Source organism: Moschus berezovskii, chromosome 27 (genome assembly GCF_049115385.1).
Source record: "Moschus berezovskii isolate FMDL1 chromosome 27, NW_MosBer_1.0, whole genome shotgun sequence".
Classification (NCBI taxonomy): domain Eukaryota; kingdom Metazoa; phylum Chordata; class Mammalia; order Artiodactyla; family Moschidae; genus Moschus; species Moschus berezovskii.
Genome location: NC_142486.1, coordinates 6,880,630 through 7,167,335, shown reverse-complemented (window position 1 = coordinate 7,167,335; position 286,706 = coordinate 6,880,630). Strand labels below are relative to the sequence as shown.

The window sequence follows — 286,706 nt, the reverse complement described above, 5'->3', positions numbered from 1 at the left end:
TGGGTAACCCTGACTTCCCACCTGGTGGCTGGGGCCTGGCAGAGCGGATCCAGAGGGTTTAGCATAGTCAGGGCTGGACCCACAGCAAGGCCAGAGACCAGCTGCTGCTGGCTCTGAGCAGGTGACGGGAAGCTGCGGGGAGAAGAGGGAGGCCCCCGCCCAGCTACCCGGTGCCCAGCGGGGACACAGCCCTTCTCTTCCAGCCGCCTCCCCCCACTACCTTTATATGAGGCCTCAGTGTCCTCATCTGAAAAATGGGACAGTAACCCTGGCCTGGGCTTCCTGCCTCACAGGCTTGTGTGTTGAGTAGACAGCAGACACAAGGATCCTCTGGGAGCCCTGGGGCCGACTCTGACACTTGGTGAGGTCGCATTGCTGGATGACAACTGTCTTGTGCTCAGTGGTATCCGACTCTTTGCTGCCCCATGGACTATATAGCCCACCAGGCTTCTCTGTTGTGGAATTTTCCAGGCAACAATACTGGAGCGGGTGGCCATTTCCTAGTCCAGGGGATCTTCCCAACCCGGGGAGGAAACCGCGTCTCTGGGGTCTCCTGCGTCGGCAGGTGAGCTCTTTACCACTAGTGCCTCCTGGGAAGAACCGACAACTGCCTTAAGAATCCCCGGGAGAACAGCTCGATGAAGAGGCCAGAGTTACAGAAGGGCTGAGCCCATCTGACCTCCAGTCAGAGCTGTAAGATGGGCTGAGTGGGCTTGGGAGGGGTGAGCTCCTCGTCACAGGCAGGGTGAAAACGGAGGCCAGAGGTGTCCCTGACCTGGAAGCTTCGCATCTATGCTGATCTGTCCTCTCCAGCCCTCGAAGACTCTGGTGTTTGGGTTTAAGACTTGTTTCCTTTACCCTGCCTTTCAGCACACCCTACCTCCAGACCTGTCTCACACCGGGATGGTGGGGGGCGGACAGAGATGGGGACCGGGAGCCCTATACTCACCCAAGGCCACCGTAATAAGCTTTGTGACCTCAGGTGAGTCACTCAGTCTCTCTGAGTCCCAGCCCGTGTGCCCACCTTCCTCACCAGCTTGCTGGCAGCTGAGACGAGTTAGTGAAAGGAAAGTCCTTGGCTCTGCTCAGCCGCACAGTACCTGCTCAGTAAACAGAGCTGAAACCCCAGCCTCTGGCCCCCCACTCCCCACTGCACCCCTCTACATTCAGAGTCCTTCCGGCTCCAGGACACAGACGTCCCCTACTCTCCCTGCCCCCACCCCCACCCCATCAGAGCCAGATCATAAAATCTCCAGGGGAGGGAGGCTGGTGACATCTTTAGTGGCGACATTTGGGTGAAAAATTCATGACCATCAGTTACTCAAGGAAGAGGGGGCGCCGAAATGAGCCATTTCCGCGGCTCAGCAACGCGGCTTCCCCCGGCTGCGAGTCCACAAATCTATTTTATGGGACGAGATCTATAGTCTAATAGAAGGAGCTTATCACAGACTTAAGAAAAAGTGCACAATAATGCGAGGCTCTTTTTCTACCTCTCGGCCCCACGAGGAGCCCTTCTGGAAAATGAGGGCAACGGCGCCTCTGGGAGCCATGGACGTTTCCCAGACCAGCAAAGTCCTGACGGGTCCTTGACACCGAGATTGAGTCCAGCTCTTCCCCATGCTCCCCCAAAGGCTCCCCTCCCACCCTCATGAATGCCCATAGGACTCCAGGCCGGAGTTGCCTCCATCCTTCCCATCACCCGCTCACTCTCCATGGAAGAAGCAGCTTTGTCTCACCTGGGCCCCATCTGGTCTCTGGTACCCAGTGCAGGGCCTGGCGTGTAGGTGATGTTGATGAATGAATGAACCGCTGAGGGATGGGCTGTCATTAGGGCTGTCACGGAGGCAGCTCCTGGTCTAGTCTGCTCCAGGTGCGGGCAGGGGACAGTGCTCAATATCCACTGATTCGGCAGAGGCTGTACCAGAAACAGGCTTCCCAGGTGGCACTCGTGGTAAAGAACCCACCTGCCCATGCCGGAGACATAAGGGTCGCAGTTTCGATCCCTGGAAGGAGGGCATGGCAACCACTCTAGTATTCTTGCCTGGAGAATCCCATGGACAGGGAAGCCTGGAGGGCCCCAGTCCATAGCATCACAAAGAGTCGGACATGACAGAAGGGACTTAGCATGCATGCACACGTGCACCAGAGACGTCTTTGCTACAGTGACCTGGAGCAGCAGAGGCGGGAGAGCTGCCAGCAACCGGGAAACAAGAAAATTCTCCTGTCTGGAGGTTTCTGAGAGTATCCACAGAGTAAATAGGGGGAAAGTAGATGAAGGTGAGGGCTTCCCTGGTGGCTCAACAGTAAAGAATCTGCCTGCCACTGCAGGAGACATGGGTTCGATCCCTGGTTTGGGGAGATCCCCTGGAGGAGGAAATGGCAACCCCCTCCAGCATTCTTGCCTGGGAAATTTCATGGACAGAGGAGCCTGGCGAGCTACAGTCCTTGGGGTCGCAAAAGAGTCAGACATGACTTAGTGACTCAGCAAACAAAAAAAACGAGATAATGGTGGAGCCCAGGAAGATGGCTTCCCTTGGGGCTCAGCTGGTAAAGAATCCACCTGGAATGAGGGAGACCTGGGTTTGATCCCTGGGTTGGGAAGATCCCCTGGAGAAGGGAAAGGCTACCCACTCCAGTATTCTGGTCTGGAGAATTCCATGGACTTTATAGTCCATGGGATCTCAAAGAACTGGACACAACTGAGCGACTTTCACTTTCAGGAAGATGAGGAAGCCCTATTTGGGGGGTTGATGTTGTCACCTCTAGCGTCCTGCATTTTTTTTTTTTACTTCCCTGTGTTGGAGTGACCTGCAAACTTGGGTTCCCAGATGAAGGGGAAGATCAGGTCTCAGTGGAAATCAAAGTCATTAAAGCTGAAAGATTCAGAGGAAGCCCAGGAAGAGAGGGAGCTGGCGGCTCACACTTCAGCTGGACTGTTGTGCTCTCAGAGCTTCCCTGGTGGCTCAGATGTTTTACGTCCCGGGGTCCTGCCTGTGATTTCACGCGTAAGGCAAGTCCAGTGGTTGAAACAGAATGAAAAGCCAGCAAGCTTATCCAGAGCAGGCATTTACTGGCTTTCTACCCCCGGGTCCCCCCTGCCAGCCACTTGCTGGAGGCGTGAGCAGGAGCAGTCAACACCCATCAAGCCGACATCCATCCAGGGCGGGAAGCCAGCTACAGCGTCTGCGTACCTGGGGGTGCCTGTGGTCCGATGCAGTCAGATCCCCTAACTGACCCAGAAAGTGTCTGAGTGTATGGACTCTTCCGGACTGGGTCCCAGCTGTCATTCAAGAAATGCTGCTAAATGCAAAAGAGCAAAGCTGGCTGGCCGAATAGACGGCTGCATATTCTCAAAAGGGAGTTTTATTAACACTCAGCAGGAACAGCAATTCTGCCTTCTGGGTAAAGCTAAGGAGGCTGTCAATCTCTAGGAACAAAGGGCGGTCATAATCAGGCTATCAGTCTGGGGTGTGCTTAAACCCCTGCCTTTAAAGTGTTTGAAAGTGATCATTTTCCTTGAGCAGGTTAAGCATCTCCATGGCAATCCTTATAGCTTAGTAAAGCCTTTCTTTCTTTTTTTTCCTTAGAGTGTTCGAAGGCCAGGTTTAGCTGAGCCTGTGTCCAAATTAGGCCAACTGCACTCTGGGGCTGCCTGAATTTGCGAGAGTACAGCCTTCCAAGCTCTCTGACTGATCTCTCTGCCGGCCCTCGGGGTGGAGTGAGCGGATACTCGGTGACTTGGGCGCCCTGGGCGACCCACCCTCTCCACTGCATCGTCCCTCAGAAACTGTTTTTCTGAGGTTTTTGATGGTCTCCGTGAGGACTAGAGGTGGCTCTGTTAAAAGTATTGCCTCCTCCAGGGACAAGTGGGACCAGACAAACTCGAGGCATGTGGCAAGTTAAAGTGGAGGGGTCAGCTTGGTTTCCCGTGCTCCCGAGAAGGAAGAAATCAAACAAGTGACACAACAGAAGCTGTGTCCCTGTTCTGTGTGGCTGGCAGGCCCAGAGGCACCAGAGGACCCAGGTCTGCTGCTGGGAGGTGTTGGCTGCCTTCCTGGGTTGCCCAGTCCTATTGGTAGAGGAGGAATTATGTCCCTGCTTCCCAGGTGCTAGTGGTAAGGAACCTGCCTGCCAATGCAGGAGACATAGGAGACACAGGTTCCATCCCAGGGTTGGGAAGACCCCCTGGAGGAGGGCATGGCAACCCACTCCATTATTCTTGCCTGGAGAATCCCATGGACAGAGGAGCCTGGCGGGCTACAGTCCATGGGGTTGCAAAGAGTTGGACACGACTGAAGTGACTTAGCACACACACACATACCCTAGCCTTGAAGATGAATGATTAACAACTGGCTCTAAAATGAGATGGAGAGAAAGAAGGAAAGAAAGAGCGGAAGAAGCATAGTGCTTGCTGCTTTCCATGGTGGGATTCTCCTGCCGTGGCCAAGGGTACAGCCTCTCTTTAGAGTGGGTGGGGGTGAGCTGCCTCCAGCACAGCGCTGCTTAGAGTCCATCCACCCCACCCTGTTGTGCTGATGAAACTCAAAGAAGGGCCCAGGATTACCCAGGGTCGGGGGCAGAGCAGGGCCAGAAACTACTTCAACCCCCAGTCCAGGGCTGGCTCCATGAAACCATTGATTTATTTATTTTTTGCTGCACCTCAAAGCATGTGGGATTTTAGTTCTCAACCAGGGATCGAACTCATACCCCCTACAGTGGACGCTTAGAGTCTTAACCACTGGACTGACAGGGAAATTCCATATGATGCCATCTTGGGGCGGGCAATTTCCAGAACACTTGAAGAATCTCAGCCTGAGATGTGAAGAGGATGGTGTTAGTGGGATTCTGGCCTCCTGGGGACGGAGGGGCTGGCCTGGCCTGAACCAGCCCAGCATATCTGTAGGCAGTCAGAGCCACTAGTCCTGGCGGGTGGATGGCAGAGCTTTCTTGGTTACACAAACTGGATGATGCAGTGTAGGTGGTTGGGGGTGGGGGGACAGAGGCTTAGGGCCCAGCACAGGGCACCCCCTCTAGCTATATTCTAGAATTTCACTTTTCCCAGCCTCTTGTGTGAATATGTGTGTTTTAAATTCATCCTTTTGGTCTTTTTTTTTTTTCCCCTTTTTATAAAACCTTGGTTTATGTCTAGTCTCTGCTCTGTTTCCCGTGTGAAGGAAAAGACAGGTCAGGTATGATCACTGGGAGATGTAAGGGGAACCTGAGCCACTGCTGCTAACTGAGCACCAAGTTTGTGCCATGCCTCATGCCAGGACTCACCTGTGCCAACCTCATTTACTCTACTGGCCGGGATCAATCCCACTTTATGGTTAGATAAACTCAGAGGGAGGAAAAGGACCTGCCTGAGGGGCTGACCCCAACCCAGACGCTCAGCGTCTTCCTCCTCACCAAGTTTCCTATTTATCCACTCTGCACTGAGCGCCCAGGAGCAAAGTCACCTCCTCCAGAGAAGATACGGCCTTGGGGAAGCTGGTGGGACCAGAGGAGCTGCCCAGGGACCAAGAGCAAAGGTGGTGGACAGGACCCTAGGGGGCGTGCCCTGAGTCCCAGGGCGAGCCTGGAGCCTTGAGGAGAGCTTGGGCCGGGATCGGGCGCATGGGGACCTGAGGTTTGAGCACCCGGATGGCTGCGGCCCGCGTAGGAGGGGTTGACGACGACGCACCGGCCCGTCGCTGCGCAAACCTGCCGGTCCATCCCCATCCACGTTAGCGCGGCGCCACCTAGCGGCGCCGGCGGGAAGCGCCGTCCCCGGCGCTCTGTCTGGGTCCTGGGTTCGATGGAGGCGAGACCAGGAGGAAGAGGCCGTCCCTGGACCTCGCCCAGAGGAGCAGAAGGTGCCCCTAAGGGTCTGTATGGGCAGAGGCAAGGGCTGGAGGGAGGCAGGGATGCACAGTAAGCTTTGGCCGACCCTCTGCAGTTACTGAGCCTCTTTGGTGGCCGTGCCCCGAGTCTCTGTATTCTGGAGCAGAAGGGACATGTCAGCACATGTTTTATTTCTTGAAATGACAATGGTTGTGGAAATTGGAGGATGCCGACCACAGATCTGACCAGGCTTGTTTGTCCTTTTGTAATGCCCTTCCCAGGAGCAAACTGGCCACAGATGTCCATGGTAGAGGGGGAGGGAGGGGGGTTTGCCTTGGCTGAGGGCCTCAGACTCATTTAGCCCCCAGGGTAAGTACCTCCTTACAGAGGCAGGGGCTGAAGCTTTGGGAGGTTTTAAAACCTCCTCCACCAGGGAACCTCCTTAAGTGACAAAGGGAGCAGCATTCCACCAGGGCTCAACCAACTTCAGGGCTGTCCAGATGCCTAAAGGCAGGGGTCCTGGCCAGTATCAAGGTCATGGTTGGGCCAGGGTGAGCCTCAGAGTGGGAACAGCTGGTGCCAGCTGCCCAGAAACCTGGCCATTGCTAGCCTGGCCTTTGATGTCATGGGTGAATGTGGTTATTCTTTTTTTCTTAATGTGTGTGAGAATCTAGCTCCAAATCTTTTTTTTTTTTTTAACTTTTTTATTTATACTGGAGTATGGGCTTCCCTGGTGGCTCAGATGGTAAAGAATCTGCCTGCAATGCCAGAGAACCATGTTTATTCCCTGTGTTGGGAAGATCCCCCGAAGAAGGGAATGGCAACCCACTCCAGTTTTTTTTTTTTTTAATATTTATTTATTTGGCTGTGGAAGGCAATGGCAAGCCACTCCAGTACTCTTGCCTAGAAAATCCCATGGATGAAGGAGCCTGGTAGGCTGCAGTCCGTGGGGTCGCTAGGGGTCGGACATGACTGAGCGACTTCACTTTCACTTTTCACTTTCACACATTGGAGAAGGAAATGGCAACCCACTCCAGTGTTCTTGCCTGGAGAATCCCAGGGACGGGGGAGCCTGGTGGGCTTCCGTCTATGGGGTCACACAGAGTCGGACATGACAGAAGTGACTTAACAGCAACAGTAATAGCAGTCTTAGTTACAGCATGTGGGATCTAGTTCCCTGACCAGGGCTCGAACCTGGGCCCCTTGGATTGCGAGTGCAGAGTCTTAGCCACTGGACCACCAGGAAAGTCCCTCACTCCAGTATTCTTGCCTAGAGAATTCCATAGACAGAGGAAGGCTACAATCTATGGGGTCCCAAAGCGTCGGACACGACTGAACGACTAACATTTTTCATAGCAATTAACAACATTGTGATAGTGTCAGGTGAACAGCAAAGGAACTCAACCATACATACGCATGTCTCCACTCTCCCCAGAGTCCCCTAAGGGTGGATGGTTATTCTGTGCTTGGGCCTTGGGCCCTGAATTTAGGCAAGAATCTGGGGTGGAGTTTTGGGTCCCTTAACAATGCCCACAAGGAACTTCCTCCAGCAGTCCAGTGGTAAAGACTCTGTGTTTCCAATGCATGGGGCACAGGTTTGATCTCTAGTGGGAGGACTGAGATCTTCCATGTTCTGGCCAGAACAACCAACCAACAAAGAAATTAACAAAGAGAACACTGCCTCTGAGTCTTAACTTATAGGGAGAGATTTCTCAGATTTTATCCTGGGTCAGGCATTGGTGTCCTTCATTTTGATAACCACTCCTGGGATTCCCAAGGAGGCAAGAGGCCCTTCTGGGAGACCAGCAAACCTTTTTCCACCTCTCCCCACTTCCCGGCAATTCCCTATCCCTGGACTTCCTTTCCCTCCCCGACCCCAAGTGCCAAGACTGGCCTTGAGGCTCTTTGCTGTCTTCATTTAAAAGATTGGCCGCCCTCCTGACCCACAGTGCCCCAGGAAGACCCACAGACTAAGGGGGCACAGCAGGGGCTGGGAGACCACACAGAGCCCTGAACTCGGGGGGCCTCTGCCCCTGTTTTCTCATCTGGGAGCAAAGGCACCAGCTCCAGAAAGCCGTGAGCACCTGCACCTGCCTGGTGAGGCCCCTGCTTCTTTCCTCAGCCACTCGCTTTCCTGGCTCTCCCTGGGCTCTGCAGCCTCTTGGGCCTCGTTGCTCTTCCGCAGCTTCCTCTCCTGTAAGATAGGTTCAATGAGAGGCCCGTGGATGGGCTGCTGCAAGCTCCCTCTCCCCTTCTGCTCTGGCCCTCCATCAGATCCACCTGGACCCTGTTCTTACCCCTCCCCGCTCCTCCAAGCTCCTGCTGCTTGAGCCGCTCATCAACCAGATTTGAAAAATTGAGGCTGACAGTGTTAGTGTCAGAAGACAGATAGGGAAACTGGGACTTTGGGGAAAAAAATAACTTACCTGAGGTTACACGGAAGTTGTATTCTGGCTTGGAGAGAGGAGCCTGGCAGGCTACAGTCCATGGGGTTGCAAAGAGTCGGACAGGACTGAGTGCCTTTCACTTTCACTTCACACAGAAGTTGGTGGATGAGTTGGGCCAGAACCCAGAACCCTGGGTCATGTGCCCTCACTAGGGATGACTGGGTGAGGGGTCCTAGGGAGCATCTCTTACTCTTGTCCCAATGGATGAACCCTTTTGAATGGTTTTAGTTTACTCCATTCAGTTCAGTTCAGTTCAGTCACTCAGTAGTGTCCAACTCTTTGCAACCCCATGAATCACAGCACGCCAGGCCTCCCTGTCCATCACCAACTCCCGGAGTTCACTCAAACTCATATCCATCGAGTCGGTGATGCCATCCAGCCATCTCATTCTCTGTCGTCCCCGTCTCCTCCCACCCCCAATCCTTCCCAGCATCAGAGTCTTTTCCAGTGAGTCAACTCTTCGCATGAGGTGGCCAAAGTATTGGAGTTTCAGCTTTAGCATCAGTCCTTCCAATGAACACCCAGGATCCAAGAAGCATAGAAATTCACCTCTCTCATGGATAACAGTCCAAGCACAAGCAATCCAGGGCTTATATGTCAGCTCTACAATGTCACCAGAACCATTATCCTTTTATCTTGCTTTTCTTCCACGCTTAACAGGTGACTTCCATATTTGAGTCCAAAAAGGCAGCTCCAGCTCCTGCCATCATTTCTACATCCCAACTAGTGGCAAGCAGGGAAGAGGAGTGGAAACCTTATGACCTTTCCCCCCAATTTTTTAGAATAGTGGTAAAATAAATAGCATGAAATTATTTTAAGCGTACCATTCTGTGGTATTAAGCACATTCATATTATTGTATAACAGGTTGTGGAAGATCTAGAGAAAAATTGAGACTCAGAGAGGGTACATACCTTGCTCAAAGTCACACAGCATGTGAATAACAAGATTGGGCCTTGAGGGTTTCTGCCTGAGCTGGGAGCTGCTTTCATTAGAAATGTGGCCAAGTGAGGCATACTGGTGGATGGAGTGGGGTCTTGATATTCCCTTCACCCCAAACAGTCAGGAAAGCCCATCTACCCATGGGATGCTGCCAAGAAATTTCCACCCAAAGCTCAGCAGATTTCATATTCATAGCCTGGCTAGCCTCTTCTACCCCCAGGATCTCTAAGATGCTGGGAAAATAGAAGTGACTTAAAAATGGGTTACTTTGATTGGAATGCAGAGGTTATCGCTGGGTGACTTACCGAGTGGCCCATCTCAGAGTTTACTGTGGCATCCCAAGTGTGCGTGTGTGTGTGCGCACGCACGTGTGTGGATGTGTGTGTGTGCGCACTTGTGTGCTGTCTGCCTGGTGTGATGTCGATGCACACGCTCCTGTGTTGACACGCGTGTGTGTGCCCCGCGCTTTCGGAAGTGCCACAGTGTGCTCTCTGTCCGGTGGGCGCTCTGCTCCCCCAGCCCCCACCTCTCACAGGGGGCAGTGGGGCCCGCAACAGGGAGTGGGGAGGGCGGCTGCCAGCTGGGCCCAGCGAGGAGTCGTGTCTGGGATGGTGTGTTGTAACTGGCAGCCTGGCATATGAGTCACCAGCCAAATTAACTCAAGTTTCCTTTGGGGAAAAATGTAATCAGTTATTGCACTCTGTTCCATTTTAGCAAATTAACTCGTCCAGTTTTTTTTTTTAACGTCTATTTCTTTAATTTGGGGGGTGGGTGGTTCCAGATGGGGAGGAGGTTGGTGGGGGCCGGAGGCAGAGCTGAGGCCGCTGCTCTGAGAGTGCCTGAGGGCTGCTGAGGATAGACTTCGAGGGAAGGTGGATCTAGGCTTAAGCTGGGGACAGGGGTCCCCCTGCGGGGGCCTGGGGGTGAAAACACACATTTGAGGAAACGTGTGCCCAGCATGGATGATTTTCCATGCCTATCAGCTAGAAGAACAGAGCAGCCCTTCTGTGAGCAAGTTGGGGAGGTTCCTGGGGCCGGAGCAGGCCTCCTGGGACGTGCCGTCCCGTTGACAGATGCTCTCGGTCTGGAAGATTCCATCAGGCCTGCCCGTGAGCGCATGAAGGCCCCGGAGTCACGCACACCAGCCCAGCCTGAGGTCTAGGGCTTGTCCTTCCACTTCTGCCCTTTCTTCTTACCTCTACCCCGTAAGGCAGGTATAGCAAACACAGGGGAGGAGACTTTTCTCTCTGAGAAGTGACGCGGTGATACCAGACATTGTTCCCTGCCATCTCAGTGGGGCAGCGTGCTCTTTTTCCCCTCAAATGCTGGGGGAGAGAAAAAGGTATTTGATCTTAAAAAGCCTGAGAGTGCCCAAGGCTTCAGCGCCTGGGGGAGAGTCTCCTTGGGGGATGCTGTGGCCTTGCGTGCTCCCCGCTGGCCGGATGACATCTGTGTCTGGTTGGGGCCTGGGTGCCGGCCCTTTTTCTCCTGGGTGGCCCTCCCCTCTGTTGGCATCGGCCCTTACCAGCTCACCTGCTTTTTCTGAGACATCTTCTAGACTATTCACAGCCCATGTACCCCACCCCTTGCCCTGCACAATACCTCACTGCTCTGCACCCTGATAGGCTGATTCGGGGTGGCAGGTGTGTGTTCACTGTGGGCACAGAAAGATGTCCCAGCGTGTGCGGGCTGAGTGTAGGGGGGGTGGGCTCCCCCACACAGAGCCATCAGCCTGAACAGGGGGTGAAGGTGGAGCGGGACCCAGCTTGGTCCCTGGCCTGGGACCTGGTCCACGTGGAGGCAGCTGCCGGCCGGAGCTGGGGCAGTAGGGCTGGGGAACTGTGGCATCTTGAGGTACCAAACTCTCCGCCCAGAGCCTGGGTGACAGAGGGGCACAGTGCAGGATGGGAACTGCAGATGGGGGTGCCCTGGCAGGCAGAGAGGAAGGGGCTCCTGTGCAGGCAAGTGGATTAGCCAGGAGGGAGAAAACACCACTTTCAGCTGCTGGGTGAGGTTTTGGGCTGAGCGCCTACATTAGAAGGGGGATGAGAGTCAGAGAAATAGGACTTATTATAAGAAAGTGGCTGGAGAGGTCTGGGGAAATTCTCAATAGCATAATTCTAAGGTGACCGTTTAAGGAGCAGTTTGTGTGCATTGTCTCAATGGGTCCCCCTAATACACACTGATAATGTGGGTACAGTCTTTAAACCCAGTTTTCTGCTGAAAAACTGAGGCTTAGAGGGCAACTGGTGAATGACAGAGCAGTATGACAGCAAGGCCACCCTTAGGCGCTGTATAGGCTGCCCCGTGGTGGCACATAGTTGTGCGATGTCACTCGATGGCTTCCAGGCTCTGTCTGCGCCCCCTACAGCAGCTGTGAGCCCAGGGCTGGGCATCACCCTCAGAGCTTTGGGACCCTCTTGGTTCCTGGCACAGACCAGGCAGCTGTGAAGTGGCTCCCAGAAACCCAGATCCTCTCTGATGGGGACACCCATGTCCCCAAATGTTTGCCGACTGCCAGCAGAGGGCAGGAAGTTAAGGCAACCTCTGGTTAGGGAGGTGAGTGACAAGTGGAAGTTGCTCAGTTGTGTCTGACTCTTTGCAACCCCATGGACTATACAGTCTCTGGAATTCTCCAGGTCAGAATCCTGGAGTGGGTAGCCTTTCCCTTCTCCAGGGGATCTTCCCAACCCAGGGATCAAACCCAGGTTTCCCAAATTGCCCAAGGATTCTTTACGAGCTGAGCCACAAGGTGGATGGCATCACTGACTAGATGGATATGAGTTTGAGTAAGCTCTGGGCATTGGTGATGGACAGGGAAGCCTGGCATGCTGCAGTCCATGGGGTCGCAAAGAGTTGGATACAACTGAGCGACTGAACTGAACTGAGCCACAAGGGAAACCCAACAATACTGGAGTGGGTAGCCTATCCCTTTGCCACCGAATCTTCATGACCCAGGAATCGAACCAGGGTCTCCTGCACTGCAGGCAGGTTCTTTACCAACTGAGCTCTCGGGGAAGCCCTGGGAAGATGAGAGTGTGCTGTATTCATGTCAAATAAGGTGGCCCCAGGAAGAGGCCCCACTGGATTCCGATCCTTCCTCATCAGCCCCCAAGTGTTGTGCATCCCAGGTTCAGAGGACTTGGCCTTGACGCCAGAGGGGTCTCCTGGGTCTCCTGAGCCGTCTTCCTTCCACCAGGACGGTCATTTTTCTGTTGTGACTCACCTGTCTCATTGTCTCCAAGGAGACGGCCCTGGGTGACCGTCACTCTCCTACAGGAAGCTGGGAATCCCACAACTTAGATGGGAGCAAAGATAGGAAAGTTTAAATTAATTAAAGTTCATTCTTTCCATTCTATAGCATATCTATGTATATATATATATGTGGGCTTGGCAACCCACTGCCATACTCTCGCGTGGAGAATCCCATGGACAGAGGAGCCTGGTGGGCTATAGCCCATGGGGTCACAAAGAGTCAGACATGACTGAATTGACTTAGCACACATGCACACGTGTGTGTATGTATATATTTATATGTATAGACGCGTACACACATGAACACACAACCCTCAAATGCTAGCTGGAACTGCGTCTGGGTCATGGAGTTACTGTTGATTTTTGTTTCTATCTTCATGCTTTTTGTGTGTGTTTTCTCAATTTCCTACAGTGATCACATAATAGAAAAATTAAAACCAAACCCAGCTCACCAGCCCTCCGAGGCAGTTGCAGTGGGAACCTTTCTTGGGCCTGAATGACAGCCCCCTAGGGCTCTGCGTGTCTGGTCCTGTCTGGAGGAGGGTGGGTGGCCCAGGGCTGTGGATGGGATGTGGCAGTTGCAGGGTTGTGGGGGAGATGTCTGTTCACAGGGAGGACCCAGGAGCTTCCTAGACCTTCCGGAGCACAGCTTTTGTCTTCAAGACGTCTTGACTCTTACAGTTAATTACAGCTCATTTCTGACCCTCCCGCTGCTCCCCAGCTGGGACACAAGGAAGAGTTAAGACTCATCTATATACATTCAACCTAGCAACAAGCCCTCACCATTGCCAGTGCTCAGAGGCAAAATCCATGCTCTTTGTCACCTGTCTGCGACAGCTGTCCCCTTTCTGCTCCTTTCCCACAGGCTGGATGCTGCCATTCGGAACACGGGTGTTCACAGCCCCGGGAGCCTGGCTCAGCCTCCTTCACCTCCTCTAGAGCACTCACGGCGCTGCTCTTTGAATGGCTTGGAGTCCCTGCTTCCCGGGTGCCCATCAGACCCCCCAACTTACCCAGTGGGCTGAGTGGGGGAGGGGAAGGATCAGGCATCTCTTCCACACACCCTGGTTCCAGCCTCCATTCAAGCAGTGGTGGGTGTGTCTGGACAGTCTAGTGACTGCTGCTGCCAGAATGTGACAGCAAGGCAGGAACTGAAGCGGTCACCTTGTGGCCAGCTTGGCCTTAAGGTTCGTGTTTCTCATTGAGCCATTTGTGGGAGGCATCAGTTGCTCAGAGAAACGCAGAAGGGCCTTGGGAAGAGCTTATCTGGTGGCTCTCTGTGGGCTTACTGCATCCTGGGGGTGTTTTGGACAATGAATGGGAGTGTTTTTTAAAAATATGTATTTATCTGGCTGCATCAGGGCTTGGTTGCAGCACGTAGGATCGCTCACTGCGGTGCATGGACTCTCTGGTTGTGGTGAGGGGGCTCCAGAGCGCACTGGCTCAGTCATTGCTGTGTACGGGTTTAGTTGCTCCGTAGCATCTGGGATCTTAGTTCCCTGACTAGGAATCGACACGTGGGATCTCAGTTCCCCGACTAGGAATCGAAGGCACTACCCCTGCATTTCAAGGCGGATTCTTAACCACTAGACTACAGGGGAAGTCCCAAGTGGGAGTGTTTAATTGGTCATCACAGTGCTGAGAGGGGTCTTCCTGGGACTCTGCAGTATGCCCAACGGTCCCGCTCCATGAAGAAAGTTTGTTGCATCCCACCCAAATTGTAAATATCTGGCCAGATATTCCTCTGGGTGAGAAACCTGTTTAGAATGATCTGAGCTGAGAACTGAAGTGTATTTTACATCCTAATACACAATAATTTCTCCCCCCTGCATGGTTTTAACCTACATGGACTCTCCCAAGCAGCTTCTACAGTGAAAATTGAGAAAGATAGTCCTTTGTTCTGTTGCAGGATTTTACCAAGACTGTTCAGTTAGACGATCAAATTCCCCAATGCAAGGCCTCTCATGGTATTTGAGTGGCCGATACAAGAGCACAGTGACTGTCAGTCTGCATTTGGAAATGACATATTCATGATGAATGTATGAACAGGTATACATCGCTGGCTTAAAACTTTACTACGCTGATTTTTAAAATGATGTACCACCACCCTTATGGCAGAAAGCAAAGAAGAACTAAAGAGCCTCTTGATGAAAGTGAAAGAGGAGATGAAAAAGTTGGCTTAAAACTCAACATTCAGAAAACTAAGATCATGGCATCTGGTCCCATCACTTAATGGCAAATAGATGGGAAAACAATGGAAATAGTGAGAGACTTTGTTTTTTTGGGCTCCAAAATCACTGCAGATGGTGACTGCAGCCATGAAATTAAAAGACGCTTGCTCCTTGGAAGAAAAGTTATGACCAATCTAGACAGCATATTAAAAAGCAGAGACATTACTTTGCCAACAAAAGTCCGTCTAGTCAAAGCTATGGTTTTTCCAGTAGCCATGTATGGATGTGAGAGTTGGACTACAAAGACAGTTGAGCGCTTTTGAACTGTGTTGTTGGAGAAGACTCTCGAGAGTCCCTTGGACTGCAAGAAGATCCAACCAGTCCATCCTAAAGGAAATCAATCCTGAATATTCATTGGAAGGACTGAAGCTGAAGCTGAAATTCCAATACTTTGGCCACCTGATGTGAAGAACTGACTCATTGGAAAAGACCCTGATGCTGGGAAAGGTTGAAGGTGGGAGGAGAAGGGGATGACAGAGGATGAGATGGTTGGATGGCATCACTGGCTCGATGAACATGAGTTTGAGTAAGCTCCGGGAGTTGGTGATGGACAGGGAGGACTGGCGTGGTGCATTCCATGGGGTTGCAGAGTTGGACACAACTGAGCTACCTAACTGGACTGAACTGATGTGGGTAGATTGAAGAACCAAAGAACTTTATTTCTAGAGAGAAAAGATGTTACCAAGCATCTGCTGTAGGACAGGGATGCTGGGTCTGACGGACCACTTAGCTTCCCAATTCATAGATGGGAAAATCGAGCCCAGGAGGCACAGTGGCTGCCGGATGTCACACCATGAAAAAGCAAAACTGGAATTAGGATCCAGGTCTCCCAATTCCTGGTTGAGCGCTCTTTCTGCTCATCCAATAGCTTTTAACAGCCCTTCTGAGCCTCTTCTCTTGTGATGAGCTCCATTCCCTACTAAAAAGGTGGATGAAGATTTTTCTTTTTGGAATATAATTGTTTTTTGGGCTTCCCCAGTAGCTAAGCTGGTAAAGAATCTGCCTGCAATGCAGGAGACCTGGGCTCAATTTCTGGGTTTAGAAGATCCCCTGGAGGAGGGCATGGCAACCCGCTCCAGTATTCTTGCCTAGAGAATCCCCATGGACAGAGGAGCCTGGCGGGCTGCAGTCCAGGGGTTGCAAAGAGTCGGACACAGCTGGGAGACTAAGCACGTAATTGCTTTACAATGTTGTATTAGTTTCTGCTGTGAAAAGTGAAAGTGAAAGTCGCTCAGTCGTGTCCGTCTCTTTGCGGCCCCACGGACTATACAGTCCATGGAATTCTCCAGGCCAGAATACTGGAGTGGGCAGCTGTTCCCTTCTCCAGGGGATCTCTCCAAACCAGGGATCGAACCCAAGTCTCCCGCATTGCAGGCGGATTCTTTACCAGCTGAGCCACCAGGGAAGCCCAGTTTCTGCTGTGCAGTGAAGAAAATCAGTTATGTGTATACATAGGTCCCTCCCTCTTGGACCTTCCTCCCATCCCACCTCCATCCCGCCCATCTAGGCCATCACACAGCGTCGAGCTGATCTTCCTGTGCTATATAACAGCGTAACCAGCTCTCTTGTTTTACACGTGGCAGTGTATATACGTCAATGTTACTCTCTTAATTTGTCCCACCCACTCTTTCCCAACCTGTGTACGTTCTCTTCATCTGCATCTCTATTCCTTCCCTGCAAATGGGTTCATCTGTACCACTTTTCTAGTAGGTTTTTTTAACTTGCAGACTTTTGTTTGTAATTTATTAGAGACTTCCTGTAAACCCAGGGAGGCCCTGGGCTGTGGAAACCCAGCAGTTTGCTGGTGTCCGGTGCTTCTCCCTGCAGTCCAGCCCTGTCCCTCTGGGCCAGGCTGGAGCCAGGGGAGTGGGGCCACAAATCCTCCTGTGACACCAGCTAGCCCAGACACCAGTTCCTCTCCTTCTCGGTTTGCTTTCCAATCACCAAGTAGATCTGAGTGAGACTGTCTATTCTTTAGACGACTACCTTTCAACTCAAGTTATGGTTTTATAAATAATATATACAGTGAGTCGGTGCTGGGCGAAGGACGTTCATTCCGCTCTGAAATATTTATGGCCTGGAGTGTCTGCTTACTTTTCTTTGGAGTCATTTTTTAGCACGGCGTGCGGGAGAGTGAGACAGCCCAGAGCATCTTTGGAGGCGGCGGCATGGATGGCCCTGCCAGCTTGACTAGGGACCTATCCATCCCGTGGCTGACGGGAGATGGCAGCTCTGCCCGCAGAGCCTTCCCAAGAGCAGATCTCCTAAATTATCTCAGGGAAGGCTCTGCACCAGTGATAAGAATCAGCGCCACTGCCTTCCAGACAGATGTTGCTTTCCAGTGTGCAGCTGGAAGAATATCAGACACTACATCAAGATTCCTCAGATAGGATCTCAAATCCTTGGGCTTCTCCTGGGAGGTGTGCTTTGGGACCTTCATTTTACAGATGGGGAACCCAAGACTCAGAAGGGTTAAGGAATTTCTCAAGGTCGTGCATTCCCAAGTAGGAGCTGTATTTTTACCCAGCCTGGTTGACCCCTCATCTCAATCTTTTCTGCTATACTAGACTGCCACCTAGCCTGGCCCATCACTCAGTTGTAGCTGGGTGTGTAGCTGGGTGTGATCCGGTGGATTCCGGATCAGTTTCTGTGGCAGGATCTGTCTGTCCACAACGGTTTGAACTGCTGGGGAGGCTTGGATCTGGGAATAACAATCTGCATTGAACAGCTGGGCTTAAAGCCCAGTTCTAAGGTGATGGATGCATTTTTGCAAATGCCTCATTGGGTCCAGGTGGGAGTCTGAATTAAAGAATGATAGTCCTCGAAGAACCCTAGAGTCATCCTGTCTGACTTACCTATGTTACAGGTGGGAGGTTAAGAGCCTGACTGGGGTAGGGACTTGCCCAAGGCCATAGAAATATTTTGGCTTCCCTGGCAGCTAAGATGGTAAAGAATCTGCCTGCAGTGCAGGAGACACAAGTTTGATCCCTGGGTCGGGAAGATCCCCTGGAGGAGGAAATGGCAATCCACTCCAGTATTCTTGCCTGGACAATCCCATGGACAGAGGAGCCTGGAGGACTACAGTCCATGGGGTTGTAAGAGTCAGATATGACTTAGCGACTAAACTAACTATTTGGAACCCGTTGGACCTGATGGTGTCTCTTGGAGTCCAGTCATCTGGTCAACCTCACCTCCCTCCTGTAATCCTTTCTCTAACAGGAGAAAACCAAGACTTGAGAAGGCAAAAGCTTGGTCAGAATCCCACAGTGGAAAGATATAGACTACGTACTTCCTCGGTCTGGCTATAAATCAGCTAGCGAATTATGTAATTTTGGGATTGTGCTTAAGGACAAAATTCCTGAGCACTTCTGAATTAGCTGGACCATGGAGTGAAGTGTAGTTAATTAAAAATGTAGATCTTTAATCAATGATTTGGCTTGAATAGTGAGGATGGAAATATTCCACATTGTTTTCCCACCTTGAAGGACAATTTCCTATAGGAAATAGACACGTGTATTCCTGACAATAGGTGACTCTGGGCACCCTGAGGGCAGGGCTGTTGCTGAGTTATCACTGTGGCAGGCACCAGAGAACAATTGTGAAATCAGTGAATGACAATCTTTTTGAAAAAGTCCAGCTCAATTCTGAGTCAGAGGGAACAGTCAGATTGTCCTTCCCTGGCTGCCTTTGGCCTTCTTCCCCCATCCATCCCCCCCGCCCCTGCTGTAAGGAAGATGCCCTTGTGGTAGATAGTCTCCAAAGATGGTGCCCACAATGAACCATGCCTCCTGCTATTCATAGCCCCTCCCCGTGAATATGGGCTGATCCTGTGGGCACCAATAGAATGCAGTGAACTTGACCATGTATCTTCTAAGCTCACATCAAGAGAAAACTCTGCAGCTCCTTCTTGGATCTCTGGTAAGGCTTGCCCTGGGGGAAGCCAGTTGCCATGTTAGAAGTCTGACTACTCTGATACCGCCACGTTGTAAGGAAACCCAAGCTAACCATGCAGAGAATTCTGGTGCAGGAGGCAGGGGCTGAGGGGGAGGGAAGGGGAAGAGGGCCCAGGCCCCCACTGAGGTGCAAGGTGTGTGAATAAAGAAACCATCCTGGATTTCTGGCCTAGTCAAGTCTTCAGGGGACTCTCACTCCCGCTGCCACCTAACTGCAACTACATGAGCAACCCTAGGCCAGAACTACTCACCCAGCTGAACTTGGTTGGCTCTATAAAACTATGAGGAAGATAATAACATTTTTAAAGTCACTATGTTTTGGGGTGGCTAGTAACGCAGCAATATACCACCAGAACACCTCGTGTTGCTCATGGCATCTGGGCTCTGTGGTGACACGGAGGTTTCAAATATCAGCCTTCTCACAAATGAGACACAAGCCAGGCAGCCTTTTGGAGCCCAGAGTCATGTTACACCAGAGATGGCCTGTCCACACCAGTTGAGAAACTCTTGAGCTTGTGTAATGGAAAGAGGGCCTCAGTGCCCTCCCCCTCTGGACAGTCCTCCAGTCCCTCAGGTCATTCTTAGCACCTTATATCTGCCCTTGCTTTCTGACTGTCTCCCAAAAAGTGAGGTCAGAAGGTCCCAGAGTGTCCCTAGGGGGTGTCTCGAAGGGTGTGGGCAGGGCTACCCCCCAAGCCCCATGCCTGGAGGGTCCAAATAAGATGAGCACAGAAATTGAACATAAGGGTCTAGACAATTGAGTGGAAAATCTGACATTGCAATGATAGCTGAGCTTTGACCCATAGCCTTGTCTCCTTGAACAGAAAATAGGTATCATATAACACAACTGGTCATTGTCAACTTGTGACAGTACAATTATGAGATGTGTCACATTTGGCTTAAGCAGTGTCCTGATGGTGTGCGGTAGGATCATGCACTGTCCCTGATGGATATCTAGTTGGAGAAGCTGAGTTCGAGCCTGTACTGGGCCTTGGTGCCTCCCCCTGTGGGAGGAGCCAACTGAGGTCACACATGCCACTGGAGAGTGCAGCGGGCTGGATCTCAGCCCTCCACCACCCCTTGCCACACCCCGACCGGGAACATCCGTGCAGGGCACAGACTGCACAATTGTCCACGGTAGCCAGGAGTGGAGGCTTGCCACTGCAGCGAGGACTTGAGCAGCCTAAACTTGTTCTTCCTCCCTAGACCCCTGAAGATGCAGGGCACACCTCAGAAGAGAAATCTGACTTCCAGTCTCTCGAGGAAAAGGACTGATGGATCCTAAGACTTTGCATGTCGTTTTTGTAAAACAAGCCTGTAACATCAGACCCTGGGATCAATGGCTTGAATTTCACTTTAAGTGCACTAGACCTCAAGTAGCAAATTCACTTAGGCCAGGGTTCTTTGAAACACCTGAGGAAGAGCCAGAAAGCTCAGTGGGCCACAAGAACCAGCACTTCTGGAGGCCAGGAGCCAGCTGGTTTGGGCTGACTGGGAGGTGGCCCCCCCAGCCTGATGCACCTGGGGTTGTTTAGGGGAATGCCAGGTCTGGATCACCCCCAGCAATTCCAGAGTTTGTAGTTCTGGTTGTGCCAGGGCTAATTAAATCCTGGCACATGACTCAGGCCAGCTCACCTCCCAGAAGGGTATCCTAGCAGGGGGTTGAGGGTTTCCAGCAAGGGGGAGAACTTGCCCCAGGGACCCCCTCACAGACAGGCCTGTAGCTGACCAGGGATGGGCTTGGGGGTGCAGGGGTGATTTGCCCGTAGATCCATTTTGGGTTTTTTAAATATTTATTTTTATTTATTTATTTGGCTGCACAGGGTCTTACTTGCAGCACACAGGATCCTCCATCTTCGTCGTGGCAGGCAGGAATCTGTAGTTGCGGCATCTTTTTCAGTTGTGGCGCTCAAGATCTAGTTCCCTGACCAGGGATCGAACCCAGGTCCCCTATATAGGGAGCATGGATTCTTAGCCACTGGACCACAAGGGAAGACCCCCCATGGATCCTATAAGTGATCCCTTTAGTGAGGAGACCATATTCTATCTTTATATTTTAAACTTCAGCTTTATTGAGGTATTATTGACAAACAAAATTATTAGATGCATCTTGGTGATTGGAACACACTAACAGTGTGAAAGGAGTCTCCCCATCTAGTCAATTAACACACCCACCACCTCGCACATTTATCCTGTGTGTGTGTGTGTGTGTGTGAACTGAAGTCCGACTCTCAGCAAATTTCAATTATATAACATAGGCTTATCAACTCCAGTTGCTGTGTCACACATTAGTTCCTCAGACTTTATTCATCTTAAAGCTTAAATTTGTGCCTTTTTATTAATCTGTCCTTATTTTCCCCAGCAACTACTTTTCTACTCTGTGTCTGACTCTTTTTTTTACGATTCCATGTATGAGTGATACCTTGTCTTTCAGGCTTATCTCACTTAGCACAATGCTCTCGAGCTTCATCCATGCTGTCACAATTGGCAAGACTTCCTCCTTTCTCACAGCTGAATAATATTTCATAATTGGTGTATATCACATCTTCTTTAACGTTCACCCATTGGTGGGCTTCCCTCCCTCATAGCTCAGTTGGTAAAGAATCCGCCTGCAATGCAGGAGACCCCAGTTCAATTCCCGGGTCAGGAAGATCCCCTGGAGAAGGGATAGGCTACCCACTCCAGTATTCTGGCCTGGAGAATTCCATAGACTGTATAGTCCATGGGGTCACAAAGAGTTGGACATGACTGAGCGACTTTCACACATTGGTGGACACTTAGATTTTCCCAAGTCTTGGCTATTGTGAGCATCACCGCAGTGAACACAGGTGCAGACATCTTTTTATCCTGCTTTCATCATCTTTGAATAAATACCCCAAAGGAGGATTACGAGATCATCTGGTGGTTCTATTTGTAATTTTTTGAGAACCTCCATAGTTTCCCATAGTGGCCGCACTAATTTACATTCCTACCAACAGTTCGCAAAGGCTCCTTTTTCCCTACATCCCACCATTGCTTGTTCCCTCTTGTCTTCTTGGAGACTGGCATCTAACAGGTGTGATATGAGGTGGTATCTCCTTGTGGTTTTGACTTGCATTTCCCTGTTGCATTTGCACTTCCTGCTAGATGGCCTTTTATTAAATAATTTAATATAGAAAACAAATACCCAGAGGGGCCACTTATTAAATATCTACTTACAAAATATTTATCTATTTATTTAGCTGCATTGAGGCTTAGTTGTGGCATGTGGGATCTTTAGCTGTGGGGTGAGGGACAGAGTTCCCCAACCAGGGCTCGAACCCAGATTCCCTACATTGGGAGTGCAGAGTCTTAGCCACTAGACCACCAGGGAAGTCCCAGACATCAGTTTTTGATGGTCACTGTGCTTGAGGCTCTCATCACACAAACTCATTTTTTCGGCCACACCACAGGGCTTGTGGGATCTTAGTTCCCCAACCGGGACTGAACCCGGGCCTCAGCAGTGAAAACACCACGTCCTAACCACCAAACAACCAGGGAATTCCCCAAACTCATCTCAATTTAATAACCACCCAGTAAAGAAAGTGGGTGTGGTGGGTAGAATAATACTGTTTCCCCGATCTCTCCCGTAAAGATGCCAGTGTACTATTCCCAGGAACCTGTGAAGAGGTCACCTTCGGTGGCAAGGGAGAAAAAAGCTTGCAGATGAATTAACGTCACTAATCAGCTGATGCAGGGGCGCCCATGTTTGATCCCTGGTCAGGAAACTAAAATCCTGCATGTTGCACTGCTAAGTCACTTCAGTCGTGTCCGACTCTGTGCAACCTCATAGACACCAGCCCACCAGGTTCCCCCACCTCTGGGATTCTCCAGGCAAGAACACTAGAGTGGGTTGCCATTTCCTTCTCCAATGCATGAAAGTGAAAAGTGAAAGTGAAGTCTCTCAGTCGTGTCCAACTCTTAGCGACCCCAGCGACTGCAGCCTACCAGCCTCCTCCATCCATGGGATTTTCCAGGCAAGAGTACTGGAGTGGGGTTGCACAGTACGGTCAAAAATCCAAGAAAATATTTTTGGGAGTTCAGTGTTTAAGACTTGGAGCTACCACTGCAGGGGTCAAGAGTTTGATCCCTGGTCGGGGAACTAGGATCTTTCATGCTACATGGCATTGCCAAAAAGTAAAAATAGTAATAATAATCACTTCCCTATAGTCCACTAGGGGCTTGCCTCATGGCTCAGACGGTAAAGAATATGCCTGCAATGCCGGAGACCTAGGTTCAATCCCTGGGTCAGGAAGATCCCCTGGAGAAGGAAATAACAACCCACTTTAATATTCTTGCCTGGAGAATTCCACGGACAGAGGAGCCTGGCGGGCTACAGTCCATGGGGTCGCAGAGAGTTGGACATGACTGGGCGACTAACACTTTTGATAGTCCTAAGCAGAGCATCACTTTTTACCTCCCATGAATGTTGTGAGTTCAGACACCTCCCAGGGTCAGCTCAGTTCCAAAGGACCCTGTGCAGTTTGTTTTGTATTTGTCATGTTTTCAGTCTTCCGTTTGGCTCTTCCTCAGGCTTTCCTCCACATACAAAGAGCCAAAGAGAGGGGTTTTGGTCACATGAGAACACAGCGTTTATCTCCCATTCTTCAGAATGAGGCCTTTGGCCATCAGAGAGGGCGGCCAGCACAGATTCACCAAAGGTCTCTAGTGCAGGCCTCAGGGATCTAGCTTGGGAGTGGGCCTTGTCCCTGGCTGGGTGCCTGATAGAGAGGAAGACACGGAGGCCGGCTAATCGCATCTATGGGATGTGCTGACGGTTGGGTGTTCCCAGGAACTCTGCCCAGGACAACCTTGACCAGCTACATCTTCCACAGTCCCTAGGGGCCCTGGGTGAAGCCAGTAGTTGGGGCCCACTCGACTCTGCTCTGGGGAACATAAGGCACTTCTGGGCAAGTGGTTCCCCTCGTGTGGGGTCTCTGGGTTCTGCCAACACCCAGTCATCTCTTCAAGGAGCATGCAGGTATTTTTGCAGTAGGATGCACCCGAGGTCCTGGTGCTAGGAAGGGCCACCAGGGTGGGGAGTTGGGCTTGGACAGGGCTCAGTGTTAGGGAGTCCTGGCTGTCCCCCCAGGAACAAGGGGGCTTTCTGCCTTCTCACAGGTTTGCCTCCCCGGGGTGTGTGGCCCTGAGCCCTGTTGGCCACGCAATCAGGACCACTGGATAGACAAGTAGGGGCGTGGTGGGGTGGGCCATCCACTCTGCTCACACCCTGCGTGGAGGAGCGTCTCCATTTCCACCAAGAGCCCAGGAAAAGGGCTCCACATGCCCCGTCATTTACCAGTGGGCCTTGCACCCCTTAGCTGAATGTCCCCTTCCCTGTGGGGCCTCCCTTGGTCACGCTGTCTTGTCATCCTCTTGGCCACACCCCAAGCCCTTCAGGCCCCCCTTCTCGCCTTGGCACTCACCACTAGCGGACCTCGTGTGTGTATGTATGTATTTAAAATATTTGCTTACTTATTTGTTTGGCTGCATTGGTTCTTAGTTGCAGCACAGAGGGTCTTCATTGCATCATGCGGGATCTTTCATTGCAGCTCACGGACTCCCTAGCTGTGGCGTGTGGGCTCAGCAGTTTTGTACACAGACTTAGTTGCTCCACGGCACGTGGGCTCTTAGTTCCCCGTCCAGGGACTGAACCCACATCCTCTGCACTGCAAGGCGGATTCTCAACCACTGGGCCACCAGGGAAGTGCCTGACCCAGCGGATATGTATTTTACCTATTTATCGTGTTTACTGTGTGTCTCCCTCCATAGAATATAAGCTCCGAGAGGATAAGGATTTTGTCCATCTTCTTCACCAAGGTGGCCCCAGCACCAAGCACAGTGTCAGGTAAAAGGTAGATGCTCAAAATGTATTTGTTGAATGAATGAATAGGGGGAGTGAATGAATGAATTAAAGGAGTCCTTGGGAAATGTGAGTCTCCCTCCAAGGCACTAGCGAGGGCAGGGGGTGAAGAGGCTGATTTTTTCACAAAGCCAGCAGCGAGGGAGGCTGTTTGAGGAGGTCGGCCGAGGCAGCTGTGAGCTGGGTGCCGGATGACAGTCAGCTGCGGCCTGAGTGCTGACATGTTCCAGCTGTGCAGATGATGTTCCTTCATCCACAAGATGAGAGTGGCACAGCAGACCTCGGAGCTATGAAGGGCACCGAGGGGTCCTTGATCTCCGGAGACTCTCGACAGGGGTGCCTGGCGGTGTTTCTAGCTTGATGGCAGTGTCGTCCCTTCTGAGGGGACAGAGGAGCCAGGAGCATGAGCTGGACTGGGGTAATGGACAGCAGGGTGGCGGGTCTGGGGTTCTGGGGAAAGGAGGGAGTAGGGATGGGCAGAGGGAAGAGACCAAAACCCGGAATTCCACATGGAAGGATGGTTCTAGAAGGTCAGGGTCCCTGAAAGTGGATTCTGGATGGTGTGTGTGTGTGTGTGTGTGTGTGTGTGTGTGTGTGTGTGTGTTGAGGCGGGGAGTTTACTGGGGATGCTTCAGGGATCAGCACCCAGGTAGGGGGATAGAAGCGGGGGGCACAGAGGGAGAACTGGGAGTTGCAGACGGACATCAGCCATCCTACAGGACCTCCTCACTGGGGCTGGGCCTTCGCCACCCTGCACCCATCACTCATGGGCACGGGCTGCTCCGGGCAAGGGCCTGGCCTCGGGTGGGGTGGCACTTCTCAGCAAAGGACAATGGATCACTTTCCCAACCAGTGGGGATGGTCCTTGGGACCTTAAGGAGACTTGGGGTGGGCAGTAGAGAACCCACTCGGTGGGTCATGAGGGTGGCTGTCCTGGCTCCACCGTGGCCACAAGGTCACCCCCCTGCCTTGGAATTTTGTGACCCCGACCCCTTCCCATTCCCCCATCCCGGCCCCCAGGTCTTCTCCCAGCATGATCGACTAAGGGGAGGAGGGCTGCAGGAGTGGGAGGGAGTGGGAGGGAGGGAAAGGATGTGGAGGCTGTGAGCAAGAAAGTGGAAAAGCTCGCGGCAGTCAGGAGAGTAACGGGGGAGGAACGGCAGGTCCGGCAGGTCCGGACTCCAGCCCCTAACTCTGCTGCCTGCCTGCTGTGTGGCCTCAGGAAAGCCTCCTCCCTCTCTGATCTTCAGCTTCCTCATCACTTGCACAATGGGGACTCGGAACAGTGGGAGCCTCAGAGGAGGTGGGGATTCGAGTGAGCTTGGCCACGTTGAAGAAGCTCAGCGGGAGGCCTGCATGGGCCCGCTGGGTGCACAGGATCCAGTCTGCGCCCAGGCTGTGTTGCTGGGCTGACACCTTGGAGCCCTGCCTCCTGCCTTAACCTGTCTCCCTAGGACACATCAAGGGGTTTCTGGGGTGGCCCACAGGGTGGGGGACACTGGTGCCCCTCGTCCCACCGTTGAAGCCAGGGGGACACTTGGCTGCGTCTGAGCGGGTAAATATACAACTGGAGCAGCTCCGCCAAAGTCAGGCTCAGGAAACAAAAGCCCAGGTCCCCCCAAGGCCTGCATAGCCAATCCGGGGCTGGTGAAAACAGCAATTATGAGCTGTGTTATTAAAGGCTGCAGGATTTTAATTAACAATGGAATTACCTGGTGGTGGGACCAGGCAAGGGAGGGGATAATGACAGATTGCGGGAAGACGGTCAGGCCGTGGCTTCGACTTCTCTCCGCTCTTGTGAGGCCTGGGGTGGTGGCAGGGCCAGCTTTCCTGTCACTAATAAGGTCCCTCTGCAGAGTCCTCAGGGGTGGGCTGGCCAGAGGGGAGGGACTGCATGTGCTCCAAGCCTCCCCGGCCCCTACTTCTCACTTTCTCCCCACACCCCAGCTCTGCCCCCGAATTCCAGGAAGGAGGAATAAATGATGCTTATCAACAGAGTTTTTATAGGGGGCCCTCCTCCCCAGGGCTGACAAGGCATGAGTGCGGCCCAGATGATGGGCCCAGATGCCTGCACTTGGGGCCAGGAAGGGGAGCCCAGCAGAACCCAGGGATCTCCAGCTACAAGGTCCACGGAGGAGGAGGATGTGTTCCCCACTTGGGAACTCCCACCAGCACCCCAGAATCTCCTGGGGCCTCTTTACCCAACAGCAACAATGGAAGTGAGAGGGCAGTGGAAAATAGTATTTTCAATGTGCTGAAATAAAATTACTTTTATCTATCAGCACAGCAGGCAGAAGGATCATTACAAAAACTCAGATAAATGTCATTTTGCTTGAAATGTTACAGTACTGCTCACTTGGCTCAAAGCCTTTGCAAAAGCTGCAAGACCCTCTGTTAGCTCTGACTGCCTCTCATGCCTTTCCCCTCACACACTGTGTTCTGTCCATTCTGGCTTCTTTGCTGTTCCTTGAGGCTTTTTGTGTGTTTTTTTTGGCCACACCTTGAGGCATGTGGATTCCTGTGTTGGGAAGATCCCCTGGAGAAGGGAAAGGCTACCCACTCATATTCTGGCCTGGAGAATTCCATGGTCTCTATAGTCCAGGGGGTTGCAAAGAGTCAGACACGACTGAGCGACTTTCACTTTCACTGAGGCATGTGGAATCTTAGTTCCCCAACAAGGGATTGAACTTGTGCCCCCTACATTGAGAGTCTTAACCGCTGGAGCACCAGGGAAGTCTGCGTTGCTGTTCCTTGAATGTGCCAACCACACTCTCGTCTTGGGACTTTTGCACTAGTCCTTTCCACCAACCGGAATACTCTTCCTTCAGATATTCATTCACAAGTCACTTTCACAGAGGTCTGCTCTGAGCACCGTCTCTTCTGCAGGCGTATCTGACTTTCCTCATCTTGCTCTACTTTTCTTTCTGATGTGGGTTTCCACTTTGTAATATACAAGATGCTCGGTTTGTCCTCTTTGTTTCTTATCCCTACCTTGTCTTCTAGAATGTAAGATCTTCAAAGGCAGGAAGTTTTGGAGTTTTCTTCACTGAGGCATCCCAAATCCCTAGAATATGTCCTGGCACGCAGTAGGTGCCTAAATAAGTATATGCTGAATGAATGAATCAATTCTATATTCAGCCTGAATAGGAGATAAATGACAGGGAAGCCTGGCGCGCCATGCTGCAGTTCATGGGATACAGAGTCAGATAGGACGTAGTGACTGAACATCAGCAAGGAGATAAAGACATTTTCAGATACATGAAAACCTATTGCTCAGACAAATGAGGGCAAAGTGGAAAAATAAAGAGAAGAAATCCCCCTGAAAACTTCATTCACTCGTGGTGGGAGGTATTGTCCGTTAGCAAGTCTATGCCTAATTCCATGGGAAGAACAGGTACCCCAGTCCACTGAGCTTGACCTTGACCACGTGACTAGATTTAGCCAATGGAATGTGAGTGGATGTAGCCCCAACAGAGGCTTAGGTGTCCTTGCACAACTTGGCTTTGTCTCTGGCGTTCCTGCCACTGCCACCTGCCCGAGAGAGCCTGGAATCCCTAAGCCCGGTCCCAGCGAGCCTATGCTTGGAGTCGACCCACAATACAGAATAAAAGGAAGAGCAGGAAGAGCTGGAGCCAACCTCACACTGAGAGTGAGAAACACCTTTGCGTAGTTATGAGCCACCGAGAGTTTGGGGTTATCTGTTGCAATACTACGGCAGCCATATCGAACTAATACACAGATCAAAACAAGACTGGAGAAAAGAGGGAGGAAAGAAGCAGAAAATGCAGGTCAAGTTAGAAAATATAATAAGATGGTGGAAATAAACCCGAATTGATCACCAATCACTAAAATATACGTCGAAAGACTCTAGTTAAAACACAAAGACTGTCAAGCAACATTAAAGTAAAACCGAACCGTATGCTGTTTACAAGGTAAGCACGTGAAACGTAAGGGCACAGAGAGATTGAAAAGTAAAAGATGGGAAAATGTGTTACAGCAAATGAGAAAAGAAAAATGGGAAGGCTGTATTAATGTCAGGAAAAATTGCCTTTAAGACAAAAAGTTTTACCAAAGATGAAGATCAATGAGGAATTAAGAAGAGTTAGTTCACCAGGAAGGTAGGAAAAAAAATTTTTTTTTAAAGATATTTTTGATGTGGATCATTTTTAAAGTCTTTATTGAATTTGTTACAATATTGATTCTGTTTTGTATATATATATATATATATATATACAGAAAGTGAAGTGAAATTCGCTAGTCATGTCCTACTCTTTGCAACCCCATACAGTCCATGGCATTCTCCAGGCCAGAATACTGGAATGGGTAGCCTTTCCCTTCTCCTGGGGATCTTTCCAACCCAGGGATTGAGCCCAGGTCTCCCACATTTCAGGCAGATTCTTTATCAGCTGAGCCACAAGAGAAACCCATATGTGTGTGTGTGTGTATGTGTGCGTTTTCTTGGCCACGAGGCATGTGGGATTTTAGCTCCCCAACCAGGGATCAAACCTGCATCCCCTGCAGGTTGGAAAGTGAAGTGCTAACCACTGGACCGGCAGGCAAGTCCCAAATTCTTATTTTTTTAATGCATTAATAACATAGCCTAAAATATTTAAGGCCAGAATGGAGAGATATAACAGGGAATATGAAAGTCCAACATGATATGGGACAGTTAAAATTATTGCCTACAATAATCAATAAATCAAGTAGATAAAAATCAGAAAGTATTTAAAAGGATGGCATCACCGACTCTATGGACATGAGTTTGAGTGAACTCCGGGAGTTGGTGATGGACAGGGAGGCCTGGCATGCTGTGATTCATGGGGTCGCGGAGAGTCGGACACAACTGAGCGACTGTACTGAACTGAACTGAACTAAATGGTATATATCACAAACTTGGTCAAGCAGATACACAGAGAACATTGTATTAAATACCCAACCAGAGGAGAATATTTATATTTTTCAAGGCACATGAATATTTATGAAAAATGATCACACGTTAGTTCATAAAGCCAGCTTCAACACATTTCAAAGAATGTGTATTATAAGACTATTCTAGAACCACAGTAAAATTAACTTACCAATAAATAATAAGTAGATAATGAGAAAACCAGTATACTTTAAAAACTTTAAAAAAAAATCTTCAATTCACATCAGTCAAAAATATCCATATTCATGGAGTAAGATACTATGGAGAATAAAAACAAAGTAAATATAATTACAGAGGGGCTTCCCCAATAGATCAGCGGTAGAGAAACCACCTACCAATGCAGGAGACGCAGGAGACATGCATTCTATCCCTGGGTCGGGAAGATCCCCTGGAGGAGGAAGCAGCAATCCAGTCGAGTAGTCTTTGCCTGGAAAAATCCCATGGACAGAGGAGCCTGGCGGGCTACAGTCCATGGGGTCACAAAGAGTTGGACATAACATCACACACGCAAATATAGTTACACACATCAGTGTAAATAAAACTCTAAGCAATATCTGGCAAAAGAAGAAAGGCATGGAAATATGTATGCAGTATGAGTTCATTTAAGGTCATGGGCAAGCAAAATAAAAAACTTACTATTTAGGGATACAGGTAGGTGGTTTTGGCCTACATGTATCGCTTTGGCCACCTGATGCAAAGAACTGACTCATTGGAAAAGACCTGATGCTGGGAAAGATTGGAGGCAGGAGAAGAAGGGGACGACAAAGGATGAGATGCTTGGATGGCATCACCGACTCAATGGACATGAGTTTGAGCAAGCTCTGGGAGTTGGGAATGGACAGGGAAGCCTGGCATGCTGAAGTCCATGGTGTCACAAAAAGTCAGACATGACTGAGCAACTGAACTGAAATGTAGGTGATTTTAAAGGAAAGCAAGGGAGTAATTAAACTGAAATTTAGAACAGTGGTTGCCCCCAAAGTCACACAGGGGGCTTCTAAGTTTCTTGTATAATATTCGAGCTCTTAATCCAGGGAATAGGTACTTGGGTGTCAAGATCATATTTATCATATAAACCTTACCTATACATTTAATGTACTCTACGTGAGCTGATACATTTCACAAGAAATGTCATTTGACCAAAAAGCCTCAGACGTGGAACTTCTCTGTGGTCATGATCCCTCGTCTGGCCAAAGGACGATCCAGCTCCTGGAAAGAAAGAGCTTCTTTCTAAACAGATACATCGGAATGGGCACAAAACTTGACTTAATTCATTAGTGGGGGGAAGAAATGAGTCCTGTTGAGTTTGGTATTTTTTTCCCAGATGGAATTCATTTCAGAAGACAGCCTGGCCACCATCGCTGTCTCTCATTTGCTGAAACAAACTCCCCACAAATAAGGGCATGTTTCCATCATAAGCTGCTGTTGCAGCAGCTGCTGTTGCGGCATCTTTCTTGCCTTGGGCCCTGTTTTGCTCTACCTTCCTTCACGTTGCTCCTCTTCTTCATCTCCTTTTCTTAGAATTTCAGGGCTGGAGGATTCTCATCCCATGCAGGAATCCTGCCGACACCATCCCAACTAGGTGAGGCGCAGTCTCTACTTACACACCTCCCCTGTGGGGAACTCACTCCATCAAGTGGACTTCCTTATTGGAATCCAGCTCTGTCTGTAGCATCGACCCATTGCTGATGGCTCAGCCATCTGAGGTCCCAGACCAGTCAGTCTACTTCTCTTTCTTGGACATTCTGCAGATGTGTGCCGACAGTAGCCTGGTCTTCCCTGCCCTCCACCCCCATCTTCTCCTTCCAGGAAAACTTCTTGAGTTTCTCAGTTCGTTCCCAACATCATTGCTGATCTGTCTGAAAATCAGATCCACTCCCTCCTGTGCACATACCAGTGTGGAAAGCGAAAGTGTTAATCACTCAGTCCTGTCCAATTCTTTGTGGCCCCTTGCTCTGCAGCCCACCAGCTTCCTCTGTCCGTGGAATTTTCCAAGCAAGAATACTGGAATGGGGAGCCTTTCCCTTCTCCAGGAGGCCTTCCATACCTGGGGATCGAACCCAGGTCTCCTGCATTGCAGGCAGATTCTTGACTGTCTGAGTCACCAGGGATGTGGGGCTGCAGATAAATGGGGTCGTGCAGTATCATAGTATGCCTGGCTCCTTTGGACAGGCATGACTGCGAGAGTCATCTGTGTGGTGGGGGAATTGCTGGGTCATCCTTCCTGGTCTAGACGGGGGTTCTCAGCCAGCGTGAACAGCCAAGACGCCAGCACCCAGACAGAGGACGCATCCCTAGTGCCTCCAGGGATCATTGATCATGGACTCTTTCCTGGTTTGTGATCTGTGTTATGCACCTGCTGTATGCCCTGCTCACGCTGGCCCCTGCAGGATATAAAGAATGGGTGGGTTGGGATAGGGTGGGGACACAGAGAAAAGGCTAGTGGTCAGCTGGTGGTGGGGTGATGCATGACAAAGAAGAGGTAAACCTTAGGCCACATCCTAAGACGTGGCACACATGCCCCGGGGGAGGGAGCCCTGAGGGCAAGGATGGGGCTTGGGAGCTGTGATTTGGGGCTGGGAGTGGACAGGGGAACCGACGCATCCTGGTTTGTTCCCTTGCTCCCCCTATGCTGTTCATACCTAGGCGTGACGCCTTAGCCCGTAGCATCCATAGCAGGGGGTCTCACACCGGAAAGAGCTGTCAGTCTGGGCCCCGTCCCCATGTCTCTGATTCAGCAGAGTGGGGTGGAGCCCGAGAATCTGCTTTTCTAACAAGTTCCCAGGTGCTGCTGATGCTGCTGGCCTAGGGAGGGCCCCACCCCTCCCACAGTTCTGGGTCCAAGGCTTTGTCGAAAGACATCGGGGTCCTAGGACAGGGCCCTCATCGCCTCCTCTCCGTGTCTTTGCTCAGGCTGTTTCTGCCACAAGGGATGCCTTTCCCAGCTTCTTCCTCTAATTCACGTTCTCTAATTCAAATCTCTCCTCTAAGCCCCAGTGTAGTGCTTCCTCCTCCAGGAAGCCTGCCAAGGCTTTGTGATTTTTCCTGCTTGAACTTTAAAAACAATTTTTTTTTTGATGTGGACCATTTTTAAAGTCTTTATTGAATTTTTCCTGTTTTGTGTTGTGGTTTTCGGGCCATGAGGCATGTGGGGTTTTACCTCCCTGACCAGGGGTCGAGCATGTACCCGCCTGCATTAGAAGGCAAAATCTTAAACACTGGACCACCAAGGAAGTCCTCCTGACTGCCCTTCCTATTGCTCATCCTCAGATTCATTTAAAACACTCTGGTCTGCTCCTTTCTCTTCTTTTAAGAATCGAATCACCCAAGAGAAGTGGAAACAGGCATCCATACAAAAGCTTGTACCCGTATATTCACAGCAGCATGATTCATAACAGCCCCAAAGCAGAAACAACTCAAACGTCCATCAGTGGGTGAATGGATAAGCTAAACATGGTGTATCCATGCAATGGGGTTTTATACAGCCCTAAAAAGTAATGAAGTACTGTTCAATATTACAACATGGATGAACCTCAAAAACATTATGCTAAGTGAATGAAGGCAGTCAAAGGCCACGTACTATAAGATTCCATTTATATGAAAGTTCCAGAGTTGGCAAATCCATAGAGACAGAAAATAGATTAGCAATTGACAAGGGCTGGGGAAGGTTCAGGCAACCACGGGGAGGGCTTGGAGGGTAACTGCTAAAAAGAACAGTTTCTTTTGGGGGTGATAGAAATGATCTAAATTCAATTGTAGCAATGGTTGCCCACCAGTGTGAATATTCTAAAAGCCCTTGAATTTTACACTTTTTTAATGGGTGAATTGTATGGTATGTGAATTATATCTCAATAAAGCTGTTACTTGGCCACCTGATGCGAAGAACCAACTCATTGGAAAAGAGCCTGATGCTGGGGAAGATTGAAGGCAACAGGAGAAGTGGGTAGCAGAGGATGGGATGGTTAGATAGCATCACTGACTCAGTAGACATGAATCTGAGCAAACTCCGGGAGATAGTGAAGGACAGAGGAGCTGGTATGCTGCAGTCTATGGTAACTGAACAACAACAACCAAAGCTGTTTTAAAAAAGGGATAGGATGTTGGATGGCATGAGCTGTGTCCCCCAGGCCCGCCCCCCCCCCACTCCCCTCAGAAAGTCCTGCTGTGGTCCAGCATCTCCCCCCACCTTGATGTTAAAGAGCAAGTGGAAGCTCAGAGAAGGAGCCCTGGACCAGGAGTCAGGAACTTGCTGTGCGTGCTGGGGTGAGCCTGTGCCATCTCTGAGCCTCACTCGCTCCCCTGGTTCCTTGAGGAGCACTGAGAAGTGATGCAGGAGGCAGCAGGTGTCAGAGGAGCCAGTGGTCCAGAATTCTGTCTGAGGTCTGTAGCCCAGACCCTGGCAGGAACAGGGCTGGTGGTTGGATGCCCCACTCTCCCTGCCCTGAAGGATGGAGGCCACCCCACCACACTCTGTCTTTTAACATCCTAGAGCCCAAGGGTTTAGGTTCTGAGACTGCAGAACACGAGAGCAAATTACCGACAACGAAAAGCCCCGGGTGGTTGGTGGTAAGCAGGGCATTCAACTATAACTTGTATCCAGAGTGATTTTACCAGTCTTTTTTAAGACGGTGTTTTCCTAACAACCTACAGAACTTCAGTCTCCTCCCCTTCTAATCCCCTGCTTTGTACAAACATAAAATTAATCTTCTGAATACCCAAAGCAGTTCCAAAAAGAAGTTAGCAGAAAGTGTGGGGATGGGCTGGGGGGCAGTGAGCCCCACCCTCCCATCCTCAGAGATCCCTCTCCTGTTTGATTCACAGCCCAGCAGGGGCAGATAGCTAAAAGGCCACCTGACGCTTCATAACATCCCCTGTACTAGACTCTCTAAGCAGCCTTTTGGCCCTGCTTTCATATCTCCACTGACAGGGGCCTCATCACCTGTAAAAGCAGCTAGTTATATCTGAAATAGTTTTACCTAGCACAGAATTCTCTCTTAGAGTAAGCTCCCCTCGGCCCATGTTTGTGCCTCTTCCTCTGGAGTAGCTCAGTCCCCTGGGGATTTAGGATGATTGCCTTATGCCCCATACCTATTATTGATTAGTCCAATCATTAACAGGAAACCTGCGTGCCCGGCCCTGAAAGGAAAATGGTCTTTTCCTCAGCATTGGCTACAGATGGGGAAGGCCATCCCTATAGGTATGTAGATACTCCCCATCCCACCTGGAATATAATTTCTTTCCCTGCACCCTGCCCAGCCTCAAAGAGCATCTTACATAAATTGGAAAAAGACACCTCTGAATGCAGGTAAGTGCAGCTTCATGCTGGGGTCAGGGGCTCAGCCCCCATTGATGTCCCAGCCAAGTGCTCTTGAGCAGTGAGCAACAAGCTCAACCATGCCAGGTGGCGCTCCTGGGTGCCAGGTCTCAGCCAGTGGTTCTGTCATTCCCTCGAGGTGGTTCGTGCCGGGCCAGGTGGGCTGGAACCTTGTTTCCTAGAGTCCTCTCCTCTCTAGTCAGCCTGAAGAGACGTGTGTGCTCTGAGACCATCAAGGCTGGGGTTGGGAAAGACAGATGCAGAGATGCCAGCAGGTTCCAGTTCAGCCCTGTCCTTTCCTCTGTCCTCCTCTTGTGGACTGCTGGCCCTCCTGGCTCACAACGACCTTGACCTTCCACCAGATGCTTGTCTATGACCTCACAGAGTGGAGGCTGTGAAGACACTTCCATCAGTGTCTACCCTGGCTCTGGCCTCCTACTCCAGCAGCCAGACCCACTTCGCTTCCAGATTTTTCTACAAGCTCCACCTGCACCCCTGCTTAAGGAGGGCTGGTTGGTGACAGTCCCTGGTCCCCATATAGCTCCCTACTTTGGACTTTCCTTCCAAGACCCTCCCCAGGGAAATGGAGGCTAGTTCCTACACTACAATACTCACCAGTGTTCTGCTTCCCTGACTGAGCCCAAATGACACCCACCCCCTTACCCACATCAGAGAAAGTGGTGGGGCATCCAGGAGGCCCCCTTCCTCTTACATCGGGACCTCTGTGAAGTGTTCTCTGGGCCCCAAGATGCCCAGAGCACCTGGTTAGGCCAAGAAGATGCTAAGTGACAGTGGTGACCAGGCTGTGCTGGAATCAGAAGCTGACAGCTCAGCCTTTTCTCTAAACTTAGTTCTCCTGCCGTCTCTCTATGGGAGCCAGGCAAGTCCCTTTTTTCCCCAGTCTCCCCATCCACAAAATGGGAATAACAAAGCACAGCTCTGAGGTTTGCCAAGTGACTCACATAGGCAGTGACTGTGGAGTCACTTTGGATCTGTGCATCCACGTACTCGGGAAAGGATGGTGTTCCAGGCTGATGGATGGATGCAAGGCTCTCTGTGGCTTAGTTTGACTGAAATGCCGTCGCCTTCTCCCTCCCAGGAGCTACAAGAGGCCCCTGTATGGGTAAAAAGGATTCTCACAGATGACCTGTCATGCTCATGTAGGGAGCACTTTGCCCTGAGAAGGAAAGGAGTGAGGTGGACATTAGCTGTGGGGTGGATGGTGGTGGTAGGTCTCCTGGATTGCAGGGAGCGTAGCCTGGCCTGTGGTGCCAGGGATGGGTGGCCAGAGCTGGAGGAGGATCCCGTGCACACAGGGTAAGAGGCACAGACTCTCTAGCTGGACTGTTCTGCCTCATCCAGGCTCCTCCATATCCTGGGCTATATGCCTCTACTTACCCCTCTGTGCAATGGGGTAATAGCAGCACCTCCTTCCAAGAGCTGCATGAGGATTGCTTGAGTTTATATGCTACAACCTCAGATCCACATTAGATATTATTCCTACAAGCTGCTGACCCTGGGACAGCAGAAATCCCCCAGGAGGTTCTGGGGAGGGACTCTGCATTCTGCAGTCCTGGCTTCCATGCAGCATCTTCTCTGGTCATGCAGGATGGGTCCCTGCTCTCTGAGTCTCAAGTTCCCATTTCAGGTAGCCACGTGGGCTCACTGGGACCCCAGTCACCAAGGTGCTTGGAGGCCAGAAGCCCCGTTCTGTTAAAGCCCATGGCAGAAGCAGATTCCGGACCGTCTGATGCTTGATTTGGGGCTGTCACACGGGCTTTTATCAGAATAAACAGGTTTTGTTGTGCATTTCACAATCTTAGCATCTTTAATTTATTGTACAACAAATTGGAGAAGATTTAGCATGTATTTAATTAATTTGAGGAAAATAGTTCAACAACTGTAAACAAGGCTGCACGCTTGCCGGTAAGCGATGCCCCGGCTCCTCTGATGCTTAGGGAGTGCGGTGGCTCGAGGCCGCGCTGATGCTGCAGGACAGGAGAGGCGATACAGCCTCGGCACCAGGGTGAGGGCTGGCACCGGGTGGAAGCAAGAGGCCCGAGGACAGCGTGGCCACAGATCCACTGGGAGCCTTGGTTTCTCGTGCTCATGAGGGGACAGTAACCCTGGCCCTGCTTCCCACTTAGGGGATCTGGTGAGGATTTCCTGAAATGGGAATCCAAGAAAGTGAGAGCTTGTTATGGAGTCTTTGATGTGAAACTCCCAGTAGGAGGATGCCTGGGGTGTGTGCGGGTGTGAGTACATATACATGTGTGTGTGTGTGCGCATGAGCACAACCTTCTGGATGCCTGACCGGTGACAACCCCACTGGGCTGGGGAGTGTCCCTCATCCTTCCTGGGCCACATTGGGCAAAGACTCTCCTCTGACTCCCAAAGATTTCCTCCTGCTGTTCACCCTTTTGTGTAATCCCTTCCCCTTGTGCGTGGGTGAACCTGTAACTTCTTTTTTAAAAAAAAATATTTTGTTTTATTTATTATTCATTTTGACTGTGTTGGGTCTTAGCTGCAGAGAGCTTTGGCTCTCTGTTTGTGTGTATGTATTCCAGACCATGCAGGCTCAGTAGCACAGGCTTAGTTGCTCTGTGACATGTGGGATCTTAGTTCTGAGGTATCAAACCCACGTATCCTGGATTGCAAGGTGGATTCTTAACTACTGGACTACCAGGGTGGTCCCTGTACTTAACTTTCCACAAGAACAGCAAAAAAAAAAAATGGCAAAGGTGTTGAGATGTCACTCCCATGATTATGTTACACTATGTAGGACTCCCTCTGAGCAGACTAGAGAGAGGATCCCGTTACCGGGCTCCTGAAGTAGTTATGTTGGAGAAGCCCTGGTCGCAGGGAACGGCATGGAGCCACCTGAAGACAGCCTCAGTCAAAGACTCAGACAAAGTCCTCAGTCATACAGATCCCAAGAAATGGAACGAATTTTGCAACAACCAGAATAAGCGTGGGAGCAGATTCTTCCCCAGTCGAACCTCCAGATGAGAACATGGCCAGGCTGACGGCTTGACTGTAAGATGCTGAGCAGGTGACTCAGCCAGCTGTGCCCAGACTCCTGTCCCAGGGAAACTGTCAGATAACAAATACTTGTGCTGTCTTAGGTCACTAACTCTCCAGTTACGTGTTTATGTAGCAACAGGAAACTAATCCAGGAGGCATCGAGGAAAGAGCTGCTCTTCAATGTAGCAGTCCCTCCCCTCTGGCAGAACTTATACTCCTTGAGGGTCAAGGCCCTCATCTGTGGGGACGGGTTATCGGAGATACCTTGGGGCAGCTAAGATCTGAGATCCACTCAGCACAGAGTAGGTGTCAGGTCACTTTGTGAAATGCTGAATACCATCATCTCCAAGCAGCATGTGATTCTGGGAAATAGTTGTACATGTACATTTGACCTAAGTGTTGTAAGACTTGCTTCCATTATTAGGGGCCTTATAATTTACAAAGAACTTTCTCCATGGGCAGGGGAGCAGGAATTAGCCATCAGGCAATGAGAACCAGGGAACCAGGGTGTGTGGGAAGAGGAGCTGAGTCTCTTTGTGGATCTGCTCTGGGCTGCTGGGTCCTGGCCCCCTGGTTCCACTTGGCCCATCAGAGACGTGAAGCGTCTGCTCTCTGTGTGCTGATGGAATGTGGAGAGTGCGGGGAGAGGGAGTCAGAACTGGTCCCAGCTCGCTGGCTTGGAAGTATGAATGGATGGGTGTCAGTGATGGGAAAGCAGTCAGCGTGGGTGTGTGGTGGGGGTGCCAGACTCCCAGATCCAGCTTTGAGGGGCTTCCAGGAAAGAGGGTGGGCTGGGGGTCTGCAGGGCTAGGCTGCCCATCAGGAGATGGCTGCCAGCCTGTTTACCGACCTCCCACCTGCCAGCAGGGCAGATGCCCAGGAGACAGGGGACGGGTGGTGCAGTGGTTAAGACTCTGCACATCCACTGTAGTGGGGTGTGGGTTCGATCTCTGGTCGGGAAACTAAGATCACATACCATGTGGCCTGGCCTAAAAATAAAAGAAGGAAAGAAAGGCAGCTCCAGGGTCGTCTTCCTGTGCTGGTGCCTTCATCGAGGTTACATCCCGCAGAGGAGGTCAGGATGCCCTGCGTTTGGTGGAGGCGCCCCACCATCTGGGCAGGGCTAGGAATTCCTCCATTCCTGCCAGGCAGGGTGGAGAGCCCTGGGGCGGGGCCCCTCCTGCCGCCCCAGAGTCCGGGTGGGGGTCCTGCCACTGTATCTCTGCTGATTTCTCACCCTGGGGTTCGGGGGAGGGAACTCTGGCCTCCGTTGACCCGGCGCTCTGACTCACACTGGCTTCAGAGCCCACCCAGAATGACTTTCCCAGGCTGGGCCCGCCCCCACTGTTTACTCTTGGCAAATGGGACCTTCCTGTTTCTAAGAAAATGGTTTTAATTGGTAATTATCTCATGTCTTCAGATAGCATCTTTCATCCAGGTGCCTGCAGCACCCAGCTCGTTAAACTGAATCCTTAGAAGGTACCGGGACTTCAAACAGTGCCCCTGGGTCACTCGGGCGCCTCACAGGCTCCCCAGAGCGTGAGCACCCCAGGGTTAGCGCCAGGCGTCTGCTGCCCTGCTGCGCCCCAGGGTCAGGTGACAGCCAGAGGGTGACCCCGGGTGGCTTCCCCGAGGACCTCGTTGTGCCCAGCCCCGCATGGGCTGCAGCAGGCCCAAGGCAACCCTGCTCCCCACCCCATTCCCCTGAGGGTCCCCTGGGCCCCCGAGACTGGGGAGACCGAGGCCAACTCAACAGTACATATTTCTTCCTTTCAATTTTAATTTGTCAAATGGAGGTAGGCCCCTGAGTTAGAGGCTGTGCTGAGAGCCGTGTAGTTACTCATTACACAGACCTACCCCTCATCCTGCCCCTTTGCTCCCCTGCCTCAGAGGCCACAGCTCTCAATTCCAGATGATTCTTTCGGAGTTCCCTCCATGGCATTGAAGAACAAGCTTGTGTCGCTACCAGTTGGCCTTTCAGGGTCAAGGTTATCTAAGGACTTCCTACTAAAGGAGGTGAGCTTTCATCTCTACACACACACCCCACACACACACCATTTCCCACCCACCATCCTCCCAGTATCTCTGCGCTCCATTTCATCTAAGACGCTGGCGCTTCCTTGATCTTTCCAGACCGTCTCTAAGAACAGTTACCATGCAACTGGGGTGAGTTCAAAGCTACTCTGAGCCTAGAAGAGTGGAGGCTGCAAACCTGGCCGATGGTCAAGCCAGCATTCGTGGAATGAATCAATGTAAAGCCCAGTCCACAGCTGTTGAGAATAAAATGCCCAGTGAGTTCTGGGTCCCCTGCTTTGGGCTGGGGTACAAGCTAGTGTTGGGGTGACACAGACACAGCCAACGTTCCCCTGCAAGTCACCACCTGCAGGTACAGTGACAAAACAGCTGGCATATATGCTGAGCCGGAGGACTATTAGACCACACAGCCTTGAAATTGGGGGATCTTGTCACTAAGAGCCATGTCTTCTGCCGTTGACCAGAAAGCCCCCATTGATAAGCGCTGATAATGTTCCAGCTGCAATGCTTTAATCCTCATAACAAGCTTTCCAGTTGGCGCTAGTGGTAAAGAATCCACCTGCCAAGGGAAGAGACAAAAGAGATGCAAGTTCGATTCCTGGGTCAGGAAGATCCCCTCTGGAGGAGGGCACAGCAACCCACTCCAGTATTCTTGCCTGGAGAATCCCATGGACAGAGGAGCCTGGCAGGCTATGGTCCATAGGACTGCAAAGAGTTGGACATGACTGAAGTGACTGAGCACAAACATAACTAATTTCATTAGCAGATGCAAATTCTCAAGTATAGGATGGATAAACAGCAAGGCCCTACTGTATAGCACCGGGAACTCTAGTCAATATCCTGTGATAAACCATGACGGAAAAGAATATGATAAAGAATATGTGTAGGTATAACTGAGTCACTTTGTCATACAGCAAAAATTAACACAACATTGTAAATCAACTATACTTCAGTAAACTTTAAAAAGTACAATTTCAGGTTACAGGCAAAGAAACATAGAAGTCAGTGTGAGTCGCTGAGTCCTGTCCGACTCTTTGTGACCCCAAGGATTGTAGCCCACCAGGCTCCTCTGTCCATGGGATTTTTCAGGCAAGAATACTGGAGTGGGTAGCTAATTTCCTTCCCCAGGGGATCTTCCCAACCCAGGGGTCAAACTGAATCGCAGGCAGGTTCTTTACCGTCTGAGCCACCAGGGAAGACCTGCTGGTAATTAAGTGATGTGCCAGAGTTTACAGAGACGTCAGGTCTAGCAGGACCCGAACCCAAATTCCAGCTCGAGTCTGTCCACAGCCCCCAGACCCTGAGGAGATTGTGGCTGTACTGCCGGTCCCCCTGCAGGTCAACCACAAGCCGGGGCGCCGGGGAGGGGAGGGGACACCTTCCAAGGAGGGTTCTGCTCTTCACTGTCTCCTCCACTGGGGGCCCTCCAACCAGTGGGGTTGGGAGGTGCCCTGTCTGAGATCTCTTTCATGGGAGAAGGAAACCCCATTTTCAGGCTCTTTTCCTGGGGCAGGGTGGGGGCAGGAGGGAGCATGTAAAAGTGGCCCACCCCACCCTCCCTGTCCCAGCTTCTGATTCACCCGATCCAGAGCCAGGCGGGGGTGGAAGCCGTTGGGTGCTCCACTGGGTGCCGGGCCACTTGGCTAATTGCTGAGCCAGGGCAGCAGGGCGCGGCCTGACATAATTATAGTTTATTCTGTTGCCTCTGGCCCGGCTCACAGGAGAGGGTGTGAGGAGGCCCCCAAGCAGCAGAAAGCACACATTAGTACAGCAAATTGGCCTGTTTGGCAGCCTCCAGGCCCCTGGGAGGGCCCCAAGTCCAAGCATCCCCTATGCCACCAGCTGCTGCCACGATGCCCTGCATCTTGAAGAGTGTTAAAGTGTGGTAGGCACTCGGTCGTGTCTGACTCTTTGCGACCCCATGGACTGTAGTCCGCCAGGCTTCTCTGTCCCTGGGATCCTCCAGGCAAGAATACTGGAGTGGGTTGCCGTTCCTTTCTCCAGGGTATCTTCCCCACCCAGGGATCAAATACGGGTCTCCTGCACGGCAGGCAGATTCTGTAGCGTCTGAGCCACCACAGAAGCTCTACATCCTGAAGAGGGGAACGCCCATCTGGACCTCCCCAGCTCAGCTCCCAGGTATCCCTTCTGGGGTGGGGAAAACGTCATCCAGTGGCACTTGAGTCAGCCCTTCTCTGCCCCAGGCCTCAGTTTTCTCAGCTGTCCCATGGGATGAGGTCTGTGCTTTGTGAACCGGGGGGCTCCACCATTCACCACTCGTCCCCCTCACCCTTCCCCGGCCCAGACACCAAACCCATGCGTGGCTAAACCTTCAGATGTTTCCAGTGCTAGCCATCCAGCCACCCCAAAACGTATTCCTAGACATTATAGAGACAAGCCTTCCTTGTTACTATGCCTTTTCTGAATTTCTGACCCATAGAATCTGTGAACAAACCACTGTGATCGGAGTGATTCTTTACATAGCACTAGCTAATAATTCAAATGGTGGAATTAAAATGGGATAATGGAACGTTCTTTCCAAGGCACTGAACTGGAGAAGGCCTATGAGACTGACTGCAAATACCAGGAGGAAGGAAGATAGAGGCCGGAGAACTGAGGCATGATCCCCGTTGAGAGGGTACAGGCCAGGTATGGCCAAGCTGATAAATTGCCACAGTCATGCAACCCACCAGCTAACGCTGTTCCTCTCCAGCTAAGCGTTTCCAGCCCCTCAGCTACAATTCAGGTGGCTCTTCTCCAAAAATCCCTCCCCCAAAAGTGCAGTGCTAGGACCAAACCTAAGTCATCTGTGGCTTGTGTAGATCAGCAGAAGGCAGCACTGTCAACTCCCTGGCTTGAGACCGAGCCCTCTGTTAATGCTCAGGAGGACGAAGGTCTGTTTAGTCAGAGCTGCGGCTTTTCCAGTAGTCGTGTACAGATGTGAGAGTTGGACCATAAAGAAGGCTGAGCACAGAAGAATGGATGCTTTTGAGCTGTGGAGAAAACTCTTGAGAGTCCCTTGGACTGCAAGGAGATCCAGCCAGTCAATCTAAAGGAAGTCTATTCTGAATATTCATTGGAAGGACTGATGCTGAAGCTGAAGCTCCAGTTACTTTGGCCACCTGATGTGAAGAGCTGACTCACTGGGGAAAAAACAAACAAACAACCTGATGCTGGAAAAGACTGAGGGCAAGAGGAAAAGGGGACGACAGAGGACGAGGTGGTCGGATGGCATCGTTGACTCAATGGACATGAGTTTGAGCAAACTCCAGGCGATGGTGGAGGACAAGGAAGCCTGGCGTGCTGTAGCTCATGGGGTTGCAGAGTCAGACACAACTTAGCAACTGAATAACACTAACAAAGAATAGTTGCACTTTTATACCCACGTGTCTGAACTGAACTGACTGTGAGCTACAATCCCTGGGTTGCTCCCGTGCGTCCCTGCAACTCCGCAGCACAACTCAGAGCTAGGTCTGGCCTGCCTTGTTGCGGCTGCAGTGGGAACGTCAGTCACCCTCACTCTCAGCGGCGATGCTGCGCTGAGAGGCCCTCCCTTCCACCCCCGGATGCCTGGATCCTCCTGGCTGTGACCTGGTCACTAAACCACCATGTCCACCTCTGCTGCCACTTAGCGATGTGAGCATGTGAGAAGGATCTTCCCTGGGGGCCCCAGAGGTGGGGTTATCAAGCCGAGAGTCAGGACGTCTGGGTTCCCATACCTGCTTTTCACAATGCTCCACCTCTCCATCCCATTCCCAGTCGTGAGATCAGAAACTGGGCAAAGGGGGCGGTCCTCTACTTCCAGGAGGCTCCCTTAAATATCTCTGGGAGGCGGGGTCCTAACACCAGGGAGGCGCGTGCTTCCTGAGGACTAGTTCCCTGCTTAGGATCCAGACCAGCAAATCCAGCCTTGGCCAAGGGACAGCCAACCCGTGCTGCGGGCACAGTAGTTTCCATGCAAACGCTTGAGGTATCCCAACACCCCCACCAAGTGACCAGGGGCCAGGCTCAGGTCACCACCCTGCAGTTCATGTTTCAAGCTAATTTACCCTTTGCCCCTTGTTATTTAGTCGCTAAGTTGTGTCCAATTCTTTGCAACCCCATAGACCATAGTCTAGGAGAAGGCAATGGCACCCCACTTCAATACTCTTGCCTGGAAAATCCCATGGACGGAGGAGCCTGGTAGGCTGCAGTCTATGAAGTCGCTAAGAGTCGGACACGACTGAGCGACTTCACTTTCACTGTTTGCTTTCATGCATTGGAGAAGGAAATGGCAACACACTCCAGTGTTCTTGCCTGGAGAATCCCAGGGACGGGGGAGCCTGGTAGGAAGCCGTCTATGGGGTCACACAGTGTCGGACACGACTGAAGTGACTTAACAGCAGCAGCAGCAGCAGCAGACCATAGCCTGCCAGGCTTCTCTGTCCGTGGGAGTTCCCAGGTAAGAATACTGGAGTGGGTTGCCATTTCTTTCTCCAGAGGATCTTCCCCACCGATGAGTCAAACCCCTGTCTCCTGCATTGGCAGGTGGATTCTTGATCACTGAGCCACCATGGAAGCCCCCTTGCCCCTTCTTGCCCCAAAGGAAATTGCCTTGCGCCTCCATCAGCTCTCTAATTACCAGACTGGAGACTAAGATCTTGAGGACAATTAGGGGAGGCCTGTCTTTTCCCAAACTCCCTGCTGTCCCCTCCTTCTCAGACCCGCCCCTGTCTGGAGCCTTCCTCTCATTTGGAGCCACTTAGAAAAGACTAGGAAACCTTCAAAGCAAAGAAGAATGTCTCCCAGGATGCCTCCTGCCTGTTTTATAGCTGCGGCCGAGAAGGCAGGAGAGCATGCTTGGTCTGCAGAAGCACGGGAGAGGCACCCCATTCAAGGGGCCTGTGGCCACAGCATCCTGCTATAAAAATACCGAGGGTCTGAAGGCTGCTGGAGGAGAAGGGGCAGGACTCCTCTGTTCAGTCAGCCAAGAGTCTCCCTAAACCAAGAGAAGAGGGAGCCCCAGGCCAGGTCTGGGGACTCTTTGCTGAGTCCTGCTTGGGCCCTCGAGGTCACCTCTTAATGGCTGGGATGTCACCACTGAGCAGCCCTGCCCCTACTCCTCCCCTCTCCCATCGGACTCTGGCCCCTCCCACTCAGCACCTTCATATCTGAGCTGCTCTGTGGGTGCCCTGAGACATCCACACCTTTATCTGCCCTCCTCCCAGAGCAATGCCCTTTCCCACTGTGCCCTCCTCATCCTTCATGACCCAAATCATTGGGTTCCAGCCCAAAATGTCCCCTCTGAATGCATGGGTGGTACCACTTTTTTTTTTGGCCTCGCCTCCAACCTCCACTCTGCAGAGCAAGAACCACCTGCCTCTCCTTCACCATGACTGCCCCACCGAGAGGTTTCTACCCACCTGGCCTATCATAGCACAAGGGGGATCCATCAGCCCTCTGAGTCCAGCCCTGCTAGATGCTGAGCATCTTTTGTAACTTCCCCATCAAGTGGCTGTTACTTGCATACCACCTGTGATAGGGAACTCATCCCCCCACCAAGCAAAGGCAACTCAAATTGACAAACTCAAACTGACAACTAAAATTCTGTATGTGGGATCTTAGAGCTTCCCTGGTGGCTCAGATGGTAAAGAATCTGCCTGCAGTGCAGGAGACCTGGATTCGATCCCTGGGTAGGGAAGATCCCCTGGAGAAGGACTCTAGTATTCTTGCCTGGAGAATTCTGTGGACAGAGGAGCCTGATGGGCTATAGACCAGGGATCAAACCGGTGCCCCCTGAAGTGGAAGCGCAGAATCCCAACATACTGGCTCCCTCAGGGAAGTCCCGGTGATGGCACTTTTTGTCTGTGCCCCCTCACTCTGGGAGCCACACCTGTTTTGTTCAGCACTGTGCCCAGCACCCACTAAATAACTGATGAGTGAATGGATAAACTCAAGCGTACACTGTCTGATTGGGTCACTACAAGTGCAGGGATCGTCAAGGACAAGTTCTTACTCCCCCAGAACATGCAGTGGAGGGCTACAGTAGACAGTCAATGAGTGTTTGTCAATTTGAGTTGCCTTTGCTTGGGGGCAGGAGATGCGTTCCCCATCACAGGTGGTATGCAAGTAACAGCCACTTGATGGGAAAGTTATCAAAGATGTTCAGCATCTACCAGGGCTGGACTAGAGGGCTGGTGGATCCCCCTCAGGCTCCGACAGGCCGGGTGGGCAGTCGTGGTGAGGGAGAGGTGGGTAGTCCTTGCTGTGTGATGGGAGACGGTGATTCCAGTGGGGCAGGGGAGGTGGGACTTGGGCAAAGGCTTAGAGGAAGGAGAATGAAGGAAGCATTTGGAAAACATCGGAAGTCAAGGTGGTGACCGGGAGCAGTGGGGGGTGGTGTCCCAGGGCTGTGGGCCTGGGCGGGCAGGGGACAGCCTGTTGATCGTGGGAGTTAGTGGCGAGAAGTTAGGGGTGAGGGGTGGCTGGTAAAGTTACCTGCCCCAGCTTGCTCTCGCGTGGTCTTGGTGACAGCTGTCACCCTGCAGGGGGTGGCCGTGTTTTAAGGCAATTGGTCTCTTTCAGTTTCCCATCCTGGCTTGGTCACCCTGGAGACCTCAGGTTGATCTCTGGAAAGTGGGCTGCTCTTCACAAGCAGCTAAGTCCTGGCTCCCCAGGGCCAAGCTGGAATTCCAGTTCCAAGGTTCATTGCCCCCAGAGGCGCCAGGCTAGGAGCACAAGTCCCTCAGGGGTCTCTCTGACCCCAGCAACTGGCCATCTCCTCGTGGTGAACTGAATTGAACAACGTGACCCGGCAGTGGCCACAGACTGGCCATGGCCCCATCAGGTTGAAGGGGGACGGAGATGGTGAGTTTCATCAACAGTTTCATCCATGGCGGGTGGGGGGGGCAGGCACTCTGCCAGTGACTCCAGAGCCCACCTCCTTCCCATGGCACTGGACTGCCTGATGGCTGCTTCCAGGTGGCCAGGTTGCTGGCACCATTTCTCAGATGGGAAAAACCGAGGGTCTGTGTGTTGCTGAGTGAGGGTCCACAGCTCGGGCAGAACTCAGAGCTCCTCTTACTTAGGACTGCTGCATGCTCCCTACTTCTCCCGCTACTCCCCTACCCCAGGGACAAGTGTTTCCTGACCATCTGTCCCAAGGGTTTCCATGGTCTCCACCAGACTTCAGATCAGCTCTTCCTGCTTTCTTAATACGAAGGAGAAGGAGGCCAGCGGGGGGAACTGTGGGGACTCATCTGCTAAGCACTTTAAGTTCTGCCGTCACTCACTCCGCATTTCATCATGGTCCCCTCTTGCATGTCCCCGCTGCTGGCAGGCCGGGCGGCTCTCCATGTGCTCAGGAGCCCCTGCGTGGTCCTGGGCAGTGACCCCCGGAGGCAGGAGCCCAGGGGCATCCATAAAGCCACCTCCGGCCGGCAGGAAGCAGGGGTGGTAGTCCCGATGGCATCATCTCTCCCCGCTCAGCAAGTCCCAAGCCAGGAGGTTCTAGGGCAAGGCTCAGGGACGGGTCAGCAAGGGCTGCCCCCCCAGGACTGGCACAGACAGTGGTCACCTGCCCGTCTGCTCAGGCCCAGAGAGGGACGGGCACCTGCCATGCTCACACTGCTCATCTCTCACAGTGGGTCGAGGTGGGTGGTGACTGGAATCCCACCTTCCGTGTCCAGAGCTGGTTTCCCTTCACCCTGACCTGCTGAACACCTGTGGCCCGTCTGGTTGGTACCTGTCCAACCAGGTGACCAGTATGGCAGTATGGCAGGGTCTGGCCTCAGCTCAGAGCAGAAAATTCCATCAGAGGTGATGGAGAGGTCAGAGTCAGCCAGTCCGGATAGCTCAGGGAGGGGAGCACTCAGATCAGCCTGGGATGAGTGATTTAACCCCTGTGCACCCCAGTTTCCTCACCTGGAAAGTGGGGTAAAAGAAGCAGGGTGAAGATACAGGCTTTTGAACACAGCTTGATTGTCAGTGTTTTACAAGTGTTAGCTACTTGTTGTTTTCACTGTCATCACAGTCCCTCCCCCGGGATGGGGGATCAGCTGTACCGGGGCCTGGCAGCCTATGGCCAGCTCCGGGGACAGTTAAGCTGTCCTGTGCCTGAGGGTGGGTGGGCTCATGGCCTGAGCCCAGCACTGCCGGCCCTGGCAGCCCATCAGACGTGGCAGTCCTGGGTAGGGGCCGACTTGGTAGGACAGACCGGGCAGCCGGGTGGCACTGGACACATGGGAGGCCTGCCAGGGGCAGGTGCAGGCTTGGCTTGGCACATGAACCAGAGAATTCTTGGGCTGGACCAGGCCTGGGGACGGGCTCCGTCCCAATGTGTGCGTGTGGCCGGATGGATGGGGACGTGATTTCTCTGTCGTCCCTCTCCAGAGTCACCTCCATTCTTCTTGCTTGTCTCTTTCCTTTCTCAACTCCCTGGTAATGGTGGCGGTGGTCCTATCAGTTGAGAAGCCCCTGAGGGCCACACTGATGCAGAAACCCCTCCGTGGGCTGACCGGGGGGCGTCACGTTCTCCGCACTTCTCATATGAGAGGACCGAGCCTTCTTGGGGGTGGTGTCCCACCTAGGCTCACATGGCTCTAGGGGTCGGGCCGTGGCCTGGCCTGGGGTTTCCCCAGTTGGCGTGGGTTGCCCTGCCTTGGGAGCTCTCCCGAACCTGCCTGGTCCAAGGCCAAGTCTTCCCAGCTGATTCCAGGCCTCAACTTACTGTGTGTCCTTGGCCGGGAGCCCCTTCCTGGGCCTTGGGCCCTTGGCTGCAGAGATCCGGTTGGCACACCACTGGTAGAGATCCCTGTGGCTTGGATGGTCTCCGGAACCCACAATCCCACCCACTCTGAGAGGCCCTAGACAGGTGTCTGGCAGGGCTGCCCCCACCGTGTCCTTTGTCACCTTCCAAACTGTTGTCCGGCCCCGGAGCACTATTTAAAGAGCTGTCTCCGAGCTCTCCCAGCCCTGCCGGAGCTTGAGGGAGCCCTCCAGACCATGGTAGGCTGGCGCTGCCCTGCCTGCTGACCCTGACCTCATCCTGAGACCTTGACTTCATTTGTGATTCTGACCTTCACCTCACTGCCTGAACTCACCCTGACCTTGACCTTGTCCCTCTCACTGACATCCTTGACCTTGATGTTGTGTCCGGTCCTGACCTTCTCTTCTCCCTTGATGTGATCCTTGCTTCCAGCCAGTCCATCCATGGGGGTCCTGACTTGGGTCTCTGCTTTCCTGGACTCGGTGGGGCCTGCTGCCGAGGTGAAAGGCGGGGAAGCGAGGAAGAGGAGGGTGGAGGGGGCCAGGGGGGGCCAGGTTCAGAGGTTTCAGGACAGAAGAGGGGCTCTGATCCCACCGAGAGAACATGCTTCTTGGTGGGTGTAGGGGTCGCTATTCTAGGACAGCCGGGGTCCTATGGAGCCTGGCGTGGGGGCTGCTGGCCTTGCTGCGGGGTCCTTCAGGCCATGTGGGGCCTGCCCTGCCGCCCTCCCCTTGTCCCTGGGCTCCAGTCCCTTGGGGCTCCCTGTGGGCCTTCAGTGGGGCTGTCCTTTCACGCCTCCGTTTCACATGCTCTCACCAGTCCTCCTTGACCTGAAAACGCTAACTCAGCCAAGCCTCCGTCTGAAAGTCACCCCCTCCGGGAGGTCTGCCCTGAGTACCCAGCGGTACAGCGGCTTCTCTGACATCTCAGCATCTTCCCTCCCTCCATCACCCTCTACCAATTGTCTGTCTCCTAGCTGGACTGTGAGTTCCTTGGGCACAAGAACCTGGTCTGATTCAGCTCCGGGTCCTGGGATAGGGTCTGTGGGTACCTGATAAATGTCCAGATGCTCTGAAAGTCTCTCAGTCATGTCTGACTCTGTGACCCCATGGACTGTAGCCTGCCAGACTCCTCTGTCCATGGAATTCTCCAGGCCATAATAATGGAGTGGGTAGCTGTTCCCTTCTCCAGGGGATCTTCTCAACCCAGGGATCGAACCCAGGTCTCCTCCATTGCCAGTGGATTCTTCACCATCTGAGCCACCAGGAAAGCCCAAGAATACTGGTGTGGGTAGCCAATCCCTTCTCCAGGGAACTTCCCGGCTCAGGAATCGAACGAGGGTCTCCTACAAGACAGGCTGATTCTTTACTAGCTGAGCTACCAGGGAAACTGCCCAGATGCTCTGAGGGAGGCATGATATCCATTTTATAAAGGAGACTCGGGGCAGAAAATTGATTTTCTTAACATCACAGAGGCTGTGAACAGCAAAGCAGGTATTAGAACTCAGGTCTGGGTGACCCACCTTCTGCTCTGAGATATTCCTTTCAGAAGTATATTATAAAAGGGAATTTCTAAGACAGCTGGGCTGGAAGGGGGTCCCAGTTAGGAGATCAGAAGGCCGGTCAGGGCCCTGGGTCTCAGTTTTGCCTGTGCAGTAGCAGAAAAACAACCCCTTCCTTCCTTCCAGGGTTCTAGATCAGGGTCTGGCACACAGTAGGGTGACGTATCCCTAGATGACACGAAAGGCTGGGGAGAGATGGGGCGGGGCATGCCCTGGCCGAGGGGGGAGGTCTGTGGAGAGCAAGGGCAGAATATGCCCCCAGACGGAAGTGATCGCTTTTATTAATCAGAAGGAAATGTATCTGTAATTATGTGAGATGAATTCTGCGGGGAGGTTCTTTTCTTTATGATGTCTGAAGGGATTTATAAATATTACAGGGGTTTTATGGCATCAGAACGTCCTGGCTGCCCCTGCCAGCCCCTTTTCAAAGGATAAGTGGAGACAAAGGACCCAGTAAAAGCTAATTATAAGTCAGCCGAGCACTGCGGCTCCTCAAGTGAGCCCAGGACCCAGGGAGATGGGGGTGAGGGTGGGGGTGGGGACGTAGGGTGGGGGGACAGGAAAGAGCTAGGGGAGGAAGCGGGGACCACACAGGCACTGAGGCGGGTACCAGTGAAGCCCGTGCTCTGGGGTGGGGTAGCAGGGGCTGGACACAGAGGGTGGTACAGGCCGGGATGGAGTGGGTGTGGCAGTTCTGTGAGGGCCCTTCCACCTCCCCCTTTTTTGTGAAGTCCCGGCTGTCCTTTCCCCCATTATGAGCCAAGTCTGGGGCTCCTTGCACACAGGGCCCTAGTGATGGCTGCTGAGGGAAAGGTCCCACGGAGGGCTTCGGGGACAGAGAGCAAAGGCCCAAGAGTGGACTCTCTGGCACCATGACATCAGAAAGAAACACGTGGAGACGGGAAGTCTGGCCAGAGACCCTCCACGAGGATGGTCACCTGCTCTACCCGCTGCCCTAAGATAGGCCCTGAGCTCTGGGGCCGTAGTTTACAAACTGGTCCCCACCTGGAGCCAGACCCTGGGTGGGGGAAGGCAGCCCACCACTCCCTTCGATGGGACAGACCCAGGGAGGTGTGTGGCAGGACGGTGTGCTCTGGGCTATGGGGTGTGGAAGCCCAAGACTGGTGGGGAGGGGAGGTAGGGGTGGCAGGAGCTCTTAGTTGGCCTTGGGTTGAGGTTGATCAGGGAAGGCTTCTCAGAGGCGGTGGTGGAGGAGTTGGGCCTGAAGGCTGAAGCGTCATGCTGATGGAAGGCAGGGAAGGAGCCCCAGGTAGTGGGAAGGGCAGGAGCAAATGACGGGAGAGCGGGGCACGCAGAGCAGGTGTGGGGGACCTGCTCTGGGAGGGGTGGAGGGATACTGTGGGAGGTGGGGCAAGGGACAGACCTCGCGGGACCGAGGGACCTGGGTGTTACCCTGAACACTGGGGAGGGTGGCAGGAAAGGAGGGGCCACCCACGTGGGGGCTGGTGCTAGAAAAGACACCCCTCTCTGCTCCACATGCTGGGCGCTGACCACTTGCCTGCTGGAGTCAGGGGCAGGGGGCGGGGTGGGAAGCGGCAGGGTGCAGGGTGGGCGCTCTGCAGGCTTCTTGCCGGGGGGCTGGGAAACGCCCTGCTTCCCTGCAAGGCTTCAGGAGCCTGGTGTCTCTGCTGGGGTCCTGGTAGGGTTGAGGGGCAGTGTCGTTCAGGAGATGAGCCCTGAGGGTTGGGCGCCACAAACGGGATACCTCCCAACAAAAGGGCTTCTGCAAAGCCTCACCTGGAACCTCACAGGCACCCAGAAGAGCCCGGAAAAAAGCAGAAGGAGGAGCTAGCTCCAACGTCTTCTCCATGTTCGATCAGTCCCAGATCCAGGAGTTTAAAGAGGTCGGTCAGCTGCCCCTGGGGCTTTGGGAGGTTACTCGGATGCACGGAAAGCCTTTAGGTGTGGGGTCAGCCCTCAGTCCCTGGGGGGTGGTGATGTCACTCTTACAGGCTGCAGCTTAGCCCCCCAGAAGTGATGAGCTGCCCTTGGCAGCCCCGCCCCCTCTCTCCCTGAGTCTTTGCTGTATGACCTCCAGCAAACCTTTCCTCTCTCTGCGCCTCAGTTTCACTCTGTAAAATGGGGTTGCGGGGAGCAGAAATGAGGGATGGGCACGAAGCCCCAGGGGGTGCTGGTGCACAGTAGGAGCCCAGTTCCATTAGCCATCACTCTCATGACCGAATGGCCAGGGCCTGCACTGAGGTTGCTGAGATAACAACAGGTGGGAGGACAGCCCCTCGCAGGGAGCAGGGACCTCTGGGGAGGGGTTGGGGCAGCTGCTCAGTGCCCGTGTCTCCTCCAGGCCTTCACCATCATGGACCAGAACCGGGACGGCTTCATCGACAAGGAGGACCTGAGGGACACCTTTGCTGCCCTGGGTGGGTGACCAGCAGCGGGAGGCTTCGGGCTTGGGGCGGAGCCGAGTCCAGGCCTTTCAGAAAGAATGGGCGGCTGCGGGCAGGTCAGGGTGGTTGGCGCAGGGGGTGCGAGGGGCTGGTGTGCTCTGGGGGCTCCCAGGAGGGGCAGGCTCTGTCTGGAAGGTCAAGGGAGGACCCCCCACTGTTAGAGGAGGACTGGCCAGGGGAGGGAGGTGGGTATTTCAGGGACAGGAGTGGCCCCTGCAGAGGCCTGGAGTGGGAGGATGGGGGAGGAGTCAGCAGGGCAGTGGGGTTGGGGGGAATGCTGAGGGTGAGGAAGAGGCTGGAGACATTCAGAGATGGGACTCAGGGAATCCCAGAGTCCTCACCTCTAGGCAGCCAGTGGACCCCTCCTGCAGCACACGAGCCCCTGGACCCAGGTCTTCCACTCCAATGTGCCGCAGCTTCTTTGGGCCTCAGTTGCTTCATCTGTAAAATGGGGATAACCACCAACTTGCTCTCATTTCCAGGGAGGCTGAGGTGGTGGCAGGGGGATGGTGAGGCTGGAGGCAGCCCATGGCTAAATGTGCCCCCATCCTGAGACACCCCCAACAAAAGTGGGCAGGGTCTTAGGGCTGAGTGGAGGGGTGGGAGAGACAGTAGGGCTGGGAGATTCTGCAAGACACTGGGGGCCTGAGCTCTGGGCTCCTGGGCTGCCTGCAGGCAGGATCCCCTCTGACCCTCACTGTATGTATGGGCATCTCCACCCCTCCCCTCCCCCAGGCCGCATCAATGTAAAGAATGAGGAGCTGGAGGCCATGGTGAAGGAGGCCCCTGGGCCCATCAACTTCACCGTCTTCCTGACCATGTTTGGGGAGAAGCTGAAGGGTGAGTGAGGCCCCAGGGGGCCTGAGGAGGGGATGGGCAAGTGGGCATGGGTAGGTGGGGTCCTGTGTGCCCACGTGCCCTGCACCGATGCACACCCCAGCTGGGGGCATGGTGTAGCCCCGGACACCAACCCCCGGGCGTACATACCAGATCCCGCCTCAGTTTCCACCTCTACAGCCTAGAGCGGGGTAATTGTCATGACTCCTGATTTTTGGGGTCTGCGAGGGGCCCAGGGGGACAGTTTGCAAGAAAGCCCTTTGCCCAGCCTCAGGACAGTGCCCCCTCCCTTGTGTCACCTTCCTGGCCCTGGGTTCATCTTGCGTCTTCTGTCTTACCACCTGCAGCCAACAGGAGGTGGTGGTACTGAGGACAGGGGGGTTGGGGGTCCCGGAAACTGCGGTGGCCCACCCCAGAGCAGGCTGTGCTTCTCCTCTGGGGAAGGATTCATAGGTAAGGCGGCCGAGGCTCAGATGGGTCACACACCTGCCCAGGTGTCCCAGCATCGAAGTGGCAGGAATGGAATCCTGATGTGTCTCCAGTTCTAACCACTGCGCTCCCCTGAGATGTGGCATCAGGCCTGGGCTGTGATTCTGTGGTCAGAGGAAGGGCCAGCCGGGGCTGCGTCTGCCCTGAGGGGTGGGTCTTATCATCATCCCACGCTCAGGCTGTCCGTGCCTGATACCCTCCCTGGGCCTCAGCTCCATCTGGGTTTAAGCCCTGGCCTCCTCGGACTTCCCTGGTGGTCCAGTGGTTAGGACTCTGCCCTTCCAAGGGGCGCAGGTTTGATCCTTGGTTGGGGCTCTAGGATCCCACACACTCCATGGCATGGCCAAAAAATTGTAAAAATGTTTTTTAATTATAGAAAAAAAGACCTGGCCCCCCGCTGACCCTGAGGGTGACAGTAGGCAAGGTTTATCGGCTCTTTGCACTGTGGTTTCCTGTCTGTAAGATGGGGTTTGTGTTAGTTTCCTGAGGCTGCTGAAACAAATGACCATGAACTTGACGGCTCAAAAAACCAGCCATGTGTTCCCTCAGTTCTGGAATCTGGAAGTCTGAAATCTGACAGGTCGGGCTCCCTTGAGCAGCTCCAGGAGAGAACGCCTTCCTGTTCTTTTCTGGCTTCCGGTGGCCGCTCTGCTCTCATCTCTGCCTCAGGGGGTCACACCGCCCCCTCCACTTCTGTCTGTTTCCCTCTGTCTCACTCTCGTAAGACACTTGTCACTGGTTTTACAGCCCATCTAAGTGAACCAGGATGGTCGCTCCATCTCCAGACCCTTTCTTTACATCTGCAAAGGCCCTTTTTCCAAGTGACATTTCCAGGTTCTTGGCCTGAGGACCTGGGGGCCACTGCTGAACCCACGGCCACCTGGTGCTGTCCAGTCGGCAGAGAAGTGCCACTGGGCCCCTCTCTGTCCAGCTGTGAGGGTTTATTCCTGGGACCACAGCCACCTCCTCGAGGGGCGCAGAAGTCCAAGGGGGCAGGTCTGGGGGCCCAGTCCCAGGGAAAGACGTGCGTGACTCCAGCCAGTGACTTCAAAGTGAGTCCCGGAACGCGTGTCGGTCTGTGACTGAGCTAAGAGCTCTGACCCCAGACTGCACCTTTTTCTCATTTTCACAGGGGCGCCGCGGCTGGGGCTCCAGCTGAGCCTGTCATGCAAGCTTGGCCGAGCCTGCGGTAGGGACAGGGGCTGGGGGGCTGGGCAGGCACTGCCTCGTCCCTCTAATTGGGATGAGGACACTTTGTCATGAAGTGACCAGGGGAGGCGGACTCTCTGCCACCCACCAGATGAGGTTTGCAGTCGGCAGAGTGGAGGCCCTCTCTGAGAGGAGGGAGGGGAGGACTGGAAAGTCATAAATGTCCAGCCACGGGGCCTGAGCCCAGGGCAGTGAGTTCACATATAGCTGGTCCTCAGGAAGGTGGGCTAGAGCCAGCCTGCCCCAGCAGAAAGGCCCCTCCAGAGACCCAGGGAGACCGAGACCACACAGCAGGCCCCTCATCACAATCCCTTGGCCAGCCCCTCCTCCTGCAAGGCCAGGCTCTGACGGACCCTAGGCTCACCCTCTGGCCTGGGCACACTGGCTTTCTGTCACCCTGCCTAGGGGAGGCCCACACCTCTGCTTTCAGTAGCTCCCAGGCCACCAGGACAGCACTAAGCCCAGCCCAGTCACTCAGGGCCAGTCTCAGAAATGTTGAGAGACTCAGACATTGTCCTGTCCTGGATGATCCTAAAGAGGAGGCACAGACAGCCCTGACCCAGTCTGATGGGGGAGACATGGATGACCTGATCCAGTCTGATGGGGGAGATACGGATGGCCCTGATCCAAGCTGATGGGGGAGTCATGGGTGACCTGACCCTGTCTGATGGGGAGACACGGATGACCTGATCCTGTCTGATGGGGGAGTCATGGATGACCTGACCTGGCCTGATGGGGGAGACATGGATGACCTGACCTGGTCTGATGGGGGAGACATGGATGATCTGACCCGGTCTGATGGGGAAGATACGGGTGGCCCTGATCCAATCTGATGGGGGAGTCATGGATGACCTGACCCTGTCTGATGGGGAGACCTGGATGACCTGACCCTGTCTGATGGGGGAGACACAGATGACCTGATCCTGTCTGACGGGGGAGACACGGATGACCTGACCCAATCTGAGAATCAGGAACACAAAGGGGCAGAACAAACAGGGGGACTCTGGAGGTTCAAACAGTTGTCTTCAAACCTTCCTCTCCTTACAGCTGGAGACCTCAGGCCAGCAACAGAACCTCTCTGAGCCTCAGTGTCCTCTTTGACAAACTGGAGACCTCAACAGCTACCACATGTGGTGTGTTGGGGTTCCATAGGGTTACATGGTGAAGCTGGAGGATGGACTTGGCACAGAGTACTCAGATATGTTTGTGGCCACAAGAGAGTAATGACTGGCAAGCCCTTTACCATTAATGACACGTTATCTTAACCAGTCCTGGGAGACGGGCAGCAAACCCCACCTTGGTCTCCATTTCAGCGATGACACAGCTGAGCCTTAAGAAGGAAGGGGACAGCCCTTGGCCCACAGTGAGCAGGGAGGGCAGTGTGACAGAGGGGAAGGAGCGCCAGGAAAGGGCTACCAGATCACTCGCTGCCATTCACACAGTCCCTGAGACCTTGGGTGACACGCTTCCTCCCTCTGGGCCTCAGTTTTCCCATCTGTACCACCAGGGGGGCTGGATATTCAATCCCATTGTGTTAGCAGAACCAGGTCTTCTAATGACAGCTTTCCCCAAAGCCCACACCATAAACGTGAGAAAACCAGAACTGCTCTGCTTGCACTCTGCCTCTCCCGGCCCCCCACCTCCACCCCACCCACACTGTTGGCCCACCTGCCCCTCCTCTGGCCTAACAACCTCTCAGACTCCTCCAATGTTGCTGCCGGAGCCTACAGCCTCCAAGTAAGAGCTCTTTCTCCTTTACCCACAGCCTAATCACAGAGCATCAGTTATGAGAACTTGGACAAGTCACTTAACCTCCCTGAGCCTTCATCTATAAAATGGGGACAGTGGTCAGGAGGGTTAAGCAGGTAGTAAATGCCTAGTAAATGAACTGGGGCAAACTCGGGGAGATAGTGAAGGACAGGGAGGCGTGCTGCAGTCCATGGGGTTGTAAAGAGTCAGACATGACTGAGAGACTGAACAAGAACAACAAATGCCTGGCTGGGGGCTCCAGGCACAGCTGCGCAGGCTGACTGGTTCTCAGTGCAGAGTCCTTGGCTGCTGTTACTATTCCTCGGTTCTCAGAAAACTCCCTTCCCTCTGGCCTCGCTGTGGACCAGAAACTGGGGAAGAAGTTCCCTGCACCCTTGGCCTCTGCAGGGGCCGGGACGCAGTGCCAGCCTCTGCCTATCCGCTTTATCCTGGGGTGCTGCTTCTAGGTACGGACCCCGAGGAGACCATTCTCCATGCCTTCAAGGTGTTCGACTCTGAAGGGAAAGGTTTCGTCAAGGCTGATTTGTAAGTCCCTCCACCTTCTGCTTTGGTTGTTCTCTTCCCCGAGGCTCAGGGGACAGATGGACTGGGGGAGGGACATGGGGGTGGTGGCTCAGTCTCCTCTCCTGCCCAGAACTCAGGTAGGTTCCGGCCAGGAGCCAGGAGGCCGCTGCCCTGCCCAGTTCAGCCATCCCTCGATCTCCCTTCCACGTCCTGGGCCTCGGGGTCTCCGTTTGTGGGGAAGTGTGCTGGGAATGTGGGGTCCCCAGGGGAGGGCTTCCCAGTAGGGAGGGAGGAAGGGGTGGGGACAGAGGTGGGTGGTCCCTGAAGGATGACTGAGGATCGCCATGGCTGGGGCAGAGAACATTCTAGATGCAGGAATACAGCGAGAGAAGAGCCAGGACTCAGCCTGTTTAGGAGGAGGGGGCTGTGTGTGTGTGGGGGCTGGGTGGGTGGTCAGGGAGACTGAGCACAGAGAGGTAGGCAGGGCCCGTGTCGGGTAGCCCTGGACCCTGGGTGGCAGGGGGCGGGGGGGGGCATGGGAGAGTCTAAGAAGGAGTTAGGCAGGAGCAACACGGAGGCCAGCCTGGAGGAGGAGAAAAGAGGGTTGCAGCTGCCGTAAGGGTCTTGATTGACAGGGATGGAGGGAGGAGAGCAGCCGGGTGAATGAAATACAAGGGGCCAGCACCGATGGGATCCAGGGTGTTGGGAGAGGGATGGGTCAGATGTTGGCTCGAGTGGAGGCGGGGATGGAGGTGGAACCACAGGAAGGACCCAGCTCCGCTGGGCTGCAGAGAGTGAGGAGGCCATGGTGGGCAGCTGTCCGGCCGTCTCTGGGCTGGCATCCTTGAACGTAGGAGCACTGAAGCTTGCTATGCCCGGGAGCCTCAGCCCGGCGGGAGCACGGGGCAGAGAGCCAATACTTGGGGGCAAGGCGGGCCGGGCAGAGGCAACCTGCCCAGGGGCTGACACACTGAGCCGACTTCTGAGCTGGCCTCTGGGCTGTCCCTTCCGGCCTCCACGGCCTCCGTGGGCCTGTGGGTGGCCCTGGGCAGGCAAGATTTCTTCCTCATCACAGGCTTCCTGACCAGTTACCAGGTTGCTTCAGGCAGTGGCTGGAGGCTAATTTTGCTTTCTATTAGCATCAGCACATGATGGAGGTGGGGCGGGAGAGGGCAGGGGGGCAGGGAGGAAGTGGGGGACGATGTCTTGTCCCCCAGACACACTTACAGTCCCCCCGCCCCCCTCAGTTTTGAGTCACACTCTCCTCAGGGGTGGGGGAGGTATTCCCGAGGGCTTCTCCAGGCTGCAGCCCTCCCGCTCACCCAGCCCTCAGAGTCCAGGTTCCCACCTCCATCTTGGAGACCTTGGGAGGCACTGGGGGTACCCCCTGGAGTGGCCTCCACCCACCCCTCTCCCAGCACCCACCTTCACTCCCACCAGAGCAAAGTCAGGGCTGGGAGGAACCCTTGGGAGACCCTATTTTGGGACCCGAAGCCGCCATCCCCAGGCTATGGGACCTGAAAGACATGGCTGTCCGCCAGGGAGGCAGCAGAGAAGGCTCTGGCTGAGACAGAGTCTGTGAAAAGCCCCAGCGTGCAGAGCTGGAAACTGTGACTGGCCTGTGGTAACATAAACAATGGAGAATGTGCGTCGGTCCTCAGGGGGCCGAGGCGGTGGCATCGCGGGCCACGGGGATCCTCACGGTGCAGGTCAGCCCTCTGGCCCCGCCCCTGTACACCGCGGCCACGCCCCCCACGCCGAGCTCCTCGGGGCACCAGGCCCTCCCCCACAGGTTCAAACATCCCACCTCGGGCTACTTCTCCAGTCCCCCGGGGCAGGCCTGACCCACCGTGGGCAGCTGCTCTCCCTGACCACTCAGGGGGACAGGCCCCCCCACCACTACAAATCAGTACCCCTCCTGAACCTCAGTTGACCTCTTTGCAAAAGGGGCATAAAAGTGCTCACTTCCCAGGACTGGGAGGAGCAAAGGAGGCCTGGGCAGGCCCAGGAAGACACGGATCTGGTTAACCTTCCCGCCCCTTGGCTGAGTGCAAGCAACGTCACACTCCAAAGCACCTTACAGATGTCAGCAAAAATCAGAAGCTGAAGAAGCAGCGTGTCTAGATCCAGGGCAAAGAGGCTCTCCTCTGTAACCTGGGAAGATCCCCTGGAGGAGGAAACCAACCCGCTCCAGTATTCTTGCCTGGAGAATCCCACGGACAGAGGAGACTGGTGGGCTGTACGGTCCATAGGGCTGCAAAGAGTCAGACACGATGCAGCAACCGCACACACAAGCTGTACCTGGAGAGTGCACCACAGTCATGCTGGGGCCCCCAGGTTATTTCACTGGGCCCTCCCCTGATGCAAAGAGGAGAGTCCAGGTTACAGAGGAAGCTGCGAGCTGAAGTGGTCGCCTGAGGCCACACGGCCAGCTGGGGGCTGCAGGGCTGGCCCCGGCTGGTGTCCTCCTGGGCCATGCCCCTCAGGGTCTGTGTGTCCACACAGAGAGTGGCCCTTTCCCTCCTTCCCCTGAAGGTGACCCTTTCTCTCCCTTGGGCAGCATCAAAGAGAAGCTCATGACGCAGGCAGACCGGTTCAGTGAGGAGGAGGTAAGCGCAAGCTTTTCAGGGCACCACCCGCCCCTGCCGACAGAGCAGTCCTGGGAAGTGCTCTGTCTTCAGGGGTCTGCTGACAGGGTTTCCCCCTGACTCCTTGGAAGGGAATGAGGATGGGTGGGTGGGGGGGCTGCCGGCCTGGCCTTAGTGCCCCCCGACACATCTGCTAAAAGGGGAGCGGCATTCTGCCTGATGCCCTTGGGTGACCTCTGTCCCCCACCCGGCCTTGGTCCAGGCTGACTCCCGGCCCCTTCCCCAGGTCAAGCAGATGTTTGCCGCTTTCCCGCCAGATGTATGTGGCAATCTGGACTACAGGAATCTGTGTTATGTCATCACACATGGCGAAGAGAAGGACTAGGTGGGGACCATGGACCCTCCCCCCTCCAAACCCCCCTCACATTCAGAGGCAGCAAATACTGGGAGATGGGAGGGGTGGCTTTTGAGGAGCCCCTGCGGCCACCGTGTGCGAAGAGAAGACTCCCTGACTTGTGGGTCAGGGGCAAAAGCAAGAATAAATAATGCTAACAAGGTCTGAGTTCTCGTGATTAATGCTCCGGTTGGGGAGAAAGCGAAACATTCCTATGCTGTTGGTTTTTCCAAAACTCTTCACTTCCTGGCTTTGCTCAAATGTTCCTGATGAGCTGATGTTTAGAACTAATTGACAGTTTTAATAATCCCCAGCTGGGGCACGGGACACTGCTTCCTTTATGAAACTTTTATTGAGCACCTAGTGCGTGCCAGCCCTGGTACCAGTCCTGGGGACACGGAGAGCAGCCAGCCCTGTCCCGGGGCGGGAAGATCGTGCGGTGAGGAGGACAAGAATTGGGGGGTGGGGACACGGTGGGGAGGAGGTGGGCCTGGGCCAGCAGAGACCGGCCACTAGAGGCCAGACAGAGGCAGAGGAGGCGGAGAGGAGGGGGTGGACTCCAGGGATGTTTAAGCGGGGAGCAAAGATTTCCTAAACACGGCACACATAGCACCTACCATATAATAAAAGGGCAGAAATTGGACCTCCAACTGAAAACTTCCACTCAGCAAAGGACACCGTGAGGAGCCTGTGAAGGCAAGGCCCAGGCTAGAGAAGATTCTGGCAACAAGAGACATCAACAAGGACTTCCCTGGCGGTCCACTGGCTAAGACTCCCGGCTCCCAATGCAGGGGGCCCAGGTTCCACCCCAGTCAGAGAACTGGAGCCCACCTGCCTCAACTAAGAGTTCACATGCTCTAACTAAAATATCCCGAGTGTGGCAGCTAAGACCCAGTTCAACCAAATAAGTAAATAGAGAGATAAATAAATGTCCCCAAAAATAGATATTGACAAAGATCTTAAATCCCGAATATACTTGAAAAAAATATCCTACACATCAATAAGGGAAAGATAAGAACGAAAACTGAGCTTCTCGGGTGGTTCAGTGGTAAAGAATCCACCTGCCAATTCAGGAGACCAGGGTTCCATCCCTGGGTCAGGAAGATCCCCTGGAGGAAGAAATGGCAACCTACTCCAGTGTTCTTGCTGGGAAATCCCATGGACAGGGGAGCCTGATGGGCTACAGTCCGTCGGGTCACAAAAAAGTCAGACACGACTTAGCGACTAAACAACCACCACCAAAATAGGAAACAAAAAGGAGGTAGGTGACAAGATCAACGGCAGAGCTGGAACTGGACAGCATGGCTCTGAGCCTGCGTCCGCAAGCTCTACCCCAACCTGCTGCCCCATGAAGCGGACAATTCGGGTTCTCAACAAGGGGGGCCTTTTCCTAGACCCTCCCCCTCCTTCCCCCCGGGGCAAGTGGGGAGAGAGATGACCCCCCATGAGCCTGGGACTTCCAGGTGCCGGACCCAAGGGGCAAGGTCAGGGAGCATGGGTGGGGATGGCCCAGTTGGAGGGGGAGGAACATTCCAGAAAGCGCCCTCCCTCCACCAGGCCTTGCTCCCTCTGCTCTCGAAGAGTCTGACTTTCCTGGAAACCGAGGACTCAGCTTCTGCCACTGCCTGCTGAGGAACTCGTCAGACCTGTTTGTGTCCCCAGGAAGCAGGTCAGAGCCAAGCTTTGGGAGGGAGTGGGAGCCCTGGGCACCTGCTCGCCTGCCTGGCAGGCGCGGGCAGCCCTGCTCCGTCACAGCAGGCCTGCGGGGCACTGTACCGCCGGGCTCCACGAGGACACGGGGCGGCCACTGGGGAGACCAGAGGGGCTCCGCGCAGTTCAGGGCGGAGACTGGGAGCCACTGCTTTGCTGATCCATTCCTCCACCTTCAGATATCTGTCCACTCACACCCGCCCTGTTCCAGGGCCCAGAGACGACTAGTAGCACCTGTAACACCCACCGGGGTTCAAGTGGAGGACCCACAGACATGGGGGGCTCCAGTGGCTTAGGGCAAAGAAGGTGGGAGGGACCAGTTGTGAGGCTGCTGGTGGCCCCAAAGCCCTGGTCTCTGCTTCCTTGGGCGTTTTCACATGTTGCTTCCCCAGGGCCCCTGTCCCTCCAGCTGTGGGTCATTGGTGATCCCATCCGCCCCTGACCTGGGCCCAGCACCAGCTGCCTTCAGTCCCCACGACTGTCTGTCTAGCTCCCGGGGGACACCTGGCTTGGCTCTCCATGACCACTTGATGGTTCCTCCAGGTCCTCCCATGGTCCAGGCCGTTGGGCTGGTCTACAGAGCTGCCCCTTGCAGAGGTGGGGCCTGAGGCTCCCGAAAGCCAGAGACAAATGGACTCATCCCTCCCCAGCCATATCTGGAAACACCTTTTTAAAGACATGAGAGGGGACTTTCCTAGTGGTCCAGTGGTTGAGAGTCCGCCATTCAATGTGGGGGACGTGGGTTCAATCCCTGGTTGGGTAACTAAGAGCCCATGAGCCGTGGGGGCAACTAAGCCCACTGGCTGCCAACTGTTGAGCCTGCGCACTCTGGAGCCTGTGCTCCACAACTGGAGAAAGGCCTCACGCCACCACAAAGGTGCTGCATGCCACAGCGGGGATCGGACACAGCCAAGCAAATAAGTCGTTTGTAAAAAATGTTAAAAAAATAATAATTAAGGCATAAGAACTAGTTGTGGGGCTTCCCTGGTGGCTCAGGGGTAAAGAATCTGCCTGCCAGTGCAGGGGACATGGGTTCCATGCCAGGTCCGGGAAGATCCCACGTGCTGTGGAGCAGCTAAGCCCATGCACCGCGGCTGATGCTCCAGAGCCCGGGAACTGCAACTACTGAGCCCACGCGCCGCCACTACTGAAGCCCTCGTGCCCAAAGTCCGCACGCTGCAACAAGAGAAGCCAGCTCAGTGAGAAGCTTGTGTACCCCAAACAGAGATGAGCCCTGTTCTCCTCCACTAGAGAAAAGCCTGTGCAGCAACAAAGACCCAGCAGAGCCAAAAATAAATAACTTAAAAAAAAATCAGATCTACCTGTGGCCTCCCCCACCGTCCCCTTCGCTGCGGTCTTCTTGACCCCGTGCTTCCCCGGCACAGCTTCATTCAGCTTCATTCCTTGAGTGCCTGCCCTTCCCTGCCACCACAGTGTCTTTGCATATGCGGCTTCTGCTGCCTGGGACACATCCTCACTCATTCTCCCACTAGTGAAGTGCCCAGTAGGCCAAACTCAGCCTTCGGCTCTCAGCTCATGCCACATCCCCAGCCCCTGATCCCCTTCTGTGTACTTTCATGGCCCCAAGCACTTCTGCTGGGGAGATGGACGCATGTTTGTCTTCCCCCTCAGAGGGCTAGAAGCCTGGGGGTGGGGTCGGATTTTGCCCATCGCTGTACCCCCAGCAACCTGCACTGGGCTGGCACAAAGCAGACTCTTGGGAGACATTTAACCAACTCCAGGAGGCCAGAGAGCCAATCTCAAGCTGCATGAAGCCTCTGGAGGCAGCTTCCAGGGCCAGTAGTGAGGTCTGGGCCTCCAGGAAGGCACCACAGGCCAGAGGCTGTGGCCGGGGCCTGCAGCCAGGCCAGAGTCATGCCCAAGGCTCCACAGGACCTGCTCTAAGCTGTCTGGGCCTTAGTCTCCGCCCAGGCAGAATGGGACCCTGCAGCTCTCTGAGTCTCAGGGATCACCACCTCCTGGACAGTAGCAAACCCTGAAGCTGTGGCCATCCCCAAAGGGGACCTGTCTCATCAGCTGGCCAGACTGGCTCTCCTGGAACTCTTGGTGGCCTGGACGATGATGGGCAGCAAGCCCAGGCCAGGCCATGCCAGGCCTCCATGTCCCCCAGGAGCTGGGTGCAGGGATCCCGCCCTGCCCTCGACCTGCCGGCTCCCCGAGCCAGCTGGGTCTCATTGAGGGTAATTAGCCCAGCGAGACGCCTGGGTCTTGGCGTTTCATTTTCCACTGTGATCCGTTAACCAGGGCACTCGGACAGTGGCCCCCGTATAAATCACAAGGGGGTCGCTGTTAAGAGAAACGGCAAATTCCTTCCACCCGTGTGGCTGGCTAAATTGACTCCGAGAGCAGATTCTTCCTGGCGTTCACTCAAGAATGGCCTTTGAAGGTCTTTCCAGGGTGGACCTGAGGCTCGGAGCTGGCGGGTGGGTAATCTCCCGGGAGCCTCTGCTGACCGCAGGAGCGGGGGGGCCCTCCAGGGCCTGGTGGCTGCTGGAGAGACCTCGCCTGATGCTTCTCCGTCACCACTCAATGTCTCCGTGGCAACTCTGGGGGTGACTCTGCACCTTTCCACAGCCAGGAAGTGGCTGGGGCGGGGACTGGGGGGAGCCGAGGTTGTCCTCAGCCAGGGATGCTTGACCCCAGAGCAATAATGAAACATCCCGATGGCATTTTAGGCCTGGGGGTGGGAAGGCATGCAGTGAGGTTCTGAGGGGGCACCCCAGTAGCCACAGAGTCTGTTTGGTGGGAAAATGACTCCATTCCCGCTGTGAGCTGAGCCCTGGGTTGGGCCAAGATTTCAGTCTGGCTGAGGGTTCGTTGGGGCTTCCAGGGCCTCCAGGGCCTCCTGTCTGTCTCACACATTCAGCTCTCAAGTCTCCCTTGACAAAGGCAAAGGGAAGCTGGAGGCGGGGAGGCCAGGATAGGAAGGTGAGGGAGTGGAGGAGTGTCCTTTGAGCCTGTGCTGGCAGGTGAGGAACCTTATCTTCAAGGCCCTGTGCAGGGGCAGAGGGTGAAACTGACTCTGGTGTCCTGCAAGGCAAAACCGGGTAGGTGTCTTGGAGCAACTGGGACCCAGCCCCCTGGACAGCTCTGGCTTTCTGAACCATCCCAGGAATGGGTGTGTTGGCAGGGAGTGAGCTACCCGTGGCTGGAGGTATGCAAGCCGGAGACGGTTACACTGCAGGGTTGGGGCTGGCTAGCTCTTAGAACCTGAGTCACTCCTCAGGGCAGAAAGATAGGGGTGCATAAATCAGCTACCTCACTGCCTGGTGCACAGCGGGGTAACCCTTCCCTTCACACCCACCTGGCTTCAGTGTGGCCCCACCCAAACCACAGACCCCAGGGCAGACTGAGCCAGAAGGTGGGACCCTCAGTGAAGAGATGAGGGCACGGAGGCCCAGACGGCGCTCCCCCTTCCCAGCTCCAGGCTTCCAGGTTCGCTCCCCCCTTTCACAAGCCTGAGCATGGTCAGCGTCAAACTGCTGTCCAGTACCTGCTATTGGGGTGACAGGCGCTGACACGTGGGTGTCAGCGGGGCAGAGTTGGGGGGGCCTGTTAACATGCAGTCTCTTGGGTGGTGATGGGGAGGCCAGAGACGTGGGACCCGCGATGGGGCCGGGAGGGACAGGCCAGCCTGGAGCCGCCGTAATCTGGGGCTTAGTTCTGACTTCAAAGCGGGAGGCTTTAGCTTCATTGGAATGTCCAGCCACGGTGGGGGTGGAGAGGGGACGCCTGGTTCCCATCAAGCTCCAGAGGCCCCCTGAAAGGGTGGGGTGCCTGGAGTGAGGACAGGGCTGAAGATCCCAACTGGGGCCTGTGGGGTGGGAGGGCCCCAGTTCCTTATGGCTGTGTGACCTCGGGCCAAGGGCTTAACCACTCTGGGCCCTGTATTTCCCATTACAGAAACAAGGCGAGTGGTACCTCCCTCTGAGGGCAGCACCTGGTGCAGGGTCTGGCCACCGGTGGGGACGGCAGTCTGCAAGACTTGGTTTTGTGCGAGCGCGTGCTCCGGCTACAAGGGCCGTCCTTATGGCTCCACAGCGCCATCTACCGACGGCTGAGCAGCCTCGCCCCGTTCCGTCTTCCCCAAGACTTTTGGGGCTGGCATGTTTTGGGCAGTCGTGGATGCAAGGTTAAAATCACGATTTGGATCACACAGGTCTTCATGTGAGTCCTGGCTGCCTCATCTTAGTTTCTGGCTGAAGCTCAACAACCGAGGGAAGTGGAGCCTACTTCTATCCCCTTTTACAGATGGGGAAGCTGAGACCAGAGAGGGTAAGACGCTGGCCCTAGGCTGCACAGTAAGGAGCAAAGCTAGGATTTGAACCCAGGCAGTCCGGGTCTTCATCTCCTCCTTGTAACCACAGGCTAAGACATGCAGTATAGCTGCCTTGTGAGACTGCGAATAAGAATTACTGCTGGGAACTACCGGACTAAAACTCCTGAGCTCAGGTGGCTTGTCAAGGTGCCTCCAGCGCAGGAGTTGAGGTCACTCTGGGTTCTCTGGCCTGTTGCTGTTGTTCAGTCACTAAGTCATGTCAGACTCTTTGCAACCCCGTGGACTGCCACATGCCAGGCTTCCCTGTGGTGATGGTTTAGTCGCTAAGTCGTGTCTAACTCTTGCGACCCCATGGACTATAGCCCTCCAGGCTCCTCTGTCCATAGGATTCTCCAGGCAAGAATACTGGAGTGGGTTGCCATTTCCTTCTCCAGGGGATCTTCCCGATCCAGGGATAGAACCCGGGTCTCCTGCAATGCAGGCAAGTTCTTTACCAACTGAGATACGAGGGAAGCCCAGGCTTCCCTATCCTTCACTATCTCCTGGAGTTGGCTCAAGTTCATGTCCAATGAATCAGTGATGCTATCTAACCATCTCAGCCTCTGCTACCCTCTTCTCCTTTTGCCTTCAGTCTTTCCTAGCATCGGGGTCTACGGCCATACCACCCTGAGTGCGCTCAGTCTCGTCTGATCTTGGGAGGAGCCTGTCTCTGCACAAACCTGAGGGGGTGAGCTCCCTGTCCCTGGGTGCTGAGGGAGTGCTGAGTCTCCAAAACACTTGGATCTCTACTCTGAGGTTTAGGCCTGCCACCACCCAGGAGATGGGCCAGGCAGGCAGGAGAGCCCATTTTACAGATGAGAAAGCTGAGGCCCAGAGAGGAAATGCAAACTTCCTTTGGATATACAGGCAGGAAGTGGCAGAATAAACCCTAGAAGCCAGGTCTCAGGGCTCTGGGCCCAGTGCTCTCCCCCATTTCCTGCCCAGGGGTCTAGCTCCTCCTCTGGGCTGCTTCCTGGGGGTCCCCAAAGAGTGCTCAGTGTTGGGACTGTCAAAGCATGGGAATGGGGCAGGTCCTGAGGCAGACAACAGGGAAAAGGTGAAGGTCAGAGAGGAAGGATTGCTTTAATTGTATTTGTTTATTTTGGCCTCACTGCTGCATGTGTTATCTTAGCTCCCCAACCAGGGACCAAATCTGCCCTCCTGCAGTGGAAGCGCGGACTCTTAACCACTGGACCTCCAGGGAAGTCCCAGTAGGGGTGTTTTTGATGGCCTAGGGATGAAGCAAAGAGATGGGCTCTGAGAGGCAGGTGCCTGAGAAGGGAGAGGAACTGACACTTTTTGAACAGCTGGGTGCCAGGCCCTGCGCCTTGGGTTCCACGTGGTTAATGTCTCTGAACCTTTCATTAGCCCTGTGATAACGGACAATAGATCCTGATAAAGACATTACCTCCCAAACGCAGTTTAAAAAAATACTACACATTAATAATGGAAAGATAACCCCAAATTTACCAAAAATCCAGGTAGGTGACCAAAAAAAAAAAAAAAATAGCCAAATGGTGAATAAAGATAAGATACTCAACATCATTCCTCATTAGGAAAATGCACGTGAAAGTATCAATAAGGTACACGCCTACCAGAAGGGCTGAAACGAAAAATGTGGGTGCTAGTATCCCTATCCTGCCGATGACGAAACAGACTCAGAGATGAAGACCGCCAGCGACGCTCAGGGCCGCCTGCCCTCCAAGCCCATCTTCCTACGCTTGTGGGTGTCGTCAGACTGCCTTCTGCTGACCAGAGATTTCCTGAAGGCATCAGGCACTTTGCAAACCACCAGCGGGCACCTCCTCTGGCCAGGTCTGTGCTTGGGGACTGGGAGGCAGGGCTGGCTCACCCTGGTCTTTGTTCTGGAGAAGCGGTGTCCAGGGAGCAGTGGGTGCAGCCAGAAACTGCCCACGCACACGCTGCACAGAGTCCTGGGGGGTCCCAGAGGAGGGAGCAGCCAGGGCCAGGGGCAGAAGCCTGGGCAGCACTGGGCCTGGCCTGCCAGAACAGGAGGAGCTTCCAGGGAGGGGCGGCCGGGGCAGCAGATGGCCAAGTTCCCGGGTGGTTGGGAGGCAGGCCCTGACGCCCTTGGGGTCAGACGGCAGGGCCTTGGGCCTCCAGCCAGAGCTGGACACTTAGCCTGAGGGTGCAGGCACCACCCTCCAGGGCTTGGGGACCCGCATGGGCACTGTGGCCTGGCCTTCCTTCTAAGGAATGGATGTCAGGCTGTGCTGCCGTCCACAGAGGTGGTGACAGAAGCTGCTGCTGCTCACGAGGCTGGGTTCAGGGACTGGTGTGCCTGCCCCGTTCTGGCCTCCTGCCCTGTGGGCACTGGGAGAAGCCGGAGGCAAGTAGGAGCCAAGTAGGCATGCCAGGAGTGCCGAGGGCTGTGGTTTCTTAGGCCCTCTGAGTTCCATTTCTTCTGGGAGTGCTTTGGCTCCCGGGTCAGGCCCTGTGAGCTCACAGAAATGTAGGGCCTCCCGTAAGCTGCTGGCCCGGAAATTCCGGCAGATTCCCTCCAAGATGGAGACGGCTGCTCTCCTTGTCTGGTCCCTCCCCTGCAGAGAGCTGGTGGCCATCAGGGGAAAAAACCCTAGACCCAAAGACCCTTTAGCTCCAGCCCTGAGCTGCGCTCAGTGTTTTGGGGCCAATGGTCCAGGGTGGTGTGTGTCTGCCTGGTGTTACCGGTCAGCTTTGTCGAAGTCAGCCAAACAGCAGATGGGCTGCCGTGTCCTGGGGGGCAGTGCCCAGGGGCCTGGGCTGCCCTGCCAGGTGCTCTGGGTGCTCAGCGGGGCTGGGCCCCGGTGAGGCCTGGGCTTAGTGTCCAGAGTGGACGCCCTGCCGCCTGCTACATGGCCTGTGGCCCCACCCGTCTGTGCCCCTTTCTGGACTGGAATGTGAGTCCATGGAGCGAGGTGTTGGCCAGGCCTGGAGGCCTGGGGGCCTGTGATTTGTGTCCTGCACATGGGTCATCAAAGGCTTTACGAGGCCTGCTGGCAGGCCTGCTGGGTTTCCGAGAGCTGAGATCATGCACCTGAAAGCAGGCCCGCCCGGCCCTGCGCCCTGAATGGGCTTCTTGTTCTCCGGAACCCGGTTGTCAGTCCTGGCTTGTGAACAGGAGGTGGTTCTGACTGCTGCTCCTGCCCGGCCTGAGGCCCTGCCAGAGGCCAGGCGAGGGTGGGTCAGGGCAGGTGTGACCCTGAATGTGCCCGCCGTTTGAAGGGCCCTTTTCTCTCTGTATCCTGGTCCCCGCAGGCTGGGGTGGGGAGGCGGTACCTACCCTGGCTGGCCCTTTTAGCATCCTCGGGGCTTCTGATCCTCAGTGCTCAGTGAGGATCCTTGGTTCATCAGCTGGGTTCCTTGGTTCATCAGCTGGGCCCTGATGCCTCCCCTGGGATCCAGCCATTTGCCCTTGAGAGCCTCCAGCCCAAGAATCAGAAGGACAAGTAAGTGGGTCTCAACAGTATGACCCGGCAAGTGGGATTTTCGAGGGATAAGCTCAGAGAAGGGGGTGAATGCTGGCCTGTGGGTGGCGGAAGTCTTCATGGCGGAAGAGTTACTGTGGGGGCAGGTTTGCTGGCTGACTCAAAGGCCCGCAGGGGCACCAGTGAAGGGCATGGAGGCAAGCTGGAGACAAGGAGGGGGATACAGCCTGTTGTGACCCTCCCAGAGAGAGGTGTGAGTCCCGGAACACTGGCCAGGGTAGGATGCTGGGGGCAGGTGGGGGGAGGGGATGGAGGAGACAGGCTGCCGGCATGTTTCAGAGGCCTTAAGGGGTGACCCTGTCCAGCTGGGCCCCCTTTTCAATTTTAATCTCTTTCTATAAAATCCCCTGTCCCTCCCCATCATCAGAAAGTTTCATTTTGATCCTTCATCGAATGCTTTCTCAGCATTCCACCCATAATTTGTTAAATTTTTGCACACTTTTCCACCATTTTTAGGCTTCTTCAAGCTTTAAAATAAATAAATAAGCCCAAAAGTCCACAAATTTTTTTTACTAAGCAGACTAAGGAAATAAATGCTTAGAAACACATAGAAATCTTTTGATGCTGTGTTTTAAGTTCAAAATGGTGATGCATATTTAATGTTCTACAGCAGGGGTTGGTAAACTTCCTGTAAAGGGCCAGACAGTAAATCTTTTAGGCTCTGTCGCCATATGGTCTCTGCCACACCACACAAGTTGGCCCTTGTCGTGCAAAAACAGCCATGGATGATATGCAGACAAATGAGCTATGCCTGTGTTCCAGTCACACTTTATTTATGGGCTGAAATTTGAATTTCATATGATTTTCATGTACTGGTCATCGAATAATATTCTTCTTTTCATTTTCCAGCCATTTAAAAATGTAAAAAAAAAACCCATTCTTTCCTTGCAGGCTGAACAAAAACAGGCAGCTGGCTGTTTTCTGTAGTTTTCCAACTCCTGTTCAAGAGTGTAGAATGGTTAATCTTCTGAAAAATAGAAGCTAAATGCTTAGACATGCATACCCATCTGGTCTACTATATGTTTTTGTTACCTATTGCTGCAACAGAGTGCCCCCCAAACTCAGTCGCTTAAAACAGGAACGATCTTGGTAAAGCTTGCGATCCTGTGAGTTGACTGTTCAGCTCAGAGGTTCTTCTGCAAGCGAGGTTCATTTGGGCTGCCGTCACCCAGGGGCTCTTGACTGAGCTGGAACACCCCTCTGGCTCATTCAGTAACAGGCAGCTGATGTTGGATGTTGGCTGGTACTTTGGCTGGGGCTGTCTACCAGAGTACCTGAGGGTGGCTCCTCACCTGCTCAGCAAATGACGGCTAGATCCCAAGAGTGGGTGTTCTACGAGGGAGGAAGCAGAATCACCTAGTGTCTGTAAAGGCCGCGACTGGAACCAGCTCAGTGTCTCTTCCAGGCCATCCTATGGGTTAAGCATAACCCATCCATTCAAGCAGAAGCTGGCTGCAGTCCATTTAGGGACTAAAGGCTGAAGCAAACCTGCTCCCTGGATTCGAGAAGCTCCTAGGGCAGCCAGCCCTTGAACAGTTTGACGGGATCAGGACAGAGGCCTGGGTGGAGGGAGGAGGCCCCAGGTATCCTGGGAGGTGGACCCTGGGTCAGGATTTCAGGGGCGGTGAGACAGGACTGAACCTCAAAGAAGGTGTTGGGGCTGGCCAGACAGAGAAAGAAAAGGCGGTTGATTCCAGGCCCAGGCTGTTGAAGGGGACCCCAGGCCACAGCAGGCCTCCTGGGCAGCTGCAGAGGGAGATGGGTGGTGGAGGGGTGGGGCAAGACTAGGGGAGCTGGCAGGCCTGACTTCATGGGGTTTTGAACTCGGGCTGCAGAGTTGGGACCTTCTCCGAGGGACTGGGGAGATGCTGAAGGATGCGGATGTGAGCGGGTGTTGGCCTTCACCCAGATGGCCTCTAGGCCCCTCCCCACCCTGGGTTCACCCTCAGCACCATTCCACTCCTGGACACCATGACTTTGGCCAGGCCTGGGCCCCAGAACCACCTGCCTCGGGCAGCAGAAAAGCCAGCCAGCCAGGGGCCCACCCACGACTGCCCACCTGGGAGTGTGGCCTGGGCCGCCCAGAGGCCGCCAGCCACACTGGGAGACCCCAGGGCTGGGTCTCGGAAGCTCAGCCCCTCCGAAGCCACCTCCAAGGGCGAGACTGCGACGCCAGGTGGGCCCCGGCGCTCATTAGGCCCCGGTGCGCAGCCCAGGCTCTCAGCTTCTTTCTGAGAATCCCCGAAGAAGAAAGAAATCAAAGGCTGGGGATTGAAAAACAAGGATGAGAAGATATAAAACAAGATTTCTATCGAAATAATTTCCTCTAATTGCTGGTAAGAGACATTCATTTTCCTTTTGAAGCTCCCCGCGGCCCCAGGCGCCCCAGGACGTGCCAAGGTGGCAGCTCGTCTAGCCGGATTATCTCAGCGCCCGCCCGCAGAACTGGCACGGCGCCCACCGCGGGGGCAGGCTGGGTGCTGCTCAGCTCGGGGAGTGGTAGAGGGCAGGGTGGGGAGGGGAGGCAGGCAGGAAGGAAGGAAGCCCTTGACCTGGGGACTGAAGAACAAGGGGCGGGGGTTTCTGTATCTGGAGCAGGCTCCCTGGCCTGACTCCAGCCTGGATGGACGCAGAGATGTTCGGACCCCGCGAGGCCCGGGAACCTCTTCTTTGCTGTGGAACCACTGGTCTTTGGACACAGGGCATCGACAGGGTGGAGGCCTGAGAAACTACTTCCTCACTTCTTGTGCCCCTGACTGTGGCCCCAACAGAGGACAGGCGAGACCACCAAGGGTATGGCCAGGGTGACAGAGGCCCTAGTGAGTGCCTGCCTGTCCACAGCTCTGCACAGCTCCCTGGGGGCAGGTGGGCCTCATGATTGTACCCATTTGACAGAGGAGAACACTGAGGTTCTAGGTCTGGGACAGGTCCCACTGGAAGAGGGAGGCTGAACGGAGCTTCTGTCCCCCACAAGCTCCAGTGTTCTTCCCATCACAGCTGGGTCCTCAGAAAGCTGTGGGGGAAAGTGCAGGGGACAATCCAGACTCTTTAGCAGTGTATTCAAGGCAGTCCTTATCTGTCCGCCCCCACCCCACCCCCATCTGTTCTCTCAGCGTCCCTTCTCCTATTCCCCCGTCAGCTGGGCTGGAGGCCTCCTCTGGGTCCCGCCTCCCCCCAGTGCCAGGTTTCGGCTCCCATCACTGGTCACACACAACCGCTAGCTGGCTGGTGCTCCCTCCCACCTGGAGCACCTCGGCCGGTGTCTGGGCTGCGCCCGCGCTCCCTCCGCACCCACGCTGTGGGGTGCACAGGGTTGCAGGGGGACGCAGGGTGGAAGGCAGGCCCCGGGCTGCACGGCAGTGGCATGGAGGGTTTCAGCGGGTGGTGGATCTCATGTCGTCTTTTACCCTGAGAGATTTTTCCTTCCCTTTTGATCCCTCGCAATTTATGAAAAATAGAACGCATGTGTTCCTGATTAATTTCTACAAAATCACGGAAATGTTGACTTTTTAAGAGAGTCATTTTATGTGGAGGCTCCTTTTAGATTCTTTCAAGACTGGTCTCTGCCAGGGAAGTCGAGCTTGGGGAGAAGGGTCACCCTGCCACCCCTACACCCCCCAAACTTCCACCAACACAAGAAGTGACTGTCACAAAGGCTGGCCCCGGCGGCCGGGCGTCCCGGAGTGTCCCCACCCCACTTACATTCCTTCTCGACTCCTCGTGGTCCTCAAGATAAAGTCCAGGCTCCTTAGCCTGGCATTCAAGGCCTGTACAACGCAGCCCTCCCTGCCTCTCTTCCCTTGGGCACCCTAATATCTAGCCTCGCTGAACTTCCACTCCCTTGCAGAACATTCCATTCTATTCCTCTCTCTCTCCTTTCCCACATACTGTTCCCTCTGCTGGGAATGCTCTCCCTCATCTTTCTTCCCCTGATAAACTTCTACTCATCCTTCAAAACCCGGGCTCTGGGTCTCCTAATCTGTTTGGCATTGGCTGCCTCACCCAGGCAGCCCCCGTGCTTACCCCAGCATTCTAAGAATTGAGTCCTCATTCGACCAAAGAGGCCCAGACACACCCCCCTTGGCCTGTCTCTCAGGGTCGCCAACCTGGGCACACAGAGATGAAAGGCTGGTGTGTCGTGGTACGAAGTAATAAAAGGGGACAGGCAAACCCTCCCCAAATGAAAGCCAGGCACAGTGTTTATTTTTGGTATTTTACGGCCTGCTTTTGGGAATGGGAGATGGAAAAAGAGGATTCCACTGGGAATAAGCAACAGATTTCACCCTTGGGCCGGGTGGAGGGAAAGAGGAGAAACAGCCCCTCTGGTCCAGTGTTCACCATTGGGCTCCTCCTGGGTTTCAGAAGAGCAGATTCCAGCCCAGAGCTGGTCACAGGCAGGATTTTAGATCCCAACAGAGGGTCCCCTGGCTCCAACACTCTCCGTCCCAAGCCCACCCTCACCCTGAACCACCATTCGCAAGTGCTTTGTAGTTGATTTTGTAAAGTGGGTAGAATGAATACAGATCCCCGTTTTATAGATGAGCAAGCTGAGGCCCAGGAATGAAACTGTCAGCATGGGCTGCATGTTTAATTAGTAGCCAGGCAAGGATTAGAACACAGAGCATACACCCCTACAGTTTAGCCTGATTCTTTCTAGCCCATCTGTCTCCAGTCTCAGGAGAGGCAGCCTTGGGGGGTCTCCAACCTCCTATCCTGATAGCGAAGGTCACCAAATCAGTCTATTTCCCGCAGCCACACCAGGCCCTGCCCTCCTGGATTTCTTCCTTTCAAGTCTTACAATGACCTGCTGCTTCTATGCTTGAAGAAGGGGGACAGAAGGCTGAGGAGTTCCAGCTGTGAAACCACATGGCCCAGCTGTGGGAGGCTGTTCAGTGGGCAGGCAGGCTCTGAGACAAGGGAGACCCTCATATGTCTGATTGCCTCCTTCCTAGCCAGGCAAACTCCAGAGGACCGCCCAGCCTCTCTCCAAACACAAGAGCCTGGGAAATCACAGAGGGCTTCCTGCAGGCGGGGCCCAGCTATGGGTGGGAGCCATCCTCTCATCTTCTTGAGTAATGGGAGCCTGAAGCCACAGAGTAGGCTGGGAGGAGCCAGGGGTTAGGAGAGAATAGGAGTTGTTAAGTGCTGCTAGGAGGAGTGGGTGGTGGGAATGTGAGGGGAGAGAGCATGCAATATATCCCAGAAAACCATGTGACCTGGGGGAGCCCCACTTCCTGAGTACCTACAAGAAACCTGGCTCTGGGCCCTTCACAACCAAGCCCCAAGGAAGGCATGATGGCAAAGGTGGTCCCATGAGCAGGGACCACCATATGCCATTTTGCAAGAGGGCTGGGTGTAAATCCTGCATCAGCCAATACTGATCTAGGGTCATCTCTAATATCTTTTTTTTTTTTTAATATTTCTTTATTCGGCTGTGCTGGCGGGTCTTAGTTGTGGCAATGGGAATCCTCCATCATTGTTTTAGCATTCAGGATCTAGTTCCCCAAACAGGGATCCAACCCTGAGTCCCCTGTGTTGGGAGCATCTTAACCACTGGCCCACCAGGGAAGTCCCCGTGTCTGACATTCTGAGGTTCTGCTAGAATGCTTCCTTGCTCTCTCTAGTGAACTGCATTGAATTAAATATTCACAGGCACTCTGGAAAGGAAGTAGACGCCCACCAATCAGCCATGTGCTTCTCCATTTCCCAGCATCCTCTGTGATTAGCCTGGGGCCATGTGACTGGTCCCAGCCAATAGGATGTGAGCGGAGGTGACCCACGTCACTTCTGGGGCTTAGGCTATTATAAGCCAATGAACTGTCTCCATTTCTCTCTTCTCCATCTCTTGGAGGGCCTCACGTTCCAGGTAATAAGGCTATGAGATGGACGAAGGCCTCCACGGTGGACTCTGCACGGGCAAAAGTTAAACTTTTGTGTTGGGTTCAGCAAAAACCAAGGTTTGAGGCTTTCTCAAACGTTGGTTACCTGCATATTATTATCCTGAATAACACAGTCCTGGTAAATAAGGATTACTGTCCCCATCCTGCAGATGAGCACTGAGGCCCAGACAAGGGACTTGGCTGAAATCTTTTGTCACTAGAACCACTGTCAGCCCACTGAGTCCAACTCCAGACCCTGTGAGGTTTTCCCTGCCCCCTGCATTGTCCCCTTGTTGACCATAACCTGCAGAGAAGCTCAAGCCCAGGAGAGGCGGAGAACAGCTACAGCCTGCTTTTAAAAAATTGCATGTTGTTAAAACTCCATCAGGCTTGTGTAAACCACAACGTGCGGGGTGGCTGCTGTTCAGAAAAGCATAAAGGAGGCCTAAGATGCCCGGGACCCTCAGGAGAGCGGCAGGATGCATTCGAGGCATGAGGGCAGCATGTGGGGCCAGCTGCCAGACGCTCCACCTGCAGTGTGACGCATGGCAGGTAGGGGCCTCCAGGGTGACAGAGACGGAGGCAGAGATAGGGCCTGATTTATGGGCACCAGGGAAGAAAATGCAGCCAAGATTTATGGGGGCTCAAGTGACTCGTTGGAGCCGAGTTTATTATCCATCACGTGCATCTGAATGTGTATTTATGGCTTTCCAAATGATCCTGTCTGGCGGAAAATTATGTGCAAAGAACATCAACAGCAGTTCATCCGCACTGAGAAGGGCTGATCCAGAGTGGAGTTCAAGGCCTCTCCTAGTGGGCCAGGGAGGCTAGGGGCTGGTCTCCTTTGTGTCTGCACAGGTTCCAGAAGCAATGGATGCTCTGAACCTGGCCTTGCGCTGGCTCATCTCACAGGGCACTGCCTGCCCCGCACTTTGCCAGCCACTGGGCCAGTGCTGGAGCTCACGGTTACACTAAGGAGGCAGAGGGAGGGAGAGAACACTAACTCTGTCACTTCAGTGCTGGGCGACCCTGGGCGCACTACTTAACCTTTCCCAGCCTCAGTTTCCTCACCAAGAAAATGGAATGAACAGGGCTGCCCCCAGGCAATAACTTAGGAGGCAAACAAGATATTGCCAGTGAAGTGCCCAGGTTTTCTGATCAGAGAGAAATTTTTTTCTCTCAGAGATTTAAGGTGCATCTAGGTTTGCTGGCAGCCCAGGAATGCAGATTCAAAACTGGGGCTTGTTTCAGGGTACAGACAGTTGAAAGGAAAAAAAATTGAGGGGCTTCCTTGATGGCTCAGCGGTAAAGAATCTGCTTGCCAATGCAGGAGAGATGAATTGGACCCCTGATCTGGAAGATCCCCCAAGCCAAGGAGCAACTAAACCCACATGTATTAATAACTGAGACCGGGGAGGGGCGCAGCTATGGAGCCCACGCGCCCTAGAGCCTGTGCTCTGCAACAAGAGAAGCCACCTCAACGAGAAGCCTATGCACGCTATAGAGAGTAACCCCCACTCGCCACTAGAGAAAAACTCACACAGTAGCGAAGACCCAGTGCAGCCAAAATCCATAAATAAAATTATTAAAAAATAATAATGGTGAGACTGTTTATTAAAAAAAAAATACAGATCCCCACTCCCAGCCCCCACCACTCCCCAGTCTCTCAGTCTTGCAAGATGCCCTGTTCCTAGTTCTCCTGCCAGAAGAAGAGGTTTTTCTTAGAACTTACTCTGTTTTCATTGACTTTACTGTTCTAGGGCTTGGGTTGTGCTGAAGTTTAAGCCAGGAGAGGTGGAGAAGTACAAACAAACCAGACAACTCACAGCCATTTCGGTCATTCTTTGCGTTTGGATTTCCCTCTCCAGTCCACTTCCTATGATTTACTTTCCAGAGTCCGCAGACAGCTGCTTTATGTATTCTTTCCAAGCTTTTTTAACTCTGATCAGTGGGAGAGGTGAGGTGGAGTGTGCCTACACTCTCTCAGCTGGATCCAGAAGTCCTAAAATTGGGTTTTGTTTAATACATTTGATGACCTCATTAAACTCACTTGTTGATGCTAACAGATTGTTCACAGATTTTAAAAAGCAATTTTTCAATTGGTACCTTCTACTTTATTTATTTTTAAAATGTATTTATTTGGCTGCATCGCGACTGCGTTGCAGCATACAGGATCTTCCGTTGTGGAATGCAGGCTTCTGTAGTTGTCCCTCAGCATGTGAGATCTTAGTTCCCTGACCAGGGATCGAATCCACTTCCCCTGCATTGGAAAGCGGATTCTTAACCACTGGACCACCAGGGAGATTCCCAAAATGGGACTTTGGGGACTAGACCCGTTACTAGATCAAGAGACCGCTGGGGCAAAGGGGATGCTGTTTCAAGGCTCCTTAGCACGTCCTCTGCAGGGGGAAGAACCCCTTTGGCGCAGCAGCACCAAGTGCAAAATGATTTTTAATCAAAAAAGCAGCAGTTTGCTTCCTCCAATCTTTATATCGTTTTCTTGCCTTACCATAGGGGTTGGCAAACTTTTTCTGTAAGGGCCAGATAGTACGTATTTTAGGCTTTGCTGGCCATATGATTTCTGTTGCAACTGCTCAGCTCTTCCATTGCAGTGTGAAAGCAGCTATAGATAATATAAATGAATGGGCACGGCTGTGTTCCAATACAATTTTCTGTACACAAACAGGTAGAAAGGAAGCACTTCCAGGACAACAGAGTAAGGACTTCCAAAAATATGCTTCTTCATAAAAGCAATGACAATGCTGGTAAAAATGGTCAAAATCAACTATAGAAGCCTGCATTCCACAACGGAAGATCCTGTATGCTGCAACTCAGTCGCGATGCAGCCAAATAAATACATTTTAAAAATAAATAAAGTAGAAGGTACCAATTGAAAAATTGCTTTTTAAAATCTGTGAACAATCTGTTAGCATTAACTGGAAATTAATCAAAGCTTTTAAAAACTTGAGGAGTGTTTGTGTGTGTGTGTGTTTTTACTATATGGCCAAGGGACTTCCCTGGTGGTCCATTGGTTAAGAGTCCGCCTTCCAACAGAGGCAATGTGGGTTCGATCCTTTCTAAGGGAACTGTAAGATCCCACGTGCCTCAGGGCAACTAAACCTGAACACTGCAACTAGAGAAAGCCACACTCCCCAACAAAGACCCAGGGCAGCCAAAAAGAAAATAAAGAATATATGGCTGAATTACAATCATAATAGCAGCTTTGAGAAGTTTTAACTTGCCTTATTCCCATTTCCCTTTTCACAGTTCCACTGTAGGTTTGAAAAGCAATAGCCTCACAACTATGGTGGTTGTGAAAACCAGTAGCCCCGCAGCTACTAGAAGGGAAAGAACAGGTTTGGAGCTTCCCCAAAAGCCCCATCCCCAGAGAACTGTCACTCGTTGACCGGTCTGGCAGTTCCCACCAAAAGCTACATTCTCTGGGATTCTTATCATTTGAACTCAGTCTTCGCTCTTAGTCTCAGCTCCGGGGCATTTGTCAAAAACAGTCAACGGCAATTGTTTAATTTTGTAGCTGCCTGAAGTGGCACTACCAGCTGGGGCTAAAGAAAGGCTAAACAAAAAGCTGTTATTGTTGTTGTTTCAACTGTACCACTCGGCATGTGGGATCTTAGTTCCCCCAACAGGAATCAAATTCACATTCCCTGCATTGGAAGCACAGAGTCTTAACCACCAGGGAACTCCCTAAACAAAAATCTTAAAAGGAAAAATGAGAATGAGATGTCCTTAGGGGGCTTTGAAAAGCTCCAACATTTTCTTGTGATCCTAGAAGTGTGTATGCATAGCTTTGCACATGCCCAGGAAAGTCTCATAATGGATCTATTTTTCTCACCTCTGGCTGACCTTTAGGCATTTCACAAGCAGAAAGTAAAAGTTAAGGCTATCAAATTGAAGGTTTGCCCCATCACGTATACAGAGCCCCTTAACAAATCTGGGAGACTTAGTGGTTTAAACGATTTAAGGAAATCGCTATGCAGTCATTCAGTTCAGTTCAGTTCATTTCAGTCGCTCAGTCGTGTCCAACTCTTTGCGACCCCACGAATCACAGCACGCCAGGCCTCCCTGTCCATCACCAACTCCCGGAGTTCACTCAAACTCATGTCCATCGAGTCGGTGATGCCATCCAGCCATCTCATTCTCTGTCGTCCCTTCTCCTCCCACCCCCAATTTTTCCTAGCATCAGACTTTTTTCCAGTGAGTCAACTTGACGCATGAGGTGGCCAAAGTATTGGAGTTTAAGCTTCAGCATCAGTGCTTTCAATGAACACCCAGGATTGATCTCCTTTAGAATGGACTGGTTGGATCTCCTTGCAGTCCAAGGGACTCTCAAGAATCTTCTCCAGCACCACAGTTCAAAAGCATCAATTCTTCGGCGCTCAGCTTTCTTCACAGTCCAACTCTCACATCCATACATGACCACGGGAAAAACCATAGCCTTGACTAGACGGACCTTTGTTGGCAAAGTAATGTCTCTGCTTTTTAATATGCTATCTAGGTTGGTCATAACTTTCCTTCCAAGGAGTAAGTGTCTTTTAATTTCATGGCTGTAAACAGCATCTGCAGTGATTTTGGAGCCCCCAAAAATAAAGTCTGACACTGTTTCCACTGTTTCCCCATCTATTTCCCATGAAGTGATGGGACCAGATGCCATGATCTTTGTTTTCTGAATGTTGAGCTTCAAGCCAATCTTTTCACTCTCCTCTTTCACTTTCATCAAGAGGCTTCTTAGTTCCTCTTCACTTTCTGCCATAAGGGTGGTGTCATCTGCATATCTGAGGTTATTGATATTTCTCCTGGCAATCTTGACTCCAGCTTGTGCTTCTTCCAGCCCAGCGTTCCTCATTATGTATTCTGCATATAAGTTAATAAGCAGGGTGACAATATACAACCTTGACGTACTCCTTTTCCTATTTGGAACCAGTCTGTTGTTCCATGTCCAGTTCTAACTGTTGCTTCCTGACCTGCATACAGGTTTCTCAAGAGGCAGGTCAGGTGGTCTGGGATTCCCATCTCTTTCAGAATGTTCCACAGTTTATTGTGATTGACACAGTCAAAGGCTTTGGAATAGTCAATGAAGCAGAAATAGATGTTTTTCTGGAACTCTTGCTTTCTCCATGATCCAGCGGATGTTGGCAATTTGATCTCTGGTGCTTCTGCCTTTTCTAAAACCTGCTTGAACATCTGGAAGTTCACAATTCACATACTGCTGAAGCCTGGCTTGGAGAATTTTGAGCACGACTTTACTAGCGTGTGAGATGAGTGCAATTGTGCGGTAGTTTGAGCATTCTTTGGCATTGCCTTTCTTTGGGATTGGAATGAAGACTGACCTTTTCCAGTCCTGTGGCCACTGCTGAGTTTTCCAAATTTGCTGGCATATTGAGTGTAGCACTTTCACAGCATCATTTCTCAGAATTTGAAATAGCTCAATTGGAATTCCATCACCTCCACTAGCTTTGTTCGTAGTGATGCTCTCTAAGGCCCACTTGACTTCACATTCCAAGATGTCTGGCTACAGGTGAATGATCACGCCATCGTGATTATCTTGGTTGTGAAGATCTTTTTTGTACAGTTCTTCTGTGTATTCTTGCCACCTCTTCTTAATATCTTCTGCTTCTGTTAGGTCCAGACCATTTCTGTCCTTTATCGAGACCATCTTTGCATGAAATGTTCCCTTGATAAGCTGACCACTAAGCTAACTGAGCAGAAGCTTCAGTGGCCAAAAACAACAAAGAACATAGATTTTGCAGAATTAGTCTAGGAAAATCACTAAAGAAATAAACAGTAGCAGCAGCAATAACAACAAATAGCAGTAACAGCAAACCCTTGGGGAATGGTGGTGCATGGGAGAGGAGATCTGATTTCCGGATCTGCCTCATTATATTATTTTAAATGTTCAGTTTTCAACAAAAATTTGTGAGATATGCAAAGACAGAAGAAAGTATGGCTCATTCACAGGAAACTGTCCCTGAGGAAGCCTACACACTGGACTTACTAGACAGAGACTTTAACTACACTATCATAAATGTGTGCAAAGAACTAAAGGAAGCCAGGTCTAAAGAATTAAAGGAGCAACACTAGAAACCCACTGAACCTAAACAGACAACTACAGAGCACTCCAAGCAACCTCAGAATAAGTAATCTTCTCAAATGCACATAGAACTTTCTGCAGTATAAATCATATGTTATGCCATAAAATAAGGCTCGATAAATTTAAAAGGATTGAAATCATACAGCATGTGTTCTCTTGTCTCAACAGAATGAAATTAGAAATCAATAGCAGAAGAATATTTGCCAATAGATGGGAATTAAATAACATACTCCTAAATAACGAACAGGCCAAAGAAGAAATCACAAGGAAATTAGAAAGTATTTTGAGATGAACAAAAATAAAAACACAATATGCCCAAACTTGTAAGCTGCAGCTAAAACAGTGCTGATAGCTCTAATTGCCTATATTAAAAAAAAATAAAGATTTCAAACTAACAACCTAAATTTCTACCTTATAACAACACAATAGGGATAAAACAAAACACAAAATTTGATTCTGTGAAAAGATCAGAAAATTTGACAAGCGTTTAGGTAGACTGATCAAGAAAAGAAAGAGAGAAGACTCAAATTACTAAAATTAGAAGGTGGGAATATTATTCCTGACTTTATAGAAATAAAAGGGATTATAAGAATACCAGGAAAAACTGCATGCCAAAAATTATCTAACCTAGATGAAATGGACAAATTCCTAACAATCACCAATCTAGGTGACTGTATTTCTTTTTCTTGCCTAGTTACTCTGGGTATAATCTCCAGTAAAACATTTAATATAAGTGGTCATAGAGAGGAAAATATCATTGGTATTTTACTGGGCATTTCTTTGATTACCAGTGAAGCTGAATATTTTAAAATATGTTTATTATCTATTTTAATTCCTTTTTTGTGCATTTCTTTTTGGAAATTTCTATTGGAATGTTCATTTTTATTGATTGGTAATTACTTTTTATATATTAGAGGTGTTGATTCTTTGTCATTTTTGTTGCAACTATTTGAACCTTATTTGAAGTTACCCAATAAATTTAATTAAACGATTGTTTAAAACACCAAGAGATTGATATTTTATGTATTAAATTCTACCTATCTTTTTCTTTGTTACTTTTTTCCCACTACTTTTATGTTTAAGAGTCTTTAGCCACCCTAAGATCAAATATTTGTCTATAGTTTCTTCTAAGATTAAAAAATAATAATAATTTCCCTTTTTACATCTAATTCTTTAAATCCTCTGGAATATTTATTGAAGTATGGTGTGAAGGAAAGAGCTAATTTTCTTTCCAAATAGTTAAGCAAATATCCCAGCATCATTTATTGAATATCTGTTCTTTCCCCACAGACCTGCAATGCCACCTCAGTAAGCTGAGATGCGGTGATCACCATGGCAACAGGGCTGCATTAAAAACATTTGTTCTCACCAAGTGGAGGACTTGTGCCCAGCAGGGCTCAGTCTGGCCTCACTGCACATCTTCCCTAACTGCAATGCACCTTTCAGTTTTGTCTTTTTTTTTTAAGTTCTTTTATAGTCGTGATGCTGAAGGAAAATTAAGGCCAAGTCCTTTCAAACCCAATCTGTTATGAGCTGGGCCTGCCAGGGTGGTTGGAGCATGGGGGGCAGTGGGGTGAGAAAGTGGACGCGATGTGTTCCTGATGCATCCTGAGGACCTGGATGGATGCAATCAAGGTCCTTGAACAGCTGGAGAGCAGGGCTGGAGGGGTCATGTTTGAGAATACAGCTCTGATGAAAATCAGAGGCTGTTGTTGGCCCACAGGAGCCCAGCTTAGGGCCCTAAGCATTCCTTCTTCTCTGGGATGGCAGCTTCTGCCACCAACAGGCAGCAAAGCCCACACTGCAGGTTCTCCGGGGCTTCTGGCCTTAGGTTCCCAGAGTCCTCCTTCCTTGCCAGCTACCTGTGTCCAGCCTGGAAGGCACAAGACCTGGGCCTGAGTTCATCTTCCAAGAGCAGGAGGAGTCCTCCTGTAGGGAGGTGCCAGGGAGCCTGCGAACTATCAGGGAGACAGTGAAAATGTTTGACAACCACCTTGAATGTTGGGTGACCGAGTGAGCAAGGGGTCAAGGCAAGCCATGGTGGGAAGGGGCAGGAGCATGGTGGGAAGGGGCAGGGGCCACCAGCAGGCTGAAGCCATGAGGCCAGAGACAGAACAATGGATTTCGGTGAGAGGAGAGATAAACACACAACAGAGCCGTGGGAATCTGCAACCTCCTCCCGCCGCAGAGGTCCCCGGGGGCTGACTCAGATCCGGTGCTATTCCCTTGGGGTCTGCCCTCTCCCACCCCTATCCTTGGGGTCCACTGGGTTTCCTGGAGACTTGCTATTAGCCCCATGACTCTTGGAGGCACTCGGCATGGGTTCATCTTGCTTACGACCAAAGCAGCCTCCAGAGTGGTGCCCTTGAGCTTCCACTTGGCACGGCTGAGGCAGTGCTGGTGGCCCTGGGTCTCCAGCCTTAACCACCCACCCCCTCCCTCTTCTCCCTGAGGGCCCGGGTACCAAGGCCCATAGAGGCCTGGTCCAGCCATCTCTCCTCTCATGCCCTTCCTCCCCCGCCTCAAACACTGACAGAGGACAGTCTGAAGACCTGGCTCGTGAAGAGCCAGCACCTCCCCCTGCCTCCTACCCAGCAGGAGCGTTCCTTGGGTGCAAGCCCTGACACCTGAGATCAGAGCTTCCCAGGCCTGGACTGCAGGTGGGCTCTAGGTAGGCTCGGGTGGCGGCCCTTGGAGGCTCCCAGGCAGGGGCTAGGGCAGCCAGACACCCCAAGCCGGGCACATTGCGCAGGGAAGCTCTGGCTGTTTACCCTGAGTGCCGTGCCATTGTATCCCGTGTTCTGTGAGCCGTGTCGTGGGAAAGACCAGGAAGCGCTGACGCAGGTGAGAGCAGAGCAGGTGCACTGGGGGAGTGACCGGGCCTAACGGCTGGCGTCCTAGCTCACTCACCGTCCTTGCCGGGGTTCTTGCTGTGCCAGGAATCCAGTCAAGAGAAAGGGCAGTGCAGTGGGCAGAGGGGTGACAGAGTCCCTGCCCCCAGTCCTACAGAATCTTGACAGATCAAACCTCAGTGTTTCACTGAGATTTCTGGATTGTGTCCATCTCACAGAGAGGTTTTCAGAGTGACCAGGGACCTTACAGGTCATTGTAGTGGTTAAGCATACAGGCTCTTATTTGGCCACGAACAAAAATGAAGCCCTGATACACCCACGACAGGGGTGAACCTTGAAATCACCATGATAAATGAAAGAAGTCAGATGCCAAAGTGTCTGATTCCATTTCTATGAGATGTCCAGAGCAGGTAACTTCATAGAGACAGAAAAAGCAGATTAGTGGTTGCCCAGGAATGGGAGAAACGAGAGACTGGGGGGTATTACTAAATGGTAAGGGGTTTCATTCAGAGGGATGAAAATGTTTTAAAATTGATTGTGGCGATGGTTGTACAACTCTGAATACACTAAAACCCCCTGAATTGCACATTTGAAATGGGGGAGTTGAATGGTATGTGAACTATTGCTTAATTTTAAAAAGCTCAGTTACAAAAAATGGGGGCTGTAGGCTGCAGGGTGAGGTGAAAAAAGTGAAAGTGTCAGTCGATCAGTTGTGTCCGACTCTTTTGCAACCCCATGGACTTTTGTAGCCCACCAGGCTCCTCTGTCCATGGAATTCTCCAGGCAAGAATACTGGAGTGGGTAGCCTTTCCCTTCTCCAAGGGATCTTCCTGACTCAGGGATCGAACCCAGATCTCCTGCAATGCAGGCAGATTCTCTGCCATCTGAGCCACAAGGGAAGCCCCACTTTCACTTTCTGGCTGCAGGGTGAGGTGGCCTGGTTCAAATCCTGGCCCCACCACTTGGTACCTGGGATGAGTCGCTATAACCTCCTGGTGCCTGAATCTGCTCACCAGAAAAACGAAGATGCTAAAGCACCTGTTTCCTGAGGTTGGTGTGAGGATTAAAAAGTCAGTGCATGTGATGGGCTCAGAATGGTGCCTGACACAGAGTAGAAGCTGCTCTTACTAGTTCACTGAAGCAGCCCTTTATTGGGAGAGGTGGGAAATGGAAGCCCCAAGAGGTTACGTGACTTGCCCAAGGTCACTTGGGCATATATGTCATAGGCTGAAGAACGCTCCCCCCCCTGCAAAATATATGTCCGAGTCCTAAACCTGGAGCCTCTGAGCATGACATTGTTTGGAAAGAGGGTCTTTGTGAATGGGATTAAGTTGAGGATTTTGAGGTGAAGAGGTCATTCTGGATGGCCCAGAGACAAGTGTCCTTATGAGAGACATACAGAGGACGAGACAGACAAGGAGAGAAGGTCGTGAAGATGGACAGAGGCTGGAGCAATGCAGGCACGAGCCAAAGGGATGCCCGGGGCCTCTAGAGACTGGAAAAGGCAAGGAACGGATTCTCCCCAGATGGAGCCTTCAGAGGGAGCACGACCCTGCCCACACCTCGATTTCAGCCTCCAGAAATGTGGGGGAAAGTTTTTGACCATTTGTTACCCCAGCCCCGGGAAACTGGTACAGTCACTCAGCCTGTGGGAGCGAAGAGCCAGACTGTTTTTTTTTTAGCATGTATTTATTTGGCCATACCAGTCTTAGCTGTGGCACATGGAATATTCAATCTTCTTTGAGGTATATGGGTTCTCTAGCTGCAGCACGCCAACTCTTAGTTGTGACAGGTGGGATCTAGTTCCCTGACCAGGGATCGAACCTGGGGCCCCCTGCATTGGAAGCATGGAGTCTTAGCCACTGGACCACCAGGGAATTCCCAGAGCCGGACTCTTAACTCCAATTATCACTTGAATCCCCTTCAAGTTGCATTTATGTGACTAGAAACCAGCCGCAACCCCAGATACCATGAGTTTTGGAGGCAGCTTCTATGATCACCTTTTACGATGACACTGAAGCCAGGTTTTCACTTGCTATCAGAATGTCACACATCCATCAGTATGGAGGAGGCGGGGACTAGCACACGTGAGCCTGGCTGTCTCCTTCGGGACGTGTTGGCTCATTAGATGTAACAGCCCCCGTCTGAGAAAGTATTTAATTTGCCTTTTACAATTCACCCATTGCATGTTAATTAACTGGCAATTGAAAGTTATAGATGACATTAGAATTTATTAATCACATTGGAAATAAATCTCCCTGGAATTCAAGTAATTGCAAATCTCGTGAAAGTCTCCTTTTTATAATCCATAAACCAGGTCTGGAGGAGAGGATCCAGAAACCTCAGGGTAGTGGGGATTGCGGGTGCAGTTTAGTCAGAGTGGGGAGGGGGCTTTGGGTCTGATCGAGCCCCCCTCCCACAGCCTCGGTCACTGCCTCCAGGATCTAGGAGGGAATCCCTCTCCTTTGTGACTCACTGTGGTGGTCAGAGCTGGGTACTGGGGACACATGTGTGACCCTCCCCATGAGATCACAGCTGAGTGACATGGGGCGGGGCAGGGAGATGGTGAACCTGAGGGTAACTTCTTGATCCAGGCAGGTGAGAGCTTGGGCTGGGGACCCCAGTGGCACCTGGACCACTTCTAGCTGGGGCTGAGCCAGAGGTGGGCAGTTCCTGCCCTGCAGGCAGGAGAATAGTTCTACAGCCCCTCCTGTGTCTTTGGGACACACCAAGTGTGGGATGAGAAGGAAGTGCCCCCAGGCGCCATTCCCACCCAGCCTGGAGAAGGCCAGCCTCGCCCAGTGTATTCTGGGAAAGGAGATGCTCAGAGGTGACCCCTGAACCCCTGTGGGGGGGTGGGTATCAGGCGAATGTTTGATTAATTTCCAACCTCACCCTGATTCCCTCCTGGTCCCAGAAAATAGGTCACCAAGTTCTCTTGAGTTCAAGTCCCAAGGGCGTGCCCCAGAAAACAGGGGTCCTACTGGAATGCCCCAAGAACCCTAGCGTGGGCTCACTGGGGCTTCTGGCCCACTTCAGGCTTCCGACCATGGCCATCCAGGCCCTCCTTCCAGCTGCCTGTCCCCAGGCAGCACACGCATGCGTGCTAAGTCGCTTCAGTTGTGTCTCTTTGTGACCCTATAGACAGTAGCCCCCCAGGCTCCTCTGTCCATAGGATTATCCAGGCAAGAATACTGGAGTGGGGTGCCATGCCCTCCTCCAGGGGATCTTCCCAACCCAGGGATCGAACCTGCATTATCTCTTGGCATCCAAGCTACCAGGGAAGCCCCAAGGTAGCACATCAGCTATGAATTTCTGCCTGAGGCCATCATGCTCCCCTAGACAGAGGCAAAAGTACCCTCTGGCCCCCAGCTCTGCCATCAGCTTCTCATTGCCTGTGTCAGGAGACACACTAAAAATATTTTATGCTAAGTGTAGCAGAGGAGCCCATCCATCACTGTAAGTTCTGTTCTTGGTGCTGGAGCCCGGTCCTAGATTCCAGGGAGGCTAGAGGAGGGGTCGGGATGGTGGGGGCATGTGGGGAGCTGTGGTCAGTCAGCACAGGGGTCTTTGGGTGTTTTAACCACAGGTGCTGCTGACCCAGTGGGAGACAGGAAGGTCAGCGCGGCCCAAGTCCCCTCCGCGCTGTGGCCACCACATCCAGGCACTTGCCAAGAATCACTGTCTGACCTGAAAGTGTGAGTTGCTCAGTCGTGTCTGACTCTGCGACCCCGTGGACTGTAGCTCGCCAGGCTCCTGTCCATGGGATTCTCCAGGCAAGAACACTGGAGTGGGTTGCCATGCCCTCCTCCAGGGGATCTTCCCAACCCAGGGATCGAACCTGGGTGTCAGATTCTTTACCAACTGAGCCACTGTCTGACCTAGGGGATCCTGAATTTCTGCTTTGGCTGGTGGCCGACTAAGGTAGGGCTGGCAGGGGTTCCTGGCTCTGAGTGGAGGAGCTGTGTCCAGGCCTAGACTCCCAGCCTCACATCTGCCCTGCCCAGGAGAACCTGGGGACCCTGACCAGGGAGAGGGGGGCCCAAGTCAGGGCCCTGAGTCTGCGGCCCTTGGTGTCTTGCTCCCCCAGGCTCAGCCAGGTAGCGGGGTGGGGAGAAGAAGGTCCCACGGACTAGGGCTGCTCAGGATCCTGGGGGAGCGGGCCTGGAAAGAAAGGTGTTAGTGAAGAGCTGTCCACCCCTGTTCTGATTTGATCTGGACACCAGGGCACAGGAGGCAGTGCCTGGAGAGGGTGGGTGTGCCCTGAGGGTGGCAGGGGGGTGGCGAGCTGGGCAGGGAGGCTGAGCCAATTCTCCCTCCTTATCCCCCTGGGTGGGCCCTGCAGGCAGGGGGTGGGGGCTCAGGGATGCCTGCCCCCTGCACTGGGCTGACCCTTATGAACCCCCTCCCCTGGGGCTGCAGGGAGATGGGCAGAGGAAGGGGACCTTCCCTGGAAGCCCCATCCCAGACCCTAGGGGCCCTCCAGGTGACGCGCCCCACCATCCGAATCCACCGCAGGACCCTCAGGCTGAGCAGGTCAGGGCCTCCACACATCAGCACAGACACTCATGGTCACGATGGAACCAAGGACCAGAGGGGCCCGAGCCAGCTGTCAGGCCGCGGGCGTCACAGGAAGAGATGTACCTGAGGCTCTCGCCCAAAGCCAAGAGCTGTAATCCCCCTGGGTTGTGAGCCCCAGACACCCCGGCCCCATGTCCTGTTCTCTCGTACGCCCTGCAGGCACCAAGCACCTTGCAGAGCACCCGCACCCACAGGCGTTAAGAGACAAGACCAGGTGGTGCCTCCATGCGGCTAGCAGCCAGGAGGATGGAGGCTTGGATGACAGTGACAAGTCACAGACCAGGAACAAGGGGCCACTGCTGCTTCACGTGCGCTTCAGAAAGGTCCTTCCACCATCCAGGTGGAAGGGAGAGGCTGGACTGACGGTGAGAAGCGGCCACAGCCGCCTATCCCCTCTGGGTCAGCTTTTCCCCCTTCAGTATTTGGGGTCTTCCCAGACCACGGCCCTGGCTCCTGCTTCAGCCCAACACTTCCAGCACTTCCCACACTGTCTTGTTGTGGGATGGGGGCTGCTGTCAGAGCGTGTGCAGTGGCGGTGGGCCCAGGAAGGCTCTGAGTTCCGGTGAGACACAGCCTGCAGGAAGCCCTGGGTGGCATTCAGCCAGTCCCCGACCTCGGCTGAGGACTCAGGGGACGGTCCCAGGGCCCCCACCTGGACTTGGGCCCAGACGAAAAAGTCCAGGACCCCAGGCCCGGGGCAGGAGCGTGGCGGGTATGGGTCCCCCTGCCCAGGGCCCAGCACCCCCCCCACCTCACTCTCTCCCACTAGCAGAGCTGGCCCAGGGCCCAGCCTAGACTGGAGGGTGAGGCGGCCTCTGAAGAGCACCCCTCGCTCTCCTCGCCGCCCTCATGGGGCTCCCAGGGGTCAAAGCCAGGCCACCCTGCCTCGGGGCCTTATGGTCCCTTTGACTCCCGGTGGCTCCCGTCAGATTCCCCCCGGGGCTGGGCCGGCCTGGATGAAGCTGACCCGGCCTCCCCGACAGCCAGCTACCATGTGACGTCAGACCACAGCGGGAGAGCACCTTTATTGTCAGAGGGTTACCACCCCTCCGTGCAGACAGGCTTGCAAGAAGCCACATCCTGGCCCCCCACCCAGCCAGCCCTGCCTCCTGAGGGGCAGTCCAGGCCTTGAGGGCAGGGAGAGGTTACCAGGGCCCAGAGGGACAGGGCACAGCCTCCCAGTAGCACCAAGGGCGGTGGGGACAAGTCACTCCTGCCACAAGGGGAGACCACAGGGGTGGCGCCAGCACCTGGGAGTGTCTGCGTTTGCTGCCGTGGCCGAGATGGCAAGAGAGAAGCACCAGGGCGGGTCCAGGGCACAGAGGACCCAACACCCAAGAGGCCTTGAGGGCCGTGGTCTGAGCTGCTCTGGGGCACTGGGACTCGGGACCGGAGCCAGGCTGGGCCCGCAGGACTGAGCGCAGAGCGTCTCTCCCCAGCAGGGCCTGGGAATCTGGTGGCGACCCCTCCTTCTCCTTGGGACGCAGGACTTGCCTTGTAACTCGAAAGGGCCACCCTAACCCTAACCCTACTGGTTCTCAGCGAGTCTGGGAGAGGCAGGGGCTGAAGGGACGCTCCCAGCGGGTGCACCGTCCCATTCAATCCTCCTCCTTGCTGCTCAGCGGTGGGAGGCCCTGGCAGGGTGGGTGGGGTCAGAGGGATTAGGATGCAGCAGGGGGCGATGTCAATTCAGTCTGAGGATCCTGGCACCCCAACGCTCCTCTCTCATGGTCTCCAAGTCCACTGACTGTCAGGGGTTTATTCAAGGTTTCCCTGGCCTCCAAGAGCAGCTACAGGCCAAGCTGCCCACTTCCCCACCTGTGAAGCAGACCCCAGAGCCCAGGGAGGGGTGTCAAGGAAGGAGGCCGGAGGGCCCCCAGGGTCTCGAGCTGGGCAGGGCCTGCCCTCCTTCCCGGCTGGAGCCTCTGGGGCCGCCCGGCCCAGCGCCTGCCCTGTCTGAGTGTCCCCGTGAACAGGGGGCGCTGGCAGGTAGAGAGAACACAGGTTTGAATCCTGCCCTGGTCCTCCACGGTGCAGGGCCTCGGGCAGGTGATTTATCCTCTCCCAGCCTCTGCCCCCATGTAAAGTGGGGGGAACAAACCTACGTCCTAAGGGTTAAATGAGACAATGTAGGGAAGTTCCTCGGATGGGCCCAGACAACTCAGGGACCCGGTAAATGACGAGTATTACGAGGATTCTTGCGCCCTGCCCAGCCACCAGACCCCGTCTCCAGCAGGGAGTGGGGGTGGGGAGGGCAGGGACCAGGGCAGGGCTCGGCCGGGGGCGCTGGACCCCTCTGGCCCCCGCCTCTGGCGCTGCCATCTGTCCCCAAGGCCCCCGGGAGCCAGTGTCCCTGACGGTCATCCAGGCCTGGAGCCCAGTCCCACTTGGGGTGTCCTCAGTGCCGACGGCAGCACAGGCCTCGGGGCGGGGTCTCTGGTGGAGCCGGGGCTCCTCCGGGAGAGCTGGCCTCTTACTTCCCGCCACTGGCCCGGCCAGCGCTCCTCTGCCCGGGGTCGGGCCCAAGCAGGGCAGCCAGGGAGCCGTCGGGTGGGGGGCCTCCGCGCTTCATCTTGAGGTTGGCTCTCAGGGCGGCGTCCTGGCCAGAGCCCCCCTCAGGGGTGGCCTGGGGATCTGGAAGGAAAGCAGGAGGGTGGGCTCATGCAGGGCCTCTGGAGCCCGCGAAGCCCCTTCATTTCCAGTCCCGCCCGCCAAGGAAGCTCTGCGCCCAGTGAGGGTTGGACAGAGCAGCAGCCAGCATCTAGTCCTCACGCGCTCGTTCCCTCCCTCATTCATCCACTCTTCAAACAATGGTGACCAGGGCCAGGTTCCAGGCACTGCAGAGGTGCCAGGGAAAGATTTAGACACCCCGCCCCACAAGGGAACAGAAGGCTCAGTGGAGCACAGGGAGGAGACAGGAAGAGATCCTGGAGCAGGTCCTGAGGCTGGAGCTGGTGTTCAGGAGGCGGAGGGACCAGTCTGAGCAGAGGTGTGGAGGTGGGAGGGGCCGGGGGCGCCGGGATGACGGCTGAGTCACCGGACACCAGGCTGTGCTAGGGGAGCTATATGTCGGTCACGGGCAGCAGGGAGCCACGGAGGGTTCTTGAGCAGGGGTGGGACAGGGGCAGACTGGCAGCCAAGTGTGGGGCCATCAGGGCAGGGAGAGGGGACCAGATGCAGCACGGTGAGGGCATCGGAGGAGGCGGGGCGGAGGGAGATGCTGGACTCGGCAGCCCGGGTCACTGCTCACCGTGGATCCCAATCATGTGTTCTAGGATGAGCACTCTCTCGGCCAAAATCTTCAGGGCCTCCCGCAGCTGCTGCACCCCCTCGCCCTGGGGTGGAGGAAGCCGTGGCGTCAGGGCCGCCCTGCTCCAGCGGCCTGTCCCAGCCTGCCACTTCCCTCTTGTCACCATCGTCAACACAACGGCCACCACAGATAAGAGACACCCCGGCACCAGGGCTGGGGTTCGAACTCCAGTTCACAGACACGGAACTTGAAGCCCAGACGGGGTGACCAGAGACCTGCGGCCCCACAGCCCGGAAGTGGCCACGCCGGAAATGGCCAAGCCCGGGGCTTCACACAGGCCTGTCTGCCTCCGGCCTGAGCTCGCCTGCTCCTGTGGCTGCCAGCTGCCTCCCTGTGCGCCCTTCTTTCCAGAAAATATCCTGAGGTGGGCAGAGCACCTCATGTGGGCCCATGGGTGGGAGGCGCTTTGCTGGTCTCCTTTCTGGTCCCACCCACCCGAGGGCAGAGCCGAGGCTTCCGAAGGCCCGTGGGAGGGCACAAAGATGGCGCCTCTGCGTTCCTGGGACCCGGCCTACACACGGGCAAAGGACCTCGGGTGTCAGGACACGTGAATAGGCTGATTAATGGAGGAGACAAGATGACAGGGTCACTTTGAAAAAAAAAAAAAGTGATGGTAGAGAGGCAAAGCCCCGCCCCGGCATGAGTAGCAAACAGGAACCTTTTTGGCTGGTGGAACATGACAGCTCTGTCATCACACTCAGATTAATTGAGCTTAAAGCTACAGAAAACCAGAAAGCATGCTACTGAGTTACACAGGAGAGCTCTTCCCATCAAGGACCATGAGAAGCCGAGCTGTGGGTAGTGTCTGGGATGGGGATGTCCCCAGTGAGGAGCAGGGGCTCCAGGCCCCCTCTGTCAGGACCCAGTTAAACCTCAGTCCCTGGGCCACAGGAGGCATGCTGATGAAACTGGGCAGGGGGAAGTCGTTGGTACCCTCCCATTCTTCCATTGCAAATGACCCCAGCATTCACATCTTCCTCCCACTGCCTCTTGTGCCCACCATGGCTGCCATGGTTCCAGCCTCTTCCCCCTTCTCCAATCCCATAAGGACCTCTGGAAGGTCCCCTGATCCCAGCTTTACCCCTTCCAGACCAGTCTGCCTCACACAGCTGCCCACTTCCAATGCCCACCACCCACTTCTCCAGACACCCCCCACCCCCAGCTTAGCATCTCCCCAAGCTCACTCAGGGGGTGCTGTGTGCCCACTCTGCTGGACATCTGACCAAGCCCTGTCATGCCAGGGGACTCATTCTCAGCTTGCCCCACCGCCCTTGCTCCCTTCACTCATCACCCTGGTCCCCAGACTCCCCTCTGCTTCCAAGAGGCATGGTCCCTACAGCCACGCTTGCGCTCCATCCGTGCCCCTGCCCTGCCCCATCTTGCTCTGGCCACTGTGTGCTCCCAACCTTCCTCTTCCATCTGTCCTCTCCCACATGCACCGGCCAGCTCTCCACCTGCCCATACACCCTTCAGTCCACCAGCACTGAGACCTTGGGCACGTCCGTGTGCCTCGCGCTGTCATGGGAGGGTCCTATCCCTGGAGAGAGACCCCACAGCCTGAGGCCTCCTTCAAACAGAGGGTCTCGTCCACTGATCCGTGGCTCCTCCACCCGCTCAGGCTGGGTCGCCCCCGTCCTCAGGCCCCGGGCCAGTCATCCCGTCTGTGCTCCCCCACTGCAGCTGACTTCACACTGGGCGGCAGTCACTAGTCACTCCACTGCCTCCCTTGCTGGGTGGGCCCCCACTCGCCCTACGGCTGATGCCCCGGTCAGGATGAGGTGTCGGTCCAGCTCTACTGGACTATCCTGCAAGGACACAGCCAGGGGGCAGGAGGGAAGCATGGGCCCAGGGGCAGAGTTACCTCAGCGGCGGCTTTCTCCTCCTCTTCCCCCTTCCCGCCAGGCTCCCCCTGGAAAGAAAGTCACGCAGTCAGTGATGGGTGCCTAGCTTCTCCACCTGGGACCCCTGCACAGCCTGGCATGGGCTTGACTTTAGGGGCTTAATTCTGTTTCTAGGGAGGGAGGAGTGAGGTTGGAACTCAGGTTCCGGCCCTTCCAGGGACCAAGTCCCCTGCCCTTCCCCTCTGTTTCCCTGACTCTAAAATGGGGGCCAGGGACTTCCCCGGTTGGTCCAGTGGTTGAGAATCCACCTTCCAGTGCGGGGGACGTGGGTTCAGGTCCTGGTCAAGGAACTAAGATCTCACATGCCGCACTGCAGTTAGAGAACCTGTGCACTGCAACAAAGACCCAGCACAGCCAAAATAAATAAAATGTAAAAAATTAAAATTTAAATAAGTAAATAAAACGGGGCCAGTAATACCAGCCTCACAATAACACTTAGGAGGCCACTTACTCTTATATGACTTTACTTTTCCGTGCCTCAGTTTTTCTGTCTCCAAAATGGGGATAATAACTGCCTGCCTCACAGAGCTATTAGGAGGATTAAATAAATCACTTTCAATAACAAGCTTGGGGAAGGCCTCCCTTTGGAGGCTAACACTCCTGGGTTTAAATCTTGGCTCTACTTTGGTCTAGCTGTGTGACCCTGGGAAAGTTGCTAACCTCTCTGGGCCTCAGCTGACAGTTCTGGCAAAGAGGGAAAATAAAGCATCATCTTGTGGGGGCACTGTGAAGCTTAAACCCACTCTGGACGAAGAGGGCCTCCACATAGAAGACGCTCAGCAAAGAACCCCCTTCTCCCCCAGCCCCGTGCCTCTGACGTAAGACTTGGGCACGTGCCCACTTCCGTGGCCCTGGAGATAGAGGCTGAGTCTTGTGAATTCTTATTTTTAAGATGGGAAGTGAGTGGTCAGCAGTCTATTTCTATTCCTGGGAAGTTCAGAGAAAGCAAGGGACTCTGCAGGTCACACAGCACATTAACCCAGGGGACTGGGCTCCCCAGAAGAACCTCAGGACTCTCATCCTAGCCCTTCAACAGGCGGCTATTTCAGTCCATACTTCATGTGCCTGGGAGGGGGTCCCACTTCCCAAAGTCATCCCTTCCCAACTTGGGCAGCTGCCACTGCACCCAGGTTGCCCGGTTCTCTCCCTCTGCTCCGTCCTGACTGGGATGGATCTGGCGGTGCCCGGGGAGGCTGGGGGCCTGAGCTCAGCCAGGCTGCCTGGGGCAGACACCCACCCAGTTGGTACCCTGCACCTGCACCCGAGCCCAATGCCCTGGGGGTGGCCCCCACACGTGGCCCCACACTTACAGACAGCCCCGTGGCACCCCGCTCTCCAGCCAACCCCTGCAGAAAATCAGACAAAGCAAGTTAGGCTCTGCCCTTCACAGCCCCTTAGTCCTCGGCACGCCCTCTCCCTGCACTGAGCTCTGGAAATCTGAAAAACAGGACAGGAGGAGGGTGGGTAGGAGAGGAAATGGGGGGTGCCACAGCGGGGGCCCGTCTGCTCCTGGAGCCCCCACCACTGGCCAGTGGATGACAGTAGGCTTCCACTGAGTCCTCCATCTTCTCGTCTGTGAAATGGGCCAATGCCAAGTATGGTCATCACTTGGAGAAGGCATGTGTGTGCGTGCGTGCTCAGTCATGTCCAACTCTCTGCAACCTCATGGACTGTAGCCCCCCAGGCTCCCCTGTCTGTGGGAGTCTCGAGATAAGAACACTAGAGGGGGTTGCCATCACCTTCTCCAGGGTTCCAGCTCGAGTCTCCTGTGTCTCCTGCATTGGCAGGCAGATTCTTCACAGCCTGAGCCACTGGGGAAGCCCTTGGAGAAAGGGACCGGATGGCCATGCACACATGCCCCCAGCACTCAGAAAGGGCCCTCCGCGAATGAGTGACAGCAGTGGTGATCTCAGGCTTCCCTGGTGGCTCAGACGGTAAAGAATCCACCTGCCAATGCAGGAGACCTGGGTTCGATCCCTGGGTCGGGAAGATCTCCTGGTAAAGGGAATGGCAACCCACTCCAGAATTTTTGCCTGGGAAATCCCAGGGACAGAGGAGCCTGGAGGAGCTGGGCAGACTACAGTCCATGGGGTCGCAAAGAATCAGACACACTGAGTCACTAACACTACCCCTACTAGTGGTGAAGGCGAGGGTCCCCGCGTGGGCTCCCTGGCAGCACTGAGGCCCGGCCAGAAGGCTCCCTGGAGCCCCAGCCCTGCGCATCGAGCCGGCCTCCAGCACCCAGACCTGGCCGACTGGAGGCACCCCCACTCAGCCTCTCCAAAGTGGAACTCCTGGTCTCCCCCCGGCCCAGCCGTCCGGCCCCCACCCTGAGGTCTTTCTTTTCCGTGAAATGGCTCTGCGGCTCACAGCTGCTCCTGTATGCACCTCGCAGTTAACCTTCCCCTTCCAGTGCTCACCGAATTTATTCCATCAGCCAGACCTGTCAGGTCCACTTTCTAGATACGTCTGTTTCCTCTGCGCTGCCCCAGCCCCGTCCTGGGTCTCCCTGCTCCATTCCCCCGCCCCTGCCTTCCACTCCTCAAGCCACAGCCAGAGGGGCCATGGAAAGACGGAAATGGGGTCCTGGACGCTCCCTCCCTGACACTCGATAAGCCCCCCTTTCACTGTGACCCAGGTCTGTGCGTTGGCTCCGCAGAGACCGCCCTGCCCACTTCCCTCCCACCTCACCTCCCCTGACACGCGCCTTCACTCAGGACCCACCTGGTGTTTCCTGGCCCCAGGACCTTTGCACTTACACTTCCCTTCACCTGAAACACTCTTGGCATCTTTGCATGACTGCTCCTTTCTGGTTCCTTGGGTCTCAGTTGAAGCGTCACCTTCTCCTGTCTGTCACCCTGCTCCAGTCACCCCCTCCTGTCGCTGTAGGTCCCGCCCCTGTTACTCTCCATCACATCTGCCTCCCCCATCAGACTACCTGCTAGCAGAGGGCAGGGACCCCGAGAAAGCCGGAGACGGGGCTGGAGTGACCCCTGGGGCTGGAGGCCCTGCCAAGCCTCCCACTCTGCTCCCCTGCTGGGTGACTGGCAAATGACAGACCATCCCTGAGCCTCCGCATCCCCGTCACGGCTGGGATAACACGACAGGGACCCTGACAGGAGTTGGCACGTGGTAGGTGGGAGGAAGGGTTGGGGACACCATCATCTCTGACCTTGCCTGTCGCTGTGGGCTTGGGTCTCTGGAGGGGGTCCTACTGCCCCCAGCCCTTCTCACGAGAGCCTCTGTCAGCCTCACACCCCCTCCTGCCCTTTCGTCAGGGGTGAGCTGTCCAGCCTTGCAGTGGGAGCCCCGCTTCTCAGTGACCCCCATCCCCCCGCCCACCCAGGCCCGAGTTCCAGGGAACCTGAAGCCCTTGGTCTGGATGAGCTGCAGGAAGCTCTGTGCAGACACCCCCAAACAAAACCCTTCCTGCCTTGGTGTCCAAAGTCCCCCCCAAGTGACATCCCCCCAGACCCCTGGGGCCCTGCAGCACAAGGCACACCCCTGGCACTTTATTTCTCTTTCCCTCCCTGTAACAATCCACCAGGGAGGCCCCTTCTTAGCAGCCAAGGAGCCGGAGCCCAGAGAGGCTGTCTTTCTGCCCAAGGTCACACAGCTGAGAAGGCAAAGCAAGCTGGGGGTTGGGCTGCACCAGCAGGCTTCAGAGTGCCCCGCCACAGGCAATTCCCACTGAAGATTGGCCACGGCTGTGATCCTGGCCTAGCGCCACACACCGCCTGCATGATCTCGGGTTAGCTCATCTATGAAACGGGAACGATGCTAACTTCTCTGGGGCCCAGGTAGGGTGGGCAGCAAAGGGTTGTTGCTAAGAAAACCAGGACCCCATGCCTGCCTTCCCCTGGGGCCCACCTGGACTCAGGTGGGGACCAGCCAGGTGGGCTGGTTCCTTCCTGAGCAATTGTGCTGCTAAGAAGCCCGGCTCCTCCCTTTCTGGGGAGACAGTGCCCTCACCCTCACCAGAGATGGGCAAGACCTTACCTGGGATCCAGGCGCACCTGGGGGTCCAGGGGGGCCGTGTGGTCCAGGGGGCCCTGCCGGCAGAGTCACGGATGGTCACCTGGAGCCAGAGACGCCCCCTGCCCCCTCATCGGCTCTGGAGAGGGGCCCTCCCACCCCTGGGTCTGTGTCCTTGGGCAGTGCACAAAGGGGAGGTGAGTAAATGGTGAGGGAAGGGGCATGGGCTCCCCGGCCCCCTGCCCACCCCCAAAGCGGACAGCCCACTGCAAGCCCCTCTCCCTGCCTGCAGCTCCTACACCACAACCTGCCCCTGTTCCCACAGCCTCATCCATGGGGCCGGGGGGGCGCCCTGCAGCCCCTCCCCAGCTGGTCAGTCCTCGGGCAAATCTCCCTCGAGCTTGCCCCACCTCGGGACTTCAGACCTCACCTCCCTGAGGCCATCCTTCTTGCCTGGGTTACTGCAACTGCTGCCTACCATCCAGAGTGGTGGTCAGCCATCCACGCAGCACTGCCCCCCCTCCCCCCCCAAGTGACTTTTCAGACAGGTCCCTCGCAGCCTAGCCTCCTCCACCTTCATCGATCACACATCCTCCTGGAAAGTCCCTCTGGGTCCATGCCTTTGTGGTGGCTGTTCCTTCCTCCTGGAGTGTCCCCATCCCCTCCACATCCCAGCAAACTCCCACTAGTCTCAGGCTGAGCGTCACCTCCTCCAGGAAGACTTCCAGGCACCTACCCCTGCCTCTTCTTTAGGCACATCCCTGACAATGACCAGCTACTGCCTCTGGCCACTAGTGGTTTGAATGCCAGTCTCCCCCCTGGGCCAGGGAGCCCCCAGAGGATCAGGCCAGGACCGATGGGTGCAGTGCAGGGCGTGGTGTTCATGACTAAATGCCCCGAATATTTGGAAGAGTGAGGTCTCTGAGGCCCCTGGGCTGCTAGCCTGTACCAGAGTGCCCCCTGGCAAGCCTAGGGAGGACCTACAGGAAAGTGCACCCCTGGGTGGGGTGCCGGTCCAGACGTGGTCTAGCTAAAAGACAAACAGCCTCCCAGCGCCCTCCTCAACACTACCTTTTAAATGGGGCCAACCCTGGCCCAGCCGCGAGCCCAGCCTTGCTTTCCGGGACCCTACGGGAGGGAGGGTAACGCCCGCCTTCTCCACGAGAGCATAAGTACCGTAAGTACCGTGAGGACAGAAATCTTTTGTTTATCTAAGGATTCCAGGAACCCAGAACACTGGCCAGCTCGTAGGAGGTGCTCAGCGGCTATTTCCTGACTGCGTGAGACACTGAGCGGCTGGAATGAGCGCCCGGCCTGGAGCCGAAGCAAGAGGCGCCCCCACGCCCGCGGGCGCCCAGGGCCTCTGTGGCTCATTCACTCGGGGGCAGAGCCTGTCAGAGGAGACGGCCGCACACCGGGGCTCCGGCCCCACACACTCCCTCCTCCCCCAGTGAGGGTCCCATCCCCTCTCCCAGGACCCTGCTTTCTGCCTGAAGGCCCAGGGCCTCCGGTCTATCCCAGGCACCTGCCCCACCAGCTCCCTCGGTCTCCCCACCCTCCATCCCCTATGCATCCCCTGGATCTAGGCCTCTGGCACCCAGAGCACCCCTGCTCTGGCCTGGGGCTGCTTCATGTGGGTGTCAGGCCACCCAGAAACACTGTGTCCAGTCCCAGGGGAGCTGCCACCCACGAGCAGCAGGCGCCCCCCTCAAGCCACTGCTGGCTGGGGCAGATCCAGTGCCCTGCCAAGGCCATGAGCCCCCAACAGGCCCCTTCAAGACCCCCGGCCCAGGTGAAGGCCAGGAGTGGGTACCAGTGGAGACCAGCTGCTGCTGCTGCCCTCTGCACTCACCTGGGGGGCCAGGGGGACCCCGGGGCCCTGGGATGCCCGCCAACACTGTGTCCACGGCCGCGGAGGCCAGCTGCACGTCTCCATCTGCGGGAAGGGCAGAGTGGCCTGTGACCCACGGGGCAGGGCCGGCGGGGCTGGGGGGCCACAGCTGAGGTCCCCCAGAGCCAGGAAGAGCGGCCCCGACCCTGCTGGGCCTCACTGCAGCTACCGCTTCCTTGGCTCAGAGGAGATGCCTCGTGTGTAGTCACTCAGTCGTGTCCAACTCTTTGTGACCCCATGGACTGGGGCCCGCCAGGATCCTCTGTCCATGGGATTCTCCAGGCAAGAGTACTGGAGTGGGTTGCCATTTCCTTCTCCGGGTGATCTTCCCGACCCAGAGATTGAACCCGGGTCTCTTGCATTGCAGGCAGATTCTTTACTGTCAAGCCATCAATACGGAGGCCAAATCAGAGGGCAGGGGAAGCCCTGTGGGCTCTGTTTAAAGTACAAACATCTTCCTGAAAATTCCAGGCCCTCAGACTCCCGCTCTGCCTTGCTCACTTCCCCGCTGTCCAGGCCTGACTCTGTTCCAGGTTCCCCTCCACATGCCCATCCCGACACACCTGACTAGCTCACTCTTGTGGGGCCTCCTCCAGCAAGTCCTTCCTGACCACTTGTCTGAGCCACATGGCCCCGGGGCCGGGTGGGATCTGTCTTGTGGCTTGGGTCCCTCCAGGGTGAGCCCCATGTGACCTCAGACCCAGAAGCAGACAGCCAGGCTTGGAAACATCTGGGCTGGGGGTGGCTGCCTCTGCCTTTCCCTGCCTACCCCCATCACAGAAGCCTGGGCAGCCCTTCCATAGGCCTCATGGCTGGTGGGCCTCCTACAGCTGCTCAGTGCTGGCTAACCAGGTGCCTCCACCGGGACCCCCCCCCCCCGCCCCCGCCACACACACACACACACACACACACTCTTCCTAAACGTTCATATCTGCACCCTCCAGGCAGTCTGCCCTCTCTTGGGGACCCCGGGCCTGGGGAAGGAGGGTCCTGTCTGACGGGCGCTCCAAGCACTCGAGGCGGGCAGCGGCAGACGCAGGGCATCACGCCCAGGCGGGGGCCGGCTGAGCTCTCGTGGCCCAGGGATGCCGGGCAGTTGAACCCTTAGACCCCCATTCTCCTCCACCAAGGGGCACCACCGAGCCCACCACGAGAGAGACGGTTGGATCACCAGTGACTTCTTTGCTCTGGCCCCTGCACACGCGGAGGGCAGCCCAGGCACCCCGATCCCCTTGGCAATGAGTCCTTCCCTCGTGGCTGGGGGCTGGGGACCCCCGAGCAGCTCCGTCAGGATGTATTACCACTCTTGCTCTAGGGATGGGGAAACGGAGGCTCGGAGCTGGCCCCTTTGATTCAGGCGCAGGTCTAACGGCGGCGCTGCCCGGGGAGCGGGGCGGACAGGGAGGAGGGGCAAGGGGGGTGCGGAGCGGGAGGGGCTCGGGTTTCTCTGACGGCTGACCAAGAGGTCCCTGTGCCCCAAGGTGCCCAGGATGTCACCCACTCAGAATGCCAAGTCAATCTCATCACCTACTTCTTAAAACCTTTCGCGTTTCCCAGGGCCCTGCACTAAAGCCACGCCCTCCATGGGCCGCAGGCCCCACCCCCTCCCCGTCTCTGGGGCGCCCTCCCTGGACCCGCCCCCCACGCCCCCAAGCTCGGGCGGCGGGTTCTGTGTGTGCTCAGGGGCGCCCCCTTGTGCTAGACTGTGGCCCCTGCAGGCAGACTTGTTTTGCTCACTGCTGTATCCCGGAGGTTAAAACACACAGTCCCACACGTGGGAGGTGCTCCATCCATCAGCGCCTGTCCAGGGGCCTACAGTGAGGGGATATGCGAGGAGCACAGGGGTGACAGATGACCTTGGTGATGGTACTGTCACAGGGGGGGGCCCAAGGCCAGGCCAGAGAGCAGAGGGACATCGGGGGTCAGACCCCAGGGGCAGGAGCTGAGCACAGAGGTAGGGACAGGCCCCTGGGGCCAACAGTGGGGTTGGGGAGACCACTCCCGACCTAGGCTACCCCGTCCCCTCGCCTGGCAAAGCCGAAGCCCCACTCACGAACAGTCTGCTTCACGGGTCCTTCTGGGGAGGCGGACCCTCCAAATTCTGGCTCGCCCTCCCACCCCAGGCCTCAAGTGTGACACTCACTGTCGTCCGTCGGTGGCTGCAGGGAGTAGAGGACGCCTTGGGGGCCGTTTGGAGGGATGCCCGGGCTGCCTGCTGGGCCAGGGGGGCCGGGGGGCCCAGGGCGCCCCATCTCTCCAGGAAGCCCACGGGGCCCTGGCGGCCCCAAGAGGCCTGTGGTGGAAAAGAGGAGTCACAGGAGGGCCGGGCCTCGTGACTGACATTACAGAGATGAGAAATAGACCCGGGAGGGCAAGGTGGTGGCCACTAGTCCCAGAGCCTCCTTGGAGGGCTGTCCTGGGATGTAATGAAACGACTTCCCCTCCCCAGCCAGTGCAGAGGGGACCCGGGGCAGCCAGGCGGGAGGTCAGGGAGGTCAGGTCAGTGAAGTCAGCGGGTGCTGTGGCCAGATTCAGCCCTGGGATAGGGGCAGCGAGGGTGGCTGTCAGCCTGGCCCAGTCCTGTGCCTACCCCGATAGGGTCCAGGAGCAGCTGTGTGACCTCTCGGCATTGTTTACATGGCGGTGCACAACCTCCAGCTCCCAGCAGCCCCACCCCCACAGCTGGAGCCTTCTCTTCCATAGTCCCAGGTGAGACCAGGCCCCAAAGTGCTTGGAAGGAGGCTGCCCTGGGAGGTGGTGGTGGGATGGAGGGAATCTGGAGCCCTGCTAGATGGCAGTCATCAGCCCCACCAAGAAAGAGGCTGTCTGGGATCCCTCACCTGCTCGGACAGGGGAGGTACCCCAACCCCCTTCCCCCACTGGATGAAGTCACGTTGGGGTATGTGTGTGGGTGGGTGTCCTTACCAGGAGGCCCCGCTGGGCCCTTTTCTCCTGCCTGACCCCGGTCACCTTTGGAGCCTGGGGGACCCGCAGGCCCTGGTGGTCCTGTCTGTCCAGGGGGCCCTGGGGATAGAATGAAATGACGCCTGAGAACATTGTGGGCTGAGCTGCCTCCATTGGCTCCATGCTAGATGACCTTGCTGTCTGGTCAGACCTGCCCCCTCACCTGCCATGGGCAAAGGGACCACATCATTCATCACAGTATACAAACCAGTTTTGCTCCTGTTCACTTCTATGATCTCAAGAGCTACTTGTGTTCCCATTTGACAGGTGGGGTAAACTGAGGCTCAGAAAGAAGTGGTCCCTTGCAGCACCAGGCTATAAATGAGTAAGAACCCTCTCTCCATGTCCTGCTGTCTCTTTGCTCAGGCTCGGGGACTGGGATTCAGGCAAAGATTGTCCCAGTAAGACCTCCTTAGAGACCCCAGGAAGCCCTGAAGGCGTCACCTGCCCTCTGGGGATCTCCGGGTCCCAAGGGTGGGCAAGAGTAGATGGAGAGGCAGGAGGCCCACTGTGTGGCCTGCAGACAGCCCCTTCTCCCTAGGGAAGGCCTAGGCCTGGGGAGGATGCTCAAAAAATGCTTCCTGAACAGATGGAGGGTTCTTTGGGGACCCCCCTGGGGCTGCCAGTTTCCAGAGATTCTCTCTTGGTCTCTGGGATTCCAGGATGCACCCAGGTGTAACCATTTGTAGGGTTTGTGCGCTACCTGGTGGCCATATTGGGAATGACATGCCCCCATAAGAAGAAAATTGCCTTGGGAGAACAGAAGCCCCTCCCAGCTTCCTCCCTCCCCTCCAGGGGGCCCTAGGGCCTGGGTCCTTCAGAACAGGAGAACCACCCCCCCTCACTGCCCCCTGACCTCTGCTCCCTCTTCAGTCCCAGAAGAAGGATTTGAAGAAGACAGGCCTTCTGGGAGTGAGACTTTGGGGAAACTGGCTAGAGAGGTGGGCTGGGGACCCGGGGCAAGCCGGAGCTCACCCTCCACACAGTCACCAGGCCCTTCAGAAGCCTGCAGAGTATCTGCTGCTTCCCTGGCCTCGGGACTGGCCACTGGCGGTCAGTTCTCCCATTGCTGGGGGTCTGCAGGCAGGGAGGGGTCAGAGTTGAGTCTGGGCAGGATTGCTAAGAAACTGGGGGCTCAACTGGGGGACAGCAGGAGGAAGGGCATCCCCTGCAAAGGGCTCCGGTGGGGCTGTTAATTATTGAGTCAAAACGGCACTGGATTGCTGGGTGACCCCAGGGGTCACTTCTCTGAGCCTCAGCTCTCTCCTGTAACCTGAGCTTTACGAGCTCACTGGAATGATTAGCCATGATATCTGTACAGACTAGAGTGACATAAAAATACTGAATAACTGGCACAGCACAGATCCTGACCAGTCAGACAAGACCTCAGCCTTAAACCCTGGAGTTCAGCCACACAGACGGTGGCAGCTACACTCCGCTCAGGGTAAAGTCACAGCACAGTGCTGGGCATGAGGCGGGCATTCAACAATCCTGACTATAGTATTACAGTTACTATTACTTTTCTGCAGTCCCAGAGAGCAGAGCCCAGTGCCGTGGAGAGAGACTGCAGAGAGAAATTTACCCCTGACTTCAAAATGTGGTGGGAAGAGTGAAAGCAACAGACCAGTGGGTGTCCTCCAACTCTGGTCAGAGAATTCAGAGAGGATCCCCCAGAAGGTTGGGGGGAGTCAGTAAGCTCCCCACTCCTGGTGGCATGCAGGCAAAGGCTGCTGTAAAGTCGAGCCAGTCAAGGATGGAGCTGGGCTGGGGGCCTACATGTAGAGGCTAAACGGCAGCAGGGCAGCCAGTAAAGACAGTAGCTGGACTGCAAGACTGCAGGGAATAGTGAGGACTGTGGCAAACTGCAGACTTCGAATGAGACCTGCAGGGGCGGCCATGACTGAGCTGCAGCCAACTGTTTCTTTTCTTTTTCCAATATGCTTTTGGCCATATCACACGGCACGTGGGATCTTAGGGACTGAACCTCACCCCTTGCACTGGAAACACCAGGGAAGTCCCAGCCAATTGTTTCTATAAGGGAATGCCAACCCCAATGGCCAGCTCTTCCATTTTTCTAAGAGAAATGAGAAATCCTGACTCTTATGTGAAATCCCCCAGGTTTTAAATGTTAGCTCAGTTTTCCAAAATGCCCTTTTTGGGTGTGTATGACCTACTGGTGGAGGCCCTGGGAGGCCTCCCCCCTGGCAAGCCCCCGCCCCCTGCAGGCCTCACTCACCAGCTGGGCCTGTGGGCCTTCTCCTCTGGGGCCCAGGGTGGGCAAGCGGGATGGCGTCAGGGAGGAGACCCTCGTTCCAGGGCGGTGGGGTGTTCTGGGGCGTCGGCAGGTCATTGTCTGGGCCCGAGGGCCGCTCCGCTGCTTCCAGAAGAAGAACCTGGGCCGGAGGAGGGCAGAGAGTCAGGCCCGGGGCACGGGTGAACAGGGATGTGAGCCCCAGGGGACTGGCAGTCGCCCGCTGCTTGTGGGACCACCGACCCCCACTGGAATGTTCTCCCACCCCGCCCCCATCCCTTCCCATCTCAGGAAGCCCTCCGACCCTTGGGCTCAGGCAGGGCCCCTGCGGACATGTTCAGAGTCACCATACTTTTCTCCTAGAGTGGCCGTCACCGGGATTAGACTGTGCTTGTCTGAATAATGACCACGGTCACCCCCACTTCACTGGTTCTTCCCAAGAGAGGGACCGGTCAGGCTTGTCCCCAACACTGTCTGGCTCAGGGCACAGTGTGGTCAGGGAATGTTTGTGGCTGGATGGATGGGTGTGAGGTGGGAGAGATGGACAGAGGGAAAGAAGGAAAAGAAAAGGGAAGGGAAGGAAAGAAGAGGAGAAAAGAGAGGAAAAGAAAAAGGAGAAAGAAAGAATAAATGGGCCCAGCTCGGTGCCTGAGTTTAGCAGGAGCTCCTTTTAAAACCCAAAAGGACACAGAACCTCAGTAGGGAGACTCTTCCTAATTCACGGCACCTGGGAGCCAGGAGGGCTTCCCGGGTAGCTCAGCTGGTAAAGAATCTGCCTGCAGTGCAGGAGACCCCAGTTTGATTCTTGGATCGGGAAGATCCCCTAGAGAAGGGATAGGCTGCCCACTCCAGTATTCCTGGGCTTCCCTGATAGCTCAGATGGTAAAGAATACGCCTGTAATGCAGGAACCACAGGAGACGTGGGTTCGATCCCTGGGTCGGGAAGATCCCAGGGCATGGCAACCGACTCCAGCATTCTTGCCTGGAGAGTCCCATGGACAGAGGAGCCTGGCGGGCTACAGTCCACGGGGTCACAAAGAGGCAGACACGACTGAGTGACTAACACTTTCATTGATCAAAATTGTACTTGGGGCTTCCCAGGTGGCACAGTGGTAAAGAATCTGCCTGCCAATGCAGGAGAGGTGAGTTCGATATCTGGATTGGGAAGATTCCCTGGAGAAAGAAATATCAACCCACTCCAGTCTTCTTTCCTAAAGAATTCCATGGACACAGGAACCTGGTGGGCTCCAGTCCATGAGGTCACAAAGAGCTGGACAGGACCGAAGCCACTTGGCGCATGGCACAGCACAGGGAGCCAGGAGGTCCGGCTGTTCCCAAAGAGGCCAGCAGGGGGCGCCGCACACCGGGATCTGCACAGGGCAGGCGGGCAGGTGCTAATCCAGAAAGGGGAGCACTGGGGTTCCCCCGCCATATCAGATGGAGCCCGGCTTCCCGTCCCGATCTGCCAGACAGGAAGGAAGAAGTCCAGCGTCTCACGATCCCCCCCGCCCCTTCCCCGGCTCTTAGAAACCCGAACTCCACATCCGGCTATATTCTCAGACTCTGCGCATGAGATGAAAGCGTTCCGAGGATATGGGGCTGAGGGTGGGCCTGTCTGGGGGCCGCTGGGAGCGGAACCCCTGGCGTCTGATTCTGCAGATGTTGCTGCCTGAAGGCGTCCAAGCTCCAGCCCCGGCTTATACCCCACCCGACCCTACCCTGCGCCCACCCCAACCACCAGAGTCCTGATGCACCTTAATTCCTGGAGGACCCGATCCCGGACCTCTCCCAGGGCCCTTCAGCCTGCCTGTGGCCCTTGCTAACCCGCCTGCCTAGAGTCCACTGCCCCCACAAACCTCCACCTGCCCCCGTCCCCTCCTGCAGCCCCCCACAACGGCTGTGGGTGAGGACCTCATGCAGGTAAACCCGGCCGAGCTCCCCACAAAAAACCACCAGAGACCCCATACAGTGCGTACACAGGTGACCACCTCGGCCTCCCCTGGCCTCCCCTGCATCTCCTCCACCGGCTCTGCTCCAGCCACCCTGAACACACCCAGCCGCTCAGGTCGAGACCTCCCCACCCCTCCCAGCCGGGGCTCCAGCAGCGCCCTCCACCAGTGCTGTCCCCGCCCCCCAGCCCCTGGAAGATTCTGAGACTCTAGAGAGCTGTCCCCTCCTCCCTGAGTCTGTCTGACCCTCTGGGCAGAAGGGGTGTCCCCTCAGCCCCTGTACAATCACTCTGGGGCAACGCCACCAGCCCTCCCTTTGGGTGTCAGGACCACCTGGAGAGGGGCGCCCTCCTGGCTGGCTGTCCCCAGGCCCCTGTACACGTGAAGTACCATGTGATGGGGAGGAGGCTCAGGCCCTGCCACCAGCCAGGCTGGTTTGAATTCCGGCTCTCCCACTAGATAGCCATGATATGCAAGCATCGTGACCTTTGTGGGCCTCAGTTTTCCCATCAGCAAAATGAGGGTGATAACGCTGACCCTGCAGGGCCACAGAAGATCAGGGGCACACAGCACGTGGGCACCCAGTTACTCCTGCTGATGCTGGGGTGGTGTGCGGGGGGAGTCACGGGAGCAAATGGCTGCCTTCACAGTGCCCAGGCCTGGGCTGGGCTGTGGTTTCCTGGTGCACAGAAAGGGTCCTTCTGAGCGCCTCCTCCCACCAGCTCTGCAGTGTCCCCGGGGCCTGGGTGACAAGGTTTCCCAGGACCCTTGGGAGCAAAGTGGCACCCCAGATCTCAGGTCCCCATCTGTATTGGGTGGGTGGGCTCCTGCTCCGTGAGGCTCTGGCAACCCCCAGGGCCCCTGTCTCTCAGCCTCTCCCCTTCCTGGTCCTTACACGGGCTCATGAAACAGGAAGGGCCACTGCAGTCACGTCAGAGGCAAGGTGGAAAGACAGGCTCAGAGACCGCACGGGACTTGCCCAAGGTCACCCAGCAAGTCGGCGGTGGGGCCAGGGCCCCGTGTGGCGCCTCGTCCACTTCTCCACAGCTGGGCTGCAGCCCCGGCCTCAGTGGAGCTTCACGGAGGCCCTGAGAAGGGGAGTGGCGGGCTCAGACCGCGCAGCAGCTTGGGGGTGGAACTCCTCGCGGAGGGGAGGGTTACAGTTCCTGCCCCAGCCACCGAGGGGACGTCCACTGGGAAGCTGACTGGCCACGGCCAAGGGGTGGAGCTGGGGAGACAGGGCAAGGAGACGTGGCTGTCGGTGTGTGGGATGGGGGCCCCGGGGCCATGGGCAAGAGGCGGGGGCTGGGAACTGTCAGGACCTGGTGGCCAGGACTTGGGGGCAGGACGTGAAGGCAGGGGTGGCCCTGTCTCTAGCCTGGCTTGGGGGATGGTAGGATTGCCACCATTCAAACAGCGGCACAAGAGAGGCCAGGTCTGGGGGTGAAGGTCACCGGTCGGGGGGATGAGCTGAGATACAGCATCTTGGTGGGGGTGGGGAGGACTTCTCCAGGTGAACATATGTAACAGGGGGGCGCCAGGAGCAGGGGGAGGGTGGCTTGGAGGGATCAGCGTGGGGGCACCTGGACTGGGCTCCTGGGCTCCTTCCGTGGTAGGGCTCCCGAGTCCCCCGAAGGGACCCTCACCTACAACCTCGCCCCGGCACAAAAAACCAAGCTCACTCCTCCCTGGGGCACCTCCCTCACAGACACCAAGGCCCACAGAGCCCATGGACCCAGGCAGAGGAGCCATGGGCACCATCAAGTTAGAAGCAGCCCAGAGTTCAAGCGCCCATGGGCTGGCCATGGCCAACCTCCTGGAGAAACTGACCCATTTCTGCTGGGCTGAGCTCACTGGGGTAGGCAGCAGTGGGCAGCGTGGGGACTCAGCTGAGAAAACCAGACTTCAGCCAGCCTTCCATCTCAGGGGCTCTGATGACGTCATTGTGGCCTGGCTGATTGGCCAGGACACCACCCTCCTGCACCAGAGACCAGTCCTCACCCAGGGAAATCCCCTCGGGCTCCCTCCCACTCGGGCTGGTCCTTGGAGTCAGACTGTAAACTGAGGAGGAGAAGAGGAAGCGAGGCAGGAAACTTTTTTTCTGCTGGCTCTCTACCCCACGATCCCCCAACAGCCGTTCTAGCCTATCCTAGGAAGCGGGTGAGAGGAATCTAGATCAGCTCCTAGGTTTGGATCCTTAGGCAACTTGGGCACTGCAGGGAGTGAAGATGGAGCAGTCCTTTGTGGTTGCCTGGCCTCCAACCACCTCCTCTTCCTTGGCTCTAGAACCCTTACTGTGGGCCAGTGAGTATGCCCCAGAGAAGGAATCATCACTGGCCAATTACTCATTTTCCCAGCTCCCCTGTACCTAGGAGGTGGGCATATAGCCTAGTGTTGGCCAATGAGACATAATGAATTTCTTGAGATGCTTTGCTTCACCCTCTACTTCCTGCCTTTGAACAATGTATAAGGATGTGAGGCTTTGAGCTGCAGCAGCCACTTTGTAACCATGAGGCACTGACCATGAGGCACTCTGGTGACTCAAATGGTAAAGAGTCTGTCTGCAGTGCAGGAGACCAGGGTTCAATCCCTGGATCAGGAAGATCCCCTGGAGAAGGGCATGGCAACCTACTCCAGTATTCTTGCCTGGAGAATTCCATGGACAGAGGAGCCTGGCAGGCTATAGTTCTTGGGGTCGCAAAGAGTTGGACACGACTGAGTGACTAACGCTTTAGCACTGACTGACATGAGGACAAAAGCCAATTCACTAAGAAGGTGGAGAGGAAGGCTATGGAGGGAGTCTGGTTTCTTGAGTCACCAAGCCAATCCCAAGACCACTAAGTCTGGACTTCCTATTGAACTAACAATAAATGCTAAGAAATAAGCTGCCAATGGCTGGGTTCGCATTGCTTGCCACTGAATGCATCCCTCTTGATATGTCAAAACAGGCTTCTCGTCTTGAGGAAGCAGAAGTCAAAGTTTCCAGGCCTTGGACTTACTGCTAGCTGCTCAGGTTCTGACTCCCCATTGGGGATCTGCCTGCCCGCTTCTGCCTTCACCCACCTGACCCCAGCCCCTGACCCCAGCTCCGTGCTCTCTCTGACCCCTGTGGGCTCTCCTGACCTCACCCACCCCTGAGGCTGCGGGGCTGGCCTGGCTGCTAGCTTAGCCTGTGTCCCCCACCTTCTCCAGGCTGCTGTCTCTCAGGGCCCTCTGATGGGGAGGGTGAAGCTCCCAGGGGCCCTGCTTCTCCAGGGTACACTTGGGCACAAAGCAGGCAGGTGGGCAGCTGGAAGGTGACCCAGAGAGGACACAGGGACTGAGACAGGTGTCTCCCACTGCCGTTGGGAAATCCAGAAGGGACCTTGCGACTGCCACCTCTCTGGACACCTGTCTCAAGCTACCTCATCTGCTCCCCACCCAAGAGTCACCTGAGGTCATCTCTGTGTATGAGCCAGGGAGGGGCCGGGAAGTGACCCCTTCCATTTCCACCTTACAGGGCAGCAGGCTGAGGTCCAGAGCTGAGAAAGGCCCTGTTATCACTGGGTTATTACTGGGACAGCCTGACCCCCACAGAGTCTGTGAAGGAGACCCCCTGAGGTCTGCGGAGGAGTCACGACCCTCACCCTCAGGGCCAGAGAGTAAGCTCCCCCTCCAGCCTGCCTGGGGTGCAGCGTCCCCAGGCAGAGGGCGGCGCAGGGTGGGGACACCAGGGCAGGACTTGCTCATGGCGGGAGGGCATGGCTGAGGGCCAGGGATGCGGGGACAGCGGGCATGGTGCCGGTCCTCAGAGCTGTGACTTGTAACACTCCGAGGTGCTGGGCCGGGGCCAGGCCAGGCCGTCAGCTGACGCTCTGCCAAACCACGCGGAGGTTTCAGGTGCCTGGAAAATGTCCATCAGGCCAGCGAGCCTGGGGAGCCCGCCCTTGCTAGAGTCTCGGGTACCACAAGTTCCTTCCAGCATCTTCCCCAGCAACTCTCGTCCCTTCCAGGGCGGCCCCAGCCCCAGCTCAGCTCATGTGGCAGCATCCGCCCCCTGAAGCCTTCCGCCCCCGACCCCGCAGAGCCGTGACCCAGGGAGGGCACGGGGTCTCCACCCCCAGCCTGTGCCCAGGCACCTGGGCTGCTGGGGGGACCCTCCTGCCTGCAGGAACAAGGGAGCCATTCAGGCTTCTGCTATGGGGCTTCTCCCATGTCCCCGTGCCTCCATCAGGAAGACGCCACAGCGACACTGCATAACTGATAACAGAACCTCACACCTGTCCAGCACAGGTTCCCCTACCGTGTCACCCGAGGCCCCAAGTGGTCCTGCGAGGCTGGCACCTCCGCTCACTCCACAGAGGAGGAGGTGGGGCTTGGTGAGTCCCCCAGCCGGGGGGTGGTGGTCCCACACGTGCCTGCCTCCAGCTGCCAGTCGCCGCAGCCCCCCTCGCACCGGGCGGGTGTCCCCACGGTCAGGCGTTAAGGCAGAAGGCACAGCTGAAGGGTGACACAGCGCTGGCCGGGGCTGCGTGTGTCTGTCTCTGTAAATTCATGTGTGTTTACATGTGTGTCTCTGTGTATTCATGTGTATGTCTCTGTGTGGCTATATATGCGTGCCTCTGTATTCATGCATGTTTATGCGTCTGTGCATGTGTTCACGTGTGTTCATGTGTGTTCATGTGTGTGTCTCTGTGTTCATGTGTGTGGCTATGTGTGTCTGTGTGTTTGTGTATGTCTGTCTATGTGTGTGTCTATATGTGTGACTACGTGTATCTGTATATTTGTGTATGTCTGTCTACGTGTGCCTGTGTGTGTGGCTATGTGTGCGTGCCCCTGTATTCATGTGTGTTTATATGTGTCTATGCATGTGTTCACATGTGTGTTCATGTGTGTGTATGTGTCTGTGTTCATGTGTGTGTCTACATGTGTGTCTGTGTGTTTGTGTATGTCTGTCTATGTGTGTCTGTGTGTGTGTCTATATGTGTGGCTATGTGTGTCTGTGTGTTTGTGTATGTCTGTCTATGTGTGTCTGTGTGTGTGGTTATGTGCGCGTGCCCCTATATTCATGTTTGTTTATATGTGTCTATGCATGTGTTCACATGTGTGTTCATGTGTGTGTCTGTCTGTCTGTGTGTTCGTGTGTGTGTCTGTGTCTGTGTGTGTGTGTCTACAGAGAGGTCCTGCCTGTCAGGCTCCGCTGGGCTGGGGTCCAGCCTCTGGGTCTGCTCCGTGTTCTCGCGGTGGGGGTCTCGCAGCCCACCTCGGCGCTCTGTCCTTACTCCGGCCTCCCTGCCAGCGGTTGAGCTCACAGCGCCCTCCCGGGCAGCGCCCGGCCCTGGCTGTTGCGGTCTGCCCTTGAGAGAGCGCTGCCTCAGCTCGGGTCAGCCCAGCCTCCCCGTGCTGGCCCTGCGCTGGGCCAGGAGCCCCCGGCAGTCCCGCTGCCCCCAGAGGCTCCTTGGAAGTTGGAGGTACAGCAGCCTCAGCCCCCAAGCCTGTCTCCCCCAGACCAATCACCCCGCGCCCGCTTTCCAGGTGGAGGAGGTGGGGCTTGTCTGCAGGGCCCATAGTGACAGGGAGCACGTCCCAGCAAGGGCCAGGCCGGCCCCGAGCCGGGCTCTGAGCTGTCTCCCGGGCACCAGGCGGGACAGAGCCCCAGGTGTCCCCACGGGGCACCTTCCCTGACACACCTGCACCTCACACATCCTCCCCTTCTCTGAGTGCCACTCCCAGATAAATGACCTGGCTTTATTGAGCCCCTCTGTCTCTGGGGTGAGCTGCTCCACCCCTCTGCCCCCGATGTAGATGGGGAGAAAGCTCACAGGTGCCAGGTAGCTCCTCCTCCATCAACTCCTGAGACCAGCCCCATGCAAGACCAGGAAGGAGGAGCCAGAGTAGGGGCCAGCAGCCCTGGGGGGACAGCGACTTCCCTCCTCTTTCCACCGAGGGGTCAGCATCTGGGCTTCCGGTCTCCTAGCCACCGAGGCCTACACCCAGACCAGCCTGCTACCTGGGACCCTTGAGTTTCTTACTTGTCCCTCTCCCCTCTCCACCCCAGGAGGCTGGCCCAGCCTAGAGAGAGTTACCCAGAGCCACTGAGGCCCCAGATAGCACCCAGCCCCAGGGACCAGGCTGCTCAGGCCTGCTGGGCTCCCTGGGGCTGACGCCAGCTCCTCCCTCTCCAACTCCCTAGGCCCAGGATCCCCAGACCATCTGACCTTGGCCTCCAGCGTGGTCAGCCGCTCGCTCATGTCGCTGAGCCGGGTACAGTTCATGCATTCTGAAAGAGAAGAGGTGACAGTGGAGTGGATCCTGGGGAGAGAGCAGCCCGGCCAGGCAGGATAGCCTCTGCTCAGGCAGGCAGGGAAATCTCTGAGGTGCTGCCTGGAAAAAGTCTACGCATCCTTCAAAGCCTTATCTTTAGTGCCACCTCCTCCAGGCAGCCTGCCTGACCTCCGAGCCTCCTTTCTGGGCATCCACAGCACAGAGTAACCCGAATCGTCTGAGCCAGCACCTGGGATGCCTCATCAGCCTGCAGTGTCATATGCCCAGGGTCTTTGTTTATTTTGTTTGTTCATGAATTTCAGTGCCTGGCACAGAGTAGTGGCTCAAAAAATATCTGAGGACTTCCCTGGTGGTGCAGTGGATGGGAATACCTTGCCAGTGCAGGGGACCTGGTTCGATCCCTGGTCTGAGAGGATTCCACATGCCGCAAACAACTAAGCCTGTACGCCACAACTACTGAAGCCTGCAAGCCCTAAGGCCCTCAAGCTGTAACGAGTGAGCTCCTGTGCCGAAACTACTGAAGCCCGCGTCCCAGGGCCTGCAAGTCACAACTACTGAGCCTGCATGCTGCAACTACTGAAGCCCATGTGCCTAGAACCTGTGCTCCAGAACAAGAGAAGCCACCGCAATGAGAAGCCCATGCGCCGCAACTAGAGTAGACCCTGCTTGCCACAACTAGAGAAAAGCCCGTGCAGGAACAAAAACCCAACACAGCCAAAGATAAATAAAAAATAAATATAGCAGTGTGTACACGTCAAAAAAAAATTTTTTTTTAATAAACTCCACCATTAAAAAAAAAAAATCTGATAGTTAATGAACGGGTAGTAAATGAGACACACTCCCTGACTTTGGGAGCTACAGTCCAAGGAAGGGGACAGGGAAAAAGACACAGGCTGGTAAGGGCTATAAGACCAGAACGTGTAGAAGAGCAACAGGAAAGTGACAGTGAGTCACTCAGTCGTGTCCGACTCTTTGAGACCCCGTGGAATTCTCCAGGCCAGAATACTGGAGTGGGTAGCCCTTCCCTTCTCCAAGGGATCTTCCGAACGCAAGGATCGAACCCAGGTCTCCCACATTGCAGGCGGATTCTTAAACAGCTGAGCCACAAGGGAAGCCCAAGAATCCTGGAGTGGGTAGCCTATCTGGGGTTGCCAAAGCCCATCTGGACTGGGGGTAGTCCAGGTGGGCTTCCTAGAGGCAGTGGCATCGAAGGTGAGGACTGAGGGATGCACGGTGATTGGTCAGATTCCATAGAAGGAAGAATTAGTGCCGACGCCAGAGGGGAAAAGAGCCAGGGAGGGTCTTCCAGCAGCCTAGCAGGCCGGAGCACACCTGGGGACCACCAAGGCTGGAGCAGGAGGCCTGCGGGGAGGAGCCCGTCAGTGTCCTGAAACCAATGGGCAGCTGTTGGAGGGGATGAAAGCCGAGGTCAGATTTTCATTTTTAAAAGCTCACCCTGGCAGCAGAGTGTACCGTGGGAGGCTGTGGGAGGGCCCCGGAGCCGGAAGGCCAATTAGGAGACCAGTAATAGTTAACCTCCCAGGCACATATCTCCCTGGGCTGTAATCATCTATTTATGTCTGTCTCCCCCAGAGACCCGGAGCTCTTTAATGAGGAAATAGATGGTTCAAAGCTGTTCCTAAGAGCTTTTATTGCTCTGGAAGTCAAGAGATGCTCAGATTCCTCCCTCAGTTCAAAGCCTGACCTCACAGGCACCCCATTCTGGTCAAGCAGACACACGAGAGGTATTAGGGTAACTCGGAACCTCCCATTTGGTGTTCAGAGGCCTCTTGGCTGCAGCGAGGCCCCCATGCTCACCAGCGGGGTCCCCGTCCCCCATCATCAGCTTTGTCTGTCTTTGGAGAAGTCCTGTATCTTTGTCACTGAACGCAAACCACCTTGGAAACGTCCCTGTTTTAAAATAATGACTGTCCTGTGAGAGATGCAACGAGACTCCCAGAATCTTAGGACCTTGGGAACAGGTGGTTCAGGCTGTGTCTTCCCCAGGGGTGCTCAGCCTTGGGGCCACGGGGGCTAACAGCCCCTTACTTTCTGCTCACCAGCCCCACTCGGGCTTCTGAGGGCTGGCAGGGCCCCCCCCAATCCTCATTTCCATTCCCATCCATCCTGGGCTGTGCCCAGTCCGTGGTTTATAAGCCTTTTTTTTTAGAAACAGAACTCTTTTTCTTCCCCCAATAAAACCTTGTCAGTAACCCCGATACATAAAAGAGATTAAAGACGGAGGTATAAACACTGAAACTTTAAAACAACTAGAAGAATGTATACAGTTGTCTGACTCGGGACGGGGCAGGACTTCACAAAGGACCAGCAGGAAAGGAGGTGGTTTTCTGGTTAAACGTGGGGGACTGAACACACATGTTTTCCTCCAACTCCTCCCAGCAAAAGGGATGGTAAAGAAAGAAAAAGGTACAAAGCACAGAGCACAGACACGGGCAGAGGGGACTTCTCAGGGATCAGTCACTAGGGAAAGGCAGAGAGGGGCCAAGTCCCAGGCTGGCAGACACAGGAGGGCTTGGAGAACAGGGAGGGCTGGTGGTCCTCTCTGGGCTCCGGGGTCCGCCCCAGGGGAAAGGCCCACAGGCAGTGAAATTTGGGGAGGCCCCCTGAACAATTTGGCGGGGCGGAGGGCGGCTCTCTGGAGTGGCTCTGCGGGTAAAGAATCCACCCGCAGTGCCGGAGATGCAAGAAACGCAGGTTCGACCCCGAGGTTGGGAAGATGCCCTGGAGGCGGAAGCGGCAACTCACTATAGTATTCTTGCCTGAAAAATCCCATGGACAGGGGAGCCTGGCGAGCTAGAATCCAAAGGGTCGCAAGGAGGCGGACACGACTGAGCACGCACACGTACCCTGTACAACGGCCAGGTGCCCAAAGGCCCCCAGTCAACAAGGCCAGACACACGGAAAGATTCCCAGGGGCCATTCAGTGCCTCCCTCCTAAATACAGTAGGAACCTGGTGCCTCTGAAAGCGGCCTTTCGTGGGAAAGACAGCGAAACAAAACAAGGGTCCCATGTGTCATGCCACCCACCCACCTCCACCCATCCACCCACCCACTCTTCCGTCCTCCACCCCGACATTCACACCCCACCCCGTCCCCTACCCACCCCGGCCACCCCCTTCTCCACCTGGAGGCCCGGTGGGTGCCCATGAGCCCCTCGGTGACCCTGTGCGCGTATTGTTTTGTTTTTGCTTTAGATGTGGACCATTTTTTAAAGTCTTCTTCGAATCTGTTACAACACTTCTTCGCTTTTCATGTCTTGGCGTTTCGGCCACAAGGCATGTGGGATCTTAGCCCCTCCACCAGGGATCGAACCGGCACCCCCGGCATGGGAAGAGGAAGTCTCACCAACCACCGACCGCCAGGGGAGCCGCACCCGTGCTAACACTGATGGGCAGGGGGTAGGGCAGCGGCAACGGGGTGCCTGCCCGCGCAGCAGAGGCCCAAGAGCATCTTATGGGGCAAAAAGGGCATCGACTCTAGAATCAGGCTGGGCGGAGAACCTTCCGGCTTGAGCTTCGTCTGTTCCCTGCACACACAGGAGGGTGCCACCCCACCCTGGGGACCCCCTCCCAGAGGAAGAAGGTGAGGCAGGATGGCCGTGGGTGAGGTGTCAGTCGGGCCTCAGCTCCACGCAGTGAACTTTCCCGACGCGTTCGGAGCCCATGAACACATTTCCAGGGTCTGAGGCAACACACAGGACGCCCTGCAGGGGGGACGGTCAGCAGAGCGAGGGGCGAGCCTGGGGCTCGCACGGGAACCTGTTTCTGGAAAGCGTGCAGGGCCCCGGGCCTAGTCTGCACTGGCACTGGGCATCCTGCTCGGCCCGCGGGGAGCGGCTTGGCTGTCAGCGGGCATGGGGAGGGCTGCGGAGGGGTCCGGCGCCCCAGCTGCAGAGAGAGGCCCAACCAGCGGGCAGGGCCCTAGGCTACCAGCCTGGCCTCCCATGCCACCTGCCTGGGCAGGCGCTCTGAGGCTGGGCGGGTTTTATGGCTCCCCTGGCATCCTGTCATCGACAAGCAATTAAATGATGCATGTTTAACTTTCTCTGATTATTTCTCGGGGAGGCGGAACTATGGAAACGGGCCTGGCGGGTTGATGCTGGCTGTGTGACCAGCCGAGGCCCTACCCGCCGGGCTCCGGGCCTCGGTTTCCCCTCCCTGAGAGGCAGACTCTTCACTTTCTGGGGTTCTGAGGATTCCCACGTTCCCAGCACACGGGGGCCCGCGAGCGTTTCCTCGGGTCTAGGACTCAGAGGCGGGGCTTGAGCTTGGAGATCTTTGCCGGTGGACGTGGATTGGAAGTGAGGGGGTGTGTGGGTGAGACGCAGACTGGGAACTGACTGCTCAGTGCGGCCAGCAGAGGGAGCCAGAGAGGCCGCTAACTCCCTGTGTGGCTTGAGGCCCGCTTTCTCTGTACCTCAGTTTCTCCATCTGTAAAAGGGGTCTATATCCCTGGTGGCTCAGACGGTAAAGCGTCTGTCTGCAATGCGGGAGACCCGGGTTTGATCCCTGGGTCGGGAAGATCCCCTGGAGAAGGAAATGGCAACCCACTCCAATACTCTTGCCTGGAAAATCCCATGGACGGAGGAGCCTGGTAGGCTGCAGTCCATGGGGTCGCTATGAGTTGGACACGACTGAGCGACTTCACTTCACTTCACTTCATATTTTTTTAAGTTGGTTTTATTTCTGTATTTATTTTTGACTGTGCGGGGTCTTCGCTGCTGCACGAGGGCTTTCTCTAGTCGCAGGAAGCGGGAGCTACTCATTGCAGTGCACGGGCTTCCCCCTGCAGTGGCTTTTCTTGTCCTGGAGTGCAGGCTCTAGGGTGAGCAGGCTTCAGTAGTTGCGGTTCCTGGGCTCTCAAGCACAGGCTCACTAGTTGTAAGGCACGGGCTCAGCTGCTCTGAGGCATATGGGATCTTCCTAGACCAGGGATCAAACCCATGTCTCCTGCATCGGCAGGCAGATTCTTTACCACTGAGCCACCAGGGAAGCCCCAAAGGGGTTTACACTGACCAGCTCCAGGGGCCTCAGGCTCTTTGCTCCTGCCCTCTGCCCCCTTGGCCTCAGACCGCCCACTGCAGAGGGTGGTTGTTGGTCTACCCACCATGTGCCTTTGGCCAACATTGCTTCCGGTCATGGCTCTGAATCTTGAAGTCAGGACCCTCCCCCTGAATGAGATCAGACTCCCAAGGTCTGGGCTTTGCTGAAAGGGCAGGAGTTGGCTACTGCAGAGTCTCCTAAAGAGGCAGAGTCGGTCCACTATGCGGCTGAGATGCCAATAGCGGCAGCCAGGGTGGCCCTGCCCCAGAGGCCCATCTACCCTCTCAGAGGTGGTCTGCAGGCAGGGGGCATACACAGAGTGGGTGTCACCCACAGCCCACCCAGTGGGGCCCAGCTGGAGGAGACCCCCACATCCCCTGGGAGACCCTTGACCCTAGCCAAGACTCCAAGGGGAAGACAGTTCCAAGGAGGTCAATAGGGTAAGATGCTGTGGGGACAGGGGTGGGGCAGGCCAGCTAGATGGACCATGAGTACCCACAGGGCACCGCAGGAACAAGAGGGTCCTGAGCTGCCTCAGTTTCCCTAATGTGACGAGAGTGATGGAGATAAACTTTCCACTCCCACCCCAAAAAGCCTGACTATAGGGAATGAAAGCTGGGGGTAAAGAGGGCCACTGAGAACTCTCCTTTCTCACGGTAAGCCTTGAAGGGCTAGTGGCCTTTTTAAAACAATATACATATTTGATATATTGAATCCATGTGTGTGTTCTCGTTGCTTCGGTCATATCCTACTCTTTGCGAAACTATAGGTTGAAGCCCGCCTGCCTCCTCTGTCCATGGGATTCTCCAGGCAAGAACACTGGAGGGGGTTGCCCTGCCCTTCTCTAGGGGATCTTTAATTTAAATGTTTAACTGGGTAAAAACACAGAACATGCTTATGATGCTGTCTGGAAAATATACAAAACTGTATCTCTTCGTCAGCTGGCAGGAAACAAGCCAGTTGCAGGCTGGAGTTCCAGAGTCTCTAGGGACCCCCAGACTCCTGGGGCCATCAAGACATGATCATTCTAGATTTTTCCAATCCTGATATTTCCAATTCAGCCTGAAGCTCTTAACTGCCATTTGGTGCTCTGAGTCTAGCCTCATGGGTAGCAGAGAGGCCCTGATGGGAATTTTGTAAAATATCAATACCTCCCCTGGGCCTGGGAAGTCACCTCTCCAGATAATTTGTGGAGAGCTGCTTGTCCAGGTAACCGCAGCCAGATAGGATTTTTCTAAGACACAGACCCCAAAAGGAAGGGTGAAAAGGGCAAGGCCAGGCCGAAGGTGGGGGGCCCTGCCCTGGGTCTTCCCTGTGCTCCCTCACACATGCCAGGGCAATGAACCGCAGCGGGAGCGGGAAGCCTGCTGGTCAGACAGAGCAGTGGCTGCATGCCAGGCCCAGCCATGGGGCTTATGGACAGGACAGAATAATTAAATTCCATCCTTTTCTATATCAGGGAGCACAGAGAAGGCCAGAGTTTTTCAGGCACTTCTGCCAAGAGTTTTTATTGAAAAGTAATTTGAGTTCCTTCTTGAAGAGGGGCAGCCTTGCATGGGTGTCCTCACCGTGGAAATAAAAATCCCCAAAGGACCAGCTGCACTGAAGCCGCTCAGAGCACTGTGGGAGCTGGCCACCTACACCCACCCCCCTGCTCACCACACACACACCAGTATCCTCTGAACTGCAGAAATTTCCAGAATGTTCAGAAAACCCAAATGGGGAAAAGCGACAACACGGGTGAGTGAAAACTATTCACCAAGGTTCATCAGTCACCTATGAGGTGAGAGGCAGAAATACCCTGGCATACATCCCTCTGTTTGTGAATGAGGAAGATGAGACTCAAGAGGTTTAACAGTGTAGTCAAGGTCACCCAGCTTGTTGATTAAAGGCAGCCTTCCCTTCCCATAAGGCCATGGTGGGCTAGGCTAGATGCCCTGGTTGGGGGAAGAACTCTCCATGCGATGTGTAAACAGCGCCTGGAGTGACTAGACATGGGTGAAGTCTGTGATTTTTGCATCCCCCCAGCTTCCCAGGCGGTGCAAGTGGTAGAGAACCCACCCACCAATGCAGGAGACATAAAAGACGTGGGTTCGATCCTTGGGAAGATCCCCTGGAGGAGGGCATGGCAACCCACTCCAGTATTCTTGCCTGGAGAATGCCATGGACAGAGGAGCCTGGTGGGCTATAGACCACAGGGTCACAAAGAGTCAGACACGACTGAACGACTCAGCACGCGCGAGGCCCTACGACTCTGCTGATCTGACTGGTCAAGTCTGTCTTCTTCCCTCTCAACCTCCTAATCCAGCCCAGAGTTCAAGACTGTTGGGTCCTGTACCACAGCTGGACCACACCCCAAAACATCTTCGCCCTAGAAAAATCTAAAGAGGAATTATTGGAATTACTAATTTAGCAAGGATTATAGAGTTTTCAAAAATCAACCATATTCCTGTACATCGACAAAAAGCATGTAGAAAGTGAAATTTTAAAATGCCATTCACACAGCATCAAATTATCTAGGAATAAGTCTACTGAAAATTATAAAACATCACTGAGAGAAATTAAAACAGATTTAAATAAATGAAAAGATAGACTATACTCATGGATTGGAAGGTGCCATACTGGACACGTTAATTCTCTCCCAATTGATCTATCCATTCAATGCAGCCCTGTTCAAAATCTCAGAAGGTTCTTCTGTATGTTCTGTGTGTGAATTCTCAGGTTGCTCCTAAAACATACACAAAAACGCAAAGGTCCGAGAATAGCCAAATGCAAAGATGAGATAGAACAGAAGTGGAAGATTTACACAGCCAGAACTGAGGTCGACTCTAAAACTCCAGCAATTGAGACACTGTGTTATTGGTGCACAGACAGACAAAGAGAGCCCCACTTAACACAGTCACCTGGTTTATAAAAAAGGTATGCATGAGTACAGGAGAGACAGGAAGGACTTTAGCAAAGAGTGCTGGGTTAACTGGATCTCAAAATGGAGAAGTAAAATGAAAGAATCTGACTCCCCAACCCAGGCCACACACGAAAGTCGATTCCGGACACATTGCAGATCTAACTGTTGAAAGAGAAACAACAGTTTTTTTGGAAATTCCTTGGTGGTCCAGTGGTTAGGACTCTGTGCTTTCACTACGGAGGGCACATGTTCAATCCCCAGTTGGGGAACTAAGATCTCACACGCCATGCAGCCAAAACAAAAACACAAAACAAAAACAAAATAACACCTGACACAATTTTTATAAAATATAGGTAACTTACCTTTATGACCTCAGAACAAAGATTTCTTCTAATACAAAAAGCACTAACATTAAGGAACGCATTGATAAGATGAATTGCATTAAATCTAAGAATTTCTTTTCATCAGAAGACAGCATTAGGAGAATGAAGAAGCCTATCATCAAGTAGAAGAGGTCTTTGGAATACATAAAACCACAAACTAAGAAGCCAAATGGCTGAGTCATACGTAGAGGGGCTCAACTCCTTAGCTCTATCAGGAAACGCAAATTAAACTACCCCCCCCAGGACAGCCGAAAATGCAAGATTAACATTGCAAGTGTCTGAGTATCCAAGAGGGTGTGGGCCACTGGAACTCTAAGACAATATCAATGCAATGTCCATGGAATAACCACGTCTTAAAAATGTGGCTGTTTCTAATAGGGATGAGCGACTTCATCTAATAGGAGCAATTCCATTTCTAGGCACAAAAATGAATAAATAATTTCACCAAAAGGCTTGTGTAAGAATAAGTAGTGTTGCTCAAAATAACCAAAAATTTTAATAATCCAGATTCCCACTGGCGGCTGACGGGATAAACTAAATATTCACAAAATGGAATATTACACAGTAAGAAGTGCACAGAAGCCCTAAGCCACCCAGCGGATGAACTCGCAGAGATGACAGACCCCCGAAGAGCACACACTCTTTGAGTCCGTTTATTGAAAGCTCCATCACGGGCGGGACAGCTCGAAGGCGGTGGCCTGTGGGCCAGGGGTCACCTTGAGGAGGGCAGCTATCAGAAGAGGCGGGGGGCGGGGGGATAATGTCTAAGCTGATGAAAACGGTCTCTCTCGTCGAGCATGCTGGTACACAGGCGTGGTCTGTGTAGAACATGTCTAACTCTGACCTTGCTCACCGTGAACCACCAATCTGACATGTCACCCTCCAGGGCTCCCCATCACCCTGAGGAAAACCCCCGTCCCCGCTGAATGGGCTGCTTGCCATAATCTGAGCACCCCTCACTCTTCTAGTTCTTTGGCCTTTGCCTGTCTTGTTATCGTATCCAGACATAGATTCTAACCCACTCCAATGAGTAGTAAATTCCTACTGAAGCACCACCTCCTCCAGGGAGCCTTCCTTGACCACTCCAGGTGGACCCAGGCAGCCACCTTCCTATTAATTGCCAAGAGTGCAATATACACCTTGCTTGGAGCACTCAGCAGCCTGGCTGGGGTACATCTCGTGTACCCCTCTTCCCTGTGGGTCCATCTCATCCATTCTCGTATTCTGAAAAGTGGGGCAGGCATACCCCGCTGTCACACAGGGCTGCAAAGAAGCTCATGTGTCCTTTCGGACAGAGGCAGTGCCACCTTTGGGGAGGGGGTGAGCAGATCTAGGAGACCCTCGGTTCAATGTCCAGGTGGCCCACCTTGGAGGACCTCAGGGAACTCGGGCAGGAGAGGGAAGGGACTGTCCTCCTCCCTCAGGAGGCAGGGGTCGTGTGTCCCAAGCAAACCCTGGCAACTCTGTGCCGGGAGCTTCCTCCCTGCACCACCACCCCCAACCCCCGAACAGCTGGTTTCCATTTCCACTGAGGCCAGGAGAAGTGGAAGGGGCTTAAGGTAGAGATAAGAAGCCATTTGGACTCTGAAGTTCATTACCTTCTGGCTCGTGTCTCGGTGAGAGGGGAAGAAGGGAGGAAACGCTCTCTTCCGATTTCACAATAGCAGAGAGGGTCTGGCCCGCGTGGAGCCACGCAGGTCATAATAATGATCCAAAGAAGAAAAAGCCAACTCGCGTTCATGGAGCACTCACTCTGTGCCAGACGCTAACGGAAGGACGAGACCCGATGCACCGCTTGTCATGTATACTTGTTTAATTCCTACAACAACCCAAGGAGGGAAGAGCCCCTATTATCTGTTTTGCAGATAAAGCAACCCAGGCATAGAGAGGTTAGGTAGTTTGCCCAAAGTCACGTAGCCAGTGAGGGCCAGCGGCTGCGTTCAAAACAGGCAGTCGGGTGGTGGGGGTACGACTGGCTCTCAGCCGGCTTAGCTGCTCCTCGCATGCTGGATCTAAGTCCCCCAGCCAGGGACTGAACCCACGCTTGTTTGATGCAATGTCTTTCTCACCAGCACTGTTTCCAGTGGACTGTGGCGTGGCTTCCCTTCAGACCGACTGGCACGGCTGGGAGAAGTCTCCAGAGATCCATAAGTATGCAGCAACCAGAATTCTGCAAGATCAAGGACTTCTTGGTCCTTCTCAGAATTCTGCTGGAGTGGGGTCCCCACAGTTGGGGGTACTTGGATTAAAGGGGTTGTGTGCCCGTTTGCTCAGTGGAGGGATTTCCAGTCTCCTAAGACTGTCCCACAGGACTCGAGGAGGGGTTTATCCAGAAATAAGAGATTCAGAGGCTTCCCTGATGGCTCAGTGGTAAAGAATCCGCCTGCCAATGTGGAGACACGGGTTCGATCCCTGATCTGGGAAGATCCCACCTGCCTCGGAGCAATTAAGCCCATGCACCGCAACTACTGAGCCTGTGCTCTAGAACCCAGGGGCCACAACTGCTGAGCCCACGTGCCACGGCAGTTGAAGCCTGTGTGCCCTAGAGCCTGTGCTCCAAAACAAGAGAAGCCCCTGCAATGAGAAGCCCATACACTGGAAATTCAGAGTAGCCCTGACTCGCCATAACTAGAGAAAATCCCGTGCAGCAACGAAGACCCAGGGCAGCCAAATAAATTAAAAAAAAATTTTTAAGAAGTAAGAGATCCAGTCTCTGCAGCCATTTGGGGGTGGGTTGAGAAAGTGGAGGACACCCCTGCATATGTTTTATTTTTCAGGGTTCACCGATTGCTTCTCTTGGGTGGATTTCTGAGGTTTGCTTTGTTAATCTGAAGTTATTGTTTGAAGTGCTCTCTCTCTTTTCCTCATCCAGAAAGAAATCAGAGACACCTCCAGGGTCCCAGAACGCTGGCAGGCGGCCCTGCCTGGGCCTGAAAGATGACGCCAGGCGCAGCCCAGGGAGCCCAGCTCTGAGCCCCCACCCCGTGGACACGTGGCGTCGGTGTTGCCACCATCGTTCTGTGTCAGTGGGAAAAGATCCTTTTTAACAGGGCACCGAGCTCAAGGTCAACGTTCAGGAGCCCTAAAGCAAAGCGGGCTGACCGAGGGCTTCCAGAATATGGGAGAGGCTGCCTGATTCTGCTGCGCAGATCACCCACAGTCTTGGACCCCAGTCAGGGCCTCCCCCTTCTGCATCACTGGTCCAGGCTCAGGCGGGTGCTGAGCTCTAATCTTAGGGAAACGGACGAGGTGCCCCAAAGACAGCCAGAAGTGGGCAGAGTCACTTGGGGTTTGGGGCTTTCAGAGGAAAATGGTGGTAGGGTTCAGAGTCCCCAGGTGGGAAGTCTGGGGGACCCCCAGGCATCAGAGGACCTCCTGGGAGCAGCTCTGATCTTTCCCTGCGTGCACTTGGGCAGGCCCCTTCCCCTCTCACGGGAAGGCCCAAGGTGGCTTCAGCTTTAATTCAAGGATCAGCTGGGCTCCAGGGAAGCCCTTGGTCTCTTAACAGCATTGTCTGACTCTTGAAGGTGTTCAGGGGAGCTGGGATGTGGGTGTGGGCTGCTTCCTCTGACACCAGGTCTCCCGAGCTCTCTCTCTTTTCTTTCGGTTGCACCGCATCGCTCATGGGATCTTAGTTCCCCAACCAAGGACTGAACCTGCACCCTCGGCAGTGAAAGCACGGAGTCCTAACCACTGGACCACCAAGGAATTCCCAAAGGCTCCCAAGTTCTTTATCAGAGGAAGAATCCCAGGCTGGAGAGACCACAGGCCTGACCTCCTCCCAAAGAAGGGCTCAGAGCAGCAGTTTTCAAATGCTCTTTTTATAAAATAATAATAATAATAATTTTCTTTATTTTGGCAGTGCCAGGTCTTAGTTGTGGCATGTGGGATCTAGTTCCCTGACCAGGGATCGAACCCGTGCCCCCTGCATTGGCAGTGTGGAGTCTTAGTCACTGGACCACCGGGGAAGTCCCTCAAGTGCCTTTTTAAAAGGAAGAGGTGTTTTTATTTTCCTATACACATGGCTTCTGGGGTCGTCAAAGGATAACAAAGAGACGCTGCTCTGACTGCACGGGGTGGAAGCCCAGAGCCCCGGTGTCAGGCACCACCTACCCCTGGGCTCAAGGTGGGCAAGAGGGAGATGGGTCTTGGTGCCCCCACCCCCAATTCTCAGCCACTCAAGGGAACAGCACATGATGAGTCCCATCCCACGTCCAGTGGGGGATGTAGTGACCACACAGAAGTTTCCTGCTTCACGACAAGGGGCAGTCTGGACTCAGCTCCCCTAGGCAATGTCTGGGGTTTATATTCTTTCAGGTCTGACCTGCTCCCTCCCTGTATACCCATCTCTCAGGGACCACGTTGCACTAGTCAGCTGCCCCCTCCTCGCCCAGGCCACCTGGCCTCCTGTCAAGACAGGGGGTGAGGGAAACCAGGAAGGAGGAGTGGGCAGGTGACAAGACTCCAGATCCCCAGGGTCAAACCTGGACGGCATCCTTCCCCACAGGAGGAGGTTGTCATGGCAACTAAAGGACCACTTGACGGAGCCGGTCCCCACATCAGACAGAGACCTTCACTGAGGGTGGATTTTTCTGCTAATTGCCTGTATTTTCCAGCCTGGACAATCACTGGGACACAATCTGGCTCTTTCTTAGAGACATTTTCCCTCCCCCGACTGACCTGATAGTTTAAAACACATTCGAACAACAGAGAGTCATTTGTTCAGGCTTTACAGTGTTTGCCTAATAGCTCAAGGCTTAGTCATCTCTCTGGGCCCTCCACCTCAACAAGCTGTGTGACCTTGGGGAAGTGACTTAACTCTCTGAACTTCAGCTGCTTTGGCCCAGAGGATGAGGGTAATCAAGGCCACCTCCTGGGACAGAGAAGGGGCAGCTATGTTTGTGCCCATGTTAGAAAACAAACCTCCCATACAGCTGTAAAGACCAGAAGGGTCTTAGGCCTACCTCACCGGGCCCCTTCTTTTAACAGGTGAGAAAGTAGATCTGAGGTGGTATGTCGTTTGCGGCCACAGTCACACATTTGAGGGGATGGCCCACCCAGGCCTAAAACTGAGTCTGAGTGTGCACCTTCTCACCATCCCAGGGCAGGCACCCCGTTGCTCCCCCTTAGTCATTTATACCATCAGTTCAGTTCAGTTCAGTCGCTCAGTCGTGTCCGACTCTCCGCGACCCCATGAATCACAGCACACCAGGCCTCCCTGTCCATCACCAACTCCCGGAGTTCACTCAAACTCATGTCCATCAAGTCGGTGATGCCATCCAGCCATCTCATTCTCTGTCGTCCCCTTTTCCTCCCACCCCTGATCCTTCCCAGCATCAGAGTCTTTTCCAGTGAGTCAACTTGTCGCATGAGGTGGCCGAAGTATTGGAGTTTCAGCTTTAGCATCAGTCCTTCCAATGAACACCCAGGATAGTAAGAACAAATCCATACAGCACCACTGGAAGCCCAACACCGTACAAAGAGTTCTGCCATCCTTCTCTACTGCCAGGAGAGCCTAGCACGGAGATGACGTTATCCCCATAATTAAGGCGGGGCGAGAGATGGTTCATTCCCCAAAGGTAAAACGTGGCCCGGGATCTGGAAATGCCAAGACTCCCTGGTCACCTGCTCCACGTGCGTGCAGATTAGAGGAAGGGACGAGAAACCTTCTGCTCAGGCATGAAGCGTCGTCCCTGGATCTGGGCTCTTACTGGCCGTTTTCCCTGCATCCAGATGCTAGGCTAGAGCTGTGGGAGAAGCTTCTGTTCCTTGATCAGGGCTCTCGTCCACACTGATCCTACCCCAGGCTCCTGGGAGCTCAGCTGGACTCACCACGTGGCAGATGTAAGAGGGCTCAGGCCACTGCAGGGGAGGTGAGCGGACAGCCCGAGGCGGGCCTCGGAGTCTGACGCTTGCTCCCTGCCCACAGCTGGGCTGCCCTGTGCAGGGGAAGGAGAGCCCTGCCCTCCTCCCTACAGCCCCTTCGAGCTTTAGGGATGTGGTGGTGGGGTCTGGGGTGCAGACTCTCTCGGGGGAGGGGTCAGTCCAAGTGCCAGAGAGGGGCGGTCTGACCCAGTTACCCCCAGTTCCTTTCTCCTTCTTCTTCCGCCCAGCTCTGCACACCAGACCCGGGCGCTGCAGCCAGAGACACATCTGGCTGCCTGGGAAGGGGCCCTGACGCCAGCAGAGTCCAAGGAAACAGCCTTGGAGACCCCGAGGGCCTGGGGTGGGGTCAGGCGGGGTGGGGGGAGGGGCTGGGGTAGGACCCAAACAGCTCGGATGCCTTGGTAGCCCAGCCTCAGCCAAGTCCTGAAGGACAACAGGAGTCCAGAAATGAGCCTCCCTATTAGTGGGGGCATCTGGTCCCCCTTCCTGCAACACCGCCCTCTCAGCCCTGTACCCCAGAGCCCCGAGAGGCAGCGATCCAAGACAACAGAAGTCTGCCAGTCTGGTGGGTGCGAAACGCCCTCGCACTGTGGTTGGAATTTGCATGTTCCACACTGCTAATGAGGCTGAACATCTTTTCATAAGTTTTTGAGCCATTTGTCCCCACCCACCACCTCCCCTCCAGCCTGTGAAAGGCCTGTCCATGTTCTAGACCCATTTCTCTACTGGCTATTTCTTATTGATTCGGGGGAGTTCTTTATTTCCGATGTCAACTTGTTGTCAGTTTTCCGCACTGCAAATATCTCCTCCCAGTCGTGGCTTGTAGGGCTTTTTTTTTTTTTTTTGCGCTTGGTAACACTGTCTTTTCTCAGACAGAAGTTTCCCAAACCATTGCTTTCAATTCCTTTAAAGGTACGGTGTGGAGTTGTGATAGGTACCTCCGTATCCCACTCACAACTTTCAAAGACAGGCAAGTCTGCTGACTCACTCACACCAGCACGTGATGCTGGCTGTCGGATCGGTAGCGGGGGTCTATGCGGTCGCAAGTTCCTTCCTCTGTCGTGTTTGCCAGGAGTTTCCATCATGAAGAGGTGTTGAATTGTATCCTTAAACTGTTTGTGAGCTGAATCACATGAATAGATTTTCTGAATTCTCCTCGGTCACGATCTATTTCTTTGCGTGCATGGCTGGATTTAAAATAACTAATATTTAGGATTTTTCACTTGACTCATCTATAGTTCCAACCCGGAACCATCCTTGTGGTCTCAGACGGAGAGTAAATTTCAGTCCTGAATTTGGGGGAGGTTGAGGCCCAAGACTTTGATTTCTCAGGCTTATTTTTTCCTTTCCTGAGTCCAGACACACAAGCTTGCTTGTTGTCATGAGCCAGGGGTAGACTTTTCCGGCCTCCTCTTTCACCAGGTCTCAGCTGTCACTTAACACAGGAGCCCACCCCATCCCCCTCTTCTGGTTCAGGTATAAACCTTGGTCCACATCCCCACCTACCAAACGGCAGCCACAGGGTCAGAACCCTCTGCTTCTTTGGCTTACTGGCCACCAGAACTTCAAGGGGGTCACAGAGCCTGGGTAAGTCCTGGGGGCCCCCACTTGGTCCCTGCCCTGGAGGGGAGGTACAGAAGGATTGACAACCTCTTCCTTGATTTTTCCAAGTTGAAGTTCAATTTATAATGTAAAAGAAATGGTTCTTGAACATGCTGATGAAAAATGCAAAAGGATACCATCTTCCAAGTGGCCCACCAGCTGATCCAAGCATAGGGTAATAATAATACATGGTACGTAAGTGCTGGTAGAACTCATAGTCTTCCAAGGCCGAGAGATCATCTGGGGGATTTCTCCAGCTGTTCAGTGGTTACAACCCCACCTTCCAGGGAAGGGGGCACGGGTTCGATCCCCATTGGGGAACTAGATCCTGCATGCATGCTACAACAAAGGAGTCACAAGCTGCAGCTCGACTTAGCTCAGCCAAAATTGATTATTTAAAAAAAAGATAGAGTCCCATAAAAAGACCCTCACAGAGTGACTTCTGGACCCTCCAGTTCACCTCCCTCACCTCTCCCCTTCTCCACAGCCTCCCTCTGCACCAGATCGCATGGCCTGTGGTCCCCAAAACAGACCTTGCCCTTCTCTGGCTCCTGAGCTCTGCACATCATCTCTGGGACAGGGGCCTCCTTGTCCTCACTGACAGACTCCTCCATCGCAGCCAAGCAATGGGCGTGGAAGGACGGGGCTCATGGGAGGAGGTTGGAGGTCCCGGGGGACTTCGAGGAAACCATTGTTCCTTGATGCTCTGGGCAGGGCTGGGCTGGGCCCATATTTAGCACCACTGTTCATGAGCCAACTGCAGCCCCACCCTGGGACAGGACATGGGGACTGCAGGTTTGATCAAAAGCTACAGAACCCAGGCCAAGTGCAAATGCCAGGAGGGAGCAAAGCATCCTTTCCTTTGTGAAAAAGGACTGTTTACCTTGAATAAAGATAAAGAGATGCACTCAGATAGCAGGGGTAAACTATTTTATATATGTGTATATATAAATATATATGATGGATAAATAACAAGGTCCTACCGCATAGCACTGGCTTCCCCAGTGGCTCAGCAGGTAAACAATCTGCCTGCAATGCAAGAGACAGAGGAGACTCGGGTTCGATTCTTAGGTTGGGAAGATCCCTTGGAGGAGGAAATGGCAGCCCACTCCAGTATTCTTGCCTGGAGAATCCCATGGACAGAGGAGCCTGGCGGGCTGCAGTCCAAAGGGTCACAAAGAGTCGGACACGACTGAATGACTAAGCATGCACTGTACCGCACAGGGAATGATATTCAATATCCTGTGATAAACCATAATGGAAAAGAATATGAAAAGGAACACATATTTACGTATGTGTACCCGAATCACTTTACTTTACCGTACGGCAGACATTCACACAACATCGTAAATCAACTATATTTCAATAAAATAAGATTTAAAGAAAGAAATAGACACAGAAACTCAGAGAGGAGATGGGAATTAGACAAGATCACCTAAAAGGAGCCAGGGCAGGGCGGCCAAAAATAAATGAACTCATTTTTTAAAAGTTGCTGTTGGAAGGTGGTGCCAGGCTGAGTATGGGAGGTGGACGGGGTCCATTTTCTTAGAAGACGATCCTGCCTGCTTTTTCTGGACACACAGAAGGGTATTCTGGGAAAGTTTGCTAATGGAGTGAGAACTGCCCCTTCCCTTTGGGAAAACCTTTCCTGGCCTGCCCTGAGTGGGTTCCAAATGCTGAGGGCACTTCCTATGGAGAAGCAAGACTCCCACCACTTGTAGCCTCAGCACCACTTGTGGCCGGTGAACCTGACATCTCCCAGGCCTACACATGACCCCCTGGGACGAGGCAGCTGCAGGGAGCTGGTGGCAGAGCCTGGCCTGGGAAGACCAATGGCATCTAATATTCAATCTGACATCATCTGGCCACCGTTTCCAGAGACTAAAATTAGGCCGAGGAAATTTAGGATGCTGCTTCGAATTTCCAAAAAAAACAGGGGTGGGGGCCAGAAAATGGATCATAAAAGAATTTTTGTGACTCAGTCCCAGCTAGGGAAAACAGACATGAGCTCCACTTATGGGAAGAGGCAGAGGAACCTTTTATCCATTCACTATAAACGGAGACCCAAACTCTCTGAGCTAGCACACTCCCACTAGGGGTTTCCTGCCTTAGCCCCCTTTCACCAATGGCTTCCTTAGTGGCTCAGATGGTAAAGAATCTGCCTGCAATGCAGGAGACCTGGGTTCGATCCCTGGATTGGGACTAACCCCTGGAGAAGGGAATGGCTACCCATTCCAGTATTCTTGCCTGGAGAATCCATCTCATGGACAGAGGAGCCTAGCAGGCCACAGTCCATGGGGTCACAAAGAGTCAGACACGACTGAGAGACTACACTCTCACTTTTTCTTCAATGGATCAGACAGACAGCAGGCCTTGTCCAGGGTCATCCAGCAGCTGGCGGGGCTCCATCTTGAGCCCAACTCCTTGATACAATTCTCTGTACCCCAAGGACATTTGGTTTCTTCCCCAGTTATGAGGGATGAGGAGGGTCCCCAAAGTCCTGCTGCTCCATTAGAATAAAGTGTTTATGCCCAAGGATCAGCTGAGAAAGGTCCAGGCCACTCTGGACCTGAGAATTTGAGAAGTGACCCCTGTCCCATGTGGAATGGGACCTGGCAAGGATTAGGGGGTGTCTCCTTGTTTTCCCACCGAGGCTGAAGGACCTTGGATACAGGTTTCTTAATGAGAGATCAGGGAACCCTTGGAAACTAGAAGCAAGATGATCGGTCCTGGGCACGTTTTAGGAGAAACTGTCTGACATTCTGTCCAGTTCTCAGAGTTGGGGATCCATGGCTTCTCTAAATGTCCAGACCACTGTCTTGACTGTGCAGTTCAGTTCCACCCCTGACAGATGAGGAGCAAGGGAAGACTGGCTGGAGATGCTGACACGTACACGCAGCACAGCAGGTCAAAAATGGGTGGAAAGATGGAGGAGGGGAAATTCCTGGGCAGAAAGGTCAAGAAACCAGAGGTAGGCTTCTTTGGTGGTCCAGAATCCACCTTGGTGGTTAAGAGTCCACCTGCCAGTGCGGGGGACGAGTGTTCAGTCCCGGGTCCAGGAAGATTCCGCATGCCGCAGGGTCCCAAAGCCTGTGCACCACAACTCCTGAGCCCACACGTCCTAGAGCCCGTGCTCTGCAGCAAGGGAAGCCACCTTCACGCAAAGCCCACGAACCACAACTAGAGAGTAGCCCCCGCTCAGCAACGAAGATCGGGTGCAACCAAAAAAAAAAAAAAGAGAGAGAGAGAAAGGAACCCGGGGTGAGTGAGGGGATGAAGAAATGGACCTGGGAAAACTGCCACAATTGTCAGCCATCCAGTACAAGTGAGGCGCTAGGCTTTTTCAAAGGAGAGGCAGAGAATCACATCCTTAGAATAGAAACCACTGGCTGCTGGAGGGAAAATGGAACTTGCGCTTCTGGCAAAAGTCTGGGGAGCTCCTTCAGGGGCCTCCTAAAAAGAAGGGTAAGTGGAAACGTGATGTTCCAACACCTCCACAGCAGAAAACCACATCAGCGCACAAGGAGCCTCCCCCAGGACCTCCCGAGGCTTCCAAGACAGGCAGCTGTGCCCTTACCTGTCCTGTGGGCCATTATACTGCCCTCACATGGCTGTGGTGGGAATTACAGGAGCAAGCTGGCATGAACCCCTGCTCCACCCTACACAGAGCCAGGCCCAGAGCAGGCAGGAACTCTACACAGATGTGAGTTTTCTTCCTTGAAATGAAAAGAATAGGACAGTGACCTGAAGGGGAAGGAAATCCAAAAAAAGAGGGGATATATGTATACAGATAGCTGATTCACTTTGCTGTACAGTAGAAAGTAACACAATGCTATAAAGCAACTATACTCCAATAAAAATTAATTTAAAAAAAAAAAGAAAAGAACAGGATAAGTCACCATTGAGACCTGTTGAGAGGGAGGGAAATGCTGGGTGGGCATTGGTTAGGAATTTTCTGGTATTTTCAGGATCACCATATTACAAGTGTACCCCTGGCAACACAGCAAAGACTTGGGCCTGGTTTGGGGATTTCATTTCTGACATACTGGGCAAATGTTTTCAGAGTTGCAGAATAAATAAACATGAAGCTGGATGGGAAAACTAGCATCCCCCGGTCACCGCCCCCTTCCACCCCAAATAGAAGGTTGAAAGCCCGACGAGGGTACTGGGAGGCTGTGCAGACCAAGAAGATTTGCAGCAGCTCCAACCACAGGAAAGAGAAGCCAGAGGGATCGGCAGTGCATGGGGGCCAGGAAAGGGCGGTCCCCGTGTGGCACAGGCAGAGCCAGCCGAGAACTGGCCTTCCCACGGCGATTATAACTCAGAACGCAGAGCCCCTGGGGCTGCCAGGCCACCTCAGGGCTGAGCAAACCCAAGGATTCATCTTTGAAGGAAACAAGGAAACAAACAAGGAAACGGAGGCTCAGAGAGCGACAGGCCCTCCCCACTGCACACACGGGGGAAGTGGCAGAGCCAAGGAAGGAACCCAGGCTTTTAAAAAGGCCAGAACTGGGACTTCCCTGGTGGTGCAGGCTGAGACTCTGCACTCCCAGTGCAGGAGGGCTCTGAGGTCCAATCCCTGGCCAGGGAACTAGACCCCACGTGCGGCAACGAGGAATGTGTGTGCCACACTGATGTGGCCACTGAGACCAGGTGCCGCCAAATAAATAATTTTTTTTAAAAAGGTCAGAACCCTGTATCTTGACCAACTGATTTTCATCAAGTTTTCCAAGATCATTCAATGGAGAGAGAATAGTCTTTTCCACAAATGGTGCTGGGAACACTGGATGTCCATATGCAAAGAATGAAGTTAGACCCCTACCTCCCATTATATACAAAAGTTAACCTGAAATGGGTCAACAACCTAAATGTAAAGCTGAAATCATAAAACTCACAGAAGAAAGCACAGGGTAAGGCTTTGTAACCTTCAGTTCAGTTCAGTTCAGTTCAGTTGCTCAGTCGTGTCCGACTCTTTGCGACCCCGTGGACTATAGAGTCCATGGAATTCTTCAGGCCAGAATACTGGAGTGGGTAGCCTTTCCCTTTACAAGGGGATCTTCCCAACCCGGGGATCAAATCCCGGTCTCCCACATTGCAGGCGGATTCTCTACCAACTGAGCCACAAGGGAACCCCCTTGTGACCTTAGATTTGGCAATTAATTCTTACAAAGTACACCAAAAGCATAAGCAGCAGAAGAAAAAATAGATAAATTGGATTTCATCACAGACCCTGAGACCTTGAATAGACAATTCTCTATTCTCTGTGTAGAGAATTGCTACAAGGGAAGCCCAAGAATGGAGTGGGGTGCCTATCCCTTCTGCAGTGGATCTTCTCGACCCAGGAATCAAACCAGGGTCTCCTGCATTGCAGGCGGATTTTTTACCAACTGAGCTATCAGGGAAGCCTATTTGCTGTATAAGAATGGCCAACAAGCACACGAAAAGATTCTCAGTGTCATGAGCTGTTAGGAAAATATGTATCAAAACCACAATGAGCTACCACTGCACACCCTCTATGACAGTTAACAAAAATAATTTTTTCGGAAAAAAAAAAGAAAATAGCACGTATGTATGAGGATGTGGAGAAATATGGAACCCTTGTATATTGCTGCTGGGACTGAACAAATGGTCCAGTTGCTACGGAAAACAGTTTGGTGGTAATTCACTAAGGTAAACATTGAACTACCCTATGACTTAGCAATTCTACCCTTAGATAATGCCGAGAACTGAAAACAGGTCCTCAAACAACCACGCATACATACAGGCTATTCATAGCAGCACTACTTCCAAAAGGTAGAAATAGCTTAAATATTCATCAGCAGATGAATGGATAAACAAAGGATGGAATACTGTTCAGGCATAAAAAGGAATAATGTGCTGATAAAGGTTACTAAGTGGACAAACTTCAAAACATTATGCTAAGTGAAAGAAGCCAGATAGAAAAGGTTACATATTGTGTGATTCTATTTATAGGAATAAATATGATAAATCCTCAGAGACAAAACACAGATTGGTGGTTGCCAGAGGCAGGTAGAAGGGGGCGGTGCAAGGTGGAAAATAACTGGTTAAGGAGGCACGGGTTCAATCCCTGATCAGGGAACTAAGATCTCACATCCCATAGGCTACAGGGCATGGCCAAAACGCACCCACACAAAACCAGTATGGAATAGCAAAATGCTCGAAATGAGCTGTAAGTGATTTTCACGACAAGCTCTAGGAAGTTCCTGCTCTGAAGCCAGCACTGAGCTGGGTCCTCAACATTCATAGCCTGGTAGGACCTCATTCCTACTGGAAAGGAGCTCACAGCTCAGGGACATCTAAGGGATAAGGGCTATGCCTGAGGGTCACTCAGGGGCTGGGGGAGCCTGGAGCAGGGAAGGGAGGGGACCTGCCTGACCTTGGTCAGGAAAGGCTTTCTAAGCCTTGAAGTATGAGTGACTGACCAAGCAGAGAAGGGCAGAGTGCGGTGGGAGAGAGGCCCTCTCTCAGCAGAAGAATGCTTGCAAAGGACAGAGATGTGAGACAACCATGATGCTGGTGATGATGATGATAAAAGATACTAATAAAACATTTCAATGCACCAAGCCCTGTTTAAACATTTTACAAATATTAACTCACTTCAGTTCAGTTCAGTTCAGTTCAGTCACTCAGTCGTGTCCGACTCTCCGCGACCCCATGAATCACAGCACGCCAGGCCTCCCTGTCCATCACCAACTCCCGGAGTACACTCAAACTCATGTCCACAGAGTCGGTGATGCCATCCAGCCATCTCATTCTCCGTCGTCCCCTTCTCCTCCCGCCCCCAACCTTTCCCAGCATCAGAGTCTTTTCCAGTGAGTCAACTCGTCGCATGAGGTGGCCAAAGTATTGCAGTTTCAGCTTTAGCATCAGTCCCTCCAATGAACATCCAGGATTGATCTCCTTTAGAATGGACTGGTTGGATCTCCTTGCAGTCCAAGGGACTCTCAAGAGTCTTCTCCAACACCACAGTAATCCTCCCCAAAACCCAATGATGATGGTCTTCCCCTTATCCCCATTTTACAGACAAGGAAACTGATTGGATGCAGAGGTTAAGGAACTTGACAGCAGGTGCGTGGTTGAGCTGTATTCTGTCTCCCTAATCATCTTTAACCACCTTGCATTTGGAGTCTCAGATAGCTCAGTATCCTTGGATGGTAAGATGTGAGAGGGTCAAAGGCGCGGGACATATGAGGGCTCTTAGATGTCTGGATTTGGGACACCATGCATGCACAACCCTAGGGGGTGCCATCACTACCCAGTCAGCCGAGATTTGTATATTCATTACCACCATTTCCCAGCAGATGGCGGTCAAGTGCCTTGAGAAAGAAGCACCTTTTCCTAAGCTGCACAAAGACGCATCTAGTGGTGGTGCCATTTGGCTTGTGTCCAGAAGGATCTCAAACATGGAAGGCGGAATGTCCAATTTCCATCTTGGACTGGAGGCTGGTGGGGTGGTCCAGGTGATAGGTGGGTGAGGTCTAACCAGGGGCCAGAGAAGAGAAGATCGGTTCAAAGGCTATGAATACACAGGACTTGGGGATCCCTGGAACTGTTACAAAGGAAAGTATTGGGGTTTTGAGGTAGCTGGACTCAACAGTCAATATAGTAACATTCATCCTTAAGCAAGGAGAACCTGGGATTTCCCTGGCAGTCCAGTGGCTGAGCCTCTGAGCTTCCAATGCAAGGGGGTTGGGTTTGATCCCTGTTTAGGAAACGAAGATCCCTCATGCTGTGCGGTGCAGACAAGAAAATATATTTTTTTAAAAAAAGAGAAGAGAGAACCTGAAGTGGTTCTAGGGAGTGTTGAGGAGTTGGTTTTTGGATGTGTAGGGGGGGAGGGGATTGTGGGAGTCTAACAGGGACATCCAGAGGGTGGTTGGACGAAAAGGAGTGAATCTCAGTGCACGACCCATCAGTTTGAGACGTTAGCACTCTGACTGGGAATCCCATCTGGTCTCAACCATCTTGCAGAGTTATCACGGAAACCTGGGAGGGAGCGGGATCTTTCTGGGGTCTCGGAGCAAGTCGAGGTGAAGCCAGGGTTGCACTTCTGTCCCACCTGAGTGGGACCCTGAGTCACTGTAACCCCTCCTGTGCCAAGAAGATCCTTAAACATACTCTCTCCGTGAGGGCTGCAGAACCCACTTACTAATAGGAAGGAGTCCATGTTTCTGGGAACACACAGAGTCCTGACACCCCAGAACGCTGCCCCTGAACCGAAAGAACAAAGCAATCCAGAGACCCACAGCCTGGATGCAGCAGACACAGGCTGGCACCGAGGATCCACCCCCAATGTCTGGCCTGCCCAAGGTCTGGGGTCCCCTTCTCAGGTCCCTCAAGCCTGAGCCACTGTCACTGTCCGTGGGGGCCGGGCGGGCAGGTCTGGCCTGGGATGGGTTTGGTTTCTGCTAAGAGGCCCCCACCAGCTCTTTGATTAGCAGCCAAGACATGCTTCTTTCCAAGTCAAAAATAAAATAAAAGAAAGCATGTTACAAAGTGACTCCCTCTCCCCAGCTCATTTTAATGTGGTTTTCGGCATCAGCTTATTAGAGAACATGTGTGTACAATATGGCTGTCACAGCCGGGATCCCGGGAGGCCGCCGGGCCGTGCAATCAAGGCAAGCAGGAAGGAAGTCGAAGGCATGTCTTTGAGGATCAGGTAATTGGTGACTCTCAACTATTTGTCCTCGAGGCTCTCTGGATGGGTCCGCCTTCACCGTGTCCTTTCCCCTTATAAAACCAAGGCTTTCTGGAGCCTGGGAGAGGGGAGGGGAAAAGATAGGGAGGTGGGGGGACAGTCCCGGGTGTGGCTTCTCCTGTCTTCGGGTCCTCAGATGTGGACAAGTTGGGGAGGGGAGAGCGCTCCAGGAGGCGATCGGGAGACAGAAGGTGCAGCCTCTAACGACGCTGTGTTATCTTGGGTAAGTGTCTGTTCGACTCTGGGCTGCTGGGCCTCGGACTCCTCATCTATTAAGAGAAGGTGGGACTTCCTGGTGGTCCAGTGGTTAAGAATCCGCCTGCCAATGCAGGGGACACAGGTTCGATCCCTGGTTTGGGAACTAAAATCCCACATGCCGAGGGGCAACCAAGCCTGAATGTCACAACTACTGAGATTGCACTCTAGACCCCAGGAGCCAAAACTACTGAAGCCCATGCGCCCTAGAGCTGGCGCCCTGCAGCAAGAGAAGCCCACACGCCGCAACTGGACAGTGGCCCCCACTCGCCGCAAACAGAGGAAGCCCGAGCGCAGCAACGAAGGCTCTCAGCAGCCACAGAGAAATTTGGTTAAGACAACGTGCCTGACCTAGATGCCAAAAGGTGACTTCCACCTCTGATGTTCCCAGGTTTCTCTTGGTTTGCAGGGGATTGCAGGGAGGGAGGAGAGTGAAGCAGGGCTGGAGGCGTGGCCCCCATCCTGACTGGATCTTGGCGGGGGGTGGGGAGTCCTTGCAATTCTGTAGAGTCAGAAGGTGACTTAAATACAATCGAACCCACCCCAGTGTGGCACAGGACTCTTCGCCTCAATGTCCCTCCACCAAGAGGAAGTCCACTGCCTCTCTGGGAACCTACCAGCGGGTCACCTCTCCCTCTCCGCCCCCGGGTCCTGGGTGTGCTCACTGGTCCTCCTTATAGATCCATGACACAGCCCTTCAGATGTTGGGGGAGCAAGGACGCATCTCCCCTGAATCCGTATCCTTGGCCCAACAGCCCCCTCTCCGCCCTCCACCTGCAGGTCTGCTGTCCACCTGGGGCAGGCTCGTGCAGACAGCAGCCTGTTCTGCTAACAGCCACCCCACCTAGCAGGCGTATCAAGAGACAAGGCAGCAGAGGGCAGCGCATCTCTTGAGCACCTAGGATGTGCCAGGCATGCTTCCGGACCCCTGTTTTATAGTCTCGTGATTTGCCCAAAGTCGCCTGACCCGTCTGTAGCACTCAGAAGTCTCAGGCAGCAGTGGAAGCCAGTGGTTAGGACCCAAGTCCAAGTCCGGCCTCACCTCTATTCAGCTTTGTGAGTCAGGGTTTAACTTCTCTGAGCCTCAGTGGCCTCACATATAAAACAGGAGCCACTTCTTCGGGCTGTAGTGGGATCCAGTTCACGTAAAGCACAGCATTGCACAGGGCGTGTCAGGGCCGTGATGAGGCACCACGTGACCCTGGACCCATCAGACTCTACCACCTGGGGGACCAGCAGCCACCTCACAAAAGACCCCTTTGGGGAAGGGGTGAAAGTTGCATTTGCTTCTCGGAGAAATGACAGATCCCTACAGATTCTAGAAACCTTCCAAGAATTGGAAGCACCGATTTATCATCGGAGCCCCTATTCCCCGACTGTCAGCCACACACCACACTCCCCACCTGGGAGGCTCAGACCAGCCGGGGAGCCCCAGTCACAGGTCCCGTGCTTTTTCCTTGGTCACCTCCCCCTTGTTCTCCTGATGCCCTGCCCCAGCTTACGAGAACCTTCGGGGGCCTGGCTCTGAGGGAGCCGCACTTGCCGTGGATGTCAAAAGGGTTCCAGGGTGGGATGTAAATAAAAAGAAAAGCAAATGCTGCACAGTTGGTGGTTTTCCCGTGATCACCCCTTGTCCCCGGGCCATTTCTTCATAGCCGGGGAAGGACAATGCCACACACACACTGTGTACAAACACTCATACACATTGCCTGCACACAAACACGCACTCAGGCACACACACAGCGGGCTCACACGCACGGCCACTTCCAGACCCACTCAGGCCCATCCACACACATGACTGGACACACAAGTACACACACACACACACACACACACAGTGGGCGGGCTGGAGTCAAGAGAATCTGAACAACAATTAAGAGCCCAGGCTGTGACACTCGGTGGTGGGGGCTGCGGGCAAGTCGCTGAATTCCTCAGAGCTCCAGGGCCTCATGGGTGTAACATAAAAACTCGTAAAAACCCTCTGTGCCCTGATGGCTTCTCGGGACCCAGGGAGAAGGCAGCAGACGGGGACGTTATATGAATCACAGACTCCAGCACACACAGCAGTGCCCAGCATCGGCGTCGCCCAGACAGACAGAAACACTGGCCTCTCAGATGAGCAGGGGAGCATGGGGGAACCCCCCCACATACACCAAATCGGGAGTTGCCTACGAAGGAGGGTACACAGCCTGGATTCCTAAACCTTAACGCGTGATGAGGGGCCAGTTGGAGACAAAGAGGGGGCCCTGGCTCACTCGGGCTTCCTGGTGGCTCAGACAGTAAAGAATCTGCCTGTAATGCAGGAGACCTGGGTTTGATCCCTGGGTTGGGAAGATCTGGTTCACGCCTGATTTTCCAGCCTTGGTTTCTAAGATACAAAAAACCAGGAACAGAGAGACATCAGGGTGGTGACAGCTGCACTGGCACCAAAGCCCTGAGTCCCCGAGGCCACAGGAAGGAAAACGCTGCAGGGACAAAGGAGAAGGGGAGCCCCGCAGAGCCTCTGCTCCCAGGACCCTGGGCCCCGGGATGAAGTCCCATCGCTGATGAGAGAAGAAGTAATAAAATAGGTGTGTGACAGGAGGGACCAAGTACATATAACCCAGGCCCAATTCTTTGGGGTGATGGGCAAATTGGGGTAGATCTAGGGGGAACAGGAAGGTGGAGTTCTAGGGAGCCACAGGAGGCACCGGGCCAGTCCACCCTGGGGGAACGAGATGGCATGGGCCAGCAGATGGGCGCTGGGGACAACCAGAGTGTGTAGACACCATGCAGGGTCCCAGCCCCACCAAGGAGATGCACCCGCAGAGGGCTGGGGCTGTACCAGGAGCGGGGAGTGCCCATCCCTAGAAGTGCCCAGGAAGCGGGTAGACAGCCATTGGAGGGCATGCCCCGCTGAGGACTGGTTCCCCAAGAATGCACGAGCTGAGCCACGCCCCCACAGGGGGCCAGGGAAGAGGGCTTCCAGCCAAGCCGCCCTCCCAGGCTGCAGCTGCCAGGCCCTGTTCATGGGTCCCCATGGATGGTGGGGCTCCTGTCAACTCCTTCCCAAACCCCATCTCCTCCCTGGCAGCCTCTAGCCCATTAGAAGGCTCAGCCTCCAGTTTTGAAGGCGTTTTGGAATCAGGGCCAGTTCGTGTGGAATGCCCAACCGCCTCCTCTGAACCTCGGTTTCTCCACCTGAGCACAAAGTAGGTTGGGCCAAATGACCTCTAAGGCCTTTCAGGGATAATACATCCCACATGTATTTTTCTTAAGAGCTGTTTGAACTAAGATTGCAGAACCAGGTACACACAGCTCACACACAAGCTCACACAGAGCTTGTATATGTACATACATCCTAAGGTCACACACCTCCCAAGCAGGCACACAGCCCAGGCTTGCACACGAGGTGCAGGCACACAGACCTGGCTTATGCACACATGTTTTGCACACACACCTAGAGTCTGGTACCAATGTGGACCAGGGTCTGTGGCAGGCCCTGTGGGGATGAACCCAAGGACCATCTTGCCAAAATGGAGCGTGCGGCTGAGCAGGGATCCAGACCTGGGGCAGAAATAACAGGCAGAGAGTGAAAGAGCCAGAGGGGCAGCTGCTGGAGAGCTGGGCTTCCACCTGGAGAGACCCAGGCAGGCGTCTTGCAGGAGGTGCCCAGTGAGCGTGAAAGAAAGAGTGGATGATCTGGGGCCCAGAGAGACAGGCTGTCTCCAAGGGGAGTCACCTCTGAGCTCACAGCCCCTCCTGGCCTCACCCCACCGCCACCGCCACCGCCACCTCCAGACCCGAAGTGGCGGCAGTGGGGATGGAGCAGGGCTGGCCATGAGGCCCACAGCTCCAACGGCCACCAACCCATTTCCTCCCTAATACTGCAGGCTTATTTCAGTTGGCAAGTCCCTGCGTGATATTTAACGGCCGCGTTTAAATGATCAGGGCGATTTTCTTTTTAATAAGAATAAAAATAAAACACCTCCGGATACGAGCCCTAACTCCCGAGCCCTGCAGTGAGGGTCTGGTTCTAATGAAGCTGATGGCCCCGCCCCAGAGGCCTGGCTTCATCCCAGAACCGATGCTGCTGGACCAGTGTGAGCAGATGGTCGGCTCACACGGAGGATGTTAAAGATGAGTGTCAGTGACACAGGGTGACCCTGGACGTCTGTCATCATAGGGTTTGTCCAAAGACCCCCTTCCGCCCCAGATCAGGGGGTCTCTGGATAAGGCCAGGTGCAGCACACTCCTTGGGCCTCACTGTGATCTGGAAGAGATGCCACCAGCTCACCAGGCCCGGTTCCATGCCCACTGGGCCATCCATCTACTATGTGGTTCCCAGAACCTCTGATACCCAAGCCCTGGGCATGCCAGCCAGTGGAAAGAGAGCCCCCACTGGGCATTTTATTTTTGTACCCAAATGCTCACAACGGCTCCATTCACAATGACCAAAACCTGGAAAACCTGGGACTAACCCAAAGGTAAATGTCCATCACAGATAAACTGTGGTTCCTTCACACAATGGAACGTCACTCAGTAACAGCAAAAATAAACTTCTAAACGCATGCGACAACATGGACACAGACACCAGCTGAATTAAGTCCTATATGAAAGATGACTTACTGTAAAATCCCAATTATATATGCTAGTCTAGAAATTGCATGGCAACCCACTCCAGTATTCTTGCCTGGAGAATTCCATGGACAGAGGAGCCTGGCGGGCTACTGTCCATGAGGTCACAAAGAGTCAGACAAGACTAAGCAACTAACAGTTTCATTGTTAGGTTATGTAATTACACATATATTAATGGGATGAGATGATATAACGTAATATAGAATAGCCTGCTTCATGGCACTGTTGGGAGAGTTTCGTGAGAGAATCTCGGCAGAGTGCTTTGCACGGTGGCTGGCAGTGAGAAAGAACTCACTCACTGTGGTGATGTTTCCACTGTGAATATTCCCACTGGAAGTCCCACTAAACCACCGAGCTGTCAAACACCAAAGTGAATTTACAAACAAGCAATCATGTACGACGCTCAATGCTGGTGGTGGAGAGCTTCTCAGCTTGCCTTCATCAGAGCTATCCAAGGGTTGAGAGGGTTTTGGAAGTTTCATTCAGAGAGGATGGGGCGTGCGGGGGGCACCCAGAGGTGCTCCCCTCTCACTCAAGACTGGTGAGTGGGCTTCCACAGGACTGCTGGTCCAGCCACTTGAAGAGTTCAAGGGGGGTTCCCTGTCATCACAGGACACTGAGGCTGTTGGACAGTCTTTGCCCTAGAAATCTAGAAGGCTGGTTGGCTGGTTGGTTGCTTTGGTGGCGGCACCAACAGGAATTGTAGAATCAGCCTGTGAGGGCATAATTTCAGCTCTTATTCATCCATCATGGATGACCAAACCTCAGCAGAAGTCAGTGGTGGCCTCCGAATGCCTGGCCGTTGCAAAAGGCAGCAGCAGCTGTCAGCAGAGAGTGGATCTGCCCAAGTGATGGGATGGGGGCACGCCCCTCCAAAGAGAGAGGCCACTCCAAGCACGCTGGCCCCACACGAAGAAGCCACTGATGCGTATCCCACAGGAAGCCACTCTCCTGCCGTTCTGGCTTCACCTCCACCCTGCACCCCTGTTTCCGCCCCACGCTGGACAGGCTGAGAGAGGTGGGGGCGTGGCAACGAGGCAGAGGAGGTGAGAACACCCACCCCACTCTGAGTTGGTCAAGAGCCCGGACAGAACGCCCACTTTGAATACATTCTGAAGGGAGTGTGGGGACTTCCCTGGCAGTCTACTGGCTAAGACTTTACACTTCCAATGCAGGGGAGGCAGAATCCATCCCTGGGCGGAGTACTAAGATCCCACATGCCTCGCTGTGTGGCCAATAAATAAAAACAGCAAAAAACAAACAAAAAATGGTTATCTGTAAAAGACTTGAAAACGTCAATGATGAAGCATGCATGCATGCTCAGTTGCTCAGTTGTGTCCGACTCTTTGAGAAGCTATAGACTATAGCCCGCCAGGCTCCTCTGTCTGTGGGATTCTCCAGGCAAGAATACTGGAGCGGGTTGCCATGTCCTCCTCCAAGGATCTTCCCGACCCAGGGATCAACCCGGCATCTCCTGTGTCTCTTGCTTTGCAGGCATATTCTTTACCACTGAGCTACTGGAGAAGCCCAGGATAGAGCATGGGAGACAATAACCAAGGCGCTCCCTGCCCACACCCAAAAGTCCTGCTTCTCACACCTTCCAGGATAAAGGTGTCTGCCCCATGGGAGGGCATGTCCACTGCTTGTTTTCCAGCATCCCTAGAGGGATGATCAACATTCCAGTGGAGAAAGAGAATTAGCAAGATAATTAACTAGTAATTCATTAATAATAGTCAATTATGTGGCACACAACATATGTTGGGGGTGATACACGCCATGGGGAGAAATAAAGCAGAGCGAAAGAGAAGGTGAGGTGGGGCAGGGGCCACTCTCATCAGATAGCTTAGATGGGAGAGTGTCCTGGCTAGAAGAAACTGTAAGTGCAAAGGCCCTGAGGTGGAAGTAGGCTGGTAGTGTTAAGGTAGGGGGTGGCGGGGCTGAGATGGAGGGAGCAAGGCAGGCCGAGAGGTGGGGGATGGGGGTAGGAGGCAGATGCCAGAAGTTGCCCTGTTCTGTGGCTGATTCCCAGGGTGGACGGAGGCCAAGTGGAGAAAGGCCCCCACGTACCTGACAACAGATCACACAAAAGTTGGGCTCTGCGAGGCATTTCCTGAAGCATTTCTAGGGCCAGAAGTGAGGGGCCCGGGAGGAGACAGGAGCCCCCAGTCTGTGACTTGGACCCCCGCAAGGTCCATCACCGCCATGGCTCAGCTATAAACCAAGTCCTAAAGCCCTCCTTCCGGGATGACTGGGAGGGCGCGGAGACCACAGCTGGGGATGCCAGGTCTCGGGGTCAGCCAGTGGCCCTGCATCCATGCAGGGAGAGGGGCTCCCCCTCCCCAGCCTGACCTTCCCAGAAACAAGCATACCTCTGCTCCCCCAATCTGGAAAGCATTGAGACCTATGGCTCCATTTCAAGTGCAATTATTACAAACCCTTCAGGGAATGTGAGTTCCAAAATGAAATCTCTCTGTCAAAACTTTCATTAATGCGCCGTCGCTGTGCACGGATCAGCTTACACCCATGCCTGCGAGCGCTCGATGGAGACCAGATCCTCGGGGGTGCCGTGTGCAGGGAGCCAGCGCCCGGCCTCTCGGTGCCCCTCGAGTTTGCAAACCCCAAAGTTTGTGTCTGCAGTCTGTGTGTCTTAAATAGCCTTCGCCCTGGGAACATGTCCCCTGGGGATTTCACCAAAGCCGGTGACAAACAAGTCAAAGAGAACACACTACTGCTCATTAGCCTCCAAGAGCCCTCGGTGAACTCAAACTGGCATCAGGAGGGAACTCGTGGGTGGGCAATGTGTGGACAACACCATGCATGTTGCAGATACACACATGAAGCTTCGTGGCGTAGGATACTCCCCACACCGGGCCACTCAGAGCCAGTGTGAGAATCCAGAGCTCCCAACCCCATGCCCAGTTCTCACACCTGGATTTCCTCTCTCAATCACTCTGATGCAACTTGGATGGTCCCCGAGGATGGATGCCCCGGGAAGCACCAGGGAAGCCAGCCCAGGAGGCAGCCCTGGGGTTTCGTTTTCCTATAAAGCAATCTGAGGGCTTCAATTTGCAGCAGTTTCTAGACTAGAAGCTTCCTTCCACCACATAGCTCTTTTCAAATGGACGTGGTGAGGGAGGAAAAGAGTGGAGCAGTGACTCCCGCTGTCTCTGAATCCCCTCCCCAATCTGGAATCCTCCTCTTGGAACTCCATGGCTTCTTTCTGAAACGTGGGTCTGAGTTCCACTCAATCCCTGCTCATCAGTCTTGAATGGCTCCCCATCTCCGGCAGTTCAAGTCAGCCTGGGCAGGTGGCATCACGTTGTGTGGCCATGCACTCCACACACCCAGAGAACCACTCACTTCTCCTGGAATCTGCGTCCACGTTTCTGCATTCACTGTCCCTCCACCAAGAGGACTTTCCCAAAGCATCTCACCTGGCCAATTCCTCCTCATCCTTCCAGGTCTGCCTCCTCAAGGAAGCCCTGTCAGATCCCTGGGGGAGCTGGCCGCCCCACCCCAAGGCCTGGGTCCTCCTCTGTTATGGTACATATAAAGCTATAAAGGGCTTCCTTGATGGCTCAAGACGTAAAGAATCCGCTCCTGCAAAGCAGGAGACATAGTTTTGATCCCTGATTCGGGAAGATCCCCTGGAGAAGGAAATGGCAACCCACTCCAGTATTTTTGCCAGGGAAATCCCATGGACAGAGATGAGCCTGGCGGGCTACAGTCCATGGGGTTGCAAAGAGTCACGCACGACTGAGCACTCAGGCACGGAAAGCCGTATGCAGTTTACCTGTCTCTTTCACCTTACTGGCTGACATGAGCTCCTCAAGGACAAGGACTGGGTCTTATTTCCCTAATTTTCTACTTACTGCCTTCGTGCTTTGGGCCATATAGATCATGACAGGTTATGAGTGCAGGTACTGGCCCTGGCGCTTAGGTGCTGGGTGAGCTCAAGCAAACTATTCAACTTCTCTCGACCTTGAGAGATGAACTTCCCTGGCTACAAAGTGATGTCAGCCTCTCACAGGAGCTGCAGGGATTCAGTGAAGATTCAATGTCTTTATAAGGCTGAGCCAGGTTCCTCGCATGCGAGGTGCTCGGCACAGGAGAGCCGGAATAAGAACATGAAATAGGGTGAACTTCCCCCCACCCTTGCCACAGAGTGCAGCTCGAAACTCTGGGAGTGCAGAGCAGTCACCTGCCTTGCCCACCAGCAGCCACACTGTCAACGCCCTACTTTGCTTCCCAAATGCTGCAGACCCATTTTGGTAACAAACTAGATCAAGAAGAAGAGAGAAAAAAAAATGAAGGCTAAAGATGATGAAAGTTTTCCAGACAGTCAGACAGCATGCTGTGAGCCAAGAGCACCCAGCCCTTGGGGGCATCTTACTCTGATGGGGCCACGCTGCCTCTGGTGCCCGGCGCTGTGTGTGTGTGGGCTTACTCGTTCAGTCATGTCCAACTCTTTGCGACCCCATGGACTGTAGTCCGCCAGGCTCCTCTGTCCTTGGGGATTCTCCAGGCAAGAATGCTGGAGTGGGTTGCCATGCCATCCTCCAGGGGATCTTCCCAACCCAGGGACTGAACCCAGGGCTCCCGCATTACAGGTGGATTCTTTACCTTCTGAGTCACCAGGGAAGCCCACGAATACTGGAGTGGGTAGCCTATCCCTTGTCTAGGGGAACTTGCCGACCCAGGTACTGACCTGGGTCTCCTGCATCGTAGGTGGGTTCTTTACCAGCTGAGCTACCAGTGTATATGTTCCTTCCCACTAACCCCTGACAGAGGTCAACAGCCGAAGCCACTCTGCTCCTGAGACCTGAATGGCTCCTGCTGGACGGGATGTGGCATGCCATGAGACCCATGGCCCTGGCCACAGCCTACTGGCCCAGGAGTCAGCTGGTTTGAGACCCTACTCCATTCCAGACAGTAGCAAATGATCTTGGAAAGCGTCATGTCAATTCTGCCTGGAGACACAGGGCTTCTGGGAACCTGGTCACATCAAGGGACGTTGAGCCACTTTCCGGTTTATGCAGGGGACCTTGGAAGGCCCCGGGCCCAGAGTGTCTGGGTGGGGTACTCAGCACCTCCAAGGCTGTCCACAGAGCCTGCCTGTGCCCTTGCGCCGAATCCCATGGCCATAAGTCCCTGGGAACTTGGAGAGCTGGACAGCTTCTCTTGGGGAAAAAGGGAAATTGAGGCCACATGCTTTGCAATGCCGTGAACTGTGAGAGCTCAGGTAACATTACAGCCTGGTGCTGCATGCTGGTGACAGCAAGGGGTGACGGCTCCTCTTTCCGGGCAGCTCCTTGACAGTCTGACGTTCTCAGCAGATAGTGTAATGCCTCTTCAAGACAGCCCTCAAAATCTTTTCTTCTCTGGGCCAGAAGAGTATCAGGTCAATTAATTTCTCCAACCATGGCAGCTCCTTAAGGCTGCGCTTGCCAGGGGGTAAGGTTTAGAGGCAGCAAGGAAGCTGGGGCGTGATGAGCAGCAGTCCCCCTCTCCCAGAGATAAGATGAATCACAGCCAGTGTGGGGCAGCAAATGACAAGTTGTGATTCAGAGAGGGGGTCTTGCTTGCAACCTGCGGTGATCGGGGCAGCCGGCGTATGCTCCCCATCAGGGAGCAGGGCCACGCCAAATCACGTTCACGCCATTAAACCAGTGCAGCTGGGGAACCAGAGCCTGGGGAGGAGTGAGGCCTGGTCCCCTGCCACACCTCTCTTCGCTTAATTCACTCACTCATGCATTCAACAAACCTGCCGTTTGCTAGATTTGACTCGGGTGCACAGTCCAAATCAGTCACAACTCAATGTCCTGAAAATTACAGACAGTCTTGGCCCTCAAGGAACCCTGACTCGAGCACAGGTTCTTAGCCAGGGTCTAAGGAATCAGGAGTTTGTGAACTGTGATGGGAAACAGAATTACATCTTTAAAAAAAAATTTTTTTTTTAATTTATTTTTGGCTGTGCTGGGTCTTCGATGTTGCATGGGCTTTTCTCTAGTTGTGGTGAGTGAGGGCTACTCTGTAGCTGAGTGCTTGGGCTTCTCATGCGGTGGTTTCTCTTATAGGGGAGCATGGGATCTAGGTTGCATGGGCTTCAGAAGTTGCAGCACGTGGGCTCAGCACCTGCGGCTCCCGGGCTCTAGAGCACAGGCTCAGTAATTGTGGCTCAAGGGCTTAGCAGCTCTACCGCATGTGGGATCCTCCCGGATCAGGGGTCGAACCTGTGTCTCCTGCATTGCAGGCTGATTCTTTACCACTGAGCCACTGGGGAAGCCTTATTTTCACCAACCTGTAACTGAAATTCAGCATTTCGTTCCACAGTGATCACATTAACAGCAACATGAACAATGCAGAAGTAGAAACATCTGTATTATATATATATATATAACTTATTTGGCTATGCCGGGTTTTAGTTGTGACATATGGGATCTAGTTCCCTGACCATGGATGAAACCAGGCCCCCTGCATTGGGAGCACAGAGTCTTGGCCATTGAACCACCAGGGAAGTCCTTGTTCTTGTTCTTAAGAAAAAACATAGAAGGCTTTTCCTAGAAGGTCCCACTGTCTGAGCAAGAAGAGAGAGAAAGAAATGTCACGTCCACAAAAGTTCAATTCTTATCCTCTTAAGGGCTTCCCTGGTGGCTCAGATGGTAAAGAATCTTCCCACAATGTAGAAGACCCAGGGTTCTGTCCCTGCATCGGGAAGATCCCCTGGAGAAGGGAATGGCAGCAAGCTCGAGTATTCTTGCCTGGAGAACCCCCATGGACGGAGGAGCCTGGCGGGTTACTGTCCACAGAGCCTCAAAGAGTTGGACACGACCAAGTGAGCTTGCACACACATGCGCGCGCACACACACACACACACACATGTGGTGGAAATACTACCCCCCCCCCCGTGCCCCAAGCCACCAAAACAACATCACTGAATGCAAAGGTGGGAGGGGAAGTGAACAATCGGTCCTTTTGAGCAGCAGGCAGGGGCTCCAGAGCACAGTTGACAAGGCCACACAGGGGACAAGCACAGATGCCCCCATTTTACAGATGAGGAAACTAAGGCTCGAAGAGCTTCCCTGGAGACTTCCCTGGAATTGATGTCTTTCTCCTTTACCACAAGGCCTCCGGGAAAAGCGCATTCTTCTAGGAACCACCCTGGAGAGCTGGCAGAGGAGAGAATGACAGACTATGGGGAATGCTGTGACTGCATAAGGATGCTGCAGGAGCCAGCTGCAAGGGGAGCTCCACCATCCACAGACCCCTGGGCAGAGGGGCTCACCCCGCCCTCAACCCACACTGCCTCCTGCAGCCCTAGGCCCCAGGTCACCTGCCGGCTCACACAGGTGCAGAAGGGACCAAGCCTGCAATTCCCCCCAATGACAGATACATTTTTTTTAACCACATGAGCAGCCACCCAGCAGGTGGCATTTACATTGCCCCTGCAAATGCTTTTTATTGTTTTGGTTTTTTCTTTAACCACCGCCTTTCTTCTGAACCAAACAAAGCTCTTTTGTCTGAGCAGTCCCAGGCACCCTGGAATGTTGTCTGCTCCCCTGGGGACCACATGGGTCCCTCTGCCTCTGGACAGTCAGTGGGAGGACAAAGCTGGAGGCTGGGGCCTTGCCGCGGTGTGACCTTGGGCTGCTCACCTGACCGTCCTTGGGACGTTCATCCCCACACCTCACAGGGATGCCCAAGGGTCAGTGAGAGCAGATGTGATGGGCTGAGGGTGGGCGCTGGCACACGGGGAAGTGCTTGGAGCCCAGCAGGGTCCAAACTGGCCCTGGGGCCTCAGCAGGAACATGAGCAAGTTGGCAGGTGACTTGGTCTCAGGGTTCTGTCGAGCTCTGGGTGGCTGACTGTGTAATTACTGTCATTTTCTCCCAGGGTGACAAAGGATGGAATGAATCTGGCATCTCTTTCCCCAGCTCTGACAGCCGAGAAGACCCCTGGCCTTGCAATTCCTACAGCTCGGTCAAGGCTCACACCCCCCAGCACCCCCACCCCCACGTGACTGTCTCACCTGTCAGACCTGAGCTCACAGGTTCCCAGTGAGGCTACAACAGAGAACATGCCCAGCCCAGCTGAGCGCCCACACGTTCCAACCCCACAAGGAAACGTGACTTCGGCTGAGAAATTCCATGGTTTAAACCACAGCGCCCCCAGCTCCACAGACTAAAATCTTATTGCTAAAGGATCCATTCTAACAAAAGGGGGAAAAAATATGGTTCTCATACAAACATTAAATGAGCATGTGTCAAAGATTTTATTTAACACATTAATTAAAGGGGGAACAAACTATTAAGACACTACAAGCAGTTCAAAGGAAAGCTCTTTAGAGCCATAAGACCATGCAGGCAAATAAGGAATGCTGGGGTGAATTTACAAAGAAATGCAAACCGGCCCATCCCAAGGGCGATAACCAGCTGCATCCCACTGGACTCCATTAATTTACGTTAATACGGACAGGGACTGTTCACATCATTCCTGGTGTGATACAGTTTTACAGGACTGTAAAATACCTCAGAGACATTGAGAGGTGGAGATCACCAAGAAGAATACATTGGACAGGAAACATGGTCAACTTTTCCCCCCTTTCAAAGTCTGCAGCTTCACTGGGATGATGGAAAAGCTCTGGAGACCAATGCCGGGCGATGGTTGCACAACAAACATGAACGGACTTAATATCACTGCCCTGTGTGCTTAAAACTAGTTAAAATGGTCAATTTGTTCTTATGTACATTTTTACCACAATATTTTTTTAAAAAGGCTTCCATGCAAAAGATACTGTACCAGCCCCATCGGTGACATGGTGGGTTCGTTCGCTTTGTAGCCACAGAGACCAGAGTTGTGAAGGGCTTTGACCTGCCCCGGGGGCTCCTTTCTGCCCAGAACCCTTCCATACCCAGCTTTAGAGGGTAGGCGGTCCCTCACAGCGGGTGGGCAACCCAAGGGCTAGGGTGTGGGCTGGAGGTCTCAGGCCTGCACGTGAGCTTGACCATCCTGGAGGAGGGAGGGGAACCCTGGATTCCACTCTCCTTGAAGCCCCTCAAAGCATATCCCCAGGCAGGGCGGCTGGTCCTAGCACCTCCCTTCCTTATCAAGCGCAGGCAAGAAGGTGTCCAGGATGGTGGGGAAGAGCACCAAACGCTCGCTCAGAAGGGAAAAGGTGTAGGTCACGTGGAGGACACTCCCTCATCCCACCCCCGGGCACTAGGTAACCTCTAGCCCCCAGACCTGGCAGCAGGCAGGGGGGCAGGCATGGCTGGGGAGCCCATCATGGGGTCGGGGCACTCAGACTACAGCCCAGGCTGGCTGGGGAGGAGAGGGTTCAAGATAGGGTTCAGGATGCAGAGAGCTGCCTCCTCCTTGGCCTCCCAGGTACCAACTGCCCTGGGGATGGGAAAGCCCCTGAGATCTGGTGGGCTGTGTACCCCTGGGCTGAGAGTCTGGACTGTGTGTATCCCTGAGGCACAGGGTACCAAAGAGACCTTTGGGTCTCCTCCACTCCCAGAGCCTGGACGGAGAGAAGTCCCCAGAACCCATGGTCCTAGAGGCTCTTTCCCTGAGTCACAGAAGGCACCCTGGGGGCAGGGGACCTGGTGGAGCTGGGACAGGCTGCCCTGTGCCCTGGACACACTCTGCCTTCAGGAGCGAGAGCCACAGGCTTGTCCAGGGCTTGCAAATGCCTGCAACACCTCTGCTGTCTCTCTAGGGCTCAGTGATGCTGCTGGGCAGAGAATGCCAGGCTCAGCAAGGGGCAGTCACCATCCCAGGTCAGCCATGAGCAGGAGAACTCAAGTCACCAAGCTCGGCCTTGGGTCCAGGCCCAGTGGCTCCCAGGGCAGTGTTCCTGCTCACGTGGCCTTGCTCTCCTCCAGGAGACACCTCCTTGGGGCTTCATCCCTCCTAAATGTCCAGAGTCCAAGTTCTCTTCCCCAGGGGCTCAAAAATCGTGGTCCAGTGTCTGTGACCGGCCCCACAGAGATTCTGCTCATCTCTGGGTTTTTCGAACATCTGTGCCTCCTCCTCCCTCGGCTCCCTTCATCTGTCTCCCCCAGCACCCTCTGGCCTCCTCTCCCACGCCTGCCTGGAATTCCCTTAATTGGGAGCTGTCGGCCTGGGCTCCCTCCCCCTCCAGCCCCTGGACTGTGTTGAGTTCCCAGTGCCTGTCTGATGACCACGGGGGCAAACAGAGAACTCTGGCCTCCCTGGAGATTGCCCAAAGGCTTTAGAATTAATAGTACAGAGTCTGATTCCAAAATAGCATAAATTACATCCTGGAATCCATTACATTCTGATCTGTTAGGCAGGAGGAAACGTGGTCTGTAGCAAAATAAAAGACATCCTGGAACCCATTATGGACTCTGATAGAAGACAAAGGCAGAAAAAAAAAAAGGGGACATTATGGGATCGACGTGCCTTATAAACGACGTGTTGGCATCCCCCTTCCACCGGGACGTGGATTAACAACAGATGTACTACACTAATGTCGATTTGTATGCTAATCTAAAACAACTGCATGGCCTTTGCAGACAGAAATGCTATAAATGCAGCCGGGGTCCTGTTCCCCACAGCTGCTGGGGACAGGGGCAGCGGTTGGCTGGAGGGGAGGGGGTCTGGCTCCAGCCCTTCCCTGCAGAATCGCCTGTGGGGGACCTCCAGCTCAGGGTCAGAGCCCCCAGCCTCCTCCTATCTCAAGGTCTCTGCTGAGCCTGGTCTGTGAACCCCAAGGCCCAAGGCAAACCCCAAAACTGCAGTAAGGTAAATACAGGCAGGTTTGGGCTCTGGAGGAGACGCGGAATCGAGAATTCATTAAGGTCCTCTCCTGACCAAACCTTTCCCAAGTTCAGGCATGCTGGAAGGTGAGGACGGATGCCAAAACCTCAGAGAATCTCAGATCCACTGGGATGTCTTTGCTGCCCACACCACCATCCGGGATGGGAGTCAGAGGCTGAGTGAGAGCATGGCGCCATCCCAGAGTCAGCGAATGCGGCGGCCAGGAGTGGACCCACCCCTAGCCTCCCCTGCCCACTCCCTGACAGCCTAGGCAATACAGGTTTGTAACAGCCTGCTCGCAAGAATGTCAGAACAGCCAGTTCTGTCCCACCAAAGAGCCTTTCCCAAGCCCTCTTCAAGGTCAGGCCCTGTCCTAGATACTGGGATAAACCAGATGATGATACCAGCATCCTGGCCAAAGCAGTCATGCAAAAACAGGTCAGGGGACGGAGGCTGGGGCCACAAGGACCACGTCCGTGCTGGTCCATGAGCTCCGAAGTGTGTCCCAGTGGAGTCTGGGTGTCCCCTGATAGCACAGTAGCCTATGGGACAAAGGACCCGAACTCACCCTTATCACAGAGCACTCACATTTGACTTTAGAATGTGTCTGCAACTACACGCGTGACATGACTAGCCCTTGAAGCCAAGGGGAGTACCCCTCACACAGGGGAGCTGAAAGGCTGATCAGGCTCCCCTGCTGTTGGGGCTCCGGCAGAGGCAGCATCACCTCTCAGGGCCAATGTGTCCAGAGCTGACCTCTGGCTGCCTCCCACCTCCCTGCATGTCTCTCGCCCTTTTCCTCCCCTGGGAGAAACAGACAATATGGAGTCAGAAGGCAGAATCCAGATTTTGGCTCTACCAGATGAGAAGTGGCATCTCACATGAGTTCCTTAATCTCTCCAGCTCCTGTTTCTTCACATGTAACACTACCTTGAAGCACTGCTGAGAAATAGGACAGGCTTCCCTAGTGACTCAGATGGTAAAGAATCTGCCTGCAATGCAGGAGACCCTAGTTCCATCCCTGGGTTGGAAAGATCCCCTAGAGAAGGAAATGGCTATCCACTCCAGTATTCTTGCCTGGAGAATTCCAGGGACAGAGGAGCCTAGTGGGCTACAATCCATGGGGTTGCAAAGAGTTGGACATGACTGAGTAACCAACACTTTCTTTTTTTCTAGAAACAGGACACTTTGCTGCGTAGTACCAGACACTTAGGCGTCTGAGAAAAGTTCCTACCTTTCTATTCTGCCTGAGGCAGAGACAGATATAATCACCCCAAATCCCTACATTTTCTTGACCCTTTGGAGTTGACCAGGGCCACATAACCAGCTTCGGACATTAAGTTATAAGAGGCTGAGGCAGTGAAAAGTCCATGGCTTTTCAGTTCCCCACTTATACTGGGTGCAGGTACAAGATGATGGAACTTCTGTCAACCTGGAGCCCTTAGGAGCGCTGACATGCTGAGCCCTCCACTGCCCTGCACCAGACATGCAGCTTGAGCAAGAAAGTAACTTTTGTTGGATCAACTCCCCTCTAAAATCATGGGGCTGTTTGTTACCAAGTATAACCTGGTCTATTCTGACTGTCACAATATCCTATGTCATGGGGTTATTATATGGATGATATGAAATAATATATATTATTGTAACTAGCATACCTTTGAAAACAAAGATCTGTATAGTCAAAGCTATGATTTTTCCCCTAGTTATGTAAGGATGTGAGAGTTGGACCATAAAGAAGGCTGAGTGCCAAAGAACTGATGCTTTCAAACTGTGGTGCTAGAGAAGACCCTTGAGAGTCCCTTGGACAGCAAAGGGATCAAACCAATCAATCCTAAAAGAAATCAACCCTGAATATTCATTGGAAGGACTGATGCTGAAGCTCCAATGCTTTGGCCACCTGATGCGAAGAGCTGACTCATTGGAAAAGAACCTGATGCTGGGAAAGATTGAAGGCAGGAGAAGAAGGGGACGACAGAGGATGAGATGGTTGGATGGCATTACCGACTCGATGAACATGAGTTTGAGCAAGCTCCAGGAGATAGTGAAAGACAGGGAAGCCTGGCGTGCTGCAGTCCATGGGGTCACAAAGAGTCAGACAGGACTTAGCAACTGAACAACAAACAACTAGCATACCATGTGATCACTAACTTTTATTGTTTTTTTCCTTAATTTATTCCCTCTTAGAATAAATTTAGCACAACTAAAGATTACAGTCTGCACTGGGAGAAAATTAGTTATTTTATTTTCAAAGACCTCTAACTAGGCTACCCACAAATATCAAAAAGAAAAAGAAAAAACACATATGGTATCAATGTAACAGCAATAATCACTGCTAGCATTTATTGAGCACTTACTCTACAGCTAGCTCAATTATGTAAATCCTTACCTGATTCCAATTACTCTTTGTAGAAGGCAACATTATTCCTACGTTCTAAGTGGAGAAATTGAGACAAAAGGAAATTAAGACTAGATTTCAGGTTCTAATAGATGGTGTATAAGAAAATCAGAAAAACTTTCTATAAACACTTAGAAATACTGGATTAAAGAAGAAATGCTGGATAAAATACAAAGCAAATTATTTTAAATGCATAGCTGAGTTCCGAAGAAAGAAAGGAAGTATTTATAAGAATAAAGAGGAAACTGAAAATAGAGTAGATACTATATGAGCAGATGCTCTAACTGGACTTGGGGAATGAGGGAGGGGTTATCACTATGATAACACTGGCTGCTTCATTGTGATGTTGACGTGCCATTCTGCTTTAAGTGTCCATGAAGGGAGGAAGAGCAGCATGCCCCATGAAAGGTTTTCTAGAAGACTGTCTGACAGTCAGCACAGGGAGGGAATAATGAAGCTTCTCTCTTTTCCTAGATTTAAACAGAAAATCTCTCCTGATGCAGCCAAGTCTCAAGCCTGTGCCTTGTGTGACTCTGGGGTTTGAACTGATCTTATAAATCCAGAATAATTTACTAGAAATCCACAAACCAAGAAATTAACATAAAAATCTATTCCCAGCTAGTGATATTCTGGAGTGCCTTATAACACTATGTGGGAGAATGGTTCCACAATCCAGGCTACAGGGGATTCTTACAAAAAAAAAATAATAATAAACTGTAACAAAGAAGAGCTCACTATTAAAAAAAGATACACAAAAAACAAGGAAAACAGCGACCATAAGTGAGAGAGCAAAGAAGACAACCAGGAAGATTAAATCCCAACAACAGGAGAAAATAAAATTCCAATAATAAAGAAAATATGAAACGGCTGATTCATGTTGAAGTTTGACAGAAAACAAAATTCTGTACAGCAATTATCCTTCAATTGAAAAATAAGTGAAGAATATTAAAAAATAAATAAATAAATTTTTTAATGTAAAAAAAAGAAAAATACATCTATATGTCTTAAAATATTAGAGAGTGGGGACTTACTTGGTGGTCCAGTGGTTAAAATTCTGCACTTCCAAAGCAAGGGGCATGGGTCTGATCCCTGGTCAGGGAACTAAGATACCCCATGCTGCATAGTGCCCCAGACAAAAATAAATAAGATTTTTAAAAAATAAAATATTAGAGAGCTAAAAGAAAAACGCTAAAAATTGGATAGAAATGGAAAAGAACAAAATATAACCTATGGAAATTTAAAATATGCTAATTAAAAATAAAAATGAGATGGACAGGTAAAAAGGCATATTGGATACTGCTGAGGAGAATGTTAATAACATTCTGAGCAAATTTTGTCCAAAGTGCAAAAGCAAAACACAAAGAATGAGTGGTTAAGAGACATGGAGGACAGAATGAGGATCCTATCTTTCTTAAAAGAGTTCCAGAAGCAACAAATAGAGAAAATGATAAAGAAGAAAAATCTGGAGAGATTATGACTTAGAATTTTCTAGAACTGATTTTAAAATATATGGATCCTCATATATCAAGGATTCAAGGATTGCAAGGAGTCACAAACAGATAAATAAGCTGATCCATACCTAGACAAATCACAGTGAATCTACAGACAAAATCTTTTAACCAGCCAAAGCAAAAAGATGAACTATCTCCAAAGACATCTTCAGTAGACCTCTCAACAGCAACAATAGTCCAGAAAATAATGGTATAGTGTCTTCAAAGTGCAGGGGGAATGTGATTATCAACCTAGAATTTTATACCCAACTAAACTGTGTTCTTGCCTGGAGAATCCCAGGGACGGGGGAGCCTGGTGGGCTGCCATCTCTGGGGTCGCACAGAGTCGGACACGACTGAGCGAGTTAGCAGCAGCAGCAGCAAACTGTCATTCAAGAGTCGGGACAACATACAAACATTTTTCGACAAACAAAAACTGAAAGAAGCTGAAACTAAGATACACTAAGGGAATGAAGATCTTTAAATCAACATACAATTTCTCATCTACCAGAGTACAAAAAAAAAAGTCACATTTGGCAACACCAAGTATTGGTAAAAATATAGAACAATGGGGAACTTTCATATAGTGCTGATGGAGTGGGATGGAAAGAATGGGATTGGAGACCAATTTGACACTGTCTAGGGGCTTGCTCTAGTTTGAGCAAGCTCCAGGAGTTGGTGAGGGACAGGGAAGCCTGGCGTGCTGCAATCCATGGGGTTGCAAAGAGTTGGACTGAACTGAACTGAACTGAACGGCTTCTCTGGTGGCTCAGATAGTAAAGAATCTGCCTGCAGTGCAGGAGACCCAGGTTCAAACCCTGACTCAGGAAGATCCACTGGAGAGGGAAAATGGCAAACCACCCAGTATTCTTGCCTGGGAAATCCCATGGACAGAGGAGCCTGGTGGGCTACAGTCCAGGGGTTCGCAAGAGTCAGACATGACTGAGCGACTAAACCAGCACCACGACACAAGAGTTAAAGATCAGCATTCCCAGTCTGGGCAAGCCCATGTCTGTGTGCAGAAGGATCTGAGGACATTCTCTGTAGTCCTATTTGCATTTGTGAAAAAGTTAAAGCAACATGTCTTTCAGTGGGAGAATAATAAATAAACTGTAGTACATTCATGCAGGAGACTCCTAGAAAGCAATAAATGAACTAGAGGCTGAAAGGTCATCATGGGGACTTCCCTGGTGGTCCATCAGATAAGACTCCAAGCTTATGCAGGGGGTATGGGTTCAATCCCTGGTCAGGGAACTAGATCCCACATACCACAACTAACAGTTTGCATGCAGCAACTAAAGATTCCACATGCCACAGCAAAGACCCAGTGCAGCCAAATAAATAAGTAAGATCATTACAAACTGAGCTCACAGATATTTTAAGTGAAAAAGCAGAAACATCATGTATGCAAATTTTAAAACACACAATCATATATACTTTTAGAATATCTACGTGTTAGTTACCTAGTCATGTCTGACTTTTTGTGGCTCCGTGGACTGTATAGCCCACCAGGCTCCTCTGTCCATGGAATTCTCCAGGCAAGAATACTGCAGTGGGTAGCCATTCCCCTCTTCAAGGGATTTTCCTGACTCAGGGAATCAAACCTGGGTCTCCTGCATTGCAGGCAGATTCTTTACCATCTGAGCCACAAGGGAAGTATAAATACGTAAAATAATAATACAGAAATTTGCCTCAGAAGGGCAAACACCAATTTGAGGTTAGTGTTTTGCCTGGGAAGGAAAAAGAGAAAAGGCTTGGATGGCGAGACTTCAGCTGTACCTGGCTTTAGTCATACCTGTGAACATTTCATGTCTTTAAGACACTGTTTTGAATTAAAGTTCAAAAAAATTGTTTTGAAGCAAATATGACATAATGTTGACAACCACTGTTAAATCTCAGTAGTGGGTACCCAGGTCTCTTATGGGGTACATTTTATGCACTTTTTAGTTAGTTTGAAACAGTTCCTATGTACAATTTTTAAATTAAGAGTTTAACTTGACCATTTGGATGGTAAGAGGTACTAAGGGTTACTGAGCCAAGTTCACCTGCCTCCCCAAAGGCTTACATGTTTTCTGCAGAGATGGAAGTTACACATTTATCAACACTCTCTGAGGACTTCTTTGGTGGTTTAGTGGCTAAGACTCCATGTTCCCAATGCAGGGGCCCAGGTTTGATCCTTGGTCAGGGAAGTAGATTCCACATGCCACAGCTAAGAGTTTGCATGCCTCAACAAAAAGATGCCCTGTGCCACAGCTAAGACCTGGTACAGCCAAAAAACAAACAAACAAATAAACACTCTCCTGAAACCCCACTGAAGTGACAGGAAGCATTTTGGGGGTTTGGTTTTTTTAAAGATACAAACTGACAAGGATGAAGAAAATAGGGGGGAAACTGACTGCAGCAGAAATGTGAAAACCGCAAAACAAACGCAGAAACGGGGCTGCCTTTGCTGACCCAAGTGGAGTCCTGAGTCAGCAGGGGGACGGGCCAAGAGAAGCTCGTTTCCCTCCCGCAAAGGGCAGCGCATCAGGTACTGAGAAAGAGAAGTTCTACGGAGGTGCTAAAAACAGGACAGATGTGAAGTCTGTTGGGTTAGGGTTAGGGTTAGGAAGAAGGAGGAAGAAGTATCAACGTACTCACATCCTCTCAGGCAGAAAATTGGAGACTTATTCTCCAGAGAGAAAAAAAAGGATCCCGTGATGGAACGATACCAGGTGTGAAGGAGGCTGAGGGAACCATACCGAAAGCTCATGGGTTAAGTGCAAGTTAACACTCAAGGGGTCAGAACTGCCCCTGCCCCATCTCAGCTTCCACTGTGCAGGTGGCCAGACGTACACCCTCCAAGTTCAAGATTAGATTATCTCAGGGGAATCTAACCAGTCCACGAGACCATCACAGAGGGCTTATTACACACTCACTGCACACCTGCACACTCACACACAAACCTCACACACTAACACACACATGTGCATGGACTTTACACACATCATGACACACACAGCACACGTATGCCACATAGACACACAGTCCACTCACCAACACACAAATCCCCCGTGTGCTCACACGTATCACATGCACCCACCACGCACAGACAGCACACCTACCCCTCACACACGCCTGCACTTGCACCAGTGCTATGCATACACGGACCATATGCACAGTCACCACACACATCCCAGACTCACGAGGCACACGCACGCATCATGAACACAACACAGATGCACACGATATATGCAAACAGCCCTGCTCTGTGAGTCCACCCTGTGACCTTGACCCTGGCCCTTGGTCTCTGAATGAGGTCTCTGGAGACCTATCCTTCTGCCAAACCAACCCAGGTGGGGACCTGCTTTTCTTCACCCTGCCCAGGGCTTCTCCCTCACAACTCAGGGATCCCAGAGCTGGCTACAGCCATGGAGCAACCCTGCACATAATCATTCATTCATTCCTTACTGAGTGTGGACTAAGTCCAAACGCAGGACCTGGTTGTGATTTGCTCTTGGAAAAAAGTGACTTGCTCCAAGATCAGTCACTTACTAACCCTGTGGCCTTCATCTACCCACTTAAGCACTTAGCCTTACCTTTCTCATCTGTAAAATGGGAGCAACGTGATGCCTGCCTGTTCCCTGGGGTTACTGGGAAGGTAAAAGGAAATCATGTCCCAGGGCCAGGTGCCAGGCAGTACATGTTTCTAACGGGCCAGGCCCTGGTCTGGTTCCCTGGGTACTCCCAGGAGCTGGGCACTTCTCAGGAGCCTCTAGAACCTCCTAAGACCCCTGCAGGGTAAACCTCAATTTTCCCATTTCATTGATGGAGGAAGTGAGGCTCCAGGAAATCATTTGCTTGTCCAATATTTCGTAGCTAGGAAGTGGTGGGGCCAGATTTGACTATAGGTGAAACCCCATTTTTTTCTCCTTCGGGTGACATACTTGCAGACCAAAAAGTGCAGAGAAAGACGCAACCCCCAGGCAGCTCAGAGGAAAGTTGGAAAGGTGGACATGTAGGCAACTGAGAGGAGGAGAAGGGTGGGAGGGAGAGAGCGGGGAGGGGCGGGAGGAGGAAACCCCAAGCCTGGGAGAGAAGCACTGAAGGAGAGGCCCAGGCAATAAATAACTGTTCAAAGCAGAGCAAGGCACAGGGGTTCTGGAACATTCCAACCCAAGTCAGGAAATACAGCCCCCTCTGATGGGAAGTTCAGGCAACACTTGGCCCTAAAGAACATGTGAGAAGTTCTTGTGGGAACAGGGGACCCAGGGCCAAATGCACTCCCTCTGCAGAGTCCCAGGGTCCCAGGGAGGCCTCTCCTGCCCACGACACTTCAGTGGTAAGGAGTGAGGGTTTGCACATGGACTCCAGTGTTGACAGGCTGTGCAGAGCAGGTGGGCACTTCATAAATGCGACAAGATGGTAAAACAGTTGGCTGAGGACAAACTGTCCTCATCCCAGCTGCTCCGTGGTCCTCTGGGGGTCATTCTCCTGTGACATAATGAACATGACCGTGGTCCACACATCCTGGGATCACAGAGCCTGTATCCTTTGCTCATGCAATATATACTGCCCTGTGGCACCAATGCCTTCGGAGACTGAATGGCTCCACCCACATGGCAAAGGCCTGGGTATTCTGCAATGCCAACCGCCCTGTTCAAATGCTCGGTCATTCCTCTGCCAAGTTCCTGGAACTGAGCTCCTAAAACCTTTGGAATTTCCAGAGTGATGGGAGCCTCTTTTTCATTATTCATAAAGAGCCCCTTTCAAGCACACCTGAGTTCATGCTAATCAGGTGACTCCAGGTGGGTCCCTAGAGGGCTTTAGGTTGGGGGCTGGTGGCCAAAGGAACCAACCATTTGATTAGGAGGTTGGAACTTTCAGCCCCAGCCCAGACCTCTGGGGAGGGGAGAGGGGCTAGAGACTGACTTTAGTCACCAGTGGCCATGATTAAATCAGCCATGTCTACATAATGGAATTCCCATAAAGATCCCAGAGGATGGGCTTTAGAGAACTGCTGGGTGAACACACAGAGGTGCTGGGAGGGCGGTGCACCCCAGAGGGTGCAGAAGCTCAGCACCCTCCCCATCCCTCAACCTGCGGCTGTTCCATTTGGCTGTTCCTGAGTGGTATCCTTCATGATAAAACTGTAATGGTAAGTACAGTGCTTTCCTGAGTTCTGTGAGTCACTCTAGTGAATTATCGCACTTGAGGGGGTGTCACGGGAACCCACAAGTTTGTAGTCAGCAGGGTGGCAGCGAAGGCCATGGAGCCTAGGGACCTCAGTGCAGCTGGCACCGGAAGCGGGGAGCAGCCTCGCAGGACTGAGCCCTTCACGTGTGCGGCATCCACTAACTCTGGGCAGTCAGTATCAGAACAGGAATTGGAGGGTCGATCCCCCAGTCACTGTCAGAGAATTGGAGAATTGGTGTTGGAACAATGTATTTGGTGTCAGAAAGAAAAAGACAAAAGCACAACAGCGTCTATCTTTTCCACAAAGACATCCCCTCAATTTGCTGTCATTCAGTCACTTAGTCATGTCTGACTCTTTGCAACCCCATGGACTGCAGCACACCAGGCCTCCCTGTCCACTCCAACTCCCAGAGTTTGCTCAAACTCATGTCCATTGAGTCAGTGATGGCATCCAACCATCTCACCCTCTGTTGTCCCCTTCCCCTCAATTGCTACCGGCTCAACTTTCAGCCCTTTTTAGAGGAGACCCCAGGATCTCCAGGCCAGGCCCCCTCTCGACAGCCCGGCACGTCACAGCCTCTGAAGCTGCTCCTTTGCCTTGCCACATTTCTCATCACCAAAGCCGCAGGAGGTAGGTCTTAAAATGCAAAAAGGCATTCCTTCTGCTTGACAGGTATGTCTACTGCTTTGCTCTGCCAGGTCCTTAAGGATCAGGAGACGGAAACGATTGTGCTGGAATGTTCTCTCTCTCTCTTCCACCCCCATTTTACAGATAAGGACACTGAGGCCCTGTCAGGTTGAGATTTGCCCCAGGTCCACCCAGCTCAGCAGGGCAGCACTTCAGCAACCAGGTCTCCGGAAACCAGCACTGGTCACTTTCTGCCCTGGAGGAAGCCGCCACCTGGAACCAGAGTCTCCATGAGTCCTGAGGGCCTTGCCCCAAGCACAGATGCCGGAAAGGAAGTGAAAAAGGAAGAAAGGGGCTCTCCTCCTTCTCCTCCTCCAAAAGCAGTCTTCCCCAGCACATGTTGGAGTCACAGAAATCTCTCATTAAAGTTTTACAGTCTAACCACTGAACATGCTACTTTGTCTCCATAATTTATACCTGACCTGGGTGTCTAGACATGACATCATGGTAAGGTATGCCTCGTTCTGCGGGAAGTTTACAATAACCAGAGCTCAGCCTCGTTGTTACAACAGCCTTGCTTCTGCGGAGGAGAGCCCAGAACCACAGACTCGCAGACCTCAAAGGCTCACCCCTCGCCAGCAGAACAACCCCGTTTCCAGAGGAGAAACTGAGGGGCAGGTGACTTAACAAAGGTCACACAGCCAGGAACAGTCTCGGCTTCTGGCCTCACGCTCCCAGCTCTGTCCACACCACCTGCCACCTCCCAGCTTCCATTCCTAGCATCCCTGGTGCTGATCAGCTGCCTTGAAGCGGAATCTGCTTGGAGCCCAGCCCCGGGCTGCAGGCCTCCTCTCCCTCGAGGAGAAAAGCACCTCGGTGGGTGAGATCACACCTGGCAGTTGATGCAGGACACCCGGCCCCGGCAGGAGGACTAAGGACCCTGATGCCCACTCCCTCTCGGGGCTGCTCAGCATCTCTGGCAGCTGAGTGAACCCCACTTCCGTAGCCACTGGTACCTGGGAATCTATGGGTTAAATCTCATGATGTGCTCAGACCTCAGTCACGTTCAAAAACAGCAGAGATTAAATCAACCTCCTCCCCCGACCTTTCTCACACACACACACACACACACGCGCACGCACACACACGCATGCACACATAAGACCTAATAGAGATTTTCAGGTCCATTTCAGCCCTAAGCACCCACATGCAGAAGGAAAAGACACCATGATCAGTCGATGTATATTTCTGAGACCTAGCACTTGGCATGGAGAAGGCAATGGCAAGCCACTCCAGTACTCTTGCCTAGAAAATCCTATGGATGGAGGAGCCTGGTAGGCTGCAGTCCGTGGGGTCGCTATGGGTCGGACACGACTGAGCGACTTCACTTTCACACATTGGAGAAGGAAATGGCAACCCACTCCAGAGTTTTTGCCTGGAGAATCCCAGGGATGGGGGAGCCTGGTGGGCTTCCATCTACGGGGTCACACAGAGTCAGACACGACTGAAGTGACTTAGCAGCAGCAGCAGCAGCACTTGGCATTATATCCAACACTGGGCAAGTTGAGAGAACAATAATAGTAACAAGAGCCACTTATTAAGGGCTGCTTGTGTCCAGTAGGTACTTTTAAATTCATCTCACTTGATGTGCAATAGAATTAATAAGTCTGCAAGACAAGTGTCATTGAGCCCACTTTACAGATGAGGAAACTGAGGCTCAGAGATAGGAAGTGACTTGCCCAGAGACTGAGGGTGTAGAGACAGCATTTCAGCTCCTGGCCTGGGTTGCCTCTGTGGTGTTTCCACTGTACAGGAGAATGAGAGATACGGAATCCTTCTCCAGGGATAGATGGATCGTTTCATGATGCTGGGCACCAAGCCCAGACCCCCTGTCTGAGAGCTCTAACTGGGAAACGGCCACCCTGGGCAAAGCAGGACCACAGGAAGCAGGGTGTGTGTGACCAACCCTTCGTTTCCTCTGGCATGGGTGGAAAGCCATCGTCCCACGCTGCCCAGGGTACCCTTGCCCTCAGCCAGCTGGCCTGGCTCACCCCACACTCCAGGGGAGCATGGGTGGGCCCCTGGGGAGGTGAGACATTGTTCTCCACTCTGCTTGTCCTGTTGTAACATGACCACATGGGTTTCCGGTTACATGGGAAGGGCCCTGATACTTTTATCACTGGAAGGCGCTTCCTCATATCTGTGTGGGCTGGGGCTCTCCCCTCCCCTCCCCAGCCCGAGCCCAGGAGCTAACTCTGTTAAAATGGTTCAGAGAGAACCTTCCTGAGCTCCCAGTGGACCCCAAGCTGGCCTTTGTTGGTCACGTGGCACTGGAAGAAAAATATTTAAATGGAGCCCATAAAGCAAATCAGACGGAAGCCCCACCCACTGATTCTGCTATAGTTCATCCACCACCGTGCCCAGGGACAGGAGAACCAGACAGGGCAGCGAGGATGGAGCCCAGGGTGGCCTGTCTGATCTGGAGGAGGATTCGGGAAACCGAGTCTGCTCAGCAAGAGACAGGCAGAGATACTGTGTGATGGGAAACTGAAAACACACAGCAGGGCTCACCCACAGACACAGGCCCAGGATGAGATGCAGTATGTACGTGTGTGTGCTCAGTCGTGTTGGACTCTTTGCGATCCCATGGACTGCAGCCCGGCTGGTTACTCTGTCCATGGGATTCTCCAGGCAAGAACACTGGAGTGGGTTGCATTTCCTAAGACCCTGCACGCAGCAGCTAAGCCCCGGCACAGCCAAATAAATAAATATTTTAAAAGAAGAAGAAGCTGCCTCTCTGACCCCGTCCACCCAGGACATAAGGACCCAGGTACCAAGAAGTAAGATGGGGAGAGGGACAGAGGAATGGATAGACGCATCACCAAGCAAATCCTGGGGGTGGGCCCCATGATAGGATTAGTGAGTGCCTTTACAAGAAGGGGGCTTCCCTGGTGGCTCAGACGGTAAAGAATCCGCCTGCACGGCAGGAGGCCAGGTTCAACCCCTGGGTTGGGAAGATCCCCTGGAGAAGGGAATGGCTACCCACCCCAGTATTCTGGCCTGGAGAATTCCACGGACAGAGGAGACTGGTGGGCTTCAGTCCATGGGATCGCAAAGAGTCGGACACGACTGAGCGACTTTCACTTTCACTAAGGCCCCCAGTCTGTGGAATTCTATTACAACAGCCTGAGCTAAGCAAGCAGATCCACTGAGCCCATCTTCGAAGACATGAGAATACAAAGTGTGCTTTCACCTTGTACAGGGAAAGTGGGTCCAGCTTACTCCCAGGACACTCATGCATCCCAAGGGGGCTGCATGGAGGAGGACAGCCTGCCCACAGCCCACAGAACAGTGCCTGGGGTGTGGGGCTGCCTCGTGCCTCCTTGGGGGACCCTGGACATAGCCTGCAGAGGTGGGAAGAGTGAGCCTGGAGATGTCGGGCAGGACTCCAGCATCCACACCACCTCCTGCCATGGCTCCAGTGTGACCAGTGAGGATTACGGTCAGGCACTGTGAGCACAGGCTCCTGCAGGCTCTGCCAGGTGCTTTGCACAGGGCAGCTACTCCCACGATTCCAGGAGACTCAGCTCCCACCACCCCTTCCTCTCCAGGAAGGCTCTTAACCTCCCATCCTAAGAGCTGGGCCCTCTCAGCCCCACCTTAGGAGCAACTGTGAGAAAATGTCCTGTCCAGTCTTCAGAAGGGCTGGATCCCACCCATCTCTATCCTCTTTCGAGAAAAGACCAAGCTGAGAATCAGGATGGCAGTAGGTTTCAGCAGATAAAGGCCTAGTCCAGTGAACCCATTTCTGCATGTCAATCCTGGTCTGTCCTTGCCGTCTGCTGAGATGTCTGGTCCACTCTTCTGGGGAAGGAGAGGATGGTAGCAGAGTCATGTCACTCCTTAAGCTTCTGGGTCATGTGGGACATCCTCCCTGAAAGCCCCTCCTTGGTGGGAGGTTCCTGGTTTGCTTTGCTCCGTTTCACCCAGCGGACACCTGTATTCCTCAGTATATCCCAGTTCTAGGACTGTTGTGATGAGTCCAGACCTCCCCCAACCCTTGCCATTGGTCACCTGGGGTCAAGACACAGAAGCCCCCGATGAGAACAGAAGGAGCTGTTGATGACACTGCAGTCCTGGAGGTCCCAGGGAGAGAAGCAGAAGTATCGAGAAGACGAGGCTGTTGAGATGAAAGGGCTCCCTGAATGGGGCCCGTCCGGCACCACCCACAATGACAGGCCAAGGCTTCTGCCAAGCTCAGGCACGTCCCAAACAGTCAACTGCATAGACCCTGCGGGTGGGACTGGAGTAGACCAGTCGCCTCTGCCAGCCACTGGCTCCACCCAGTCTGAAACAGCATCATGTGGATGAGCTTACAGTTGATGACATTGGCCAAGGCCCCCTTCCCCTCTCCCGGCCACAGCATGGGTGTGATGTGCTCAGTCCCTGGGACCCCGACTCCTGCTGGAAGGTTCTGGAAATGCTCCCCTGCAGCAGGTTGACGGCCCACCCCACCCCTCTCCAGTGCGCTGGAGCCACCCCCAGCCACCCAAAGCCAAAGTGTGTGACCTCGAGCCCTGGCGTGTGAACTTGGCCCCAGAGAGGATCCTAATGCGAAGCAGAAGAAAGAGGAAGACCAGCTCTCGGATCTGCTGAACTCGTGAGACTCCTCCTGTCTTTATACTTTCCCTCTTCTCCTAATATCAGCACCCACCCCCACTGCCGACGTCTCCCCACCAACACGCAGGCCGTGTGCTAGACAGCCCCTCCACTCCCTTCCTGAGTGTTCTGGAGAGAAGCCTGCTGGCATCTCACAGGTCGCTTAGGGGATGAACATGTTCTCCCTGGAGCCTCAGACACTAACTGAGGGACCCGGTCCTCCCCCACCCCCGCCAAAGGCTGCGCTCGGCGGGTGGAACGCACATCTGCTGTCCCCCGCTCGCCCCCTCCTCCTCCCCCATGCACAGCCCCCTCTGCCCTGACATCTCACCGCAGCGTGTCTGTGCCATTCCAGGCACACGTGGTCCAGCCCCGGGTCTCTGGGCTGGCCGATACTCACCTCTTGAGGAAGTGACTGATTACAGATAGAGACAGCCTGACTGTCCTGGGCTCTACCAGCCTTGCCTAGATCTCATCGGAGGCTCCATCTCCCTCCTCGTGTTCAGCACATCACAGGGAGTGACAGGAAAGCCTTGTCTTGCACCTGGAGCCTCCGCCCGGCAGAGACCCTGGATCCCTGCGGCCAGTGGGAAACAGCCAGGTTCCCCCAGAGGTCATATAACTGCAGCCAGGAGCATCTCAGAAAATCAACCAGCTTAGCAACCATCTCCCGTGGCACCACTGTGGCCCCAGCCACACCCTGCGAAATGCCCGTGAATGGAGCAGCAGCGGCCACAGGGAGTGCCGGGAACCCTCTGGACGTGCAGACAGCCCAGCAGCCGAGCGCTGCGCCGGCGACCTGGGCCAGCCCCCGTGCAAGCGCTTTCCAGAAAAAGAACAGGCAGGTGACATCTGTGGATATTTACAGCCCCACACAGCATGACGGGAGGTGCCGAAAGATGCTTGCCTGACAGCAAAACCCATCTCGACGGCTGGAACCACTCCAGGCTGGGACAGAGTATCAAAGGGCCCGGAATCTCATCAGTGAGGCCACGCTGTCTGTTGAGGCTGTGAGCAGGAGCAGATGCTGAACAGAACAGATTCTCAGCTCACTCTCCCCAACAGGCCAGGGTCAGAAGTCTACCAAAGAGGCCAGAAAAGAAGCAGGTGTTAGAAGCGGCTGAGTGGTCAGAGCCCAAGCGGTCCTCTCCCGCTCAGCCAGTCGGAAAGCAGTGGCCCTTTCTTCTTCCCATGACTTGGTCTCCTGCTCCCGCATGGGCTCCAGCAAGGCCTCACATAGATAATAACATTTCTCTAAGCCTCAGTTACTCGTCTCTACAATGGGGAGAATCAGCCATCCGTCATCTGAACCTCTTATCGCACACCTGTGAAATCTGCCTTTGTAATCTTTCATTCATCCATTCAAGATATGTATTGGGTTCCAGCTCTTGGCCAGTGGATGGTGAAAGACCCTCTGAGTGGTAAGTGGGGCAAAGGCTTTACCTTGCAAGTTGCCAGAAGACCCTGGAAGCAAGGAAGCTGAGGCGGGGAAGATAGTTCTCCCAAAAGGCTTGGCCAAGAAAGGAAGCCCAAAATGGGACGGTGGCAAAAGGGTGACGCAGATTCAGTAAGACTGTCTTCTCAAAGATGAGAGATGCTTCATGTGCTGATGGGAAGAAACCAATGGGTGAGAAGGATGGAGCTTACGAGGACGAGGGGATGCCCAGCAGAGAGCAGATCTGAGAAAGTGAGCTGAGCTAGACATGGAGGGTGAGGTCATGAGCTGGAGGAAGACCCCCTTCCCAATCTCTGCCTTCTGTGGATCATACCACACCTCTAACTTGCCTTTTGTTGTTGTTCTTTAGTCGTGTCCCACTCTTTTGTGACCCCATGAACTGTAGTCCACCAGGCTCCTCTGTCCATGGGGTTTCCCAGGCAAGAATACTGGGGTGGGTTGCCCTTTCCTCCTCCTGGGTATCTTCCCAACCCAGGGATCGAACCAGCATCTCCTACATTGGCAGATGGATTCTTTACCACTGAGTCACCAGGGAAGTTCCTGATATGCCTTTAGCGAAGCACTTTACTTGGAAGTATTATGATTATCTGCTTACGTCTCTATCCCTGGCACCCTCCAACATGCTCCCGCCCCCTCCATTTAGGAGCTCCTGAGGTCTCCTTTTCATCAATGTGAGCCAAACATCTTGCACAGCATCTAGAACCCCCAGGCTAATTTGAATTAGCCTGGTTCTACTGGCTTGTCTCCCTCCCTTTAATGGCAGCCGTGGTAGCAAGTCTCGGAAACATCATCAGATTCACTAAGAATCATTTCCCTAAAATGCTGAGCTCTGCAGATTAGCCAGGAGGCTGCAGCCTCCTCCCAGGAGAACCCCTTCTGGCTTTGAACACTCAGCCATTTAAAACACAAACACACTCATACGCAAAGCTCTAGCCAGAGGTGAAATGTCAGCATCGTCTTGGACTCAAATCAATCAGTTCAGTGCTTGGATGCACTAGCTGAGCTGCCTCGCCCCGGGGCCTGCCCTTGCCCATATGGAGGCCCAGAGGATTCATTTCCTGTCGTGGCCAGGACTCCAGTGCTTATGCGTGCGCACACGCACACACACACACACTCACACTCACACACACACACACACACACACACACACACACACACACACACACACACACACACACACACACACACACACACACACACACACACACACACACACACACACACCACACAGGAAGCATCCCCTGGTTGAATTAATTTTATCATCTCCTGATGAGTTTGTGGCAAAGCTCCTCCATGACACCAAAGCAACATGAGATCTTGCCTCTAAAACACCAGGGACCAGTCCACAGCAGGTGTTGCATGAAGGAGCCAGGTGAGAGTCCAGCTGATCTGTCCTTAGTGCTGGGGAAACTTTGAGTGGGATTTCCCAATACCTTAAAGGTCATGGGTAATTTAGAGTAAGGAGCATTTAATCAGGAGCAAGAGATTCCGGTTTTAGCTCTGTATCAGCAATTTCTCAGCTGGATGACCTTGGCCAAGTTTCTGGTTCACAGGCATCTGTCTTCTTCACGTGTCCTCACATGGCAGAAAGGGTGAGGGAGCTCTCCGGAGTCTCTTATAAGGTCACTAATCCCATTCACAGGGCTTCCCAGGTGGCTCAGTGGTAAATAATCCTCCTGCCAATGCAGGAGACATGGGTTTCATCCCTGGGTCAGGAAGATCCCCTGGAAAAGGAAATGGCAACCCACTCCAATAGTCTTGCTTGGGAAATCCCATGGACAGAGGAGCCTGGTGAGCTCCAGTCCATGGGGCTGCAAAAGAATCAGACACGACTTAACAACTCAACAACAACCAACAACAATCTCATTCATAAGGGCTCCACCTTCATGACCTAATTACTTCCCATGCTAAGTTGCTTCAGTGGTGTCTGACTCTCTGCAACCCTACAGACTGAAGCCCACCGGGCTTCTCTCAATTACCTTCCAAAGGCCCCTAATATACCTATATCTTGAGGAATAGGTTTCAACATATACATCTGGGGGGTGGACACAGATAGTCTGTAGCAGCATCTGTACTGTGGAAATATAAAATAACATGACTGAAAGACCTTCTGAAAGTACAAAATTTCAGACGTAAGGCAGACTGATGTGATTATACGACGTTGATAAAGGTGTTGGTATCATCTCTGCTGCAAGCCAGTTAAACTCACTGAAGGGACATCTATTGGCAGAAGGTGGCTAAAGGAACACTTTTAAATGTAGCTCTAGTGATGAAGTAACGGTCCTCTGTCCCAGGATTAAAGTTGACTCCTTTAATCAGCACTGGCAGCAATCATATTCCAGGTACAAAGTCAGTCAACAGCCTTCACAGATACTAAGTGCCAGCACTGTGTCAGGCACCACAATGGGAATTTAGTCATGACAACACTCTACCCTCCAGAATTTCTCAACCTGTCCACAACATTGTAATAAGCAACCTTTCTAGGGACTTGTTTGGCAGTATGATTCATAAACCTTGATGTGGTATACATGCTCCTTGACCCAATAATTCTGCTTAGGAATTTATTCTAAGGAAATCACTAAAGGTATGGACAAAGATCTAACTAGAAAGATGGTCACAAAGTCTGAGTGCCAGTAGGATGGAGTAGCTTGTGTCAGACTAATCCCACTTAAGATAAAAATAACAAACTCTAGATAAAAATTTTAAACAACTATTTGAAGGCACTAAAGAATAACAAAAAGCCAGCAGAAACTGGTGGGAATTCAAAACTTGCAAAAAAGAGAATAGTACTGAGTGAATACCACATTACATGGCTTTTCCCTCAAGGGCATACCCCAGTTCAGGCAATGCAGGGTGGCCAGAATGCAAATCAAAAACTGCAGTTGTTTAGTCTTAAGGCTGCCAGAAAACCTGGAAACTGGGGGAAGAAATCTAATTAGAAAAGAACAACATGGAGTTGAGAGCCTTAAACTCTGTGTACAAACTACCCTGAAATCCTTGGCTGACCCCTGAACTGTGCATGTGTAGGGGAGATTCCAATGAGCTTAGCAGAAAACAACAGTGGGAAAGCTACAAAAGCTGAGCAGATGCATCAGCTGCTGTCTAATAAAAAGAAGATGATCTAGAGCTTGAGTTTCTCCAAATTAGGGGGCTTAATAAACACCTTAGTTAGGTGTTTATTATTATAGCTTGCCTTTGAAACCACAAAAAGGCTACGCCTTAGGTGAAAAAGCTGTTTCCCAGGTCTAAGAGATTTACTTATCCACCCCAATAAAGTACAAAAACCAAGCCTTCACAAATGTACAGTGATTTAACTGTTTGCTACACAAAAGTCAACACTCTCCCCAAAAATCTGAATCTCTGAAGCATATCGTTCAAAGTGGCCAGTAGACAAGCAAAAGCTAGTAACATGGAAGGAAGGAAGGGGAATGAGAGAGAGAGAAAGAAGTAAATGCTACCCAAGTCAAAAGTGTCAATACAAACAAACCAAATGATAACCCAGATGTTGGAAACAGAAGACGAGGACTTAAAATCAGCCATTACATACACATTCTTAGATACAAAAATAAATTATGGTCATAATGAGTGAACAGATGGGGAAAGCTTATCAGGGAAATACAAACAAAACAAAAAGCCGCACATATAGACCCACACAGAAATTTCAGAACTGAAAAGCACAATATCTGAAGTGAAAATTTCACTGGAGGGCTTGACAGAAGCTTGTAAAGTCATAAGAGTCAGTGAACTCGACAACAGATCAATAGAAATTATCCAACCTGAAGAAAAGAGGGGAAAAAGCACAGATCCTCAATGACAATTTCAAGCAATCTAACATGGATGCAAATGGAATCTTAAGAGGAGGGGAAAGAATAAGGCAGAGAAATATATTTGAAGAAATAATGGACAAAATTTTCCAAATTTGGTCAAAAGCCCTGACTTACAGATCCAAGATGTTCAAAGAAACCCAAGCAAGATTTTTAAAATCTCACTTGGAAACATCATAGTCAAACTGCTGAAAGGCAAAGATAAAGAAAAATCTTAAAAACAACCAAAGGAAACATTCTTAGTGAGGAAACAATATGATGACAGCAGACCTCTCACCTGAAATAATGGATGCAAAAAGACAATAGAATGGCCAAACTGTTTAAAATAACTGAAAGAAAAGAAAATCAACCCACAATTATAAACTCAATAAAAATATTCAAAAATTAATGGAAAATGAAGTATTGTAGATAATGTGGGGAAACTACAGCCCTTGTACATTGCAGGTGGAAATGTGACATGGTGCAGCCACTAGGAAAACAGTCCTGCAGTCCCTCAGCTAGTTAAACAGAAAATTACCATATGACTCAGAAACCCCAATCCTAAGTATATATCAAAAAGAATCGAAAACAGGTGTTCAAACAAAAACTTGTACATGAATGTGCATAGCAGCACTAATCACAATAGTCGAAAGGTGGAAACAACCCAAATTGTCCATCAACGGATGAGTGAATAAACAAAAGTAGTGTATCCATCTAATGGAGTATTATTCATTATTCAGACACATGCCACAACTTGGATGAAGCTTCAAAACATTATGCTAAGTAAAAGAAGCCAGACACAAAGGCCTCATACTGAATGACTCCATTTATATGAAATATCTAGAATAGGTAAATCAGTAGAGACAGAAAGCAGATTCGTGGTTGCCAAGTGCTAAGGGAAGGAGAGGATGAGAAATGACTGCTTAATGGGTGCAGGGTTTCCCTTTGGGGTGATAAAAAATTCTGGAATTAGATAGCATGATGGCTGCAAAACACTGTGAATATATCTAATACCACTGAATCACATACTTTAAAATGGCTGAAATGGTAAATTTTATGTTAAGTCATTGACTCAATGGACATGAATTTGAGCAAATTCTGGGAGATAGTGGAGGACAGAGGAACCTGGCACGCTACAGGCAATGGGGAACCGAACATGGCTGAGCAAATAAACAAGAGATGTATGTTTCTATAGATACAAATATCTATTGATTTATAGACAGATAGATGATAGATAAACATTAACACAAAGTAGATACTAAAAACTTCTTTTTGAGTTCAGAGAATTCACTATAAGTAGATCTGTACTATAAGAAATGCTGAAAGAACTTGGCGCTGAGGAAAAAGGATTCTAGAAGAAAGCTCAGAGCTCCAGGAAGAAATAAAGATCATCAGAAATGAAAACTGCAGAATAAAGGGAAGACTGTTTTTCCTTTTCTTCACTTCTTAAATAGTAATCTGACTGTTAATGCAAAAAGTATAATGCTGAATTGTAAAATTTCTAACACCTTCATTTAAACCACATGACAACAACAGCACAAAGAATGGAGGGAGCAAATAAACGAACTGCTAACATTTTCTTTCATTTTACATGGAATAGTCCCATATTTACTCTATGTTGGCTATGATAAGTTAAGGATACAGATTGTAACCCTTTGGAGTACTAGTATACCATACGGAGAAGTATAACCAAAAAGCCAATAAAGGAAAATATGTAACTTCTGATTCCAGTCATGATAGACTGAGTCATATTGAACTTGCCCTCCCATCATAAACAACTAGAAAATGAGATGAAATTTATGAAATGAATGTTCACAGACACTGAACCATGTGGAGCAGTGATTCCTGAGAGAAGGAAAACAAACGAGGTGATTCCTGGAAGCACTCTCTGGACTGGACCACATGATGGTGGCACTAAGTAGAACACAGCAATCTGTCTGAACAGAAGAAAGAGAAATCAGAGTACAGGAAGGCTGAGGCAAATTTGGTGGGTGGAATACCAGAGAAAAGAGAATTAAATAGAAAATTATTCATTCATGGGGTCAAAAGTTATTAACTGTATACTTCTGGTGTATGTAAATTAAATACATGTAATGAGTTGTATGTAAATTACACTTCTATAAAGTTGATTTAAAATGTGCAAATAATCATTAACATAAGAAATAGAAAACATGTGTGGCCCTATATAGATGAAATTTGTTATCAAAAATTTCCCCACAAATAAAACTACAGGTCCAGATGGTTTCCCTGTGAATTCAAAGTTTAATTAAACACTTAAAGAAAAAGCAAAACGATCTTCAAAAAAAAGAGTTTTCAGAAAACAGAGGAGGAAAACTTTCCCAGTTCTTTTTATGAGAACAGCTTAACCCTCATAATTAAAAATTGATAGATAGTAGAAGGAAAGAAAACTACAAATAGACATCAAATATGGAAATATAAAAAAGAATAAAGTATCCAAATGAATTTCATTCCAGTAATAATAAGGCTACTCCCAGAAACAAAAGATTGGTTTAGTATTCCAAATCAATCAAGGTGTTGCATTAACATAACAAAGGATAAACGTATAATCACCTGAATATAGATACAGAAAAAGCATTTGATAAGATTTAGCACCTACTCCTATTCCTGATGAATATTCTCAACCAACTTAGAAGTGACTGTCCTCTCATCTGATAAACAGCACACATATAAAGTGTTAGTCGCTCAGTCGTGTCCAACTCTGCGACCCCATGGACTGTAGCCCGCCAGGCTCCTCCATCCATGGAACTCTCCAGGCAAGAGTACTAGAGTGTGTTGCCATTTCCTTCTGCAATACATAGAAAACCTACTGCCAATAACATATTTAATAATAAATTTTGAAATATTGAGTCAGTCCAATAAAGCAAGAAAAAGAAATTAAAGGCAAAATATTTGAAAAGAAAAAGCAAAAATGTTTTTAGTCACGGAAGACATGATAGTTTATGTAGAAAATCTAAACAAATCAATATATAAGCTATAATCAATATATAAGCTAATCAATACATACGAATTAAAAAATGGATTTAGCATGGGTTTCAGACACAAAGTCAATAATCAAAAATCAAATATATTTCTATATACTATCAGCAAAATAATTATAACATGAAAACTTTAATCCCACTTTTTAGAAGCACCAAAAAAAAGAAATACTTATAAATACATCTAATAAAAGATAAGAAAGCCGTCTACTGTGAAAACTACAAAATATTGCTGAGAAAAATTAAACCCTTATATAAATGCAGAGCAATATCATGTTCATGAATCAGAAGATTCACCTTTAAGAGATCCATTCTCCCCGAACTGGGTCTGCAAATTCGTCACAATCCTAATCTCAACCCAATAGACATTTTTATAGACATTAATAAATGGACTGTAAAATTTTTATGGAAATGCAAAAGAACTAGAGTGATCAAAACAGACTTAAAAAAGAAGAAAACTAGAATTACATATCATTCCATCCTTAATAGAACAGTTCAAGTTAAAAAAACTAACACCAAATGTTGGTGAGAATGGGAACAACTGGAATACACTCTGCTTGGAGGCATGCAAAATGTTAACACTTCTTTGGAAACAGTTTGGCTGGTTTTATTACTAAACAACTCAAAAATGAGCAGAAGTCTTGAACAGACACTGCTGCTGCTGCTGCTAAGTCGCTTCAGTCGTGTCCGACTCTGTGCGACCCCATAGACGGCAGCGCACCAGGCTCCCCCGTCCCCGGGATTCTCCAGGCAAGAACACTGGAGTGGGTTGCCATTTCCTTCTCCAATGTGTGAAAGTGAAAAGTGAAAGTGAAGTCGCTCAGTCTTGTCTGACTAGTAGCGACCCCATGGACTGTAGCCCACCAGGCTCCTCTGTCTATGGGATTTTCTAGGCAAGAGTACTGGAGTGGCTTGCCATTGCAAAAGAAGATATAAGAACGGCTAGTAAGCACTCAGATAGGCATACAGAAAGATGCTCAACATCCTAAGTCAACAGGCAAGAGCAAACGAGAAAGCATTTCATACCCATTGCTGCTGCTGCTTAGTCGCTTCAGTCATGTGACTCTGTGTGAACCCACGGACTATAGCACACCAGGCTCCTCTGTCCATGGGGATTCTCCAGGCAAGAATACTGGAGTGGGTAGCCTATCCATTCTCCAGGGGATCTTCCCAACCCAGGAATAGAACCAGGGTCTCCTGCATTGTAGGTGGATTCTTTACCAGCTGAGCTACCAGGGAAGCCTCGCTTCATACCCACTACAATGGCTAAAATTAAATGCTGACAACACCAACTGTTGACAAGGATGTGGAGCAATTAGCACATACTTGGACTTCCCTGGTGGCTCAGAGGTTAACGCGTCTGCCTCCAATGCGGGAGACCCGGGTTCGATCCCTGGGTCGGGAAGATCCCCTGGAGAAGGAAATGGTAACCCACTCCAGTATTCTTGCCTGGAGAATCCCATGGATGGAGAAGCCTGGTAGGCTACAGTCCATGGGGTTGCAAACAGTCGGACACGACTGAGCGACTGAACAGAACAGAACAGCATAAAAACTGGAGAAGGCAGTGGCACCCCACTCCAGTACTCTTACCTGGAGAATCCCATGGATGGAGGAGCCTGGTGGGCTGCAGTCCATGGGGTCGCTAAGAGTCAGACATGACTGAGCGACTTCACTTGGCAGATAAGAGTGTAACGTGGTAAAACCACTTTAGAAAACAGTTCAACTCTTAAAAAGTTAAACATACATCACAACCTAACAATTCCACTTCTAGGGATTTACCCAAGGGAAATAAAAACAGACACGTTGATAGAAAGACATAAACAAGACTGTTCACAGAAGTTTTCTTCATAAAGGCAAAAACTATAAACAACTCAAACATCTATCCACAGGAAAATGGGTGAATAAAACTGGTTATTTTTACAATTGGATGGGCTTCCTAGGTAGCCGTAGTGGTACAGAATCTGCCTGCCAGTGCAGGAGACATAAGAGATGTGGGTTCAATACCTGGGTCAGAAAGATACCCTGGAGAAGGGAATTGCAACTCACTTCAGTATTCTTGCCTGGAGAACCCCGTGGTCAGAAGAGCCTGATGGGCTACCATTCACAGGGTCGCAAAGAGTCAGACATGATGGGAAACGACTTAGCATGTACGCACGCATACAATGGAACAATCCTCAGTACCAAAGAAACTACTGATACGCATGTAAGGACATGAATAAATCTCAAAAACATTATCCTAAGTGAAAGAAGGCATGCACAAAAGAGTATATACTGTATGACTCCTTTTACATGAAGTTCAAGCATGGATAAAACTGATCTACGATGTTAGAAATCAGAACAGAGGTTGTTAAGGGGTGGGGATTTTCTGTGAGGTGATATATGCATGTATCAAAATTCATCAAATTGTACACTTAAAATGGGTGTCCGCTGGTATATGTAAATTTTATGTCAGTTAAAGAAAGATGTTTGCGGCAAGATTATTAAAAATTTTTGAATGGAAACAAGTTAAATATTTTCTAGTAGGGGGTTAGTTAATAAAGTGTGTACCCAAATTCCACAGCCATTGAAAATGATACTAGAGAAAGCAATCTATCGACAAGGAGAGGTGTTTGTGACAATCGATGTGAAAAAGAAAGTTATTGAATGGTGTGCAGAGTATGGCAGACACGAAAGAACAGAAAAAGGTCTGTGGAACTCCCCTGGTGGTCCAGTGGTTGAGACCTGCCTTCCAATGCAGGGGGTGTGGGACCCACGGTGTTCCCCTGGTCAGGGAACTAAGATCTCACAAGTCTCTGGGCAACTAAGCCCCCACCACAGCTAGAGAGCCCCGCTCTGCAATAAGAGAAGCCTGGATGCCACAGAGAGAAAGCCTGAGTGCCACAGCAGAGACCCAGGGCAGCCCTTCCCCAGCAAAACAAAGGGTCTGGAGGTTTTTCTTCAAAGTGAGACCGGAGGTCACCTTGAGAGGTAAAATTCTGGATGCTTTCACTTTCCTACACCCAACATGTACTTGCTTGTGTAAGAAGAAAAAAATATTTCTAGTAGATGCAGATATTACAGTTAATTCTCCTTATTCAGGGTAGCCACATTTCATCAAGTCCCCGGGGAATCCTGAATCGGTGACTACTGAACCATTGCTTGTGGGGAAAATACAGGATTAGATTCCTGTGAGTACCAGGTCACAACATTTTTGTCAGCTGATCAATATGATCAGTACATAACCTTGTTTTATGTGGGCTTCCATCTAAAGACATCGTATTGAAGATACATTGTAGATTCGTTAACATTTAACCCACAGTCAATAGCAGACCTATAACTCATGCCAAACAAAGCTTACTTAACACATGTTATTTTCTCAGGAAGTCACATCAGGGTCTTTGCACTAAGAACATTGGTCCGCACTATGCTTGGGGACATTTTAGACAAGGATATCACAACCCCCGGCCCCCGCAAAAAAAGAAAGGCACAAAAATGCGAAAAACACGGCACTAAACAGACTGAAAAGGATGCTTGTTTCACTGAGAACTGAAACCAAAAAGCAGGGAGCCATCCAGTTCAACCTTCTAACATGGGAACACATGCAGGGCGATTCAAATTTTTATCACTCTGCACACAGCTCTGAATGGCCACAAAAGTGCTTCAGGTATTAATCTGGGTTACAAATAAATTTTAGTAAAATTCACAAATGCAGGATCCTCAAATAATTAGGATGGGGGACTTCCCTGGTGGTCTGGGTGACTAAGGCTTCATGCTCCCAAAGAAGGGGGCCTGGGTTCAAGTATTGGAAAGGGAACTAGATCCCACATGCCACAAGTGAGAGTTTGCATGCTCCAGCTAAAGATTCCGCATGCTGAAACTAAGATTCGGCACAGGCAAATAATTAAATAAAAATATATTTTTTAAAATAATTAGGATCGACGGTATATAGACATGAGGCTTCCCTGGTGGTTCAGTCAGTAAAGAATCCGCCTGCAATACAGGAGACGCGTCTATGAAGGAGGGCATCCCCAAGCCTCGGGCCAGCACTCCCAGGGCATCCAGGGAGGAAATAGAAGGGGAGACCGAGCAAAGGGAAACAGGTCCAGAGACAGGTCATCTGGGAGGCGGGAGCCACCTACCCCCAGGCAATCCCAGCCCAAGTTATAAAACCAGGGACCTGACAACTTGGAAGGAAGGCCAGACACATCAGGAGAAAAAAGCACTTCTCCTGGGGAATCTCATCTAAGGCAAAGCAAAACCACAGAGGAGGGCACCTCTGACCTGCGGGCTTTCCAGAGAGGTCGGTCTGGGAACTGAGTGGGAGTTCACAGTCCAGACCCCTCCACAACCATCTCAGGAATGTGTCTGAAATCACAGACACCGCCCTGACTTCGCCTTCTGTCATTATGGGTTCGTCCTTGGGAATGTAAAGTCCTTACCAGGGCTTTCAGGAGCCAGTCCCAACCTCAGCCAGGGGCCGCCTGCTCCCAGGAATCCCTAAAGCCCATAGGGTTCCCAGGACCTTCGTGCTCACAACTGGATAGGGACTGCTCAACCCTAAGGCTTCCTGAAAGAGGCAAGCCTCATCCCAAGCCCTAAGATGCACACACATCCTCATCAAGGCGCGCAAGTCTGGAAGATCTTTCTAGAGGGGAGGGCTGGCAGAGGCTCTGAGGCTGAGAGTGTCTTACGAGGTGCCGACACCTCTCACTAATTAGCTCAGGACGCCCAGACGTTTCTGGTGAGTGCGCTGATAACCCACTTCAGTGTGGTTGACCAGGGACAATCTTTCTTCTGGAGGGGAGGTGCCACGCGCTTCAAAGGCAGGCGCCTCTGGGGGCATTTGACCAGGTCACAGTCACCCCATCTCCTCTCCCAGGAAGGGTGGGCCCCCAGCCCTGCTTGAACCTACTGCTGTCCTGGTGAGCAGAACCTCCCTGAGAACAGAGCTTGACCCCCAAATACCCCTGGCCTGATGCTGCTTGCCAAATGCTGTGCTTCGTCCATGCAATCTGCAAGAATTACCCAAAACATGTGCGTGGACCCAAAAGGTGATGGCCCAACCTTTCAATGTCATGGAGCCCACTTCAGGGCCACGGGTCATCCTGGGAGAAGGTCACTTTGTTTCCTTGCGATTCATCACAGGTTACAGCTCAGGTTCTGCGAAGTTGGATGTTAACTTGTACAAAACTGCAGAGATGTAAATGATTTCTCGGTAGAGAGGATAACCCCAAAGGTTTTGTTTTTATTGTTCTGTAGGATCTAACTTGGGCTTCCCAGGTGGCTTGGTGGTAAAGAACCCACTTGCCAGTGCAAGAGACAGAGGAACTTGGCAAGCTACAGTCCATGGGGGTCACAAAGAGTTGGACACGACTTAGTGACTAAATAACAACAAATAGTATTTTAACATACATATAACTAAAATCAGTCTTCCCCGTGGCTCAGTGGGTAGAGAATCCACCTACAATGCAAGAGACGCAATCCCTGGGTTCAATCCCTGGGTCAGGAAGATCCCCTGGAGGAGGGCATGGCCATCCGCTTCAGTATTCTTGCCTGGAGAATACCCAGGGACAGAGGAGCCTGGCGGGCTACGTCCATGGGATCACAAAAAGCCAGACATGACTGGAGGGACTGTTCATAAACACGTAACTAAAATCAGTAAGTCAGGGAATAAAAAAAAAGGACGAGGGAGGATCGTGTTGTCAGAAAGTCAAAGTTGAGGACAGCTGCTGTTTCCAAATACAAAACCGACTCCTGAGCCGGGGGACGGCCCAGCTCTCCTGGAGAACCGGGTGAGCTGCAAACCTGTTCATCAGGCTGGACCCACCTTCGCTGGACGTGAGTGGGGTGGCAGTGGGCTCTGTCACCTCCTCTGATTCCTGCCTGAGCGCTGCTATCGGGTCCCTTTGGGGTCCAGAGCCAGACTAAGCCCTGGGCCGGGGGCTCGGAAGGGACACCTGGCCCTGGGCCCCGCCCTCCCTCTGAGCACCAGCCGGGCAGACGGGCCGTGGGGTGAGGTCCTCCTGCTCCTCCCACCTACCAGGCCCATCTGCCTTATTCTGCAACAGGTGCGGCTTCAAGGCTCACAGGCTCTCATCTGCATCTACTCAGAGTCCACAGGCCCAGCTCCGCCTGCCCCAGCTCCTGCGTGAGTCGGAGCCAGAGCAGAAGAAATAGGCTGTGCGTTGAATCTCCTCCCCAGGCCGGGGTTTACGATTCTCCTCCAGGCCTGGCTCAAGCAGTGCACACACGGACCTCACCTCAGTGCCCCCCAGGCAGGGTGTCAGGCTCACCCCAGCTGGCCGGTCTTGAGCGTTTAGTTCAGAGATGCTTGAGAGAAAGAAAGAACGTGAAAGAGAGAGGAACTCCTCCCAGAAGGAGGGCAGGCGGGAGAGGAGCATTCAGAGACTCTGAGGACCGGCCTGGCCAGCAGCCAATCCCCGACCCCCTTATTTAAAATTAATAAAATGATAAACACAGTTACAGGTAAATGACAATTCAGTACATTTAGGGGATAATACAAAAATTTACATATTCACAAGCACATAGCTCCTTCATCAACATCGATCATTTTAGTCCGTAGTCAAAGTCTTCTGGCATCCCAGAATTTTTATCGATTTTATTTTCTCCAAACCCAGATTTTCCCCAGAGACTCACCCTCATCACAGTTGCTCCCGGTAAAGCCAGGGCAGCACCTCCACTCCAGCGCCGTCACCGTGCGGTAGGACACTCTGTACGTGGGTCTGATCAGAGTCCTGTAACTAACACAAGGGCAGCGTCAGGACAGTGTGGGGCCCCCCTCCACCCACCGCAGACCCCACTCCTGCAGAGACCACCCAGCCCAGCCAGATACAGAAACACAAATATCATATGACATTGCTTTTATATGGAATCTAAAAAAAAATAAGCTTATTTATAAAACAGAAACAGACCCACATACATAGAAACTAAATTTATGGTTGGCTCAGACGGTAAAGAATCTGCCTGAAATGTGGGAGACCCAGGTTCGATCCCTGGGTCAGGAAGATCCCCTGGAGAAGGATCTGGCAACCCACTCCAGTATTCTTGCCTGGAGAACCCCATGGACAGAGGAACCTGGTGGGCTACAGTCCATGGGGTCACAAAGAGTCGGACACGACTGAGCAACTAATACACACATAGACACACATACAAAGGGCATGGAGGGATAAATTGGGAGTTTAGGATTAACAGACACACACAAAATAGATAACCAACGAGGAGCTACTATATAGCACAGGGAACTATACTCAATATTTTGTAATAACTTCTAAGGGAAAAGAATCTGAAAAAGAATACATGTACGGGCTTCCCAAGTGGCACAGCGGTAAAGACTTCGCCTGCCAATTCAGGAGACACAGGAGATGGGGGGTTCAGTCCCTGGGTTGGGAAGATCCCACAGAGCAGGAAATGGCAATCCACTCCAGTATTCCTGCCTGGGAAATCCTATGGACAAAGAAGCCTGGCAGGCTACAATGGGATCGCAGAGTCAGACACGCCTGAGCACACACGCATACACATAAAACTGAATCACTTTGCTGAATACCCGAAGCTAATATATTGTAACCTACACATTGGAAATCAACTATAATCTAAAAAAGGAAGACATACATATGATTGATTTTCACATGGGGCAAAAATCCAGCTTTATTATTCAATTTCCATCACGGCTTGATCAAGTCTGCACAGCTTCCTCTTGAAAGCAAAACTGCATGACTTCACAGAACTTGCAGCTGCTGACACCAAGCAACTTAATCATGAATGGGAAAATTATGAATTAATTGAGAGCAGCAGGCGTGATGTTTTTAGGCGCACTGTTGACAGGAAAACACGTAAGTCACGTTTTGAATTTCAGAAACAGTGCGTTAAATGTGAAAAATCCTGCTACAATAATTTTTCTTAAAAAAAAAAAAAAAAATCCTCTCCCTTGTGTTTTGTAAACATTCCAGCAAAGCTGCTTCCCCCTGGAGCTCTAAGCTGGGGATGGGGGAGGAGGAGGGGTTGGCAGGGCACAGCCAGAGGCTGGAACCTTCAAAGTGAGGGGACGGGAGTCTGCAGGGAGAGGTGCCCAGGGGCAAACCCAGGCCTTGGGGACTCTCAGATCCATGGCAGGAAGTTCTCAGGAAGCAGCGGGCACAGGCCACTGGGGTAGGGGGTGGCAGAGCTGAGCACCAGTCACTGTCACCACTCCTTACAGCAAGGGACCTGATGAGACACAGAGGGGGAGGTGGGCCTGGGTCCAAGGAGTCCAAACAGACTGTCTGCATAAGAAACACGGCATTATCGACACAACAGACATGAGTTTGAGTAGACTCTGGGAGTCGGTGATGGACAGGGAGGCCTAGTGTGCTGCAGTCCATGGGGTCGCAAAGAGTCAGACATGACTGAGCGACTGAACTGAACTGGTAAGAAACATACACCATTTCTTACCCACGCGTTCACTCACATGCTCACACACACACACGCTCACATACACACACACACACACACTCACACTCACACTCTCACAGCTGCTTCTTGCTGCAGATCTCCCAGCCAGAAACAGGCCCAGCTGGGAAAAGGAAGATGCTTTAATTTCAATTTAAAATGTCATTTTTTTAAATTAGAGTATATAGTTGCTTTGGGACTTCCCTCATAGCTCAGTAGGTAAAGAATCTGCCTGCAATGCGGGAGACCCGGGTTTGATTCCTGGGTCAGGAAGATCCCTTGGAGGAGGAAATGGCAACCCACTCCAGCATTCTTGCCTGGAGAATCCCACGGACAGAGGAGCCTGGTGGGCTACGGTCCGCAGGGTCTCAAAGAGTCGGACACGACTGAAGTGACTTGGCACACACGCCTGCATGTCAATCCCAATCTCAGTTCTAAAATTAATTCTTAAAGGCAGATTGTTGCTCTGGCTAAGAGGGGCTGGGAAAGCAACGGAACGCCTCCCATAACCACAGCACCATGAGGTAGATGGAGCCCCGGGCAGTGGGGGCACCAGCTGAGAATTTAGGGTCCTGACCCTAATTCACGATGGGAATTGCGCACGTTCCTGAACCTCCCTGAGCCTGTTTCTTGGCTTGCATGCTGAGGACCAGGATGCTGGGCGTGAGGCTCAATGGAAGGGCATGTGTGAGAGAAAGGGATGTGTAGATGCTAGGTTTGCGAAATACAGACCTGACCTCCTTCCTCCTGGCCCGCACCCTTTGGCCATCCCCACTGTGGTCAGGAGACAGTCTGAGCTGTTTAACCCCAGGGACCAGCCCTTCTTCAGCTGCCATGGCTGCCCCCAGGCCCCTTGTGCCATAGGCAGCCCCTCAGCCTCCAGCCCAGGAGCCCTCCAAAGGGCTCTTCACTGTGTGCCTTGAGTGATGATGGTGACAGTGATAGCAGATACAATCAGAGCTTTGAGTACTTGCCACGTATCAGGCACTATTCTGACACATAACAACCCTAACAGGAGGATGCTATCACCATTCCTAATTTGCAGATAAGGAAACCGAGGCACCGAGAACTTCGGTAACTCTATCAAGGTCACACTGCTAGAAGGTGGTGGAACTAGATTCCAAACCCAGGCAGAACTGGCAGAACCTAGGAATACTGACTTGTGTGCATGCAGTACCAGGGCACCCTGTTCCTCTCTGCATCTGGCCAAGGTACTGAGAAGTGGCCCCTGAACGAGAGGGAGAGCTCAGTCCCCAGAGAAGGTGTTGTTCTGCCCCTCAGTCCGAGCGAGGGCCACGGGCTGGTCTGTCCCTTGTGGGACCAGAAGCATCTGGGTGACTCTGAAGTCCAGGAGCAGGGCCTGCCAGTAGGTGGCGCTGCTTCACCAGCCCAGCAGGCCAGGGCTCAGACCCTCCATCCTCCCCTGAATGCCCAGGGCAGGTGCAAGTGTCCATGGGCTTATTCCCATCACTTTGTCCTCCTACGTCCATGAAGAACTCCCAGCCCTTCCATTGGGGTCCAGTCCACAGATCCACTGATCTTTCTAAAATGATTCTGTTTTGTGGCTGACCTCTCTCAAAACTTTCCACGGCTCCTACAGACCAAAGACCACACTCTCCAGGTCAGCGAATAAGGCCCCACCTAGCATTTTCCCCTCCCCTTCTTGAACAACCACTAGCCAAGGCTCCTCCCACCACAGCACAACAAGCAGCTCTTCCTGCCTCCTGGCCTTTGCACGAGCAGGTTCCTCTGCCTATCGGCCCTTCCTCCTGTGCTCCGCAGAGAAAAGCCCCCAAGAGCCTTCAGGGTGTGACGCCAACATCCTCTTCCCTGTGAAGCACCCCAGTCCTGGCCAGAGCGGACAGGCTCCTTCCTCAGCAGCCCCACACCCTGTACAGAGCTTGGCTTTACGTGAGGGGTGCCTGCTGTATGCCAAGCACCAGGATTACAAGAATAAAGTAGACAGCAAGAGCTCTCACTGTGCTAGAGCTGGCGGCACAAATTCTGTATCATAGGTGTGAATATGTGCCTATGCACAGTGCTTCCCTGCTGGCTCAGATGGTAAAGAATCTGCCTGCAATTCGGAGAATTCCACAGGCAGAGGAGCCTGGCAGGCTACAGTCCATGGGGTTGCAGAGTCAGACACAACTGAGCGACTAACACACGATGCTAAGTGCCAGGGAAGAAAGCACTGAGTTCACTCCTCACATTGCAATGGATTAGTTTTCTTTCTTTTTTTTTTCCTAATTAAAATATAATTTACAGGGACTTCCCTGGTGGTCCAGTGTAGCTAAGACTCCAAGCTCCCAAAGAAGGAGCCCAGGTTCCACCTCTAATCAGGCAACTAGTTCCCTCATGCTGCAACAAAGATCAAAGATCCCGCATGATGCACGGCCAAATAAACAAATGATTATTTAAAAAGGAAAGAAAGAAAAACATCTTGCCATGTGGATGGAAGACCAGGTTCAGAAGCTCATACCACTCAGCCAACTGACAATCCAGGCTAAGGCAAGACTTCTTTCGATACACTAAAAAGGCATGCCCATGATCCTACAAGTAACGCACATGTTTATACCAAGTCATGGCTGGTTCAAAAGGCATCATGATTTTCATTATGTGAAAGTCAGCAGTGAGGCAGCAAGTGCCAATAGTGAAGGTACCAAAGCTTTTAAAGAAGAGCTGCAGAGGATAATTACGGATGAGAAATATTTGCCAGAACAAATATTGAATGTCGATGAAATGAGCTTGTTCTGGAAGTGTGTGCTGGAGTGAACATACATTCATCAGGAGTCCAGGACAATGCCAGGATTCAAGGCTTTCAGAGACCGTGTGGAAGGCTGCTTTGGGGGTGGAAAAGCTACACGGCTCGAATGAAAGTTTTTCCTAATCTACCAGTGGGAGAACCCCAGAGCATTCAAGTATGTGAGCCAGGCATTCACTTCCCATTTGTTATCACCATAACAAGAAAGCCTGGATGACATTAACAGTGTTTGAAGCCTGGCTTTTGAAGTGTTTTATCCCTCAGGCAAGAGAATATTGGAGGCAAAACAACATCCCATTCAAGATTCGGCTGATCTCAGACAAGGCTCTGGGGCATCCACAGCATATCAGGACAGGCATCCTGATGTCAAGGTTGTGTAGTTGCCACTGAACACAAGTGCACACATTCCACCCAAGGACCAAGGCGCCACAGCTACGTTCAAACCATACTCTTGACACCAAATGTCTGTGCAGGTCCTTGAAGCAACGGGAACTGGTTGAACGCTCTGAGAGTTTAGGAAAGGTTTTAACATTAAAAATGCTACCCAGACCATCCATTGCTGCCCATGGGAAGAAGTCACACAGCAATGAGTGAACAGTGAACTACATTTTGCAGAGAGTTTTAAAGACATATGAGAACACGTTCAAAGGTTTTAACCAAGATTCTGTTGCGGATGAAACAGTCCCGAGATATGAGTACTTGGGAAACACCTAGAATTGGACATTTGACGAAGAGGATATTGGTGAGCTTGTTGGTACCGAGGGTGAAGAACTTTCCAATGAGGAGCTGTTCAAGCTGCAGAAAGAAAGGAGAGAAGTTGAGGCAGAGGAAGAAGTTATCCCCGGGGCACCAGGAAAGTTCACAGCAAAGAAACTGGCAGAGATGTTTGCTGCCATCAGCAGTGGTGGAAGGATGTTAGAAGAAATGGATGTCAATTACGGGAGGTCCACAAGAGCTGACAGGCAGATACAAGATGTTCTTGCTTGCTCTAGAGAAATATACAATGGAGAGAAGAAACACACCGTACAGTCAAAACTTGGTATCTTCCCCAAGAACACTCCACCTGCTAAACCATCAACTGTTGGTGACCTGGTGCCTTCACCCAGGCTATTCTGGAGCCTCATCTGAAGAGAGGAATGGATGACCCTGCTTCTGTAGCTCCCCCATCATCCAGCGATCCGTCTTAGCTCAGTGCTGCAATCATGCTTCAGAGTGCTTTCAGCGGCGTGTGCTCATGGTGAGTGCCCGCCCATTCTGCTTCTCACTTTACACCTTCTCACTCTCATGGAATAAACTACACCAGATGATCAACATTTCCTCATAAAACAGGCTTTGTGTCAGGTGAGTCTGCCCAACTGTAGGCTAATGGAAGTGTCCTCAGCATGTTGAAGGTTAGGCTGGCCAAAGCTACAGTGTTCAATAGGTGAGGAGCATCTAACGCATTTTTGACTTAAGGTATTTTCAACTTGCGATGGGTTTATGGTGATGGAACCCCATTGTGAGTCAAGGAGGATCTGTAGATAAATCTAGTGTTTAGCTCAATGAACTCTGAACCCATGCATACATAAACATTCCCATTGCTCCAAAGTCCTTTTGAACCCCTTCCAAGTTGATTCTCTAGCCCCCAGGCATAACCATTCTTCTGACTTCTCACTAGAGATTAGCTTTGCCTGTTGTAGAATTTCATATAAATGGAATCATACAGCATGCACTCATTTGTCTGTATTCTTTCTCTCAACCATCATGTCTGTGAGGTTCATCTATACTGTTAAGGGTAGACTCTTTTGTTTCTTTTTATTCCTAAATAATATTTCATTATATAAACATACCACAATGTATCTGTTCTCCTGTTCATGGCCTTTGGGGTCATTTCCAGTTTCACTGTTATGAATAAACATGCTATGAGTGTTTTTATACAAGTCTTTGTGGACAAATTTCCACTTCTCTAAGGTATGTACCTAGAAATAGAATTGATGGGCCATAGGATGGATATATGTTTAACTTTAGTAGATGCTGCAAACCCATGTCCCAGACCTCTTTGCATGAACAAGGTTCACATGCCCAGCAAGAGTGTGTGAGTTCCAGTTTCTCCATAACCTTGCAAACATTTGATATCATCAGTCATTTTCATTTCAGTCCTTCTAAGGTGTATGCAGAGCTCTTTCATTATAGTTTTAACCAAAGTTGAACCCTTTTTCATGTTTGCTATTTATTTATCTCCTTTCGTGAAGTATCTGCTCAGGTTTTTTGCCCACTTTTAAACTGGGTTTTGGGTCTTTCTTATCAGTTTGTAAGATATACAAGGGAGACCTTTTTCAAATGTATGTATTCTGAATGTTTTTTCCCAACCTGTGGTTTGCCTTTTCATTTTCTTAAAGTATATCTTTACTGATCAGTTGTAAATTTTTACCAAGTTCAATTATCATTTTTTAAATTTTACTATCTGCTGGGCAGGAGTCAAAGTTCATTATTTTCTATTTGAATGTCCACTTGCTACAGCACCAATTGTTGAAAAGACCTTCTTTTTGCCTAAATTTTCCCACTAAAATTAAATTATCTTAGTGCCTTGTGAAGAAGGCAATGGCACCCCACTCCAGTATTCTTGCCTGGAAAAGCTCATGGACGGAGGAGCCTGGTAGGCTGCAGTCCATGGGGTCACAAAGAGTCAGACACGACTGAGCGACTAAATTTTCACTTTTCACTTTCATGCATTAGAGAAGGAAATGGCAACCCACTCCAGTGTTCTTGCCTGGAGAATCCCAGGGACGGAGGAGCCTGGTGGGCTGTCGTTTATGGGGTCGCACAGAGTCGGACACGACTGAAGCGACTTAGCCGCAGCAGCAGTGCCTTGTTGAAAAAAATCAAATGAGTGTTTAAATGTGAGTCTATTTCTTGACTCTGTTCTGTTCCATTGATCCATTTGTACATTCTTGCACCAAAACCACATTGTCTAAATTAATGTAGCTTACTAATAAGTCTTGAAATATGGTAATGTAAATCTTCCAATCTTGTTCTCCTTCAAGGTTGTCTTGGCACCTAGGTCCTTTATATTCCCATTGTCTTTTTAAAGTGTCTTATCAATTTCTGCAAAAAAAAAAAAAAAAACCCACCATAATGCTGATAAGATTATATGGAATCTATAGATCAATTTGTAGAGAATTGGCATCTTAATAATTCCAGTCTTCTTATCCATAAATATAACACCTGCTGTACTGTGCTTAGTCGATCAGTCATGTTTGACTCTTTGGAACCCCATGGACTCTAGCCCGCCAGGCTCCTCTGTCCATGGGATTCTCCAAGCAAGAACACTGGAGTGGGTTGCCATGTCCTCCTCCAGGGGATCTTCCCAACCCAGGGATCGAGCCCAGGTCTCCTGCATTGCAGGCAGATTCTTCATCAGAGTCACAAGAGAAGCCCAAGCACAGCATAAGTTTCCATTAATATAAGTCTCCTTTAACTTTTCTCAGCAGAGTGCCGTCTTTTGTTAAATTCACGCCTAGGTATTTGTACTTCTCTGCCCAGGCTGCCATATTAAAATAGAGTAGACTGGATGGTTTAAAGCATCCTCACCAACACTTGATCCCAACACATCCCTGCCCATCTGTGAGCCACTGATCGAGCAAGTCCTGCCTCTCTGAGGCCCCTATAAAGTCGTCCTTGCCTCTCTGAGCCCCCGTGAAGTCTGGGCTAAGCTACCCTGAGACTCTCCAAATATGATGTGAAGTCTCCCATCTATGGCTCACTAACCCTGGTTGTTGCTGTTGCTGTTTTTTCCTGAGACAGACTAATTCTAGGGACTTCTGATCTCTCCGTTTTCGCTCCCTCTGTAGGGCAGATCCTGGGAGTTCCTTCACTGCCACTCGGCACATTCAGGGACATATATTCCCCAGGGGGTGGTTAGTCACTCAACAAATATCCATGGAAACCTGGACCCTACCCTTCTCTGGCCCCTCCTATCAACGAGTCCAGGGAGATCAGTTCCACCAAGTAGATCCTACCTGCCCACTGCACTCCCTCACCCTGCCCCGGTCCGGCCTCCATCAACAGCCCCCCAGACAGCAGCAATGGGCCCTGACTGATGCCCCAGTTTCCACCCCCACCCCTGGTATTCCATCCTCCACTCAGCAGCTGGCTCCACTGATGTTTTCAAAGCACAGGTCTCCTCCATGAACCCTTCCCAGCTCCCCTTCAATCTCAGGACAAAAACCAAATCCTTAGTATGGCCACATAGACTTCTAAGATCTGGCCACTGTCCTTCCTGGCTGCCCACCCTTCCTCATGCCCACATCCACCACCTCCCCCACACACACCTACAACTCCAGCAGTCATTGGCTTTTGAATTTCTGAACCCACAGGGCTCCTTCCCATATCAGAGCTCATCATCCACTGTTCCCTCTGCCCAAGAACCCACTAACACCTATGCAGCCCCCAGTGCCGCCTCCTCTGAGAAGCCCTCCTTGATCAGCCCACCCCTCAGTTCCACCCACTCTACCACATGCTGAACCCCTTTGACTTTCACTGTCATAGAACCTTCATAGAACCCTGACTTCTCTCCTAAACTCTTATCACTCTTATAAATATACACCCACCTGGGCGATCATTTGTCTGACACCTGTCTCCTCCACTAACCCCCAGGCCTAGTTCAGGGTTTGGCGTATCATATGTGCTCAGTAAAAATTAATGGAATGAATGAAACAATCCATGAATAATTTGCACCAGATGGACTCCCAGGCTGGGAACTTCAGTGCTAACCAAGATAGGCTAGCTCCCAGGAGGAACTCAGGGTGACATTTGTGGAAACTGATGGATGCAGGGATGGGGAGCTGTGTATGGCTACTTCCACCCACCAGGAGGGCCCAGAAAAGACTGCCCACGTGAGGGGAGACTGGAGGGAGGCCTGCTGAGCTAACAAGGTGAGGAGGCAGCCAGCGCCAGGAAAACTAGGAGATATGGATGATCTTCGGGGGCAGAATGCTTTGACAGGCAGACAGAGCACTCGGGGCGGCTGTGAAAGCCTGGAGTGCAGGCAAGGAGTCTGGACTGTCTCCCTGGAGACCGGCCATGCTCTCCAGGCATCCAAGGATGCTGATCAGTAAAATATTTCTGAGCCTGCATGAGATCATATTAATTTATACATGTATATAAACACATATTATTTACCATCTTTGCATACATAAAAAAATCAGTAAAGCTTAATTTCTCTCTTATTTTGTAGATTAAAAAATAAACAGGAGATTTGATGTGGTTTTTCCACCCCTCGACCAGAGAGTCTTGTGTACCCACAGGGAGACCACCCTTCCCAGCCGTGGGGAAGCCACCCAGGCACTGTGGCTCAGAGGAACATTGTGATCAGATCTGCTATCAAAAGGGACCCTACCTGCGTTGGCATGGAGGACGGACGGGACAGACGAGATGGAGGTGGGGAGGCGAGCCAAGAGGCTGCTGCGCGAGAAAGGGGGTGGGGTGGGCAGGGATGAATGGCTGCAGGTGACAGAGGGGAAACTGAGGCTAAAGAGGAGCACAGGGTCAGATTCTAGGTTATAAAATGGCAGAGGTTGGACTGAACCTGATCTCCTGAAGGGACCCCATGTTCTCTCCCAGGAACTGGAGGAAGGCCTTGCCCTCTGCAGCCCCCCGGGGCCCACTCAGTGAGCAGAGCAGTCATGAGGTCCTCGGAGATGCCTGGCCACAGTCCTCCAGGAGCCGCTCAAAGACTGTCCTGGATAGGGGGCAGATGAATCCTGTGTGTCCCCAAAGGCGGCCCTGGGTGCCCAAGATCATATGAGAGGGAATATGAAGGAAGAGCTCCGGAGAGAGATGAGATGACCATCACTGGAGGTGTGCAAGCCAATGTCATGGTTCTCTGGTCTCCAAAGACGATGTCCCTACAGCACCATGAGGTCCTTGAATGTGTGCCATCGTCCTGGGCAGGGTCCGCTGGGAATGACTCTGCCAGGCCAATGACCTCATCTGGGGGAGGCAGGCGCCCCCTCCCTCACCGGGCACCGCGGCTCCTGCCCCGACCCCGCTTCCTCACCAGGGACCACCACGAGGAGGACCAGACTGGGAGGTACCGAGACAGACTGGAGACTCAACAGGAAACGGGAGTGGGGGTTTCAGAAAGGGAGGCAGGAGATTGTTAATCTCTTGATTAATAGCAGCGGGGCGGTGGGGGGGGGGCGGGGCAGGGGCGGTCCCACCGCAGTTCTTCTGCAGGAGGCAGGGTCCTCCGGGCGCTGGCCTCCCCACAGTCCACGCCAGGCGTTCCCAAGTGCAGACTGAAGGAACAGCCGGCCCAGAGGGCAGTGTCCCCCACCCAGGTCGTCCCTCGCACTTAAGCCCGGGACCAGAGTCTACTGGTTGGGGACAGGGAGATGGTAGGGCGGGGGGCAGGGGGAGCTCCGAGGTGGGGGAGGTGGACAGATCCAAGCTTCTCTAGACCCACCCAGGCCGGCTGAGGAGGGGCAGGAAAGAAGGCCACGTTCTAAGAAAGCACCAAGTCCAGGACTTCCTGTGGCCTTGTGGGCTGCAGGCAACCCAGCCCGAGGTGGGAGGCTGGCTGGCAGGGGGCCGTCTGGCGGAGAGGAATGAAGGAGGCAGAAGTTCCGGCAAACCCCTCGGCTCAGCACATCTGGAAGAGGTTGGCTCTAATGCCATCAAAGAGCTCAGAGGGGCCAGGCAGAGAGCTGAGGGCAGGGAAACCAGGCCGAGGAAAACTTAACCCCCGCAGCCCCGAGGCTACTCCTTCCGAATCTGTCTGCCTGCGACCACCGCGTCCAGCCGCTGACCAGGGGGCAGAAAGGTGGTGGGTGACAACACCCCAACATCAGACTGCAGGCCAGGGCTGTGATTCCCACCCCGGAGCAAGATGGGACCGTTTATCCCCATTTCCCAGGTAGGGAAACTGAGGCATGGGGAGTGGGCAGCACCCCTTGTCCTCTGGACTGGCTCTGAGGGCCCTCGGGGCAAGGGTCCGGGTCCAGCCCTCTCATTACAAGCCAGAAGGAGAGGCCACCAGGGAGGAGACTGCCCCCCTCCAGGGCTTCGGTCCTACTGTTCCCTCTCCCCATCCTGTTTCCCCAGATCTCAGCTCAAGTGTCCCCCAGGGAAGCCCCAGAACCAGGACTCACAGCAGAGACACCCTTCCCCCCATTGGCTGAGTCTTGGATGGACATGGCCCTCATGCCCCCGGCCCACCCCCATCTCTGAGAGAGAGGAGTCCTGATCTTTTTGCACACTAGTGCCTGGCACTTAAGTGCTCACTCAGAACCAAACAGCTAAACAGACCAAACACAGGCTCAGAGAAACCTGAGTCAGGGCCACAGGTCCCGAAGCCGGAGCAGGCATCACAGGACCCGGCTCCACACTGGTGTGGACAGACTGGGCCCCAGGCTCAGTCCTCCAGGTCTCACGTTTGTCTGTGAACATTAGTTTTGGGTGCCACCCCCACCCCTCACACATACACATTACAAAAATCCTACATAAAAAATTCATAGAATGGGAAAATCCACACCGGACACAGTTGTAATACAATTTTTTTCCTTCATTAAGAGGATGGATATGTTTCTCTGATGAACATTTGTTGAGCACCTTCGTGTGCCCAGGCTCTGCGATGAGGCCACTGTGGTCCTGCCACAGTGATGTGTTCGTGGGTGGCTGGGGAGTCAGCCCTGACGTCAGATCGCCTGGCTGTCACGTGGTTGGACCTGCACGGGGGATGGGTGCCCCTGCCCTGGCCTTCTCTTCTTGTGCTGCTCTGACGAGGTGCCCGCACTCCCTTCTGGGATCCAAACCCCAATCCCCCACTCTCTCATTTCCCCACTTCTCACTGCCACCCACACCCAGCCCCGAGCTCCTCAGCACTTTTACGCCTATGGCTGTCCTCAGCCCATCTCCACCAGCCGCCTCCCCGCTCTCCCACCTCACTGCTGGCAGTTTACAAACATGCTCCTGTGTCTCCTGTCTTAAAAACCGAACCAAACACCTCCCTGGGCCTCGTGCTCCGCCTCCAGCATCCAAGCCCCATTTCTTGCTTCCCTCATAGCAAAACTCCTGGAAAGAGTGTTCTGTTCTCCAGTCTTCATTCCCTCACCCCTCATTTTTCTCCTCCACCCATGCCATCTCAGCATCCATCCTCGCCACTCCCCAAAACTGCCCTTGCCAGGGTCCCCAGTGACTCCATGTTGCCAAACCCCATGGTCACTCCCTGGCCCTCATCCCATTGGCCACCCAGAAGCACTGAGAGACTCCTACTCTCCCTCCCCAAACTCTCCTCCCAGGTCGCCGGGTTTTTTGATGCCCCTTCTGACCTGGCTGCTGCTTCTCATCTCCTTAGCCCTGCCTCCCAGCCTGTTCTGGGATCAGCACCCCCTCTGCATCTACTCCTCCCCAAGTTCACCTCCAGCCCCACGGCTTTAAATACCATCCGAACGCTTGTGATCCTCAATCACATCATGTTTACATGCACATGCCATCGCACATGCGTGCTAAGTCGCTTCAGTGGTGTCCCACCAACTCTTTGCAACCTCATGGACTGTAGCCCGACAGGCTCCTCTGTCCATGGGATTCTCCAGGCAAGAAAACTGGAGTGGGTTGCCATGCCCTCCTCCAGGGGCTCTTCCTGACCCAGCAATTGAACCCATGTGTCCTGCGGCTCCTCCACTGGCAGGCTGAATCAGTAAGCTCGCACATACTGTTACATTTTAACATCTCTGATACTGAAATTCATGTAACTGCTGATGGTGTGCTGTGGCTTAATTTGAAACATTCTTAGGGCCACAGTGTAATGCACTTCTTCCTACCAATGGCATGTGAGAATCCATGAAACTCAATATGGCCCCAGAGTCTTCCTGGAACTCCAAACTTTCTTACTCAACCACCTACCTGATGTCCTGCTCCCCATGGATCCCCCACAGGCATCTCAGACTTCATTTGGCCCAAGTAGAGCTGTTGGTTTCTGCCTCCTGGGGATGATCTCTGGTCAGTGTCCCCAGTTCAATGAACGGCATGCCCAACCAGCAAGCCTCTCACACCGAAAATTTAGGGTTATCCCTAGTTGCTCCCACCCGTAAGTGATCAGACACTCTGGTCATCTCAGCTTCCAGAGCACTCCCTGAATCCACCCACTTCTCTCCACTTCCCCGGCTCTCACACACTCTCATCTTGAGCCTGTGTCCATTTTTCCCTCAGCAGCCAATGATCTTTTCAAAACCTAAATCAGCCCATCTCAGGGACCTCCAAAAAGTAGAGAAACTATAAATCCAAAGCAAGAACAAGGAAAGGAAATAGTGACCGACTGTATTTTCTTGGGGTCCAAAGTCACTAGGACGTGAAATTAAAAGATGCTTGCTTCTTGGAAGGAAAACTATGACAAACCTAGACAGCCTATGAAAAAGTAGAAACATCACTTTGCCATCAAAGGTCCATATAGTTAAAGCTATGGTGGTTTTTCCCGTAGTCACATGTGGATGTGAGAGTTGGACCATAAAGAAGGCTGAATGCATCAATGAAGAATTAATGCTTTCAAATTGTGGTGCCGGAGAAGACTCTTGAGAGTCCCTTGGACAGCTAGGGGACCAAACCAGTCAATCCTAAAGGAGATCAACCCTGAATATTCATTGGAAAGACTGATGCTGAAGCTTAAGCTCCAATACTTTGGTCACCTGAGCCGACTCATTGAAAAAGACCCTGACGCTGGGAAAGATTGAAGACAGAAGAAGGAGGGGATGACAGAGGATGAGATGGTTGGATGGCATCACCGACTCAGTGGATATGAGTTTGAACAAACTCTGGGAAATAGAAGGACAGGGAAGCTTGGCGTGCTGCAGTTCGTGGGGCCGCAAAGAGCTGGACACGACTGAGTTACTGAACAGCAAGCACGAGGAAAGACAAACTATACAGAAGAGCAGGAATCAAATTGAAAAGAGAAAAACAATAGATAAAAATCAATGAAACCAAAAAGCTGGTTTTCTGTAAAGATCACAAAAATGACAAGCCTCTAGCAAGACTGACAAAGAAAAAAGAAGACACAAATTATCAATATCAGGAATGACATAGGGAAGAGCACGACACACATTAATTTAACAACTTAGAAAAAAGGGACCAATTCATCAAAATACACAAATTATCCCAACTGACTCAATATGAAATAGATCATTTGAATAGCCCCATAACTATTAAGGAAATTGAATTTGTAGCTGAAAAACTCCCCATAAAGAAATCTCCAGGCCCAGATGTTCACTGGAGACTTCTTCCACATGTTTCAGAAGAATTAATGGCAATTGTACATAATCTCTTCCAGAAAATAAAAGAGGAGGGAGCACTTCCCAACTTATTATATGAGACCCTGATACCAACGTTAGACAAAGACAGTACAAAACCAGAAACCCGCAGGCCAGTATCCATCGTGAATACAGACACAAAGACCCTTAGCAAAATATTAGCAAACAGAATTTGTATTACATTTTTTAAAATTATACATCGTGGCCAATTGGAGTTTATTCCAGGGATGCGATGTTGGTTCAATATTCCAAAACCATTCAATGTAATCACCATATTCACAAGCTAAAGACATCCCATGACCATGTCAATCAACGCAAAAAAAATTTTTTTGACCAAATTCAGCACCCATGATAAAATAACTCTGAGAAAACTAGTAACAGAGAGAACTCCCTCAATCTGATAAAGAACATGGATAATACAAAAATTTTACAGTTAATATTACAGTTGAAGATGAAATGCTTTCCCTCTATAATTGGGAACAAAGCATTCTCTCCACTCTTATTTATGAGTTCTGGAAGTTCTAGCCAGTGAAAGGGCAAGAAAAGGAGATAACAGACATACAGGTTAGAAAGGAATAAACAGGAGTGTTTCTATTTACAGATGACATGATTGTCTTTGTAGAAAACCTCAAGGAATCTATACGCAAACTCCCAGAACTAATGCATAGGTTCAGCAAGGTCATAGGATCCTAGAAGATCAATTGTGTTTCTATGTACTAGCCATGAACACATGGATGTCAAAATTAAAAACTCAATTTTACCAATTGTATTTAAAAAAAAAACCTATTTACAATCATTCCAAAAAAAAAAAGAAGAGAATTTATATGCCAAAAACTATAAGAAATCCAAGAAATCAATGAAGAAAGATGAAAGAAATAACAAATTATCTAAATAAATGAAATCCATATTTCTGGATTGGAATAGTCAACATAGTAAAGATATCAGCTTTCCTCGTGTGGATATACAGGTTTAATGTAATTTCTATTAAAATCTCATCAAGATTGTTGGTAGAGACAAAATTACTCTAAAGTCTGTATGAAAAGACATAGGAACTACAGTGGCTAAAACAGTTTCAAAAGAGAACGGGGACTTCCCTGGCGTCCATTGGTTAAGACTCCAGGCTTCCAATGCAAGGGGCGAAGGTTCCATCCCTGGTTGGGGAACTAAGATTCCACATGGCCCATGGCACAGCCCCCAAAAAAAATTTAAAAAGAGAGAGAAGAAGAAAGTGGGGAAAATCAGTCGACCTGATTCCAAGTCTTACACAGCTACAAAAATCAAGACTGTGTGATATTGGCAGAACTATAGACACACATATCAATAGAATAGAAAAGAGAACTTAGAAAGAGCCGGACTCGACTGTGCCCAGATGATTTTTGACAAACATGCAAAAGCAATTCGATGAAAGAAGGATGTTTTCAACAAACGGTACCAAAATAGCTGGGACATCGCATAGACCAATACAATGAGCCTTGCCCTAAATCACACACCTCGTGCAAAAATCAACCTAACCTGGACCACAGACTCATGTGCCAAATAAAAAAAATATATAAAATTTTTAGAAAAAAACATAGGGGAAAATCTTCTTAGACTTGACACCAAAAGCACAATCCATAAAATGAAAGACTGATCCACTAAACTTCGTTGAAATTAAAAACTTTTGCTCTGCAAAAGACTGTCATAAGAGGATGAAAAGGCAAGCCACAGAGAGGGAGAAAATATCTGCAAACCATATACCTGACACTGGGTTAGCATCTAGAATATATAAAGACACCTCAAACCTCTACAGTAAAGAAAAACATCCAACTAGAAAATGGGTAAGTGACATGAAGAGACAGTTAATGAAAGAAGATATACAGATGGCAAACAAGCACATGAAAAGATGTTCAACATTATTAGCCCCTAGGGAAACGCAAATTAAAACCACAGTGAAACAGACTCCACAGAATGGCTAAAATAAAATATAGTGACACCACCAAATGCTGGCCAGGATACGTGAAACTAGATCACTCAGACAATGCTGGTGGGAATGTAAAATGGTACAGTCACTCTGGAAACAGCCTGGCAGTTTCTTTAAAAACTAAACATGCAAGTACCACATGACCCAACAATTGCACTCCTGGGCATTTACCCAGAGAAATAAAAACCGATGTTCACACTAAAACTTGAATGTACATAAATGTTTATAGCAGCTTTATTCATTACAGCCCCAAACTGGAAACGACCCAGTTGTTTTTAAATTAACAGACGAATGGTTAAACTAACTGTGGCACATCCATATTACAAAATACTACTCAGCTATAAAAAGGAAGAAGTTCTTTTTTCTTTTTTTGTACCGAGCACAGCATGTGGGATCTTGACCCAACAGTATAGATACTGTGTAAAAATACTTCTGATTTGTACACTTAAAATGGTTAAGATGGCAAACTTTATATTATGTGTATCTTAACACAATGTGAATTTACAATGACTCTGAAATAAAGTTTAATTTAAAAAAATCCTGAAGCAAGTCATTTATCATCAGTACCTAAATCTTTCAGTGGGGACTTCCCTGGTAGTTCAGTAGTTAAGAATCCATCTTCCAACGCACAGGATGCAGGTTCGATCCCAGGTCAGGGAACTAAGATCCCATATGCTGCGGAGCATCTAAGCCCGTGCACCGCAAAACCTGAGCCCAAGCACCACAACTACAGGGTCCAGGCACTGCAATGAAAGAGCCCGCACGCCACAACAAAGAGCCCGCACCCCACAACAAAGAGCCCGCACCCCACAACAAAGAGCCCACACACCACAACAAAGAGCCCGCACCCCACAACAAAGACCAGACCCAGCCGAGTAAATAAACAAACAAAAACCTTCCATGGCTTCCCAGCACTCTCGCACAATAAACTCCAAACTGACCCTTGCTGGGATCAGTCTCGGCCTCTGTGCTGTCCTCACCTGCTCCGCTTCTGGACACGGACCTTCCTCTCTCAAGGTCCTTCATCCCAGACCTGGCTGCCTCAGGGCCTTTGCACCAACTGTCTCCACCCCATCTTCCCTCGGAGGCTCTTTCTCCCCATTCAGGACTCAGCAGCCAATCATCTCTTCAAAGAATCCCTCCCATGTCCTCTGAAGTTCCTGAGTCTTACTCAGTCACGTTACCCTTTTTAAATTTCCTGAACTCATTAGGAGGGTATATATTTTTTTCTTGTTTTCATATTTAGGTGAATATAAACCTAGATAGCATATTAAAAAGCAGAGACATTACTTTGCCAACAAAGGTCCGTCTAGTCAAGGCTATGGTTTCTCCCGTGGTCACGTATGGATGTGACAGTTGGACTGTGAAGAAGGCTGATCGCCGAAGAATTGATGCTTTTGAACTGTGGTGCTGGAGAAGACTCTTGAGAGTCCCTTGGCCTGCAAGGAGATCCAACCAGTCCATTCTAAAGGAGATCAATCCTGGGTGTTCATTGGAAGGACTGATGCTAAAGCTGAAACTCCAATACTTTGGCCACCTCATGTGAAGAGTTGACTCACTGGAAAAGACTCTGATGCTAGGAAGGATTGGGGGCTGGAAGAGAAGGGGACGACAGAGAATGAGATGGATGGATGGCATCACCGACTCGATGGACATGAGTTTGAGTGAACTCCGGGAGTTGGTGATGGACAGGGAGGCCTGGCGTGCTGTGATTCATGGGGTTGCAAAGGATCGGACACGACTGAGCGACTGAACTGAACTGAAACTCCACTGGGGGACTTCCCTGGTGGCTCAGACAGTAAAGAATCTGCCTGCAATCCAGGAGACCCAGGATTGATCCCTGGGTTGGGAAGGTCCCCTGGAGAAGGGCAAGGCAACCCACTCCAGTATTCTTGCTGGGAGAATCCCATGGACAGAGGAGCCTGGCAGCTACAGTCTGTGGGGTCACAAAGAGTCGGATATGACTGAGCGACTTTCGCTTTCACTTTTTCAAACTCCATCAGAGAGAAGATTTAGTCTTATTCACCATCATATTCCACCCCTGCCCCTATGGCACAAAGTAGGTTCCTTTATAAACATTTGCTGAGACCCTTGAGTGCAGGAACAAACACAGAGAAACAGGCCTACGTGGGGCTCCTGGGGGAGAGGGTGGGGGCACAGGGAGGGACTGGGGACACATGCCAGTCCCCCAGTGCACTCCAAATCGGCCTCGCTGTGCCCAGATTCGGTTACACTCATGTTTTCACAACCACACCCTCCCTTCCCCCACCTGCGCAGTTTTGTCATAAAAATGTCATCAGGGTGTAATGAAATAATGTGATGACTTCATAGTGCTCAGCAAAGAGAGGCCCCACCAAGGATTATGGCCCCGCTGATCCCCAAATCTCACTCTGCAGATGTGCAGAGACCACTCCTCCCTGCCGTGGCCCCAGCCCAGACTTCACACGGAGCCGGGTGGGTGGCAGCAGGGTGCTAGTACAGGTGCCCCAAGCGCTCGGCAGCAAAATAGCTCCGCATCAGCTCAGGAGTCACTGGATATTTACACCTCTTCTCTGAGAGTCGGAGCCAACGTACCGAGCATATACCACCAGCAAGACACTGGACTGGACGTGCCGTCACCCCAACACCAAATCCCCCCAGTAGCTTCATACGATGCATCATTTTTACAGAAGAAACAAGCCAAACCCCAACCCCCTTCCCTTCTCTTCCTACCCCTGTGTGGGCCCAGCCCGCATGTACCAGTTCCATTCGTGCTCCAGCCATGCTTCTCATTCCCACAAAGAGCCATCCTTCAGCGTCCCGCTTAAGGCTTGCGGTGCACCCATCATAGGCACTGTCCCCCAGATTCAAGGGAGAGGCCAGTGCAGGCCTGGAAGCCACTCAGGGCTATTTAGCCAGGTGCCCAGAGAATGGTCTAGGAGAGGGGCATGGGCTCCAGATGGACACGTCCTCCTGGCCTCATGGACTCTGTACTCCATGAGGATGGGCACGGTTGGGGGACCAGAGTGGCCTCCCTAAAGGGTCTCCCTGATCTAGTGGAAAGGCCATCTTCCCCAGGCACTCTGCTCTGCAGGGTGGCGGAGGGGTGCAGGCAGACGCCTCCTTCATGCCTGTCCATCTCCTACGGCTCCACAGGTGCTAGAGAACATGGCGAGACTGCTGCTCGGAAAAACACCCAGAGCTCTGAGCCAGCAGGACACTCCCCAGGCACAAAGTGATGGGCGGAGGGCTCCTCACTCCGCTCACCCTCCTTTCTGCCTCCCGCCTCCTGCTTTGGGTCCTCACTGCCCAAAGCGCTCCCATCAAAGAGAAAGAAATGCTTCAGCCAGTTGTCTTGGAGGGAAGGGTAGGGGAGATAAATTCTATTTAACTGAAGTCTCCTGGACTAGACGCTGCAAAATCTATGGAAGGACCAGCTAAGCCCCAACTCCTCAGCCGTGTGACAGCACAGAGGTCCCTTCTGTCATCACCCAGCCCCATGCAGGGGTCTGGAGCCCCTGAGATCCTCCCATCATGACCACTAGCTGTTACTGCTTCTTTGCTGTGAGTCTCTGCCTCAGCTCCAATGTCATCTCATCCCAGGAGACCTCCCGATCCCCCCCCCCACAATCAGGATGAGGTGCCTGGCAGAAAGGAAGTCAAAGGAGGCCAAGATCTTGAGCGTATCATTGGCCCCACATGGAAGCACCTCTTCCAGATTGCTGTGAGGTTAATAGGCTCCTGTTATCAAAGACTCTTGGCAAATGCTGCAAACGCTGTCTCCTGCGTTCGACCCAAGCTGTCGTGAGACACAGACCCTGCCCCAAAGGGCCCCCAGGAACCTCCCAAGCTCCTCCTGCCCTGAGGCTCTGCTGAGGGTAATCAGCCCAGCGTACAAATTTTTGAAGCATGCAGACTCTTAAGAAAACTACAAAATGAGACTTTACAGGACTTCCCTGGTGGTCCCGTGATTAAGAATTCACCTGCCAATGCAGGGGACACCAGTTCGATCCCAGGTCCGGGAAGATCCCACGTGCCAAGGAGCAACTAAGCCCGCATACCCCTACTCCTGAATCCCAAGCTCCACAACGAGAGAGGCCACCATAATGAAAGGCCCTTGCATCACAGCCTCCACTAACTGCAACCAGAGAAAGCCCACGCTGCAATGAAGACTCAGAGCAGCCAAAAATAAATAAATAAATAAAATTTGTAAGTTATTTAAAAACTATGCTTTAAAAAATTAGACTAAGAAACAATAAGCACACTGAGATGGCAACCTGGAGCTTTTTATTTTTTCTAATTGTGTGGCCACACTATGCAGCATGTGGGATCTTACCTCACCAGGGATCGAACACACACACCCCCCAAATTGGAAGCTCAGAGTCGTAACCACTGGGCCACCAGGGACGTCCCTGGAGCTTTTTCTGACCTCGGTAAATGCCCCTCGCAGAAAGCCCCAGCTCAGGAAAGCCCTCCCCTGGGTCTGGGCCCCCACACTGTATCCACACAGCATCAGCGACAGATGTAACTGCACTTGTTACTGTGGTGCTTTGACTAACGTCCCCCTTCCCACCCCACTGTTATCTCCCCAAGTCTGTGTTCTCACCTGCATTCTCCTGGGAGCTTTGTGGGGTGTACAAAGGAGGAGATCAACAAATGCTCATTTGGGGGGAAAGGGGAGCTGGGCCTTGAAACCTCAGGAGCATCCCAATGGGACCTGTTTGATGGGCTGGAGTCAAATCCAGCCCAGCCCCTGTGACTCCCTGTGACCGTGGGCAAGTCACTTTGCCTCTCTGAGCCTCCATCGCCTCATCGCAAGTTTACAGACCGGTTTATCAGACAAGAACTTTGCTCCATAATGATTTGCGTTCACAGCTCACCATCATGAACTCGCTGTGATGAATTCTACGTGTCCTGACAACTCTGATCTCATTTCATCCTCCCGACATCACATCATTGACTCGGTGACGTTTCTTGAGCCCCTGAATGCCAGGCACTGGGAGCCTACAGGGACTGAGACAGCCTCTTCTCCTGTGGCTCCCAGGCTGGTAGGCCAGGCAGACGATGACCAGAGGATGAACGACCGCGGAATGAATGCTGTGGGTCAGAGAGCAGCAAATGCTAAGAATGAGATTAAGTGGGATAAAGGGCTGGAGAGTTATGGGGAGAGAGAGAGAAGAGAGACCCTGGAACAGAGGACGGAATCCCGTAAGGCAATCCAGCGTTTCCAGCTGCTCCAGAGTGAAAACAGTCCAGGCAAAAGGATGGCAAAGGTGATGCCCCGGGGAGAGTCGGAGCCTCCAGGACAGCCTGGTCCATGTGCCCAGAGCCCAGGGAGCAAGACCATTCGTGGGGTCAGGAAGAGAATGGTCAGCCAGAGAGACAGATGGGCTTTTAAGTGAGATGGAAGCTCCTGGAAGATTTGGAGGAGGGCCATGCCATGATCAGCCAGAAGAAGCTAGAAGGGGACCGGAGGGATGCAGGGACACAAGTGCGGTGGCTGCAACCAGGACGATGCCTCTTAGATGCAAAAACTGCAGAACTGGGACCTGAACGCAGGTTGCACTTGGTTCCCCAGGTCACCAGGCAGCGACCCGCCACCCCACCTGCCTGGCCAGCAGCCCGAGGTCACAGAGGGTGTGCACCCCAGTTCTAACTCAGACGTGAGTTACTGGCAAGGAAGAAAAGCGGGTTGACCCCTCCCTCTTTAACAAACAGTAACAGAAGTAGCCAGGACAATTACATCGGAAATGCAGTATTCCTTGAAAGAACGGGGATTGCGTTTTACTTCACAAAGCTCCTGCTGGCTGACGTTCTGAAGGCAGAGGGCAGGCTCGTGACAGACGCATGATTGAACATTCTGTTCTCGACTCCTGATGCCAGGGGGAGGGAGAGACCTCCCTGAAAGGCCTGTAAACACCCATTCCAAAGACAAGTCTCTGATGCTCCTGAACCATTGTTCCCATTATTTCTTCAGTCATAAAGCAAAGGGCCCTTGTGAAAATCAATGAACATTTGACATTTTTTCAGTTGAGGTCAGTGATTCAATACTTAGCTCATTTGGCTTTTCTTTAAGGTGCCTTACTGTATTTAGAAAATATAAAAACCTCAAGCTATAATTTTGACATTAAGAAAGCCAGCCCACTGCTCCCTTCCTTCCAAGGTTTTTCTAGTAAAGGGGATCCTGACAGTTCATTCTCTAAACCCAAATACAACACAATGGAGTAGGTGTGTGCCTGCATGCATGAACTGTTTTGCTCCACCTTCAGTGCTTTTGTGTTTTTCCAGATTTTCTGATGTATAGCCCACTAAGTGCTCAGTCATGTCTGATTCTTTGTGGCCCTATAGTCTGTAGCCCACCAGGCTCCTCTGTCTGTGGAATTTTCCAGGCAAGAAATACTGGAGTGGGTTGCCACGACCTCCTCCATGGGATCTTCCCGAGCCGGGGATTGAACCTTTGTTTCTTGGGTCTCCTGGGTTGGCAGGTGGATTCTTTACCCCCAGTGCCACTTGGCAAGCCCTTGTTTCCACCTTGGGAGCTGATCGTGGAGTGCACCCAACACATGGGACTGCAGTCAAAGCCCAATTTGGAAAAACAAAAATACAGCTGCTCATGTTTATGCCTCAACTCCAAAGGCATAGATATGAGTTTACTGAAGTCAAATCCTATGTCTTGTAAAGAGCAGTTTCCGAGCTTGGCTCCCTACTTGCACAAATCGAGACTGGTGGGATTGGAACTGTGAGCCAGGTATAGCCTCACTCCTCATGGCCTGAATTCCAGCCCCAAAGAGCAGCTCCCCTGGTGGAGCGGTCATTCCTCACACTGAGCAGGACCCGCACTGTCAGGGTCACTTATAGATCAGACTCCAAAGACCCTTCTTCTCAGAAGATGCTCCCAGGGTCAGGAGATGATGACCTGGTCCTCTGATGACCCCTGATGATGAGATAGGCAGAAGAGTCTTGGAATTCGAGTCCTGGGACATGAGGGAATGGGGAAAATGGGGTCTCTGTCCCCTCTGCTGAAAAGGAAAGGGAGTTAGGGGTAACTTCCCTGGTGGTCCAATGGGTAAGACTCTGTGCTCCCAATGCAAGGGCCCGGGTTTGATCCCTGGTCAGGGAACTGGATCCCACATGCCACAACCAAGACCCAGTGCAACCAAGTAAAGAAATAATAGTTTAAAAGAGGAAAGGGGGCCTAGCATCTTTTCTTCATTATCAATCCAGTGGTCATCCTCTAGCACAACATTTGAAAGTAGCCTTTTGCCTTCAATTTTTAATGGATGTATCCATTTACTTGGGCTTCCCAGGTGGCTCAGTGGTAAAGAATCCGCCTGCCAAGCAGCAGATGCAGGTTCGATCCTTGAGTCGGGAAGATTTCCCTGGAGAAGGAAATGGCTACCCACTCCAGCATTCTTGCCTGGGAAATCCCATGGACAGAGGAGCCTGGTGGGATACAGTCCGTGGGGTCACAAAGAGTTAGACATGACTGACTAAAGAGCAGCAGCAGAATCCATTTACTTAGCCATTCCTCCTGCAGAATGAGTATATCAAAACACTTGTATACAACGCAGACCCCCAACTAAAGAACCTCTACTACTAAAAAAAATGATGAAAATCAAAAATCGCTATTTGGCAAACACCATAATAATAATAGTGGCAAGCAAGAATCATCAATGGACGCTAAAATGACTGGGAGAAAGTAGGAGGAGGAATAGCATATTTGTCTAGACTCCAAATATCTCCCCACAATAAAAATGACAAAGGGAGAAATAATTACACAACAGTGGAGAAACCTGGCTAAGACACCACCTTAACCCAGTGATCAAAGTTAACATCAGCAGTATTGATTCTGTGTACCTCTTAATATGTGCCCCCAGAAAGGGACAACATGTCTTTCACAATCTCCTTCCCCAAAATGCATAATCTCCATCAAATAACTGGCTAGTACTTTCACCAGTGCTGAGGTCGTGAAAACCAAAGACCAAGAGAGGGCCCCAGACTGGAGGAGACTAAGGAGACAACTTAAATGTAAAATGGGGCAATACAACCAGAAAAATGATATGAGTAGGATGGTTGGTAAAATTTAAATGTCTTAGTTTAGAGCATTATATCACTGCTAATTTCCTGGCTTGGATAACCACACTATGGTTGTAGAAGACATTAACCTTAGGAAAATGCTATAGATTCAATGTCTGTGTTTTCCCAAACCCCCACCTCTAAATTCTTATGTTGAAACCTAATCCCCAGTGTGATGGTATTTGAAGGCGGGGTCTTCGGGAAGTGATTAGGTCATAAAGGTGGAGCTCTCATGAATGGGATTCAGTTCAGTTCAGTTCAGTCGCTCAGTCGTGTCTGACTCTTTGTGACCCCATGAATCACAGCACACCAGGCCTCCCTGTCCATCACCAATTCCCAGAGTTCACTCAAACTCATATCCATCGAGTCGGTGATGCCATCCAGCCATCTCATTCTCTGTCGTCCCTTCTCCTCCTGCCCCCAATCCTTCCCAGAATCAGAGTCTTTTCCAGTGAGTCAACTCGTCACATGAGGTGGCCAAAGTATTGGAGTTTCAGCTTTAGCATCAGTCCTTCCAATGAACACCCAGGATTGATCTCCTTTAGAATGGACTGGTTGGATCTCCTTGCAGTCCAAGGGACTCTCAAGAGTCTTCTCCAGCACCACAGTTCAAAAGCATAAATTCTTCGGCCATCAGCTTTCTTCACAGTCCAACTCTCACATCCATAAGTGACCACGGGAAAAACCATAGCCTTGACTAGACAGACCTTTGTTGACGAAGTAATGTCTCTGCTTTTTAATATACTATCTAGGTTGGTCATAACTTTCCTTCCAAGGAGTAAGCGTCTTTTAATTTCATGGCTGCAATCAGCATCCGCAGTGATTTTGGAGCCCAAAAAAACAAAGTCTGACACTGTTTCCACTGTTTCCCCATCTATTTCCCATGAAGTGATGGGACCAGATGCCATGATCTTTGTTTTCTGAATGTTGAGCTTCAAGCCAACCTTTTCACTCTCCTCTTTCACTTTCATCAAGAGGCTTTTGAGTTCCTCTTCACTTTCTGCCATAAGGATGGTGTCATCTGCATATCTGAGGTTATTGATATTTCTCCCGGCAATCTTGATTCCAGCTTGTGCTTCTTCCAGCCCAGCGTTCCTCATGATGTACTCTGCATATAAGTTAAATAAGCAGGGTGACAAGATACAACCTTGACGCACTCCTTTTCCTATTTGGAACCAGAGTGTTGTTCCATGTACAGTTCTGACTGTTGCTTCCTGACCTGCATACAGGTTCCTCAAGAGGCAGGTCAGGTGGTCTGGGATTCCCATCTCTTTCAGAATTTAAAGACCCCAGGGAAGATACATTGAGACAGGACTGTCTATGAACAAGGAAGAGAGCTCTCTCCAGAATCTGGCAGCACATTGACCTTAGACATTCAGCCTCCAGGACTGTGAGAAATGTGTTTGTCATTTAAGCCCCCCAGCCTATGGTGGTTTGATACAACAGCCCAAAATATGGACTAAGACAGGGAAAGAAAAGCTACACAGAAACTCTGTTTGCTAGTTTTTGCAATACTTATGTAATTATAAAATTAAAGTTTGAAAAAACACGTGTAAAATTGTTAAAATATACATATGATAATGTGATTGAACCATGGTCTGGAGTGGCTAAATTAGGAAACCACCTAAATATCCATCAATTGAGGGAATGGGAAATAAATGATAATGCTTTTCTACAGTGGAATACTACACAGCTGTTAAAAATGAGGTGTCTCTATGGGAATATATTGCAAATTATTTGCCTGGGGGAAAACCAAGTTATAGAACAAAATAACATCACTTAATATTTGTTTAAGAAAATATGTTTCCAATCAGGGACCAAGAGAATAGATTGGTAGGAGCCAAGGGTGGGGGGCCTTGGGAGTTAGGGATTAGCAGCTGCAAACTGGAATATACAGAAAGGAAAAACAACAAGGTTCAACTGTTTAGCATAGGGAACTATATTCAATATCCTGTGATAAACCAAAATGGAAAAGAATATGAAAAAGAATATATATATACGTATATGTACAACTGAGTCACTTTGCTCCACAGCAGTAATGAACACACTGTAATTCAACTATACTTCAATAAAACATAAATTAAAAAAGAAAAAGAAAATATATTTAAATATATACATATATGTGGAGAAAAAATCTGGAATGACATTTTAACAATGGGATTATGGAAGTGACACTGGAAGAGGAGAGAATGTTCATTTTTTACTTTACTCAGTTATTACCAAACGTTTGAACTTCTTTTTAGCAGTAAGGATATATCACTATCTTCATAATAAAAACAAACAATAATAATTCTGGCCTAGGAGCATACTCCTGTGGGTCCCACCAATTCATGCTGCAGGCTGATTCTGGGGTCAGCTCCATGCTGAGCCCTATAGTGGGCAGCACTGTGTGGGCACAGGCCCCAACTCAGGGGCTCACTCTTCATCTTTGATGATGAAAACATATTCAACTCATGATGACCCTGTGATGGTTAATTTTATGTGTCAGCTTGGTCGAGCCACAGCTCTTTGGTCAAATACAAATGGATGTTGCCATGAACGTATTTCTTTAGATGAGATTAACACTGAGGGAGTAAACTTTGAGTAAAGCAGATTACCCCCCCCATAACATGGTGGGCCTCATTCAATCAGGTGAAGGCCTTCAGAAAAAGACTGCCCTCCCCTGAAGAAGATGAAATTCTGCCAGCGGATTGCCTTCTGACCTCAGATGCAACAGCAATTCTTCCCTGGGTCTCTGGAGCCTATCCTGCAGCTTTTGGAGGTGCTAATCCCCACCACCACATGAGCCAATTGCTTAAAAATCTGTCCATCTCCCATATATATTTACTACCACACACTACTGGTTTTGCTTCTCTGAAGAACCTTGCCTAAAACAGACCCCCCACGCAAATGTCCTCTTGGTGGAGGGCACAAAGTGTTCTCTTAACACAGAAGGGAGAGGAATTTGGAGTTTGAAGGTGGTCCCAGGCAGAAGATGAGGAAGGGTCTTTGAAACAGAAACCTAGCGCTGGAGAGAAGTAGGGGTGAGAGGGTAAGGAGTCCAGTTCCTGGAGCTGGAGCAAGATCTGAAGGGGTAGAGGACAAGGAGGCAGGCAAGGCTGGGTCTCAGTCCCTGGATGTCTAGCCACCCATTTAGACCTCTCTCTGTGAATGCCGAGGAGCTCCTGAGAACTGGGAGTGGAGGACACTGGAGATGGGAGCAAGGCTGTGGAGGGGGGCGGGGCTTGAGGGGCGGGGCCATAAAGGGGCAGGGCTGTGGTGGGTGGGGCTGAGTGGAGGCGGGTCTTCGGTGGGTGTGGCTTGAAAGGGGCGGGGCTGTGTTGTGGTGGGACTTGAGGGTGGGGTTGTAAGGTGGGCGGGGCTAGTGGTAGGTGGGGCTGTAAGGGGTGGGGCTTGAGGTGGGCAGCTCTTGAGAAGAGGGGTGTGTGTGTGTGTGTGCCTGTGTGCGTGTGTGCGTGTGTGTGTGATTGGCCTCGCCTGGCCCTTTTGCTCATCAAATATCCACTGGATTATAAGGATCTTTCAGCTGGGGAGCAAGTCCCTTTCAACTTTGCACACACATTGTCCCCATATCCCATACACAAATGGTGCTACATAAATGCGTGCCCGACTCTGTTTCCAGGCGTCAGCCCTCCTACCCCAGCAGCTCTGCTAGAGCTGGGTTCACCCAGAGGAAGTAAAAGGAAAGGCAGAGCTGGCCAGCCCTGCGGCCGTTACCTCACGAGGTTGGCGCAGGGCCCGGGCCACCGGCAGCTCTGGTACACGCGCTGGACCACCGTCTCCGAGCCGTTCTGCACCTGGCAGGACACCGTCCGTGTCACCGTGTGATGGCACCAGTGCCTGTGGGGAGAGCAACAGTCACATCAGTCCCGCCTGTTCCTGAGGCATCTGACTGTGGATCAAAAGGCGATCCGAGGCCAAAAGGGGCCCCTCCACATGCCTGCAGGGCCACTGCTGCTGGGCAAGGGGCCCACTGAGACCCTCTGCCCCGGTCAAAGGGAGACAGTAGCCACACCCCGTAACCATCAAGCCCCCCACATCATTCCATTCTTCCAACAACTCCGTGTGAAATCAGGATGGGGCTGTACCCCTGCCAGGAAATCCCCCTCTGGACGGGAAGACTGTCGGGGAGATGATGAGAACTCACCGGAACGCGGGGCCATACGGACAACCATGGGGTGAGCATGGGGCTGTGAAACTGTGGGAACCCGGCAGGGCCCCCGACCAGGCCCTAAGAAAGGGCTCCAGCTGAGAACTGAAAGATCAGAGTCAGCCAGCCCTACGTGTGGGGGCAAAGAGTGCAGACAGTCCGCAGAAGGGACAACAAGCAGAGTGAGCAAAGGCGAAGAGCTGAGACAGACCGTCGTGGGTTCAGAGACCTGCCTGCGGCCAGAAGACCGCAGGAAGGGGAGGAGCCAGGAGACAGGAAGAGGCCTGGAACCTGCCAGGCTAGAAGTGGGTCTCATGCTGACTTTGGTGGGGGCCACTGAAAGACTCTCAGCTGTGGGCAATGACTCAGATGGCTCTGATTTTAGAAAAGCTCCTCTGGTGCAGTGTGTAAGAGCTGAGGAGGCCTGAGCTGGGACCCGGGGCTGGCGGGGGGGTGGGGGGGTGGGGGCGGGGGTGCAGAACATGTGCAAGCAATATGGTGATTGGATCAAGATGGCAGACACCTCCCCCCTCCCATCTCCAGATCCTAGAAATTGAAAATCTAAAAGTAAGTCCCCCATGAAATCATCAAGATGGTGGCAGAGGAGATCCCTTACTCAATACCGCCCAGTAACAATAATTTGGCAGTTGTCCTCAGACAAAAATGCCTTTGTGGGAGCTTTGGGATTTTTGCAAACTATTTATTTGATAAGGACTGATATCAAAATATATAAGGAACTCATAAAACTCAATAGCAAAAATTAATAATAATCCAATAAAATATGGCCAAAGAATATGAATAGACATTTTCCTAAAGAATACATGTAGAATACCTACAGGTGGCCAACAGACACATGAAAAGGTACTCAACATCAGTGTGTGAAAGTCTCTCAGTCATGTCCCACTCTTTGTGAAACAACCCCATGGACTATACTGTCCATGGAATTCTCCAGGGAAGAATACTGGAGTCGGTAGCAGTTCCCTTCTCCAGGGGATCATCCCAACCCAGGTCTCCTGCATTGCAGGCAGATTCTTTACCGAGTAAGCCACCAGGGAAATCAAACAACACTGGAGTGGGTGTCCTATCCCTTTGCCAAGGTATCTTCCCAACCCAGGAATCGAACTGGGGTCTCCTGCATTGCAGCAGATTCTTTACCAGCTGAGTTACCAGGGAAGCCTCATCAGGGAAATGCAAAATCAAAATAAGATATCACCTCACACCTGTTAGGATGGCTGTTATCAAAAAGACATGAGACAACACGGGTTGTTGAAGGTGGAGAAAAAAGGGAACCATGGTACAGTATTGGTAGGAAGGTAAACTGGTGCACCCATTATGGTAGGTTCCTCAAAAAAATTAAAAATCAAATTATTATATGATCCAGGAATCTCACTTCTGGTTTATCTATCCAAAGGAAACAAAATCAGTATCCCAAAGAAATATCTGCACCTCCATGTTCATTGCAGCATTATTCACAATAGCCAAGATGGAAACAACCTAAGTGTCTATCGACAGATAAATGGATAAAGAAAATGCAGTGTATATATACAATGGAATGCAATTATTCAACCATAAAAAAGAAAGGAAGCCTTACCATTTGTGACAACATGGATGAATCTAGAGGACATTATGCTAAGGGTATAAGTCAGACAGAGAAAGACAAATCTGTATGATCTCATAAGAATCTGAAAATGTCAAACTTGTAGAACCAGAGAGTGGAAGAGTGGTTGTCAGGGGAGAGGGGGATGGGAGAGATGGGGAGGTGGTGAAAGGATACAAAATTCCAGTTAAAGATGAATAAGTTCTGGGGATCTAATGTACAGTTCAGATCTACAGGGTGATTATGGTTCATAACACCATACTGTACACTTGAAATTTGCTCAGTGTTCTTATACACATAAACAAGTGAAATGATAGATGTGTTAATAATCCATGGTAATCATTTCACAGTGTATATGCAATTAAATCATCACATTGTAAACCGAAAAAAATCAAGTTGTACAATCTAAATAAACACTTCTTAAATTTGTCAATCAGAATTCAATAAAGCAGATAATACAAATAAAAAAAGTCCCTAGGAGCACTGGAAAACAAAAAGCAGTGGGACAGGTACTTTGAGGAATTTGAGGAGCTAAAAGCACCTGGGACTTAATTGAAGGAGGAAGCACAGTCCAAAACACACAGGGAAGACGGGGTTCAAGGTGGGCGCTGTAGGAGCAGCGAATGGGGCTGATGGGACAGGGGAGGGGCGCAGAGGTGACTGTCAGAGGACAGACAGGAGCCAGACAGATAGGACCAGGATTCCTGTCCTTGCTGGTGTCAAGGATCAGGCATTGGTTTCATACAGATGAAGTAAGTTAGAGAAAAACAAATATGTATATTAATACATATATGTGGAATCTAGAAAAATGGTATATAGATGATCTTATTTGCAAAGCAGATAAAGAGACACAGACATGGAGAAGAAATATACGGATACCTGCTGCTGCTGCTGCTGCTGCTAAGTCACTTCAGTCGTGTCCGACTCTGTGTGACCCCATAGACAGAAGCCCACCAGGCTCCCCCATCCCTGGGATTCTCCAGGCAAGAACACTGGAGTGGGTTGCCATTTCCTTCTCCAATGTGTGAAAGTGAAAAGTGAAAGTGAAGTCGCTTAGTTGTGTCCGACCCTTAGCGACCCCATGGACTGCAGCCTACCAGGCTCCTCCATCCATGGGATTTTCTAGGCAAGAGTACTGGAGTGGCTTGCCATTGCCTTCTCCGATATGGATACCTACTCACTGGTAAAGACTCTGATGCTGGGAAAGGTTGGGGGCGGGAGGAGAAGGGGACGACTGAGAATGAGATGGCTAGATGACTCATGTCCGACTCTGTGGACATGAGTTTGAGTGAACTCCGGGAGTTGGTGATGGACAGGGAGGCCTGGCGTGCTGTGATTCATGGGGTCGCGGAGAGTCGGACACGACTGAGCGACTGAACTGAACTGAACTGAACCGGGGGGGAAGTGGGGGGCGGCGGGGGGGAGGAATTGGGACATTGGAATTGACACAAATACACTATTGCTACTATGTATAAAACAGATAACTAATGAAAATGTACTGTACAGCACAGGGAACTCTAACACACTGTGGTGACCTGAATGGGAAGGAACTCCAAAAAGGAGGGGATATTTGTATAAATATGGCTGATTCATTTTGCTGTACAGTAGGAACTAACACAACATTGTAAAGCAATACTTCAATAAAAAATTAATTTAAAAAAAAGAATCAGGCATTGAACTCTCCTGTTTCATGGCAGGTGTGATCAGAACAGGTGCCTCAAAGGCAGATCACCTCCAGGAAGATCACCTCTCAAGGTCAGACAGCTGAATTGTTGAACATTCTTTATCCTCTACCTATTTCACCAATCCACCAAGAGGCAAAGCAGCAATGAACAGAGAAACAGAAACAGCTAATGGAAAGCCCCAAATGCCAAGAATTTCAAACTATTTAAGAAAAAAAGGTCAATACCCTGAAAGGCACTGACTCAACAGAGAATAAATCACGATTCAAGAAAAAACAATCAATGAAGCAATTGGAGATGCTTCCTTACAGAGATGGTTGTCTCCAGTGTAATTAATGTCCTCAAGGAGACATAATTTTTCACACATAAGAAATGAAATGAAGTGAAAAAGTTATATACCTTGGAAATGAAATAGGACTGGGAAACGAAAAAAGGCTCAACAGATGGGCTGAAAATTCAGAGCAGACAAATTAAGGAATGAGCTGATGAGTGGATAATGTGAGCCATGACCTCTCCAAGGATGCACTGCAAAGGGACACAGAGATGGAAAATGTGTGAGCAAAGGTGAGGTACCCAGAGGACGGACCAAGTTCCAACACACATCTATTAGGGGAGACCTGAGAGAGCACAGGAATGTATAGACTTGAAGCAATAATAAAGAATATTTCCCAGAGCTGAGGAAAGACATGAATTCTTTTGCGTGTGTGTGTGAATAATTTTTTCATTTTTAAAGATTTTTATTGAAGTACAGTTGATTTATAATGTTTCAGGTGTACATTTATAATGTACATTTATAATGTTTCAGGTGTACAAGTGATTCAGTATTTTATATATATATATATATATATATACATATACATATATTCTTTTTCAGATTCTTTTCCATTATAGATCATTACAAGATATTGAATATAGTTCCCTGTGCTATACAGTAGGTCTTTATTGTTTAGTTCTTTTAAGTATAGTAGTATGTATCTGTTAATTCCAGATTCCTAATTTATCCCCCTCCCAACTTTCCCCTTTGATAACCACAAGTTTGTTTTCTCTCTGTGAGTCTATTACTGTTTTGTTAAGAAGTTCGTTTGTATATTTTCAGATTCTACGTATGAGTGATATCCTATGATATTTGTAAGACATGAGTTCTTAATTCGAAAGGGCCCACTGGGTGCTAAGCAAGACGGAAGAAGAAATGAATGAAAATAGAGTACGTGCAAAAGTGAATCAACAAAGTCAAACACAGGCTTTTAAAAAATCAAATAGACAAAATTTAGATAATTAGCACTGAGAAACAACGAAATACACAAGTAGACATTGAGAACAAGAAAAAAATTCCATATAGAGATTAGACATTGTAAATATTGTATCTGATCATAACATCAAAATTTTTCAAAATCTCAACAACTGGACAATTTTCTAGGAAAATATATTGACACCATCAAAAATACCATGAAAGAACATGAAAAAGCAGTCAAAAGTCGATCCCTTTCCCCAAAGGCACCAAGCAACCTGGTTCTGCCACCAGTCTGCTGCGTGACTTGAAGCAAGCCTCAGTGAAATAGAAAAGTCTACCTCTCAAGGTTATTGTGAGGATTAAATGAGCAGGTCCAGGCTACTGGTGTGTGAACGACATGGCACTACCTACACCAAGGTGTCATGACTGATTTGCTGGCCACTTGAACCCCACAATGTTCATAAAAGTGTAAGAATTGTCCTTCCTATTTTTACAGATGGGAAAATAAGTAGTGGGAGATGAATTCCCACTGCCCATGACTCAAATTGGAGGCCGAGTTAGGAAGGGAATCCAGCTCTCCTGCCCAGGGTTGTACCTACACAGTACAAACCACTGTCTCTGCCGGTTACTCAGGGAAACCGGGTCTGGACCCTTCCTCCATCTCTACCAGGGAGCATCAGCAAGAATCTCGAGGGTTGAACTGCTGCCCAATCCAAGGACCATGCTCCACCCTGAGAGTTGCCCCTGGTGATGTGGAACAAAGTCCAGCCACTTCTGGGTCAGCGCTTTCTACAGGGAAATGAGCTATGAATTGGAAAACATTTTCAAATGCCTCGATTCATCATCTCCAGACATTTGATCTTTTAATGGGCTGTAAATGGCTTCCCAAAATCAAAACCTGGCCAAAAACAACCAGGAAGGCAGGCAGAGACAAGGAAGGAGGGCTCCGGGTCTTTTCAGATGGAATTCTAAACCCTGTTCATCTCCAGGCTCCCAAGGTTCTGGGGAATCTTGGGAGGAGACACTCTGCCCTCACATGGGGTCCCCCTTAGGATCCCCAGGTCCCAAGTATCACACCTATGTCTCCTGTTTGCTGGGTGGCATCGCACCACCGCCCACCTTCACCCCCACCCCTGACCATGATGAGTGAATGATGGTGGGCTAACAAGGCTGTACCGGCTACAGAATGACTCCACCCAGAGACCAGCTTGAGAGCGGAAGTACCACTCGTGACTGCCCCAGAAGGACTGACCCGGGGCACAGAATTTGGGAGTAGCAGGGCTGGTCTTCAAACTGCCTAGGAAGTGAGGATGGCCTCAGCAGCCCCCATTATTTGGGGACATCATCTCAGCAATATCCGTTCATCATTGCCATCCACCCTCCAGTTGAGCTTTCATGGAGAGTCCAGGAAGGGAAACTGACTCCCAGCTTTGGGGACAAATCTGCTGTCCTCCAGGCTTGTTTCCTTAGGAGGAGAGGCCCAGGGCAACAGTCTGTAGGATCGCACAAAGTAGGACATGACTGAAGCAAATTAGCACACGCACGCGCACACACACCCATACACACCCCACCTCTGATGTGTGTTAGTCTCTCAGTCGCGTCCAACTCTTTGTGACCCCGTGGACTGTAGCCCACCAGGCTCCTCTGTCCATGGGGATTCTCCAGGCAAGAATACTGGAGTGGGTTGCCATGTCCTCCTCCAGGGGATCTTCCCAACCCAGAGATTGAACCCAGGTCTCCCGCATTGCAGGAGGATTCTTTACCATCTGCGCCACCAGGGAAGCCCAATCTATCCCTGACGGAGAAGAGCAATTGACTTGGCCCTGCTCCACCTGGCCCCCAGAGGGGCTGCTCCCAAGCAGCTTGCACCACGCTAAGTGTCTGGCTCTCTGATTTGGTGAATCATGAAATCCTTCGTTGAGTCCTTTGGGAAAAACCAGTGCTAAGTGGCTTTAGGAAACCATGTCACGATGAAACGGAGAGGTCTTTAGAACACCCCCAGCCCATGCCCTCCTCTTAACGGGACTAACCAACCCGTCTCTGACGCTGTTTTACCCGGGAGATGCCACTGCAGCAGTCCTCCCCGCCTTAGCCCTGGGACCCCCTCCCCGAGCGACCTCTGAGCCCCAGTCCTGTCTGAGCTTTGCTTTGGGACCTGATCTCGCCTCCCCCACCGACCCCTGAGCCTGACCCAAGCCTGGGGGCATTGACAGTGCCCTCCTTCCCACAAGGACCACACAGTCTGCCCCCACGCCCCTGCCCCACGCTCTACCCCATCCCCATGTGGCATCACCTCAATGCTTCCTCTTGAGCCCCCAACATATGTGCCCCACTTGCACGGACACACCTCGTCACAGCCCATGGAGCACCTCAAGATACACCACTGCAATCCGTCCACAGCTGAGGCCATCGCCCTCCAACCCCTTTTTGCTCCATCTTGGTGACCAGCTGCACTAAACTTCCAGTCCCCTGACCGAGAATCCCCAGGGGGAAGGTGCCCCACCCCACCTTCTCTTTCCCTCATGCTCCATGGCTGACCAGCCCCACATCAGGAGAGTCCTGCCTGCACCCCGGCCCTGGGCCCAGGGTCCCGATTCCCACAGTCCAGCCCCTGCTGGTCTGCCAGTCTCCCTGCAGTCTCCGCAAGGTGCCACCAGAGGGCGCTCCCTAAATCACAAATCTGGCCCAGTCACCTCCTCCCTGGAAACCCTTTCTTAGCTCCCCACCCTCACGGTTCCCACCCACCTCCCCCATGTTACCTCCAACCACGCTCCATCTTGCCACTTACCCTGTCACTCCGGCCTCCCTGGCATGCCATCCCACCTTCTTTCACTCAGCCAACTCTTACCCTACCAGCCTGCACTCAGGCTCCATCCCCTCGGGGAAGCCCTCTCCCATCCTCTGCCCCACAGGGCCCCCTGCACGCCTCTATCTTAGCCTTCACTGTACCTGAGGACCACAGGCTCCCAAGGACAGCGGGCTCAAGGCAGGCCCTGTAAAGGTGACCTCATCTATGTGACTCCAAGCCCCACATCCCAGAGGGACCATTTCCCATCCACATTCACTCACCCTTACCAAAAACTGCTTCTCCGGCTCAGCCCTGTGGGGTCTGCTCCCGTAGCTGCAGCCACCCACCTCGAGGCTGGGGGTGTCCTGTTTCAGGCCCTTCTCCACCTGGCCCTCATTGTTCTAATTACCCAACCATCCCCTGCCTGATCAATTCCAGGGGCGACCAATTCTGGGGGGCAGGGTTGCCTGCCAGCTGGGCTCAAGAAACTCTGTGAGAACTGAAGTTTGTAACCTGAAGGCCATGGCCAGATGGATGGGTGATTCGGATGATGCTGAGGCCACACTCGTGACACAGAGCCCACAGGGCCTGGACTGGTCCCCAGAGAGTTGCGGGCAGACGAGCCAGCTCCCAGCCCCTCCCAGGGGCAGAAAGAACAACTCTGGCCCAAACAGAGTCAGCCCATGGGTCCTGAGCACACAGAGACCTTCTCCTGCAGACAGAGTCAGGCCCAGCCCCTCAAGACTGGTTTCATGGTTGACAAAGCAGTTTCACACACTGTTGAAGGCTGACTTGTATCCCCACAAATTCACATGCTGAAACCCTAACCCTAGTTACCTCAAAATCTGACTATTAGAGATATGATCTTTTAAAGAGATAATTACATTAAAGTGAGGTCCTTACATTGGGTTCTAATCCAATATGACCAGTGCCTTTATAAAAAGAGAAAATATGTGATATGAGCAGAGGGGGGCTTTGCTGGTGACTCAGATGGTCAAGAATCTGCCTGCAATGCAGGAGACCCAGGTTCGATCCCTGGGTCAGGAAGACCCCCTGGAGAAGGGAACGGCAACCCACTCCAGTGTTCTTGCCTGGAGAACCGCATGGACAGAGGGGCCTGGCGGGCTACAGTCCACAGGGTCTCAAAGAGTCGGACACGACTGTTGACTTTGATGAACAGAGGGAAGATGACTGAAGACACGGAGAAGGTGGCCATCTGCGAGGCCTCACGAGAAAGCACCTTTGCCAGCACCTTGATCTTGGACTTCCAGCTTCCAGGACCATAAGGAAAGTAATTTCTGTTTTAGCTGCCCCCGTGAGGTACTTAGTTATGGCCGTCCCGGTCAACTCACTCACGTACATGACCTTGTTCAACTTCTTTTGTTCAGCTTCTCAACAAGCCTTAGGAATTCTACCAAGAAGGAACCCAGACTGCAGGGGAGATTCAAGCTCACTCAGTGATAAGTGATCAGTGTAGGTTCTTTTTTTTTTTTTAATTGAAATATAATTAACCTACAATACTATGTGTTTCCGGCGTACAACAGAGTGGTTCAATACTTCTACACCTCACAAAATGATCACCATAAGTCTCATGACCATCTGTCACTATACAAAGTTTTCACGATATCACGGACTATACTCCCCGGACTATAATCCTATCCCGAGATTCATTTACTTTGTAACTGTAAGTTCATCCCTTTTATCTTGGGTCTTGAAGGGCAGCCTTATAACTCCAAATTTCATGCGGTATCCACATGGCCATGAAGGACAGCGGAGAGTTAGCAAATACCACCCTCAGGGGACCACCTCCCACGCCAAACAGCAGGCCAGCCCCCACCTCTCGTGTGAAACCATCGGGACAACTGCTGAGGCCGGTTCAGACCACAGCAGGACTCACGGGGTGGGCTCTGAGTGGGTCCTGTCCCCTGCCCTCTCCCCGCTGTGGTTACCTAATCAGGACCTCCTCACACAACCCTGGGTGGTCAGAACTTCTATCATGCCAGTTTTCCAGGTAAGGAAGCCAAGGCATATCCAAGGCCACCCAACAAGTCAACGGACAACCCAGATTCAAGCCCAGCCATTAGCCACCTGGCTACCCTGTTGGCTTGACCTGAAGCTCACCCTGAGAGCCTGGATCTCTGCATACAGGGGTCTGTCCACCTGGGGCAGTGCTGCCAGGAGGAGACGGGGCCACAGATCATGACAGACAGAGGCAGCAGGGTGGGCAGGGGGGGTGGTGGGCATAGTGCTGCTGATGGAAACTGCGGAAGCCCAGGAGTTGGCAGATGCAGAGGCCTGGGTCCTGGGAGGGAGTCAGGATCCAAGCTAGATCTCCCTAGCCCATAGCAAGGAGCCAAATCTAACAAGAGGAAACACAACCAGGCAAACGTGGAGTCCGGCACTGCGGGCCCCAAAACCCAGCGGACGAGCCCCAGATGGGGTGCAGTGGTTCTCGCCAACAATAAGTTCACTGTGAGTCAGCAGAGTGTGCGGTCTACAGCAAGCAAAGGCGATCTCAGGCCGTCTGAACAGCATAATAACGTCAAGAATATCCCTGCTCGCCTCTGCACCAGCCCAAATATGGCAGACCCTGGGCTGCACCACCCAGAGCCCCTCAAAGCAGGGCCTTTAGCCCCAGGTGCTAGAAACACTGCCCGGGGTCATTCAGCCTCGGCTGCCCAGAACCACCTCCCCCAGGTCCCAGGTCTTGCCGGGGCCCTGTCCAGTGTCTGGTCCCTGCACAAGATGAAAGGCCCAGCCATATGGACTGCACGACAAGTGGGAGGGCCATTGGAGGTACAGGGTCCACATCACAGCTCAACTTCTCCCTCTAACTCCTGCTTCTGCCCCACCCCACCCCCCGCCCCAGCTTCCATGGGCATCAATCTTAAGAGCCGCCCCCAATACATATACTCCCTCTTGGACCCCATCTCAGAGTCTGCTTCCTGGGGACTCCACCTGGTGTCTGCCATGAGCCCCAACAGGAGAGGAGCAGATTGAGAGGTGGTGCACTGGGAGGAAAGGGCTGCTGGCCGCTGTCCTGTGAGCAGGAGACGACAGGGCTGGGAGCAAGGTGGCGCTGAGGACCAGTGAGCATCCATGGGAAGGCGACAGGTCAGAAGCCCACGATTTGGGGAGGAAGAGGGGAAGCCCACGCCCCTCGAATTCCCACCTGTCCTCTCCAGTAGGTAAGACCTGTTGCCAACGGATCATTCAGACATATTCAGATATATGGGCTTCCCCGGTGGTTCAGTTGGTAAAGAATCTGCCTGCCGCGCAGGAGACCCAGGTTCAATCTCTGGGTCATGAAGATCTCCTGGAGAAGGGAATGGCAACCCACTCCAGTATTCTTGCCTGGAGAATACCTTGGACAGAGGAGCCTGGCGGGTTATAGCCCACGGGGTTGCAAAGAGTCAGACACGATGAGCAACTAACACTTCAGCTATATTGAGCAGAAATAAGCTGAGGGCCACAGTGGGGTGGGGCAGCTTGGGAGCACAACTCTCCACCCAGAGATAAGTACAGGGGAGCCAGATGACCCTTGCTCGTGGGGCCACCAAGGGCCCAGAGCAGGGTCAGAATATGGAGACCATCAGAAGGTAGACTTCCACTCAGGCTGGGGAGGTGTCTGCTCCCAGAAGGGTGGGCCACAGGGCAATGAGCTGCCCATATGGTTGAAGTGGGTGCCCCGTCCTGGGAGGTGATGGGGCAGGACTCCCATTCAGTGGATGGAGGGTGAACACACACAGCTGGCCCTCAGAGAGCTTGGAGGAGACTCACCCTATTGGAAAAGAGGAGGTAAGACACAGAAGGTTTTTAAACGAGACGGGAACCCGGTCAGTGGGGTTCCAGGAGGACCAGCTGGTGGCAGGGGCCGGAGGCTGAGTCCATTCGGGCTAAACAGGCACAGACCTTGAAAGCATCAGCCAAGGTCCCGCAGAAGCCCCCTGAAATGGCCTTTACCACCTAGGTCAAAACTGGGTCCGTCTATGGGCCACCATGTGGCGTCTCGCAACAGAGTAATCACCCAAGAAACCAGCCGACTTTTCTCTCCATCTCTCATCTCTCGTCCACCTAAAACCACTGTCCGGAGTTAGGGCTTTGTTTGTGTAAGGATAACTGAGTGTGTATTACGCTAAGGTCTGATGAGTTTTCAGGGCACAAAAAACCAATAGGAGTGTTTGGATAAGCAGATCAATTTGCCTGCATCTCCTCCCAGTCGTTTTTACTGGAACTCTCCTTTTCGAGGCAACACTGGGGAGGAATTTAAGTACATGCGAGGTCACTGACTTTCAGAGGGAAAGGATGCTGATCGGAAAGCCCCGTGGCAACTGACCAAATGTTTCTGCAAGAAAGGAGCGTGCTGGCACAGACTCCAGGGTGCCGAATGTAGACTTCGAGGGGTAATTCGGATTCGTGGGCGGCTGGGGGGTGTGCTGGAGAGCCAGCAGACCCCGGGGATCTCGGCTGTGCTGCAGGCAGCCTCTGGGCTTCCTCCCACTTCATTATTGTCTGCACTCATCCTCTAGCACCTTCCACAGCGGGGAATTCCTGAGGCCTCCCCCACCAGAAAGGAGGCTGGAGAGAGCCCTGCACGGAACATCAGCTACTTAGGAGTTGAATTTCTCATTCAGAGGAGGGCAGCTAAGGGAGTATATGATTTGGCCAAGCCGACCGTGTGGTTTTTTGAGCATTTATATCGATCTGCATCTGCTCCCCTTAATGGGAGCTCCAGAGTCAGCGAGCTGTGAGAAGATGGGGCCAAATGCGTTGTGTGGGATCTGCCTTCTGAGACACTGTCTGGCCACAAAGGCCACCCCACCCATGACCAGCACTGGAACTGACCAGCACTTTTCCTGAATGCCCACAGTGCGTCAACAAGGTGCTGTGCATTCGTTCTGGACCTCCCAACGGTCCTCGGTGCCCACTGGAGACCAGGATGCATTTGGTCAGTGAGTGATCTCTGGAAAGTGGGGCCTTCTCGTGTCCAAGATCAGGACGGATCCAGCAGCGTTTTTCTCAGAAGACATGGTCCTTTGTCGTCCTTCTCAAGTGCATCATCTCTCAAAACCACCTCCTGACTCAGATTCTGGGGACGGACTGGTGCAATGGGTCCCAGGGGATGCCAAGTAGGAAGGAGTGGCACTAATGAGGAAGTCTTCTTCCTCCCCCAGGCCTCTTTCCTGGGTTTGAGAGACGCAGATTGCCCCAGCTCCTTCACCAACACCACGCCCCGCCAGGTCTAGTTGCTTTGGGTCAGATGCTCACTCATAGGTGGCTGTAGCGGAGGGGGAGTCGCATGGCACAAAACAAGGGGCCCCAGGACCCCTGCAGCAGGTACTCTGGGGAACTGTGTCCTTTAGAACAGACTGTGAGACAGGCAGGCCCAAGCTGACCTCCCATAGATGACACGTGTGTTCCCAGTAATCATCTACTCCTCTTCCTCCTTCCTTAGGCACAGACCTCTGGGTTTCTTCAGACTCTGGGCATCAGTAAGAAAAGTAGGCAAAATCATAATCTCATTGGTTGAGGCACAGGCACGTTCACCCAGTTCTGGTCAATGACAAGAGGAAGTTGGCTAAAGGGCTTCTGGAAAACATTATCCCCCATGGGAGAAAGCAGGGAGTGCAAGAAAGGAAGCTCATCCTTATTTTTAGACAGAGTTGTATGAGAATGTGATGTCTGGAGCTGTGGCAGCCATATTAGAGCCATGAGGAAAGACAGCCCAGGGACGGCAGAGTGAAGGACAGGGCCCTTGAGCATGTGATGTTGTTGAATCAGCTAACCTCGGAGCCACCCACTTCCTAATATGGAAAATATTAAATCACCTTGTTGTGTGAGCCCATACCAGTAGGTTTTTACAACCATCTGAAAGCAACCTAATGGAAACCTGCTATCAAACAACACAGTTGAGACACAAGAATGTGAGACCAGGAGGCCCAGTTTGTGTTCAATCTGCACCACTTACCACCTGCATGACCTTGGGCAAGGCTCAACTTCAGAGTCTCAGTTTCTCATCTGCAAATGGGAGCCCACCTTCCAAGGACTGCCAGAAGTCTCAAGAGAAATAACATCTGTATGAATGTAATCTGCAGACTGCAAACCTCTAGGGAGATAATAGGCATTACTTTCAAACTATAAAGATTTACTTCATAATGTAAATCACGGTCCTGAACTAGCTTGATCTCTTCTGGGATGAAAGAGGACTTTGCTCTTTACCCAGTGGTATCTGCATTTTTAAAATATTTATGTACTTATTTTTTGGCTGTGCTGAGTTTCCGTTGTGGCACATGGAATTAGTTGCCCTTCGGCATGTGGGATCTTATTTCCCCGACCAAGGAGAGAACCCGCGTCCCCTTCATTGGAAGACAAATCCTTTTTGTTTTTTTAACTTCTTATTTTGTATTGAGGTATAACCGATTAACAATGTGATAGTTTCAGGTGAACAGCGAAGGGACTCAGCCTTACATATACATATATCCACTCTCCCCCAAACTTCTCTCCCGGCAGAAGGTGAATTCTTAACCACTGAACCATCAGGGAAGCCCCTGGAATCTGCATTTTCCTCCACTAGATGATCAACAGCCTCAGAGGCTGTGTCTGGGTCTGTGAGGGTTACATTGCTGTGGCTTGACCAACCTTGGTTTGGGGTCTCAGGATCCCTGGGATGTAAATGCTTCACTTCCATAAACATCAGCGTAGCATGTGCCCCAAGATTCCCAAAGCTGAGTGCCAACCATGGCGCTGACTCCCTGGTGGGCCCAAGCAGGCATCACTCACAGATCCCACCAATGTCCATGGAGCCCCCTGCCTCATGCAAGGTCCCCTGATGAGCTGTGTGTGGCCCTGCACACTCCGGGATGCAGAAGATGCCCAGGTCCTCGGGAGTCAGGAGAGTCAGGCTACAGTCCTGATTCTGCTCCGCCTCGCTGAACAGGCTTTATGGCATCCGAGCCTCTGTGACCTCCTTTATAAAATGGGAATAACATGCCTCCCGGGATCCACAAAAAAAAAAATGAATGTGAGAGCCGTTTGTCACTTGCTAAGGAGCATCAGCGACAGTGACTGCCATGGTTATTATCGCCGTCAGGTATGGCCAGTGGCCATACAGCAGACTGCTGGGGAGATGGGGGGGTGCAAACTCACTGGAGCATTCCCTGACGACCCAGTCCCTTGGAACTTAAGAGTGTCCATCTCTGAGAATCCCTGCTGCAACGTTCAGGGGGAGGCATGGCACCCCACGAGGAAGGGGACACATGGAAAACCCGCTTCTCCTCAGTCCCCACCACTGTAGATGTGCTGGAAGGTTCTCCCACTTGGTGACGCAGTCGAGATGTGGATTAGGTGTGTTTTCTGGACAGCGTCTTGCTATGGACTTAGATGGAGGATTATGAAAGCTTTGTACCCCCAAGAAGTTTTGCAAAGATCATCCTGTCCCTACCCCGACTCTTTACAGGTGAGAAGAGAAGGGAAAGACCCAAGGTGGATGGCAAGCTGGTGGAAGAGTCCAGAAAAAGGCCAGGACTCCTGTTTTTAATTTTCTCCCATCCTCCTACAATCAGCCAGGCAAGTGGTTCCCAGTGTTCACTTGAGGGGGAAAAAAAAAAAAAAGCTGATAAGAATCTGAAGAATGTGACGGCTGAAAGGGACTGACTGTGGAATCTGGCATTTGATACCCACCCGAGGATCACACACAATCACGACCAAGCGACTCTCCCGTGAACCAAACACCTTCTGGACCTGCGTCCATTTCCAAGGGAACAGGGTTCCGGCTCTCAACACCAGGCCCAGCTGGGTGGCCCATGACACCCCAGAATCCTGCAGCTGTCGAAGCCTCTAAGGGCTTCCTCAACTCCCCTGCAAAGGGCAGAATTCGGGAGAATGAACGCCGCCTTCCAAATTAAATCCTGCTGTTTGTGAACTCTGCCTTTTCTCTGGTATCCCCACTTCTCAAGCCTGTCTTTGCTTCCTAACCTCTTAGCGGTCTTTTGCTCTCGGCACCCTTCACTGGCAGCTCATCAACCCCTCCAGCAGGTATCAGGGAAACATGGGTTAAAACCGATGGATCCCGCACTTTTCATCCAAGACAAGCCAGTGGGTTCCAGGGACCTTCCTCACAGGAGCTTCCAGAGCCCTGAATTGGGGGTCCAGCTGCAGGAATTGCTGTGTGACTTTGTTTGGACCCCATCCCTCTCTGGGCCACCACCTCCTCCTCAGCAGCAGATGGAACAGACAAGACAGCATCAGAGCTGGGGGACTGTTATCGAGACCATCACCCTCCACCTCGGCAGAAGGGCCCGAGAAACACTGCCCTTCACCTAGAAGTCAGACAGCCGGGAAACCAGACTGGCCCAGTGAGGTACCACGTCCTCCAGCTGGCCAGGGCCAGGCTTCTACCGCCCACAGGGCTGGCGGTGTCAGGGAAACCCTTGCCCTACACCCTCTCTGGGCAGGTAGTTCTGCAAACACATGAGTCTGCAGAGTCGTCCCCGAGCCCCTGGCTTCCAGCAAAGCACGTGTGGGGCACGTCAGGTGAGCCGCTGTCCACCTGCCCCATCTAACAGGCACTCTGAGCTCCTGATGGTGGATCTAAGCCATTTGGTCCACTCACATTCACTAAGCCCTCTCCTGGCACCAGCCCCTGACATGGTCACTGGCTGACAGAGCAGGAAAGGAGACTTGCAACCTGGGAGGAGGACACAGAACCGCAGAAACAGGAGGCAGGTGATGAGAACAGGTGAGGACCCGGGATCCCCGGAGGAAGAGATGCCTGGCTCTGCCCGGGAGAGATGGGAGGGTCAGCTCCCTCTCCCCACCCCACAACACCACTCTGATCCCCCTGAGCCACGCCCACCTGGGCGGGGGCCCTCCTGCCAGCGGCAGTTCAGGCTTCCCTGGTCCCCCCTGCCCAGGATGTTCTGCTGGCCTCCCCTTCCCCTATTCTCCTTTCCCCCAACCTGCAGGCTGCCCACCTCCCAATCCACGGAGAACGCTGAGCCCCCAGCTGTGCGCTCCCTAGGCTTCTCCCCCAGCCTCCTCCAGGCTTACCTGGCTCATCCTCCCCCTCCTACTCACTGGAAGAGGTGGCCTCTCTGCCTCTCAGCTCACTGGGATCAGGAGGCCATGCCAGCTGTCCCCCCGCCTCCCAAGCCCCATATAGTCCAGGCTTTCACGTCCATCCTCCACTGGATCTTCGTCCAGCGACCCACATGCTCCAGGCTCTCGCATCAGATCCGGGTCCCTGCACCCAAGCTCGCCCTTCTCTCTCCTCCGCTTCTTCAGGGCCACAGTTCCCAAAAAAGGAGTCCACATGCCCCGGCCTCTCAAGTCTCCGCTTCAGACTCTCTGAGCCCCATCAACACCTCCTCTTCCTCTTTCCTCTCTGAGCCTTATCTGGACATTGGGGTCCCCCAGGTCCCATGAACCCTTCGCGCTCCCTCTATGCCCACCTTGAGGGAGCTCGTCCACTCCAGGTGTCTACAGGGAAGGCCCCCAGTCATCTTCTCCAGGCCATCCAGGCACTGCACTGTCCCCAAGCTCGAAAGCAAACTCAGCGTCCTGCACCCCAAACCGGCTCCCCTTCCCCAAGACTCGGTCCTCGGGCCCTTCGCTCAGCAAACGTCCCCCAGCATCTCGGCCCCCGCGCCTGCACCAGGGCTTTATGCTGCCTCTTAGCACCCACTGGGCCCCCCCTTCTCACTGCTGCTGCCATTGGTCCCCACCTCGTGGTCCCTCCCAGGGCACAATTCTGCTTCCTCCAACGCCCCACACCCCCACACCGGGGCAGGAAATGATCCTGAGCATCCAGCATCAGCATCAGTCAGGCCCAAGGAATGTTTGTGAGGAGGATGGGCATTTACAGAAGCCTGGAGGTTCTAGAACTGCCAGGAAAACGGCTGCGTGGGGCTGGAGGGGCCATGTGGTTCCAGCCTTGGCCTGAGGACAGGGGAGCCCTCGGAACAATCTGTAAGCCAGGGCAGGATGTGAACACAGCTAAGTTCCAGAAGGTTTTCTCCAGCAGCCCTTGAGTGCGCGACCCCAGAGCTGAGACCCCACCCCAAGGCGGCAGCCTCCAGAGAAGCCGAGTGGAAGGCAATCCCTCAGCCCCGCTTTGTTCTCTGCTGTGATTGAAGGCAGATGTCACCCTCGTCAGGCAGCCCACCTTCCCCTCACCATTCCCCTCTCATGCCGCTGCTCTGCCCAAGTCCTCCAGGCACCGTGAGGTCGGCCACAGAAAAAGAGACAGGATCACCGGAGAAGAACTGCCCCTCTCCCCTGGCACCCAGCAGAGAGATGCTCTTTCAAGTTCTTGGTTTGTTTCTGCAGAGCCATTCCCCCACTGTCCCACTGATGAAAGGCCTTTCCTCCCAGGAACCTCTGCAGACAAGCAATTCCCACGGAGCCCCCCAGGAGGGCCCTTCCGTCTGCACCTTGTCTGTCCCGGCAGCATGGCCGCAGGGGCTGGCCCAGCTAATGCACTCCTACAGGTGGGCTTCACCATGAGATCGCGACAGAAAATTAAAGCCATCACAAGCTGCAGGATGCTATGAAGCAGGCCACCCAACGGTCGGTCACACGAGACCAAGCTGAAAACTAATGACTTGCAGTCTTCCTGCTAGAAAGGTTTCTTTTCATGAGGTCTGTGGTGGGATGGCTGAGCTTTTGGTTAGAATTCCTCGGAATAAGGGTTTCTCCTCTCCGGAAGAGACCTCACAACGGGACACTGGGGATAAAGTGACGGCGAGGCCTGCAGACCCAGCACTTTTCTTTCTCTAACCCAATTTATTGAGGTGTGATGGACATACAAAAAGCTGTGCGTATCTAATGGATACAACTTGATGAAATCAGAGACAAGTATACGCTAGGGAAACGATCACTACAATCTCTGCCACAAATACATCCATCATGTCTTCCTGTGCCTCAGTTTCCCTACCTAAAAAATGGAAATAATACCAGCACCTAACCTGTGGGTCTTTCCAGGCAGCGCTAGTGGTAAAGAAGCCGCCTGTCAATGCAGGAGACATAAGAAGATACAGGTTTGATTCCTGGGTCGGGAAGATCCCCTGGAGGAGAGCATGGCAACCCATTCGAGTATTCTTGCCTGGAGAATCCCCATGGACAGATGAGCCTGGTGGGCTACAGTCCATGGGGTCGCAAAGAGTCAGACACGACTGAAGCGACTAAGCACAGCACAACCTGTAGGTCACTGTGGGGAATGAATGAGTTGATACACGGGTAGAAGATCAGCTGGCACAGAATAAGCACGAATGAAGGCTTTGCCATTGTAACTGGTCGTCGAAGATGTTCCAGGAACTGCAGTGGGCAGAGAGACCGTGTCTAAGCTCTCAGGCCTCTAGAATTGGGTCCAAATGCAGAGACAGCTCCCTGCCCCAGAGAGCCTTAGAGGAGACCTGCAGAGCACAGCTGGGGAGGATGGGGAGGAGGAGGCAGACTCTCCTATCCTCCTCCAGTCTCCTGGGTCCAGCTGTCACTCAGCCGGATGGGTGGACACACACCCAGGATACGCAGGGCCTCGGGCGAGAGGTGTCACGGCCCCTGCCCAGGATGAGCTCATGGATCAGTCAGCCCTTCAGGAAGGCAGGCAACAACCAGGATCCCCAGCAGGCCCCAGCACTTCCAGCAAAAAGGGGGTGACCCCCACACACATTCCCACGTGGGTTTGTGTGTAACCAAACGCCCAAGATCAGAGAAGCTCCCATCTTGTGCTGGAACCAGACGCCCCCAGCAAGGCAAACAAGCTTCTTTTCTTCACCATCTGCTCCGGCTCTGAGGGCTGGGGCCCTCTCCCTCCCCCTCCCCCGCCCCCTCCCCCTTTCCTTCCGCTGCCCCATCCCCCATGTGGCTTCTGTTACCACCACCAGGCAGCGCTGACCTCCACACAGAAGGCTTTGGTTAGCGGGTCAGGCAGGAGACACAGGGCGGGGGGCAAAGGGCACAGGCCCAAGAGGAGACCTATGGAGGGAGGATGCTCTGGGAGGGAACCCTGGAGCTACAGGGGAGGAGATAAGGACAAGGAGCTCCAGCAGGGGGTTGGGGGGCCCCCAGCTGGCCAGGCCCTTCCCCCACCCCTATCAGTGCCTCCCTCCACCCCAGAGCAGACCCCTGCAGCTTCCCAGCCCTAGAGAAGCAGTTCCCAGTTCCTGAGACCTCACCAGATATTTATATTGAGGCTGCCACAAAGAATTTTCTGGAAAACTCCTTCTCCGCCCACTCCCACTTCAAAGGAAGAAGCCAGACCCCTAAAGCTGGTGGCCTCTGTGGCTCCTTTAAAGTGGCTTCTGGAAAGCGGGTCTGGTGGGAACAAAGCACAGAAGAGGCCTCTGCTCCAGGACCCCTTGGAATTACAGACCCGCCTCGGAGGAGAGGGAGGCCAGGGCCTCAGTTTCCCGGAAGAGGACGGATCAGGCGCTTGCTCGTGGGTTCACTTTTGTCCCTTACTCTTGTCCCCAGTTATCTGCACCTATGACTGGGCTGAAGTTTGGGTCTTTGCTCCCAGTGGGTGTCTGACCCATATGAGCCCCCAGACCAGGCAAGGCTGACTTTGCCTCAGTCGACCACACAGTTCCTGGCACTCACGGACCCACTTAGAGCGTCTGAGTGTGAGCTGTCCACGGTCTTCTCCCCGCTCTGGGGACTCTGGAGAAAGGCTCTGGTTCTCATCTTCCCTGAATGAGACCCTGAATGGTCTGCTTTCCCTTCCTCACCCGAGGCACTTCTCTTGCTCACAAAATCCTTTCCAGTTCAGGACAACTGATCAGACTGGCTAAAATAACAAAAATATGTATTATATTGTTGAGTGCATGGCTAGCTTGGAGAGAAAGGAACGGGATTTATATAAGAGGCGAGAAACTAATCACTGCAGATGGCGACTGCAGCCATGAAATGAAAAGACGCTTGCTCCTTGGAAGAAAAGCTATGACCAACCTAGACAGCATATTAAAAAGCAGAGACATTACTTTGCTGACAAAAGTCCATCTAGTCAAAGCTATGGTTTTTCCAGTACTCGTGTATGGATGTGAGAGTTGGACTATAAAGAAAACTGAGCACCAAAGAATTGATGCTTTTGAACTGTGGTGCTGGAGAAGACTCTTGAGAGTCCCTTGGACTTCAAGAAGATCAGATCAGTCAATCCTAAAGGAAATCAGTCCTGAATAGTCATTGGAAGGACTGATGCTGAAGCTGAAACTCCAATACTATGGCCATCTGATGCAAAGAACTCCTTAGAAAAGACCCTGATGCTGGGAAAGATTGAGGTCAGGAGGAGAAGGGGACGACAGAACATAAAATGGTTGGATGGCATCACCGACTCAATGGACATGAGTTTGAGCAAGCTCTGGGAGTTGGTGATGGACAGGGAAGCCCAGTGTGCTGCAGTCCATGGGGTCACAAAGAGTTGGACCCGACTGAGCAACTGAAACGAACTGAACTGAACTGAGAAACTAACAGGAAGCACAAGCCTGCAAGGATAACAGGTCACAGTGGGTCAGAGGTTCCAGGAGCGACGGCGCCCAGAAGGTGAGAGTTGTGGAGCATCTCGCACAGCGTCAGGAGATCTGCCCAAAGTGGAGGAGAGTTTGGAGATGAATTGGCAAAAACTCAGAAGAGGTAAGGGAACAAAAATAACAATGAAAAACATGATTCAAAATTGGGCAAAAGGGACTGCCCTGGTGGTCCAGTGGTTAAAACTCCACACTCCCAAGGCAGGGGGCTGAAATTCAGTCTCTGGTCAGGGAACTAGATCCCACATGCCACAACTCAGAGTTCGCATGCTGTAACTAAGACCCAGCACAGGCAAATACATACATAAATATCTTTAAAAGAAAAAAAAAAAGCAAAAAAATTCGGCAAAGGACTTAGACATGTCTCTACAGTTGACAAACAAATGGACTATAATAAGTACATGAAGAGACGCTAACAATCACTAATCACTGGAGAAATAAAAACTAAAGCCACAATGAGATAGCATTTCACATCCATTAGGATAACTATTATCCCCCCGAAAAAAATTACAAAATAACAAGTGTTGGCAAGGGTGTAGAGAAACTGGAACCCTTTCACACTGTTGTTGGGAATGTAAAATGGTGCAGCCCCTACGGAAAACAGTATGATATTTCCTCAGAAAAGTTAAAAATAGAACCACCATATGACCCAGCAATTCTACTTCCAAGTATCTAGCCAAAAGAAATGTGTACACCCATGTCCCTTAACAGCATTATTTACAACAGCCAGAAGGTTTGGAAGAAACCCAAGTGTCCATCAACAGGTAAATGGATACACAAAATATGGTCCATCTACACAATGGAATATTATTCTGTCTTTAAAAAATGAAGAAATTTTGACACTTGCTACAACATGGATGAGCTTTGAGGACATTAAAAATAATAATAATAATAGAGGGGTCTCCTGCGTTGCACGCAGATTCTCTACTGTCTGAGCCACCACGGAAGCCCGAGTGAAGTCAGTCACCAAAGGACCAATTTTGTATGATTTCACTGACACAAGGAACCCAGAGTAGTCAAAACCATGGACACAGAAAGCAGAATGGCAGGCGCCAGGCCTGGGGGTGCGGGCAGGAGGAAATAGGGAGTTAGTGCCTAGGGGGTGCACAATTTCTGTCCTGCAAGATGCAAAGGGTCTGGAGACGGATGGCGTTGATGGTTGCACAATAATGCGAATACACTTACTGCCGCTGAACTGTTCACTTAAATGTGGTTAAGGTGGTAAGTTTTAAGTTGTGTGAATTCCATCACAATATAAAGAATTAAAAATTCAAAACCTAAAAAAAAGGAGCTATAAATGATTTCTTTCTTTCTACTTTTCCATATTTCCCAAATGATCTATGATAAATATAATCAGGGGGGAAAAAAAAATAAACCTTTTTTGAAAGAAGATGTGTCAGGCTCCTTTCACCTAAACATCTGTGTTGGCCACCGGAGCCCCAACCCCTGCTGCTCCCAGGCCTGCCAGGCCCCGGGCTTCCATCAGCTCTCTCTACCTGACACCAACATTTGGTTTCCATTCTCAACTCTTCACATAATTCTTGGAGATCAGCTCCTGCCGGTTTCGGGTCCAGCGGAAAGAAAGCGGCCCTTGGGAGGGTCAGCTTGCATCCCATGGGGGTGCATTTGGCTGGGCCAGCCCTGAGCTGTCTTGCCCAGACACCCCCTGAACCCCCAGAGCCCATCCATCCTGCCGGGCTACCCACCCACTGTCAGCGGGGCAGACGAGTTTCCTGGTGCATGGTAACCCAAGCCCCTCTCCACTCCCCACGGGCATGGCCCAGGCTCTGTTATTAATCTTGGGGCAGATCCTATGTCCAAAGCTGAGACAGCTGTCCCCACGTGCAGCTGCCCCAGGCCTGCAGGCAGACAACTTCCAGCCCTCCCACCTCCCTGCCAACAGCCAGGCAGGGAATTGATCTTTTTCCTGCCAAATCCCTTGCTCATGCAACGCCTGGACCCTCACACCGCATCAGGGTGCACCGGGCCCCCTGTTCACTCCCTGGTTCATTCCAGGCTAGAATGTAACTTCAGGATCCTGAGTTCCAGAGCGACTTAAACTTCTCAGCCTGGAAAGTAAACATTGCGATGTCCAAGTTGGGCCTGCCATGCTTGAATCAATGCTCAGCCATGGGTTATTTGCTGGGGCAGACAAAGCCATCAAGGATGGGGCTCCTGACCCCAAGAGGCTCACAGCCCAGTTGCAGAACAAGAGTATGAAATAAGAATAAAGCAAGCCAGACAGGACCTGGGGAAAACAGCCGGTGGCAGACACGTGGCCAGGTGCTCCGCTATCCAGAAGGCAGCACGACCCCCTCCAGGGGCCACTGTTCACGCTAGATTCCAAGCAGAACACACGGCCCCGATTCAAATGGTTCATTGAAAGCTTCCACAGGAACTGGTTAGGACTGGTTCCATCTCACAGATGTGTAAACTGATGCAAGGTAACTGGAACTTGCCCACAGCTAGATGAGGAGCCAAGGTTCTGACATCAATTTGCCTTTCTCCAAAGTACTGAGTACTAGGTCTATGCTTTGGGATCATCCACCCACCACAGTCCAACTTGGCTGAAACTTTATAAACTGACCTGCCCAACTACTCACAGATGGCCGATGCCCACCCAGGCTGAATCTATTTGGCTTTATCACCTATTTCTGACCCTAAATGGACAGATTCCAGGAATATTGTGATAACCAAGGCAGACAATCCCAGGCTCCTGGAAGCTTCCCTCCTAGGGCATGCCAAGATCTGAGGCAATGACGATTTGGCCTTCTGTATTATCTGAGACACAACTGTGACTCAATCTTACCTGTCCCTGTGACTTCATCACAATGGGCATGGAGGGACCAGAGTTGGCACACACAGCCAGCCTCCAGTCCATATGAAGCAACTGGACGGGGTCTGAAATACTGCTGGCATCGGTCTGTAAGAGAATGCCATGCCAGTCTGAAACACTGCTCTCTGGCCCTCAGCAATGCTTTGGGACACCCGAGGTTTGGGAGCAGGGGGACGGGAGTAGACACCATCTACCTGGGATACCTGTGTGGAAGGACATAGGTTCATGTTCTTGCCTCTGTTAATCAAGACGGCCTTTGGTTTCCCTTTTAACCAAATTTCCCAGCACAGGACAAGTTGGCAGGGAAAGGGAGGAAGTCACACACTCTCCACCCCCGGCTGAGCATTCACCTCCTCTCCCATTTCAAACAGATGCTGGCTTTGTTAGAGAGAAAGAGATAGACCAAACAGAAACTGACTTCACAGTCTAGGACCAGGGCTGTCTTCAGGAAGAATAAGTTGTTGCTGATGGGGGAGGAAAAGACAGATGCGTGATTTTGGCAGAATAATTTAGCCTCAAATCAGAGTGATTGACCCTACAAGGAGTCGAGAAACCACAGTCCATTATTAGGCTGTTTAATAAATGGGGGGATGGAGGGGAGGGAAAGGTAGGTGAATCTTGGGTCCTCTGACTCCAAAAATATTCTACCTATAAACCAAGAGGTGAGGCGAATATATCATCATCTTTGTAGACAAGGAGGAGGAGAGGGAACAGAGAAGATGATTCTGGGTGAGACCAAACCACAACCCACTTTCTTTTCTCTCTCGTCAGAGCCCTCTACCTCATCATCCTTCGTAAGAAAGATGAAACCCCATTCTTCCAACTCAACGAAGATGCTGACTTACACGATGACCAACACACAAACACACACACATACACACTGGAAGACAACAGGGTTCTCTACCTCAAAAACCCTAGAGAGCCACCTGAAAAACCATTAAAACATGTTTTAATGCCTGAAGGTGGCAGTAGATAAAACCAACCTGCTCCAAACCAAGTTTTCCTATTTGCCAGATATAAACATTGACAAGTGTCAGGGAACACACAGAACACATTCATGACAGCAATAAAAACTACAAAATGCCCAGGAATAAATCTAACAAGGTCTGCATAAATGGACAGTGTTCCTTGTTCCTGAAAAACACGCAATATTATAAACATTGAATTCTATTAATCCACTAAGTCAACACAGCCTAGATCAAAACCCCAACAGCATGTTTTATAGAACTAAACAAGATGATTCTAAAATTCACCCAAAAGAAAAATGTACAACACATGCTAAGAATATTTTGATAAAGATGAACAGCAAAAGAGGAATTGCTCTATCAACTAAGAAAACAACAAATAAAGAAACCGTAATTAAACTAGTGTGATTTTTGGCACCAGAACAGATTAAGAGTTCAGGGGGGGTAAAGCTATGTATATAGCAAAATTTAGTATGCAATTTTTAAAAAAAGCATTTTAAATTATTGGGAATAGATGGATTATTCAGTAGAAGTGTGAGGGGAGATTTGGGGGACAAAAAAACTAAAGTTAAATCCCTACCTCACAACGTATGTAAAAGGTTGGGAAGCCATGTCTTTAATCACAACTCTTCCCACAAGGCTGAGTCTTAACAGGCTTTTGAAGCTCAAAATACTTAATCTTAATCTTAATCCTGTCTGAAATCTAGGATCAATACAACTCTCCAAGGCTCCAACTGTCTGGCATATCATTCCCTTTTCATTTTCATTTGTGTGGTGGGGGGCAAAATAATGCCCAGTCCCAAAAGATGTACTTATCTTAACCCTGGGAACCTGCAAATATGTTATCTCACATGCTGAAAGAGACTTTGCAGTTGTGATGAAATTGAGGGTCTTGAAGTGGGGAGCTGAGCCTCAGTTACCCAGGTGGACCCAACCCAATCACACAGGTGTTATAAAACGGAGGCGGGAGGATCAGAACCAGAGGGAGGGGCTGGAGAATGCCCTTTGAAGATGGAGGAAGGAGCCAGAAGTCAAGGAGTGCTAGAAGCCTCTAGAACTGAGGCAGGAGGTAGATGGGCCCCACCCCCACCACCACCACCAGCGTAAAGCCACTGGGGATTCACTTCCTGTGGCCTCAAACTCCAAGATGAGAACAGCAGGACAGTTAAGGGAGGTGGCTGGGCCCTGCCCAGGCCACGTATTTCTCATTCTCCAAGTCAGGAGATCGCCCCAACCACACATGTGCGGAAAAGGCTCCTTGGAGGTCAAAAGGGGAGTGATGCCAAGGTATGTCCTACCCAGACACATTTTTGGTAAAATCCATCTTAGCTAACAGATGCATGCGCACACATGGTAGGATCCTGATATGAACCAAATATGGGCTGCGAATCAGGCAAATCAAAATGATTGGCCAAAGGAAAACTGGAAGAAATGCCCCATAAAAGTAATGCAAACTGCCATGAGAGCACGACTCAGCAACTCTCTCTCTCTCTGAATCCACCCACGCGTCCATGAACACGTGTTGTACTTTTTTTCCCTTTTAATAAATACTTTACTTGTTTCACTACTTTCTGTCTTTGTGGGAACTCTTTTCTGCAAAGTCCAAGAGCCAGGGTGTTTGTCACTGACCACTGACTGGGCCAGTGGTTAAGACTTGGCATTCTCAGCACCTCCTCCCAGCTCAGTCTTTGCTCGGAACCTGAGCCCTGCTCCAAGGTGCTGCAGGCTGAAGCCACCTGAGATCAGAAACTGGAAAAAGCAAGGAAACGGATTCTTTTTCAGAAGGACCAATCCTGCGAATACCTTTCATCCCACTGAGACCCACTTCAGACGTTTAACCTTGAGAACTGTAAATAACACATTTGGGCTGTTTTCGGTCACAAAGTTCACGGTCATTTGTTACACCAGCCGTAAAAAACTAGTACAGCTTGCAAAGAGGTTATTAGTCTTTTCCTGGATGCTCTCTGTAATCCAGGCACTCTGCCAGAACCTAGAGATATAGCAGGGACCCTGTCCTCAGAGGACTTATAGTCTTGGACAGCTATTAACTAATTATCAATCCATTAATTATAGGATTGACTTACAGTTATCATGAGATTCTAAGTATGAGAGTAAGCTCTGAGGACATTTAACAAAAGGTCCTGACCTTGCCTTGAGGGGGTGGCAGTAAAAGGTTCCCTGAAGATGTGATGTTTAAGCTGATCTCTAAGCTTTGAGCAGGAACTAACTAGGCTAAGAGAAAGCAAAGACTGGTCAAGACAGTGCAAAGGCCCTGGGGCAGGAAGCAGCTTGAGATTAAAGGGTAGCCAGAGAGTGGCTCAGAGGTTAAAGCGTCTGCCTCCAATGCGGGAGACCCGGGTTCGATCCCTGGGTCAGGAAGATCCCCTGGAGAAGGAAATGGTAACCCACTCCAGTATTCTTGTCTGGAGAATCCCATGGACGGAGAAGCCTGGTAGGCTACGGTCCACGGGGTCGCAAAGAGTCAGACACGACTGAGCAACTGAACGGAACGGAACAGAGATGAGCAGAGCACCTAGAGAGACAAGAAGCAGGCTAGGCAGGGTCAGACTGTGCTCCCTCCAGGCCCCTGATACAGGGGTGTCTCCCATTTGTTCAGCTGCCTCTCCAGGAAGGCACATGTTCATACTTCTTACATGAAGACTTTCAGGATCTGAGCTAATTGTTATCATCACCCAAGGGACAAAAGAGAGAAGGAGCCTGGCAAAGCCCAAAGAGACCTAGGAACTCATGAACCTCCAAAGAGAGGATGTCTGGGCAGGTTGAGACCTCTCGGAAGGGAGAATCAGCCACATAGCCAAGTCCATCACAGAGGAGCAGGAAGAGGTACGTGCTGACTCCCCAGATAAGCCCTTGCAGGAATGACAAAAATGTCAGATGCCAGAGGCAACTGGTGGGGGTGCAGACAGCTGGAGCCAAATCAGAAGGAAACTGCCACCCTTCTCCCCAAAGGCCCTGGTGCCTCCGGGGGCCAGCAGGAGTGGCAGCGTCAGCGGGCAGCCTGCTGCCTGCAGCAGGGCCGGATTCCAGAAGCTACCTTCTAGGGGAGAGGAAAGCCTGAGCCTTCACAAGGGCTCCAAAGCAGAGCCGCCCTTCAGCTGGGCCTCCTTGAGAGTGCTAGGAACTAGGGCGCTTCCTGGTAAATGCCACAGAGTCCCATACCTTCCAGAATGAGAAAAGGGGAGGGGACCATACTTTCAAAGACAAAAGATGTTTCCACTGCAAACCGCAGCCAGGCATGGCCGCAAATACCACACGGGTGCTCGCGGGCGCGCGCGCGCGCACACACACACACACAGTAAACATCCATCCTGCCGCAAGTGTTGGTGCCCTGGTCTTATTCAGAGGGTGGACTTGGGCCAGACGGAGCTGCAGAGCTGGGGCCCTCGGCCAGCAAGCAGGCCACACTGAGTAATAATTAGCCTGCATATTTCACAAACACGTTCCTCATCTGATCTCAGCCCAATCCTGTTAGTTTCACGTTACCCGCGAGGCACTGGGTGCAGAAAGGGAGGGCCAGCTTGCTGCGGACCCTGGTCCCTTCTCCCCATCCTGGAGCCACATGAGGCCCCTCAGCTGTCACACTCCCGGGACACAAAGCTCCTCAGAACTCCTCTGCCTCTGCCTCACCATGGGCATCTCAGGACCCCAGACCCTCCCACCTGCTCCCCAATCATACTCCAAGGGCTACCCTCAGTGCTCGCTCCCCACCAGTGGCTGAGGTTCTGCTGGGAGTGAGGATGGGCCCCCACCCTTCACTCTTGGCTGTGAAAACCTGAGCGGGGTCTAAGGGATTCAGAAAAATCAACTGGCCTCTCCCTTCTGTATTTCTCTGGCTCCCTAAAGCACTAGTGGGGGCAACTGCAGGGTGAGGTTGCAAATGACTCCCAGAAAGAGGTCCTCTGCAAAAGGTGGAAGCTGCCATAACCACTGAGGCATTTAACCTTGACCCATAGGCCAGCCTTCCCCAGAGCACAGCATCTGGGACCCCACCCAAACAACATGCTCCCCCAAAAAGGATCTGGTGGCCATAGATGTCTGCAAACCCCTGCTTCTTCCCAAGCTCTGCAAGCCCCAGCAGCCTGCTGCCCACTCTGGGAAAGCCTTTATCACTTCATGGGGCTGCACAGAGTGTTTACTAGATATTGTTCCAAGCCCTTCATGAATATAAACTCACTGAAGCCCCAGAACGACCTGAGGAGGGAAACACTGCGATTATGCCCATTTTACAAATATGGAGACAGAGGTCAGGTGACTTGGTCAGGGCCACCCAGAGCCAGAATTCAGAGCCAGGCTGCCTGGCTTCAGAGCCTGCTCTTCACTCCCTCCCTCATTCTGACAGAAACTCTCAAGCTTGGTTCACGAGCACTTCCCAGGCTGCTTCTCATAACTTTCATTAACACCTGACAGAACAAGCTTGGCAACATCACTACAGGCAGCAGGAGAGCTGGCAGAGGTCAGCAGTCAGCGTGGCCAGCTCTGACCTTCCCACCCATCACTCTGGAGGTGGCTAGGGGTGGGGCAGACGGAGGCCCAGGAGGTGGGGGCCCCCCTGCCTCTCGCCCGAGTGTTACAGAATTAACCTGGACTGGATCCAGCTCCACCCAAGGTGGTCTCGTCCAGGCCAGCAAAGAACCATTTCGACCCTGGGATGTTTCTGGGAGGGAGGGCAAGGAAGAACCAGGCAAGGAGGCTGGGGACCCCCTGCTTCTTCAGAGAGGAGAACAGTGTGCTGTGTGTCTCCTACCCAAGGATCCGCAGCAGGGTTCCCGAAAATCCTCTAACAGTTAGTTATCATTACTCAAGTCCCCCGCCCCAGGCAGAGCTGGTCCATGTCCAGCTCGCACACTCGAAGCGGCAATGAAGTGTCGGACCAGTTCAAGCCAAGAGAAGCCTGGAGTCGTGTTCTTATTGCCATAGGAATTGTTTCTCTGGGAATGGATTTTAAAATAACAGAGAGGCTGGTGGGGCGGGGGTGAGGTCAGGGGAAGAGCGGACAGAGAGATGAAGGGCAAGGAGATGCAGAAAACCCGGGGGCCTGAGGGGAAGGCCTTACCAGATATCCACATTCAGGCCATTCTGTGTGATTTCCACTCACTCCTACTTCAGAGCTGGCTCAGATGGTAAAGAATCTGCCTGCAATGCAGGAGACCCAGGTTGGATCCCTGGGTCGGGAATATCCCCTGGAGAAGAGACTGGCAACCCACTCCAATATTCTTGCCTGGAGAATCCCATGGACAGAGGATCTTGGCGGGCTACTGTCCATGAGGTCGCAAAGAGTTGGACACGACTGAGTGACTAACACTTTCATTTTTTCACTTTCCTACTTCAAAGGAAGAAGCAGGATCCCCTAAAGCAGGGTGACCTCTGTGGCTCCCCTAAACACGGCTTCTAGAGCTGGTCTGGTGGGGGCAAAGCGCAGACAAGGACCTCACGCCAGGACCTCTTAGAATGAGAGACCTGCACGGGGGCAGAGGCCACCCCCTCAGCTTCCCAGAGGGCGGAGATCAAGCCACTTGTTCATCCACTTGCTCAAAAAGCAACCGTGGACCACCTGATACATGCAAGCCTGCCCTATATGTTAAAAATACAAGTATTTGACAAAAACACATGCCGTGTTGCTTTTCAAAGCTGAGAAAACACTGTGGAGCCTTTGCCAGGTTCCAGGGAGTCAAAGAGCCAGCTACCAGCCTCCCTTGGGCTCTGGGCAAGGCCAGGAGCTCGAGGCTACAATCTGCTCCCGCTGGTCCTCCGCCCACCGAGGGGCTCGATGCTGCCAGCCGCACAGACTCTGAGCACTCCTGTCTCAACTGCATCCCTACCTCCCCAGCCCTGTTTCAGGGTTACTGATATGGCCCATTAGCTGCTCCTCTCCTCTGGCTTTCTTTCTTCTGTCCCGTCTCCTCCACACCAGTAAAGCTGGCATGGGACCCACTGTGACCAAGTCTTGTTACAAAGCCCAGGCTCCTTAGGGTGGCAGAAAAGAGGCTTCACCCTCAGATTCCGAAAGGCCCCACCTGCCCCACACTCCCAGCCCTCAGGCAGTTGTTCTGTCACCCGAAACACCCTTCCCAGTCGCTGCAGAGAACACCTCCGCTCACCCTACAAGACTCACTTCAAAGGTGACTCTTCTAAAAAGACCTTGGCATGTAGCCTTGGTCCACCAGGCCAGTGTCTCCCAAGGTAAGGAGTCTGGAACAGGCTTCCCCAATGACTCAAATAGTAAGGAATCTGACTGCATTGCAGGAGACAAGGGTTCGATCCCTGGTTGGGGAAAATCCCCTGGAGGAGGGCATGGCAACCCACTCAGGTATTCTTGCCTGGGAAATCCCACGGACAGAGAAACCTGGTGGGCCACAGTCCATGGGGTGGCAAAGAGTCAGACTTGACAGCATACACACAGGCAGAGTCTGGAACACCATCCCAGCCAAAGGGCTCTGTGGCCTCCTAAGTTTGTGAGACCTGCCTTTTTGGCACTCTTTGCAAGGTTAGCCCGCTACACATCACAAGCGTGTACAGAATGTTTATGACACATTTCTCAAAGCAATTTTAATTTTCACTCATCTAAGCCTACAACAACCTTACAAAGTAGATCTGATCACCCCCATTTTACAGAGGGGAAAACTTAGACATAAAGATGCCCAAACACCCACACACCTAGCTTCCCTAACCGGGCAGCTGCTCATATGCCCCTTGCCTACCTGATCCACTTTGCACACATCTGTGTCACAGCAAATTCCACCACTTGCTCTGCAGGCCTCCCCAACCAGCCTCTGAATTCATCAAGGGCACAGGCTAAGTCTGAATCAGCAGTCATCTCACTCCCCCAGCACTAAGCAGGCAGTAGGTGCTTGTTAGTAACTTTTTGAAGGTAAGGCTCCAGGCACTGTGGATCCAGTGGCAGGGACGAGGCCCATGAGCAGGCGGGAAGGACTGTCCACTCCTGTGGAATCAGCAGAGAGCCTCTCCCATTCAAGGCTCAGGGCAGAGAGCCCCTGCCCCTAAGGCTCAGACCCCAGCTCGTCTGCTGACTGACCCCGACCATGGGCTCAGAAAGCTGGGTGGTTAAACTACCAGCTTGGATGAGCTCACATGGGTGGGTGGCAGACAGCCCGGGCTCGGAGCACAGGCTGGCTCATGCACTCAGGTCCCTGGTGGACCAGTCAGAGCCATGCTCGGGAGGAAACAGGTAGGAGAAATGATTCTGTCTTCAGGAAAGGAGAATGGGAAGTGAGTTCTTGGTACAAAGCCCACAGGCAGCCACAGATACAGGAGGCACAGGAAACCGCCCAAAGAGAGGAGAACAGAGCAATCCTGGAAGACTTCCTGAAGGAGGGGGGGGGGAGGGCTTGTGACTGCCCCAGAAGAGGGTGGAGCCGAGATATGGGGTAGGGAGTGGACAGGACAAGTGCCTCAGCTCAGCAGAAACAAGAAAGAGACTTCAGAGTCAGAGATGAGTCTAGAGGACAAGGCACAGGAACTGGGATGAGGTGGGTGGGAAGCCAAAAGACCCCTGCGTTTCCCCAGAGCAAGGGGTCTCTCATTGCAGGTCCTAAGTCAGAGGGCTGTGGAATCAATTTTCTGAGTCTTGGCAAGCATTTTTTTATGAACTAGATAGAATACAATAAAAAAGGAAGGATGACATATGGTAATAGTAAGCACGATTTTGTGAAACTTATTTCAAGGTGGGATGTGTGTGTGTGCGTGTCTAAGCGCACATGCACAGACTCAAGCACCATATACAAGGTATTTCCTACTATGGGTCATGATGAAAGAATCTCAGAAAGAACCCTGTTCTCCATGCAGTGCTCCTCAAACCTGGCTGCATCAAAGAAAAGAAAAAATAACACTTGGGGAGGCCATTAGATACAGCTCTCCAGGCCTTAGACTTCCTGAGTCTGCACGGGTCTGGTTATCCAGTTCTTCAATCTCCAGTTCATCCTGATGAGCCAGTCGGTTCCCTGCTGTTTAGGGGATGCTGTATTGAAGACCAGCTAAATAATCTGTGGGACGCAGTGCAAACTGAAGTTACGGGACCCCTCATTCAAAAAGCTGGATCAGTAAAGATAGTATCTGTCTCTCTCTCTCTCGACCTGTCACTTGTTTAGTGTTTCGCGTGTGTTCCCTCATGCACGGAGATCCTCGTGGTTAGCAAGGGCAGACCCCTCCCTGCAACTCCACGGGGTGTAAGTAAACACGCACGCCACCCTTCCCACTAGCCAGCGGGCTGTAGCATCGCCCAGGTCAGGGGCAGGGAAGGCAAACCAGGCATCTCCCCCTCCCAAGGGCACATCATCATATGGCGGATGGGCACCCTTCCAGAGTATTACCATCTCTCCCCAGGCCATGCCAGGATCAGGGTAGCCAGAGGCTCTGCCCTGTTGAGTCACCCACTGAGCACACTATGGCACTGCCAGCCCAGGGAGGGGACTAGAGCTGCCATGCCCCACTCCAGGGTGCCACAGGGTGCACGCACCCAATCCCAGCCCTCTCGGAGCACACAGCCAGGCTCCAGCCAGAGGCAGAGGGTGGCAGTGGTCACTGGGCAGGGTGGAGAGGGGGAGGCCAGGTGGACCTGGGTTGCCAGAGGGTGGGGGGTGAGTAGCGGAGAACAGACACCAGGGAGGCGGTGGGAGGTGTTGAGAGGTGGGTCACGGTCAACACTAAGGATCAAGTTCCTGGTGCGTCATGGCCCCATCAGACTTCCCTTACAAAGCACGCATTCAAGGCTATGAGCATTGAAAAGTGGGAGACAATACTGGGAGACAAAGCACTGAACTCCAAGTGGGGACCCTGCTGAGCATTGCACCTTGGCCCCTGCACTGGTCCAAGGGCCCTGCCTGGGAAGCCAGGGGGAGGGAGGCAGGTGGGAGGCCCGGTGGAAGAAGGAAGAAATAGCCCAGGTCCAGCACTGTCAGCATATCAGGGATCAGACCCTTTCCAAAACCTTGACTGGCCAGAGAGTTTCTAAACGGAAAACCAAAAGCAGTGGCAAGTTCTGAACTCCATCCCGTCACTTCTTAGAAAAGTGTGAAAATCGGTAAAAGCTCTGAAGGTCAGGCCAGAATACAGATGTGTTTCTAAAGGAGCCAGAACAAAATCTCTACGAACCACCTTGGACCCTCCTTCCCCTTCATCTCTGGAAGGGATCTGTTCATCCCCAGCTACTGGGTGTCCCATGCCACTCGCCTGCAAAGTGACCCCCGGCAGGACCTGCATCCGCTCTGAATTCGCAGCCTCAGTGAGTCCTTGGCATGTGATCTGGTTCACTCCACACAACTGGCAGGGCCCGACTCTATTCCTGGCCCTGAGCCAGGCCCCCGACAGGCAGGGGACGTCCCCTGTGGTCCTCACAGTCTAACAGGGGACCCAGCAGAGAGGACACAGGATGGGACCATCTGGACACAGACGGATTAGCTCAGTCACCGCAACATTTTGTGGCCGTGGTCTTCTGGGGAAAGGCCATCAGCTTTTGAGGATTTGGGGTACATGCATCCTTGCTGCATCCCCAAGACTCACTCCACATCCCCCCAAAACTGCCTTAAACCTGGGCAAGAGGAGCCCCATCTTAGGCAGTGAGCTAATGCGGCCCCAATCTGGCCCCCTCTGGCCACATCCCACCCCACAGGGCAAGCAGACCCTGGGGCTGAGGGGATATGACCCCCAGAGCCCACAGCCCCGCTAAGGGCAACTGTGGGTACCCAGGGGTCCCAAACTCCCTTCCCAGACACACTCAGGCAGGAGATAAGGCCAGGTGGCAGTGGTTGGGTGAGGAGCGGGTGGTGGGCTGGACGGGAGTGTCCAGTGTGTGTGGGTGAGGCTAGACCAGGGCGAGCTGTCCGGGGCACAAGGAGGGAAGAGAAGGGTGGTTCTTCCTGCACTGCCAAGTCCCCGCACAAAATTCACGGAGGCAAGATTTCTAAAAGTGAGCCTCTACCCCCCACCCCCAGGTCATGAGGAGGGTGTGTTTGTCAAGGTCAGTGACAGAGTTTAACAGTTTACAGTGCTAGACCCTCAGTGCCCAACTCTTCGTAATCCCATGGACTACAGCCCACTAGGCTCCTCTGTCCATGGGATTTTCCAGACAAGAATACTGGAGTGGGTAGCCCTTCCCTTCTCCAGGCAATCTTCCTGACCCAGGGATCAAACCCAGGTCTCTTGCATTGCAGGCAGATTCTTTACCATCTGAGCCACCAGGGAAGCCCACTGTATCTTTTAAACATTTAAACAGACAATGTTCAGCTTTCCATCTGTGACCTCACAAATGTGAGAGGTGGGCAGAGCTGACGTGTGGTATTGGCTAGGGAAAGCTGTTTTCATCCCCTCCCCAAGGCCATTTTGACCCAGCATCACTGAAGTGTCATCTTCAAATACACCCCCAAGAAAACCCTGCTGATGGGAATACCAAACAGTATAACTTCTATGATACTACCTGGAAGAATTATGCATGTATTTACCTTCTCACTCCGAAAGCCCACTTTTCAAAATGCATCTTTAAGAGGCATTGGCAAAAATATGAAATGAGGGGCTTCCCGAGTGGCTCAGTGGTAAGGAATCCACCTGCCCATGCAGGAGACACAGGCTCGATCCCAGGTCCGCGAAGATTCCACGTGTCAAGGAGCTACTAAGCCTGTGCCTTAGCGCTTGGGAGCCACAAGGACTGACCACACACCCCAGAGCTTGTGCTCCGCATCTAGAGAAGCCACCATAATGAGAAGTCCTCGCCCTACAGCTCAAGAGTAGCCTCTGCTCGCCACAACTGGAGAAAAGCCTGTGCGGCAAAGAAGACCCAGCGCAGCCAAAAACAACGTTTTTTTAAAAAATTTAAAAATATGAAATGAATAACTCACAAGGCACTCTACTGTGGCATTACATGTGACACAAAAGGTTGGAATAACACAATGTCTGTTAGTAGGGGACGTGCTGAAAAAAACTACAGTCGTTGGCGCCACCAAGAACTACAGAGCTACAAAAATGCATGCAGGCGAAATGAACATTCTGGAGGTGGATGGTGGTCACAGGTAGACAACACTCAATGCATTTAATACCACTGAACTCTATACTTAAAGATGGTTAAGATGGTGAATTTTATGGTTTATGTAGCTAAAAATATTTTAACCACAAATTTTTAAATTCTGAAAAACAAAATGAATGCAGAAAGCTGCCTATGCCTTGATCTAGAGCAATCTCCACAGTCCATCATGAAACAACAAAGCTAAGTGCAGAACAGTGTAACTACCTCTGTATACACCACCTCCGTATAAGACTTAGTTTCTCAGTGTCCTACTCTTTGTCACCCCATGGACTATAGCTCCTTTGTCCATGGGGATTTCCAGGCAAGAATACTGGAGTGGGTTGCCATTTTCTTCACTGGAGGATCTTCCTGACCCAGGGATCGAACCCTCGTCTCCCACAAGTCTCCTGCATTGCAGGCGGATTATTTTTTTACCACTGAGTCAGGGAGGAAGCCCTATAATCAACAAAACCTTAAACAAGGAGAAGGCTATCAAGGCCTAGTTTCTTCAAAATGAATTGAGAAGAAAAGAGAGAGGAGGAAGTGGGAACGTGTAGACAGTGGTATTCTGGTGGAGGTTTAAAACCCAACTCTCCAGGAGAAAAAAAAGTCATGTCCACCAGTACTAGTCAGCTTGGACTGCCTTATTAAGATGCCATAGACTGAATGGCTTAGACTCCAGACATTTACTTCTCAGATCTGGAGGCTGGGAAGTCCAAGATCAAGGTGCCAGTTCATTCCTGATAAGGACTATCTTTTTGGCTTGTGGACAGCCGACTCTGGGGTCTACACATGGGAAGAGAGAATGAGAGAGGACACTCTAGTCTCTCCTCCTCTTCTTATAAGGACACTTCCCATCATGGGGATCTGACCCTCCTGACCTCATCTAAATCTTCATCTTCATAATTATCTTCCAAAGGCCCCATCTCTAAATGCCATCACACTGAAAATTGGGGGGTGGAGGGAACATAAACATTCAATCCATAACATGATCTAACAAGATCCACCGGACCAACTATGAAGCATTCTTGCCCTCCCCCACTCTCCCAAATAAAAGATCCTAAATCTAATCAAACATTCACACCTAATCTCTAATATAGATGAGATACAGGGGATAGTGGATCAAATTATTTACACCACTTGGGAGTAGCCAGCCAATCTAGAACTTGGGATCCTACAGGACAACTGGCCTTCTTCACCAAGTTAATGGCAGAAGGGGAAAAGCCTTCTTTTAAAGAAGAGGATGATTTTGGTCACTTCCTCCTGTTAGAACCGGACATGGAACAACTGACTGGTTCAAAATTGCAAAAGGAGTATATTGTCAGCCTGCTTATTTAACTTATATGCAGAGTACATCATGCCAAATGCTGGGCTGGATGAATCCCAAGCTGGAATCGAGATTGCCAGGAGAAATATCAACAACTTCACATAGGCAAATGATCCCACTCTAACGAAGAAAGTGAAGAGGAACTAAAGAGTCTCTTGATGACTGTGAAAGAGGAGAGTGAAAAAGCTGATTTGCAACTCAACATTAAAAAAACTAACATCATGGCATTCGGTCCCATTACTTCATGATAAACAGAAGTGGGAAAAAGTGGAAGCAGTGACAGATTTTATTTTCCTGGGCTTCAAAATCACTGTGGATGGTGACTGCAGCCATGAAATTAGAAGACATTTGCTCCTTGGAAGAAAAGCTATGACAAACCTAGACAGCATATTAAAAAGCAGAGACATCATTTTGCTGACAGAAGCCCGTCTAGTCAAAGCTATGCTTTTTCCAGTAGTCATGTACGGATATGAGAGTCGGTCCATAAAAAAGGCTGAATGCCGAAGAATTGATGCTTTTGAGTTGTGGTGCTGGAGAAGACTTGAGAGTCCCTTGGACAGCAACGGAATCAAACAGGTCAATCCTAAAGGAAATCAACCCTGAATATTCATTGGAAAGACTGTTGCTGAAGTTGAAGCTCCAATACTTTGACCGCCTGATGTGAAGAGCCGACTCATTAGAAAAGACCCTGATGCTGGGAAAGATTGAACCAAAAGGAGAAGGGGATGGCAGAGCATGAGACAGTTAGAGAGCATCACTAACTCAGTGGACATGAATTTGAGCAAACTCCGGGAGACAGTGGAAGGCAGAGGAGCCTGGCATGCTGCAGTCCATGACCTCGAAAACAGCTGGATATGACTTAGTGACTAAACAACAACAAAGAAGAGGTTGTTCTGTCTCTCAGTCCTGTCCGACTCCTTCTGACCCCATGGACTGCCACACGCCAGGCTTCCCCACCAAAAATATTAAGAAAAAAAAGCAATGAAGACAGTTGGTCCATGCGAAGCCTTCCTCCTCCTACCACCATTTTCCAGAGCAGCGAATTCTAAAGTATCTGAGAATTCCTCTTTGGACTTGGCTTTCCACATTGATTTCCTTCAGGATTAACTGGTTTCATCTCCTTGTAGTCCAAGGAACTCACAAGAGTCTTCTCCAGCGCCACAATTCAAAATCATCAATTCTTCGGCACTCAGCCTTCTTTATGGACCAACTCTCACATCCATACATGACTACTGGAAAAACCATAGCTTTGACTATCCGGACCTTTGAGTATATAGAGCAATTACTCATCAAGGTTGGAAGATCAAACCTACTTATTTAATCATCCATTAGCTTACTATATAACCTGTAAACATTCAGCCCTGCAGCACGTGGTCTCCCTTTGTCCTCAAGCCTCACACCCTGTACAGGAGGAACAGGTTTACGGAACGCAAGCCATTCTTCAGGGCAGAAGCAAAAGCAACTCTGTCCCTCACCCCTGCGCCATGACCCCACCCTGTGGGTGTATTCATCCCTTCCTCTGCTTAAAATCTGGGCAGATCTTCACCACTCTTCTGGTTTCTCTTAGCAGAACATTCTCACTCCAAGAATTAACATTAAAACTCTTATTCAAATTAAAACCTCTCCCTCCCCAGCTGAGAATTGTGCACCCAGAATGGGGTGGAGGGGCCCTTTCTCTGGTTTTCACTCCTCATGCTCTGATCACTCACTGCTGTGTTGGACCCTTTAGAGTTGGATACAGAGATGAGGAGGTGACAACACATGAGACGTCTAATCACCATCTGTGCAAGGGAGGGAGGGAATGATCAGGGGAGGGAGGCAGGAAGAAGAATGAAATACACATGCTGGTGGCTCACATGGTAAAGAAACCACCTGCCATGCGGGAGACCTGGGTTCAATCCCTGAGTTGGGAAGATACCCTGGAGAAGGGAACAGTTACCCACTTCAGTATTCTGGCCCGGAGAATTCTTGAACTGTATAGCCCATGGGGTCACAAAGAGGCAGACATGACTGAGCAACTTTCACTTTCACTTCAAAGAGCTTCACCACTGGGTTAGCCTTATTCAGGTACAATGGAAGGACTAGGGTGTGGAGCTGGGGGCTTCATCCCCATGCAAGCCTCCGGGTCAATTAATGTTACATTTCCCTTCAGCTTTTACTTGGCATCTGAACCTTCTGTGGCTGACAAAAGTCATTAGTGGCCCAAACACAGGGCTGCAAGATTTTACTGGAAATGGGTCTCTAAGGAATTGATGTCCTCTTCTTTCTGCCAAAATGGCTTCAACAGAGGGGCCCACGCTGGGCTTGTGATGGAGATGACCAGAGCAGAGCACCCCTGCGTAAAAAAGCAAGATGCACCCAGAACATGTCAGACCCAGATGCCCAGTCCAGGAGGGCAGGCACAGGCACATACACACAGAGAGAAAACAGAACACAGGACCAATAACCGTGGAATAAGAGAAGACCATTTGTCAAGAAACAGCCCTGTCACCCTGCCCATCAACTGAAACCAAGCCACTGCAAACATATGTATGGAGCCAAGCAGAGGCCAACGCTGTGAAGAGCCCGGTGCCAAATGCTGTCCCCAAGCCTTCTGCTTCTGGAGTGAATCAGACTCAGGAACGTGTGACACCGGCCCACAACCCACCCAGACCCAAATCTGGTGCCTGCAGTGCCCACGCAGGCCTTCGGGTGGAAAGGCTCAGTCAGGCTCCAAAGCAACTAGCTCAACCTCCCCAAGCCGCCTCAACACCTCCCAGTATCCCATTTGGAAAACCATTTTCCACACATTCATCCAGTTCCTCCCTGAACGTAATACACCTTCTCCCTGCTCCCATCCTGGTGGAAAGAGTTCTGCAAGATGACATTTGTTTGGGACTCTTTTTATTTGTGCCAAAACCATCCTTTCCAAATTATCTCTGGAAGTCCCCGAGTTCCAATCTACCAAACGCCAGAATCCGATTCCCCCATTCACCGGCTCCCTGCATGGACTTCCCATCTGGTCCCTCTCAGCATGCACAGTCCAGGCTGCAGGAGCCTTTTCCACCTCCTTTCCCCACCCCCAATACACACACACACACACACTTTTGAGTTACAAAAGTAATAATACATGGGTATACGCTCCTTGTAAAATATGCAAACAAGACACAAGCAGACGAGTGGGGGCAGGGGTGGAGGGAATGGGAGTTCTCTTTCACTCTCTTCTGACGTGGTCAAGCCCAGGTCTCTCCATATGGGAAACTGCCAAAAATGGTTTCCTACCAACTTTATATGCGCTCCCCAGGTGGCACAGTGGTAAAGGATCCACCTGACAAAGCAGGAGACACAGGAGAGGTGGGTTCAATCCCTGGGTCGGGAAAATATCCTGGAGGAGGAAATGGCAACCCACTCCAGTATTCTTGTCTCAAAAATCCCATGGACAGAGGAGCCTGACAGGCTACAGTCCATGGAGTCGCAGAGTCGGACATGATTGAGCACACACAGTATTATTAAGTATTACCAACTGTATACATACATATATATATATATGTATATACACCTACATATAGATTGAATTTTTCATAAGTGAGAGATCTTAAACATATCATTTTTCAACTTGAAAAACTTAGTTTTTAAAATATTCTCCTATGGAAGTGTGCAGATTCCACACTACTCTGGGTGTTTGGAGAATCATACTAATAGTAGCCTTGGGGGAGCATTTCCAAACAAAATGAAGGAAACAAAATTGCATGCAAAATTTTCCAGAAGTACTTTTATATGCTCTTCTGAAAACCGCTTGAACCAGCCATGCAGTGTACCGACACAAAACATCCCGGTCTCCTCAACACAAGGCACTGCCGGAATTCACCTTGGTAGCCCTGCCAGGCTTGGTAAACACCAAGAAGGACAAAAGAACCGGGACCTGTCGCTTCTTGCCTTGCTCCGTAAACAATAAGCCCCGTGGTACCCTAGAAAGCACAGGATTTGGAGAAAGAAGACAGGAGGTGCCACTGAACCCGGGGACCTCTCTCGGAACCCCTGTTTCCTCGGTTAAAAAAAGACAATATTATTATACTCGAATCGCTAACCCTGGAGTGGTTTTAGGATCAAAAGAGACGGGTGGCACCAACGCAGGGTGTGTTCAAGAACGGTCACACAGCTGTGTGAGTCGTAATTACTATTAAATGGGAAAGGCTAAACTCGGGCGAGTTGCGCAAACGAAAAGACGGCAACTTCGCTTCGCGGGCTCACGCGTTTTCTGGGGGGATTCAACCACGGGTTGAGGAGTCGCTGCCCGCGCCGTCCCGGGGCGGCCAGCGCGCCCCCTGCCGGCGGAGGAGGTGGCCGCGGGCGGGTGCCGGCGCCGCGGGCTCGGGGACCCAGCGCCCTCTCCCAGCCCGCCGCGGACTCGCGATCCGAGCCGGGTCCTCGTTCCCCGGTGGCTGGGGAGCCGCAGCCCAGGCTGCTCCGCGGGCCCAGCCCCAAAGGCCGGACGGAGTCGCCCCTCCGGTGTCTCCGGCGGCCGGCGTGCGAGCGGGGGGCCCGGATGCAAGGCCTCGGCGTCGCGGGAACCTGCTCCCCGACACAAAGCCGCGGCCGCGCAGGTGAGCGCGGCGGAGCCACGTGAGCCGGGGAACTTGCACGAACTGGGCCACCGAGCCCCGCTCCGCGCACCCCCGCCGCAGGTTTGAGCCGCCTCCGCTCGGATTCGGGAGCCGAAGGGGCGAAGGTTCGGAGAGCCAGGAAACGAAGCGGGGGTGGGCGCGGCCAGAGACCACCCCAGTCTCAGCCCCGCACCTCCGGTCCCGAGGCCCCGCGCCCTCAGCGCCCCCATTCTGTGCCCCTAGCGCGCGACCACCCTTGTCCTCGACCGTCCTGCGCCCCCAGCCTCCAATCCCACCCTCCCAAGCCCCAAACTCCACCTCCGCGCACCCAGCCCGGACTGCCCCGAGTCCCCAGTTCTCAACCACCCGGCGTCCCCAGCCCCGGCCGCCCGCGCCCCCAACCCCCAACCCCATGATCTGCAGCCCCTAAGCCCCCACCGCCGCGCGCCTCCAGAGCCCGGCTTCCCCGAGTCCCCCGGGCCCGCCGCCCGCCCCCCGGCTACTCACCGGCGGCCCCCGTAGCCGCTGCCGGGGGAGCCGGAGCCCGGGTCGGTATAGCCGTGCTGCTGCAGGGCCGCGGCCGGGAAGGGGTAGAGGAAGCCGGTGGCCAGCGCCGACCCGCAGAGGCAGCAGCAAGCCCAGGGCAGGAGCAGAGCCAGCTTCATCTTGCGCGGCCGCCCGCGGGGACCCGGAGTCCCGGGCAGGAGGACGGTCGGGAGCGCACCGGCGGCCCCCGCCGGAGCCGAGCGAGCGCGCCGACGAGCGAGCGGAGCCCGGTCCGAGCTGGAAGTGCCTGGGGGGCGCCCACGCCTCTCAGGGCCGCCTTTTCAAATTCGGCGAGGTGGGCTCTGCGCCGTCAAAGGGGGCGTGGGGCTTTCTCATTAACCCTCTGCGGTCCGGGGCCGAGGAGGCGGTAGTGGAGGCCGAGCCGGGGGAGAGGGTGTTCCTGCTCCACTGGGGGTCCCGGGAGCCGCGCGCCCCGAAAGCCAGACCTTGTGCCTGGGTCCCTGCACACAACCAAACCTTCACGTCGCAAACCTTCTGGAGCACCCACCCTGTTCCTGGCATGCTCACCTGGGCAATGTTGTTTAATCTCTACAACATGGTTGTCTGTATTAGGTGGTGCCATTCCCATTTTTCAGAGGTACAAACTGATGCTCAAAAAAGTTAAGCAGGAAAGATACACGCTCCTTGTCCAAGGCTCTTTGAACTAAATCGTTTCACACCCAGATGTCTGCAGAATCTTCTCCCATTTTTACCTCCAGACTCTGTCACCTGCCAGCTGTCTAAGCCAAGATGATACTTCAGGGGAAGGAGGCATTCCGTATGGGGTGCAAAGTTGTCCCTAGACTCACAGATTTGTGAAGCATCATATCTGGAAAGGAGCTGGGGGAAAACGTGATACAATCCCACCTTTTACAGGTGTGAGAACTGGGTCCCAGATCACACACTGAGCCCGAGGCCAGCCAGACCCCAAGTTGGTGTTTTCTGGACCGCATTATCCCCTCAGGGCTTGTACCCAGCACAAAGGGCAAGTGGGAGCTGAAATCCAGCCTGTGCCCCACTCCCCAGGTTGACATCTTTTTCCAGTTCTCCCCACAGCATCCTAGGGGCTGGCAGAGGCCCTGAAGCTGGCTCTAAGCCTGCTAACAGTGGGAAGCTCCTAGTTCCTAAAATGCAGGTAGGACCAGAGAGAAGCCATCAAGTATGGAAATGCTTGGTGGACTGTGACCCATTTTATAGAAGAACTGTGGGATTGTTGTTAGAAGAACAGGAAGATGCTGTTGAAAATGTGGAGGGAAAGCACAGGTTCCACGGCTCTTACCCTCCTGTTACATATCTCAGTGTGTATCCATATATACAGTTCCCATACGTACCTTCTTGAGGGCTTCCCTCATAACTCAGTCGGTAAAGAATCTACCTGCAATGCAGGAGACCCGGGTTCAATTCCTGTGTCAGGAAGATCCTCTGGAGAAGGAAATGGCAACCCACTCCAGTATTGTCGCCGGGAGAATCCCTTGGACAGAGGAGCTTGGTGGGCTATAGCCCATGGGATGGCAAGAGTCAGACACAACTTAGCGACTAAACCACCACCACTCTCATGAGTACAAGTCCCAAGATTTCATATCCAGTCCTCTTCACCCTTTCCCTAAACTGCTCATCCTTATCCACTCAATTCCCTCAAATCCTGGGCTTTTTGTCTTTTATTTTTACTATTTCAGTTCAATTCAGTTCAATCACTCAGTCGTGTCCAACTCTTGGCGACCCCATGGACTACAGCACGCCAGGCTTCCCTGTCCATCCCCAACTCCTGGAGTCTACTCAAACTCATGTCCATCATATCAGTGATGCCATCCAACCATCTCATCCTCTGTCGTCCCCTTTTCCTCCCGCCTTCGATCTTTCCCAGCATCAGGGTCTTTTCCAATGAGTTGGTTCTTCGAATCAGGTAGCTAAAGTATTGAAGTTTCAGCTTCAGCATCAGTCCTTTCAATGAATATTCAGGACTGAGTTCCTTTAGGATGGACTGGTTGGATCTCCTTGCAGTCCAAGGGACTCTCAAGAGTCTTCTCCAACACCATAGTTCAAAAGCATCAATTCTTTGGTGCTCAGCTTTCTTTATAATCCAACTCTCACATCCATTCATGACCATTGGAAAAATCATAGCTTTGACTAGATGGACCTTTGTTGGTAATGTCTCTGCTTTTTAATATGCTATCTAGGTTGGTTATAGCTTTTCTTCCAAGGAGCAAATGTCTTTTAATTTCATGGCTGCAGTCACCATCTGTAGTGATTTTGGAGCCCAAAAAATAAAGAAGATTTTAAATCTTCTCTCACTGTTTCCATTGTTTCCCCCTCTATTTGCCATGAAGTGGTGGGACTGGATGCCATGATCTTAGTTTTCTGAATGTTGAGCTTTAAGCCAACTTTTTCACTCGCCTCTTTCACTTTCATCAAGAGGCTCTTTAGTTCTTCACTTTTTGTCATATATTTCTCCCAGCAATCTTGATTCCAGCTTGTGCTTCATCCAGCCCAGCATTTCACATGATGTACTCTGCAGACACAACTGAGCTACTGAACTGAACTCTGCATATAAGTTAAAAAAGCAGGGTGACAATATACAGCCTTGACATACTCCTTTCCCGATTTGGAACCAGTCTGTTGTTCCATGTCCAGTTCTAACTGTTGCTTCTTGACCTGCATACGGGTTTATTTACTTATTTCCTTGGCTGCATCAGGTCTTACTTGAGGCACATGGGCTTAGTTGCCCCGCACTTGTGGGATCTTAGTTCCCCAACTAGAGAACAAACCCATGTCCCCTGTATTGGAAGGTGGATTCTTAACACTGGGCCACCAGGGAAGTCCCATGCCTCAGCCTTTCAAATGGGACTTCCACACTTCCCAAGTCCGGAGTTTCCACCTAGGAATAAGGATGCATAGAGTCCATCTCCGAGTGGACAGCCCCATAATGGGAAACATCACTTGGACCGAGGACCACTTTCTTCATCTTGCCCTCCATCCCGTTCTCAAGGCCTAAAAGATTTGGAGAATTTGGGTTATCAGGGGATGTTCAGTGCCTCCCCCAAAAGGAATCTGAACTGTGTTCCTTGGGCTGTTTTCCAACACCCAATAAATGATGAAGTCATCCCTCCCCCCGCCAGGAATTTGTGACCATCTGTCTTCCTCCTCTCCCTCCTTCACTTGCATAATGAGACCTTAAAGACCAGAGGAATTCCACGTTGCTATAAATTGGCTTTATGCTGTAGGCATTGCAGTAGAGGAACAAGAGTTCACTTTTTATCTTGAACTCATTTTTCCAGTGCCATGGGCGGCACCCAAGCTAGAGGGACCACGGAGAGAAAGGGATAACACTCTTCCGTAACTGCATGATTCTTTTAGGATGAAAAGCTTTAGGGAAGAAATTAATACATCCCAGAAACTTTAGGACTAAGGCGGTTGGTTGAGTTTGGTCCTCTGTTTCACCTCTAAGGCAAAAAGTTCACTCTGGCCCCATGAATGTATATTGAGAAGCTTCTGCATGCCCAGCACTCCGCTGGGTGCAGTGAATGCTCTAAGAGAAGCAAGTAACATATTTCTCACCCTCAGGGTGCTTACATTATTTTTTCAGTTCATTTCAGTTCAGTCACTCAGTCGTGTCCGACTCTCCACGACCCCATGAATCACAGCATGCCAGGCCTCCCTGTCCATCACCAACTCCCGGAGTTCACTCAAACTCATGTCCATCGAGTTGGTGATGCCATCCAGCCATCTCATTCTCTGTCGTCCCCGTCTCCTCCCACCCCCAATCCCTCCCAGCATCAGACTCTTTTCCAGTGAGTCAACTCGTCGCATGAGGTGGCCAAAGTATTGGAGTTTCAGCTTTATCATCAGTCCTTAGGAAGAGTTAAAATAACCCTTTTTTTTTTCCTTCAACAGCATGGACTTCCCTGGTGGTCTAGTGGTTAAGAATCTGCCTGCTAATGCAGAGGACACAGATTCAATTCCTAGTCCGGGAAGATCCCACATGCCACGGAGCAACTAAGCCCATGTGCCCTAGAGCCCGAGCTCCGCAACAAGAGAAGCCGCCACGACGAGAAACCCATGCACCGCAACTAGAGAGGAGCCAGCACCCGCAGCAACTAATGAAAACCCACAAGCAGCAGTGAAGATCCAGCACAGCCATGAGTAAATAAATAAATGTTCTTAAACCAGCCGGAAGTCTGGACAAATGCTCTGATAACAAGAGGAGATTCCATTTAGATAGAGGGCAAGGGATAAAAATGCAAAGATGCCGAAAATCAAGAAAAGAAATGTGATATCACACGGGTCACTCAGACCCAGAAGCCCCAGGCCTACTCCTGGTGCCCCTGCTGACTTGCTGGGTGACCTAGAGTAAACCCCTTCCCTCTCTGGTCCGCCCCAGCATCTTCATTTGGAAAATGAAGAGTGGACTGGCTTGTCTCGAAAGTCTTTTCCAGTACCTGGCCCCCCTCCAAAGAGGGCATGGGAGCCAAGAAGAATGGAGAAGAATTCTCCATTCTTAGAATGTGTAGTATCACATTCTAACCCCCCTCACCTCCAGAGGACACCAGGTAATAGGGTTCAGTTCCAAAGGGTACCAGCTGTATGACCTTGGACAAGTTACTTTACCTCTCTGAGCTTCTACATCTGTAAAATCAGAATAACAGCACCCAATGTACGGGTTTGCTAAAAGAATTCAGTGAATTATTCACACAAAGTTCTCGGAATCATGTGCCTGATGCATTGTAATGTTCAATAAATGTTAATGGTTATTATTTGCAGAGCTTTGGTGAGGGATTAAAATTAAACTATGCCCCCCACTTCCCTTCTCAAACCCCCAAGTGGGCTCATAATCCAGGAGTGCTGGGAGCTTTCTTATAAGAATCTAGAGCCTGGGATAAATCTGGTGTATCTTTCTCTGTGGTCAATAATTTAAAGCAAAACTTCATTTTAAAACAAATATGGGAACATCATTGAGTAGAATGTGCCCTTTGCATTATTTTTCAAGATTAAACATAATTGGGGGCGGTGACAAAAGTGGGGAAATTTGAGCAGCCTTGAAATAAAGGGCCTTCTCGCATCCTCAGAAAGATCCAGGGACTCCTCAGATTCTAGCCACCCCAGCAGGTTTCTGGTTCACGCTCCACACAAGTACTCATCTCTGTATTTCTAAACTATGCCCACGGCACTCACCGAACACGTGTTAAAGCCTCATGAGAGGCAGAAGCCACTGTTCCCAAGAGTCCAAGAAGTCAAGCATTAAAGCCTTGGAGTTGGTATCCAGCTCACACTGCTGGCTCCCTCTCCCTAGTTCCATGGCAATCTTGGGGCATCACCTAGCCCCTCCCCCCTAGGACCTCAGTAAAATGGAAACTGGACAGAGAAGGGTCATCAGGGTGCCACTGAGCCCTCAACTCCTTGACCACTCACCACAACTCTGACACAGACCATCAGGCTTCTCATAATCTCCCCATTTTTCATATGAGGAGACGAGAGAAGTGATTTGTCTGTGATTTTACGCTCTCTCACCGGTATGTAAGTTCAAAAGAGCCTTAGAAACTGGCTTGTTTGTACAAAGAGGGATCAGATTTCTTGGTGGAAGTAGACAAGCCCCCCAACACACACACACACACACACACACACACACACACACCCTCAAGAAGTGGGCTCCTCTGCAACTATGTTTCCAGGCCTTTCTGATAAGAAAATATCAGTCAGCATCCTCTTGGGCAGACAAAAAGCAGATCTACGCTTCTGCTGAAGTCAGCAAAGAGACCAACTGAACAGAGAAGTAAATACTCATCAAGCTGAAGCCAAGGTAAATATTGACCTTCTGGCATGATAAATCCTCCTGTTAATCTAAAACAGAAATCTCCCCCTCCCCCCACCCCAGTCCCCTTCTAGGACACGGATCCTGTAATTCTCCCAGAAGTTCAGGGAAGCAATGGTAGAGACCGGCTGGTTTTCATACTGATTGCTCCAACAGCCCTCCCTCCCAGCTGTTCCAGATCCCAGACCGGCATAGGAGCGGGCTGGATTGACTCAAGGTGGTTATACAGTCGCAACAAAGGGGCTTCTTTGTTTTGTTCCAAGCTCTCTGTACTTGGCCAGGGGTAAAATACAAGCAGAGCATGGGTAGAATGGAAGATGCCGACTCTTGTTTTCTTCTTTACCTGGACACCCACAAAATTCCACCCACTCCCATAAAAGGGGACACCTCCTTGCTCAGCATACATACAAGTGTAAGCTTACCGGTTTCCCTAAACACTGGCAGTGAAACAGACCTTTAGGAGACAGCTGCGGGCGTCTAGGTCTTTTTAGCATTGTTAACATTCACATATGGCTTTAGCAAGTCGACTCTGTGTTCTCTTATAAGGAATAAAGAAATAATCAAACACACAAAGACAATAGCAAATTAGACGGCTACCACAGTAGCCCAGGATCTTAAACAAACACAAGTTTGAAAGGGGAAAAAGTAGTATTTAAAACGAAAGGTAGGTCTTCCCTGGTGGTCCAGTGGTTAAGACTCCACACTTCCACTGCAAGGAAGCGCGGGTCCCGTCCCTGGTCCACATGCCACCATGCAATGCGGCCAAAAAAAAAAAAAGCAAAACCTAAAATACACTTCCCTAGTGAGCAACTAACACAACAGCGATGACAAAACACTTAAAAACATGGAGTATGCCCAGTTGCCAACACCAAAGGCCCAACTCAAATATGGTGATAAGAAGAAACTGCTGACTAAGATAGATACAGCTAAATAAATGCTCCCCTAAAAACTTAATGAGATTGTGTGTGTGGGTGTGCTCAGTCGTGTCCAACTCTTGGCAACCCCATGGACTCTAGCCCTCCAGGCTCTTCTGTCCATGAGGATTCTCCAGGCAAGAATACTGGAGTGGGTTGCCATGCCCTCCTCCTCCAGGGGATCTTCCCAACTCGGGGATCGAATCTGGGTCTCCCACATTGCAGGCAGATTCTTTACCATCTGAGTCACCAGGGAAGCCCCCTTTAATGAGATTACTAGCTGAAAAAATAAAGAAAGGAAATGTCTTAGTTTGTCTCCAGTCCGTCCTAATGGAAATCAACCCTGACTATTCATTGGAAAGACTGTTGCTGAAGCTGAAACTCCAATACTTTGGCCACCTGATGCAAAGAGCCGACTCACTGGAAAAGACCCTGATTCTGGAAAAGATTGATGGCAGAAGGAGAACAGGGCAACAGAGGATGAGATGGTTGGATGGCATCACCAACTCAATGAATCTGATTTTGAGCAAATTCCAGGAGATAGTGAAGGACAGGGAAGCCTGGCATGCAGCAGTCCACGGGGTCGCAAAGAGTCAGACATGACTGAGCAACTGAACATCAGCAATGTGATGGTATTTAGAGGTGGGGCCTTTGGGAGATGATTAGGTCATGAGGGTGGAGCCCTCATGAATGGGATTAGTGCCCTAATAAAGAGACCCCAGAGAGCTCCTTCTCCTCTTTGGCCATGTGAGGACACAGCAAGAAAATTACCCTCTATGAATCAAGAAACAGGCACTTGCCAGACACCAAATCTGCTGGCTCCTAGATCTTGGACTTGCCAGCTTCCAGAAACCATAAGAAATACACTTCTGTTGCTTGTAAACCCATCTTAATTCATGGTATTATCTCAGCACAAATGAACAAAGACACTCTTCCCTCCTCACCCAGTCTCCTCCTGGTGAGCGTTCTTCAGGACACAGCTCTTCACCAAATCCCCCAACTAGGATTGATACCCATGCTGTGCTCCCAGAGATCCTTCTATGTCCACACCCACTTCCACCTGCCATGCTTACCTCTTAACATGTTTTTTATTTCCCACACCACACACTCTAAGAACAAGGGGAGTTTCCCACCCATTTCTGTTTCCCTGGACCTAACAGCATCACACTCAGTCCAAGCTTAATAAATATTGGCTGGACTTCTGAGTAAATTAGTGAACCGCTTGGTTCATTCTCCAAAGTCCCCAGGAAGAGAACAAAGCTGCCCTCCAAGGGGTGGTTTCTGGAGGACATTCATTAAAGCTGGGACCTGAGCAACACAACTGTTTACTCTGCATTCTTCCTTCCTTGTAGGTGACAAAGCAAAGGAGAAAATCACAAGTAGGGACTTTTCTGGTGGTCCAGTGGCTAAAACTCCATACTTCAAGTGCAGGGGGTCCAGGCTCGATCCCTGGTCAGGGAACTAGATCTCACAAGCTGCAACAAAGGTTGAAGATCTCACATGCCACAGCTGAGACCCAGCACAGTCCAATACATTGGTTTTTTAAACAAAAGTCGAAAAAGAGAGAACCATAAATGAAAATGCCAGGTGGGTCCTATAGATGGCCAGACCAAAGAAGGAACTTGACACTCATTTCAAGAGAGATTGATATCTTTCCTACTCATATCTCTATTCAAAATTGAGTTTAGTACCTAGAAAGGGCTGTCAGGTGCAACCTTCAAACCAAAAGGCTCCAGATAACCCCATAAACACCAGCCTGCCAACGTCTTATAAGGATTTACCAACATCTTATAAGGTCTTTGTTGTACATAATCAAAAACACCTTCCCCATGCTTCTTGGAAGGCATGTTTTTCTGAAAAGCAGAGAGGAAGGCAGACCATGTGTCCTACGGGAGATTTTGCACCAATGCTGCTGCTGCTGCTGCTAAGTCGCTTCAGTCGTGTCCGACCAAGACCCAAAAGAAAGAGAATGAAAAGTTTGTTCCACTTGATAAAACCTCACTGCAATTTACTATCATGAAGTGTCTGTTTGAAGTCGGGACAAGTTCTAGATAAGCTCTTCATTGAGAAACCAGGATAAAGGGGGGAGTGGGGAGAGAAGGCAACTGGAGTGGAATTCTGATTACAGAGCCATTAATTAAGACCATGAAAGGCCATGGAGTTGCCTTTGATTGGAAAAATAGATGAGTACAGAATTAAAGGCTTTGGGGGAAAATCTTTTCATGCTTAAGGAGAGCCAAAAATTATTTCAAGGGTTTTAACATTAAGGCACTATTAAAGCTAAGGCGTTGGTGGTGACCAGATGACCCTGTCAATTTAATCAAAATCTTATGGGGAGGAGGGGGACAAAGTAAGTGACCCGCTTTGTTTCAAAGCCTGCGTGGCTTTCTGATTCCATGCATGGGCATTTTTCAGCTGGCCTGGGCCCCCTCACAGAGCCACCCAGAGGGGCCCTGCCATGGGGAAGCAGCCCCTCACCCCAAGTCCAGTATGCACCCCTCAGTGCTCCCCAGTTGGTGTGGGGGTGGGGCTCAGGATGCCCCCCAAATCTGGCCTCGCTGGATTCTCTCCCTGATGTTCCCACCGCTGCCTCCCAACCCTCCAGTGAGCATCCAGGCCAACAGAACCCCAGCTCACACACTGACTACAGGGTGCCTGAGGCAACTTTCTTTACCTCCCTGAACTTCAATTTCCTTCTCTCTCTGTGAGCTGGAAAGAATATTCCCACCAAGGGTCAATCAGAACATCTATGCCTATTTACATTCAAATATATAATATGATGGCTCAGCAGGTAAAGAATCTGACTGCAATGCAGGAGACAGAGGAGATGCAGATTCAGTCCCTGGGTTGGGAAGATCCTCTAGAGGAGGAAATATCGACCCACTCCAGTATTCTTGCCTGGAGAATCCCGTGCACAGAGGAGACTGGTGGCCCACAGTTCATGGGGTTGCAAAGAATCAGACACAGCTGAGCACACACATACACACAGGTCTATGGAAGCTTCATGTCTGTTGGTTCTCTTCCTCACTTTGTCTCCAATTCTTCCCTAAGTGACCTTCAGTAAAGATGGTTCTAGAATACAGATCATATCATTGCCCTCCAGGACTTTGCAGAGAGTGTCAAGGATTTAGATTGGACCTCACTTTGAGCCTGACACCCAGGGCTAAAGGCCCTCTTGGCCTCAGCCCTTGCCCTGGCTGCTTTCCCTCAAATACCTGCTGTGGCTCCCCACTGCCTATAGAACAAACTCTGAACTTTTTGCTTTAAACTGGCATTCAAAGCCCCTCATGAACAGGCCTCACTACCCTTCTGGAATCATCTCTCACTGCTTACTTCCTTACATGCACATATCCCAGAGCAAGCCATATACACGGTGTCGGGAAATTGCATGAGCTAAGATCGCAAAGAGTCGGGCACGAGTGAGCAACTGAACTGAACTGAACTGAAGATGGATTGTGCATGGTTTGGTGCCCAGGACCCAGAGGACTTGGGTAGACAAATAAGTGAACCCACAGGTACAAGCAGTGTGACACCTTCAAAGGGTGTGTAGGGAGTCCAAAGAGAGGGACTGATGGCTAGACCAGCCTGTGGGAGTTAAAGATGTCACAGGTCACAGAAGAGCCCTTTGAGAGCTAAGGCTGAGAGATGAGTAGGAGTTCGCTGCAGAGAAAGTGGGGGCAGTGTCCAGAAGGGGAAAGAAGAAGGACCAGAAGCAGGCTGAGCAGCGAGGATGTGGGTGAGGGCAGGAGATGCGGCCAGTACCAGACGCACCATGAAGGCTTTGAATGCCAGTTCAAAGAGGGCCTTCTTGCCATTGACAGTGTGTGTGCTCAGTCGCGTCTGATTCTGTGACCCCATGGACTGTAGCCTGCCAGGCTCCTCTGTCCATGGAATTTTCCAGGCAAGGATAATGGAGTGGGTTGCCAGTTCCTCCTCCAGGGGGTCTTCCTGACCCAGGGATCGAACTTGCATCTCCTGCATTGGCAGGCAGATTCTTTACCACTGAGCCACCTGGGAAGTCCATTGACAATGAGGAGAACTTAAGGGTAGAATGACTAGCACCGATACTCTGCGTCTGGTGAGAGCTGGTTAGAAAAACATCTTAAGGAGACAGTGCAAAGAAAAGAAAGAAAGTCTGTCTAGGGATTTCCCAGGTGGTCCAGTGGTTAAGACTTCACCTTCCATTACGGGGGATATGGGTTTGACCCCTGGTCAGGGGCCAAGATCCCACATGCCTTTCAGCCAAAAAACCAAAACATAAAACAGAAGTCGTATTGTAATAAATTCAATAAAGACTTAGAAAAAGAAGAAGAAACTCTGTCTAATGCAAATGATACTAATCCAAAGAGAGCAAATGGGCTTTTTTGAAAAAGTACATTGGAAAATAAAGTAAATATGCTAGGCAGGTTCAAAAAGCTCCTCCAAAAATCACTGAAAGTGGGACCTCCAGTCATTATGTGCCTCGTAAGATGATGCAATGGGAAATACACAGCATCATCCACGAAGAAGCCCTGTCTTGAAAAGACATGGAACCTCAATCTAACAAAGCCTTAACATTTAATCACGAATTTATAGGAAATATGGGAAACAGAGGAACATGTTAAACAATACGAGAGTAGAACTTCCCTGGTGGTCCAGTGGCTAAGACTCTGGCACTCTCAATGCAGGGTGCCCAGGTTTGATCCTTGGTCAGGGAGCAAGATTCTACATGCCGCAACTAAGACTGAAGATCCTGCGTGCCACAACCAAGACTCACCACATCTAAATAAATAAATAAAAATCAATACGTTTTTTAAAAGGGATGGATTTCACTTGATGTAAATTACAGCTCAGTTCAACTGCCTTCAACATAAAGAAATATGGAAAAAATCATTCGTGGACTTCTCTGGTGGTCCAGCACCAGTTAAGACTTTTACTGCAGGGAGCCTGAGTTTGATCCCTGGTCAGGGAACTAGATCCTGCATATCACAACTAAATGGCATAAATAAATTAAATTAAAATAAATATTTTTTAAAAACACCAGAGGCAATCAGCCAAGTACAAATGCAGGACATTCCCCAGGTCAATTAACCTGCTTTCTTCCCAATATAATTGGCATGAGAAGGAAAAAAAATGAGGTGATTAAATTAGATCAAAATTTAAATTAGATTAAAGAGACTTGCCAGATGCAATATGGTATCTTGGATTGGATCCTAGGGCAGGAAAAAAAAAAGATGTTAGTGGAGGGGGGAATGATGAAATCTTAATGAACTCTGAGATTTAGTTAATAGTAATGTATTCACGCTAATTTACTTTCAACAAATGCACCATGGTTGCCTAAGAGATTAACATTAAGCAAAATGATGTGAAGGATATACAGGAACTCTTATACAAGCTTTTTAACTTCTTTATAAACCTAAAATTATTCCAAAATAAAAAGGTTAGGACTTCCCTGGCAGTTCAGTGGTTTAGAATCCACCTTGCAAGGCAGAGGGTGCAGGTTCGATCCCTGGTCAGGGAACTAGGATCCTTGGAGCAGGGCAGACAAATAAACAAATAAATTTTAAAAAGAGAGAGAGGCTTTGAAAGTTCAAGAGCCAAATACAATGGATGGCTCTTGTTTAGATCCTGGTTTGAACAAATCCATTGTTAAAAATTTTTTTTAAAAAGTCTTTAAGATAATAGAAGAAAATTGAATATGGACTGGAGATTAGATGATGTTTTCAGGATTAATTGTTCATTTTATTAGGTGTGATAATGACATAGTGGTTATGCTTTTTAAAAAGCCCTTATCTGTTAAACATATGTATGTACTGGTGAAATGATATGATTTCTGGGATTTAGTGTAAAACACTCCAGGAAAAAAAAAAAAAGTGGTGATGGTAGATAAAATGAGGTTGAAAATGGTTGATAATGGTTAAAGCAGATGACGAGTATGCATTTTAAGTTGTCTGTACTGACAAGTTAAGAAGAGGAAGGAAGGGGGACGGAAGGGCAGGGAAGGAAGACGCATGGGTTGGGGGAGGAGGTGGGAGGGAGGCTGTCTGTACCCTCTCTTCCCTGTTAACGGGTTTAGAGGCATCCCCCTGAAGTGCAACGGTCTGGTCACCAACTTGCTTCATTTCCCTTGATCAAGGGAAATGATCAAGAAATGGTCAATGATCAAGATTCCTTGCCAAGGGACTTCCCTGGTGGTCCAGTGGCTAAGACTCTGAACCTGCAATGCAGGGGGCCCAGGTTCGATCCCTGGTCAGGGAACTAGATCCTACATGCCACAACTAAGAGTTCGCATGCAGCAACTAAAAGATCATGTAGATCCCGAAAGCTGCAATGAAGATCAAAGATCCTGCTTGCTGCAACTAAGACCCGGCATGTCCAAATAAATAAATATTACAGAAAAGACTTACTGCGAAGCCACCAAGCGACACACATCCCACCATAATGATGGCACCAGCAAGGTAGCAGGGCAGGGTAGTGGCAGGGAGTTGGGTCCCAGTCTCACACAACCTTCATTCAAATCCTGGATGACTTCTAACAGGTCAGCCTCTGTGTCTTGGTTCTATATTCTGTAAAATAGAAATGAAGGTAAAAATAGTACCTACCTATGAGGTTATTGTTAGTGGCTCCCCAGGTGGTGCTAGTGGTAAAGAACTCACCTGCCAGGGCAGGAGAGTCATAAGAGATCCAGGTTTGATCCGTGGGTGGGGAAGATCCCCTGAAGGAGGGCATGGCAACCCACTCCAATATTCCTGCCTGGAGAATCCCATGGACAGAGGAGTCTGGTGGGTTACAGTCCATAGAGTCGCAAAGAGTCAGACATGAATAAAGCAACTTAGCACACACGTACCTATGAGGTTGTTGAGAATTTTAAAGGAGCCGATATGTGTAAAGTGCTTCAGGTTGGATGTGACACTCAGTATGGGCTTCCCTGAAGCTCAGTAGGTAAAGAATCCACCTGCAATGCAGGAGACCCAGGTTCGATTCCTGGGTTGGGAAGATCCGCTGGCTACCCACTCCAGTATTTTTGGGCTTCCCTTGTGGCACCTTGTAAGGACTCAGCACACGTCAGGTGATTTCATTACCATTAACATGCATTCTCCAGCCATGATAACTTGGTGACCATCGTGTTCCTGCCTCCTGCTCCCCAGCCTCTCCTGGACTTCGTAACGTAATCCATATGAATGCTGAGAATCTCCTCAAATTGTTTGGCTCGAACTGTGCCTTTCAGTTTTCACATGCTCCTAATTTTCAAATTAAATTCTCTTGTTTTCATGGTCTTTGTCAGAAACAATTTGATTAATCCCCTTCACCATTTTGAGAGTCGTCAGATGGGTCAAAGAGATCTCTTTTCAAGTAAGAATTTGCCAAACTCTCTGACCTTTCTTTATAACTAGCTGATGACAGAAGCGATGTGACGGTTGATCCCTGATACTTCGTTTTCCTGGGGGAGTGGGGACTTCACGTCCTGTGGCACCAGGCTCTCCCGCCTTCTGTGTAGGAGTGAGCATGCCTTTGATTTATGATCTGCTCTGTTATCCTGCAGTCCAGCTTCCTGTCCAGCCTTTGCATGACTGCTGTTCTGTGAGCTGAAAGCCCATGAAAGACACTGAAAGGAGTCTTCTCCTGACCCATTGGTCCTCATCTGAGCATACCAGCTCTTTGCAGGACAGATACATAACTAGTCAGTTTACATTTGATGGCATTACACAACACAATTAAGTCTCTTCCTGGCTTCTCTTGTGGCCCTAATTCGTTGTAATCTTAACTGCCTTTCTTAGCAATTTTTCATGCTATAAATAAAGACCAGTCCACGAAATTCAGCGTTACCCTGGAGCTGGGCCAACTCTGCACAGTTCCAAAATCTGATGGTGATGGAGCTCAACAGGGCAGGTACCAGGAACTGAACTGAGTGCCTGGGGTGAGTTAGCACATTTATCCTCACAAGAGTCCTACAAAGCAGGTCGCTATTATTATGGCCATTTTACAGGCAAGGATACTGGAGCACAAAGCAGTTAAGTAACCTTTCCAAGGTCACCCACCCAGGAAGTGGTGGAGCCAAGCTTTGAACTCAGACCAGCCAGCTGCAGAGCCCAGACTCCTCGTACCTCTGCTTCGCACAGTGACTCACCCAACAGGGACAGTCAGGGACTGTAAAGGTCCCATCTGATTGGCTGGGATGTTTTTCTGAGGGCTACTGAACTGATTGGATCAAATCATTTTGTTGTTGATGTTGATAATGATGGTGTTTGTTTATTTCGTTGGTTGGTCGGTTATTTTCCCTGACAATGAATCCTGGCTGTGATATGTCAAGCATCTTCATGTATATGATCTCATTTTATCTTCCCAATTATCCCATGACGTGCAGATAACTATTCCTATCTAACAGAGCCTCAAAGACTTATACTTACCCAAAGTCATCTTACTAGCATTTAGACAGAATTCACAAGGTTGAGCTGCCAACGCCAGTGGGAGAGGGCCTTCAGTTCATGGAGTAGGTCACGGGTTCCCAACCCCCAGGCCACGGACTGGTACCGGTCCATGGCCTGTTAGGAGCCAGGCCGCATAGCAGATAAGCAGCAGGCCAGTGAAAGAAGCTTCATCTGTATTTGCAGCCACTCCCCATCACTCAAATTACCACCTGAGCTTCTCCTCTTCGTCAGATCAGTGGTGGCATTAGATTCTCATAGGAGCACGAATCTTACTGTGAACTGTGCATGCGAGGATCTCAGTTGCCTGTTTCTTATGAAAATCATCCTGAAACCATTCCCCACCCCACCACCCCTGGTTCACGGAAAAACGGTTTTCCACAAAACTGCTCCCTCGTGCCAAAAAGGTTGGGGACCACTTGACTAGAGAACATGACTGTGAGCCCCAAACATCCATCCAGAGACAGAGAAGATAGAGGTCGACACAGCGCAGGATTCTCCCAGAGGCCCCGATGGGAGGACAGTTACAGGAAACCCGCCTTCTTCTCCTCCTGCTTCCGGACTTGCAGTCCCCACGACAGAAGGAAAACCATCTTCCTGTCCAAAACCTGCTATGAAGATTGATTAGATAATAGGAGCAAAGAGCTTTGAAAGGAAGCAAAGGAGGAAACATCCTGTATTTGTGTTTGGGTTGATTCCCAAAGGACTTTAGACAGTGCTTAAGGCCAATGAATGGATCTGCTCTGGTGGCTGGGCTGTTTCTTGTAGGAAAGAAATTGTTTCCCCAAACACATCTCCTGAAGGAGACTGCCAAAATCACCCAGCTCAGCTCCACACCCAGGCAAGTCTTCCTCCAGCCTGGCCGTCACCCGAGGAAAAGGAAACTCATAGGGTCAGGTCCACCATTGGCTTGTATGTGAAATGTTGACACGTACTTAAGACATCAAAGTACGCCTTTGGAGAAAACAATTACCAAATGTTTTTAGAACATGACTCCAATATGTAAGTTTTATTGGGAGGAAAGAAGATGAGATCAATGGATGAGACAGAGCATCAGGCCAGATAATTAGGATGGAAGGAGCATCTCAGGACATTTAGTCCAAGCCCGTGCTTGTGCTCAGTCGCTTCAGTCATGTCGATTCTTTGTGACCCCATGGACAGTAGCCCACCAGGCTCTTCTGTCCATGGGATTCTCCAGGCAAGAATCCTGGAGTGGGTTGCCAAGCCCTCCTCTAGGGAATCTTCCCAACCCAGGGATCAAACCCGCGTCTCCTGCATTGCAAGCAATTCTTTACTGCTGAGCCACTGGTGAAGCCCTAGTCCAAACCCATCCATGGTCTATTCCCCTCTTCCATGTCAAGTAGTCACCAGCCTGTATCTGAACACCTTGTCCACTGAGCAGGTGGTATATGGATTACTACCTGATGATAAGTAAGAGAAGAAACACATCATAGAAATTAGCTGAAGTTTTCAACATAAATATCCCTATTCCCAAGCCATAGGCACCATTAATGTGGGAACTTTGAAAACTAACTTTATAATATACCCTGTGGTTGACACTGAAGGAAAACAGAGGCTGTTATACATTGCTGATGGGAATACAAAGTGGCACAGTCTAGGTAAACGTCAAATTAGCTCTATGTATTCAATTCAAAAGTGCATATACCCTTTGATCAGTAATCACACTTCCAGGAATTTATCCTAGAGCATGTTTCAGAAATGAGATGCACACCGAGTTATTCACTGCAGCTCGGTTTGCAATAATATCATGCTGGAAACCACCAGGTATACATCAAAATGGATCTGGTTAATCAAAGTATGGTACATCCACATGGCAGAATACTATGCAGCCATGAAAAGGAGGTGAAAGCTCTCACTACACTGATATGAAAAGATCTCCAGGCTATTCTGCTAAATGAAGAAGAGGAAGGAATACAGGAGGATGTATAGAGCTTAATGCATTTTTGCAATAAAGGGAGAAATAAGGTCACATGCTTTTGATAATATTTGCTTATACAATGCATGAAAAACCAAGAAAAGTGGTTCTGTATCTGGGGGAAGAGGCACAGAGTAGGGTGGATGAGAACAGGTTGGGAGAGAGACTTCAAGAATTTTTTTTCTAACATTCTTATTTTTAACCATGTGAATTTGTTACCTGTTTAAACACACAAATAAGCACAAATAAAACAAAAGTTAGCCTTGAGTTTTTTTGGAAGAAAGTTGGTGAGCAGGTAGAGTATCCCATTTAACCCCTAGGTCTCCTGAGCTTTCTCTTCTCCATCCCCCTCCACCCTCTAGCCTTTAAAATGAACAGTAGACTTCATTTTCAGCAAACATACAGAATTTGGAACAAAAAAGCAGGAAACTAGCTAAGTTCAGCAAGAGTGAAGTAACTGTCTAAGAAGAAATTTTAACAGAATTATATCTGAAATATATCAGAAGTGTTAATCAAGGCATTAATTTATTTGCAATAGGTTAAGCATATGAATGCTCTTTCCTCCAAAAGACAGGGGCAGAGCGGGGCTCAGCAAAGGAAGATCAATGTTTAAAAGGTATAATCGGTGTAGTGGGAAAACTCTTGTGATCAATGGGGATGGAAAGAGTACACCAAAAGTATCACAAGGGACTTTCTTGGTGGCCCAGTGGCTAAGACTCTGGTGCTCCCAAAGCTGGGGCCCTGAGTTCGCTCCCTGGTCAGGGAACTAGAACCCACGTGCCAAAACTAAAATATCTCATATGCCCCAACTAAGACCCAGCACAGCCAAAGAAATAATATTTTTTAAAAAGCATCACACGTGCTACAACGATTTGAAAGTATTACAAGTGATGGTAATTGTCCGATATCAACCATCTAATGTACCAGGAACTGGACTGGATTGTTTATATGTCTCATCTCATTCAATCCTAACAACCCTATCAGGGCTTCCCTGATAGTTTGTCGATAAAGAATCCGCCCGCAACACAGGAGACCCCAGTTCGATTCCTGGGTTGGGAAGATCCACTGAAGAAAGGAAAGGCTACCCACTCCATTATTCTTGGGCTTCCCTTGTGGCTCAGCTGGTAAAGAATCTGTCTGCAGTGCAGGAGACCTGGGTTAGATCCCTGGGTTGGGAAGATCCCTTGGAGAAGGGAAAGGCTACCCACTCCAGTATTCTGGCCTGGAGAATTCCATGGACTGTATAATCCATGGGGTCGCAAAGAGTCGGACACGACTAAGCGACTTTCCCTTTCAACAACCCTAGAGGACTGGTCTAGAATCCTTTCACGGGGTGAAGCACTAAGGTTCTGTGTTATCTATTGCTGCATGACAAACTACCCCAAAACTTTAGCACCTTAAAACAACAATAAACACTTGCTATCTCAGTTTCTGTGGGTTGGGATTTTGAGAGTAGCTTAGCTGGGTGGTTCTGGTTCAGAATCTCTCAGGAGGTTGTAGGCAAGATGTTGGCCAGGTTGCAAGTCATCTGAAGGCTCAATCGGAGCTGGGGGACCCACAGTGGGTCACTCACAGTGGCTGGCAGGTTGATGCCATTCGGTAGACAGGAGGCTTCAGTTTCTTACCCCATGAGGTTCTGCACAAGGTAGCTTGTGTCCTTAAGACATGGCAACCGACCTGCCCCAGAATGACTGATCAACAGGAGCGGAGGGCAGAAGTTACGATGTCTCTTTTTATGACCCAGTTTCAGAAAGTCACATATCCCTCACTCTCCTGTTGGTTACATAGGTCAGCCCTCTTCAGTGCCAGAGGAACTACACAAGAGTATGAAAACCAAGAAATGAAAGTCATGGGGCCATCTTGAATGTTGGCTCCCACTAAGCCGAAGAGTATAAGTAATCTTCTTAAGATCGGTCAGCTAATTTCAAATTCCGCCCTACTTCAAAATCAGCGCTCTTTCCACCACACAACTGCCTCCCCAAAGCCTGCATGCAGGACATTGCCAAATGAAGACAAAAGGTCCTAGTTAAGCCACATCCCTGTTTCATTGTTTTTGCCAAAAGTTTTATCTTCAACCCGCTGGGAAATACTTTTTTATATTGAAAGCATAGCTCAGGCTTTCTAATGGGGATTGATGAAAAATAATTTTATTTTATTGATCTTGCCCTAAACCAAACTTGCTGAACCTTATCCTTGGCTAGAGCTTTTTAAAAGACAATAATAAAAATAAGGGATGCCTGCATTCATAGAAGACAAAATACTTCCAGATTACAATCCATTTTGTGATCATTCCTATCTTTTAGAGTTGAACCGAACATTTTCAGATCTCTGTTTTGTAGGAGGAGGTGATTGAAGGGCATTTTTATTCCCTTGAATAACAGGAAATCCATCATTTACTCTTTAGTAATAAAAACTGCATGTGTAAGAATTGGGACCATGGAAGGTCAAGTCAAATTAAAGATTTTATGACTGGCGGTTATATTAAATCTTTTCAACAATTTATAGAAAGGATTTGAAGTATGTCAAGTGTATTTCTTTAAGTTTTTTCAACTGAGAGGTTTTATTGCATCAAGTCACAGAATCAGGAGAAAAATTACTCTTAGGTCATCCAGGCCTGGCCCCTGCCAATGTCATATTGCTCCCTTTAGGACCAAAGACCAGATATTAAGCCGTCTGAAGTCAACCTCCCCTAATTAAAATGAAAATCATAAAGCAAAGTATTTCAATAATCTACCATAATAATAATAATCCCAAATTTATATAGTACTTATATCCAAGAAATGTAAAGCAGTTCACATTTTTTATTTCTCTCACCTGGAAACAGAAACTAAAGCCCCCAAGGCAAGTATAAGGGAACTTTCATTAACTTACATATTTATAGAGTAAATGAATGTGTTTGTATGTGTGTCTGTATGCATGTGCCAGCAGAGAGGGAGACAGAGCTGAAATTTATTGAGTACCTACTGGGTACCAAGCTTTGAATTGGGTCCAGTGGACCCAAATGTGAAGAAGACTCTTCAGAGGAGTCACGGGCTGGAAAGGGATGCAGCGCCTCCCAGAGAGGCTCAGGAAACACAGAGGCTGAGGAAGCCCTGGCTCAGGACCCGATACAGTTGCTGCAGACTGAGAGGCAAGGCCATTTCTGCGTACAGAGGAGGCACAGCGTCTCTTCACACAGAAAGGAGGACTGCTGTAAAGCCTCGTGGTTCCTGCCTCCTCCCTGACATCGGTTTAGGGTATGGACTCACCACTTGCCTTTTAATAATGGCTCCAGTCATGAGTTAAAATGAGATGATTATATTTGGTAAAGAACAAGATAAAAAGCACTAGACAGGATGGTCTTCGTACCTAGACTGGAGCTCCCTGGGTGGGGAGGCACTGTACAGATGCATCCCTGAAACCCAATGCCTACCCAAATGCCGGGCATTGGTTCTCCCAAAGCCCCACCCAGAGATCTAAGTCATGTCCCAAAAAGTCAGGAGGGCACTGCAATATTCCCCTCAATTTTTCAGGTGTGAAAAGAAACAACTTCTTTGAGGTCCCCTGGACTTTCAATTTTTTTTAATACACACAAAAGAATGTGTGTAACATTTGATGGTTATGAAGTAGCATTAGCAAAATAAGCACTAGGGAGCATGTCATGGTGCTAAAAAAAGTAAGGCAGAGCTCAGAGAATGAGAGAGGTAGTCAAAAGGACACCAGTTTCATGGGGCCCCCAGTGACCAAATGAAGGACAACTGGAACATCAAAATTAAACAATAATAATAACAGATTATAACCAATCAAATAAAACAGGAAATCAGCAATGTTATATGACAGCCTGGATGGGAGGGGAGTTTGGGGGCGAATGGATACATAGATACTGTATGGCTGACTCCTTATGCTGTGCACCTGAAACTGTCACGACACTGTTAATTGGCTATACTCCAATATAAAAGAAAAAGCTAAAACAGAGAAAAACAGGAAACCAGGAGCCAAGAGAGACTGTGTGTGTGCGAGATGCAGACACAGACGCTGATAGACACAGACACATACCCGTGTGACACAGCAGCGCCGCTCCTCAGCATTCACCCAACACGTGTGAACACGCATCCACACAGCTTTATTCCCAGCAGTTATGTTTCTAACAGGCTCAAATTAGAAACAGCCCGACCCAAATCCACCATCAACAGGTGAACAGAGACACAAGTCCTGGTATAATCATACACGAAATACAACTCAGCAATAAAAAGGAATGAACTATTCATCCCCACAATATGGATAAACAGCAAAAATATTATCCTAAGTGAAAGAAACCAGACACAAAAGAGCAAATATTGTGAGATTTTGTTTGTAAAAAATTCTAGAACAGGCAAACTAATTTATAGTGACAAAAAGTGTAACAGTTTTCCGGGGACCAGGGGTAGGAAAGAGTTAACTTCAGAGAACCATGAGGGGACTTTTGGGGTAATGGAAATGCTCCGTTGTATATGAGTCTATGCATTTTCCTAAACTCAAAGACTTACAATCTATTATAGTTACATTATAATCAAATAATATTAACTTTTTTAAAAAGTGCAGACTCAACTAGAAAACCCCATTATCTTCCTACCTGAATACCTTCCTAATTGCCATTTGTTCTTCCCTCTTCTTTCTTTAATTGCAAGCATAATGCCTGGAGGCACAGCAGCCACCTTGTGACTATGAGGTAACAAGCACAAGGACAAAGCCTAAACCTCAGGAAAGCAGAGACATAAAGGTATAAAGATCCTGGTCCATGAGGCCATTTTTCAGCTACCATACCATCTCTAGACTGTCAACTTTCATACAGTCTTGTTGCCACTAGAATAGGATTTTGTTTTTTCAGTCAAATTAATTCGCACCCAGAATACAAAGTCCTTCCATCCAGATTATTTCCACTTCATTTTTTCATCAACTGAGATACATCCCTCCTCCTCCTCCAGAACCCCAAACTAAGAATTCAAGCACATCATCTCCAAAGGTGCATTTTGAATACGAGGGCTGGACTTGTCTGGTGGTCCAGTGGTTGAGAGTCTGCCTGCCAAAGCAGGGAACAGGGGTTCAATCCCTGGTCCAGGAAGATTCCACATGCCTTGGGGCAACTAAGCCCATGTGCCACAACTACTGACACCCAAGAGCCTAGAGCAATGAGAAGCCCTCGCACGGCATCCAGACAGTAGAGTTGCTCATCGCAACTGGAGAAAGTCCGTACACAGCCACAAAGACCCAGGGTTGCCATAAATAAATAAATTTTAAAAGGAAAGAAAACAAGGGCTGTCCAAATGCCAGGGAACAAGTTCTCTGAAGCCCCATCTCTCACTTGACCCGAGAAGAGCAAACAGCACACTCTCCAGAGAAATTCTCCCTCTCTCCCTGTGCAACCTCATGACACTTGGATAACTTCCAGGTGACGTGCTGAGTTCTACAGGATGGACAAGACTGCGGGAGACACTCAACGCCTGTTGTCAGACTTTAAAGCCTCAGCCAAAATTGGAGTCACCTTTTAGCAACCTGTTAGGATCTCTATGTACTTAGAGTCTTGTCGAATGGGGATGGATGAGATGTGTGGAGAAAGACAGTGAAGGGTACACCCCAGGGTGCGATCATAACCTCTCCATTGGGAGTTCACTTTTTATCTCTCTCTTCCCTAGAATGAAAACTTCAAGAGGTAAGGAGGGAAAAGGAGAGGTCAAAGGTGAGCTAAGGGAGCCACAGTATTCGTCGCTCAGTTGTGTCCAACTCTTTTTGACTCCATGGACTACAGTCCGCCAGGCTCCCCTGTCCATGGGATTTCCCAGGAGTGGGTTTCCATTTCCTTCTCTAGGGGATCTTCCTGACCCAGAGATCAAACCCAGGTCTCCTGCATTGCAGGCAGATTCTTTACCATCTGAGCCACCAGGGAAGCTCAAGGGAGCAAAACAAAGAAAAAAAGAAATTACCCCAAATTAAAGGAAACACATGATCACATGTAGCCATGTTTATAAAAGTATATGTGTGTGTGTTCACACGTTCAAAGATATTAAGTGAAAAGTAGCTTTAAAAAGTGATCCATGACTGTCACCACATCTAATGGTCAATTCTTCACCTTCCTTGACTTCCCTGGATCTCTCAGCAGCATTGACAAAATGGATCCCTCCCCGTCTTGCAACACGATCCTGACGTGGCTTGCATGATGCTGTGCCCTCCTAGACTTCTTCCTGCCTCTCTCGACCTTCTTTTTCAGCTTCCTTTGCCAGATTCTCCTCTAAATAGCAGAGTGTCCCAGGTCACTCTCCGCCTACACTTATCTTCTCTGCTGACACTTTCCCCCTGCTTGTTCTCATCCAGCCCGTGGCTTCAATGGCATTCCACATGCCGACTGATATCTCATCCAGATTCAAGCTCCAGTCCTCACCTCACCTATCAGGTACAGAATCTTGTCTCCCATTTTTCCCTCAACAACTAACAGGCATCTCAAAACTAACACAACCAAAACAGAACTTTTAATCTCCTACCACAAATCCTCCCCCAGCCTTCCCAAGTCTGGAAATGGCACATTATTCACGTAACCACATGAGTCAGTGTCCTGGGACTCATTCTGAACTCCTCTTTCCCTGACATCTATCAGCAGCTCCTGTTAGTTCTACCTTCAAAATGTGTCGCAGATTCAACCACCACTGCTACCCTAGCCAAACCACCATCTTCTCGCTCCTAAGCTACCTGAATACCCTAATTGTCACCTGTGCTGTCACACTTAACCCCTTTGCTCCACACAGAGGCCAGTGATCATTTTAAAACATAAATCAGATCATGTCAATCCACTGCTCAGAATCCTCCATGATGACTTTTTTGGCTGGCCACTTTCCTAGCCAATACCAATCCCATATCCCCATGCCCACCCTCACTCCCATTCTGTGCCCTATTTCTTGGGAAGAGAAATATGCAAAACTATAACCTCTATTTCCCAGTTTCCTTTGCAGTGAGGGAGGCCATGTGACACTGTTCTGACCAATGAGACATGAGAAATTACTGGATAGGGATTCTAAGGAAGCCACTATTTTCCTTAGAAAAGGGGAGTCTGTTGTCCTCTGTATCTTTTTTAAGTTCATTTGGCTTTAACTTTATTTGATATGTACGCACTACTGTATCTATTTACTATCTATTTATTATTTTTAACTGCACTGGGTCTTCGATGCTGCACGTGGGCTTTCTCTAGTTGCAGAGAGCAGGGTCTACTCTCTAGTTGCGGTGCTTGGGCTTCTCATTGCGGTGGCTTCCCTTGTTGTGGGTTTCAGTAGTTGCAGCACGCAGGCTCAGTAGTTGCAACTTGCTGACTCCAGGGCACATGGGCTTCAGTAGTTGTGGCATAGGGGCTCAGTAGTTGCAGAACACAGGCTCTGAGCATGGGCTCAGTATTTGGGGCTCGCAGGCTCCAGAGCGTGGGCTCAGTAGTTGGGGTTCAACGGCCTAGTTGCTCCAAGGCATGTGGGATCCTCCTGGACCAGAGAGTGATCCCATGTCCCCCGCACTGTAGGCGGATTCCCGTCCACTGCACTACACAGGGAAGTCCCACTCTGTATCTTTCGACCTTTGCTCTTCTTCGTTCCTGCCTAGAAAGCAAAAACAGGAGAGCAGCCACAACAAAGATGTCAGGAAAGTAATGAGAAGGCAGCTGCCTCAGCCCCTGTATGCCCATCCTTGGACTCCTGGTTATGTGAGAAAATAATAAATCCCTTATTTGGTTAAGTCACTGTGGTGAAGTTTCTATGACACGGAGCCAAATACAACCCTGGCGCAGGCTTCCAATCACCCTTAGAATGAATTCCCGAAGTCTGACACGGTCTCTCCAAAAGCATCTCCTACCACTCTCCCCCTATTTCTTCCTGCACCAGGGTCCCGGCCAGGTTCCCAGCTATTTTCGGAACATGCCAAGTGTATTTCCACCTCAGTGGCTTTGCCCGCGTTCTTCTGCTGGAGCGCTCTTGCCCTAGACCTTTCGCAGGCTTCATTTGAGACATCTCCTCACCCAGTTTTCTGCTCTAACATCACCTCTGCGCCAAGCTCTTGCCTTGACTACTCCATCCAAAACTGGCTCCTTCACACCCTTCAATTCTTTTGTTCTTGTTGTTGAGTTGCTACAACTTGTCCGACTGTTTGTGATCCCATGGACCGTAGCCTGCCAGGCTTCTCTGTCCATGGGATTTTCCAGGTAAGAATACTGGAGTGAGTTGCCATTTCCTCCTCCAGGGGGTCTTCCCAACGACCCAGGGATCGAACCCATGTCTCTTGTATCTCCTGCTTGGCAGGCAGATTCTTTATCACTGAGCCACACTTGGAAAGTTTAACTCTTTAGTGATTTATTTTTATTCATAGCACTTGTTCAATATCTACAATTGTCTCTACCTGAGAGTACAGTTTCGTTTTACTTAATATCCATCTACTCCACTAGAATCAAAGCTTCAAGAGGTACAGGCACATCCCCAGTATCTAGAAGAAGACAGCAAGCATTCAAAAGATATTTATTAAATGACATCTTTTTGAGTTGGTTTTTTTTTCTTTTCTTTCCAGTTGTAGCACTTGGGATCATCGATCTTCCCAGTGGCATGTGGAATCTTTAGCTGATCTTTAGTTGCGGCATGTGGGATCTTTAGTTGCGGCATGTGGGATCCAACTGTTGGACCAGGGATGGAACCCAGGCCCCGCCTTGAGAACACAGTTTTAGCCACTGGACCACCAAGGAAGACCTGTACCACATCTTAAAATTAAGGTAGACTTCTTTACAGTTCACCCTGTATTACAAAAGAAAGCAGTTTGGTATTGGACTTATTTTGGGGTTTATTGTTGTTGTTGTCATACTATTAACAGCACTTTCGGGGGACTAGCATATTTTGTATTGGTGCTCTCCCCATATAGACACAATTTCATGGCCTCACTCAAAATTCTGGAGGGCTCTGTAATTTAAAATTGACCTAAGGGGCTTCCCTTTTGATACTGTTCATGGGGTTCTCAAGGCAAGTATACTGAAGTGGTTTGCCATTCCCTTCTCCAGTGGACCACATTCGGCTGAATGTGATCAGATCGACTAGTTTTCTGTGATTATGATTTCAGTGTGTCTGCCCCCTGATGCTCCCTCGCAATACCTACCGTCTTATTTGGGTCTTACTTGGGTTTCTGAGTTGACTCACTGGAAAAGTCTCTGATGCTGGGAAGGATTGGGGGCGGGAGGAGACGGGGACGACAGAGAATGAGATGGCTGGATGGCATCACCGACTTGATGGACATGAGTTTGAGTGAACCCCGGGAGTTGGTGATGGACAGGGAGGCCTGGCAGGCTGTGATTCATGGGGTAGCAAAGAATCGGACACGACTGAGCAACTGAACTGAACTGAACTGAAGGGGCTTCCCTAGTAGCTAAGTGGTAAAGACTTCACCTGCCAATGCAGGAGACGTGGGTTAGTCCCTGAACTGAGAAGATCCCACATGCAGCCCAGCAACTAAGCCCTGAGCTCCACAGCTATTGAGCCTGTGCTCTAGAGCCTTGGAGCTGAAGACTCTACTGAAGCGGAGACCCTAGAGCCTATGTCTCATGATTAGAGAAGCCACCCCAATGAGACTCCATCGCACTGTAAGGAAGAGTAAATAGCCCCTGCTCACAGCAGAGAGGAAAGACCACGCATGAACAAAGATCCAGCACAAAAATACACTGACCTAAAATAAACATCACCAAAAATAAACTGAATGTAGCAGCAATGCCTTCAGACCCCTGCACTATCAGTAAGTCAGGTCAGGGCCTTTTGGTTTCTTCCAGATCATCCAAATGACAGTAAGTGGTGGACCCCTAGAGATTCGTTTTTTCCCTGACCTTTCCTAGACTGGGCTAGGGATATGATAAAGACCTTTCCTAGACTGGGCTAGGGATATGATAAATCCGTTCTCAATATGGACAGTATCATGCTAGAGCGATACAGGCGTCAGATACCTGGTGCCAACCCCACCTCACCAGCTACTTGACCCGTTTGAGCTGTGGGGATTACAGGGAGGAATAAAGGAGATCGGGGACCTGCAGTCGACCTCCTCCCGACAAGGAGAGGTCAGACTCGCAAGCTCTAAGGGCTTCCCCACTCAGAAGCGAACCTGCATCCGGGTTTTCTGCTTCTCTCCTACCTTCTTGCCTCGCTGCCCAAATCCAACCCTAAGCCCACGCCTCGCATCAGGCTGGCAGGGGACCACCCCAGAGCCCTCTGGGAGCCCGGCCCCCGGCAAGAACCCGCCCACTCCCGTCGGCCCCCGCGGCCGCTCCCGTCTCCATGGGAACGAAGGTAGCCAACCCGCGCGGTGACTTCCGCTCCGCCCAGACTACGGCGAGGGCTCGAGCGGCGTCTGAGTGGGCCCGGGACAGAGATGCTGAAGGCCAAGATCCTCTTTGTGGGGCCTTGCGAGGTGAGGCCGGGGCCGGCGGGGCGGCAAGCAGGGCCTTGGGGAGCGCGGGATCGCCCCCGGGGTTGTGCCTGGCACCCGGAGCCCCCCAGGAGCTGGGAGCCCATTCCCACCGCGCCCACCCTGGTGTATGCCGCTGGCTTCACCAGGAACTCGGCGTTCCCAGACTTTGACCATGTTGAACTGAGGCTCAGAGGACCATGGTAGTGAGTGGCGTTTGTGATCAGAGCCTAGATCTCATGACTTTGCTTTGCGCCTGTGGCTTTCCCTAATGAAATACATCAGCAGAGCAAGAAAACCAGGAGGAAGGACTGAACTATTACCTGGTCTTGGAACAATTAGCCTTTAACGTGGGTGGTGATGGCAAGGGATTGAATCTATTTGTGTAGGTCACTTCGTACACAAGAATAAAATTAAGATGGACTGAAAACCTAAATGTGTAAAACAACTGCGGAAGTTGTAAATAAATAACTCTCCAACTTCAGCACCCATCAGAATTGCCCGGTAGGCCTGTTACAAGTACAACTTGCTGGACCTGTCCCAGAGTTTTGATTCTGTAGGTCTGGGAGGGACCTGAGAATTTGCCTTTTGTAGATACTGGTTGTCAAGGGACACTCGCTGGGAATCATGGTAGTAGACGAACATATGGAAAGACCCGTTTTTAATCTAGAGTCAGGGAAGGTCGTCTTAAACACAACACAGACATGAAGAAACTGTAGAAGAAATGACAGAAGAGTTAAAGCCAGAGGAACATATTAGCAAAATGCTTGACAAAAAAAAGGATTCATGGGCAGAACATACAGGAAAGTTTAAGAATCAGTAAAGAAAGTAAGAAGCAACTCAATAGATAATCTAGCAAAGTCTGTGTATAAGAAATACAATTGACCGAGAAGTATGAAAAGACTTCAGAGTCACAGGAACACAAAACAAAAAGATGACAGTTGTTTGCCCATCAGGCTCCCCAGGTAGTGCTAGTGATCAAGAACCTGCCTGCTAATGCAGGTTCGATCCCTGGGTCAGGAAGATCCCCTGGAGGAGGGCTTGACAACCCACTCCAGGATTCTTGCCAGGAGAATCACCATGGACAGAGGAGCCTGGTGGGTTCCAGTCCATGGGGTCGCAGGGAGTCAGACATAACTGAAGCGACCGAGCACGCAGGCATGCAACATGCAGTCTTAGGGTGCTTTGAGGGAAAGGCGTATTCTAGGATTCTGTAGATGGGACTATAAATTGATAACACCTTTTTTTCTGAGATCAAATTTTTAAGGTTTAAAATATGTGTAGCTTATAGTGTAGTAGTTACATTTCTCAAACTCTGAAGCTAAAGATCCATCCACATTCTACATGAGTCTATACAATATTGAACAGGTGGAAACACCCCAGGTGCCCATCAATCAGAGAATGTCTAAATAAACTAAGGTACATTCTTACTTTGGAAGATACTACAAGAGTGAAACAAAATAAGGCAAATAAACTGACACAGAGAACTCTCCAAGACGTCAACTCTTAAATAGGCAGGTCACAACAATATGCTCAGAATTATGAAAAGCAAAACAAGCATAGTTATATCTTTTTTTTAAAAGGAAATTCCCAAACATATACAAGGGGAGAAAGAATGGCGAGTCCTAGTACCCATCATCTCACTTCAACAACAAAATATATTTCTGCCTTTAGGTATCTCCCTCTCCCTTGCTGCTCTTCAAATTTACCTGCCTTTCTATTCCTTAAACGTGTCACATCCATTCCAAGCTGGCTATTGGAGGCCTTGCTTATGATTGACTTTTCTGCTCTTCTTTTACTGTCCAAGATCTTTTACTGCCTTTGTTTTCATAGAGTGGAAAAACCGTTTTGGCCAACTTTCTGACAGAATCTTCTGACATCACTGAATACAACCCGACCCAAGGAGTGAGGTGAGCCCTGACAAACCCGGGTCCCAGATCCCTGCTCCTCACCCGCCTCCTGACTTTGCTGCCAGTGGCATCCCCAAAACACAGTGTTTCTAAGGAGAGGTGCTGCTCTTATTTTATCTTTAGGATCCTGGAATTCGAGAACCCACATGTTACCAGCAACAACAAAGGCACGGGGTGTGAATTTGAGCTCTGGGATTGTGGCGGCGATCCAAAGTATGTTTCCTTTAGAGCACTGGCTCCATCAAATGATTCAAAAATCAGCTGGCCACCAGGCACCTTGGACTCAGGCCTAGCGCCCTTCCTAGCATGTGTCTGGGGCTTGATCAATGACTGGTGACATGCATTGCTCTTGGAAATGTCAGTGACTGGGTTATGATACAGTGAGAGGTCATCTATCCATGATTAGTGCTTAGACATTATTTTCAAAGTCCATGATTAGAAACTCGAACTGTCGTTTATATGTGGAATCTTACAAAAAAAAAAAAGTACAAATGAACTTATTTACAAAATAGAATCACATTTGTAAAAAAGCAAACTTATGGTTACCAGGTGGGGAAAGAGGGGTGGATAAGTTGAGAGATGGGGACACACACTAAAATGGGGCTTCTCAGGTGGCACCAGTAGTAAAGAACCCTCCTGCCAATGCAGGAGACATAAGAGACTCGGGTTTCATCCCTGAGTCGTGAAGATCCCCTGGAGGAGGGCACGGCAATGCACTCCACTATTCTTGCCTGGAGAATCCCGTGGATAGAGAAACCTGGCAGGTTACAGTCCATAGGGTCGCAAAGAGTCGGACACGACTAAAGCGACTTAACATGCATATATAAAACAGATCAACTAATAAGGACCTACTGTATTAGCACAGGGAACTCAATATTCTGTAATGACCTATAAGGGAAAAGAATCTTAAAAAAAAAGTGGACATATGTATATGTATTACTGATTCACTTCGCTGTATAGCAGAAACTTAACAGTGTAAATTAACTAGACTCCAGTAAAAAATTAAAAACAAGATACAGAAACCAGAGCCACCTACCCTTCACGCCATGCAGGTTCGAGTCTTGCTGGCCAGCCCTGATGAAGGACTCTCACGGAGTGGTGATCGTCTTCAACGCCGACATCCCAAGTCACCTGAAGGAAATTGAGACGTGGTATTCCTGCTTCGTCCAGCAGCAGTTCTTACAGAATACTCAGTGTCTGTTAATTGCACACCACAAACCAGGCTCCGGAAATGACAAAGAAAACCCAGCTTTGGGTAAGGAGCCAGCAGTTCTGGCTTTTGTCTGAAATGCTCTGGGCATCTGTATGTTGCTCTGTGTCTTAGAAGCCAACAGCTCTGTGCAGTTTGTGAGCACCTGCTGTGTCCTCGCCATTTGTTTTCCTCGCCACGTAAACCAGAATTGCTGGGTTAGTAGATCCACCCAGGCCAGGCTGCAGACACTATAAAAGCAGACAGACACTAAGAGGGGGAAAAAAAACCTGGTTTTAACCCCTCATCCGTACTATTAGGGACACTCTTTCCTGACTTGCCTTTAAGCTCCAATCTGCATGGGACAGACCACTAGAGAGGTGTTAAAGTAATCATGGAAAACAACTCAGAAAATTCAGAAGTGCCTTCCTCCCTGGTATAAGAACCAAGAGGGCCTGAAAGTGGCTTGCAGAGCTGTGAGCCTATTGCCGGGGGTAGTGAAACCTTTCTCTGTGAAATTGTGTCACGGAGGCCCCACTTTATTTTTGGACTTGGGAAAGTTAAATAAATTGGCTCCTGGAAGAGTCAGGTCCTTTGGAGCTAGAAATAGCCCCTCATTTAAAGCTCACAGCCTAGGGACTTCCCTGGTGGTCCAGTGGCTTAAGACGCTGCGGTACCAATGCAGAGGGTCCAGGTTTGATGCCTGGTCAGGGAACTAGAGATCCCACATGCCGCAAGAAAGATCAAAGATCCCCCATGCTGCAACTAAGACCTGGTGAGGCTAAATAAATTCACTTTTTAAAGTTCATGCCTCATTACATTATTTTCCTTTTTCAGCACCACCCTTGAACAAGCTGAAGCTGGTGCACTCGAATCTTGAGGACGACCCAGAAGAGATCAGGATGGAATTCGTAAACTATTTAAGAAGCATAGTCAACTCAGTGTCCGAGAGCAGAGACCGGGAAGAGATGTCCATTATTACCTGACTGGCCTTCATCTGGATGCTTCCACATCCCAAATGAAGTTAATGTCAGTGCAGAGCCTGAAGTCCATCCACCTAAGAAGGTTCTCATCGCCCTTTGGCTTTAGAAGGCATTTTCCTTATTTGCCCCAAAGACCAGTCAGCCAGGGAGTTGACTCCATACCATCTGTTTTCCATCCTTAGTTCAGCTGAGAAAATCCTATTGTTGAATTCTTATTCCTTTGCCCCAGATCTCTCCAAAGAGCTGAAAAAGCAAAGTGGTTTCTTTTTTTTTTTTTGCCTCCTTCCATATGTCACGTCATTAAAGTTGCGGAATTGTACCTGTCATAGCCCAGTGGTATAACCATAGTTTAATTCACAAGGATTGGTTTAAATATGATTTTCATTCCTTAATCTGCATAATTTGCCTAGGGACATTTCAGAAAAATACTAGCATTTAACCTCTCCAAGATTGTATTTTTACTTCGATGTCCTTGCTATCTGGACACCATATCACATTGGATGGTAGAATACATATACAGTATCTAAAAAGTTTTTCATTTTCTTAGGGGAATTTACTTCTTAAATATTACTCTGTGTAATACAGGGGAAAACTGTTATACTGTCATAACACCTAATCTATAAAAATGGTTAAAAGAGTTAATGCTCAGAATAACCAAATATGGTGAGTTTACAGCTTATTGTAAAGTGAGTGTGTTTTAGTGATCTTGGGAATTACTATTCTTTCATAATTTTTACTTCATGAATTTTTTAATATAGCCAACCTAAAAATAAGTAGATCAAA

At 51.4% G+C, this 286,706-nt stretch overlaps 3 protein-coding genes and 2 non-coding genes across 5 annotated transcripts in view; 3 read left to right on the top strand and 2 right to left on the bottom strand.

The window, feature by feature from the left end:
- Window positions 1-6,993: 6,993 nt before the first annotated feature.
- Window positions 6,994-7,066, bottom strand: TRNAA-CGC (transfer RNA alanine (anticodon CGC)). Its single transcript has one exon. It is a non-coding gene; the product is annotated as a tRNA-Ala (tRNA).
- A 41,719-nt stretch (window positions 7,067-48,785) lies between these two features.
- Window positions 48,786-60,504, top strand: MYL10 (myosin light chain 10). Its single transcript, XM_055408938.2, has 7 exons — window positions 48,786-48,808; window positions 51,903-51,995; window positions 52,454-52,529; window positions 53,292-53,396; window positions 57,308-57,386; window positions 59,926-59,974; window positions 60,240-60,504. Exons 1-7 carry the CDS (start codon window positions 48,806-48,808, stop codon window positions 60,336-60,338), a joined length of 504 nt encoding a protein of 167 aa, XP_055264913.1. The 5' UTR covers window positions 48,786-48,805; the 3' UTR covers window positions 60,339-60,504.
- Window positions 60,505-90,320: 29,816 nt separating this feature from the next.
- COL26A1 (collagen type XXVI alpha 1 chain) lies at window positions 90,321-254,498 on the bottom strand. The gene is made up of 13 exons (XM_055408941.2): window positions 254,326-254,498; window positions 211,825-211,947; window positions 183,264-183,361; window positions 113,744-113,805; window positions 105,583-105,739; window positions 103,308-103,406; window positions 102,526-102,675; window positions 100,344-100,427; window positions 98,516-98,568; window positions 95,827-95,862; window positions 94,477-94,524; window positions 92,556-92,640; window positions 90,321-91,939 (listed from the first exon to the last, which is right to left on the bottom strand). The coding sequence occupies exons 1-13, from the start codon at window positions 254,481-254,483 to the stop codon at window positions 91,779-91,781; spliced, it is 1,314 nt and encodes a 437-aa protein (XP_055264916.2). The 5' UTR covers window positions 254,484-254,498; the 3' UTR covers window positions 90,321-91,778.
- A 12,750-nt stretch (window positions 254,499-267,248) lies between these two features.
- Window positions 267,249-267,321, top strand: TRNAA-UGC (transfer RNA alanine (anticodon UGC)). The gene has a single exon. It is a non-coding gene; the product is annotated as a tRNA-Ala (tRNA).
- Window positions 267,322-281,709: 14,388 nt separating this feature from the next.
- The window catches only part of IFT22 (intraflagellar transport 22), a 5,650-nt gene continuing 653 nt past the window's right edge, over window positions 281,710-286,706 (top strand). The window contains exons 1-5 of the mRNA XM_055408942.2: window positions 281,710-281,844; window positions 283,675-283,751; window positions 283,875-283,964; window positions 284,804-285,006; window positions 285,778-286,706. The exon at window positions 285,778-286,706 is cut by the window's right edge and continues 653 nt beyond it. Coding sequence (XP_055264917.1) covers window positions 281,806-281,844; window positions 283,675-283,751; window positions 283,875-283,964; window positions 284,804-285,006; window positions 285,778-285,926 — 558 coding nt within the window. The 5' untranslated portion in view covers window positions 281,710-281,805 and the 3' untranslated portion in view covers window positions 285,927-286,706. The remainder of the gene's footprint in view (window positions 281,845-283,674; window positions 283,752-283,874; window positions 283,965-284,803; window positions 285,007-285,777) is intronic.

Excerpts from the sequence above, each read along its gene's own strand:
- MYL10 (XM_055408938.2), top strand. Across the intron at positions 52,530-53,291 it reads GGACACCTTTGCTGCCCTGG|GCCGCATCAATGTAAAGAAT; the intron begins GTGGGTGACCAG and ends CCCCTCCCCCAG. Across the intron at positions 53,397-57,307 it reads GTTTGGGGAGAAGCTGAAGG|GTACGGACCCCGAGGAGACC; the intron begins GTGAGTGAGGCC and ends TGCTGCTTCTAG.
- COL26A1 (XM_055408941.2), bottom strand. The coding sequence starts at position 254,483 with ATGAAGCTGGCTCTGCTCCTGCCCTGGGCTTGCTGCTGCCTCTGCGGG. Across the intron at positions 102,676-103,307 it reads GGGCCCAGCGGGGCCTCCTG|GCCTCTTGGGGCCGCCAGGG; the intron begins GTAAGGACACCC and ends TTTCCACCACAG. Across the intron at positions 91,940-92,555 it reads ACACATGATTGGGATCCACG|ATCCCCAGGCCACCCCTGAG; the intron begins GTGAGCAGTGAC and ends CTTTCCTTCCAG.